Below are 288,358 nucleotides of genomic sequence, written 5' to 3'. Positions count from 1 at the left end.
TTAAATTTTGACATAATTTTTCCGGCCCTGTTAGGACTCTTAAGTGTCTCTTTTAACAGATTCGACAAGTTCCTCTGTCCATCACGCGTAGCTGACAACTGGCCAGCCTTCAAAACGATCGGGAACGGTTGCTCAGACAAAATATCTGATAACACTGCAATATGTTTTTTTTTGTGATCAAAGAAACATCAGTGGCCAAACCTTAGTTAGTCTCCCAACGTTACTTCGATAACAGGCATGATTTCGTATCTCAGATAGCTGAAAGGTTTATTTAACCAATTCAAATTCCTCTCCAGATATCGGGCTTTCACGAGGGAGCAACTCGAGTATTTCTTTAAAAACACGTTTTTCATGTTCATTATTCTTTTGTTCGGTTTCATTTAAATTAGAGAGTATTTGTGATTTCTAAACAAATGTTTAACTCCTTTGTAGAATAGTATCTCTTCAGAAACACCTCGATGTTATCTCTATTCCTAACAACTTATGACTCGCTGAAATCATGAGGAATTTCTTCTATTGAGCGCGAGGCCATATCGTTCTCTACTAACAATGAAATCCGAATCTCTACAATTTAAACTACACGAGTTTGGAGTTAATTGAAAACAAGTTAAACTTTTGTAAGTGTAGTCCACGAAAGTACATTTATTTAACCATACGGTCTTTTCAAAAGCCATATTTTTTCTATCCGTTGATACCCTCTATCTTTCACAATTAAAAAACATATTTCTTCGAACCGTAGAAACCTTTTACCCATAAATATTTATTTCGATCTGTTGAATTTTATTACGTTTTTATATTAAAATAAATATTTAAAACTTTCGATCGGTTGGTGCTGTTCTTCGATTCAACAGACTTCTAACCGTTGGACCCCCCTTCGATCGCTCGGTCTTCGTCCCATCGGACCCAGACCATTAAGAACAGTTTGCATTGAATTCAAAGTAAATTTAATAAAAATTCTTCGAAACCTTTAAAATAAGTAAAACATTAGACGACATCGATATGATTTGATGACAATCTGTGAAATGTTTTGGATAAAAACCCCGATAATTTGGTACTTCAGAAACTCAGATCTCCTGGTAAAAGCAAGACTTCAAGGTCGTGACAGAATCGTTTGAATTTCGGAAAAAGGGTTAGAAAAAAGTCAAATTATCTTTCAATGGATCTGATTTTACGAAGTAAGCTTAAGGGAGAACTACTTGAAATACAGGCCGAATTTATAAAGCTATTCTGTGACCCTTTAAGATAACATTATACTCTTAAAATTTATTTTCTAAAGCCATTCGGCAATTCTTCCATTGTAAACAAACGGAATCGATGACAAGTGAGACTGAAGAATAAATTCTTGTAGAGCAATATTTAAGCAACAATGATCAATTTCGTTTTATTCGAACTACATTTATTTGTACTTGCACAAAAATTAATTAAGTGCTTGTTTTTTATCATTTATATAATTGTTCTGGTGACAATCAAGTCAAACGTTTCACTTTACATAAATATTATTCAATTACATTCGTTTTAAATACATCTTAGGTTTGTAGTAGAATCACACTGTATGTTATAAGAACACCAATTAGCTGTAAGCAACAAGTGATAATTAATTAAAGGTTATATTGGAAATTTCCGTTATGATGTTACTGTCAGAAGAAGGGATTTCTTGATGTCGCAAAATCCAGATGCCGAAAAACGGAAGGACAAATTTTCTTTCAATGACAAGAACAATAGTATCTGCAACTTTTATTTCAAAAAAGATCATATTTAAGTAAATCACGATATTTTTACTATTTATCTACTGAAAATGATAGCAAAACCAAAAACATAACAATGATGTGAAGTATAATTTAAGGATATTCTAATCAAGGTACTAATTTAGCGTATGAGATACTATAAAAACCGTACACTAACTTGTTCGTGAAATGAGAGGTTAAAGCTCTATTTTTAAGTTAACGGCCAGGGAACGATATTTAATTACCTTAAAATATGTATAAAACACACAGTTAAATATGCATGAATTACTTTGGTTTTAACTCAATTATCCTTACCTCTTGATTCTTTAAGTGCGATTTGGGAAGTCCCGCCATGCTTTGAAATTCGCTTACTATCTTATACGTGTCCATGACCTAGATATTTTTAGATAACAAAATTAAATGAAATAATAAAATTTTTTGAAGGACGCTGTTAGAAACAGCAACATTTGAGCAATTTTGAGAAAATATGTTGTGAAGTGATAACTCAGAGGCGGCACAGATTTTGTGTCTTTTTCTGCACAATTTCTACCATGGGCCCATTTGCACTTCATTATGTATGTTACCCTATCCTAACTTGGCCCTGAACGTAATCTAAGGTTGATCACAACGGCATCCTGGTCAGAACAGAAACCTCCTATTAGCCTAGCTCGAGGGGATGATCACTCCGCGTAATCGGTGTACAGAGCCGTACCTTTGACTGTACTAATGGGATTACGCGTAATCTTTGAAGTCCCTGCCTTTGGCAGTGGTAATCTAAGTGTAATCCGGTGTACAGACTTTCTAAGAGTGGTTAGCCCCTCGGCCTAGCTTTGATTAAAAATCCGTTCAAAGTGATGTACAAATCGGTCACTTATGATCAGGAAATCAACAAATATGATAATTTCTCTGAAAGGGCCACACCAGCGTTTGAAAAAATTCGGCCCGAATCTAGCACTTGGTTAAATCTAGCACTAGTTAAATTCAAACGCCGCTGTATTCCTTTAATATTAAGCTTGAAAACGAATACGTTTGTATTTGATATCAAAACCACTTCCAGGCGAACGCCCAATATTTGCAGTGATATTGTGGTCTGTCAAATAGGGTTTATAAAAACCCAATTAATCAATTGAATGTTAGTAGTGATATATTTTTGTTATACTTGATAAAGTATCATGGGAGTTCATTTAATGTTGGTATGTTTAACTGTAGTGAGAGCGTGAATTATGGGTTGAAAACTTTATGATTTGTGCAGTTATAGTTAGAATCGTGCAAATTCGGTACTTCAACTTAAAATTTGTGAAGCTTTAGTCAGAAGCATGAAAATTTTGTATGTCATCATTTTGAAGGAATGCCGAATTATTTTAGTTTATAGTGTGCACACTTGGCAGAAAATAATCTGTACAACTTTGTTTGGGGGTCCGAAACGTGCAAAATGGGATTTTTCTAACACAGAAATAGAAAAAAAAATAATAAATTTAAGATATTTTGATACATAAAGAAAACTATTTGAACCAAAAAAATTAAAACTTGCCTCATTGTGCGTGATTTCAGAAAAGAGACAAATGAAGGCCACTCTTGAGAAGGAAATTATAATCGATAAAACAAAGTTTTGAGTCAGTATCATAACGTATTTAACAAAATTCATAATAACTATCGCACTCATCGCACCAACGGTATTAAAAGCTAAATTTAAAGTGATTAAAGGCGATAAAAGCGCCGCAGCTTTGACAAATAATTTGTGGATTTTAATAAAAAGCGTTTTTTTTCGTTCAATTGTTTCTCTCAGTGGTAAGCTGTAAATACTTTGGTTTGATAAATGCAGCGTGCCGTCAAACAAAAACAGCCTTAAATCATTATTGAATCGTTTAATAATTTGTTGAAAAATTATCGCGTAGTAAACAAATATTCCTTCCAAAGCGGTCACTGATATAATTCCATGACAAATTAAACAAAGGTTTATTAGAAACAGTACGGCAAACCAATATGTTCCAAGTAATATCGTAAATTGCATATATCGTTTATAGGAGATAAATGATAACACTGCGATAAGAATGATAATCAGCGTATGATATATTATTGCTGGTTTGAGTAAAATCTTTTCATTTATCTTTATTTCAATACCAAGCTGCTTTAGCTCTTCTGTCAAATAACTTATGTCATTTCTCTTCCGATAAAATGTAATCCATAAGAACAGTTGGTATACAAGCCCGGAAAAACCGAATGCCAAGAAGGATGTCATTCTTATTATGAAAGATGTTTCGCTGTTGAGACCGAAATTAGCGTTTATTTGTTGGATATAGCTATTGTTTAGTTGTGATAATTTAATTAGAGTTAGTTTGGTGTCGGAGAAGAATTTTAAATATAAACAGATAATCCAAGTCATCAATGGAATCCAAAGAAAGGGTGAAAACAGTCCTTTTTTTCTGCCATACCAAATGCCGACTAAGCGCAAGTGGTCCGTGAACAAAGCCTGACCATTTACTTGGCGGCCAAAAAATCTTTGTAATATTGCCATGAGAAAATATTAGGGCTCGTTTGGTTTAAAATCTTTGAAGAACTGAGTTACAAAATGATCGGGTTTTCTTTAAGTCGAGATGTTTCATTGTTTAACAAAATGAATGAGAGGTGTGTAGAAAAGATATTAGCTGTCAAAACAAAGTGTGTCAGGTAACGCCCATATACAGAACATAACACATAAATAACAACAATTCAACATAATATTGATATAAAAATTGTAAAAAAGTTTATATTTGTTTCGAAAATATGTTGATTTTAACTGCCTTTCTATAGGGTTTGCTTGTAAAGACAAAGGAAAATAGCAACTTGAAAATCAGACTTTTTGGAAACATTCAAAAGTCTGGAAAACCGAAAGTTATGGTCACTGCTAATAATAATTGTCAAACCATACGACATAAATATTACTTTACCAGCGGTGATTGACATTGACAACATTACAATTTTATTAAAAATGAAGGTTTCTTCTAAAAATATCTTTAAATTCATAAATCTAAAGTAGCCAGGTTAATCTACCCATTCCAAACCGTCAACGAGAGAACTTGTAACTGTAGAATGAATAAAGCTACGTCTAAATAGCTACAAATTCCCGTTCACCTGGCTAATTGGCGATAAAATTTACTATCGTGGTTAACAATGTAATATGTTTCTATATCTCGTAAATAAGCACAAGTCTGAAGGACGTCACCGGTGAGCCGCGTTCGGTTCAGTTCCTTCTCCAACGAATCGCGATCGCGATTCAGCGAGGCAACGCGGCATCAATATTAAACACCTTTCCTCCAGGGGCTTCCGTAGAGGATTACCTCTATTCTTTGTAAATTTTGTAAATATTGGTGAAATAAATGCTCTAATATTAAAGTCTAGCACAAGTATTTAAAGCACACGATTTATAAAATATTACGTTACGTAAAATTATAATTATGATAACGTTTTGATTTTACCAACTCCTCTCTTTGGCGCGCCCGCTATGAGGTGGCCTACATTCATATTGAGATCTAAAATACATCTAATTCACGTTGCAACGTTTTGAGAAGCTGATAGCTTGAATTCAATAAAATTAATACAGATACATAATTTGAAGAATATTTTATGCAATTTCTGTCTGCCTGAACAATGACTCGTAACATCCAAAAATAATAATAAGTAACAATATCCTACGTGTTTAATCGATCTTCCTAAGACGTGTGAAAACCCATCCGCTAAACGTTTATCATGTCAACACTTAACACGTGATTTCCTACGTGTTTTTAAGAGTTTATATACGTTTCTTTTAAGATGTGGTAAACTTATAAAGTTATAGTTGCATTGATTTGAGAAAAACTGCGGTACTAATGTATTTGAAATATACTGTATTGTTAGTGTATTAAGTGGTTATTGTTCAGGTTTTAAGTAGTTATTGTTTGTGTGTCAAGCGGTAATATTTCTTATATAAAGCAATTATTGATCACTTTTTGTTTGTGTATTTAGATTTAATGTATTATGCTGTTATATTTCGTTTATTTGGCGGTTATTTTTAATTTTTTTGCTATTATATTTCATTTATTTTGCTGTTATATTTCGTTTAATTTGCGGTTATATTTCGTTTATTTGCGGTTATATTTATTTTATTTTGCGGTTATTTTTTATTTATTTTGCGGTTATATTTCATTTATTTTGCAGTTACATTTCATTTATTTTGCTGTTATATTTCATTTATTTTGCTGTTATATTTCATTTATTTTGCTGTTATGTTTCGTTTATTTTGCTGTTTTATTGTATTTATTTTGCTGTTATATTTCGTTTATTTTGCGGTTATTTTTAATTTTTTTGCTATTAAATTTCGTTTATTTTGCTGTTATATTTCGTTAATTTTCTGTTATATTTTGTTTAATTTGCGGTTATATTTCTTTTAATTTGCGTTTATATTGCGGTTATATTTCGTTTATTTTGCGGTTATATTTCGTTTATTTGGCGGTTATATTTTATTTATTTCGCGGTTTTATTTCGTTTATTTGGCTGTTATATTTCGTTTATTTGGCTGTTATATTTCATTTATTTGGCTGTTATATTTCATTTATTTTGCTGTTATATTTCGTTTATTTTGCGGTTATATTTTGATTATATTTTAACGGAAGTAAATGAACCGTAGAATCTGGGAGCGTTTTCCTTATGAAAATCGATTCAAATAAAAGCCAATTTCCAACCCCGTCTTTTGACGCGATAATTTGTACTTCGGAATTGTGGGTACAGCTATTTCTATGTAAAACAAGTTGGCAAGCCAAAATATACCTCTCCTCGGAAGAATTGTCCCTAGTGGTATTAATTTCTCGAGATAACCCTTAAAGATATATCTCCGCAATTTAGAGTTATTTGTTAAAAATATTAACCCATTTCTATCCCGCCCGGTATAAAATTTTTATTATAATTAAAATAATTGAGACGAAACGACCAATTTTAATTTATTCAGAATATCATAAGTTAAGTAGTTACAACAGTAAGTTAGACGTACTATAACAATGCACAATTGAATTAAACCCTTTTACAGAACAAGTTTATCAGTTAAATATAATACGAAGCAAATTTTAATGAAATAAATATCTACAGAGGCTTTTTGGAATTACTCGCTTACGAAATACTTGCCGCATCTTTAACGCTCATTTTATTTCAACACTCGCCCTTGATGAAGATACCGTAGATATCTGGTAGTGGACGACTCGTTCACTTCCTGTTGACGTTGTGACGCATACCACATGAAAAAGACCAATGCCGTCCAATTTCCAATATCATATAATGACTCGCACACCCAAGAAATCATTGACTGCGTTAGAAATCGTAGATATCCAAATATCCACACCAAATGTATTTACAAGAAGCAAAAACCTTACCATCAACAAAGCACAGAGAGCCACTTGACTAACCGCCAGCTCTTAAAGCAATTAACGTTAAATTATCTCCTTTGAATTAACAGAACTATATATAGGTCGTTAAAAAAGTGGACCACCCACAGGGTCTACCCTTTAACCCTCTAATCTCGGCTGACTGCGCTAAAACAAGATTTAACCTTTAAAAAAAACCAGATTAGGCCTTCATAAATTCATTAATAAAAAAAGACTTTATTACCTATTATGCTTACGATGCCTGTCTTAATTTCAGTGAATCTAAGCAGCTATCGGTGGTTCTGTGGTAGAGCGCTCGACTGCCAAGCCGAATGGTCTGGGTTCGAAACCTGGGTGGCGCATTTGTTTTTAATCAATAGAGAAACGCTAAATTAGAATTTCTTCGATACAATAATTTCAATTTCAATTCTATTTCAATTAAACCAAAATTTCGTACTCTATTAAATACGCTTCCGATAAAGCTGAAGGTCTAATTTTCAATAAGGCGTAACAAGTGTCGGTGGTTCTGTGGTAGAACGTCCGCCTGTCAATCAGGAGGTCTCGGGTTCAAATCCCGCCCGATGCGATCGCAAATTGATACTAAGACGAATACCGTGTACAACTGGTGGAAACCCTGCCATTGGACGTTGAGAGGTAGCATTACACTCAGCACTCGGTCCGTCCCAAAGTCATTAAGAAGAAGTTGGAGAGAAAACGCCCATATAAAAACAACAGACTCAACATGCACATCCATCAGAACACAAACACAACAAATTCAACACTCACAACCTACGCATAAACATTACAAAAACCGTAATACACCAAACCGTCACGACGGTGAGCGAAAAAACACCATCCAAACCAAACCGCAAATGCATCCGTTAACGCTCACCGTCACACGGTGGTTTTGCCAACCCTTTGAGAAACTGCGTACGCAGTGATTACACTTTGCACCGAAAATGCGAACGCGTTCGCAGTCCTGACAGACAGACACACCCACAGACCCACCCACAGACCCACAGACAGACACGGTCGTTGTATAACCCCTCCTAGGGGACTTTGTCCCCTCGGAGAGGTAAAAAATGGTTTCATAAAAATAAAACGGTTTTTGTTTTCGGCCTAGGAGCGTACAAAGTTTCAAATTCGAGGTAAAAATGTAACTTCATAAGGAAAATGCCTCTAACATGGGGAGTATAGCAGTCTGATAACTTCGGTTCATTTACTTCTGATTTTATATATTTGTCGGTTATATTTTGTTTATTTTGCTGTTATTGAGCGTAGCTCTCTTAGCAGCGAGTTCTATGGGAAAGTTTTGTCCGTCCGTTAGTAAGTTTCAAAGGAGGGGAGGGGGTGCAAGAGAAAGAGGAATGGTATGAGCCACTGGTTGCGAGAGAGAGAGAGCGAGAGGGTAGGGGAGTTGTACGGAAACGTTTTGTAGAGAAGTGGAGGGGGATGGTAGGGGCGCTAGAGGGGGTGTCAGAGGCGTTAGCAGAAGAGAGACAGAGCGAGAGCTGGTGGAAATTTTGTCCGTTCACGCTCCGAGGGGATGCTAGAGAAAAGGGGTAGATAGGTTAAAACTACGTAAAACCATTTAAAATTTTTAGATTTTTATTCTACGATTGGATTACACATTTATTTACACTCTTATTTCAACTTATAAAACTTCAATGGGTATACCACCACTGCCAGTTTCCTCCACCTCAACTACTCCTCTCCATAATTCCATCACAGTTTCCCCAGACACAGGGCCGGATTAAGCCATTTTTCGCCCGGGGGCCCAAGATAATTTGCGCCCCTAAAACCAAGGGAGTCATTCCGGAGACTTAAGACTTTCATTTCTTAAAGGTTGTAACTTGTAGGGGTAGAGTAAAAAAATATAAAACTAAAAATTGTAAACAAACAACAATATATGGTTCAAACTTTTACTTTTTATTGCACACTATACAACAAAAGCACCATAATTTAATAATGACTTGGATTTTTTGGAAGTAATTATTACAAATTACGTTTTCGCGCTTTCTTTTCAGAAAATGTATTAATTGTTTCATCCCAGCTAATGCTATTTAGAATATCTGACTCTATTAGAGAGTATAGCCCGAACAGTCAGAGCAGGGTAGGCATATAAAAATCCTTAAAGCTATTTCGATATTGGGAAATGAATTACTAAATTTCTTTTCTAATAAAATGTTTAAAATTTTCCTAGCTGATAGATTTTCTAACTTCAAGCCGAAAGCTGGAAGTAATCCCTTTAACTGTAGCAACTCGTGAAAAATATTTGGCTCAATGTCATCAGAATAATACTCCCTAAGAATTTTGGAACCGTCTTCGATTTCGTTGTTAGTAAGCTTGGGTATTTCAATCAATACGTTGAAACGATTTTGAAGCAAATCATAGGCCTGTGATCTTCGAGAAAGTTCACCGCGTAACGTATCAATTATGACTAGAAATGTCTGGTACTTATTTTTTTCTTTTACAGTCAATTCAACCTCTTGCGCTAGACCTTCATCAACTGCTCTTTTTCGAGTTTTCTTCCTACATAATTCCCATTTGTATTCTTTTTTTCCACACAAAATCTCGGCTTCGATTTGAAAGCGTTCAAACTCATCCCGCAGTGAACTTACGTACACTACCAAAGAGTTATATAAACAGGTAACAGTTGATAATTCTATTTGCTCTCCTTAAAGAATCTGCTATAGTTGAATTAATACGATTTAACACTGGAGTCCAAAATACGACCATAAAAGCTATTTCCAAAGTACACATTTTGTCTAAGAGCGATTTAGCTTCGTGGCGTGTGGTTGCTTTCTGCTTTGTGTCGTTAGACATTTCAAGTAACGCTTTTTTAATTTCAGCGTATCCAGAATGCAGAGAATTACAAGCGTCTTCCCTGGCTGACCACCTTGTACTTGAAAGTGATTTAATGGTTTTTGCTTCGTAATTGTTTTTTAAATGACTAGATAGTACTTTCCAGCGGTGAGTTGAGCCGAAAAAAAAAACGTAAATGGCTTGAAGAAAGGTGAAAAAATCGATAGATATGGTTGTACAGTCAGCGGCGGATGTACCAACCAAATTCAGATAATGTGCAGCGCATGGAACGTAGGCGGCAAATTAAGTTTCTTCTCGAATCAATGCTTGAAGTCCGGCATACGCACCTGACATATTTGAGGCATATCATATGATTGGCCCCTGCAGTTTTTTATATCGATTCCATGAGCTACTAAATCTAAAACGATCGCGTCCCGCATCTCAGCGCTTTTGTGTCCCACTGAAGACAGAAATTTGAAGAATCTTTCTACTGGGTCCCCATTGGGAAGAACATAGCGAAATATCAATGTTAATTGATCAATTTTGGATATGTCTGGGGTAGAGTCAACATTTATCGAAAAATATTTCGCGGCCTTAATTTCATTTAAGATTATTTCTTGTACTTTGTTGGCCATAATTACAATCAACTCATCGCAAATGGTAAAAGACAAATAAGAAACATGTCCACGACCCAAATTTCCCCTATCAGATATATGTTTGGCTAAAAAGGGGTCAAACTCTGAAATCAGTTCTAATATGCCCAGATAGTTTCCATTGGATTTGGATCGAAAAGTTTCATTTTCTCCTCGTAGGGCTAAGCCTCTAGTGGCTAAAAACTTAAGACATTCCTCAAATAATCTATTTCTGTTTCATATTGTTTTTTCAAATGCATATTAATTGCGGTGTTACATTTTACGCTACAGCGTAGAATTAATTGGCTTTGACAAGTTAAATGACCAGCACTCTTTTCGTGCGACGTAATTTTCTCATACTGCTTCTTCCAATTAATAAATCCATCTTTGACAAAAGCAGATTTTGTACAATTTGGATTGGCATCTGTCGCGAATAACAGACACGGAAAGCAATATAAAGCATTCGTAGATTTAGAGTATATCAGCCATTCCCTTTTAATATTTTCGCCGTTGACCAGATTTCTTGTAAAAACATCTTTCGATAAAAGTCTGATTTTGTTACCAAATACGCGTTCGGTTTTCTCAAACTGAATAAGATCTCCATTTTGATGTAATGGACTGGGAAAAAGCAAGTTTCGAGTTTCCACGTTTATTTTCCATAGAGCAGGATCATTTCCAAGTCTGTTTTCAGTAACATTACAGTTAAGCATATTGCTTTGTTGACTAACTTGGCTTTGTTGTAAGTCTTCTGGAAGTTCTGGTAGCTGAAATATGGTGCAATTGTTTTTTTGTTGTTGTTGAACCCGATAGATTGTCCAAACAACTAGGGTGAACGTTGAGGGGTAGCTGTGGCTCTTCAGAAGCTTCATGGGAATTCTATAATTTAGGACAAATCCGGTTAAATGTTTTTTAACTTATCATATATCGGCCGCCAAGTACGTAAATTAAAAAAAAAGTTATGTGTTAAGATGTGTGGAAATCTTATACATCATACAGAAACCTAAATTATCAGGCCACAGAAGTATTGAAAATTATGACAGAAAACTTTAAACCTCAATATAAAATGTTAGTTATTAGGGCTCTGCAAAATAACAATTACACCAAACTCCCCAATGTTCTGAAGTTATCGCTATTGTGTCGTCTAAAAACGTTTATTTAATAGTCGTATTACCCACTGCATCAAGAATTTAACATACAATCTAAAATAGGCGCTTAGGATATTCTATTATTTATGCGACGGTTCTGGGTCTCTGAAACCCGAGGCCCGTATTTTAGTTCACATTTCAGGAATCATAACGGCTCTGAATTAATTAAAACGCCTTTACGCCTATAAAATGGTTGATAAAATTACAAAATACGCCGTTTTCCCAGGGTATCCTCCCAGGGTAATTAACTCTGATCTTACCGGAAATATTTCCACATCCACTGCAACTCCTTCATATTCTTTGGCTTTGCTAGGAAAAAGTTGTGCATTTTCATAGTTTTTTCCTTGATCGACCAGTTCACTGATTTTTGGTTTACTAATGAAGAAGGTGTCAAGTTTTGGTACCTTATCCAAAAACTCTTTTTGTCGCCTTTTCCGATTTTGTGCACCGCTAGGTCTCTTATTTTGTTCACTCATTTTGAGCATAAAACGTTCGTAGAACGACTAAAACCGCGGGAAAATGACTAGCAGATAACGGTCTCTTTGCGGGTCTTTATATTCCTTCGATTCCAAGAAGTATATAGACCCGCAATAGAACCGTTAAAATGTTGCCAGCGCCAGATAAACGGTAATAGGTTTACGCACACTATAAGAAGTGAACAGACAGCTAATAGCAAAATACACGATCACGCTCATTACTAAAATGAAATACTAAAAACCAAATAAAGTATTAAAAATGGTTTCTAACATACTCAACTTACTAAACGAACAGAAGTTAATCTCTTGCGAAATTTTATAAAGTGTAAACCAAAGTATCTAGCTCAGTGCGCCCCTGGGAGCCTTGCGCCCGGGGGCCAGTGCCCCCTTGCCCCCCCCCCCTTAACACGGCCCTGCATAGACATTAAAGTGAACGGTATCAAACTGGCCAATTTGTCGAATTCGTCGTCACTGTCGACATTAATCTCCAGATCGCCCGAAAGGTTTCTCCTTTTAGAATAACGTTATTTAATAAAAAAATTCCATATTTTAGAAATTCATGAACGGGAAAAATAATTAGTTTGCTGGAGTGGCGGCTGCCTTTTTAACGGGCGTTTTGTGGGCCGGAGAAGTATTGAAATCAACGGCTGCCTTTTTGACGGGTGTTCTGCAAGCCGTCGACTGACAATGTGAGTAGGAAAGAGGGTTTTTTTGGTGGTTGTAAGCGGTCGCGATTGCAAAGTGAACGTCTAAGAATATATTACAAACGGAAGGCAGACGTAATTTTATAATGACAAACATAATTTTATGATGGAAATTTTATAATGGCAAACGGAAATTTTATAATGAAAACATTAAAATATATTGTGCAATTACCTTTCGCCCTCCAAATTTAGAACGACTTTTGAAAGTCAATAGTAAGACCGGACTAGCTTCCAAAAAAAAAAAACTGGAGAGGCTGAAACTACTATGATATGTATGTCATAAAAATAAAAGTCATTACCTTAATTTCTTTAAATGTGTGTTCAATATTTGAATTATTGATATTGTCGCTAGCTCGCTCCGCTCAGGTTTTTGTCAAAAATACCCGTTGGGGTTTTGTGACGCCCTAGTATTTCTTAAATATAAACTTAAAAATCTTTATGTGATGAACGTATGCCACGAAATTGTAAATAACATTTATGTATTATAATTGGTATTCGTTTTATGAATAGACCTCGGGACAAGATTTTTTCGAAACATATTTGAAAATCGCTTCTGGATTCTAAAACTAGACACCTTGTAGGGACTACAGCGCTTTCCTAAACAGCATTTGTTTAATCAGCATTTTCCAAAACAGCGTTTTTCTAATCAGCGTTTTGTCTAAATAGCGCTTTGCCATAACAGCGTTTCTTTATACAGCGTTTCCCTAAACAACAAATTGTTCAAACGGCGCTTTGTCATAGCGGCGGTTCTCAAAACCGTGTTTTGTCGAAACAGCGTTTCCCAAAACGGCGCTGCTTTCTATAGCACTAATAATATAGGCCTATTGTAATACATATTTTTCTGGAATTTCGGCAAATTTCATTACCTAATGGTTTCTGCCGATAGTTAGTATTGCAAACTTACCTAACCTAACCTAACCTAACCTAACACCTGAAGTTCATATGTATGTTACACATTTTCCATCGTCAATTCATATAAATTTTAAGAAACCGCTGTTTCAAAATCGCTAATTTGAGAAACGCTATATTCAGAAACGCTGTTTATGGAAAAAGCTGTTTTGACAAACCGCTCTACCGAGAAACGCTAAACCAAAAGACGCTGACTAAACAAAACGCTCTTTCGACAAACCGCGGTATGAGAAACGCTATTTCAACAACCGCTGTTTTAACAAAGCGCCGTTGCAACAAAACGCTATTTTAACTAATGCTATTTTAGTCAAGCGCTCTATTCCCTACATACCTTGGGCTGTCGTGGTGAGTCCACACAGTTTTTATTAGTGCTTTCCCTTAGTTCTTGTTTACGCTTTAGATTTGGTTTTCTGTATATGTTAGATTGTTTAAGACCTTTAATACTATGGGTATTGGTTTTTGTCTTGAAAATAGTTTCTCGAACGTATAAACTTTACGTTTCGTGAGCGTTCTAATAAATGTTAAATTTTTATTTTATATTTCTAATTTTTGTTGCTTTGTTAATTTAATAAAATTTTTGGTCTAAAGTTGGTTTTTTATTCTTTTGATATTGGAAATTTGCTTAAGGCAATAACATTTGTATAATTTATTTTAATCCTAATAAAAATGTTCTACCGGTTGGGATAGAATCGGAACTACGCTTTTAGGAGAAGGCTTTGAATATGGCAAAATATCATTGAGTGCCGTGTCCAGAAGTTAATACGCCACCCATTGCTGCACCTTCTGCTGGGTTGAGTGGCTTGCGTCAAGGGTGCGACCATCAGTGGTAGGGTTCTACTACCCATGCTGGATTTGTCAACTGTCCGGGCTAGGCTATCTAAGTTTTAAAACTCTATAGATATTGCTTGTTTGGTTCTCACTTGCCTCAATTCGATCTTAATCAGTGATAAGTGAATGTTACTTTAAGAAATATATTACGTTTTTCGTAGTATAAATTTGAATATTAAATACACCTCATTTGAATATTTGGCATTTATTTTAAAACGAAACAAGATTTACAAATTTTGATAAAGTAAATTTCGGTAGGGTTATAGTGAAACTCAATGGACTAATTCGATTATTGAATCCGTATCTAGTCAGTGGAGAAGGAATAGGTGGCTACAGGGGTGCATTGCACTGATCACTGTTAAAAAGGTGGTAATGTGTACGCATTTGTACGCGCTTAAAATTTAGTAAAGGAAAAAAAAGAAAATTAAATTTAATTTGAAAATAGCTATTTAATCGATTTTAGTTATCGTATGGTAGAGTGAAATGCACGAGGTAATTATAGTAATGCTAAAGCATTTTAACAGTTTCGTCTTACAAAAATTAACGTTAAATTATCTCCTTTGAATTAACAGAACTATATATAGGTCGTTAAAAAAGTGGACCACCCACAGGGTCTACCCTTTAACCCTCTAATCTCGGCTGACTGCGCTAAAACAAGATTTAACCTTTAAAAAAAACCAGATTAGGCCTTCATAAATTCATTAATAAAAAAAGACTTTATTACCTATTATGCTTACGATGCCTGTCTTAATTTCAGTGAATCTAAGCAGCTATCGGTGGTTCTGTGGTAGAGCGCTCGACTGCCAAGCCGAATGGTCTGGGTTCGAAACCTGGGTGGCGCATTTGTTTTTAATCAATAGAGAAACGCTAAATTAGAATTTCTTCGATACAATAATTTCAATTTCAATTCTATTTCAATTAAACCAAAATTTCGTACTCTATTAAATACGCTTCCGATAAAGCTGAAGGTCTAATTTTCAATAAGGCGTAACAAGTGTCGGTGGTTCTGTGGTAGAACGTCCGCCTGTCAATCAGGAGGTCTCGGGTTCAAATCCCGCCCGATGCGATCGCAAATTGATACTAAGACGAATACCGTGTACAACTGGTGGAAACCCTGCCATTGGACGTTGAGAGGTAGCATTACACTCAGCACTCGGTCCGTCCCAAAGTCATTAAGAAGAAGTTGGAGAGAAAACGCCCATATAAAAACAACAGACTCAACATGCACATCCATCAGAACACAAACACAACAAATTCAACACTCACAACCTACGCATAAACATTACAAAAACCGTAATACACCAAACCGTCACGACGGTGAGCGAAAAAACACCATCCAAACCAAACCGCAAATGCATCCGTTAACGCTCACCGTCACACGGTGGTTTTGCCAACCCTTTGAGAAACTGCGTACGCAGTGATTACACTTTGCACCGAAAATGCGAACGCGTTCGCAGTCCTGACAGACAGACACACCCACAGACCCACCCACAGACCCACAGACAGACACGGTCGTTGTATAACCCCTCCTAGGGGACTTTGTCCCCTCGGAGAGGTAAAAAATGGTTTCATAAAAATAAAACGGTTTTTGTTTTCGGCCTAGGAGCGTACAAAGTTTCAAATTCGAGGTAAAAATGTAACTTCATAAGGAAAATGCCTCTAACATGGGGAGTATAGCAGTCTGATAACTTCGGTTCATTTACTTCTGATTTTATATATTTGTCGGTTATATTTTGTTTATTTTGCTGTTATTGAGCGTAGCTCTCTTAGCAGCGAGTTCTATGGGAAAGTTTTGTCCGTCCGTTAGTAAGTTTCAAAGGAGGGGAGGGGGTGCAAGAGAAAGAGGAATGGTATGAGCCACTGGTTGCGAGAGAGAGAGAGCGAGAGGGTAGGGGAGTTGTACGGAAACGTTTTGTAGAGAAGTGGAGGGGGATGGTAGGGGCGCTAGAGGGGGTGTCAGAGGCGTTAGCAGAAGAGAGACAGAGCGAGAGCTGGTGGAAATTTTGTCCGTTCACGCTCCGAGGGGATGCTAGAGAAAAGGGGTAGATAGGTTAAAACTACGTAAAACCATTTAAAATTTTTAGATTTTTATTCTACGATTGGATTACACATTTATTTACACTCTTATTTCAACTTATAAAACTTCAATGGGTATACCACCACTGCCAGTTTCCTCCACCTCAACTACTCCTCTCCATAATTCCATCACAGTTTCCCCAGACACAGGGCCGGATTAAGCCATTTTTCGCCCGGGGGCCCAAGATAATTTGCGCCCCTAAAACCAAGGGAGTCATTCCGGAGACTTAAGACTTTCATTTCTTAAAGGTTGTAACTTGTAGGGGTAGAGTAAAAAAATATAAAACTAAAAATTGTAAACAAACAACAATATATGGTTCAAACTTTTACTTTTTATTGCACACTATACAACAAAAGCACCATAATTTAATAATGACTTGGATTTTTTGGAAGTAATTATTACAAATTACGTTTTCGCGCTTTCTTTTCAGAAAATGTATTAATTGTTTCATCCCAGCTAATGCTATTTAGAATATCTGACTCTATTAGAGAGTATAGCCCGAACAGTCAGAGCAGGGTAGGCATATAAAAATCCTTAAAGCTATTTCGATATTGGGAAATGAATTACTAAATTTCTTTTCTAATAAAATGTTTAAAATTTTCCTAGCTGATAGATTTTCTAACTTCAAGCCGAAAGCTGGAAGTAATCCCTTTAACTGTAGCAACTCGTGAAAAATATTTGGCTCAATGTCATCAGAATAATACTCCCTAAGAATTTTGGAACCGTCTTCGATTTCGTTGTTAGTAAGCTTGGGTATTTCAATCAATACGTTGAAACGATTTTGAAGCAAATCATAGGCCTGTGATCTTCGAGAAAGTTCACCGCGTAACGTATCAATTATGACTAGAAATGTCTGGTACTTATTTTTTTCTTTTACAGTCAATTCAACCTCTTGCGCTAGACCTTCATCAACTGCTCTTTTTCGAGTTTTCTTCCTACATAATTCCCATTTGTATTCTTTTTTTCCACACAAAATCTCGGCTTCGATTTGAAAGCGTTCAAACTCATCCCGCAGTGAACTTACGTACACTACCAAAGAGTTATATAAACAGGTAACAGTTGATAATTCTATTTGCTCTCCTTAAAGAATCTGCTATAGTTGAATTAATACGATTTAACACTGGAGTCCAAAATACGACCATAAAAGCTATTTCCAAAGTACACATTTTGTCTAAGAGCGATTTAGCTTCGTGGCGTGTGGTTGCTTTCTGCTTTGTGTCGTTAGACATTTCAAGTAACGCTTTTTTAATTTCAGCGTATCCAGAATGCAGAGAATTACAAGCGTCTTCCCTGGCTGACCACCTTGTACTTGAAAGTGATTTAATGGTTTTTGCTTCGTAATTGTTTTTTAAATGACTAGATAGTACTTTCCAGCGGTGAGTTGAGCCGAAAAAAAAAACGTAAATGGCTTGAAGAAAGGTGAAAAAATCGATAGATATGGTTGTACAGTCAGCGGCGGATGTACCAACCAAATTCAGATAATGTGCAGCGCATGGAACGTAGGCGGCAAATTAAGTTTCTTCTCGAATCAATGCTTGAAGTCCGGCATACGCACCTGACATATTTGAGGCATATCATATGATTGGCCCCTGCAGTTTTTTATATCGATTCCATGAGCTACTAAATCTAAAACGATCGCGTCCCGCATCTCAGCGCTTTTGTGTCCCACTGAAGACAGAAATTTGAAGAATCTTTCTACTGGGTCCCCATTGGGAAGAACATAGCGAAATATCAATGTTAATTGATCAATTTTGGATATGTCTGGGGTAGAGTCAACATTTATCGAAAAATATTTCGCGGCCTTAATTTCATTTAAGATTATTTCTTGTACTTTGTTGGCCATAATTACAATCAACTCATCGCAAATGGTAAAAGACAAATAAGAAACATGTCCACGACCCAAATTTCCCCTATCAGATATATGTTTGGCTAAAAAGGGGTCAAACTCTGAAATCAGTTCTAATATGCCCAGATAGTTTCCATTGGATTTGGATCGAAAAGTTTCATTTTCTCCTCGTAGGGCTAAGCCTCTAGTGGCTAAAAACTTAAGACATTCCTCAAATAATCTATTTCTGTTTCATATTGTTTTTTCAAATGCATATTAATTGCGGTGTTACATTTTACGCTACAGCGTAGAATTAATTGGCTTTGACAAGTTAAATGACCAGCACTCTTTTCGTGCGACGTAATTTTCTCATACTGCTTCTTCCAATTAATAAATCCATCTTTGACAAAAGCAGATTTTGTACAATTTGGATTGGCATCTGTCGCGAATAACAGACACGGAAAGCAATATAAAGCATTCGTAGATTTAGAGTATATCAGCCATTCCCTTTTAATATTTTCGCCGTTGACCAGATTTCTTGTAAAAACATCTTTCGATAAAAGTCTGATTTTGTTACCAAATACGCGTTCGGTTTTCTCAAACTGAATAAGATCTCCATTTTGATGTAATGGACTGGGAAAAAGCAAGTTTCGAGTTTCCACGTTTATTTTCCATAGAGCAGGATCATTTCCAAGTCTGTTTTCAGTAACATTACAGTTAAGCATATTGCTTTGTTGACTAACTTGGCTTTGTTGTAAGTCTTCTGGAAGTTCTGGTAGCTGAAATATGGTGCAATTGTTTTTTTGTTGTTGTTGAACCCGATAGATTGTCCAAACAACTAGGGTGAACGTTGAGGGGTAGCTGTGGCTCTTCAGAAGCTTCATGGGAATTCTATAATTTAGGACAAATCCGGTTAAATGTTTTTTAACTTATCATATATCGGCCGCCAAGTACGTAAATTAAAAAAAAAGTTATGTGTTAAGATGTGTGGAAATCTTATACATCATACAGAAACCTAAATTATCAGGCCACAGAAGTATTGAAAATTATGACAGAAAACTTTAAACCTCAATATAAAATGTTAGTTATTAGGGCTCTGCAAAATAACAATTACACCAAACTCCCCAATGTTCTGAAGTTATCGCTATTGTGTCGTCTAAAAACGTTTATTTAATAGTCGTATTACCCACTGCATCAAGAATTTAACATACAATCTAAAATAGGCGCTTAGGATATTCTATTATTTATGCGACGGTTCTGGGTCTCTGAAACCCGAGGCCCGTATTTTAGTTCACATTTCAGGAATCATAACGGCTCTGAATTAATTAAAACGCCTTTACGCCTATAAAATGGTTGATAAAATTACAAAATACGCCGTTTTCCCAGGGTATCCTCCCAGGGTAATTAACTCTGATCTTACCGGAAATATTTCCACATCCACTGCAACTCCTTCATATTCTTTGGCTTTGCTAGGAAAAAGTTGTGCATTTTCATAGTTTTTTCCTTGATCGACCAGTTCACTGATTTTTGGTTTACTAATGAAGAAGGTGTCAAGTTTTGGTACCTTATCCAAAAACTCTTTTTGTCGCCTTTTCCGATTTTGTGCACCGCTAGGTCTCTTATTTTGTTCACTCATTTTGAGCATAAAACGTTCGTAGAACGACTAAAACCGCGGGAAAATGACTAGCAGATAACGGTCTCTTTGCGGGTCTTTATATTCCTTCGATTCCAAGAAGTATATAGACCCGCAATAGAACCGTTAAAATGTTGCCAGCGCCAGATAAACGGTAATAGGTTTACGCACACTATAAGAAGTGAACAGACAGCTAATAGCAAAATACACGATCACGCTCATTACTAAAATGAAATACTAAAAACCAAATAAAGTATTAAAAATGGTTTCTAACATACTCAACTTACTAAACGAACAGAAGTTAATCTCTTGCGAAATTTTATAAAGTGTAAACCAAAGTATCTAGCTCAGTGCGCCCCTGGGAGCCTTGCGCCCGGGGGCCAGTGCCCCCTTGCCCCCCCCCCCTTAACACGGCCCTGCATAGACATTAAAGTGAACGGTATCAAACTGGCCAATTTGTCGAATTCGTCGTCACTGTCGACATTAATCTCCAGATCGCCCGAAAGGTTTCTCCTTTTAGAATAACGTTATTTAATAAAAAAATTCCATATTTTAGAAATTCATGAACGGGAAAAATAATTAGTTTGCTGGAGTGGCGGCTGCCTTTTTAACGGGCGTTTTGTGGGCCGGAGAAGTATTGAAATCAACGGCTGCCTTTTTGACGGGTGTTCTGCAAGCCGTCGACTGACAATGTGAGTAGGAAAGAGGGTTTTTTTGGTGGTTGTAAGCGGTCGCGATTGCAAAGTGAACGTCTAAGAATATATTACAAACGGAAGGCAGACGTAATTTTATAATGACAAACATAATTTTATGATGGAAATTTTATAATGGCAAACGGAAATTTTATAATGAAAACATTAAAATATATTGTGCAATTACCTTTCGCCCTCCAAATTTAGAACGACTTTTGAAAGTCAATAGTAAGACCGGACTAGCTTCCAAAAAAAAAAAACTGGAGAGGCTGAAACTACTATGATATGTATGTCATAAAAATAAAAGTCATTACCTTAATTTCTTTAAATGTGTGTTCAATATTTGAATTATTGATATTGTCGCTAGCTCGCTCCGCTCAGGTTTTTGTCAAAAATACCCGTTGGGGTTTTGTGACGCCCTAGTATTTCTTAAATATAAACTTAAAAATCTTTATGTGATGAACGTATGCCACGAAATTGTAAATAACATTTATGTATTATAATTGGTATTCGTTTTATGAATAGACCTCGGGACAAGATTTTTTCGAAACATATTTGAAAATCGCTTCTGGATTCTAAAACTAGACACCTTGTAGGGACTACAGCGCTTTCCTAAACAGCATTTGTTTAATCAGCATTTTCCAAAACAGCGTTTTTCTAATCAGCGTTTTGTCTAAATAGCGCTTTGCCATAACAGCGTTTCTTTATACAGCGTTTCCCTAAACAACAAATTGTTCAAACGGCGCTTTGTCATAGCGGCGGTTCTCAAAACCGTGTTTTGTCGAAACAGCGTTTCCCAAAACGGCGCTGCTTTCTATAGCACTAATAATATAGGCCTATTGTAATACATATTTTTCTGGAATTTCGGCAAATTTCATTACCTAATGGTTTCTGCCGATAGTTAGTATTGCAAACTTACCTAACCTAACCTAACCTAACCTAACACCTGAAGTTCATATGTATGTTACACATTTTCCATCGTCAATTCATATAAATTTTAAGAAACCGCTGTTTCAAAATCGCTAATTTGAGAAACGCTATATTCAGAAACGCTGTTTATGGAAAAAGCTGTTTTGACAAACCGCTCTACCGAGAAACGCTAAACCAAAAGACGCTGACTAAACAAAACGCTCTTTCGACAAACCGCGGTATGAGAAACGCTATTTCAACAACCGCTGTTTTAACAAAGCGCCGTTGCAACAAAACGCTATTTTAACTAATGCTATTTTAGTCAAGCGCTCTATTCCCTACATACCTTGGGCTGTCGTGGTGAGTCCACACAGTTTTTATTAGTGCTTTCCCTTAGTTCTTGTTTACGCTTTAGATTTGGTTTTCTGTATATGTTAGATTGTTTAAGACCTTTAATACTATGGGTATTGGTTTTTGTCTTGAAAATAGTTTCTCGAACGTATAAACTTTACGTTTCGTGAGCGTTCTAATAAATGTTAAATTTTTATTTTATATTTCTAATTTTTGTTGCTTTGTTAATTTAATAAAATTTTTGGTCTAAAGTTGGTTTTTTATTCTTTTGATATTGGAAATTTGCTTAAGGCAATAACATTTGTATAATTTATTTTAATCCTAATAAAAATGTTCTACCGGTTGGGATAGAATCGGAACTACGCTTTTAGGAGAAGGCTTTGAATATGGCAAAATATCATTGAGTGCCGTGTCCAGAAGTTAATACGCCACCCATTGCTGCACCTTCTGCTGGGTTGAGTGGCTTGCGTCAAGGGTGCGACCATCAGTGGTAGGGTTCTACTACCCATGCTGGATTTGTCAACTGTCCGGGCTAGGCTATCTAAGTTTTAAAACTCTATAGATATTGCTTGTTTGGTTCTCACTTGCCTCAATTCGATCTTAATCAGTGATAAGTGAATGTTACTTTAAGAAATATATTACGTTTTTCGTAGTATAAATTTGAATATTAAATACACCTCATTTGAATATTTGGCATTTATTTTAAAACGAAACAAGATTTACAAATTTTGATAAAGTAAATTTCGGTAGGGTTATAGTGAAACTCAATGGACTAATTCGATTATTGAATCCGTATCTAGTCAGTGGAGAAGGAATAGGTGGCTACAGGGGTGCATTGCACTGATCACTGTTAAAAAGGTGGTAATGTGTACGCATTTGTACGCGCTTAAAATTTAGTAAAGGAAAAAAAAGAAAATTAAATTTAATTTGAAAATAGCTATTTAATCGATTTTAGTTATCGTATGGTAGAGTGAAATGCACGAGGTAATTATAGTAATGCTAAAGCATTTTAACAGTTTCGTCTTACAAAAATTTGTTACCTCCCCCCCCCCCCCCGCTAATAAGTTTTATTTGACAACGCCTACAGCAATAGCCGAAAGTTGTAATTTCATATTGTTTGGGGTCTTATTTAGTTTAATTGAAGACTGGATGTTGGCAAAACTTCTAACGCTCTAAGCTAATATTTATCCACCGTAGTTAAGCCAACATTACAATCCTAAATGTGTCTTTTCATTCTGGCCACTTAGAGCGGGTATTGTCTTTGACTCTATCCCACTGCGCCTCGGCCGATGAGATTATTCGATTCTGGAAATGCTTTCCTACTCCAACCCAAGACGACCGCCAGCAGAAACATAGCTTTGGCGTTAGCACTCGCTTACATTTTAATCGTAGGTCTTAAATTGTTTTGTAAAGCTTTTAAATATTGATTCTTCTTTTAATATTACCTGTTTATCAACAGTATACAAAATTAAATGTATTTTAAGATGAAATGTTTCCCCTTTCCAATGATAGGAGTAGACAATAGATATTCTATTTAGTCAAACTCAAACAGAGGTCATTAGCGATGCGTACCCAATCTTACCATGACATGTTGTTTATTGATGAAAACAGTGACCCCAGAAATGTGGTCACACTTCAGAATACTCGCTACTTTTCTTCTAAATCTTGTTACCTTAACATGTTAACAAAATGAGCGGTCTTTATCTATGGGTACTGGGGACAACGACTAGGAATTATTCGTTATTAAAAACGTTTATCATATTAATCGCGCATTTTAAACGAATAATTTTTCGGAACAGACTATTTGTAACTACTTGTCTATGCTTTCGGAGGAGTAACACACAATTTCCCAATAAAATTTATTCAAAATGAAGGCTCTCAAAACCAATGACACCTAATAGAATTCTACCAGTATGAGGCCAATGAAGCCTAATGGATTTGTACGAGTATGAGGCCAATGAAGCCTTGTTGATTTCTACGAGTATGCGGCCAATGAAGCCTAATTGATTTCTACGAGTATGAGGCCAATGAAGCCTAATTGATTTCTATGAGTATGAGACCATGAAGCCTAACAGTTTTCTACTAGTATGAGACCAATGAAGTCTAATGGATTTCTACGAGTATGAGGCCAATGAAGCCTAATTGATTTCTATGAGTATGAGACCATGAAGCCTAACAGTTTTCTACTAGTATGAGACCAATGAAGTCTAATGGATTTCTACGAGTATGCGGCCAATGAAGCCTAATTGATTTCTACGAGTATGAGGCCAATGAAGCCTAATTGATTTCTATGAGTATGAGACCAATGAAGCCTAACGGAATTTTACTAGTATGAGACCAATGGAGTCTAATGAAATCCTACGAGTATGAGACCAAAGAAGTCTAATAGAGTCCTACGAGTATGAGACCAATGAAGTCTAATGTAATCCTACGAGTATGAGACCAATGAAGTCTAATGGAATTCTACGAGTATGAGACCAATGAAGCCTAATGAAATCCTACGAGTATGAGACCAAAGAAGTCTAATAGAGTCCTACGAGTATGAGACCAATGAAGTCTAATGTAATCCTACGAGTATGAGACCAATGAAGTCTAATGGAATTCTACGAGTATGAGACCAATGAAGCCTAACGGAATTCTACTAGTATGAGACCAATGAAGCCTTATGGAATTCTACTAGTATGGGACCAATGAAGCTTAATGGAATTCTACGAGTATGAGGCCAATGAAGCCTCTTATAATTCTACGAGTGTGAGGCCAATGAAGCCTAAAGGAATTCTACGAGTATGAGACCAAAGAAGTCTAATAAAGTCTTACGAGTATGAAACCAATGAAGTCTAATATAATTCTACTAGTATGGGGCCAATGAAGCTTAATGGAATTCTACGAGTATGAGCCCAATGACGCCTAATGGAATCCTACTAGTATGAGACCAAAGAAGTCTAATACAATTCTACGAGTATGAGACAAATGAAGTCTAATGGAATCCCACTAGTATGAGACCAAAGAAATCTAATAGAGTCCTACGAGTATGAGACCAATGAAGTCTAATGTAATCCTACGAGTATGAGGCCAATGAATCCTAATTGTATTCTACGAGTATGAGACCAATGAAGCCCAATGGAATTCTTCGGGTATCATCCCAATGTCGCCTAACGGAATTTTACTAGAATGAGGCCATGAAGCTTAATGGAATTCTACGGGTATCAGACCAATGAAGCCTAACGGGATTCTACGAATATGAGGCCAATGAACCCTTATGGAATTCTACGAGTATGATCCCAATGTCACCTAACGGAATTCTACGAGTATGAGACCAATGAAGCCTAACGGAGTTCTACGAGTATGAGGCAAACAAAGCCTAATAGAATTCTACGAGTATGAGAACAATGAAGCCCAATGGAATTCTTCGAGTATGATGCGAATGAAGCTTTAAGTTTAAAAATTGTCACCATTTCTTAAGTTTATAGCTCTGAACGATTTATTTCCGATGCGCAGTCTTAGTTTATCATATAAAACTTAACTACACCATTTTTATTCTGTAAGGTATATACATTTATAACTGAAGTCTTATTCATTTATCTTTTAGCTTCAACACTTGTTGTGTATCGGTTTTTCCGAAACACCTTCATAAACCAACAATAACCTTTTTTGAAACTCAACACAAGGCTAAAACGGTATTTTCCTTTATTTTTTGTATCTAAGAAACTAGGTTTACAGTAAAAAAAAGCAACAATTTGAATAATTCTTGAAATTTCTACCCTTATAACAGACCATATTTGAAAACCCCAAAAAAAGAAGCAGGTGAACTTTCCCATTATTAAGCTTTCAGTGACCCCGTTCCAATATTATGGTTTTTATACACAATCCTAATGATGTGTGTGTATTAGTCTCCCGTACAGTGTAGCCGATGCCGATACCGATGCCGCCGTGTCGCGCATATCTCTTCAACGGTAAGGGCTAGAAGAGTCAATGATATCTCGTTCGAATGTTCATACATCGCCATTGATAGCCTTTCATAAGGTTTTCAAATCAGAGCCCTAGAAGTTGGGCATTTGCCCAATTTACTATTTTCGGTGGTTTCGCTTTATGTGGTAGATGTTTTATTTAAAATTAAGTTCGATAACGTTAAAAAAATATTATTGGATAGGTTAGGATTCAGCGGACCTACAACTTCGGTTATATCATTAAATATTAAATTTAAGTATAGTTTTCAAGGTAATTTACCGGACCCCAATTTTCGTGATTTTATATTTTCGCCTAAAAATCTGCATCAAGTTCCTTAATTTAAATCCGATTTTCATGAAAGTTATATTTTTGAAAAGCTGTGGTTTACATATAACCTAGAGTTGCAAATACATTCCTTAACGAAGGAGGTAACGTTTCGCGATGGAAAGCGATTACTTCATGTTTTAAATCTTCATCGAATGTAGAAGAGATCGCGACAAAAAAGGTAGCGTTTCGTGATGGAAAGTGTTTATTTTATATTTTAGGTCTACATTTAGGAAAGTAGTGATCAGAACGCGTAGGAGGTAGCGCTTGGGATTCGATAAGCCTTTTCCCAACTTTTTAAATTGCTTCGCCTGAATAATGTTCAGTTTGAAGCATTTGTTGGTTAGAGAGTATGTTCTTCTTAGATGTTTGATATATTTCTGTAACACAGCTCTGTAAAAGGGAGTAGAACCCACCTTTTTTGGTAGCGGGTGCGCCATAGCTTCTCTCTTTTCTCGCTCATGAGGCTAGTCTAGAACGATAGCAGAAATACCCAATTCTTCTATTAGAGAAAGCGTGCCCGCCCCGAAGAGGCTTTATGTCTTGAAACCTTTCTTGTTTCATAATTAGTGTTTATTTCTATATGCACCATTAATTAACATATAAACAACAAAATCTGAGCTATAAATTAATTATTTTTATTATAGTTTGGATATTTATTCAAATATAATTTCTTAGTAATGAGGTACGTGGTTTTAGATTCACGAAAGTCGTTCTAGTAGCAATACTAAAGCGGAGATACTTTTAGTGGGATAATTCCTCAAAAACCACTGTATTTTACACAACGTATTACATGTGGTAAGGAAAATTAGGTAAGGGAATTATGTATTTCCACCAATTCCTGAAAAGGTTATATTTCCTTTAGAAGCCGAGATCTGAGCAACATTTCCCCGCTCCCAAAATATAAGCGCGCACGGTCGCTCTTTTGTTGGTCATTAGAACCGACAAACATGTGAGAGGAGGCTTGAAATTCGCGCACGCCTTTAAACTTTAAGAACTGCGAGAATTACGATAACTGAAATATTCTTCTGGGTAATACTAGAATATAAAATTTACTTCAAAACTTAAAACGTTCTCTGGGAATAATGGCGATTAACGCGATATTAGCTCGTAGGCAGATGTCACTTTAGAATTATTTAACTCGTTATGTTCCGATCTTACTGTGACATTTGTCGGTAATGTGTAAAACCTTTTACTTTTAAATTTATCATTTAGCCGTTTTGGCGTTTAAAAACGTATATAGCCCCTCTGCTTGAAAGATGGTTGAACTGCTAAGCCACACTCCTGTACCTTACCCTCTATGTACCCTAGATACATCTAGAGATACAAATATGATACCGGAAACGAAGGTTTGGCGGGTCCAAATCCGTTTTAATCATTACACTCTGGCGCCATCTAGCTATTGCAACAAATGTCATTTGATTGATCCCTTCAAAGTGAAATCTTTCCGCTAAAACAGATTTCAACACCGACGAATTATAAATAATTTACATCACAAAAGTCAACGAGCTCGACAAATTTACCTTCCTAGCCAATATTACGTACAGTTGGATTTTTACGGAAGGAAACTAAATATTTTTTAACTAAAAAAATCGGAATATTGAAATTAAAATAATTAGATTATCAATGTGGTATATTTTTTTTGGTCTAGCTTCACCAAACAAGACGAAACAAGCAATAAATAATAAGATGATGATGTTTATTTTTCTACCAAATTTAAAGACATTTTTATAAAATGTTATTTATTGTTTGTCTTAACGAAGAAGGCATTTTCTACCGAGTTAAATCTTTCCGTTTTCGGAAACTACGAAAAATAAATATTACAAATAAAAAAAATATTAATTGTTAATTTTAAAACCAATAGTGCTTATTAACTGAGAATGACTGCCGTAAAAAACCTATAGCGTGTCACCATTTAGAGCTTTTAAAAATTCCGGTGACGTAATGAAGCGATGATTTCACGTTAACGTGCCGCAGCGCCACCTGGTCTGAAATTCTCTACCGCCTAATTCCAATGTAAGAAAAGTACACAAGGGGGCGTTAAATGCTATAATTGCGGATATCTAAGCAGTGACGTAGCCTGAAACTTTAGTGTGGAGACTCTATACTACATCTATAATCTATAATATATTTCTCAAGGTGTGTCCTTCTGTCTGTTTGTATGTTTGTCCCATTAATAACTTTTATACTCCGCTAGGTAGCGTGTCGAAATTTTCAACGCGTGCTCAGCTTCCTTTTTCTAGCTCAACGGCACTATTAGGACAGCGCTGGGGCCTTCTGTGCCCAGGCTGCGAGTTATTTTTAACCCTTACAACGTCCACAATTTCCATTACACGAGACTCTCCCCGGGCGAAGCCGGGTACAAAAGCCTAGTAATTCATATTTAATGAAATATTTGTTAAAAACATTATATGAATAGAGATAGTCGGTAATTACATAAGTATATAATAAAGAACCCTCTAAGTTAGAATCCACCCATAGACTAATGTAATTGGCGATTTCCCCCAAGTGGTCGATTGCGCCATTTGATAGCGGGGAAACGAAATACTGGGTGTACCGCTTATGAGCGCGCCCCGGGGTTTCGAAATCGTTAAAACTCTCAAAGCTCGTTCAGCCTAAAAGGCGAGTTAGCGCGTTAATATATCAGTTTAAAACTAAAAGAATTACCATCATAGACTTTTGGTAAAATCTTTAACTGAAAGCATAAGGAATACACGCCTCATTTCAGGGTAAATAAAGAAAGCGTAGTGAATGTCGCTTGTTAGTGTTGTTTCAATTACAAACTAGCTTGTAGTTTTTTTTAATTATTAGATTTTATGGTCCGTCCCTTAACCATTATATCCCAAAACAGAACGATTCTTTATTATAATACGTGTCTTATTTAAACCAATAATTGTTGAAGTGCTATTTGACACTTCCCCAAAAGGCAGTTTTGAGCCTCGACCACCTACAACGCGCACATGATTATTTTTATTTTAACAGTACGCCGCCCGCTGACGTTTTTGGAAACGGTTCACGAAACCAGAAGCGATTTTTCTTCTTCTTCCATTAAAGTAGACCTAAAATTTTCAATATTCGCTATCCATCGAAATCGCTTCTTCCTTCGCGTCGCGTTCGCTTCTGCTTTCGAAGGGAAGATAAGCTATGTAATAATTGCTTTTCATCGCGAAGCAGTATCTCCTTCGTCTCGCGATCGCTTCTTCCTTGGGAGTAGAGCCAACATACTTCATAATCGCCTTTTGTCGCGAATCCATCCCTCCTTCGGCTTACGATCGCTTCTTCGTTCCAAGTCAACCTCCAATTGTTTTTAATCGCGATCTTTTATAACCACAGAGCCCTGTCTCGCGATATAGCATTCGCCAATTGAAATAAGCAATAGTCTTAGTCGATAGCTACGCCGCAAAATTTCCGTTTTGAAAACTAAAACATTTGAGAGAGGTGGCCGTTTTCGGTCTATCAAAATCTGGCAGCCTGCCTGCCTTCCAGCCTGTATCTCCATACCGAAAATTACGCCGCCACAAATATTTTACTAAACTGATCGGCGGCGTTTTTGACCGTTATTTTGAATTGTCGACTAAGACTATTGTTTTCTACGTAAAACATTTTCTGATTACATAATTTTTTCGTTAGTTTCCTTAATCATGAATTGCAATCTTTAACGAAAAAGATTGCTTCACTAGGTGAAAATATTCAAAAAGGTGAAGAGGCGATAAGTCTCATCACTGACTAGACGTAACAAATAAGTATAAATTCAATTATGTGTGACCGTGGATATATATTGGTTGTGATACCGGCGTTGCAGGTTGCTGTGAATAGCTCAAACCAACTTAACACATTAGAAGGATTGTGTGTATTCTGACCGTCGTACGTCTTGTTTTTCACCCCATGGAGGTTTCTGGTTTATTTTTTTCGGCAATTATAGATTAAAACTTGATGCTGAAACGTTGGTCTGGTCTTCCCATTGAGCAACTTTTGCGGTGAATATCAAAACCGGCAATAATAAAAACTTTTTAATTACCCAGAAAATTATCTAAGATGACCTTTTTTACGTGATTAAGCTACTCTTGGTTTATTAATGGTTAGTTTCCTATTTATGTTTTAACGGCAATAAGATTGAGTTATTACGCATAGTGAATGAGACCGCTGTTAATTTAATAAAATTAACTTTTCGGTTGTAAGAGTGAGCTTATAAACTTAATGCAACGGTGTTGGAGATATTAAACATAATTAAAAGACTTGATATTGAAAAATGGATGCCTTGTTTTTTCTGTCAAAATTACTGTCAAGTTGTTAATATTTAGTGAGTGTTTTATATTTAAACACCACCTGTTTAAAGGCATTATAAGTCGCTAGATGACTTGGGCCTAAGGTGGTGTCTTGGGTATTAGCCTAGCTGATTATTTTATTTACTTATTTATTTAACGATAGGGTTATTCAAATATAGATTTTAATGCAAAGAGTAGCTTAGTAAACGCTCATTTTTTACCAAATTCCTCTGATGTTTTTATAGTGAGCGTATCAAGTTATTGTTCAAAGTTATTAAAATAATATCGTAATTTAAACTAAATATGCAAGTTATATCAAATTCCAATCATAATTTTTTTTGATATTTTTCTGATAACTGTAGAAGTCAAAAGCTCCCAGCTCCCGTCGCAATACTCCTTCAAAATTTGAGTTCGAAGGGCACGATTACGTAATTTACCGTGGGTTCTGCACGGTCGCACCAAGCGTGACTGATATTGAAAGCTACCCTGATCACTGCCAGACCCCACTATTTATTTGACCTAATTCCAATAAATAAATAAAATAAGGGAAAATTAATCATATTATTTCGAAATTATCGATTTTGTGAAAAACTTTTCTATGATGACCGAGTTTAGCAGGCTTCTCGCCACAATCGGTATTTCAATGATTTTAAGAAAATATCCAAAAGTTCGGAAATTTTTCGTTCACCCTTGTAAACGCACTCGCCTGTCGCCCTAATCACGTCATATATTTTGTAAATGCCCTCAAAATCAAACGAACAGTAGATTAAAACCTGTCTCGGGAGTAATGGCTTGTCGAAAATGTCCCAAATAGTTGTGTTGCCAAAGTCAATCAAATAATAATTATTATATTTCCAACTCTATACTCTCAGTCGAACATAAGCTCATGTACAAAAAATTCCAGCGTGGAATCGGATTCACCAAACTATTTCTCTCTTCTTCTAAAATGAAAGTTCTGGCTGCTCTCTGCTTTATCCTTGCCATCAATTTAACATGTGGTAGGTTAAATAATTTTTAGTATTTTCGCTCCACAATAGATTCGGTTATCTTAATCCATTATATTTGTATAAAAACTAAGTTTAAAACATATTTTTATGAAGATAAGTATATATGTAGAGTATTAAAACGAGATACCTTTTAAAAGGAGATAAGTTACCCCTAGAAATGCTGAAAAATCATCGCGTAACGACGTTATGTAAATTCTAGGTTTCCTTAGTTAAATGTTTTTTGAAAGTGACTGGTTTCTACCATGATATTTTTCTTTCTAAATGTTTCTTCAAAAATTATGGGCTAGCCTGCGAAGGTACATATGTTTTAAACGAATAACATAACTTGTACAAGGAAATGAATCCTTCTCCCGCAAGTGATATGTTATTTACTTCTGATAAAACTGAATATTAGTATTTTCTTTATGTTAATTGGTTAGGCTAGCGATTTAAAAATATAGGGAAAACCACGTCGATCCTGCTGTTCCGCGCATCGTTATAAAGAAGCACTGCGCCTAGAAGGCTGCCTAAATCTATTTAATCGTTTTAATTTATTACTGAAATATTGCAATTGTCAATAAATGCACCAAGCTAGAGCAATTGTTTGAAATTTGAAGGTGTCTTTTTATTCTGTAACATTACGATCTTGTCTCACAACAAAAAAGGCAATCAAAATCGGTTACCCTTTGTAGGTTTTAGAAACTCAGTAAATTACTTAATGAGTTTTCTCGGTACTTTAGATGGATTTGTAGATTAAGTTTACTTGGGTTACTTTTTCTACATAATGTGACACTATCCACATTAATGCTTCTAAAAAGAGTTTTAAAATGTGAAAAAATATCGATTAAAACTCTCTGAGAAAGCCGACAGATCTTGTTTTATTGACCGAAAATATAAAGTTATATTTTATACTTATTTAACAAACACACACGTTGAAAGGCCGGTATTTTTGGTCAGATAATCCGTATTGTTAACAAACCGAACAAAATTATTGACAAGGAGTCTTATTTAAAAAAAAATATTTTAAACGAATTATTTTTATGACTGTTCGAACCTTATAAATGGCCATACAGCCATTTGTCAGACAACCCGTATTATTTGACAAGGTACAGGAAATTGTGGTCAGAGGGCCTGTATTATTGTTCATAGAAGCCGGTTTTATTACCAGAATTTATTCAATTTCTTATAAATGTATTTCTTATCTAAATGTAAACTGAACATAGTCCTTATATCAAGATAAAACAGAAATTATAAATATCGTTGTGCATTTATACCAGTAACCCTCCTATGCAATTTTACAGGTCACCTGAAATAAAAGACAATAAAAGTTGGAAGATGACTTGGGTCTAAGGTGTTGCCTTGCTGATTATTTTATCATCAATATTATTTCATTTAAAAAGCCCATCAATAATAATAATAATAATAATAATAATAATAATAATAATAATAATAATAATAATCAGGTAGGCTAATACCCAAGCACCACCTTAGGCCTAAGTCATCGAGCGACTTTTGAAGCCATTAATTCAGGTGGCCGGGTTACAATGCGTAGGAGACTGGTCGCAAACCCTTCATGCCACTCGAGCCAACAGCTCTCTACACTAACTATTACCGTTAACCTCAACAAGTTTTTATGGAAGGGGAAACCCCCTTAAACCAGTGGGGAGATAACTTGCAAACTCAGAAGGAGTTGTTCCGAGTTTTCACACCGTGCCACAAGCTTTTCTAATTCCTTACGTCTGTGAGTACAAATCAAGATACCATTTATAGTTTGTGTACACACAACCAGCTTTTAATTGTGTAATAAGATAAAATTATTGTATACATCAAATGTCTAATCTAACCTAACCTAACGTATAACCTATCCATTTTGGTTTTATTTTTCACTTAATTCTTAACGTTGCTAGGGACAGTCAATTCCCAAAAGCTGGGATACCGAGTTGCCTAAATTCAAAATTGGAAATTATTAACATGAACCAAATAATATAATACATAAAATTAGCTTATGAGGAATAAAAACGACTTGGTTATATTTGCATATTTAATAAAACAATTGATGTTATTGTTTACAATGGGTCCTACTAGTTTCGTTTCGCTTAGCAAAACATCCTCAGCAACTAAACCGTCCTGGTGAGTCCTCCGTCATTTTATACAAAAATATTTCAATCTTTGTCACAGTGAAAGGTACGGTTTAGTCCCTGAGGATGTTTTGCTAAGCGAAACGAAACTAGTAGGACCCATTGTAAATATCATCAATTGTTTTATTAAATATGCAAATATATCGAAGTCGTTTTTATTCCTCATAATCATCAACGCATATTGCACTTGCAACATCTTAAGCCTTATAAAATAAGCTATAAACTGAAAATTGATAACCTTTTATTTCAATAAAAGGAATGGGGCGAAATAAAAATGTAGTTGTAACCCAATAAACGCTAGTGGGTTATTCAAGAAAATCACAAAAAATCCCTAATACTGTTTTTAAGTAGACGCAGTGTTTCAATAGAATCTAAATGAAATTAAATAAAAAAAGCCGTCATAAATCTGTCAAGTTTCCTGCCATAATGACCATGGTCTATTTCATATGTTTATAAATAAGTTTGGTTTTTGGTAAGCAACGCCAGAAAACTGTACGATTCTAACACCGCTAATATCCACAACGAAATGTTTCATTAGATGTAAGTAATGGGAAACGTTTCACCGTCTATTGCTATCCGTTAACTACGGTTCATTAATTTATAATATTATTATAAACAAAATCTGTAACTTTATTTGATCTCATTGTATTTAAAACCTATTTCTTTGCAGCCGCCAACTGCTCTAGTTGCCCTGGTCAAGTAAATGCTCCGTGTCCAAGTGACACAAACGGTGTACTTGGTGCAGTCAATGGATTGCTCGGTCCACTCAACATGTCATTGTTGCAAGGACTTGTAACTGCTCTTAACGGACTTCTAGGATCGCTGTAAGAGATCATATTTTTGAAAAAAAAAAAAATTATACTATATTATATTAAGCTACTTGGAATGAAAAACCGTCCATATGTACTTATGGTCAGAGATAGACTGGCCAAGTTGGCTAGTGGACCAAATCAAACGGTAAATGTTTGGAGTTGCGAAATGTTTCCACAGAAATCCCCACTTTTGGTTGAGTCGGCGGAAAGTGGATCCAAGGGCGTACCGTCCCCATCACACCAAAATGTCGCCATTCTGCCTCTGCTCATTGTAGAATTGCGAGCAATAAAAGTTCAAAATTTGTTTAAGAAAATTTAAAATTTTGCACATATACTTTCAGGCGAAATTGTTTAATAATTTAAATTAATAAAGGTTATTTAACTTGTTTATTTTGTTGCAGAGCTCCTTTATCGCCTGGAGTGAATAACGTTTTAAATCAACTTATCTCTGGACTCAATGGATGCCCAGCAGTTATTGTTCCTTAACGTTGGGTATTTTATGTAACATAAAAACGTCATTTATGAAATAAAGTTGTGTACTCTATGATAAGCAGTTATAATATATAAATCGATTAGTATAATGTTCGACGAATATCGCACTTTTCCGGATTTTGGTCTTTATTATAGCCTTGACGCGATTTAGAGGCTATAACCCTCGTTTAAATATAACAATAAAGTTCCCAAATCTGAGTCAACTGTGTCAAAGATAATAAAAATGAAATGGTGTTAGAAAATGGAGCTGCTCTAGATGGCCAGTATATATTTGGAAAGCTTGTGTGCGAAATTTCTTGGTTATTGATATTTTGTTCCAGTGTTTTGATTCTGAATTCACCCTTCTAACCCTATCGGTTCATGCTTTACGTAGGAATAAATCACAACTGTTTTTAGCTATTGAGCGTTGGTAATACTCTGTAGATTGACAAATCATGGTCCATTTCAGTACGGTGCTTTTCCTGGTCAACACTGCCAAAATCGTTAAAAATATCACTAAAGTGGGTAAATGACTAAACTCTGGGCCCCGCTCCACGAAATTAATATCGGGCTTAATATTTCTGAAAATATACTAATATTATAAAAGGAATAATAATAGAACATTGCAATATCGTTTTTTAACGTTATCTGCAAAGTAAGTATAATTTCTCGGTCATAAAAGTAAAATATGAAGAAAAAAAAAACACACATACATTTGGTGCTATATACTGAATAGAGAAAAACCCCGAGCCAAAGCCTGTATGATGATAAGAACATGGAAGTTATTATCCAAAATCACCGCCAACAATTATTGCTATGGGAGTAAGAATGGTAGATATCGTGAGCGGTAATGACAGCAATGGCAGCGCTGATGTTTTGGTGTCGGTTCTTTGTTATGTATGCCGTCATCTTTATCTTTTAAAAGAAAATTTTATTTCCTGTTTTCTTGCGTCGATTTTGTTTTATTTGGTAGTACAAAAGCTTTGCGTAGTTAAGTTATCTGTTTTTTTTTAAGTAATACAAATAAATTAATATAAAGGATTAAAAAATAAAAAAACAGTTTTGTACAATTAATTTAAAAGTTTAATTTAAAAACCAGCGTCTTAGTCAGACCGGACGAAGTCGTTGGTAAGAGCGTTGGAACTGTCGTAGTGGTTTTGAAATAAGGCTGTGTTAAATTTTAGTGCTTTACTTAATTTTTGAAATTTTAAAATAACGTTTATTTATTTATTATAATTATTAAGAAAGAACATTTCACTAATTAATTTTTTAAATTAACAAACTAAAAAATGAAGCAGACCCTTTCTATTAACTGCAACATAAACTAAATAAATAAAATAACTTAAAAACTGAAAAATAATTAAATATTATGAAGGGCCGTTTTGATTCCTGCCTTTTAAATGCCAATCATTGAATTCATAAGTTATTGAAAAGATCGTTATTTTAAAGATATTTTAGGTATTTTGTATTTATGATTAATTTCTAGCTAAACTTAAAAGGTCAATATCACTTTTACCAAGTTAAAATCGCCATTTTGTATAAAAATATTCAATTCTTCCGTTTCTGAGTTATAACAAGGATAAGGTATATATCCGATTCAATTTTTGGGTGTAGAGATATTAAGGGAGTTTTCCTCTTCTTTCATAAAATAGAATTAAATACGAATTATTTAATAACTACAATTTACCAAGATGGCGTTAAAGGTTTTGGTTTTTGATATAACTTTACACATCATTTCTTAAGATAGCGTTGTTTAAAAAAGCTGATCTACTTTGAAAGCAGACCCAACACACGGGTGGTTGATTCTTTACACTTATTTTCATCACTTTCACCAAAAGACCAATTAGAAGGTCAACTTGGAAATTTTTTACCAAACGGATCTTCAGATTTATTGCTATAAAGGTATAGAACCCAGAGTGCGTAAATATGGCCAACGGGAAACATGCTAAGTACTATTTTGTTGGTCATTCTTAGAGTTCGGCGTTTGGATAAAAATTAAACACTAATTTTATTTTTATCCATAACCAACAACTATCCGAAAATATAATTTTTTTGGAATGTTAAATCGTTGTTTATCCATGGATAATATCCGTAACTAAACAGTTAACCAAAATATTAACGATTAATCGAAATTTTGTCAGTTAATTTATGCTCTAGTCATTCTTATTGCAAATATGTTACTTACAACTCTACAAGTCTGTCTTGTGAAGTAAGAGGGACAATTTATAATTTTTACTTTTGAATATGAATATTTAGTATAAACATCGATTAAACTTTAGATTGGATTAAGTCAATCAAAATGACGAGGTATTGATTTTTTCGCCACCTGAAACTGAATAACTCAAACATTTCTTACAGCTTTTCGTTGTCTCCGAGTAAACTCGGCAAAGTGTTACCAACTACTGGAAACAACCCTCCTTCCGCGTTTAGTGAAACTACCAATTGGTTTAAAGTTCCAAGCTTACCAGACGTGTCTTGTCGAAATGGCAATTTGATCGATCCCGAACATTTAATAGAAAAAACCAGATTAAGAAGTACTAATTGGTTTACTAGTAGGCTAATAGCAGGAGGTCCTTGACTAGTCATCTGCGCCGAACTGCCGACGTGACCCGTTGGTTAGCTAGCATTTAAAGCCCACTAACAATATTTTTGGAGCGTAGTATTGTAATTTTAATTCCCCCTTAAGGCGTTGCCTACTTCATTGAAACGTGTCTACATAAGTTCATTTATGGCTGAATTGCAGTTGAACACTCCTTTTACAATGAACTCCTGCTTAAAGGTTAAATCTGCACTTTTTTTAACTAACATACACTTAGCTCAAATGTTTTACCCAAGGAATATCTGCAGTTGCTTTTTTATTATAACCCTGAACTTGCAAAGCAGAACTCTCCAACACACTTAAAGTACTAAGACATATTTTTATTTTTTTCAAAATATTAGTCTACATTTAATGTTTGTTTTTTAAATTTTAATTTAAATTTCTGTTCTAGAATTAAATTTCCAATTGAAATATAACAAAATTCAAATTGAAAAATTCAAATTGATTACAATAAATAAGAGATGACACCAATAACTTTCTGCAGTAAGAGATACACTATTTTGAAAGCATCGCCTCGTAGATATTAAGTAGCCTTGTTATTAAAAAGCAGTTATGTTGGGAAAATATATACAGGGTGTCTTTGTTTGATCGGCTCAGGCATATTTCTCAAAAACTATACCTTCTAGAAATGTGAAATTTTTGGAATGTACTCTCTCGGTGGAGATCATTGTTATTTGTGAATATCAGAAAAATCGTGAAATTTGTCACGGCTTTAGAATTTGTAGTTTTTTTAAACGAATCATAAGTGCAAAAAAATCTTTCGGAAATTCAGTTGGCATAAATTAGACACTTTGTAGACCCTAAAAACTACTTTTTCTTGTTTAATAAAAAACACCAACATTTTGTCCCTAGAGAACGTGTGCGGGGTCCTTCTTTAATTCCTTATAAAATTGCACTTGTTCTTACACTTAATTTGTACAGGTAAAACAATGATTTGGCTCAAAACATGTTCATTTTTCACAGGCAATCATTACAATAACAGGAGGCGTAAAAACATTTGGGTAGTACCAACTTGTTATTTTTCATGACCTATTTTTTATTATTATTATTTCAGTGACAAAATATAAGATTTCGCTTATACCAACTCCATTAAAGGTTTTAGAGTTTGCTCTACAACTTACAACTAACTCATTGAAAATCTTCATCTACCACCTAGCGTTCAAAAAGTACAAATTCTAAAATCGTAAAAGATTTAACGATTTTTCTGAAATTCACAAGTAACAACGATCTCCACCGAGAGAATACACACTGAAAATTTCCATTTCTAGAAGATATAAGTTTTGAGAAAAATGGCTGGGCCGATCAAATAAAGACACCCTGTATAGTAATTATCTTCCCATCCCTGGTTCCAAAGGAAAACTGTCAAAACTTGCTCTTTTCTTAGTTGAAAGAGGGGAAGCATTCGCAATCTTAGTAGGGGAGTCTACTTTTACGTTTGCACAATCTTATCAGTAGTTAAGGATTGATTTTGATTATTAATAAGTTTCGCTAAAGCGAAAACTTCCCATTTTCCAAAATAGATTGACTGTTTTCTCAATCTCGCGAGCAAAATACTCGGTTTTACTTTATGTCATTGCCGTAGACGAGGGGATTTGAAAATTTACTACTATCTCTCGGGTTCGAATCTTCAACTTTAGAAGGCAGGAAATTTTCACATTCTTTTTTTGACTTGGAATTTGACTCAATAAATTTCGGGTTACGATACTGTCTTACATAGCAAATGGAATCACTTTCGGTCGATTTTAAAGGCCCTCCTTGAAAACTATTGCTTGTTGATTGACAATTCCTTTTCTATTTTGTGTCGCCGGGCTTTCGTTGATCTTATGACGATATGGGCCAGATCAGAGCAGTTATAACTGGAATTATCTTATATTTTTATTTATTTATTAAATAAATGAGGTTAATTATAAAGAAATCAGGCATTTACTTTACAAGGGCCCTGTTACCTCTTCTCCAAATTCCAAATTCGCTTGACAAAAAATGACTATATTCCCTTAATGGGAATTCAACCTCAAATTTATAATACCAGACTATTATTATGGCTCGTAATAAACATACAGCCGTTATGTACCTTACTTAATTCAAAACACTAATCCTAGCCTTTCAAATAAAAATATATAAAAATCTTTAAGAATAATTTGAAACTATTTTATCTATCTTTTAAGACGTATTAAGAAAACATTCCTTAATAATTTAATATTAAGATAATGGGTGCCCCGAAGGCATGTTCTGCCGAAGATCTGCTATTTTTTTTAAATTTAATGGTCGTATTACCATTGCTTTATTTTAAACAACCTCAAACTATTTTCAAATAGGTATTTTTACGTTCAAGCTATTGTATTTTGGTTAATTATTGTATACATTTTTTTTATAATTACAACTATTTACTTTGACACTCAGAGCTTCTCATGCAGGTAAATATGAAGCTCTAAATCTATAGATCTATCTCTCAACTGACAGTAATCGCAAGACGTAATTTCTGGTTAATTGTTTATGTGTAGTATATATTTTACGCTCTTTAGATAATTTAATCATTGTTACGTTTCGAACGTTAAAGCTCGTTAGCTATTCAGTTTAAAATGGTTAAATCTACGCTGTACACCAGATACGGATGTTAATTGAAACTAGTTGCATTCACCATTCAAATCATTATTTGAAAATATTAATCCATTTTTGGCAATCAATTAACCTTTTTCTTATTTATTAATATATACTGAAAAGAAGACTTCGACAACGTTTTACAGTACACTATTAAAAGATTTTTAATTAATAGTGTACTGTAAAACGTTGTCGAAGTCTTCTTTTCAGTATCTTATACACTAGTCTGGAGTTAAAAACCATATTAATATATAAAATAAATATGTAAGTGAAATTCTTTTAGAATGGACCCGTGGAGGGCAATTTATTTATAATCTGCCTTACCGAAAAACACTGGTAACGTGTCGAATCACGTTATAAGGGAAAAATCCAATTATCGATAGCCTGCATAGGTTAGAACGTCAATATATTAAATTCCGAATTTTGTGTAGGTTTTTTCGCTTCGGCATACACATGCGAGAATGAAAAGCTGTTCCACATTTTTCTAGCACAAAGAGCGACGTTCCCCAACCTAAATAACGAATAATAATAATAATCTACAACAAACGTCATAATTTTCAAGCAAATAAACTCTTTATAGTAAAAAGGTAATTGTAATACTTTAGACAAAAACGCTATAAAATATCTATAGAATGAATTTCAAATGGTTATTTATCTCCAAATATACATCTACAAAACATTTTCTAGGAAATCAAAATATATTGAAACGTGTGCTTTCGCAGGCTCCGGCTCATTTTCAAAAATTCATTTCTAAAGAAAAAATTGGGATGCGAAATAAGTTAATATCTCTGCGTGGTAAAATTTTCACTTCATTGAACCCACGCCCGCGGTAAATGTTCGTAGATATTTCGGTGGGAAAATCGCTCCTATTGGAAACTGCCTCAAAAGCCGGCAAACGTGCAAGTTGTTTTTAACAGCTTAGAAAAAAATGTTTTTTACAAAGTGATTAAACGATTGCATCATGATATAAGGATTACATCATGATTTAAGGATTACATCATGATTATAGGATTACATTATGATTAAAGGATTTCATTATGATTACACGATTACATTATGATTAAAGGATTACATCATGATTACACGATTATCATGATTCAAGGATTACATCATGATTAAAGGATTACATCATTATTTAAGGATTACATTATGATTAAAGGAGTACATTATGATTAAAGGATTACATTATGAATAAAGGTTTACATCATGATTAAATAATTTCATAATTATTAAAGGAATGCCAAATGATTAAAGGACTACATCATGATTAAACGATTACATCATGATTAAATGATTATATCATGTTTAAAGGATTTTATCATGATTACAGGATTACATCATGATTACAGGATAACATCATGACTAAAGGATTACATAATGATAAAAGATTTTAATAGATTAAATCCTGATTGAAATGATAAACTCGTGATTTAAATGATGAAATCGTTATTGATGTTATTAAATCATGATTGAAATTATTCAAACTTTTTATATCATAGAATAAACAAGACGTACGACGGTCAGAATACACACAATCCTTCTAATGTGTTAAGTTTGTTTGAGCTATTCTCAGCAACCTGCAACGTCGGTATCACAACCAAAATATATCCACGGTCCCACATATATACAAATTTACACTTATTTGTTACTTCTAGTCATACTTCGAAAGCATCGAAGATTCCTTCGATCAGTGTCACTCTTATTTTTTACTTCTGATAACACTTATTTGTTACTACTAGTCAGCCGTTGAGTGTCACACTTATTTCTTCTGGTTATACGACAAAGACTAGTTCGATCAGTTTCATACTTATATGTTACTTCTGATCACATTTATTTGTTACTTCTGATCACACTTATTTGTTACTTCTGAACCCACTTATTTGTTACTTCCGATTATATTTATTTGTTACTTCTGATCACACTTATTTATTACTTCTGGTCACACTTATTTGTTACTTCTGATCACACTTATTTGTTACGTTGAGTGTTACACTTATTACTTCTGGTCATACGCCGAAGACTAGGTAGATCAGTGTCATACTTAATTGTTACTTCTGGTCATAGGTTGAAAGCGCGGCCCACTCTGAAAAACGCCAGAGGGAAACTGGCGCGTAGACCTCTATAAACAAGCGGATTTACAATGTTGGAAATTGCGGGGCTCCGTATACGCTGCCCAAAAAACTTTACTTAAATTTAAGGAACGTTTTTACAATTCTAGGTTATATGTAAACCACAGCTGTTCAAAAATATAACTTTCATGAAGGAACTCTATGTAGATTTTTAGGCGAAAGTATAAAAACACGAAAATTGGGGTCCCGTAAATTACCCTGAAAACTATACTTAAATTTAATATTTACTGATAAAACCGAAGTTGTAGGTCCACTGAATCCTAAGGTTTTTTAAACGTTATCGGACTTAATATTAATGAAAATATCTACCACATAAAGCGAAATCACCGAAAATAGTAAATTGGCAAATGCCCAACTTCTTGGGCTCCGATTTGAAAACTTTATGAAAGGCTATCAAAGGCAATGTATGTACATTCTTTAACTTGAAAACCTAGTACGTCCATGGTAATTATTAATAAAGAAAACAGTTTCGAAAAGGTCTCATGGGTAAAAAACTTTTTATTAAAACAAAAAGCCGTGGCGAGCTTTCGACCGTCCTTGCGGTCTTCGTCAGGCACACTAATTACAAAATATACAGAAAACGTCCCGAAAATACGTATTTTTTGCAACTGACACCAAAAATTATTTTTTAACATTCGTTAATATTCCCCATAGTTTCGCCTCACTGTTCACCTCTTCCAAGTTTAGCCCCCCCTTCCCCGGTACTATTGATAAAACCCCCTCTATGAATTTCCGCCTAAAATAATCAGGCTCCAAATAAACTAGTTCAGGGTTATCCCAATCTATTGTATGTTTAAAATCTGTGTCAATCAAATGTTTTGCGATGCCATTCAAACTATCTTTTTTCTTACACGCGTATTGGTGTTCTTTTAATCTAATTTTTATAGACCTTTGGGTTTCCCCGATATATGTCCCCCCCACAAGTTTTACATTTAATTTTATACACTACTCCTTTTTTATCCAATTTTTTAGTTTTTGGTTTAAATTTGCTTAGTTCATTTTTTAGGGTTTTATTCTTTTTGCTAATTAATTTTATATCGAATTTACTTTTTAATAGTATATTCAATATTTCTGATTTGTGTTTTATGTAGGGTAACACCAACACTTTTTTTAAATCTTTTTCTTCCCTAGTGTCTACATCACTCTTGTTATTCTTTACAATGTTGTGGCATGCAGGGCTTGCCACCACCCTCCTACGCATTGTAACCCGGCCACCTGAATTAAGGGCTTCAAAAGTCACATGATGACTTAGGCCTAAGGTGGTGCCTTAGGTATTAGCCTAGCTGATTATTGATTATTGAACGTCATCAATGATTTTTTCTGGATAGGCCGATTTTAAAAATTGAATTTTTATCTTGTTTTTATCTATGATTGGTTGATCAGAAATATTATCTATTCTAGATTTTAACCCTTTTTAAGAAGGCTGTCAAATGACGTATAATTTGCATTTATGTCTCCAACGATATTGCGACCGTAAGAGCTTTCATTTATTAACCTTGAATGCACATTTTCAATGGTCGCCTTATTAATTTCCGAGATATCTAAGGCTTAATTCTCTAAATTGTAATTGCAAATATTTTCTTCCAGTTCAACATTTCTAGCGCGAACAATGTGCAAGCGATAGCGTACCTGGCATGGGAATCATTAATACGAGCTAGTGCGGCTATCCATTAAGAGCACTATAAGTCTCCTGAGCTCTTGTAAGTGTGAACTGCGAATCAGGAATTAACATGTATTCAGTTGGATGCCTGAACGGTTCATTTGTGGACCCAAAACCATGACAAATAAGAGTTAGAAAGAAGCACTTCTTACGGCCAATTTCGCTGGGCCACCTACGCGCAAGACATACTGAACAGTTCGCCAAAATTTAAGGAGAGGTACAAGTAAAAGTGCTACTAAACGGCAACTAATTAGTTTAAACTGTTGGGAGGATAAAATAAAATTAACTTCTTTCATTTCGTTGTGTATCACTAAAATAACTGCAGGGATATTTTTCAACGATAAAGCCATTTTAAATTAAACCTTTTATGTCAAACAAAATAAAACTCCACAATTGAGTAAATCTTCCTTCATTTTCGATATTGCTGATTCAATTAGCAAACGTTTTCCAAATTCCGAGCGGTAGTTGATAGAAGTGTAAACACGCACTGACAAGACTAAGAATTGGAATTAGACTCATGATCGCAATACCTTTACAACCCACAATTGATAATTAACTTTTTGGAGATAGATATTTAAATCCAAATGTCGGAAATAAATAGCAACATTCCTTTTATCAGCGCAGACGGGAGGACATAAACTAGTTAATTTATACAACCTAAGCTTTTAAATATTTAAATATAATATAAATACCGACTCTTAAACAAAATTAGGAAGTCGAAATAAGCATCTCATTTATAGTCAATAAAAATAGTACTAGACTTTTAATTTAAAAGCTGTTTTAGTTGAAATTTTATATTTTCAGATCGCATTGCATGAGCAGGGCGTCAGTTAATGATACAGCACCAATAATCTTCAACCATGTCTTCAACGGATTTTGAAATGAATATAGAGAGCCGTTAGGTTTGGAAGTTCGATTCCAATTCAAAATGTGCGCTATCAATTTTGGATCGAAATTATTATTCACAGACCTTATTTCTGTTGGGGAGTATTATTTTTAATTGTAATTTACAACTTTTTATCAATTTCATTGTGACTAATTATCAAAATAAAAATTCATTTATCTAAAGCTCCAGTGGCCCCATGTAAGTGCTATGCGATATAATATATCCAATTCCTAGAAAAAATAGCTTTTCAATTATAAGTTATGGATATTTTTTTAGTGGACAAACTGTTTACGTCATGAGAAATAATTATAATATGAGGCTTTGGTTTTGCTTTTTTTAAATAATAAAAATAATAATAAATGTAATTACGGTTAAAAAACCCAATTTCAATATGCCAGTGGTGGTGAAAAGCGATAAAGTAGTGATACAATTTATTTTAATAATCGTATGGGTTAATTGCTTAAAATTGATTTTTGCCAAAAAAAAAAGAATATCTAGGCTGTGCTTTAGTGAACGAAGGACCAATTAGAGACATTATAATTTATATCTTAAACAAAATAGGATGCCGAGCAAAGCAAAGTATCGAGTTTAAACTACAGCTAAACGAAACAAAAACTTGTGAGCAAAGTAAAATCATTCCAATTACAGAAGTATAAAGGAATGTACTAAACGTCAGCCCTTCAAAAATACAAATGGGACTAAGTGAAATACAAATTATTCCGGTCATTGATAAACTTATTAATAATTTGGTGTTAACATCAATTCCGCATAAAATACCCAGAACCCCTAGAGTCCCAATTAGAATTTGAGCACCAACAACCTAGAAAAAAGTTGGTTACATTTAAAGAAAAAGAGGGCATTACCAAGCAAAGAAATGAAATATGTCCTGCAAAGGATAACGAAATATGAAGTGATGGTTAACGAGGGCCAGTGAAATGAATAAAAAAGTTTCGTTTAAAGATGACTTTGTGGATGTTCATAATGAGGACGAAGCTCAATTGAGAAGAATATGGAAAATTGAGAGGCTAAGATGGCATGCAAAAGACACCAAGCCATTAGAGTTTGTTTTAAATGTTATTGATGTGAAGTTATTAACTTTAATTGTGTTTTTACGAAGGTACAGGAAATCAATGTAAGAAGTGGGCACCCATTACGTGCGGTGCTTCCACATGCGGGCAATGTTTCGCTTTTCCGGGATTTTTCAACCTTCCAAAACGCTAACAGGGATTAATGCAATTAAGAGGGAAAACGGGAAAAGTGAGGGAATACCGCCTATCGCGGGGGAAAATGAGGGAAAACTGTTCTTTGAACGGGAAGAAAGGGATATTTTAGCTTTTCTGATAACATTGCCTTTTCTAGTCTATTCTAATTTTTCATTTAGTCCATGGATATGTTATGAGTTACAGATGTAAAAAAACATTTTTAATACGTTCCTAAAATGCTTGTCATCTTGATAGTAATGAAAGTCCTGATATAAATATCCTTTTGTGGCTTTTGAGGATATATGTTTACAAAATTATTTAAGTGTAAGTAATAAAACGTTATATTTTGACTCCTTTTCAGAATTCAATTTAATATTTATATACATACAATAGTATTTAAAGCTCAAAATATAGCGAGAGATAAAAAATTACAATTTCCAAGTCAAAAAAGGGAAAAAGGGATTTTTAGTTTAACGAAATTATTGAAAGAGGGAAATTTTAGGTACAAATGTGGAAGCCCTTTACGTATATGCTGGCCTTGTCAATCTATATAAAAACTCCAGCCGCCTTCTCTGCCCTTAAGTTTCTACATTTTGAAGCTTCCAAGAGATTCTTCCTTAAAACCCTTCACAGACAACCGATTGGAGAAACAAGGTCTGTCAAATTCATACGTGGAGTTTCAACGCAAAGTACACGATAAGATAAAACTTGAACAAAGAAATGAAGGACTTCAAGTTCCGCTGCGAGACAATATTTTAATTTTTCATGAGGTTCGTCATTGAAAAAATCATGTGGAATTCATAAAATCATTAAATTTCACTATGTGTGACCTGTGCAAGTGAATACAAAAATAGATACAATAGAATTGTTAAGCCAACATGTAGGGGGAACATTTAGGCCCTCAACCACATCTTTTAAAGTGGAATTATTGGGTCACTTCTATTCTGGACCAAAATACTGTTCGAAATACAAACCCAATAGAAAATGGAATACTAAAATCATTGGTTCTCCCATACATGAAAAACACATTAGATAAAAATTTTAAGAAATTTAATAAAGATATAAATCTTGTTTCAAAAGCAACTAACACTTAAAAAAGTGTAGCTTAAGATATTCTATGGCAGTGTTCAATAGTATAAATTGGAGAAACTAAACGTTGAGTAACATAAAAAAATAAGGAACATAAAAATAGTGTAATTAACAGAGGTATGTCAAATATTTTTTCTAAATATATTTGGGAAAATGACTAGCAATGAATAAAATGGTTTTATTTCAAAATTGTTAAAAGATAATCAAATTGATGAAAAATAATCAAATTGATGAAAAATAATCAAATTGATGAAAAATAATCAAATTGATGAAAAATAATCAAATTGATGAAAAATAATCAAATTGATGAAAAATAATCAAATTGATGAAAAATAATCAAATTGATGAAAAATAATCAAATTGATGAAAAATAATCAAATTGTTAAAAGATAATCAAATTGATAAAAGATAATCAAATCGGTAAAAGGGAATAATTTTGGTAAAAGATAAACAAAAACAATAAAAAATAAAATTCTTTGAAGGTGTGATTATTAGAAAAAGAATGATTTAAATTTAATTCAAAAGTAACTACATGTACATGTAACTGGGGTTTATAAAATGTATTAACTGTTTTACATCTATTATGTATATGAATGTATTTTATTATTGTATTATCATGCGCTGTTTTTCAATCCACTCCTTTAAAAATTTATGTTAGTAGGTTTATGAAAAAAGGCCACGGCTCGAATAAAATAGTTTATACCACGAGTTTTCCTGTAGTTTAATTTTTGATGCTTAAATCTTTAAAGGTTACCTCTTTCTAGGTTAGACCACCCTTTGAGAGATAGAATTAAAGAATGGTCCAAATATTTTATACTTGGATATATTATTTTGAACGTAGTTAAATTTTGAATATTTAAGTATTATAAACAAAGCATTCCAGATATGAAAGATTTTTAGCAAACTGTTTTTTCATGTCCCACAAATTTGTTAATTATTAGAAATAGCTCTTTAGTTCATTAAAAATGACTATGGATATGAGACTTAATTGATAAGATTCCTTTCCAATCCGTTATAATTTGACTGCTTTCATGTTTGAATTTCAACCTTATTGAATGCCCATGGGTAACTTTTTACTCTCAGTAGAATAAAGTTCCTAATCATTATAACTTTCTATTCTCATAAAAAATTGTTCATTTTTTTTGTATTATCGATATGCTATTTGTGATTTTGCTACAGAGACGTTGAATTGCGAATTGGGCAGGAGCAAAGTATTTGGAACAGAATCAGGTTTATCAAACACTTTTGACCATAAGTCATTTTGATATTTGTTGAATTGTTTTAAGAATTCTTTTGTTTAAAAAAAGGATTAATGAAAATATTACCAGAATCCAAATACATTATCTATAGCTGCCACATGATTGATGTCGTCACTATCTTAGCCAAACCAAATCTCATCGGGAGGTAAGAAAGGGCATCGCCGTTATATATTCATAGCTATATACATTCGTTGTTAAGTTATTAAGAAAACTTACTTTTTACAAAATGAATATAAAATATTTTCTTTATAAAACATTAATTTGATTTTAAAACTTAATTATTTTTTTGAAATTTGCTAGATTTACTGTTTGCGTACAAATGTGCAAACCGGAACTTACGTTTATACATAAACACTAATGGGCATAGACAAAAACGAATTCAAGAACTTACTGTGAACTAGTTTTTTTCTTTTAAAGTTATTTATTGAGCCCCAAGTTGAAAACATTACAAACGCCTCTGGCTTTTAAGCCAATTCATTTTTCAAGGGTTTGCAAAAACATTTATCTGGGTGCCCTTTGAATTTGGATGTTTTAACAACGAGCTTCTATGAATCCTTATTATATGTGTATCACTTACCGGCAATCAATCTTCTCCTTGAATGATGATGGAAGATGATCGGAAGGAGCCACGTACCAGGGACAAATATTGTAATCCTTTTGCCCTTGGTAAATATTTTTGCATTGTGTTATTCGCTGATAGCGATTTAAATTCGCACTAAATCTGTGGTCTTTTGAGACCAAGATTGATTTTCTATTAATCACACTGTCGATGTTAAATCTATTAGATTTGGTCTTTTTGCCTTTAAACCGATCCATTTCGTGTTCTGAGAGACCTTCGCCGTTCTACGGAAAGAATAATAATCTTAATCTTTGTGGGTGGCTAAGGGTGTTCAAAGGGAAATACTAACGAGGGGGAACGGGTACAGTATAAAGATATGTTTGATGTCTGTCCTTGAAAGTACTTGCTTGAAGGAGTCGATATATTGCATTTTCGCTTTTGCCAATTCGCCTTTGAGATTGCACAGTAATGCTCGATTTAGAACGAAATCGACTCCAAAAAGCCAGCCTGATTATAAAAATCTCCAGGACGTTTGTCGTCGGTTCGATCGTTCGATGGCTGAATATGGGAGAGTAGGTGGTGCCTTGGGTATTAGCCTAGCTGATTATTTTTTTTATTACATATTTACATTTTAAAATTTAAGAATTTGTGAAGCGTCTATCTTTTTCTAGGCTTCGGAAAGAGCTATGAATCGTTGAACGATTGCAAAAGACGTATTTCAGAAAATAAAATAGCTATGCTTGAAATAGAGTGAGGCTTGTTTCCGTCATTTGCATTAAACTAGGAAATATTAAATTATGAAATATTTATAAAGAGCGTTTTTTTCTTGTGACTTTCGCGTTTTTAATGAGCTCTCGTATATACATTTTGTCTGTTGAGTGAAAAAATAGAAAATCAAATAAAGAAGAGTAAAAATTATAGTCCCCTTTGGTATTCCAAATAACACCACTTCAAAGAAAAACCTTTCTTAAAAAAGATGCAAATGGGCAAGCAATTTACGTTCGATTATGCTCCCCATAGGAATAAGCAATTAACTAACATTCGGAATGAAAAAATATTGTTCAATTTTAAAAAAAACACCAAATTTTAAGCTTTTTTGATGTGCAACATTCAGAACAACATTATTTTCACTGTCAAAAATTCAGGACAGGCAATATTGTAATTGTATTACTATTGTGTCAATTGAGAGTAGAAAGATAGTTACAACGCTTCAGTGAGAGCACATATTAATATTTTATTGAAAGGCCTATTGAGCTTTTTTTTCTGATTCTTATTATAATAAACTAAAATTTTGCTAGGTTGGTCGGAATTTCTACCCACCTTTTAATACAGGCATATTTTCTAAATATGCCTTTTAATTAATATACTACTCAATTTGGTTACAGGTTCAAGTGGGAACTGGGTGAGAGTGTCAGTGTCGAAAAAGAAAATTAGCATTAAAACCATAGGAAGTGTCATACTTATCTTTCTTATGTAACTTATGGCGTTAAACTGGTTAAACAGACAAGTCAAGATAGAGAGTCGTAAGTTAGCTTAGATGAAATCGTAATTGAAATCATTCTCGGGGCTTAAGGCTAGACAGTTCTTATCTTTCTTAAAAATATGACCTTTCATCTTTTATGCCAACATTGATCATTAAGCTTTATTTTTAAAAGTGATTTTTTAATACTATTACGATCTAAGTTAGCTTCAGAACTTTAAAAATATTCCCATAAAAATTTACCCAAATTGTATAAAAAAATATGCAAGTCAAATATTATAAGTCTAGCGACAAAATTTAAGCTGTAAAGATTAACTTATTTATAAATCTTTCAAGTTAATGATAAATACAGCTAAACCCTAGTAGTGAGTGATACCCTAAAACCAAGGACACATAATGAAATGGTTTATCTTTTTTATTATATATAAAACAAATTATATTCAACAACTGTTCAAAATGCCCACCGTAATCTCTAATACACAAACGACAACGTCGTTAAAATGATTGATGAAGGTTTTCAAGGATTTCTCGTGTTTTACAAATAGTCTCACATCTATCAATTACGCGCTGCTGTAAGTCGTTGACCTCTCAAATGTTCGTCAATTCGGAAGTGGTTTGTGGACAGCGCACAGGACGATCCTCAATTCCCAAGAATTATCCTAGAATTCGATGAGGTCAATTTTTTCCGAGATAGTATTCTCAATTTGCACAATAACGACCAGTGAAGCCAAAACTACCATCACGGAACGGTTTTCGCATCGCTCCAAGAGAAATTCAGTCTCAACATCTGGTGTGGCATTGTTGGAGCCAATTAAGTAGGAACCTACTTTCTTCTGCCTAGGCTAAATGGAGAATCGTACACTCTTAAAGGGTTTTTTCTTGTCCCATATTTAACACCTTAACCGGTTTATAAAGGATGTTATTCAAGAGATAAGAGAGATAATAATCAGCTAGGCACCACCTTAAAAAGCAGTTTTCCTGCTAGGGTGTTTATTTACGCTGTTTGGGGTGCTTATGCCCTCCGTTTTGGTTCCTTTGTTAACAGTTTGTGGTATAAAACTATTCCCTTCAGGGTTTTTATCTACTCCCTTTAGGGTAAAAGACTACTCGTTTTAGGGTACCAAACGACTCCTTTCATGGTGTTACACTACCCCTTAAGGATTCTACAATACTCCCTTAAGGGTTTATAATACTCCCCTTAAAGTTTTAAACTACTCCCTTTAAGGTTCTAAACTACTGCCTTAAGGGTGCTACAATACTCCCCAAAATAATTATAATTTTTCTTGTACTAATTTCTTTAAACGGATAAATCTTTGAAACAAATGTAACTATTTAAACTCATATTTAAAAAATTATTTATAGTAAAATCTTCTTAATATTAACTGGGCTTAATTTTTATTCGTGGGTTTTATACACTATTTATAATTAAATTTTTGTAACTTAATTATATTTAACTTCATTTTTTTCACCTAATTATTTTTAACTTAATTATTTTTCACTTAATTATTTTTCACTTAATTTTTTCACTGAATTATTTATATCTTAAATATTTTTACTCAATGATTTTCAACTTAAATAAAATTGACTAAATGTTCCCAAATATTTTTTCCTAGAGATAAAAAACATATTTTCTTCTTCAACCAATAACTGATATACGAAATTAATTTACAAAAAGGAAAAATATAATTAGAAAATACAAAATTTTACTACTTTTCATTAATTTTACCTATAATTTTAGATGCAAAAGTTAACTGAGGAATAGTTAAATATTCCAAATCTTAAATCGTATCACAGTGTATTCATCATAATTTATCATTTCATTAACATTCAAACACAAATGAAATATTCATCATGGTGTTAAGGAAAAGTATGACACACATTTTAGGGGGTGTTATTTGGGTCCTTAAGAGTCAAAAATGTCTTGTGCTTTTGGGTCCTTAAATGCTTTATTTCAGAGTTTTAGGCCTACAAAAACCGGGCCCCAAAACAACGAGATAGCCAGTAATGTGCAGTTCGGTATTCTGCCTTTAACCCAATTGTTTCCATTTATTTTTCATTTGTTTTTAACATTGAAGTGATAAATAGCAAATGCCAAAAGTGCTAATTTGAACTAGCAGACGTGTGCTTAATCCTTCAGTGATTTTATTAATTCCAAGTTCCATTATTTCAAAGAGTTAAATAACCACTTCGCCAACCTGCTTTATACAGGGTGTCTGCCATTGCCCGGACATGATAATTTTTCAGAATGGATGTACAGCAAAGGTTTTATTTTTTAAATTAAAAAAAAATCGGCCAATATCTCACTTTTAGTAAAAATTATATTTTTTTACCGGTAGGTGGTAGAGGAAAAGTTTCTAAAACATAAAACAAAATTGGATCTGAGAAAATTAACCTATTTTTAACTAAGATACGATTCCATCTAGGAGCAACAAACACAGGGAGAACGCAACCCGTCAAAATTCGTGAATTTTATGTTGTACAGTTTTCATTGGTTAGACGCTTTAGCGCCTGCTGTCGTCGGAAGATGATAATTCGTAAACTGTCTTCCCCCTTTCCGTAAAACGTTCAGCATAAACGTTCGTCCAATGAGATTTATACACAGCATTGCGTTAGCGTGTTTAAAGGCTAGCTGCGTTCTCCTTGTGTTTGTTGCTCCTAGATGCCGTGAAAAAAAAGAGTTGGTTCAAAGAGGGAAAACCTGTTTAATAAGCATTGTTTAGATTCAACTAAAGTCTTGCACGTGTTTCATTAACTATTGAATAAATAAAACATCCCTTTGCTGCGATAAAACAGATTTGACAGAATGTCTGCGGTATACCTACTAGTTTGAAAAAGGTTTTCAAAATGATAATGCTTTGAACAAAGGTCCGGTTGAGATTCCGTATAAAAAGCGAAACCTTTCAAGTTTTGAAATCATACTCTCAATTCACTCAATGAAGTTTAGTATTACGTTTATTCTGCAGCAGAGTGCTCATTAATGATTCAACTACTTTTCGGGGAAGCTCATGGTAACGCTACTAGAACTATAAGTTATTTCTTATGCGCAATCCTTACAGAAAACCAAACCATAACTCCATTCTCAGAGCTTAACGAGACTTCGATCTCAACGAAAATGTCAATACTAGGTTTCGTGGAGTTGGTCAAGATATCATCAATATTGTATATCCTAGAGCCAGCATTAGAGCCGAAAGCGAAGTCCTGTAACACCTACGGATGAACAAATAATTTGTTCAAAACCGTAAAAATGTTCCAATTTTTCTGAAATTTACAAATTAAAGCTGTCCAGTACATCTTCGATGATCACTTCAAAATTCTAAGATAAATTATTTGAGAAAAATACACTGTCAGAGAGAAGGGTGTCCTTCTGGTGATTGAGAATTTCATTCTCAATCACCAGAAGGACACAAAGCTGTAGCTTGGCTCCCTCCGTTCCCCCGTTCCTCCCGCCGTTCACCCGCTCTCCCGTTCATCCCTTAATCACCAGAATTTCTAATCACCAGATTCTCGTTCACCCGCTCTCCCGTTCCTCCCTTAATCACCAGAATTTCTAATCACCAGATTCTCGTTCACCCGCTCTCCCGTTCCTCCCTTAATCACCAGAATTTTTAATCACCAGATTCTCGTTCACGGGTTGCTTTCCCCCATCCCCATTCTCCAAAATTAGTTTTGCTCGCGCAGATATCTGGAGATTAGATTTTTACCCGTTTGCTTATCGCTTCAGAACTCCTTAATTTCTAATCTCTAGGCAATAAAAACAAGAAATATACATTTCCAATTTTATTTTACTTTTAATTACATGATTGCGTAAAACAGGTTCTAATATTAGACCGACAATATAAATAACGCGTTTAAATCGCATTTTATCAATATAAAAAAAATTAACTCGATCTTCGTAAGGAATATGTACAATTTCATTTAAAGGGCTGAAACGAACTACCTTCTGCAAGTGCGGTTTGTATAAATAATTTTATTAAAAGTTCTACCTCACCACGTCTGACCGGAATAGATATGAAATCGTCATCCTCCAGTGCCGCTGCCCTTGGTGGTGCCTGGATCTCCCATTCTTGCGAAAGGTACTTTTTTTCCGATGGTGAATTATCCCTCGACGGACAGTGTGGAAAGAATCTAGCATGTTCCCATTCTGGTACGTCTCCTGATTCCCATCCTTCTAATACGCCATGGCACTTGTAACATCGTACTTCATCGCCCAGCTGAATATAGTAGAATCCAGCCTTCGCTAGTTGTTCCTTAGTAACGTGCGGATTTCTCCAGTGACGAAAAGTTTCAAGTCGATACGCTTCGATGTCCATACTGTAAACTGATAGTTTCTATAAGCTATTGTCAACATTCTTAAGCCTAATTGGTTAAGCCTAAATTTCAATAAATGTTTTTCTATTTATTTTGGTTAGACTCTAAGACTATTTGACTAGAATCTAAGTCTTTTTACTTCAATTTAAACAAGGCCTAATTTCCCTCTACAGTAAAATAATAAAGTCACTTACTTTTACGGAAATCCTTAAGCCTTTGCCTGTAAATAGAGTCGAGAAGGCGGGGTACGGAGCGCGAAAATCTACGTGTCTCTTCTCGATGAGGTCCAGGAACTAAAAGAACGCTGAGTCGTATATCTAGAGATCAAATAACACTCGAAACTTCAAGTAAATCCTGATTTCTCATTGGCTGAAACCAATTGACGTCACGGGAGATTGTAAAATGTAACCAAAAATAGAGGTTACTGCTCATCGGTTAGCGATAAAAAATTCGTCACGTGTTAAATTAGGCAAATTAGAATAGCTGAAAATACATTGCGCTTACTTCGCCCTAATTTACTTCTGATACAACTTTGATAAAAATTAATCCTGTTTCGGGGCTCCCGCTGGAGGAAATCTTAGAGACTATTAACTAGGCAGAATACACTATTTTAGCAATTGCATATAATCCTGGTTATTGTAATGGTTGATATACAGGGTGTCTCAGTTTGCTCGATCAGGCCATTTTTCTCAAAATGTATTTATGCTAGGGTTCTGAAATTTTCAGGGTTTATTTGTTAGATATAGAAGGTTTTGGTTACTAAATTTCAGAAAAATCGAACGATTTTGTGCCATTTTGGAAAATTTATTTTTTCACCGGTAGGTGTCACGCAAAATGTGTCAATAGAAAAGTTGTAGGGCATAGTCGAAAGTGTAAAAATAATTTTGGTTCGGTTGAAAAAGACCTATTTTTCACTGAGTTTGGAGGTCGGGGGGAAAAACAAGTTGTACTAGCAGGCAATAGCCTTTAACGTAAACAATCGTACATAATCACAACACACATGTACATTTATTTTAGGGAACTTATGCTTTCAGCTTTGTAGTTAATAATCAGATCTGCAAAAAGTTATTGTTAAAGAAAATTATTACGTTCAACACCTAATTAGACAAAGTAGACAAAGACCGCGTCCTCCATTTCGATGTGGTTACGAGTAAGATCATCAAACAAAGATTTGTAGACCAAAAATTACGCTTATTTTTCTTTTGTTGTATTTTAACGTTAAATATCAATTGTCCGAGTAGTATTTAAAGCGTTTTCATTTCAAAGTTAAAACATTATCTCAGCTTGGCCGATTGTTGTCCAGTATGCCTCTTTACACTCAAGATCAGCGCGCTCATATGCTAGAATTATTTTACGGAGAAGGTTGTCGTAATGCTACTCTAGTAAGTCAGTTATTTAGACGAATATTTCCCAATTGCAGACCAAGTCATACGACGGTTCTTAGAGTGGTCCGCGACTTCGACAACTGGGGTAATATCAATCCGAGGTTTCGTGGTCGTGGTCTCCAGGACATTGACATGGAAAACACCATACTTGCCTACTTCATCGCCTATCCTCGAGCGAGCGTCAGGACTGCCAGCTTTGACTTAGGGTTGGATCGAAACTACGTTTGGAGAACACTCAAAAGACACCATTTTCATCCTCATCGAGCGACACTTCACCAAGGACTGCATGACGGTGATAGACAGCGCCGACTCGACTTCTGCAATTGGTTTTGCCTCATGGCTGACGCACACCAGGATTTTCACGATCAACTACTGATGTCCGACGAATGTTCATTCGGAAGAGATGGGCCTTTCAACCGTCAAAACCAACATATATGGGACTACGAGAATCCACACTGGGAATTTCCTCACCACCACCAAGTGCAGTTTCGCTTAAATATGTGGGCTGGTCTGTTAGGTGACAGAATTATTGGCCCGTTCTTCCAGCCAAATCGTCTGAACGGTCAAAACTACTTGGAGTTCCTTCAAAATGAAATATCCAACGTGTTGGACGACATTCCTCTGGCCGAGTACAGCCGCATCTGGTTCCAGCAAGATGGGGCGCCACCTCACCAATATCGTGTGGTGGTTGCATATCTAAACGACGAGTTTCCTGGAAGATGGATCGGAAGAACTGGTCTTGTTCGTTGTCCTGCAAGATCCCCTGATCTAACACCATTCGACTTTTTTCTTTGGGGATTCGTAAAGGACTACGTATACCAAACACCTGTGACGAGCGTTGAAGATTTACGACAAAGAATCATCGAAGCATGTCGCCGGGTGACTCCAGAAATGGTTCGGGGAGCATTTCGCAACATGCAACATCGTGCATATTTGTGCATTGCATCAGAAGGTGGCATTTTTGAAAACATTTTGTAGAAGTCATTAAAAAACATTTGTCACTTGGGCTAATTATTATTTGTTTATTTTTCGAAATCTTATAACTGAAATGCATGTTACCTACAATTCGTTAAAGGCTATTGCCTGCTAGTACAACTTGTTTTTTCCTCCGACCTCCAAACTCAGTGAAAAATAGGTCTTTTTCAACCGAACCAAAATTATTTTTACACTTTCGACTATGCCCTACAACTTTTCTATTGAAACATTTTGCGTGACACCTACCGTTGAATAAATAAATTTTCCAAAACGGCACAAAATCGTTCGATTTTTCTGAAATTTAGTACCCAAAGCCTTCCATACCTAACAAATAAACCCTGAAAATTTCAGAACCCTAGCATAAATACATTTTGAGAAAAATGGCCTGATCGAGCAAATTGAGACACCCTGTATACTGAAATGATTATTGTTGGATAGGAAAATAAAAGAATCGTGATAAAAGTTAATTTTTTTATTCCATAATAATTGGTATGGAGAGTAGAATCCTACTACTATGCACGGAGGTCCTATCGTCCCAGTATAACTGGTGTTCTACAAATTGTAGGAACATCCGATTTCCGGCGGCGTCCTCTCTCTCCTCAATCCTAACAGAACAATACATAAAATTTTAACTTTAGTACAGCATATATAATTCGTGAAATTTAATTTATTACCTTATTCTAAGCTCAAATTTTATAGAATCGTCATTTCTGCTTGCCCATAAAACCCTATTTATCTCTTCAATTCTACATGAAGAAAATTAAAATCTTAATTTTTTTTGTCCCAAAAGTTATTTAAATGTTAAAATAATATTTACCGCATTTTGATTTCTTTTTGAATGGTCCAGATCAGAATAATTTGTTCTAATTTTTTTACCCCGTTTTTATACCTTTTTCCCACCCCACCAATTCTTACCCCCCCCCCCCTATATCCTATCTCCTTCTTTTCCGTGATGAAATCTAAGTTAGTGAGTGAGTGTGGAATCTATTCAGTGTGTAAATAAGTGGGTAAAGTCGGTAAATTTTTCCATTGGTTAAATAGTGTTCGTAGATAATTAATTTCGTGAGACTGGGAATTTGAGAAGATGGTTTAGGTTCGTGCAAAGTCTAAAAAATTTACAGATAAGAGTCCGCATTGTAGTACGTTCTTGCATCGGACTGGTTGATTTAACGAAATTCTGGAAAAAAAGGGTAAGCGATTTTCAATAAAGAGTCTTTTTTTGTTACGTTTTAAAGTATTTATTAAGAGTGAAAAAAGTTACATAGGAAAAATTGTTTACAATTGTTTTTTTTTCGCGTACATGAGTTTATATTATTAAATAAAATGGCAGAGTCAAATTTCAATCTTTTTTATCATTACAAGACCCAAAGCTAACTAAATCCCTGTTAAATTATCTAAGGCAATGTTTTTTTTCACCAATCTTATTTTGCGTGTACTAAAGATATTTTGTTAATGACGGGTAGAAAACATCTTTCAATGGTTCAAGACGGTAACAGATTTCAATGACTTTTAGAAAGTACTTTAAATAGAACGTACAGGAATAATGCAATAATATATTTCTACCAATGTTTTGTTTTCATGCTAGATTGCGTAAACCACCCCCGTTGTCCTAACTAGTATACCAATACTTTCTGATTCTATTTTTATTTTTTTGTTTTTGGATGGTTTATTTTATTCGAAAGTAAATGGTTTGGCGCTCGTAGAAGCGCGCGCATGTTTTCGAGAGAGGTCGGGTCATATCTCTAAAAGATACCAGATAGCGTGGGAATATATTGTTTTATCCTCTGGAACCGGATTTTTTCCAGTTAGTCACCATACCTCTCTCTCTAGCTAATGGATTCGCCAAATTCGATGTGATGATTTTTCTAGCATGATTTGCGAAAGATAAAAATATCTTGCTGTCGTTTTTTTCCCAATTTTTGGAAAACTTTTGGTAGTACGTTTTTGTACTCTGTCCTTTAGTTCTATGCAAAATATACATTACGCAATATTCGCCGCAAACGTTACTAGTTAGTCCTTGCAATCGTCTTTTGCTAAATGTCCACGTCTTACACATTGAATTTAAATATTTTCTGATTGGGGGTAAAAATGGGGGAAGCCCCATTGAATCAAAATAGAATCCCCGTTTTCGGCCATCGACGTAGACGCAAATCCAACGAGAACCTGTTTCTCCCCTTTTATCAAAATTAATGATAAGCGATTGCGGATATTTCACCATGGGTTTTAAATTATCTGAAGAAAAAACGCCTAAAAAGTTCGGTGTTTTATACAGTGCCTGAGATAAGTCCACGTTTGTCGTAGTCATTTTAATAGTCTCGAATAATGTTCCTATTTTTATCTATCTGTAAACAAGATTGAAATTCAGCGTACACGATAACGACCGTAGAATCTTTTAAAGGGGTACCAAATCCTAAATCTAAACGTAGTTGCCCTCTCTTTACGGGGTTCCAAAACGTGACGTCACTGGCCGAATTGTCGGGGGTTAAATCAAAAGCATATAGGGCAAAGCCTAGAGGAAAGTGAGCCAACGCGATGTGATTTCCCTCGTCTTGGTAGAGTATCCCAGATCCCGAGAATAGCGAATGATAGGCTAGCGTAAATTGTTTACTATTAAAATTAGGTGTCAACGCTTTCGAAGGGATTTGTTCGTTATCAACGTATAGAGCCAAATAATTTAGGTCGAAATTTTCAAAATTATAAGGATTAGACTTAACGGAGCCCTTATACGCTTTGTTGGTGGCTAAACCAATAATGACTCTGTTGGGCATCGGACCTAAGAATATATTGTCAAAACTATCGTTCTGAATAGAACTAGCCAATGTTTTAACTTTAATTTCGGTACGAGTAAAGGGATATTTGGCATTGCTACGTAATAATCCTTGCTGATGGGCTAATAAAATTTTAGGCATAATTTTAACTTTACGTACAATTAGAACAGCGTCTATAAATTCGACTTTATACGCGTCGACAGTGTCGCTAAAAAGGGTTAAATTATCGCTATTTCTAGTGAGTGAAACCTTAAGTTGTACGCCATTAATTAAATATTTGTTGAAATTAAAAATGTCACAAAAAATGTTCCCGTAAAGTTCAATTTCTTTTGATTCAGCGGCTAGAGCCTGACGTTTTATGAATCCGGCGTTTGTTATCAGATCCATACTTCCAGCCGTGTCATCGTACCATCCAGATGTCGCAAGGTGAGTGTTTTTTGCATCGTACCCAAAGTTGAGCAAGGTTTCGATATAGGCCCTATAGGGGTAATTTGAGGCCGATGGTGAAACCGTCGTATCATTGAGTTTCACTTCGCATTGTTTGAATAGCGAATGCAGAGAATTGTTCACGAGCGAAACGTTAGACCCGGCATCCAAGTTGTCACCGTTGGTTTTGACGATTTTGACTTTACAATATATCATTGTCATTGCCAAATCTGTGTAAGAGTCTCCCGTACCCGGTACCACGAATTCGATGATAGAACTGCTGTCGATAGATGAAATTGGCTTACACCATACCGTTTGACCTTTTTCAACGCTGAGTTGAGTTGGTAGTTCGTTGAAAATATTTAATTCGCTTTTAAGTACTTCCATTTTTAGAGAGCAAAAATATCGCGAACCGTACGCGTGAACTTGCGGCGTTTAACTGAACTCTTTTTCTTTGCGCGGGGGTTCTTCTTCTTCAATGCTTTCTTAGTAGTTTTTCTTCTCTTGCGACGACCCGAACCTTCTTGCGTTGCCATTTCGTCCACAGTTTCTGTCATTCGTTTATTGGCTGACGTTTTTAAGTCCTGACCTTGCAAGACGTCTCCGAGTACTTTCTTTCCTGTAGAAAGAGCCCTTTTTCCCACGTATTTGGCAGACTGTTTTAGGAATGGGAATACAAACCTAGCTAGCCCTGAAAAAAAGCTACCAATTCCGTGTCCTTTTTGTCCCGCAAACCCAGAGAAATAAGGTAAATCTACTCCGCCCCCCGCCTGATTTAAATAATATTGCATGTAGGGACAATTTCTATCGACGTACTGATAAGCCATTTTTTTTTTACTGAGCTCGTCGTAAATGTACTTTACACGTGACTGAACCAAACTGAAATGGCACGAATTCACCTAAACTAGTTGTTATATTTATGTCGATACAGTCAAAATAATTTCTACTCAGTTTAAGGTAATGCGGAGAATCGAAAGTTTTTGAAACGGTTGATCCATGGGGCACGTTTTGGTCTACAACAATTGTTCGCAAAAGGGGGGCTAATGTATCCCCAACCATTTCATTTCCTACCAAATCGGAATACACGAACATAAGATCGGGGATGAATAAGTTTAATTGCATAGGGGAATCTGATCTGAATGCTACCTTAGGTGAAATATCAGTAACATTATCTCTAAATCCTAAAATTTTCCTCAACTTTGGCGTTAACTCGAGTTGGTAATAATGTTTACTATAGGAAGTGTATTGTACGTGTCCACTTTCTAAACTATATTCAAATTTTCCTAATGAATCATTATCGAACTCTGAATTAGCGCTTTCCTTTAAATCAAGGTTCAAACTTTTAATACTTTCATTAAGTACGGCCAAAAGTTCATGAGGATTTTTGTAGTAACCCTGAGGTATCTCGCGGAAGTCGTACGTATATTTGTAATCTACTATGTGGGCTGGAGGTTTCGATAGTAATTCCTTAATTTCTATTCCACATCCCATTGGCTCGCTTACGTTATAAAAAGATAAAGGATAAATAATTTCTACCAGGGCAATTTCCCAATCTCCGCGTAAACTAATGGGTTTAGCCAACGTTGTAGAATACGAGGCTAGAGTATTTTCTGAATTATTCTTATTCTTATCTCTAGTATTACTAGGAAGAGTTATGTAAATCCCAGACGTCATCTTGATTAACCCAACTATTAAACGATGGAGGATATCCTAGCCAACTAACGTACAATTGTTTAACTCCGTTTTTAGTTCTCTGACGTAAAATCTTGTTTAACTTGAACGAACGAGGCGCACTGACCTTTTGAAGCTCTCGAAAATAGAACGTCCCTTTTATATCGGTTTCTGCTAAGTCTTTTATTTTATAAACGGGGGGATGTCTTTTAACTATAGCTACGACTTTAAATATTTCTTCGGTATAATTAGCTTCGAACCCCTTTTGAAATATCATTTTAGTTGTATTTATTCTAACCAAATCCCCTACTTGGAGTTGCGGTTTCATTTTCAGTTTCTCGGCATAATATTTAGAGTAGATATTATTGTACACACGTAATACGTTATTTTCCGAAACGCCATTAGGGGCCATTTTAATTGAGCTATGATAAGAGGAATTGTACGCTTCGACCAAGTCCTGTAAGACTTCCAAATATCTATTTGTGGAGTGATGGGTAAAATATCTATACATTTTTGTTTTTAACGTTCTATTAAACCTTTCTACGATAGAGGCTTTTATTTCGTCATTTTCGGTACTAAAAAATTTAACTTTATTCTTTTTGAAATATCATTGTACTTCTTTATTCCTAAATTCCGTGCCCTTGTCCGATTGAAATTTATCTGGAATTCCGTCTTTAAAAACAATTTTTATATTTTTCAAAACTTCTTTCCCCGATTTAGTTTTAAGAGGTAACCCCCACGCTTTTCTACTAAAACAGTCTATAATTGTTAAAATGTATTTGTATCCGTCATTATCTGCCTCTAACGAGCGCATATCGTTAATATCCGCCTGGTATTGTTCCCTTATATTACTAATTACTATTTTATTTCGTTGAAACTTTTTATATTTCGGCCTATGCATCGTAAAAGCGTCGATTCCTCTTAACCATTTTTCTACAGTTTCCCTACTTAAGCCGAGAGACTTTACAGACTGGAATAACCTTTCAGCGCCTCCGAAAGACGCCGGATGCTTCGGGTCAAAATATATTTTTTCTAAAATAGCTTCGCCCATATTTTCGACTTTTGCGCGCGACTCCTTGTTTGTTTATAAGAGTGAAGAGAAGAATCGGACGTGGAGTGATCTCGGTCGAGGCTACGAGTGGGGCGGGGCTTATCTGTCCTGCGCGCTCGTCCTCTTTGATGAACCGGATACTCGCGCTTAACGGGAGAACGTCGTTGCCGGGTTCTCGGAGCTAGCGGGGATGGAGAGCCTTGGATCGCCGGTGAAGAGTTAAATTGGGTCAAATTGGAAATAAACGCGAAATATCCGATAGGTTTTGGGTAGGCTTTAGGATTTAAATACGTTTTGGCAATTTCGCTAATATTGCAACCTTTAATAGGTCGACCGTTTATTACGAGCTCCCCGTTTTCATCCCACCGTATTCTTTCTGGTACAGTTTCCAACTGATCCACCATGCTTTGCGCTTTTTGGTAATATATCAAAGGCAAATCGTCTATCCAGTCCCTACTTAGCGAGTCGAGTGCGGGGGCAATTTCGATTTCTTTAGGAGCCGAGGCTTGCTTACGTAGATTTCCGTGTCTCATTAAAGCTTGTTCGTATAAAATCCATTTCGAGGCGTCGTCTAAATCTTTCATATTTAATATTTGGTCCATCTTAACGTCTAATTCAGAGACTGTCAGAGCGAGGGGGTGGGGGAACGGGTCGGGCTTTAAAACGCCGCTAGGGACGAGAATCAATTTTCTGGCGTGTTTCATTGTTTACTACCGAATATAGAACCAAGAAGGGTTGAAACGACGGGTAGAAGAAACGAGAAAAATCCGCCCCCAGACTGAACTAACAATTTCTTTTTACTTTTCCAAGCTACCCGCTTACTGGCAAGTTTTCGAAGGGTATTTTTATGACGAGATAACCTGGTTTTTTGGGTATTTGATAGTTTTACGTTACCAATTAAAGTGTTATGAATACATTCACTGATAGCGTCTATGAGGGATTTGTCGGCTTTAGCTAAAATAGCTTTTCGTTGAACGGGTTTGCAACGACCGAGATATCGGAGAGCGTCTCTCTCGATACGTACTCTACGAGACATGATTCATAACTGATTGAAGTTACGAAATGTAAGTTCTATTTATTTATTTAGGGAGAAAAGCGTAGCACGTTTCTCCCGGTAAAATATTAGTTAAGACTCTTTGATCTTCGGGACAAGTTTGAGTTAAATTGAATACTAGGTAACCGTGAGGTCTCGAAGTCGCGTCTTCGTAGGCGTCAACTACAAAACGCCACTTATCAGGGAACATTTGTCTAGCGAGATAAGCCACTTGCTGACGGTCTCGGGGGCTTTTCAATAAAATTATGTAATGCGAATTCAGGGAAATGGTTCTGCTATCTTTTGATTGATGGAATAAGTTCTGTGTAATAAAAATAACGCTTAGAGAACGGTGATGAGTCCCTTTCACGAATAAATCGCCAATTTGACCTTTACTCTCGCTCATCTGGTCGTCGATAACTAATAATATAGGATCTTTTCCGTCATAATCAGATAAAACAGGCAATCCTTCTTTAAAAACTACCCTGTGCTTCATTTTATCGTATAGAGCTTGCCATTCTCCGTAATACCAATGTATTTCTTTGAAACCCGGAACAAACATTTCCTCTTCGTGATTAATTATAGATTCAATTAAATAGCTTTTACCACTCTGACTCGGGCCTGCCGTTACGCAATTAAACGGATGAATAAATTGCATGGTTATCTCAGTTCGAGTACTAGCGTACAAATGAAAATGTAAATTAAAATTCGGTTAAATTTATGGGACTCTTCAGCGGAGGAAAAATATAATCGAATAACCTATTTCATCCCTTACCCCGTATAGGTTTGATCTTCACATTAGAGTCGCAAGACTATATTTACTTTAGAGTCGTAAGACTGAAACCTATATTCACTTTAGAGTGGAGAGACTAATTTTTAGCGAGAATTAGCGATTGGAGGGCTCTACGTCCCCGTCCTCAGGACCAATTAGATTCGCTTTATAGCCGTAGGGTACCGTAGTGAAGTCGTCCAGTAACCGTACCTTGTCTACGACGGGTTTATAGATTTTAGTACGGTCGACGGAAACGACCGTATGATGAGGTAGACGCAAAATCTGCCTCGGCTGTGGTATGGTTACTGGCTCGTTCGTTTCTCCGTCGACACGTATCAATCTTTTAAGCGTGTCCATATTAACCAAATCTTTAATGCCTTGATTTATACGGAACCCTTTGACTTTCATTTCGTAGGAGACTTTACCGGTCGTAGGGTTCAGTACTTTAAAGGCGTAATTTTTTGCGCCACCTGTTGCCAATTCTTGGATGTACGAGCCTTTTACGTACTTTTCCAACTCATCGGTCATGTCTCCGAGATAGTTTCCCGTGTCAATCTCTATTCCATCTCGTTCTTTTAGATAAATGCAACTGTCCGTATCATAATAATACGGAAGCTGGCCTAATCTCCTTAAATAAGAGTATAACTTGATCCTAGCCATTGCGGTCGTATAGGCTGCAATTACTACGTTCGTGTTTGGGTAAACAAGATCAATATCTTTCAAAAACGCCCACTTGATCACGCAATGCGTTTGACTTAAGGGAATAACCGATTTAACTTCTATGTCGGGGTCTAAGAATAAATCGAAAAACTTTTTGGGATCGCTAATAATAGCCGATTGGTCTTTGCGAGGGTTTAAACCAAAACGACCCCAAAAAGAGTTAAGACAAAGCTTCGCGATGGTACGAAGACCAGGGTTCTTTTTAATATTGGTAGGATCAAGTTTTACTCCTTCCTTTTCGTAATATTCGTCAACGTATTTCTTAATCTCTTCATCGGTCTCTATTCCCGTGGGTAAGCCACTGGTTTCCTGTTTGAGTTTAAGAAACGCGTTGACGTACTCGGAGAAAAGACCGCCCTCTTTCGATATCGGGTCGTATTTTACTACCTCGTATTCCCAAATTTCGTGAATAGAAATGACCTTGTAACCCATTTCGATTGCCAACTGTACCTCGTCTGCAACCCAAGTACCAGTTATTTGTCGTTCTGAGTCTTCGTGGGGACAATCCTGCTGGTTTCGAGACTCACTACATTTTTGGCAGTTGGCAAACACTAGTTTCGATCCTATTCTTTGGGGTAAAACGGGATGGTAGAGAGCTTGAGGCGGTAACATTGTGGCTTTTATTAATCCGTTTACGGTAGAAATGTCAGGGAAAGGAGCTTTTACATGTATTTTAGGGTGTCCCACGGGTAACTTGCAATACTTGTTACACCACGGATAGAGTGAACAAATATCAATGTATTTAATTTCCTCCCCCTCTTTACACTTGTGATGTAATTTCAAGGCTGACGTACGTCCTCCGAAAAAGGCTTCGCGGGGGCGGATTGGCTCTTTAATTTTTAATTTTAAATTTTCGGTAGAAAGATATGCGTTGATGGCGGGGTTAGTACTCCTCTCAGCTTTGAAGGTACATCCCCATTTTTCATGGACAGTGTATCTCAATTGTTTCAAGCGTTTAGTGGTAGCAATGGTTGACGCGTATCGCGAATTATGGGTCTGAGTGTGGTCGCCGTATAACGCTAAGTTTCTATTGATAGGAAAACACTTTTTACACCCGTGAAAATAACATCCGTGATATTGAAACACTTCGTTATCGAGAAGTCCGTCCACGTTAATGTTAAGAATTCTAGGTTCAAATCCATTAAAAGCAGACTGAATTTCCTTCCCTCGTAAGTGAGACATCCATTCAAGCCATTCGATCGCTACAAAACTCTGGTTGCAGTTCATACGATAGCCGAAAGGGGGCACTACACCAATCGTATCGGACTGTAAAAAGTGTTTCCTAAAGATAAAACTGCATACTCCCGCAATCGTTATCGCAGTTAAGAACGGGTCTATTTCGAATTTATCCATGAAAATAGAACGATATGATAAACAGCCTTGCAAAAGAATGTTTACGTCCTGGCGACAGTACCGGATTAAATCTCTTTTATAATCAAAATAATTAAAGTTGGGGTCCGAATTACCGCAAGCTTCGGACCGGGAATCGTTATACCACTGGATAAATTCATCGTAGGCCTTACCGCTTAAACGATTAGGGTCGTACGCGTCCATCGGAGGCATGTCATTATGTAGTACGTAATTGGTTTCGTTCGAACGGGCTGGATCAAATTCATGGTCTACGGTATTAAACAGTAAATGCGGGAAATGTCCCTTATTTAAATTATTATCTAAACCAAATGTGGAAACGAATTGAGAAAGGGCAAAGGGCATAAAATTTAAGGAATCTAAGAATTTTAATTTTTTATACTGTACATTCATGAATTTGGTCCCGTCTGTCAAGACTTTAGGGGTCCACTTTAAATCGATCATTTTACGTACTATAAATTGCGCGTCGTAACCTTTAGCGTTATGGGCAATACATATTATCTTATCAGCCACTCTGTTAAGCGTACGAAGATACTCTAGAAAGTCGCCGACGGGGTCTTTTGAGAGAAATATTTTCTCCCGAGGACCACTACCGCATTTAGCGCATGCGTACTGACTATCTTTTTCTTCGAAACAGAATTTACACGCTTTTTGCGAAACGCATAAAATTGGTTCGTGAATCAAAGCATTGGCGTCAGTACGATTTGTTTGTTTACATTCCAAGTCATAAAAAACAAAGACTTCCGTTTTTGGAGTACTTCTCTTGGTCAGTGGTGATTGTTCATTGTCGGAGTCGTGGACCCGTTTATTATTGCTATTTATTCGAGAACGAGTAGTTTTATCGGCAGAATCTTTACGGACGGTCTTTAAAGGTTGCATGTAACATAGATCACCTGCGGGGTTAAACTCACTACACGAAAGACAATAGGTCTCTCCACAAACGTGTACTGCCTTACGCTTAAACATACTGATAAATTTTCCGCAAAGATTACAAACGTAAATTTTATTACATAAGGGCTCGGGTCCTGATAAATGGTAATCGTAACAATTTTGATTAGGGAAAACTCTTAAACATGTTGGCAAGTTATTTTATCTACCTCCTTCCTGCAATCTTGTTTTCTACAACAAGCGTGACAGAAAAGAAGGCATTTATGGTCAGCGAGATGATTAAAACCTATCAAACATTTTTCTCAAAAGTAATTAAACGCGAAAAGGGGTTTGGGGTTAGTAATTACGTTGAAATGTGTGTCAATATTTAGAAGATCAAGACGTTTGCGGAGAGGCCCTTCTAGTTCCCTCTCTTCTTTGACGTCGCCAAAAATAACTAAGGGTACGGGATCGTGTAATCGAAAAACGATAATACTGTATTCGGGCAAGATTTCTTGGAAGCGAGTTAAAGCGTCCGGACCAGCGCATTCTTCGTCTGTTAATGCAGAATATACCAAAAGGGTCCTAGCTTCGCGGGTCTGTAATTGCGTTTCAATATTTTTTCCTCTACACTGTCTTATAGTAGTATATTTTCTTTTAAGTTCTCCATCATTTTTATTATCCATGTATTCTCTATGAGCTATGGCTACTACAAGAGCTCGTGCTAAACAAATTTTATCAGGGTTATTTATCGTTATGGTGCATTTTTTATAAAAAGAAAACTCTTTTTCAAGGGAAATCCCTAACCCAACTGATCTAGTTCCTCCTTGCGGTAATCTGACTCGATTAAACGTAACCGTAACTATTCCTTCAAAAAAACTACCATCGTTCTCGGATCTATAGCTTTTTCTTCGATATACATCATCAACCATTGCAAGTCTAATTGGTCCCGACGCCGGAAACTGACGTTAATTTGAAAGCCGTGGTTAGTGACGTTCACGAATGAAACCGAAACCATATCTGAAGGCAAACAGTCCTCTAATAGGGTTTCCATCAATATATAAATACCATTTTCTATATTATTTTCTAACCGGACATTTAAAGTCCGTCCCATTAGTCCAAAATTTGGGAAATTTTGGATATTATTATTCAATATTTTAACAGAACCTGGTAAATTAGGAAAGGACGGAGGCGTTATTGGAACGTGAACCAGCCCACCTCCAACTTGAGGAGGAGACGAAGTGGGGGCAGCCAAATTTGCGTTCTCGGGGTTCGCGTTTTTCTCAGCAGTCTGAGACGATGGAGGTGAATACTGCGGAGCTCGTGAGGGGCCAGCGACCGCTATAGGGTCATTATTACGCTGAGGGGAAATATTATGAGGGGGCCTGCTACTACTAGCCGTACGAGCAGCTAACAACGCTTTAGCTTCCTCGAACATTTCGGCTGCCCTTGCAGCTGCGGCTGCAAGTTCCTCCGCGTCCCGTCGGGCAACTTGTACGTTCTCAGCTAAGCGCTGAATGCTGTCCGTACTGGGGGACGACATGATAAAATTATCTTCCAAAGATAAAGAGTGGCATGTGTCATCTGATTCTAGAAAGGGTGAGGGAGCATCCATAGGCGTATACGAGGGCGAAAAACGTACTTCGTCAGGTGGAATAGAACTAGGTCTTAAAAGGGGTGAAGGTAAATTAACGATAGGGGGCGAACAGATTTGATGGGTTAGTTGATATTCTCTAAGATAATCTCGTACCATTGTCATTTCTTTTAAACGTTCCAATTGCGAATCAGTTACTGTAGTTAAGGAAAGGGTAGGGTCTTGGGTATCAGTTAAATCTATTATTTCCATTTCTGGAGAATCGGGTAAAGTTACTATGGGTACTTCCGGGAGCTCGTTATCAGTTATATCAATCAATTCAGGGGAGTCGATTATAATCATTTCCGGGGTATCAACTAAATTAATTTCTGGGTATTGTACACCTTTCATTTTAATGCCAATTTACTTAAACCTTATTCAAAAAATTACGATAAAAAAAATCAAAATAAACTTACGTAGAGAGAGAGCGCGCTTCAAAAATCCTGGTACTAGACGCACAAAGAACAACAATAGAGTGACGTTCCCCCGGTTCAGACACCCCCCTTATATAGGGCCTAGGGGAAGATATTAAGCTTATCTCTTATTCCCAAAGAACTTGTTCAGTTCTCGAGAATATATTAGGGTTATGCTAAAATTTATACTTATTTACGCAAAATATTCCATTTAACTTCATTTCCGATATGGACACTGAAGTACAAACATCTGCCATAATCACCGTCCTGAAACAACCTTCTAAAATTATAGCCGTAGTGATTATTTTAATTACAATTTTCTTATTTGAGTTCATTTTGTGGTATTTTGAAAACGTTTCTACCGTAAAATTGTAACTTTTTTCACTGTAGTTCACAAAATGGTATTAAAAGTATACTAATTTTATGTTAATTTCTATTAATTGTATTGTTTTCTAGGATATGATTGCATCACAAGCTCTCGAGAGGAAACTACAATGGGTTTTTTTTCTTCTTCCAAGTGGATTAATATGTGACGTCAATGGGAATAATTAGAGGCAGTTTCGAGCACGGGACGGTTTAATTTCGAGTGTCTAGAACTGTTATCTCAGAGAGACAGCCGATAGAATTTGAGGGTTATTTGAAGTTTAGATCACGTGATGAATTAATCTCAACAAGATAGGAACTGATTAATCTCCCATGCGTCATTTCTCTCTGAGACGCTGAACTGAAAAGAAGTGTATCCGCTTTGCTCTCGTCATCTACCGTAAACATGGAAAAACGATCTATTGGTAAGCAATATTTTATTAATACTATTACTATTTCAATAGACAAAGGCTTAACATTTTCATTTTCTATAGCCGAGACGCATACCGTATCCAAACGCAGGGGCCAAGAAATACGTATCAACATAAAAATCACGTTAGGAGGATCAGTCTACATTTCTTTTGGTTTCGACGGATCAAAATTACAAGTTCTCTTCTTCAAAAAATCGAATGAAAATATTCTGTTCCTGACCTCCGAAGCTTTCACCAATCTACTCTCTCTTTGGGGAGAGCTTTTCGCCGCTACGCAAACCGGAGCATCGTCTCTAACCCACAACATCATCGACTATCACGACAACAACGTATCCGTCGTCGCCACGACCAACAACATCAAATTGAACTCTGCCTACGGTCATGTTCTGGATCTGGGAGCTCGCGAAATCGGTGAGTTCCAAAAAAAAATTGATTTTATTAGGTTTCAAATAAATCTTTTAAACGAACATAAAAATGTTATCGAATGCATGTACTTAGCTATTGTTAAAAACCTTAAAAAAATTCACGAATTATTATATGGAAAACCTTTCGAGGGTTTATTTTTGTACCCAGATCAATTTAATTCGTACCATCAAGTAAAATCTTATTTTGGCTGTTTTAAATCACCCTCGGAAGTACTACAAGATTTTACTAATTTACTCGTAGATAATCAATTAACCTGTAAACTTAGCAACTTTAATTTGTTTTCATTGTGTAATGCACAAGATAACCATCTAATGGAATATCTGATAGTACCTACTAACATGTAAACAAAGTTCTAAAATAAAAAAATTAAATGTAAATAACTTGTTTTTATTGCCTAGAGATTAGAAATTAAGGGGTTCGAAAGCGATAAGCAAACGGGTAAAAATCTAATCTCCAGATATCTGCGCGAGCAAAACTAATTTTGGAGAATGGGGCTGGGGGAAAGCAACCCGTGAACGAGAATCTGGTGATTAGAAATTCTGGTGATTAAGGGAGGAACGGGAGAGCGGGTGAACGAGAATCTGGTGATTAGAAATTCTGGTGATTAAGGGATGAACGGGACAGGCGCGGGTGAACGGCGGGAGGAACGGGGGAACGGAGGGAGCCAAGCTACAGCTTTGTGTCCTTCTGGTGATTGAGAATGAAATTCTCATTCACCAGATGGACACCCTTCTCTCTACTGTCCGAGCAATTTCAGACACCCCGAATAAAAGACATTAGTAGGATATCACAATCTCAATAACTTTTTATATTTGATTAAAAAATATCGAAACAATTTCTAAAACATTAATATTATTTCAGAAAAGAAATATTTTTATAATTTTTACTTTTGTTATTAATGCTGTCACCATGTATGAAAATTGTATATTTGGATATCTCGGGGATTTTTTTTATGATGAAGGTGTATTTGGAACACGGTATTTGTTTGTTCAAGGTTTTGGATATTCCAGATATATTCCTGTAATAACCATTTGGATGTGTTAACCGATGAGTTTTGGATCTTTTTCGCATATCTAAAGGGTCTTTAGTGTTTGCTGGGCAGGTTACTGATGTTTGCTAACCATTTCATTCTAAAATTTTCTAAAAACTTTATTCCGTACTTTAAATAATAAATTGATGACAGTGCATTGTATTTTCAGTAATAAGAAAACAAATATACCTTTTGATTTAGAAAAATAGGGAACTTAAAAATGTATATCGAAATTTAAGGCATTATCTGAAGTAATAGATAACATTCGATCGCCAAGCTCAAAATCCTCTAGGACTGCCGAAAACGCTATTGTCAAATTTTATCCCTTTTCGTTTTCTTCAAGAGAACTCATTCCAGCTACCTGATTTAAGGTATTTAATTATAATAATCAGCTAGGCTAATACCCAAGGCAGCACCTTAGGCTTAAGTCATCAAGCTACTTTTGAAGCCATTAATTCAGGTGGCCGGGTTACAATGCGTAGGAGGGTGGTGGTACCGAGGCAAGCCCTTCGTGGCATGCGAGTCAACAGCTCCCTACACTAACTAGTTCAAGTTCAAGTTCAATTTTATTGGAGTTAACAAAGTTTGGTTACATTTGGAGTAGGTATCAGTCAATTTTGACTTGTTAGCCCTTTAACTTCATTAAAAATCGCTAGGTGACTTGGACTTAAGGTGGTGCCTTATTAATGGTTATGAAATTTCCATATTCGTCAATCCGATATACTATTACTATTCCGATATAAGTATTTTTAGTTGCAGATGTCTAAACGCCTGTCCAAAATAAAAAAAAAGTGCACGAAAATGGTCACTCATTTTTTAAATTATTTTTGGTCAAGACTTTTACTTTCACTGAATAATTTTTTAAGTTCAATACGCTGTTTCTCGAAGGATTAAGTGTATTCGCTCCAATTAATTTTTAAATTAGGTTAACGACATTTATGAACTGACAAAATGATTTTCAACAACCACGAACAGCTGGCACTTCACGTATACAAAATAATTTATCTTTTGATCAACTGTTTCCTGACAAAATGTCTAAGGATATATGAAAAGTAAACTAATTTAAATAGTCTCTATAAGTATAAGTGATGAAGTTGGAATGTAGTTGATACCTAGTTCGAACTCTTAAATCTGAATTCCATTAGCTTACGGCAGAGTCTTGATTTATGAAATGTATTTGAAGCAGAATTGACGTTAGAAACAAAACCTAAAATCAAATATTTTAACTCTTACTCACACAAGAAAACAGTGTGACTACATGTATATATCGAATCAAATAAATTTAGATTTTAAACGACGAACGAGTTAATTCGTCGCTTAATTTATATTTACAATATAGCACACTTCGTAGTCGTTTGAGCCTCTATATTAAGTTAGTAAACCATTGAAGGCAAGCTGTATACAGGGTGTTTCTGATAAGCATGTCGTAAATTCTAGGGCCTGTTCTTTGAATCCAGATGAGTCGCAAATGTACCATGGACATGGGTCATACAGTTCTTTGATTCAGAGATATAAGCAGACAAAATGTAAAGTCTAAAACAAAAAAGCGCTCAAATGTACAAACGATATCCTGCCTTGAACCCAATTAATTCCACCCGATGCTCAAGATTTCTTTTACCGCCCCCCCCCCTTGACGTGGGCGGCCCCGCACCAAGCGCGATTCACGGCAAGGGGAGGGCGCGCACCCGATGCTCAAGATTTATTTTAGTGCCCCCACTCCTCTTGACGTGGGCAGACCCGCACCAAGCGCGATTCACGGCAAGGGGAGGGCGCGCACCCGATGCTCAAGATTTATTTTAACACCCCACCCCTTCGCGCGGGTGGCCCAGCACTAAGCGCGATTCACGGCAAGGGGAGGGCGTGAACTCGATGCTCCAGATTTCTTTGGGCGGCCCCCCCCCTTTACGCGGGCAGCCCAGCATCAAACGCGATTCACGGCCAGAGGTGGGCGCGCACCCGATGCTCAAGATTTCTTTTAGCGCCCCCCCCCCCCTTGATTTTTTCTGCATCCACCGCTTTTAAGGCATGTCAACCTTTTTTCTAACAGATGAAACCAATTTACGCATATATTTTAAATGGCTGTTACGCAAAATTTTCTTCTCAAAGGCCTACTTTTAATAGACAAAGCACCATTAATAGCTGATCTTTGAAAGATAACTGCATAGTTCGACCAAAAGTATGTTCAGTTGTTTTATAATTTTTCCTTTTGTAGTCTTTAGCTCTGTAAATAGAACACATTGTGTCCCCGTTCAAAGCTACTTTTTTCGCCCTGCTCCCTTTAGGATGTTGGGAGACCTCGCAAATGCATTCCAATTGGCGAAAAATGCGTTGAAACGTCAAAATAAAGTGTGCGGTAAATTGCAAAAAAATGCGTCGGAAAATTTATTTATCTCGAAAAATAATGCCATTTTCACTAGAAATATCCGGAAAACGTTTTTCTGTAAATTAAAGCAATTAGGGAGCTAACTTTCATTTCCATAAAAGCACATCAAAGTGAGCGACATTTGAATGCTGTTAGACAAATAATTTTGTGTTATTTTGGGGAGCTCTGGTAAACTTTTTCCAATAATTATAATTATTATTATTAATTTGATTAATTGATGCAAACCAAAGATATAGATCAATATTAGCAGAAATAGTACATCGTCCCTTTACCACATGAGAACATACTCGTGCGTGGTAGGGAGGTTTATATTATTTATAGATTTTATTCATAAGCAAATGTATAAAGAAGTTATTTATCAATTTATAAATATATATAATTTTATAAAGGCTGTGTTATAATAGCTACTTGTAGTTAACAAATTATAAAAAAGTGAACAAAAAGTGAGCAAAGAGAGCGTATACAAACAAAAAAAACACAGAAAAAATTAACTGCATTCTGTATTAATCTAGAGTTACAAAAAGTAGTAAGAGTTACAAAAGTTAAACGATAAATAAATTATTTAGTTCAACATATTCAATTTTCGACAACCAGTCAATTATCAGTTTTTTATATTTTCGAAGATTAGTACATTTTTTAATATTTTGGTTTAAATTATTAAATATTTTCGAACTTCTAAGTGCATGGCATGTTTTTGCCCAATTGATTTAAAAGATCTCCCAGGATTTAAATTGCGTATTTCTTGAAATCTCGTATTGTAGGTTGTTATCTGATTTTGATTTTTGTAGTTTTTAAAAGTATATAATAGTATCTCTTTCGCGTATAAGTGTCGAAACAAGAAGACCTTGAATTCACGAAATAATAAATTACTTGGATAATCATTACGTTTCTTTAAACATATTCGTATAATTTTCTTTTGTATTGTCTTTAATGGGTCTAAAATTGTTGTATATGTCCCAACGAAGGATTGATTACAAGGGCGTATTCCAGATTTTGTTTCGGGTGGCACTCACAATTTTCACCCCCATGAGGCCTGAAAGCAACAATACATTCTTAACTCCCTTTGGGATGGTAAAGCAAATTAAGTTCCATAATATTTTAATAACTATGTTAAAGGCGAAAGAAACGGCTAAATGCGGCCTTCCTTCGCAACGAAAGATCGACAGTTTACTTGTGAAAGTTTCTGTCCATTTTTAAAAGCAGGACTTCAATGCAAAATTGACTGCAAACTACTTTATGCAATGTCTGTAAGGGAGCTGTTTTCTATAATCGAAAGTGGTATTATTAACAGTGATAAGAATTAGCATCCCAATTCATCCACGTGATTCCACACTTATTACAATGAAAGAAAGGGCGATTCCGATCAAATACATTTCAAATAAGCTTTTGGTGTTCCTCCAATTTAAAACTGCGCTTTCACTTTGTTTCCGCCAGCGTAGTTTTTCAAACATAAGGTTGAATTTCGAAAATATGCTGTGAAATATGTCCATTTCCATGTGAGCCTGAAATCTAATAAAATAAATACCTTTAAATCAATAAAAGCTTGAAATCCAGAAAGTTTTGGTTGAATTGTATAAAGCTAAGGTTACCTACATAAAGAGAGTGTTTTTCTTAATATACCAAAATTATTAATGTAATAATCTCTCAACATTGAGAACTGTGTATTTCATTGAATTCAAATAGAGTGTGGCTTGGCACTTATATTTAAAATACCTCCGAAGCTTCACCCATAGTAAGAAAGTACTCTATAAATGGTACTCTATCATAATGGGTAAGCCGTAGCAATTAAGAAAGATGAGTTTTCTTAAATAATCTCATGCTAGTTAAAATTACGAAAATTATATTCAAGGCTTATTTAGTGGACTAAAATAATGGAGATAAAAATATTATTATGATACATTAACAATTTTTAACATAAGCTATTTAATTAGGCCGTTGCTATTTACCCCCGATTTTAGGTGGTAAATAGCCTGTATCTATTTACCACCGAAAATCGGGGGTAAATAGCGCAACCGCGCGGCCATTGCTATTTGCCACCGAAAGTCGGTGGTAAATAGTCTCGATCGCGCGACCACGACTGCCACCGAAAGTCGGGGCTCGGGAATTTCGGTGGCATATAGCAACCTCCGCGCGATCGAGTCTATTTGCCACCGAAAATCGGGGGTGTTTGATTTTCGGTGGCAATAGCGTAGCTGTTCGGCCAAAGCTATTTCCCACTGACACGAACCGAGCCCCGACTTTCGGTGGTCAATAGTCTCACCAATGATGGAGGCTATTTTCCACCTTAAATCTGAAGTTTTTTCGTTTCGGTGGTAAAAAGCCTTCGCCGCGCGTTCCGTGCTATTTGCCACCGAAAGTCGGGCTTACATTTTAATGCTAATGACAGAAATCCGCTTTCAATATACGATTATTAATAATTTCAGTTTATTATATATGTATGGTGTTTTTAATTTCTGGCTACTAGCAGCCTTGGAAATAACGGTGGTCAAGTGGTCAAAGACCAGTTTATTAATTGCTCAGACCAGTTTATTTATTAAAAATTTGGGGGTCACTGGTCACCGTGTTCAGTTTATTAATTCGAAATAATATAAAATAATAGGAGATGACCAGTTTATTAATTCAAGGTTTCTATCAATTTTGATTTCCCTATTAACCGGATTTCTATGTACCGCGACTCCGCGTACTACCGCCGTGGCCGCACGTCGAGGCTTTATGCAGAGTCCCTCGCTCGCATCCCTCGAACGAGTTGAAACTGTCGAACCCCCTCTGCCCTCAAAGCCTCAAAGCCTCAATCCTCTAGTTCCCTTTCCCCCGAGTACGGTAAGCTACGCGGTAACGGACCGGGGACTCTGGAGCTACGGGGCCCGGATTAGAGAGAGAGAATACGGTGAATTACGAGGGTCTTCTAGGCTATGGCAGTAGTCTTACGTGAGATAGTACTATATTGTACTATTCTTGTGATACTCATAAAATAAAGTTAACTATTTTGAATACGTGTAAAATTAATGTTAAAAACATAATCTAGGCTTATAAAATGACATTGGAACATTTTATGAGACCAGTTTAATAATTCTGAAGCTAGGGGGTCCTTGGTCACAAGGACCAGTTTAATAATTAATAATCTAAGGGGTCACTGGTCATATGGACCAATTAAAAAATAGATTATTTCCCAGGCTGGCTACTAGTAGCGTCGGTTTCTATGGAAATTAAAGTAGGGATCGTCTCTAAAGAAAAACATGCTTCATGCTATTTTTAAATATAAACACACAGGGACCTTGTTTCTATAATACGCGAGATTTTAAAGGTTTATCATTAGAAAATGTCCGTTTTTCAGGGGCTGTTGATATAGACCAAAAGGTTGCCATATATTTTTGACAAAATTATCTATATCAGCTTATTTTATTTTAAAACAAATATTTTGAAGGTGGAAATTCTCCATTTTCTTATGTAGTCAAGTTGGGGTACTTTTAACCGACTTAGTTGTCGCTGTTGGTAGTATCTGTTATCCATAAGAAAGGGTTTGATCGAAATCAGTTCAATTGATAATCAAAAATTTAATCAATCAAATCTTGATTAAAATTAGGTGATCTTTGGTAAATATTATTAACTTTTCATCACGGTTTGGTTCGTCGATTTAAAAAACACATATTTTGCGTACGAGTATTTATCTAGAAATGTAGGGGTTGTTCATATAAAACGAAATGGTAGTATATGTATTATTTTTAATCAATTATCAAATAATTAACATTATTCATTTTAGCGTATTCAAATGTTTTTTTGAACTATAAGATTGGGGCGCTTAGCTAAATGATCAATTAGGGGTCGTCTATAAAGATTTCTTACTTTGTACTTACATTCGAACGATTATATTTCCGAGCTTACGTAAGCGTTTATTTGGCTTTGTTCGGATTGCCGTCTTATTTAACGATACACAAGGGTTATCTTTACAAACCGAAAACATAAAATTTACCTATTTTAACATTATTTTCTTAAATTGTCTGCTTGTTGGACATTTTAGGTAAACTTTTCATCACGGCTTAGTCAGTCGATTTTTTAAAAATAAAAACGTTTCGCGTACGGGTATTTATCTAGAAATGTAGGGCTTGTTCATATATAACGAAATGTGCCTATATAAATATATATTTCAAATTATTTTCAATTAATAAACGTTATTCATTTTAGCTTACTCAAGTTTTTGTTAATTAAATGATCAATTAGGGGTCGTCTCTAAAGAGTTTCAAGGGCGTATTTAAGGGGGGGGGGCAAGGACGTATATAAGGGGGGAGTTTAGGGGGTTCAAACACCCCCCTTAGGACTCGATTCCTTTCTTACGAAACGAGCGCAATATTAAGAAATAAACAGTAAGACGTAAAAATGAATTGAAATATCCGCAACGCAGCACAGTAAAATATATTAATATATTAAATATATTAATAGGATCATTAACTAAATATGTTTTAGGACTAACTTGTACATGTTATAACTAAATAAAGAACAGAGAACCACTGTTGTACAATAAACTTTAAAACTTTATTAAAAAGCTATGCTACGGCCGTTTCGGCGCTAAAACTGGCGACGTCGTCAGGCAAAACTAATCTAGATACAATTTTTGGCCGAGAGTTATTAAGAGAAACAGAGTAAACACGGTTCGAGTGTAGGCACAAGAAAAACAACAATACATTTTATACCAAAGCAATATTCACCTGGTTAAGTAACTGTACATAGTGCATAGCAATCTCCTGGGCGGGGACATCAATGTTGTTAATAAGTCGATTAGCAATTTTTAATTTCACAATTTCTATAGACTCTCTAATGTTCAATTTTATTGGGTTGTTTTCTTTGGGGATTAGTTTTGCATTATTGGTGTCTATAGTGTGTGAAACCCCCCGAACATGTTCAACAATGGCTTTGGGCCTTTTTAGTCTAAGATCCGCATTGTGGTTGCTCTTTAGCTTGCTATACGTATCGTCATTTAGAGTTTCGTCAACCGCTTTTCATATTCACCTTTATCCAAAATGACTGTACACCCCCATTTGTCTGCTTTACATATTATAATTGACTTATCATTTTTCAGAGACTTGAGAGCTGGAAAAACACAGATCGAACCAAAATAGCCCAAACTTAACACCAGGTGAATTGCTAATCAACTTATTAACAACATTGATGTCCCCGCCCAGGAGATTGCTATGCACTATGTACAGTTACTTAACCAGGGGAATATTGCTTTGGTATAAAATGTATTTTTGTTATTCTTGTGCCTACACTCGAACCGTGTTTACTCTGTTTCTCTCAATAACTCTCGGCCAAAAATTGTATCTAGATTAGTTTTGCCTGACGACGTCGCCAGTTTTAGCGCCGAAACGGCCGTAGCATAGCTTTTTAATAAAGTTTTAAAGTTTATTGTACAACAGTGGTTCACTGTTCTTTATTTAGGATCATTAATATTATAATTTTCTCGCAAATGTATTATAAAACTTCGTTTGATACACATGCGGAAATGTCATTGTCACTCGTCCCAAGTCTAGCCAGTACTTTAAATATGCGTTATTGAACTTATTGCTAACGAAAAATTTCGCGCTGGCTACGCTCGCGATTTCATCTGGTTGTGTAATAACTCGCCCCCCCCCCCTAGCCTTTCTATATCTACGTCCCTCAAAAACCCCCTGAAATAAAAAATAAAATCCTGGATACGCCTTTGAAGAGTTCTTACTTTATATTTGTATCACCTTTCTAATGTTATATTTCCGAGCTTACGTAGGCATTTATTTGGTTTTGTTCGCATTGTCGTTTTATTTAACGATACATATTCTGATCATTCATACAGACAGAAAAGGATAATGTCCTTATTGTAATATTATTTTCTTTTATGGTTTGCCTGTTGGCAAAAGTTGATCAAATCGTACTTCGCTTCCATCTCTTGGTTTTATACTACAAATTGGATTGCAAATAATTTAAAACTTTAAATACAAATCGTTAAACTAAGCTTACGATTGACTAAGGTAATAACCATAACATGAATTAGTATATATTAATCAAGCTTAAAAACTAGCTAAGACTCAGAAGTTTGAAGCAGAATATTAGAGAGGTTAAGAAGCAGAGCTCTCTAGAAGTTTCAACGACCACGTCGGAGCTACCTAGACGTTCACGAAGAAACATTCTACAAAATCCGTTAAGCTCGCCTTCATTTCGAGGGATAACGAAAAATAAAACATTTCTGATACAATTTTAACACACTAAAGCACGGCGAAAACAGAAAGATGTTTGAACAGGACTAAAATAGAGGTGCGAAGTGACCAGAGTAAATGTAGCCCGAGTAGCCAACGAAAAATTCCATTCATTTTTTTTATTTAAATTACACGTTTTTTCAACCTTTTCCCCATTTTTGGGGGCCTAGTTAGTTTACTTTAACTTTGCGCCCCTTAAATATTGTTCATGGCGGGACTCGGCCCACCCGGAATTACCCGGGCACACGCCTATGGACTAAAATGTGCTTAATAGTATTTGAGTATTGTCTAAAAACAAAATGTTTGTTTTCGTTGTTTCGCGTATCCGTTATATCCGAAAATGTATAGGTAATCGAGAATCGTTGCGGCCAACAAACTATTTATTCGAGGATGGCCCCTAAACCTCATCTAGTTGCGTAACGTTCCCTAAAAATTATTTAGTGTAACGCCCTTGAAATTATCTAGTTGGATAACGGGCCCTCGAAATTATCAAGTTGCATAACGGTCCCTGAAAAATACCTAGTTTTGCAACGGGTCATAGCCTTATAGGGCTCGGGGATTGGTAAACTTTTATTCATAAATAAAATTTTCCAGTTTATCCCATAAATTTTTATTTGAATTAAGCTGTTCTTCGTATTATTCGATTAATTTTATCCGAATAAATTAACCACTTCATATTTTGATTAATTTTATCACCGTTTATTTATCGTTTAATACTTTTGTTTATCTAAGGAATTCTATACTCGGAATTAAAATTTTTCAACGAAATGAAAACTAATGTTTAAACATATTTTATTTCGTAAATTAAATTAACTGTTTTATGATTTTGGGTCAAGTTCTTTATTTAGATAATATAGCTATTTTTCGATAAAGGGAAACGGCAATCGTACAAAAATTATATAAATTAGCTATTGTCGGAAAAAGGACTTTTGAACTTTTGTTTCTTATAACCTTTCGAAAATCCGAAATTCGAACAATTTAACTACATTTGTCAAACGCTAGAATTGTTTAGTTTTCGGCAGTTAACTGCGCGTTACGATGGCGGAAGCATCGGTACAAGAGATAAATAAAGCTACAGAGGAAATGGGCCGCAACCTGGTTTCTTCAAACGGTACAAGTACCACCTGGTTTCTTCAAACGGTACAAGTACCACCTGGTTTCTTCAAACGGTACAAGTACCACCTGGTTTCTTCAAACGGTACAAGTACCACCTGGTTTCTTCAAACGGTACAAGTCACACCTGGTTTCTTCAAACTACAAGTACCACCTGGTTTCATCAAACGGTACAAGTACCACCTGGTTTCTTCAAACTACAAGTACCACCTGGTTTCTTCAGCAGTACAAGTACGGATGCCCACCCTCTTGAGACATTTATCTTTGACTCCAGGCACTAGTCTCTAATTTTCTGGTCTGCAGATCTTCAAGACTAGTTCAGCCACTTTAGCGCGACACCTGCTTTATTAATTTGGTGGGTGTTCAGTATTTAAAACTTTAGAAAGTTCTAATTTCTCCAAAGACTTCGTTTTCATAACCTAATATTTAAGGGGAATGTGTCAAAGTACATACATCTTATTTCATTCCTAGCCTTTCAAATTGGAATTCAAAATCTAAGTTATGGCGTATTTAAGTTATTTGCTTTGAGCCGAAGAATATTGAATTTAGATCTAGCATTATTACCCAACTTATACGATATATATGAAATAAATTTAGTCGAGTAATACAGAATTTGGATAAATACATATGTTTTGTTGTTCTATTTGATTGGAAAAATATTTTTGATTAATTAATGACGGTAAAATTTGTTCAAAAAGAAGAATTTCTCGGAAATATATTCAATTTCTTTCTATTACGAACCTATAATCTGTTTGGGTATTTCTAAAAAATTAAAATAACTGTTACAAAATTAAATAGCTAAAGATCTTAGTGGTTTTTCGAGTAAAATATATTTTCGAAAACATAAGCAATGATAAACTTATTATGTTTAAAAAACCAGTTATGTTTATATTCATAAAAACGTAATCAGCTAAACAATATGAAATTTATTTGAACTAAAATGTAATCGGAGAAACGTGCGAGAGATTTATTAGGAAAATATCTGTAACTTAACCGATTTTTTATAGTTAACTGAATTTTTCGATTGAAATGATCAGAAAACCCTGAGTCCTAACGGGTCAAGATATATAATTTCATTACAGTCGTGGCCTATAGTTTGGTGCCATGAGTTGTCAAGGGTCTAACCCGCGGTAATCTATATTTTGGAGCCCACTAAACGAGTCCAACGTTGATCAAATGCTCTATAAAACCTTCACTGCGATAGCACCAATAAATGTTCTTAATTTCACTGTAAAACAAATAACCTTTTTCTAAAAGTCAAATTAAAATAATTTTTCCAAAAGGTGCCAATAACGTTTTCTCTCCAAAGCACATTTTAGGTGAAATAAAATAGCTAGGTTTACGAAGAAATAACCCGTGAACAAAGGTTAAAAGTAATTTAATATTTTTATTAAAAAAATTGTCGAGACGTTTCGAGCCGTGGACCGTCATTCAGTCTGAATGACCAAAAATTAGGTAATTGTAAATATTTTACGCAGACTGCACTTCCAGCGGCAATTAGAAAAGCGTCTGGCAGTTTCTATTTAATCCAGAAAGACTCTGATAATTTTTATGACTATTACTAAATACTACTATTTTACAAATATCTGATTTCGGAAATCATTATCGGTGTTTATTTTGGAAAATGTGTGGTTACAAATGAGTCATAAAAAATGTTATTATTTCCGAATTTTTCGAGAGGACTATTGTTTTCCTGTGATTGTTGGTAAATTATTTTTATTGCCAAAGAATTCTTGTGATTACCGGTGAATTCTGGAATTTTCTCATTTTTTTTTAAAATTCCGCGTGATTACCCATGATTTCGGAAATAAGATAATCGATTTCAGTAAATGTGTACACCTGATTACTCGAGTAACTACCCCCTGGGGTTTGCGCCCTTGTAGCTAAAAGTATAGGATATAGGTGCTGGCAAAGCTCAGTGCCATAGCGGCCCCTTAACCCGTTTTTGGCATGTTTTCACTGGGCCGCTGAATTTGAGCTTTCACTCTGCACAGCCATGTGTTACATTTATAACATTTTCATTAAATACCTAAAATGCACAGTGTTCCAAAAGCCCGATTTTCTAGCCAAAATTCCAGAGAGTGCATATAATAAAGATTTTTACATATTTCGTTTATTAAAAATACCTGGATCTGTCAAATCTAAATATGTTTTCTTGCGACCCCTAGCGGCCAAGTTAGCTTCCTATTGCGTCTTGGACCATTTTGACTTTTACATTGGATAGATTAAGCTATTCATAGCACGTAGTATTTTTCGGATGGCAATGTCCCGCATATTAATAAAGATCGGAACGAAAACCATTTCAAAATGCACAAAATCAGCCTTCTTGGACTGGATTTTTCTCCAAACGTTGCGAACCAATTGTGTAGATCTTTTCACTGTAGGTTAACAAGATGTGATATAATGTAATAACGGTGCAAAATCGTTGCAATCTCTGTTGGTTGGGAAACTATTGATGTTTATCAATGATAAAACAATTTCTTTAATATAGTGAAAATCTAGCCAAGATTTGGGCGGTTTTGGGGCTAGATAAATAAAATGTTTAAACAAATTTCGAAACTTAAATTTTCTCAAAATAGTATTGACTGGAAATGTGAAACATTTTCAAGTCTTCGTTGCAATTTTTTAAATTACGAAACGAAGAGCAAATCTGAAAAATATCCGATTTTTAATCGCAAATGGAAGATGCGCAAGGTCCTACTTTCAACACTTCTAAGCCTAAAAATGCCAATTTGCAAATGGGTTTTTAACGGTTTTAATTTTTTTTCAATGTTGTGTCACGAAATTTTATTAGAAAACCTCAGATTCGGATTCAGCACTCCAAAAAACATATAGAATTTTCCGGGTAAAACACAATATGGGAGGACTATTACTAGACGGAAGGAAATATTTAGGGTATAGGTTTTTTCCTTTTATTGATGGAGCCGTTACATGTGTTATGAAATGTCCCTCACTGATACACGTGATTTGCCACCAGGGACGGAGTGGCGGCCTTATAGTCAGTTGAACATCGGAGCCTCACTGACCCCAACTCGCTCTTTAACTAATATTTTTCACGACCCAGTAGGATTTAACCAACTCTCCCGTGGCCTTCCGCACCTGATTCCTACCCTAGTAAAATAGCCTTCTTTATAAAAGACTAGCCTTTTTTACCAGCTTTCTCCCGTCGAGAGTTTCGCGTAATGGAAACATGTTGGTACTGGCTCCTTTTGTGGCCCTTGGCTAGAGAATGAAGAAGAGGCCCCTTAAAGGTCGTCCCGAGCTGTGCGGGGAGTATAGAATAAAAACTAAAAAGGTTACTTATAGGGCAAAAAATTACAAACGCTTTAGATTAAAAAAAACATACCTACGTTACATCTAAAAAAACCTCACTATCACATCACCTCACATCTCAAACCTATCACCTCAGGGTCATTCCATGACAAAACGACCTCGTTTTTTTTTAATTTTAACACCCGACCCCTTTCGATTTCGCCAAAATTTTGTATACAAGGTTTTTTGGGCCTAGGAAAACGATTTTGACAGTTTCATAACGATCGGTTCAGCCGTTTACGAGATACAGCATACGCGTTTTTTCAAAAGTTCGCCTTGACCCCCTAAATGTTTTCTAGTATATCTTATGACATAATTATCGCAAAATCACATGTAATACCTCATTTTAAAGACAATGCGCACCCTAATATGAATATTTAATCAGAGTTGTCATTTGACGTAAATGTCATTAAAATCTGGGCCTTTAAATAATTTGACCTTTGACCTTGCCCAGACACCTCAGTCGTAGGTCAACGATTTTAGCATTTTTAAAATTCCCACTATCGAATACATAATAATCACTCAAAATCTCAAAGTAATATTTGTAGTTTTCGAGATATTAATTTTTGAAATTTACCCCACCACACACAAAATGAAATACCAAAACCATTTATTTTTATAGTTTACACACCAATTAATTTTTTATTTACACAAAACAGCTTAAACTTCTTTATACATGGAAAAGGCTTTGGTAATTTTATTTTTATCGTGTTCTTTGATTTGATAGCCTTTTGAATTTGGTAAACCTACAAGAATTTCAATTGCACATAGAACATTTTCACTTGACACCCAACTGCTATCGATCCTTCTGGGCCATGTGTATTTGTCCGAAATACCAGGGGGACGCAAAAAGTTTACAAAGAAGTCTCCAAACTCTTCTGATACTTCCTCAATTAATCCAACGTAAAGTTGGCCTTTGTAGACGCTGGCTACCAAATTTCCCACTTTAAAGTTTTCAGCCTCTTGATTTCGAGTATCTGACAATTCTAAAGTCGAAACCTTAACTGTGGTTAGCGAATCGTCATTAGATAACGGAGAAACCATGATTTCATTTAACTGTTATGGCTTTAGAAAACCTTTCTTTTAAAAGTTCCTTTTGTCGCTCAATTTCTTCGTTTTTAACATAGATGAACTTGATATTTTCGAAGTTTGATAGGCAGAAATTAAACATATCTGTTGGAGTCAAAATCTGTCCAGTCACTGGTCGCTGAAGACTGACTCTTGCTGTTTTACGCCTCACTGTTCCGCCAATTCCGTCACAAGGTCCCTTGCCATGAGATGTGGCAAAAAAATGCCATTCAGCGTCCAAACCAAAATCTTGTTTGTGGCAACAGAGATTAGAAAAGTTGTATTTGTTTTTATACTGTCCAGCACATCCATCCGTAAAATAAATTAGCTTTCTAACATTAGGAACATGTGTTTTTATATTTGGAATTAGATAAGTTAAAAAACTGTGAACAGTATTGGTTGTATGTGTTCTGGTATCACTGATAATACAAAAATTTAAGTGGTTAAGTTCTCCGTTTTCGACTACCCTGAAGTAGATTACGAAGGGATGCACTGTCGCTTGAGAATTGTCCCAATGGAACCCTTGTGCTTCGTCTTGAATTACGAAGGAATAGTTCTCCGCAAAATCACCGAGAACAATTACGTCACCAGGTTTTAGAGTTTTTTTGAGGTTTTTAAGATAATTAGATTGCGACTTAGATGTGTAATGATGACGCGTTAGTTCAAGTAGTTTAATGGCCAAAGAGTCGAAAAAGTTTTCAACACTCTCGCTCAAGGTCATGAGCTTTGTGCTGTCAGTTGTCACCCATTGCATGAACTTTATATTTTCAAAATCTTCTAAAAGGTTCGTTAAATATTCATTTTCAAGTAGACCATTTTTCCCAGGACTGTCCTTGCACACCCTCATCATACAATTCCTGTTTTGAGTGTCACACACGGTGAGCGCCATGAAATCGATATCACATTTTAAAGGACAAGGAGACGGTAGAGCTGATATCATTAGCTTGACATTTTGGTGATAGGTGCAGACACACACTGAATGTGTACCTGACGAACCTGCTAATACACACCAAGGTGGTCGTAGATAACAAAATGACGAAAATCCTAACGTCAAATCATGCTCTTCCTTGAATTTGTTATAGAGCTCTCTCAGGTTCAGCAGTACAAGCCTCTTTTGATGATGTTCTTTTTGACCTGTCTCATGGTTTCTAACTGACACAAACTCCTTTTGTCCAGGTGTCATACGACTGTTATCGTCATTTTCGTAAAATTCAACGACCTTTGATTTAACGTCTTCGGTCAATATTAATCCCTTCGATTGTTTCTCTGGTAGCGAAAGAATTCCTTGACTAGATTTAAGATTCCTGCTTCGTTTGACCATGTATTCTGGTGCTCCAAATTCCTCCATTGTGCGTTGTATTCCAAATGGTGACAAGGTCAGGATCCGAAGCTTTTCGCCGTATGATGTCTTGGAGTTATTGAATTTCTCTCTCAGTTCGTTCAAAATATTCTCATATAATCGATGTTCTTCGAGCTTTCTAAAAACATCGTCCGTAACCATATTATCGTCTGTTTCATCAAGAGAAATTTCCATTGACTCTTCTAATTTGCGTTTCAATGAATTGTTCACAGCGTTTAACTTAGTCCTGCTTAGAATTGTTTTTTGGCGAGATGACAAACCTTCTGTACAAAAGTTAAAAAATATATGTATTTATATATGTATACATATATAAATTCTTTCAAATTGAATATATTTCTTACTTCTTTTAACAGGAGATTCTCCCAAGTTTATTAGAGTTTCGTTAACTGCCACTAAAGCTATAGCTTTGTCGTCTTGCGTCGCATCTCCCGATGAACAAGGTTGACTAAATGAAAAAGAATCGCTTTCTTGTGATTCTTGTGCAGTGTGAACTTCTGAAACGTCCAACTGTATTTGGAGTTCATCCTTTACTTTTTTTCCAGCAGACATAAAACACTGGATGCACAACTTATTTCCAGCGATAACTTCAATTCCTCGTAACTTTAATTTTTTGAACAAATCCAATGAAGTAGTTTTTAGTCCACTCTTTCTTTCAGCGTCGTGAGTCCCAAAAGGATTCATACACTTCTTTTGACTCGTTGAATACCTTTTCATAAAAAGTTCTTCATGGTGACGACATATGTTTCTTATTTTGGACATAGGTATAGCTGTTCGGCTGCTAAGAACTAATTTGTCATCCTCGGACAGATGGTTGTTGATACCAACTGTTTTCGAAAGTGTTTGCAAATGACATTTACTACTGTCTCTCCAAAACGAACAATTTCGATCCATTTCAGGGCTTTGTTCGAGAATATACAGTTAAATAAATTCTATTTCGCTACTCAATTATCGCTGTTAATATATTTAACTACTCAATTATAACTATTATATATTAAAAAGATATTAAAACATTTTTACGTTATTAAAAACGTAATCGATATGACTAAGAGCAATATTGGGTTTTCTTGAGATATCTAGCACATTTCCATTTTAGGGTGCAGTAAGATACGCTACAATAATATTGAACGCCAGACTATACTAAGGACAAGCAATTTAGTGATGTCTTCTGTCTACAGATAACATGCAAAACTAAAAATAATATGTAAATAACTCAACTTAATTTAAGAATTAGTGTATTTGATATTCTAAACTCAAAATTACCAAAATAATAATATTTTTAATTTATTTAGTAGGTCAACTAGTTTCGTGTATAAAATAGCATTTTCATTAATTTGAGGGGTAAATTTCAAAAATTAATATCTCGAAAACTACAAATATTACTTTGAGATTTTGAGTGATTATTATGTATTCGATAGTGGGAATTTTAAAAATGCTAAAATCGTTGACCTACGACTGAGGTGTCTGGGCAAGGTCAAAGGTCAAATTATTTAAAGGCCCAGATTTTAATGACTATTACGTCAAATGACAACTCTGATTAAATATTCATATTAGGGTGCGCATTGTCTTTAAAATGAGGTATTACATGTGATTTTGCGATAATTATGTCTTAAGATATAGTAGAAAACATTTAGGGGGTCAAGGCGTACTTTTGAAAAAACGCGTATGCTGTATCTCGTAAACGGCTGAACCGATCGTTATGAAACTGTCAAAATCGTTTTCCTAGGCCCAAAAAACCCTGTATACAAAATTTGGGCAAAATCGAAAGGGGTCGGGTGTTCTGTGGCAGGCGTTTTGTCATGGAATGACCCCTCACAATATAACTTCAACACCTATCATCTGTACCTCACATATCACCTATCACTTATTACCCCACCTAATTCCACCTCACTTGCTCGCACGTATCACCTATAACCTAATACTTATCACCTTAACTCACCTATCACAGCACACCTCACCTATCACCTAATATCACCTATCACCTAATATCACCTATTACCTCAAACCTATCACCTTACCTATCACCTATCACCTTACTTATCACCTACTAATCAATCGCCTTACCTCATATATCACTTCACCTTACCTATAACCTACTTATCCATCGTCTTACCTCATATATCACTTCACCTTACCTATAACCTACTAATCTATCGCCTTACCTCATATATCACTTGACCTTAGCTATAACCTCACACCTATCACCTATCACTTCACACTTATCAGCTTTCACTTACCCAGACGTAAATAGGATAAGTGAACTTTTCTATCTTTCTCTACTGCAAGACGTCCATTGACACCAGTAAAACCGGTTTCAAATTGAAGATTTAAAATAAGAAAGTAGTTCTATTTAATTTTGGCTCTATCTATCTTGCTATAAACATCCAATGAAACGATATTTGCCAATGATAATCCCTGAATGAACAAATTTGAAAATTAGACGCCTCTCCGAAATCTAGAAGAGGGCCGCTTCTCATACTTACTTTTGCTATCACCTGTACCTCATCTATTACCTTTTACCAATCACCGTACCTATCATCTATCAACTATCACCTCACCTAACCTAAACAATACTTTAGTCGCAAGGAAGTCACTTGGGGGCACGGAAGGTGACAGCAAGGTCATAAGAGTGGCGTTGAGTTAGAAAAAGAAAGTCGAGAACGTGGTGAAAATTTCAGCATGTTACCTAGCAGCGTTTAAAAGTTATTAAAGGGATAGACATACATACATCCATCCAATCCATACAGAACAAACTGAGAAATATATAATAGATATTGTTACTGGATAACCTAATATGACCAACAGGCAGACAATTAAAGAAAATAATGATAAAATAAGTGCAATTTACCTTTTCGGTTTATATGGAAAACCCCTGAGTGTATCGTGAAATAAGACGGCAATCCGAACAAAGCTAAATAAACGCTTACGTAAGCTCGGAAATATAATCGTTCGAATGCAAGTACAAAGTAAGAAATCTTTATAGACGACCCCTAATTGATCATTTAGTTAAGCGCCCCAATCTTATAGTTCAAGAAACATTTGAATAAACTAAAATTCATAATGTTAATTAATTGATAATTGATTAAAAATAATACATATACTACCATTTCGTTTTATATGAACAACCCCTACATTTCTAGATAAATACTCGTACGCAAAATATGTGTTTTTTAAATCGACGAGCCAAACCGTGATGAAAAGTTAATAATATTTACGAAGGCTCACCGAAATTTAATCAAGATTTGATTGGTTAAATTATTGATTATCAATTGTTCAGATTTCTATCAAACCCTTTCTTATGGATAACAGATACTACCAACAGCGACAACTAAGTCGTTAAAAAGTACCCCAACTTGACTACATAAGAAAATGGAGAATTTCCGCCTTCAAAACATTTATTTCAAAATAAAATCAGCTGATATAAATGATTTTGTCAAAAATATATAGTAACCTTTTGGTCTATATCAACAGCCCCTGAAAAACGGGCACTTTCTAATGATAAACCTTTAAAAATCTCGCGTATTATAGAAACAAGGTCCCTGTTTGTTTATATTTAAAAATAGCATGAAGCATGTTTTTCTTTAGAGACGACCCCTACTTTGATTTCCATAGAAACCGACGCTACTAGTAGCCAGAAATTAAAAACACCATACATATATAATAAACTGAAATTAATAATAATCGTAATACGAAAGCGGATTTCTGTATTTAGCATTAAAATGTAAGCCCGACTTTCGGTGGCAAATAGCACGGAACGCGCGGCGAAGGCTTTTTACCACCGAAACGAAAAAACTTCAGATTTAGGGTGGAAAATAGCCTCCATCATTGGTGAGACTATTGGCCACCGAAAGTCGGGGCTCGGTTCGTGTCGGTGGGAAATAGCTTTGGCCGAACAGTTACGCTATTTGCCACCGAAAATCAAACACCCCCGATTTTCGGTGGCAAATAGACTCGATCGCGCGGCGGTTGCTATTTGCCACCGAAATTCCCGAGCGCCGACTTTCGGTGGCAGTCGTGGTCGCGCGATCGAGACTATTTACCCCCGACTTTCGGTGGCAAATAGCAATGGCCGCGTGGTTGCGCTATTTACCCCTGATTTTCGGTGGTAAATAGATACAGGCTATTTACCACCGAAAATCGGGGGTAAATAGAAAGGGGGATTTAATTATCCGTAGAGTAATCGCCATTTTAAGGATTTTGAATATCTAAAGCCAATCAATCAATTAAATCTATTTTAAATTACAGAAAGATTAAAAACGAATTAATCGATATTATTTTACTACTTAGAAGAGTTAGAATTTATTTCTTAATTTTTCGGCTCTAAATAGAATTATAATATTAGAAAATAGAAACTTCCAAAAAGTCTATCAATTTTTTATCTCCGACTATTATTGCTGTTATTATGTGTATTCTACTAAGAATTTTCATTGCAAATGTTTGATTCTAAACCTTAATTAATGTATTATACAGGGCGTTACGGATAAGCATGTAAAAAATTAAGAAACGTGCTCTTTGGGTCATATTGAGTCGGAAAGGTCTAATGAACATGGGTCCCAAAATGCATTGCTTCCGACTTATTGGCCCTCAAAAATCGTCCTCCAAAACGTCGTAAAACGGGCAAATGTGCAGTTTTTATTATTCCTGGGACCCAATTGTTTCCTTTTACTATGCATTAGTTTGTTTTTAAAAAAGATGCGAAAACGATCACTTGTATCAAAAGTGCTATATTTAAATAAAATAAGTAGGATAAGTGTGTAAATTACGTACGTTATACGTAAAACGAAGGTGTTTCAAAGTGTCACGGTGGTTTAAATGAAAGTTTCTAATTGAATTGGGATCTTTTTTATTCTTCAAATGTCATGAACCACGTACAATTTTATTTCAATTACAGAAATGGATAAAAATGACCACCTTGGGCTTCGATACAATTAAGCATGGGCCCGTCGTATAGATGGTTCAGGAACCCGTTGGAAGATTCCAGGCGTGTTACGGATAATTTCACAGGCATCAATTATTCGTTGTCGTAGGTCATCAACGTCGCGAACTTGTCTTGTAAACAAAGTCTTTAATTTGCCCCAGAGATAATAGTCGGGCGGGCAACTCGACGGTCCCCCCTCGACCAATCCATCTTAAAGGCGAGCTCTTATTTCTAGGCTAAAGTGTTGTGGAGCTCCGTTGAAGAAAAACCATATGCGCCTCAACGTTGCTAATGGTATGTCTTTCAGTAATTATTTAACGATCTTTTAAAGTTGTACCATTTTTAAACCCCACAAAAATATATTTTACAATATTCGAAATTTAAAAATAAAATATAGACTTATCACCGATATATGGAAAGAGAGATGAGCTAGGTGTCATGGGTTTCTAACTCGAGCGTTCAACAAATTTCCGTCCATGGTAGTAATTTTGTGGAATGCTTGAGAAACCGGATTTCTTTAAGTATATTTTACCCGTGGAGGATTTCCGAGGGTTTTTCATGCTTATATGATATAGCGCTATTGATTGTAAAACACGTATCGGACCCACCGGCAAATATTACAAAAGTGGTGAACTGTGTTTTGAAAAACATTCGGATTTTCCATTAACGTTATTCGACGTCAAACTATACCTGGTCGCGTGACCTTAACCTAAGGTTTCTTGCATGCACCCTGGAAAAGAAAAAAAAAGAAGAGAACTGCCGTGGACTCCACCTGAACCGCTAGTTCGCCAACCGAAAAGGGTTAGTCGTGATGCTTCGGGTTAAAACTTTAAACTCGTGGACTAACAATTGTTAGTAAAAGAACCGTCAAAGAAACTTGTGTGTAGGTATTGCAATTGCTGGATCCAGCACATTTTTCGGTCTGCTGGTTCCAGCACCACGTGCTGGATCCAGCGATGCGGATTCGCAAGTAATTAAATTTTAAATAATTGGCACGTGAATCATGATTCGCGTGACGCGAATGGCACAAAAGTTAACGTTTCCGCTTTGCTAGGTGCGCCAGGGCCCTGCATGAGACAAGGCCATCAATACCATTTGTTTCTTAAGATTGTGCTTCCCGAAAAGTAAAAAAAAAGCCTCTTGTATTAATGTATGTGGTTTAATAATTAATAAAATGTAGCTGTTGCCAGTATTTACAGTCTGGTTTATTTGTAATCGTCTGCCTTATTCTTCCAAGATGTCAACAAGAATCTCCTTAACTAGTTGATGTAGATAGATACCTCCAACCCACGTGCGTTACAAATTATACAAACGTGATTGATTTAATCCTTTAAAATACTTCAAGACTAATATTTTATAACTCCTACTTCAAATAAGAATTTTCCATAACAAAGCTCTCACGAGGGGTTTTAAAATTGTTTGGTGTGTCTGATGGCAAAGTGTATTCACCGCGTCGGTAGTTTCATGAACTTTGGAAAAGGTTCACCAGGGCTAAACCGGTGTAACGGCTAAACTCCTCGTTATATCTGATATATTTTTTAACGTTAACGCCCACCGTAACGACGGTTTGGATTTACTAGTTTTAGTAAACCAACTTTCGAACGTTTGTATTCAAATTCGTGTTTTTTTAATGTTTTGTGTACTGTGTGTTTGTGTTCAAACATGGGTGAATGTTGTGTGTGTTCTGTATGTATGGGGCTTCTTCTCTCCAACTCCTGTTTTTTTTTACTTTTGGGACGGGCCGAGTGCTTAGGGTTACGGTAAATTATGTTGCAACGATATTTATACAAACAACTTTGGGAAACGTCCGTCTTCCTTTACGCTTAGCCAATGACTGCCACGTCTACTAATTGAATATAAATAATATCATAGACATACCATGGAGGAATAACAGGATAAGTTTAATTTGATCACGCTATTTAGTACAGTATGACAGCCATGTGACGCTAGCATCGCCTTTCAAAACAACGCCTGTTCGTTCTCCATGCAAAACTTCCGAGGAGAGGTATATTTTGGATTTCCAACTTGTTGTTCATTTTTGATAAAATTGTTTGGTTTTTTGAAAAATATAACAATTGCTGGATCCGCGTTGGATCCAGCTGGATAGATGTCGGTCCAGCAAAAATCCAGCTGGATTGAAAACCCAGCTGGATTGCAATCCCTACTTGTGCGCCATCGAGGTCGTAACTAACAGTGGACTCTTCAATGGAGTAATCACCAAGTCTTCAGGCGCGAGCCACCGAAACTAACTTAATTTTGGAGGTAAACCGCGTTGTAAATTAAGCGCACTATCTAAATGAGCGATACAAGGAGGTTACGTTAGTTAACATATTGTTAAACACTTACATCTCCACACGGAGCTCTGTATATAGTAATAATTCCATAAGGAATTATTAAACGAAATCCTCTAGTTTCCACTAGTGACGCGATTAAGGGTTAACCCGTTAATATAATTTAATAACTATTGGCCATAGAACGTTGGGTAGCAAAGGAATATTCTGGGGGGTTAGTGTATAGAATAAGTTAGCTATTTTTAAAAGTATTAATTGGTTAGTGTTGTAGGATTTGTTTATTTTTTGCATTAATGAAATTCTGTTTTTATTATTAAATATAATAAAATTAGTTCAGTTGGCATTGTAGAATTATTGGTAATTCGGGAAATTTTTGGTAATTCAGAAAATGGTTGTAATTCAGGAAATTTTGGGTAATTTGGGAAATTTTGGTAATTTGGAAAATAATTTGTTATTCTGGAAATTATTGGTAATTCTGGAAATTATTGGTAATTCGGGAAATTATTGGTAATTCGGGAAATTATTGGTAATTCGGGAAATTATTGGTAACTTGGGAAGTCATTGGTAATTCGGGAGATTATATGCCAATATGTCAAAACATTGTCAAAATCAGTTATGCCCCAAGATAAGGTAGAATTAATTAAAAATATTTTTACGGTTGGACTTCACTACAGCAAAAGCGTAGGGTTATATATAATATAATAATTAATATTGGTTATATATATTTACTAATTTGCGGTTAGGTTATGTGTAGACCCCTGAAATAGCAAATCCCTTTATCTTCTCCTTCCCACAATTCCCTAGGAAATACGTTGCAAAAATTTGAAAGCTGATTTCCTTACTCGTCTATTTACCAAATAATATATTATAATATAAACTTACCAAAATTATTATAATTCGCCCAATGGTAAATGAACTTACGCTATATAAATTGGATTTAGTGAAAATTAAAAGACTGTAAACAAAATTATGTAAATTGCACAATATTATTGGAATTTTCTCAATATTATTTCAATTTACCAATTTTATATAAATATACACAATATTATTTAAATTTGCCCACTATTATTTCAATTAACCGAATATTATTGGAATTTACTCAAAATTGTTCCAATGTAATCAAAATTATTTGAAGATACTCAATATTATTAAAAACACCAAATATAGTTTGAATTTCTCCCAATTTATATGAATGTCGATAATGTAATTTGAATTCCATTTTACCCAAATTATACGAATTTACCTAAATGTATTCCTTTCCTAATTTAATGTGAAATTAACCTTAATTATTTCAATTAACCGAATGATATAAGAACTTATCCAATATTAGTTGAATTTGCCGAAATATACCCATTTTAAATGAATTTTCCGATAATTTTCAAATAACAATCAAGAGATAACTTGTTATGCGCTATTTTGCAAACGGCCGATTTAAAATTAATGGACAAATAATTTCGAAAGTTATCGCATTATGAGATATTGATATCTGCCATTTTGTAAAATGGCGTCAGATTTCTATCAGTGTAAGGGGCTTATTTATTCGGTAAGATAATGCAATGAAGAAAATTTCACGTAAATCGACAAATAATTTCGACAGTTATCACATCATAAATATCCACCATATTTCAAAATGGCGTCGGATTATTATTGGAAAACCCATAGGTCTAATTAGCTCGGGCAGATAATGAAACGTAGAAAATTTCTAATTAATCGACGAATATTTACGGAACTTATCGCACGATGAGTTTAATTGATATCCGCCATTTTCCAAAATGGTGTCAGATTTCTATAAAAATATATCGTACGAATTCATTCGGGCACATAATGTAACGTCGAAAATCTCAGGTTAATCGGATACAAATTACCTAACTTATTGCACCATGTTTTATATTTGTATCCGCCATTTTATAAAATGGCGTCGTTTTTCTATCGAAATCTAAAAATCTGGTTACATCGTTCAGATAATATAATGTAGAAATTTTAAGATTTATCGGCGAAAATATATGGCAGTTATCACGGCATAAGTTTTAAAAATATTTTGTATTATACCTAAAATTTCGACCTATTTATTCAAATTAGCTCGAGTTCACCCGAAATGGTTTTTATTCCCCCCTATTTTTCTAAAGTAATCCAAAAATGTAAAATTTACTATTTTTTATTTTTTTAAAAATATATATATTTTTGATTTATTGATGTTTTGCACAGGGAGGACCCTTAGAATTGGTCATTTTCGCATGTTATTTTACATAGAGTTTTTCTCATTTTATGTTGTCAAAAACATTTTTGGTTGCCATGGCAAAACGGAAGCCCAGCGTAACTTTTCCCTTTAACGGGTTTCATGTTACATCTAGGTCTAACAATCCCCCAACTTTGAACAAAATCGGTGAGAACCACCTCGGGTCGTCTCCTTGTGAGTGTAAGTACAAGTTCTTCGACGTCTTTGGGAACATGTTCCATCCTTCCACGATAACTCGCTGGTTGAATATGACCAAGCTCTCGGAAACGTCTATCGACGGCTTCTAACGTGTGTCTATCTGGTAATCGTCTATCGGGAAATAGCACCTGGTATAACCACCTCGCGTATTAACTACCCAGCAAACACAAATCGTCCCTGGGACGTCCCAGCATGGTCCATAGAGCCCAGCTTGGTCCCGTCCAAAATTCGTCCTACGGGACGAATAACGGACGTCCCATTTTAGTCCTCGTAGAACCAATTTAGCGACATCCGATATTCAGCCCAATCGACGTCGCATGGATCTCCACTATTCGTCCGAAATGTTTCGTCCATCAATGCTATCTAGAGGTGCGTTTATCAGCAATTAATTTTCATTTTTTTCACCTGTATTTGTATTTGAGCTGATAATGATTAATGAACCACAAAATATTAATTTTATTAAGAATATTATTATTTAAATTTACGAGTTTATTAAACGTGAATTAATGAAATAACGTGTTAAATCAAAACTACTTAATTATTTAATTAATTTTATCTGTTCTTAATTTTTATATTTTTTTATATTATTATTTTCTTAATTTTTATTTCCATTATTTTCATTTGATGAATTATTTCTACAATCACAGCCAATTACTGTGAAAAAGCTGATCTAAGTTGGGAATCAGGCCCTTCCGGTGATGTCACCCACGGACACGGAAAAGACTCTTCCCAGCAACCAATGAGAGTGCAGGAGGACGCCCTAGACGATATATATTCAACACGAAGTTAAGTCGCGCACAAGTTTTGAACTTTAGGGCAAGGGAAACAATGTGTAAATATGTAAATAGCTCTTTCGGAAATGTTAATATGTCTGTGAATGACCCTGTGGACCGAGATCATACTGCTGAAGTTCCTGTAGCAAAAAAAAATGGTTCAGAGAAAAATTAGGAAGAGAGGGAAAAGGCGCAGCCAGAAAACAAAAACATCCCTTTTCTTCCGTTTTGGCTATCTGAATATACAGGGTGGGGCATCGGAACAAAAGATGCAGGAGCTATCATCTATTTTATCAGGAGATAAGCTGACTTTCTTTGCGCTAGCAGAAACACATCTACGGGACGGAGCCAATCCTAACTTACCCAAAGGTGTGCAATGGCTAGGAAATAACCGCCAGGACCGTGAGAAGAAAGGTGGAGGGATTGGCGTTATGGCCCCTGTTTCTGTGCCCCTTACGCTACACAAAACTTGCACAGACCACATGTGGTTCTACTTTGAAAATTTGTAAAATATTCTTTTTGCTCTAGTGTATTTTGCTGTGGGAATTTCTACAGCAGCGAAAACGTTGAACAGTCTTATCTATGAATGCCTCAGTAGGGACGTCACAGAAGCAGTCATGAACGGTTACAAAGTCTGTATAATGGGCGATTTCAATGCCCATATTGCGGAGTGTGGGAAGGAAGATTCAAAGGGCCGGCAGGTGAAGCTGTTTGCTGAAAGTTTCGGCCTAATAATGGGTAACTTGGCTCCAATTTGTAGTGGAATGTATACATGGCACAAAGAGGCATATCGTACAACAGTAGACTACTTTCTCTATAGCGAAGAATTAGTAAATTTCTTTACGAAAATGGAAATCGATGAGCTTGGTGTAAAGAGTGTTGGTAGCGACCATAACAGTCTATTTTTGGAGGCAATTTGTGAGTCACCACAAGTTGAAGTTACAAAACCCAATTGCCTCGCCCTGGAACCCAACCCAAGGACTTTTTGGGAATTGGATAATGAAGAAAATATGAAACTATTCCAGTTGGCCATGGAAGAGGCTATGGGAACGAGTGATCAGTCGTATGAAAATTTCGTTCAATTAATGCTAAAGTCAATGGAAGGCACGTTAAAAAAGAGACAGCCAGCCCCGCTCATTAAGAATAAGATACTGCCAAAGAAGTGGTGGAACAAGTCAGTTGGGGAAGCAATCAAACTTAGAAAAAGGGCAGCAAAGACCCACAGACTAGCTGTTGCTAGAGGAGCAGATACTAACTCTCTACGAGACCTCTGGTTTGCCTATAAAGCCGCAAAAGCCAACGCGAAATACGTAGTATCACGTGAAATTAGACTGGTGAACTTAAAAATGGAACGGGATATCGAAAAGGCGGCCAAAGACAAAGGAAAGAAGTTCTGGCGTTACGTGAAAAAATTGAGGAAGCAGGGGGTGGTGGTAGAAAAGGCTTTTAAAGGAGTTAGAGCGAAGAATGGGTCCCTCTTGTGGGAAAAGAAGGCGGTGGCTCTGAGAATCACAGAGTATATCAAAGATCTAGAGAATGAACTACTCAGCCCCACAGTCGGTCTCACCACTCCATCCCTCTCAACTAGCTGCTCGGGCACTGAAGCGAAAGATCCCCTTTGTGACGATGAATTCTCAGTTATGGAATTAAATAAGGTGCTTGGTACTTTAAAAACGGGGAAGGCAGCAGGCCCGGACGGAGTCTACTCTGAAAGTCTGAAAGCTCTTGGTCCTAACGTTCGCCTGTCTCTGTGTAGTATATTGAATTCTATTAAGAGAAGTAAAGTGGCACCACTATCCTGGCTTTGTGCACGAGTGACTCTAATCTATAAAGGGAAAGGCAAAAATGCTCTGGAGCTCGACTCCTACCGCCCCATTGCTGTCACCTCAGTAATGTATAAGGTGTATGCAATGTTACTGAAGAATCGCCTTACTAACTTTCTGGAGGAAAATAATTTAATTTGTGAGCCCCAAGGAGGTTTTCGAAAGAACCGACGAATAGGCGATCATTTGTTTGTCATCATGCAATTAATTGAATTGACCATGAAAATGGCTCTACGCCTGGAAATTGCTTTCCTGGATCTGAGGAAAGCTTATGACAGCGTCGATAGGTCTAAACTGTGGGAATGTCTTTCCTCCAAGACTATTCCTATTACCCTGAGATCAGAAATTGAGAGTCTGTACAAGGAATGTAACTACACATACTATCTGGAGGGGATTGCGACGACTGAATTATCGAGTAGGGTTGGTTTACGCCAAGGCTGCCCGTTATCTCCCACCCTGTTCACAGTATACCTTGATGACCTAGCCCAGTCACTACAAGTTTCTGGATATGGAGCTAAACTTCCTGGGTATCCTCCAAAAAATAAGGACCTCTGTGTGTCTTGCCTTTTTTATGCGGACGACATTGTACTCTTCGCAAATCACCCTGACGACCTGCAGAAGCTACTTGACATTTGTTCGGCCTTTGCCAAGTGAAGGAACTTACTATATAGCATGGATAAGTCAAATACAATGTCCTTTTCTACACAGCCTGTTGATGAGTGGTCGTACCTTCTCGACGGGAAGCCAATGGAGAAGGTGAACAAGTACAAATACCTGGGCTTTACCATTGATAGTACTGGTCCTTTTTTGAGTACCATGGAAAAGATAGTGGCTGGAAAGGGAAACGCGATGCGGTGGGTAGTTCGTAACCTAGCCGAGCAGTCCTACAACAAATACTCGGTCAGCCGTACACTTTGGAAGAGTGTAGCCGTACCAACAATGACGTATGCAAACGAGGTCATTTGTTATTCAGCCATGACTAGGGAGAGGCTATAGAGATGCCAGAGAGCGGTAGGCAGAACGGCTCTAAATGCAGGCCCATTTGCGGCTAATGCCGCTATAGATGGTGAGATGGGATGGAGTACAATGGCAACCAGAGAAGCTCGCAGCAAATTGAAATTTCTGGGACGCCTCAAATTTATGGATGCTAGAAGGATAGCTAAGAAAGTATACACATACATTCGAGACAATGGCTCTAAAACGGACTGGTCTCGAGCAATAGAAAGAGTGGACCGGCAATTATGTCTGAGCTCAAAGAGAGACAAGGCTACCTCTTATAAGGAATGGGTAACATGTGTGGAGAAAGAGGTACAGGAAGCCGCACATATATCATGGAAGTCCCAAGTACGTCAGAAAACAAGCCTCGGCTATTACAAAGCTAAAGAAAAACCGATGAAAGAGGCATGTTATACTGGGTCGTGGGGCAGCGGTTTACTCTTTCAAACTCGAACGGGTGCCCTACTAACCAGGGAACGTCAAGTGGAATTATTGGGTTCCGAAGCCTTATCTCCGCTTTGTAAGCTATGTGGTCAAGTGAATGAGGATGTTTACCGTGTTCTCCTAGAATGCCCAGAAACGGAAACTGACCAAGCGTGTAACAGCTGGCGGGCAGAGCATTTTGGGTGCCCCTTGGAAAATATTCTTGGTCTTGCAGGGGATGTTTGGGACTTCGAGGTGATCCAAAAGGTGTTAGAGACTTGGCAGAAGAAGAAAAATTAACTTATTTGACTACCCTAACTTCTCTGTTTCCCGGTCTACATAGTACTTCCCCCTAAAATTTATTACATAACGTTGTATATTACTTTTTCCTGTTTACGTTTTCCTGGTTAATTTTCCATTACCATTACCTTTTATTTTTATTACTAGTGTATTATTGTATAATTAATGCTGAGCTCCAATTGGAGCCGCCCTGTTACAAAAGGGTGTTCTTTGTACGAGCGAATAAAAAACCTTTGAACCTTTGAACCTTTTAAAATATCTGGTAGCCCAGTTTGTAGTTTCTTTTGTACGACGCCATTACTCGATAGTTTGGAATCGGTCACCATAAAGTCCATAATGCGTTCTACACAAACGTTAAAGATTATAACATAGTAATCTCTAGTATTGCTGATAATATATCATAAGAGTAAGTATTTTATTAAAAAAGGTTTGATTTTTTTAATGATTTTAACTCGATTTTTTTAATGTGTCTTTTACAGAGGTAGGAAGAAAATATGTTTGATCAAAGTCTATTCATTTTGGACCTGTACATGTTTCAATTTAACTTTTTAAGTTTATTATTCATTACTCTTACTGAGTGGTTCGCCTAAAGCTTTATTTCATTTTGGTATATTTTATATATTGGATTTGGAATTCCAAAAGTAAGATTTGCGTTGAATTCTCCGAATGTTAGGAAAGGTTCGCTGTTTTTAAAGTTCATTTGGGACCTGTACATGTTTCAATTTAACTTTTTAAGTTTATTATTCATTACTCTCACTGAGTGGTTCCCCTAAAGCTTTATTTCATTTTGTTATATTTTATATATTGGATTTGGAATTCCAAAAGTAAGATTTGCGTTGAATTCTCCGAATGTTAGCAAAGGTTCGCTGTTTTTAAAGTTCATTTGGGACCTGTACATGTTTCAATTTAACTTTTTAAGTTTATTATTCATTACTCTCACTGAACGGTTCGCCTAAAGCTTTATTTTATACTGTGATAATTTATATAGTTAAATTGTAATTCCAAAAGTAAGATTTGCATTGAATTCTCCGAATGTTAGGGAAGGTTCGCTGTTTTTAAAGTTCATTTTGGACCTGTACATGTTTCAATTTAACTTTTTAAGTTTATTATTCATTACTCTCACTGAACGGTTCGCCTAAAGCTTTATTTTATACTGTGATAATTTATATAGTTAAATTGTAATTCCAAATGTAATATTTGGATAGATATTAAAATTAAGCTTCGAGAAACAGTAATTTCTAGAGTACATTTTTCATTCGATAGTCTTAATTTTTTTTAAGGAATAGTATTAAATGGCTTAGTTTTACTTTGCTTCTGATTTAAAAATTAATTTTATTGTTTTTTTACATTTTTATAAGGAAGGGTATTTAATTTTTTAATAGTTGAGTTCGAAATTTATTTTGTTATATAAAAATTAAATAACTATATAAGTTTTGTAATTTATATGTTAACTGCTAATACTTGCAGAGTTGGTGTTATTACTATCAAATTGTACACTTGTTGCTGGATTTTTCCATTACCTTGTATTTTAATGTTTTGAATAAAATTTTAATATCAAGTTTGGCTTTTGAAATTATTTGTTCAGAATACGATATCCAATGAACGTCCTAGTTTCATCCCTATTGAGCCATGATTGAACCAAATTAAAGGCCTAAAGATATCTCTAGGTTTTATAGAAAGACATCCAGGGGACGACCGCCATAATCGCCGTTGGACGTCCGAAAACTCGTCCCCGGGACGTACTACGGCTATAGACAAACCGGACATTTGGACGTCCTTTAACGTCCAATCGACGTCAACCCCGGATTTTGGGATGTCCTACGGACGAAGGCTAGATCCGAGTGTGACGTCTATCGGATGTCTATAGGACGTGTATAACCTTGGGCCCGTTAGTAAAATAATTTGCATATTCGAATTAGTAAATTCACCATAGCTCGTATTATAGTGCACTCAAGCAGCACGTTGAAAATAAACCGTTCTGTTTGTGATAGTTCAAAGTCTAAAAGCATGACCGGCGTTTGGAAAATGTCCCTCTGGTTTTTTGTAGCTTATCTTAATTTTTTTAAAACAAGATTTAAATTCCTCTTCTCCGTCACTTTTTTACGAACTTAAATATTGGACGTTTTACGTTCAGTTAAGTAATTACAATTTTTACCTCTCCGAGGGGACAAAGTCCCCTAGGAGGGGTTATACAACCACCGTGTCTGTCTGTGAGTTGTGGGTCTGTGGGTCTGTGAGGCCTGCGAACGCGTTCGCATTTTCGGTGCAAAGTGTAATCACTGCGTACGCAGTTTCTCGAGATTTCTGCGTTCGCAGTTTCTCGAAGGGTTGGCAAAACCACCGTGTGACGGTGAGCGTTAACGGATTCATTTGCGGTTTGGTTTGGATGGTGTTTTTTCGCTCACCGTCGTGACGGCTTGGTGTATTACGTTTTTGTTATGTTTATGCGTAGGTTGTGAGTGTTGAATTTGTTGTGTTTGTGCATGTTGAGTCTGTTGTGTTTATATGGGCGTTTTCTCTCCAACTTCTTCTTAATGACTTTGGGACGGACCGAGTGCTGAGTGTAATGCTACCTCTCAACGTCCAATGGCAGGGTTTCCACCAGTTGTACACGGTATTCATCTTAGTATCAATTTGCGATCGCATCGGGCGGGATTTGAACCCGAGACCTCCTGCCTGACAGGCGGACGTTCTACCACAGAACCACCGACACTTATTACGCCTTATTGAAAATTAGACCTTCAGCTTTATCGGAAGCGTATTTAATAGAGTACGAAATTTTGGTTTAATTGAAATATAATTGAAATTGAAATTATTGCATCGAAGAAATTCTAATTTAGCGTTTCTCTATTGATTAAAAACAAATGCGCCACCCAGGTTTCGAACTCAGGCCATTCGGCTTGGCAGTCGAGCTCTCTACCACAGAACCACCGATAGCTGCTTAGTTTCACTGAAATTAAGACACGCATCGTAAGCATAATAGGTAATAAAGTCTTTTTTTATTAATGAATTTATGAAGGCCTAATCTGGTTTTTTTACGAATGAAATTTTAAAGGTTAAATCTTGTTTTAGCGTAGTCAGCCGAGATAAGAGGGTAAGAGGGTAGACCCTGTGGGTGGTCCACTTTGTTAGTTTTTTGTTATTTATTTACGGGTATTATTAACGACCTATTCGCCACCGAAAACTACAGCTGCGCCACCTAGTCACACTGCCTAGAACTATATTTGGGTGATACGGGTAATGGCGTTATGCGAAAATGCGCGTTTTATAACATCAATTAAAACATTTTACTAACGATTTTAGCATATTTTTTAAAGCGTGTTCGAATGTTTTGTATTAACAAAGGTGTATATACGACATTTATTTATTAATTTTGAACTGTCAATAGGTATTGAATTCGTAAATATAAGTATAAATATTCGAGTTTAATAACACTATGAGTAGCCCTTGGAGAATTCATACACGGGATCAGTTTGAAAGTTTTAAAGGTATGTAGGAAATTTATTATTATCTTCACATTAGAACAAGCCCAGATTGTTCTAATTTCATAGACTAGTAGCTTGAGCATTTTGTATAAAGTATAATGTATTTTAAATAATTTTATTTGGTATATTAGTGAATCGCTCCATGCTTGAAATTTTTAAGTATATTGGAGAGTAGTCTACTCTTGATCCATAGAACAAGGTGTGCGGATGCTTAAAACAAAAGTTAAAATTTGAAGTTGGTGATGGAAAACACAGCATTGAAAGTGTCCATTGTTCATGCAATAGTGGGTAAATATATTTTTTATTAAAACCCAATTCTTTAATGTAACCTGTTTTACTTATTATTCTAGAAATTCAGGCTTTTGCAAACATGCAGTAAATTGCTGGTCTATTTAATATATAAAGATACTGAGAGCTATCCCAACTTTCTGACTTTAGAAGTGGGGTAAATTGAAGGAAAAGAACTAACTGTGCCTTCGGTATTGTACGGTAATAAAATGGTTAGAGTTGCGAGGGTTAAATTTGGCTGGCTCAAAAAGGTTTATGTACTCTTATTTGGTCACTTAGTTAGTCTCAAAAATTTATTTCTAGCTTTTAGTCGGGATGAAATATTTGTGGAGAGTCCATTTGTAGGGAAGAAGTTGGAAAGGAAGGAATATACTGTCTAACGACTGTAGAGGCTACTATGGAAAAATTCAGCTAGGCCTTTTCATTTTTTTGTCTATTCTCTCAAGGGCTATTTTTAATTGATATTAAGAGAGACTGACAATATTTGAAGAAAAACGTTGTCCAAATATATAATTTTTATTTTAGATTTTAGTTAAAGAAAACTTATAATTAAATTTACACTTCTAGTCAAGGAAAGTTATATTTTTAATATGTTAAATTAGTTCCTATTTTAAATTTTGGCCAATTAGTATTTGTAGATAACAAATGAACTGAACTATTTATGTTATGAATTTTCTACTCAAAGCCATGTTAACAAAAAAGGCAAAAACAAATGTATTATAGAATTAATTCAAAATTAAAAGCAATTAAATTCATTGAAGAAACCACTTAATTAGAAATTACAATAGAAGTGAATAAAATGTTAAGATATGCAAATAAGTATTAAAAATAAAAACCATTTGAATTTACTGTATTATTTTTTAATCATATTGGGATCTGCGGCAATAGCTCGAAATGTTATTAATCAACTTGAAAATTCATACCGAACCATCAGGGTGGCAAAGATAGGAAAATTGGGGTCCAATACAAAATAGAAAAATATGCCCTTTTAACGCATAATTTTGTGGGCCTCAAATGTAATATTTTCCAGCGATAATGACAATCGAACGGCTTGACCTAAAATTAATTTAATTCATTAGCATTTCCTTATTTTGCAGTATATAATAAAACAGATCACCCTTAAAACGATTCACAAAACGTAGGGTCCTCTCTTTTTATTTAGTTACATTGGATTTGTAATAAGTCTACATGGTAAATTATTGCTTGGAATGGCACTGCATTTCATGCGTCTCTTGAATTCTCTTCATCTAAATGACAGTTATTATGATATATATTTAATAATATTAACTTTAAAATCAGTAATAACAAGTAAAATTTGTGTCTCACCATTTCTTTCTAAAAAGTCTTTATCTTTAAAATGGGCGCTGCAAATCTGTGCCCACTAACTAGGCATCTTCCCTGATTTTATATTAGTTAACCACACATTAAAAAGATTTTTGCATTTCGGAAAATTGTGAAACGGTAACTCCAACGTTCTTTTCTCACCATTTACTCGAATTGTAATATTTTTAAAGGCAGTATTACTACAAAAAGGCAATTTATGCTACCTCTGCGCCTACAATCCGCCATATTAATCGTTTGTTTTGATCAACAAAGTACGCAGACAAACCAAGCTGCAGGGGTAGCGACTGTGGCGCCGCCTATACCCGTTTCGCTAGCGAATATATAGTTGTGTTAATTCAAATACGATAATTTAACGTTTATTGCTTTAAGAGCTGGCGGTTAGTCAAGTGACTCTCTGTGCTTTGTTGATGGTAAGGTTTTTGCTTCTTGTAAATATATTTGGTGTGGATATTTGGAAATCTACGATTTCTAACGCAGTCAATGATTTCCTGGGTGTGCGAGTCATTATATGATATTGGAAATTGGACGGCATTGGTCTTTTTCATGCGGTATGTGTCACAACGTCAACTGGAAGTCTACGAGTGTTGAAATAAAATGAGCGTTAAAGATGCGGCAAGTATTTCGTAAGCGAGAAAAATACAATTACCATCTGTAGATATTTCAACTGATAAACATGTACTGTAAAAAGGGTTAAATTCAATTGTGCATTGTTTTAGTAAGTCTAACTCGCTGTTGTAACTACTTAATTTATAATATTCTGAATAAATTAAACTCGATTGTTTCGTCTCAATTATTTAAATTAAAATTAAAATTTTATATCGGGCAGGGTTTGAACCGAGAATACGTTTTTCGTAAATAACTCTGAATTGCGGAGATATCTTTGGGGGTCGTGTCGAGAAATTAATACCACTAGGGACCATTCTTCCGAGGAGAGGTATATTTTGGCTTGCCAACTTGTTAAAGGTGATCTAAGAACAAATCCCGGCAATTTTGTGGGTAAGTGCGGGTCAATAACGTTAAGTTGTGACGAATTATACCTAGCCAACAATTTTTTCGTGGTTTTTACCTCTCCAATACGCGTTACCGGTCAAAAGTCGTGAAATCGTGTTTAAAGGTTGGCAAAACCACCGTCTGACGGTGAGCGTTAACGGGTAAAGTTGCAGTTTCGTAGGGTGCGGTTTGGTTGTTTTTTTTTTCGTTAACACTCACCGTCGCGTCAGTTTCGGCTCAGTTGTAATGGGAATTTGTTGCAATGTTTATGTGTAGTGTAGGAATGTTGAGTTCGTTTGTTATGGCTTTTGTGAGGGTTGAGTTTGTGTTCTGGCGGTTGTGAGTGTTGAATTTGCATATGCGTCTTTCCTATCTAACTTCTTCTTATTGACTTTTTGGGACGGATCGAGTGCTGAGGTTTACGATAAACGTCTCAACGTCCAAATGGCAGGGTTTCCACCAATTGTTTACGGTATACGTCTTAATATCAATTTGCGATCGCATCAGGCGGGATTTGACAGTCGGACGTTCTACCACAGAACCACCGACACTTATTACGCTTAATCGAAAATTAGACCCTCAGCTTTATCGGAAGCGTTTATTACAAATTAACAGAGTATTAAATTTTGGTTTAACTAAATAGAACGAAATTTCGTGTTCCATTTAAATTATTGCATCGAAGTAATTCTAATGTAGCGTATTCTCTGTTGATTAAAAACGAAAGCGCCGCCCAGGTTTCGAACCTGAGCCCTCCTGCGTGACATGCGATTGTTCTACCACAGAACCACCGATACATGTTACTCTTCTATGAAAATTATAAACTCAGCTTTTAAAGTCTAGATTTTTTACGTATGAAATTTTAAAGGTGAAATGTTGTTTCGGATACGCTTTTTTGTTGTGTTTTTTAACTGATCCCAATTACGTTCGTTTTTGTCTAATCTTTGGTATTGTTGGTTTTTTCTGTCTTATATTTGTATCAACTATTTTTTAAGTTTATTTCCTTTTTCCCGCAAAATAGTCCAGTCTTAGAGGAACCTTTCAGAGCATAAGTCATGCAAAAAAGCTTATCCGGTTTCATTTTAATTACGAGAAAAATCGTACTTGTTATTGGTAAGGTGTTGCGCTTCTTGATATTATATTTTCTATTGCTTGATTTCTAAGTATTTGAACTAATTTATTGCTTGACTGCGTTATAATATTTTTCTATGAATTATTTTGATTCTGAAGTCTGATTGCTTGACTGCGTTATAATATTTTTCTACGAGTTTTGTTTCTGAAGTCTGATAGATTGGGTTGTTATTGTGTATTTTTCTATTCGTTATTTTTATTTTTTGATACTCTAATATTTTAAACTGGATATAGTATAACGTTAATTCTGCGTATTTCGAATGTGCGTGATGTGGAGGGTATTTTACATTTTATTAGGATCAGTTTTTTTAATTTTAAATATATTTCGTTTTATTTGTATTTTATTTCGTTTTTTCAGTCGTATATTTTTATCAAGTTGTATACATCGTGCGCTTACACTTATGTTGGTCTGGTTTTTAACTGGTTCGTCATTACTTCGTTATTTATTTTAAACGTTTTCTCGACTGATTTAGATGTTTAATTTGAAATAAAATGAGCGTTAAAGAGGCGGCAAGTATTTCGTAAGCGAGAAAAATACAAATACCCTCTGTAGATATTTCTTTCATTAAAATTGGCTTCGTATTATATTTAACTGATAAACTTGTACCGTAAATAGGGTTAAATTCAATTGAGCATTGTTTTAGTACGTCTAACTCACTGTTGTAACTACTTAATTTATAATATTCTGAATAAATTATACTCGGTTGTTTCGTCTCAATTATAATTAAAATTTTATACTGGGCGGGATTGAACCGGGATTACGTTTTTAGTAAATAACTCAGAATTGCGGAGATATATTTTTAAAAGTCATCCCGAAAAATTAATACCGCTAGCGACAATTCTTCCGAGGAGAGGTATATTTTGGCTTGCCAATTTTTTTTTTAATTTGCCTCTACCGCGCGCTAGTCGGTGGTCTTTTCCGCTCACATTGTTCGGTTTTAAGAAATCCCTTTACCGCGCGCATTGTTCGGACCATTGTTTTTACCGTGCCGTTAAAAAATGCCTTTTCCGCGCGCAATTTTCGTACTTTGAATTTTGGATTTTTTATATGACTTATATATATAAAGTTAATTCTTAAATCATGTCAGATGTAAGAGACTTTAGGAAATGGAAATTGGAGCCCCGAATCGAATTTTAACCCAAATCCTCAAGAATTCCTTAATTGTCGTTCCGTCTAATTTGACCAATGGAAGCTCATTTTTATTTCGTCGTACGAAGAAACCTTATCAAGTCGGCGAAGTTTTAAAGTCACAGTGGAGCTGCTTGACCTGCGAAAAAGCCAAATCAAGTGGGGTTTCTGGACCAGTTAGAAGACTTAACGTTAGGCATGATGGTAGTAATGAAACGATCATTACCAATCCCAACGAAGGACACCACCTCCAGTGTGTACCGAAGTTTAACGCAAAAAATGAGTCATTGAAGTTAGAGGGAGAGATGTACCAAGAATGTACTAGAGGATTAAAACGCCCAAAGCGATCGCATACTGAAGCCTGTGCAGAAACTGCTTTAAGATTTGCCAGTCATGACAACCTTCAAGACGATGTCGAGAGCAGTTTCCCTGAGTATAAAAAAGTCGCTTATCATAAAATGTCTTTCATTTTGAGCGCGCGGTAAAGACCCAAACACGGAGCGGTAAAGACTCAGTTATATTATTTCCAAGCGGTATCGACCCACAATCCTTTGAAACACCTTCGCATTACGCTTTTTGTACGTTTTCGCTTAGTAAAAGGAAACAATTGGGTCCAAGGAATGATAGAAACTGCACATTGCCCGTTTTTCGACGTTTTGGAGGCCGATTTTTGAGGGTCAATTACTCGGAACCAATGCAATGTTCATCGGACATTTTCAACTTAATATGACCCAAGGAACAAGTCACTTACATTTTTACATGCTTTTCCGTAACATACTGTATTAATTTTTGATTTTTTTTAATGATTTATACAGGGTGTCTCAATTTGCTCGATCAGGCCATTTTTCTCAAAATGAATTTATGCTAGGGTTCTGAAATTTTCAGGGTTTATGTGCTAGGTATGGTAGGCTTTGGTTACTAAATTTCAGAAAAATCGAACGATTTAGTGCCGTTTTGGAAAATTTATTTTTTCACCGATAGGTGTCACGCAAAATGTTTCAATAGAAAAGTTGTAGGCCATAGTCGAAAGTGTAAAAATAATTTTGGTTCATATGAAAAAGACCTATTTTTCACTGAATTTGGAGGTCGGGGGAAAAACAAGTTTTACTAGCAGGCAATAGCCTTTAACGAATTGTAGGTAACATGCATTTCAGTTATAAAATTTCGAAAAATAAACAAATAATAATAAGCCCAAGTGACAAATGTTTTTTAATGACTTCTACAAAATGTTTTCAAAAATGCCACCTTCTGATGCGATGCACAAATATGCACGATGTTGCATATTGCGAAATGCTCCCCGAACCATTTCTGGAGTCACCCGGCGACATGCTTCGATGATTCTTTGTCGTAAATCTTCAACGCTCGTCACAGGTGTTTGGTATACGTAGTCCTTTACGAATCCCCAAAGAAAAAAGTCGCGTGGTGCTAGATCAGGGGATCTTGCAGGCCAACGAACAGGACCAGTTCTACCGATTCATCTTCCAGGAAACTCGTCGTTTAGATATGCAACCACGTCACGATATTGGTGAGGTGGTGCCCCATCTTGCTGGAATCAGATGCGTCTGTACTCGGCCAGAGGAATGTCGTCCAACACGTTGGATATTTCATTTTGAAGGAACTCCAAGTAGTTTTGACCGTTCAGACGATTTGGCAGGAAGAACGGGCCAATAATTCTGTCACCTAACAGACCAGCCCACACATTTAATCAAAACTGCACTTGGTGGCGGTGAGGAAATCCCCAGTGTGGATTCTCGTAGTCCCACATATGTTGGTTTTGACCGTTGAAAGGCCCATCTCTTCCGAATGAACATTCGTCTGGACAACAATCGGCCAAGCTGAGATAATGTTTTAACTTTAAAATGTAAACGCTTTAAATACTACTCGGACAATTGATATTTCACGTTAAAAAACCACAAAAGAAAAATAAGCGTAATTTTTGGTCTACAAATCTTTGTTTGATGATCTTACTCGTAACCACGTCGAAATGGAAGACGCGGTCTTTGTCTACTTTGTCTAATTAGGTGTTGAACGTAATAATTTTCTTTAACAATAACTTTTTGCAGATCTGATTATTAACTACGTAACTGAAAGCATAAGTTCCCTAAAATAAATGTACATGTGTGTTGTGATTATGTACGATTGTTTACGTTAAAGGCTATTGCCTGCTAGTACAACTTGTTTTTCCCCCGACCTCCAAACTCAGTGAAAAATAGGTCTTTTTCAACCGAACCAAAATTATTTTTACACTTTCGACTATGCCCTACAACTTTTCTTTGAAACATTTTGCCGGTGAAAAAATAAATTTTCCAAAACGGCACAAAATCGTTCGATTTTTCTGAAATTTAGTAACCAAAGCCTTCCATACCTAACAAATAAACCCTGAAAATTTCAGAACCCTAGCATAAATACATTTTGAGAAAAATGGCCTGATCGAGCAAATTGAGACACCCTGTATATGAATATAATTATAAAAAAAATGTACATTTTAATTGCTTCCCTGATACTTACTCATATAGCATAACAATTTTTTTCTTATATTACTCTCTATGATGATATTGTAGCTAGTTATAAAATAAAACCAATTACTGGCCAAATAGTAATTTTATTTTAAAATATTTCAAATATTTTGTTGTCAAGCCACTGGTACATGTATTTAATTTAAAGAAACGTTTTTAAGTGGATATCCCTAAAATAGTATGAAGCTGGAATGGAAATGAGCTGTTTCCGTAAAGTTGAATTCGATTTTTTTCTTGGTAAAATATAACCAAATTGAATACTATACTAAAAAGGTGATTTAACATTTTACTTACACAAAGTTAAGTCTATCGATTTTGTGTTGAGAGCAGTTTCTCGATATAGCAAAGATGGCGTAATCGGCGTGTATGGGTCTCGATAAATAAAATTGCTCAACGTACGTGGCCAATTCAGAAGACGATTCCATAATTCCCACTATTAGGACGAAACTTGAAATGAGTAGATGCAAATCTCCTTCAATTAAATCTTCTAAAAGATTTCCAGCCAAGAAATCTTCTATATTTATGTAAGACTCCCCGTTGGAATCAGATATTCGCTTCTTCAATTCCTTGTACACCTTTCGTTCGTTCGCCTACAATTAGAAAAAATGGAAACTGAGCTTTTACCATATATTTCAGTGGCATGTTGAAAACCAAATAGACGAAGTTTGGTTAACTATGTTTAGTTTACAAGCGCCTTTGGAAACCTATCTTTCTATGCGAAGCCAGAAGTGTCCTTCCATTCGTTCGTACGCCAAAGAGTATATTCCGTAAATAACAATACACCGCGTGTTACATTAAAGCACTGACTGGCCCAAGAATGGCCGGTATTTTTTAGTTGAGATACGATTTTTCGCTAACACATTAAACCAATTTGGAATTACGCGAAACACCGCCTGAGAACCGTTGTTTTTTTCAATGTAAGCTTGAAGTAAAATATCAGTTCATATAGTTATTTCATCATTTATATCAAACCAACAAAAAAAATCTGGTGATTTCCAAGGTAAAAACATAAACCAGCTCGATACGAAGATTTTCTTATAATACAACGATCTATTGGAAAACAATCTTAACAGCTCGTAGTAAGATACTCAAAATTAATTTCCAAATAGAAGAAATCGAGCCTTGGTGTTAAAGGTTCTTATAGTAACCGGAATTAGACTAACCCTTGGACTTACTTAATACTTATGGCTATGATTAATATAATTCAAAATAATCTCCAAGGGATTATGGTTACCATGGTATTAATGAATCTTTCTTCAGGGCCATCTTTGATTAGCGCTAATTTCTTGAAAGGTGCCTTCATAAGGTCATCTACGGAATTAATTTCTAAATATTCGTTGCTCGAAAACTTGGACTTCATGTGACTCGTCAGTTCGATGCTGATAATGGCGGATGAAAGGAGCCACGCGCCAGCTACAACTCTCCATTTTAGTGCGCTTGAACTCTTACTTTTCGGATACGCTGAAACAGATTTATATTAATGATAATTAGTAAAGTAATCGATTGACTTGGATATCGACTATAAGAAATGGCTAGGCTATATTGCTTAAGAAGGCGGTCGCTTCGTGCCACAAGAGCCCACTCACAAGGAGACCACCCGAGGTGGTTATCACAGATTTTGTTGAAACTCGGTGGTTAGGTAAACGTTATGATAGTATGAAAATTCCCAAAGGGAAAAGTTGCAATGGGCTTTAGTTTTCCTATGGCAACCGAAAATGTGTTTGACCTATTAATTTAAAAAAGCATGGGATTTTCTCGGTTACCCAAATTTTGTTAAAATTTAACCAAAATTGATCAATTTTACCAAAAATCCTTGATCAATTTTACTCAAAATAGGTCAATTCATCTTTTTGGGTAAGTTTTACAAATTTAATTTTTTCAATTTTTTTAAGTTAGTAAGTACCCTGTGAATCCGAGAAAATCTAATGGTTTTTTAAATGGAGATTGTTTTGTTTTGAGAGATCAAAAATATGTTTGGTTGCCATGGGAAACCTAAAGCCCCTTGCCAATTTTCCCTTTGGCAATTTTCATACTACCATAAGGTCTACCTAACCCCGAGTTTCCAAAAAATCGGTGATAACCACCTCGGGTAGTCTCCTTGTCAGTTACAACAACAACTAACCTCTGCCTCTTTTGTGACAACGGAACACACAGCGGAAAACCCATTTAAGCAATGTAAACTCAATAGACAAGTCGTTCGAAATTTCATTTCAAAGTCTCAGTTTCAAAATATTTATTTACAGCCCTTATAAATATAAAACAACGGGCATCACAGTTCTTCTGTGGGAAATGGCTTTCTATGGATTTTCTGTGGGGGTAAGTGTGATCAGTTCATCAATGTTAAATTTTGGTTAAATAATTTATGGTTTATAAGACAACTTTTCATAATTTTCTTGATGTAAACTTATTAAACAAGGAAAGCTAGCTATATAAGCATCTGGGTACTTTAGTTTCAAAAGATATTATTTTAGCGCTACGAAAAATATAGTTTCATTGGGGCACCATATTTAACGTCTGTATGTAATTTCATTGCGATTGGTCAAGGATTTCACGTGATCACAATTACCCTACCCCTTATCACACTTGTCCCGCATTTTGGGGGGTAAGTGTGATCAGTAGCAGAGTTAAATTAAATATTTAATATTTAAAATACTATTTATTTTATTTTAAATTTGGTGACATAGTTGTGTAGGATAAAGTGGCCATATTAATTGTACCAATATTTAAGAGGGTCCTATTTTTGTCTTAGGAGCAATTTCAAGTAAACTCCTAAAATAAAATATTTTGATCACACTTACCTCCATTGACCCTATAATAAATAATACTAATTTTGGAGTTTAATTTTGTGACCATGACTTTGTTTTCATTCCTATCAGTGGGTTTACAAACCGGTTTCCATTTATCTTACATTCCGATTTATTTATTATTTCTTACTTAAAGCAGCGTTCAGACTATGTTGAAATATTACGTTAGCATCGGTCGTGTCGTTTCGGTTATGTTAGTCGCGTCGGATCGTTCATTTCACTGTTCAGAAAGGAACCAACCTTGCACGGAGATTAAAATAAAAAGTGATAGTAGAAGGAAAGTGAGGTCGACCCATCAGTCCCAGGTTCAGGTTTAGGTTCGGGATCGAGATCTGGGATTTAAGGGGTGAAATGGGGGTAAAATCATCGAAAAGTCAATGTATTTATGATATTTCTCGCGACGATTTGTTTTTTCGTATATCAACATATTGTGTTTAGGCCAACTTGTTCATTTATCTCCGCTTATCTCAAATTTCAAGAGTGCATTTATATGGTACTTGAACGTATATCTTATCAAGTTTTATCGTACGTAATAAGATGAAATGATGTAAAAAGTGATAACCTGGGAGGCGCGTGCGCGTGCGTGGATTACCCGGGAGGCGCGGTTAATTTGAATTTAAGAGTGTTTTGACGTCATGGAATATTCGTTGTTAAAGTGACGTAGAATGGAAATATTTTTAAACTTCATTTTATTATGTCGAGTGATTCAATACTTTAAAGAGATAAACTGTTATATAAGACGCGTGTGGCATTGGGTAGTGGGGGTTTTTCCGGGAACTTTCCCGCATACGAGTGCGTTTACCGCGTATATTTCCGTATAAGGGCGTTTTGCGCGTAGTTTTTCCGCGAATGAGCACGTTTTTCGACACCGGCGCGTTTTCACGTAGTTTTCTGCATTGGGGATCTTGTTTCTTGGTATGTTGATGAAAACTCAGAAAATTTTGAGATATACTGATAAAATATTACTCTGATTGACGGGAATTCTCGTCACTGCTTATCGAATGTATAACACCTTTTAAGGAAAATACATTTGTGAGACAAGGCTGCCATCTATAGAAGAGTTTTACAGTTCATTGAAAAATCTATTTTTTTTAAATCATCATCTCGTTCGTAATTGCCTTTCTATCTCTTCAATTTTAAAAGTATATCCTAATTAATTCTATATTTTTAACATTAACAAGTCTCCAAATTATACCAACTTTTAACCAATTTTCCCCAATTGTACTAATTTTTAACAGAATTTCCTAAATTATTCTAATTTTTACCATAAGCCAACTTAATTTCAAAACTATTGTCTATTTATGAAAATTGAGTTTTGTACGTATTTGGTATCGTTTCATTTTTATCCCTAAAATGGGTGATTTGTAGGAAATTTATATTATTTTTATTGGCTTTACGATATTTCAAGTTAATTTATAAAATTTATAAATGAGTTTAATTAAATTAATAATTAAGTTTCGTTCGTATGTTGAATCGGTATTTATTTATAATAATTTTTTCACCTAGTTTATTTTTTTTTATCCCCTAGATTAATTTTTTTATCCCCCACACTCTCGATCCAGCTCCCAACTATACGTGTCCATTTATAAAATAAAAATTGAACCATCATGAATAATCCATATAAATGTAAAAGACGCGGACGTCTTGAAGTCCAAGTTTCGTTTCAACTGAAATAGAAACAACAAGAGTAAAGAGTCTTTCTGGTGACCTAACTTTTAACATTGCTGGACGTTTTATATTTATTGTGTTCTGTTACTTATAGTCATATGGATTTCCATTCATTCGAGGAAGTTAGTGAAATAGTGGAAGAGTATAATAGGACGTGGTTAGATATGCAAGAAATAAAAGAGCATTTGGACGAAATGGAAAAGCATTTAAAAAAGTGGGAATTGAAGTTAGAAGAAGCTTGTCAAAGGGAAATTGTACTGAGAAATAAAGTTAAAGATATAAAACCAAATACAATTGGATTGAAAATATTGCAAGATAGTTGGAAGGGAGCAGAGAAGTAAAGGGATAATATTGTATGTCATTGATTGGCTTAAAGGCAATATAACCTGCAAAGCAATCTTTATGGAAGACCCCTTCAATTTTTCAAATTTCACTGTACAGTGGCGCCAAACATTTTTAGAGCGAAAGGCAAGAGCGGCCATAGCTTCAAGCTTTGGTGTTCCACGCCAAATAACTGAGGTTATATTCCCTTTAAGACCTGTTATATAAAATATAAAATAAAATATGAAATAAAATAAAATATAAAATAAAATATGAAATAAAATAAAATATGAAATAAAATAAAATATAAAATAAAATGAAATAAAATAAAATAAAAAATATAAAAATATAAAAATATTAAAATTACTAATTTTTAACAGAATTTCCTAAATTATTCTAATTTTTGCCATAAGCCAACTTAATTTTAAAACTATTGTCTATTTACGAAAATTAAGTTTTGTAGATATTTTGAATAGTTTCATTTTTATCCCTGGTTAAAAGTTATTATAATTGGGGATATTTTGTTAAAAGTTAGTATAATTTGTGAGATTCTTTTAAAAAAAACTGCATAGTTTTGGTTATTTTCCAACAAAAATAGAAAATTAAAGAATGCTTTTTGATTTTGGATACCTCGGAGCTTAATAACAACGCTAATCACTTGCATCTTGTAAAAAACAGTAACCTGAGATTAGAATTAAAATTTGCCAAACCATTACCGGAGCCGATTTCCATTCTAATTTACGCTGAGTTTCTTTAAGTATTTTTTCAATCCTTATACCTTTATTTACATATTGGAATTGTTACAAAAGGTTCTTTTAAACGTAACGTAGTACATTAATTTATTTTGGAAGTTCAAAACGTATTAAGAGCCCTTCAAAGTACTATAAATGGATTTCATTTACAAACTAAATTAATATTTTCTTCAAACTTTCAATTCGTTATAATTTGAATTTAAATAAAAAACATCATGGATTATAGGTGCGTAATCTACTATTAGACCGAACGGATTAAAAATACTTAAGATAAGTGGTTTTACTGATAAACTTTAAAGGAATTTAACTTTAAAGGGTATCTTAGATTATTGTTTTTAATTTTATTCAACTTCAAAACGTATAAAGAGTCCTTCAAAGTACTTTAAAAGGATTTTATTTACGTACTAAATCCATATTTTTTTATGTAAATAAAGGTATAAGGATTGAAAAAATACTTAAAGAAACTCAGCATAAATTAGAATGGAAATCGGCTCCGGTAATGGTTTGGCAAATTTTAATTCTAATCTCAGGTTACTGTTTTTTACAAGATGCAAGTGATTAGCGTTGTTATTAAGCTCCGAGGTATCCAAAATCAAAACGCAGGCTTTAATTTTCTATTTTTGTTGGAAAATAACCAACACTATGCAGTTTTTTTTAAAAGAATCTCACAAATTATACTAACTTTTAACAAAATATCCCCAATTATAATAACTTTTAACCAGGGATAAAAATGAAACTATTCAAAATATCTACAAAACTAAATTTTCGTAAATAGACAATAGTTTTAAAATTAAGTTGGCTTATGGCAAAAATTAGAATAATTTAGGAAATTCTGTTAAAAATTAGTAATTTTAATATTTGTATATTTTTATATTTTTTATTTTATTTTATTTCATTTTATTTTATATTTTATTTTATTTCATATTTTATTTTATTTCATATTTTATTTTATATTTTATTTTATTTCATATTTTATTTTATATTTTATATAACAGGTCTTAAAGGGAATATAACCTCAGTTATTTGGTGTGGAACACCAAAGCTTAAAGCTATGGCCGCTCTTGCCTTTCGCTCTAAAAATGTTTGGCGCCACTGTACAGTGAAATTTGAAAAATTGAAGGGGTCTTCCATAAAGATTGCTTTGCAGGTTATATTCCCTTTAAGCCAATCAATTACAAACAATATTATCCCTTTACTTCTCTGCTCCCTTCCAACTATCTTGCAATATTTTCAATCCAATTGTATTTGGTTTTATATCTTTAACTTTATTTCTCAGTACAATTTCCCTTTGACAAGCTTCTTCTAACTTCAATTCCCACTTTTTTAAATGCTTTTCCATTTCGTCCAAATGCTCTTTTATTTCTTGCATATCTAACCACGTCCTATTATACTCTTCCACTATTTCACTAACTTCCTCGAATGAATGGAAATCCATATGACTATAAGTAACAGAACACAATAAATATAAAACGTCCAGCAATGTTAAAAGTTAGGTCACCAGAAAGACTCTTTACTCTTGTTGTTTCTATTTCAGTTGAAACGAAACTTGGACTTCAAGACGTCCGCGTCTTTTACATTTATATGGATTATTCATGACGGTTCAATTTTGATTTTATAAATGGACACGTACAGTAGGGAGCTGGATCGAGAGTGTGGGGGATAAAAAAATTAATCTAGGTGAAAAAATTATTATAAATAAATACCGATTCAATATACGAACGAAACTTAATTATTAATTTAATTAAACTCATTTATAAATTTTATAAATTAACTTGAAATATCGTAAAGCCAATAAAATAATATAAATTTCCTACAAATCACCCATTTTAGGGATAAAAATGAAACGATACCAAATACGTACAAAACTCAATTTTCATAAATAGACAATAGTTTTGAAATTAAGTTGGCTTATGGTAAAAATTAGAATAATTTAGGAAATTCTGTTAAAAATTAGTACAATTGGGGAAAATTGGTTAAAAGTTGGTATAATTTGGAGACTTGTTAATGTTAAAAATATAGAATTAATTAGGATATACTTTTAAAATTGAAGAGATAGAAAGGCAATTACGAACGAGATGATGATTTAAAAAAATTAGATTTTCCAATGAACTGTAAAACGCTTCTATAGATGGCAGCCTTGTCTCAAAAATGTATTTTCCTTAAACGGTGTTATACATTCGATAAGCAGTGACGAGAATTCCCGTCAATCAGAGTAATATTTTATCAGTATATCTCAAAATTTTCTGAGTTTTCATCAACATACCAAGAAACAAGATCCCAATGCAGAAAACTACGTGAAAACGCGCCGGTGTCGAAAAACGTGCTCATTCGCGGAAAAACTACGCGCAAAACGCCCTTATACGGAAATATACGCGGTAAACGCACTCGTATGCGGGAAAGTTCCCGGAAAAACCCCCACTACCCAATGCCACACGCGTCTTATATAACAGTTTATCTCTTTAAAGTATTGAATCACTCGACATAATAAAATGAAGTTAAAAAATATTTCCATTCTACGTCACTTTAACAACGAATATTCCATGACGTCAAAACACTCTTAAATTCAAATTAACCGCGCCTCCCGGGTAATCCGCGCACGCGCGCGCGCCGCCCAGGTTATCACTTTTTACATCATCTCATCTTATTACGTACGATAAAACTTGATAATATATACGTTCAAGTACCATATAAGTGTACTCTTGAAATTTGAGATAAGCGGAGATAAATGAACAAGTTGGCCTGAACACAATATGTTGATAACGAAAAAACAAATCGTCGCGAGAAATATCATAAATACATTGACTTTTCGATGATTTTACCCCCATTTCACCCCTTAAATCCCGGATCTCGATCCCGAACCTAAACCTGAACCTGGGACTGATGGGTCGACCTCACTTTCCTTCTACTATCACTTTTTATTTTAATCTCCGTGCAAGGTTGGTTCCTTTCTGAACAGTGAAATGAACGATTCGACGCGACTAACATAACCGAAACGACACGACCGATGCTAACGTAATATTTCAACATAGTCTGAACGCTGCTTTAAGTAAGAAATAATAAATAAATCGGAATGTAAGATAAATGGAAACCGGTTTGTAAACCCACTGATAGGAATGAAAACAAAGTCATGGTCACAAAATTAAACTCCAAAATTAGTATTATTTATTATAGGGTCAATGGAGGTAAGTGTGATCAAAATATTTTATTTTAGGAGTTTACTTGAAATTGCTCCTAAGACAAAAATAGGACCCTCTTAAATATTGGTACAATTAATATGGCCACTTTATCCTACACAACTATGTCACCAAATTTAAAATAAAATAAATAGTATTTTAAATAAATAAATATTTAATTTAACTCTGCTACTGATCACACTTACCCCCCAAAATGCGGGACAAATGTGATAAGGGGTAGGGTAATTGTGATCACGTGAAATCCTTGACCAATCGCAATGAAATTACATACAGACGTTAAATATGGTGTCCCAATGAAATTATATTTTTCGTAGCGCTAAAATAAAATCTTTTGAAACTTAAGTACCCAGATGCTTATATAGCTAGCTTTCCTTGTTTAATAAGTTTACATCAAGAAAATTATGAAAAGTTGTCTTATAAACCATAAATTATTTAACCAAAATTTAACATTGATGAACTGATCACACTTACCCCCACGGAAAATTTAGAATGAGTTTTTCCAGAATAAATTTTTAAAAATTTAAGATGCTAGCAAAATTACAAAATTTTCCCAGCAGGCAAAAAGATAAGCAGACTACCAAACACCAAAATATGAAACCGGTTTTCCAGTTACGAAAAAAGATACAGAACTTTTCTTTTGAGCATAAGATCTCTAAACGCAAGTAGCAGAGTGTAACATTTTTTCTACTAAAAGTTTAAAAACTAAATTTAATTTAAATAAATATTGAAAATAAAGCAACTGTGTATAATAAAGTATATTTCAATATTCATTTATCAAATATTTTTTTAAATATTATTTGGGGAAATAATTGGGACTAATCACACTTGCCTGTATTGACCATATATTAAAAATCTATTATAATGAGGGATTTTTCCCTTACAGTATTTCCCTTCGCTTCTAGGGAAAGCTCAGATTACTCATCCTCACGTTTTTCACCTTTTCAAATTCTCCAAGGAAATTTAGACTAAGCCCACAATATCTAGGATATTGAATTTGGAGTCCTTAAGGAATTAAAAATTGAAAACTCAATGCTACAGATAATAATTTGGAATCCATTTCCCTTGTAATGAACGTTGCCACAGCAACTTCAGTATTACGGAAAATATTTATCAAAAAATATGATCAAAAATCGCTAGACCTATATTGGATCTGGCTAGCTATCGCTAATTAAAGTATTTTATTCCCTTCAATAAATTTCATGAAAAGCTTACGTTCAAACAATATGATACTCAAATTCATCCATATATGCTCCAGGAAATTTAAATTTGTCTTTTTCTTGCTATTCATCATTCGGCGAATCAAAGGCAATTTCGTTTTAGCGTACAAACTCATAAACAGTGAAATTCCCAACAAACAAACCACAAAAAGGGCTAAACTCTAAAAAAATATTATGTTAAAAATTAAGTTTTGAATTTTATTTTCCAAGTATAAGGTCTTAGCCTTTTACCACCCTAGAGTGTGGCTTGCCTTTTCTTATGCACCAAGCTATCATTTAAAACTGCTTCATTCGCTAGCTGTTGAATAATATTTGGTATTTTTTTAAATAATTGAAATTCTATTTAATACAGATTAACACAAATCCGCCTGATAACTTATTAGACCTTAGACGCGATTTAAGCACGTACGCAAGTTAAAAATTATCTTCCCTTCATTTCGTTCCAGGAGCAATTAAGACCAAAGTCATTAACCCTAATTATAAATAAATCATTACTTGGCCATATTATGTAAATCAATTTAAACTAACCAAACATTTAAATTAACCAAAATTCTAAGAAACCGATATTGGGCGAAAACCGTTTCCTTTTTGGACGATTAAGGTTGTTCAGACTTTTGATATTTTTTAAATTTAGGGTCGTTAATATAATATTTATTATTATATTATAACTTATTCTTATTGGTTTTAATTTATAAAACTAAATGAAAAGCTAAAAAGCTCGTTAGCCGTGCGAATGATAATCTTTCGTTATATGGCCTATTACATAGATTTTAAGGATTTCGTTTAAAGCTTCAAAATAGCGATTAAAATATCTAATTGAAAAATGTGTAGCTTCTTCTATTTCCTAAATCGCTTCGGCATTTACGGTCAATTATATTCGGCAATTTTATTTTTTTTGGAACTCGGGGATAAATTTAATTGGTTAACAATTTAATAAACTGAAATACGTAACCAATGTTCGTCAGATAGGTCATCCTTATTTGGGTACCACAAATATTATTTTTGATTAAAATTGGATAAAGTTACATATTTTGTAAGACAAAAGTAGTTTTTACTTGAAAACTAAGCATTTTTAAAAACCCTTTTTTATTTCAATTGGGATTCTAATTTAGTAAAATCTTAAGATAAATTTTTAAGAACGTACTTCAAAGTCGATATTTAAGATATCTATGGTTGTCATATGAACGCTACTCGGCTGATTAGATAATAACATTATATGCGATGCGTGTAAAACCCTTGAAAAGATCGATCTGCCAATGAATGTCCTGTCCGGAGTAAAATACGAAAGCTCACACAGGTAAAAAAAAGTGTCGATGTCCTGCGTGGATAATAACAGAAATAAGTTGAAATTCTAGCAAAGAAGCGCGCGTATAGTGTCCTACAGTCTTTTAACGGGAGTATACCCTTACGAAAAATGTCTTACGGATTCTTAAGAATTTTTTTAAGGAATATTTTTGGGAAATTCTTAAGAAATTCCCTTGGGAAACATTGGGAAGTTTGGCCGTATTTTCCCAACAAATTTCGTAAGATTTCTTAAGAATATTTTTAACGAATATTTTTGGGAAATTATTAAGAAATTCCCTTGGGAAACATTGGTAAGTTTGGCGGTATTTTCCCAAAAAATTTCGTAAGATTTCTTAAGAATATTTTTTAGGAATATTTTTGGGAAATTCTTAAGAAGTTCCCTTGGGAAACATTGGGAAGTTAAGCTGTATTTTCCCAACAAATTTCGTAAGATTTCTTAAATATATTGTTAACGAATATTTTTGGGAAATTCTTAAGAAGTTCCCTTGGGAAACATTGGGAAGTTTGGCCGTATTTTCTCAACAAATTTCGTAAGTTTTCTTAAGAATATTTTTTACGAATATTTTTTACGAATATTTTTGGGAAATTCTTAAGAAATTCCCTTGGGAAACATCGGGAAGTTTGGCCATTTTTCCCAACAACTTTCGAAAGATTTCTTAAAAATATATTTCGAACGACTTCTTAAGAACACCCAAGTATCTTACTATAACTTTCCAAAAGACCCTTAAAATATTTCCTAATAAATCTAACACCATATCAATGTAATTCTTTAAACATGTTTTTAAGGAATTTTGTTACATAATGGTTACTTTAGTTAGAGGATATGGAAATTCAACCTTTAGCTACGGTTTGGCACAAAAAGTTACCTTAAATGGAATAATATTAAGTGCGAAATGTAGGAGCCAGAGAACAGAGAACTGTTACTTTTAACCGAAAATTATAATACCAGTAATTTTTTTAAACTATTGTGCATATATTCAACTTCTAATGGGAAAGTTTGTCTCGGCTCAAAATCTAAAACATAATAATTTTAATGAATTTAGAGGGATAGAAACTGACCTTCCACAAATAATATTTCCAATTGTATTAGACAGATTGAAAATACAAAAACAAATAATTGTTTGAGAATTATTAAAAACTGCACGGACTATTTGATGAAATTCAATTTAGTATTGATGGAAATTAAATTTAACAATGGATTAAAAAAATCATTTTATTTTTTAAAGTTCAATATTTTCTCATTTCAATATTCTTTTTAATTGGGTCAAACCTAAATTTACATTGGAATTCTATATACAAATTTGCAAGTGTTAATTGAGACAAATATTCACAAGTATTGTTTAAAAATATTTTCCTATACATTTTTAACTTTCTGCTATTTAAACTTCCCAAAAATTTCCTTAAGAATCCACGTGGCAAGTTTTCCGAACTTTTCCTTAAAAGGTTATTCCCAAAACTTCCCTTAAATATTCTTAAGTGTTCTTAAGATATATTTTCCGAACAAAACCTTAACTTTCTGCTATTTAAACTTCCAAAAATTTCCTTAAGAATCAACTTGGCAAGTTTTCCGAAATTTCCCTTAAAAGGTTATTCCCAAAACTTCCCTTAAATATTCTTAAGTGTTATTAAGATATATTTTCCGAACAATACCTTAACTTTCTGCTATTTAAACTTCCAAAAATTTCCTTAAGAATACACGTGGCAAGTTTTCCGAACTTTTCCTTAAAAGGATTTTCCCGAACTTTTCCTTAAAAGGATTTTCCCGAAACTTCCTAAAAGTTTTCTTTAGTGTTCTTAAGAGATATTGTCCAATGGATGACAATCCCAAAGGCTCCCTTGGGCTCCCAAATGTTTTCTTAAGATTTCTTACGACATTTTTCGTAAGGGATAACCCTTCTTAATTGATGGGGTGCGTTTAGATTATACAGAGTAGCTTCAACAAGTCTTTCTAGCTAGGGCCGGCAAGAAGTTATTTTGATCATGTTATACCCCCAAATTCCAAAAACCTTTATACACCCCAACTAAACTTACTCCTTCCCGCCCACTGCTAGCAAGTCTTGTGGAAGCTACTCGTTATAGTTTAAGCGCACCCTACCAAACAAGAGGGGTTATGCTCCCTTTAGCCGGCACCAAATGAGATTTACTTCAACCACCAAAAGAAGAGAGAAAAACCAATCAAAATAAACGGAAAATTTATACACAATCGAGATATTTTTTATTTATACTGTGTATGTTTAAACTTATAAATTTTCGAACTTTTACAAAATTTTCTTCGTTACCGGAGGACTCTGATATATTTGGTATATAATATTGATATTATAATTTAGCATGCGCTCAAAAAGAACCTTGAGCTGGTTTTTCATTTAGGTAAGGGCAGAAACCACATATATAGGTGTCAAGCAACTAAGTTTAATTAACAAAACACCAAAAACATTTCGTCCTCGCCATCAAATTTCATTTTTGCATCTTTAATTTATATCTCTCGTTGATGGGAGTATTAAGCCTGTTTTGTTCTCTTAGCATTTCGGACACATTTCTGGTTGAAAGTGGTTCCTTAAATCCCACGAAAACATTAATATGAAAACCGAATTGGCGTACCCAATTCAGTGCCAAATCCACATCGAATCCTTTTTTAAGCGTTTCTGCCAGAGGAACTTCGAAAAATACCACACTTTAAAAGAAATCAAATTTATGAGATTGGTATCGTGGCTAAAACTAAAACATTTCATTATATAAATGCCTAGGAATATAGTACGCACATGTAGGTCTTAAAGCTCCTTCTGCAATCAATAGTTATCTAAACAGGGATACTATTTCGGCGGGTTTTTAAAATAGTGACTACCGTGTTAATTTGATTTCGATAGGTTATAATACACTCAGTTACTTAAAGTTTTTGCTCTCAAAATGGAAAGTACATTTAATTATAAAATTCCATCATTATTTGATGGTTCATCAATGTTTTTGTGTCGTGAAACGTTTATTTTTCGTTAATATCTTTCCTTCTATTAGTCAGTAGCAGAGCAAATACTTTGAAAATAATATTTCAAATAATGCGAATAAATGTAAAAATTATGTCCCTGTTGAAACGATCTGGTGTTTTGTATCGATTTGAATGAAGCTGTTTTAAATAAAAATTGGGTGAAACCACATTCCAGGCGAAAACCAGACTTCAAAATGTTATGTCTAATGGTGATACGGAAAGTAATATCAAACACCAAATGTAAAAATTTCAGAGTAATGATGAGAAAGTGGAGTTCAAATCTTTTAAAAAAAGTACTTATAAATTTTAAAATTATGTTCTTTGGTTATTTTGAAATTATTTAAAAGCTTTATTAAAGACTGATATTTCCACGAATACTTTAAATGATTATAAAAATATTATAGTTTATTAAAAACAAATATAATATTAATTTAAATAGAGACCGTTTAAAAGCGGGGATTGTCTACGTCAGTCGCTACATATTTTAAATTATTTTATTACTCTTGACATTTGTAAAACTCAACTTTCGATTGCTATAGGCTTAACAAGGCCGTAAGCTCCCTTAATCCGGGTATTGTTTACCCGAGTTTCCTAAATTTAAATTTGGCAGGTCTTGTCCTTCACGTTTTAAATACTTACTTATCTTATTAAATTGGCTCTTAAAAAATTAATATTTATCAACTTAACTATTTATTTTCAAAATATTCCATCAGTTAAACATTTTCTCTAGAAAGTAACAATGTAGTTGGGTAATAGAAGTATTTTTACCAACTTGGTTTTAAAAGAAAGTATTCAAGCTATGGAACTAGATAATAATTCCAATAGAACAGACGATATTTGTTTTCACCTTAAGCGGCCTGCTCAATGGAGCCACTTACCTTAAATTGGAACGATATTCGAAAGTGCTCGTCACCTCAGTTACATAGTTTTTTAATGAAGAGATAAAATATGCTTCCTAATGAAAAATTTAAATCTTTAATGACGATTAAAGGTTTACAGTAACAATTTATTTTTTAACTAAATACATATTCCCCTAAAAAAATTACTGTTTCGAAAGTATTTCGTGAAATATTAGGATATCGTAATTTAAGGAAACTACACGGAAGAAGAATAGTTCCACGTGGTAAAACGATTGTATTACAAACAATTAATTTTGTTTATGCTTCATATTTAACGATTATTAAACCCGGTTATGTGTACACGTCATTTTATATCGCATTAAACTACTTTGAATTGTACCAAAACACTTTGAAATGCACTAAAATATTTGGTAATACACGATAACTTTGGATAGACATTGATGACAAAAGAAAATGATAGGTAATTCACTTGAATATTTGGCATTAGTTTAGAATATGTGACAGCTTTTTAATGGTATTAATAATAAAAGGGGGATAAAGTAATTAATACGTTGTCTAGGGAATATTTATTTAGCATTATAGCTTAGTTTAATGAAAGCGTCGACATTAAGATATAATAAAAGGTTTATTTGCACACTCATAATAAAACATATTCAAACATTAAAAACCCGACTTAAAACTAATTTAACCAAAACAGACAGCTAACTTACAAACTAACTTAAAACTAAAATCATGATATTGGCTGGTTCCCCAAAGTTACGTAAATGTTTATACGGTACCGTATTTTAGTTCAGCGATCTGGCGAATCTGGATTCCAGCGAAATAATTCGGTCCTTGGAAGAACGACACATCAGCGTCTCTTGGCTGTTACACTTTTCAGCGTACCACTCGTACCAGGTTTCTTGGCTTCACTCGCGCATTACTTTTTCACGAGGACTTCGCTTCATTTTTAAGAGAGAACGTAGAACGAGGAGACGACCCGAGGTGGTTCTCACCGATTTGGTTCAAAGTTGGGGGATTGTTAGACCTAGATGTAACATTATCCCGTTAAAGGGAAAAGTTACGCTGGGCTTCCGTTTAGCCATGACAACCAAAAATGTTTTTGACAACATAAAATAAGAAAAAGTCTATGTAAAATAACATGCGAAAATGACAAATTCTAAGGGTCCCCCCTGTGCAAAACTTCAGCGAATTTGAATAAATACCTCGAAATTTTAGGTATAATACAAAATATTTTTAAAACTTATGCCGTGATAACTGCCATATATTTTCACCGATAAATCTTTAAATCTCTACATTACATTATCTGAACGATGTAAACAGATTTTTAGATTTCGATAGAAAAACGACGCCATTTTATAAAATGGCGGATACAAATATAAATCATGGTGCAATAAGTTAGGTAATTTGTATCCGATTAACCTAAGATTTTCTACGTTACATTATCTGCCCGAATGAATTCGTACTATAGATTTTTATAGAAATCCGACACCATTTTGGAAAATGGCGGATATCAATAAAACTCATCGTGCGATAAGTTCCGTATATATTCGTCGATTAATCAGAAATTTTCTACGTTTCATTATCTGCCCGAGTTAATTAGACCTATGGGTTTTCCAATAATAATCCGACGCCATTTTGAAAAATGGTGGATATAAATATAACTTATGATGCGATAACTGCCGAAATTATTTGTCGATTTAAAGCAAGTGGCGACCCCTGTGTAGTAGCATTCCCGTTCAATAGATGTCGCTAGCGTAGTTATTAAAAAATGATAGAAACAAGCTGCTCAAGCCAATTAAGCCTCTAAAGGCGTGAACTAACAGCTACCAAGTTGCTAATAGGCGTTTTGAAGTCACATGCTTATAAAGACTACTTAATTTCTGAATTGACAAATCCTTAAGTTTTCAGCTTATTTTTTTATTCTAAAATATGGAGAAAATGACAGTCCTTCCATTACCTAGTCCGTCTTAATAAAAATTATTTGTTTGGTAGTTGTGCTTGTGCATTTCGGCAACGGCTTGTCAAAAAAAGTCAAATTGTTACCTAGGCTTACAAATTCGTTTAGCGTTTATAACGTTTAGTATGGCTAAAGGTTCAGGTAAAACATATATATATTTTGTTTTTAAAAGTTTGTATTGGTATAAAGATATTTTTAAATATAGGTGGAAAACATAGAGTTAGCTTGAATGATGAGGCATTTATCGCTTTCCAAACGGAAAGAAAGAAAAGAGGGATGTCATTAGATGCTTTTGTGCTACTTCTGTTGAAAAAACTGTAAGTTAATTCAAATTTAAATATGTTATTTTTAGCTTTCATATATTAAACTTTTCAATAAGCAATGAGACTCCCTCTCCAATCAAAATATCAGTTGCAATACAAGCAACACCGGAGACTAAATCAGTTGTGTCCCAAAAAAGAGACGAAGAACTATCATCTGTTCAAGACAAACCAACTCAAACAGATAGGAAATATTTTGGAGATATTCAAACTCAGACAGTTGGGAAACAATTCAGAGATTATGAAACTCAAACTGACTTTAGTATATTTGCTACAAAACTAAAGAACTATGAAAGAATACCACAAGCTAGTACGAAGTTACTCATGCTTAATTTGATATATTTAGTTTGATTAATTTTTTTATGTAGGACCAGTCTCTCATTTAACCTACGGTTTAGCTGCTGAGTCTCCAGAAAGCACACCAGAGAAGCTTATACAGAGGTCTCAATCATTAACATCCACCCCAACCACTCCTATTAAGACCAGAGTTTCACTACGAAGTCAAAACTTATTTGGATCTCTAATGAATGTATCTCCTATGTGTGTTAATTATTACATATACTTTGCAATACACATGTCTAATATATCATTACTGATAGCTCGGAACACAATGATGAATTCTTATACAAGGGAGATGAAGATTTGTCTAACAGTGAAGATGATGATATGGAAGAGTCATCGACATTAAAAGCGGATGAAAATAAGACTGCAAGTCAAGAAGAACATGAAGTGGCTGGTGGCTTTGAGAAAATTGAGTATGTGGTTTATTATTAGAACTGTAAATACATTTATCAATATTTTCTAAATTGGTATTAGCAATTATTTTACCACCTGTTGCTAGTGGGGCACCCAGAAAATTATTCATATGAGGGGGAAAACTTGATTAGGGGGGTCCTTGTTTCTCTCTGGGTGAGCTATTGGTGGTTGCCAGGCTGTTCTAATTATAATTCTAATGGCTTCCAATTAAAAGATATGCAAAATTTAGATGCCTTTCTATTTAAAAAATGCCTTGTTCAACGTATTTTTTATATAATTTAGCATTGATGAAGATGTTGTAGAAAATGAATTGAACTTTTCTCATACTTTCACCGAAGAAGATTTATCTCCTGAAGTAGTAATGAGACCATTGTACAATTACAAAAGTCATATAACTAATTTGAATTAAATTTTAAATAGGATGATTTAAAGCATGATGATTTGGAAGAAATTGAGTCCGATTTAAGTTCTTTGGTGATAGAGCCAAGTTTTATAGTAAGTTTTACACAAATGTTTTATGTAAAATCAGGTTGTAGGTCTTAAAATAAGGGTTCAGTAACCTTTAGGTTTTGTGGGGCCTTAAGTAAGTTTGGCCCAACCTCAAAAGCCATGTTGTAGAGGTTTTTTAACAATACTCTCATTTCAAGAATAATGTTGAAAGTTTATTCTTACTATTCATGGATTTATTAATTTTGAAATTACTACCTTCAAAGAAATAAGACATTTTCTAATTATGAAAATTGGTATAGATTACTAATTCACTAGTAGTAAAATGTATATTATTTTTATTGCTAAATTCCATATACAAAGTAAATTACTAAATCATCTTTATACTAAAATTACTAATTATAGCTAATTATTAAAAAAAAATTGCAAATAAATAATTACTTTTTCAATTTATATAATGTTTGTGATTTTTGTTAAAAATTTCTGAATATCAATTTTTATATTCGTAAAACTAAATTTCATAAATTAGTAATTTAAGATTGCAGGTTGTTTTAAAAACTTTAAATATTCATTATAAATCAGTAAATTATACTTCATTTTTTTGTATAGTTTTATATTATTGATTTCAATTTATAGATGATGATTTTTGTGTTAAATAATTATTTTCAGCCTCATTCCGATCCGACCAAATACCATGTAAATGACTCGATGGCATTAGTGCACTATCCAACACTCCTAAATTTAATCAAAAAGGCATACGGCGTAAGATGCAAGTGGTGTTCGGAACCAGTTGCCTATGACACAAAGCCAATTGGTTCTGCCATTTTAGTATCTTTTAAATGTTCAGGTCCTGGCAGTGATGGCAAACGTCATCTCAAAGTGAGCATTTGACTATTTACTTGCCACTTAAATTTATACAATTGTACTGATTTTTTTTAGGGAAAATGGGCAAGTCAACCCATGTTTCATGGGCTATATTCTGGGAATTTAGCTATTGCAAGCTGTATTCCTTTATCAGGAAATATCTACGGCAAGATTGCTTTGCTTATGAGGCACACAAAAATATTTTTCTTTGGAAAAGACACCTATTACTGGTAAGACATGTTTTTTTTCTTAGAGTACTTACTGAATAACATGCTCTGTGTCCAGTGGCGTTGCCTCAATGGCCTAGTGATAGTACAGGAGACAGCGGAGTGGCTTTATTTTTTTGGTTCCCTCGGTATGGGTTGCATAACCGCCTAGGGCCCGGTTGTACTGAGAAAAATTGAAAAACGTATATCTCGCCACTGTGACAGCCTGAGCTTTTGAACAGGATATGACCTTCAGCATTTCGAAGTACGGTCTCAATTACGGTGACCGTAACAATATGCGCGTTGACTATAGTATTTATGGTATGGATCTTACAATATTGGTGATTTAGGGGTCTGGAGCCCCTCTGTCTGGTTACCAAACGTCACATACTAAAGCATAATATATTTACTAATCTCACTGTGGGCCTAGACGCACTTATAGGTTAGCAGCGAAATGCTAGACTTCACATTAACATCCCACTGTTCCGCCATGCTGTCAAAGAGCCTACTTCATTCTTAAACTTTTACTACTAACGTAAAACTCATGGCCACAAAGCGAAAATCGTGAACACGCGAGTTAAAACTAGTATTCGACGATGGCATTTAACATACAGGGTGATTAAAAGTTGGATTTCCTGGCGTCTGGACTTTTTTTCCTGCGAAACTCACTGGACATTCGGGAAGCAGGTAGGGGACTTCTTGCGCTAACAAACCGAATGGGACTCAGAGTCTCAGAGTTAACCCTACTCACCAGTATTATGTTATCATATTTTCTCATTTTACTGGGAATGTGCGGATAACCTTTTACCAAGGGTTATCAGTACGGTTTTCGGTTCGGTTAATCTAACCGAATTTTCAGAATTTTTTGAGAAACCGTTATCGCTTCGAAATTCGTTTTGGGGGCGTATAAAGTATTCGATAATTTCGGTTAGAGATTTATTTACTCGGATTTTTTTTAATTTGGTTAATAAATTTCAATTTTTTTTTAATTATTATTTTTCATAATAAATATCTGAATAAAAAGATAAATATCGGGTATCCGAGTTATTTTAACACCCGAAGCCTATTTTTAACAGAAAATAGGAGCGGGATACGGGATAGGGGGAGCCAACAGGTAGAGAAGAATCCCACTAAAAGTGACGACAGAGGTTTTTTGAAAACACGTTGGGCGGCCACTTTGGTCTTTGGAAGGAAAAAAAGCGGCTGATTAGGGGGGAAGCCGCGTGTTTGAGATAAGTTATAGTTTTACAGTTTTACTTTCGCCTCTCTAATTGACTCTCACCAGTTCCGTGCAGACAGAAACTGCCTTTTTATCAATCTATCTCCCTATAACGGTAAAACCTTTAATTTAGGCTAATGCCCATTTCTTTGTTTGAAGAAAGCTATTTATGATGTCAAATGAAGCCTCAGCTGATAATTAGGTTAATAGTTAATCGTTTATTATTCTAATGAAAACGATTACACGATTTGTATTTGAAAAGAAATCGATTACTAAACCGAAATTTATCAAAATTGAAGCCGATAACCGATTTTCAAGTTTCCATAAACCGATAACCGAAGCGAATTATAATTTGAAATTTAACTGTTATTCGATATCCATACCGATACCAAAAATACAGTATCTGCACATCCCTACGGTCTATCTCTTTCATACTTCATAATTTTGTCCACCTGTTATTAGTTTCAAAATATTACACCACCATACACTTGAAACTCATTCATTGGTATTACCTTAACCTAGAATACAAAATACATCCCCTAGGGGAAATTAAAATTTTTATTATTAAATAGGATTTTTGCAAAACTTAAAATAAGAGTAAATTTTTTTAGCAATTGCCTTCAGGGTCGTCAACAGACGTACGTTCTCTGTTTTTTTAGCTTGAACCGCGATAGTGCCGCGGAAAAAGGCGGTGGTATTGGTGTATTATCTAAAACAAACGATCTGGTCCTAATGACAAAAATTCACGAACATATGTCGGTCGAATTTAAAGACTATCTGGAAATAGCTTATGGAATCGTAAACTATGCCACTTTCCTCGGTGGAATGGAATAGGAACGAATGTTAAGAGTTAGAAGCTGGAGCCGGGTAGGAAAAGGTGTTTATACTGGAAGACCAGAATGGACATTTTGTTGAATTTGATGGAGGAAACGATGCAAATGGTCATATGCTAAAGGAGTTTAGTTCTCTTAACAATCTGGTAATTGGAAATCTAATGGACGTATGTGATGGAAAAACAACGTGGCAGAGGCAGGGTTTAAGTTCGACTATTGACTACTAAGTGGAGACCTCGTGCCTAGCATTATCTCGATCGCTGTCGTTGAAGATGGCTTTAACAGTCTGGATAGTGGTCATAGCCTTATCACGACTTATTTCGCGTTGCCAAGATCCTTGATTGCGAAATGCACAAATGTAGCTTCCGCTAATAGCACACGCTTTTTGGGAGATTTTTCGGATTTAAAGATGATGGATAATTATACCTAGGAAATGGAAAGATGGGATTTGTTGTCAGGAGAAGAGTGCTCTTACACAGACTTTGTTGACGTGATGAACGCGGCAATCCCCCGTCGACGAAGCAAACGTAACCATAACAGTAAAGAAAACTGCCTTAAAATTTTCTGGGATGGTGAAGTGAAGATGGCGATCTCCCAGCGAAAGTAAGCGTGTAGAACACACCGAAAAGCGATATTTCAAAAGGAGGATATCCTGATCGTAAAAGTGAAATTGGACGAAAACATGAAGGCTAAACTCGACTGTAAAATCTTGATTGATAAGAAGATACGTCTAATTAAATAAAGATAGATAAGGTATAGTGGCGGGTGAGAGAGCTACACACTTAAAAAGGTTGGGTTGTTTTCGACCCAAAATTGGTTTATTAGCGATAATGTTTCTTCTACTACGGGAGTTGTCTTGTGTGCAATAATATGGTACAATTGGTACTAAGACACAATATGTCTTCAATCGGTGCTATGTGATGAGTGCTAGCATGACTATTTCCAGGCTGCGTTACTCTTCTTTGGTAACTACGATGTCTGGTACTTCGAGATCTTGCTCGTCCAGCGTTAGCGTTTCCTGTTTGAAATCAAGCACCTTCTAAATATCCTTTCTTTGACAATGTCTGCATGTGGATTTCAAGTATGGACATTCAGTGGAATCATGATCAGTATTATTACATCTTGTACTGCTGAATTCCGCTGTTGAAATCGATTTGTACGTGGCTGTAGAATCTCATTCCTACTGTGATGCGATCTTATTTGTCTATTTCTATAATTATGCGATCTGCCATAAATCTTATAGATGTTCTCTCCGCCATTAGCTGCATTCATTTAACAATTTTACTATTGGAATTTAAAATATAAGTTTAACATGGACAAAAGTTTGCCGCCAATTTTGTAATGATTCAAAACAAGGCTAATTAAATTTTTCAATTGAAAGTTTCTTTTAAAATAGCACCAATGAAACGATTAATTTTTAAATAACTCACTATTCTTTCTTTTAATTCGGCTAAAATGCAAGCTATGTGGTTTATAATAAGCTGTTTTTACCTCTCCCTGGGTGGGGTTTTACAATCACCGTGTCTATTGGGGTGTGTATGTTCGCAGTTTCTCGAATGTTGTAGAAAGGGTTATTGTTTTCAAAGCGCCTGAATTCAAATGCTTTATTTATATTACGACGTGTGTGAGTGTTGTGTATGTAAGGGGTACCTACTCTTCAACTTCTATTTTTAGGACGGACCGAGCTCTAAGGGTTACTTTAAATGGCAAGGTTTCTACCAATTGTTCACGTTATTCGGCTTAATATCAATTTGCGAAACCGTCGGGTGAGTTTTGAGCCCTGGCCCTCCTGCTTGGTAGGGTAAAGCAGTGGACACTGACGGAATTTACGCGGCATGTCTCAAATCGATGCTCCTCTGCCCAGACGCTGCTTGTTGATGGAACCGGAGCGAGAGTTACGCTCATTCACTAGGGCAAAGACAAACTGAGGATGAACTGAATTCGTCAGTGTTGTACAAGGTATATGCTTGCGGTTGGCTTCTCTTTCAAGCACGAACTGGCGCATTGCTAACTAGCGAACGCTGTGGTCAGCAATTTTACTGCACGCCTAGATGCTGGCAATGCGATGCAATAATGGAAAGCTTACTACGCGTGCTTCTTGAATGTCCGGCTCTAAACGCCTTCGAGAAGATTTGAGACTGGTGAGAGTTTTATTGGAACCTGGAAGATCTTCTTGGCTTCACCGACATACAGCGTGTATCCATACTCAGTATATAAATATTAAGGGCTTATAAGAATTGAGACTTTGTCGCGATCATCTGCGACGAATTGTTAGGGCACTAGAGAGTTTTGAAGTTTGGCCTAAAACCCCCAGTAAGTAGGCTGCCACACAAACACAACCACCCAGCTAGAAAAACCGATTTCATGGGTAGAAGAAAGATCAATTTTAGTAGTAGGAAATGAGTTAAAACAACGACAACACATTTTCAACTGTTTTTAGTTTTTTATTCAAGCAAATGCTCAACATTTCGTCCTCCAACTCTAACACTCCAGGCGTGGTTCGTATGTGTTCCGCAGCGGCGTGTATTCTTTCCACCAAATCTAACTCCGAGTCAACTGGGGTTTCGTAAACAAGTTCTTTCATCCAGCAGCCACAAGAAAAAGTCTAGCGGATTGAGGCAGGTGATCTTGCAGGCCATGCTACTGGACCTCCTCGGCCAATACATCTGTGGAAAATGTTCGTTAAGGAAATCACGAACCCGTAAAGCAAACTTAGCCGGAGCTCCGTCGTGTTGAAACCGCATTTGTCGCAAAATTGGTAATGATACATCATCCAGAGAAGACATTTTACTGAAATACCAGGTACGCTGTCCCATGAATCTCGGCGGTAGCGTGTAAGGACCCACCAAAACATCTCCCACTATTCCAGCCCACGTTAACAGAAAACCATGTGTAAACGTGGCATGGGGATTCTCATGGGCCTACTCGTGCTGGTTGTGTGGGTGTATAAAATACTCTCCGAAAAGAAAGTTGAAACTTCTAGAACTTAATGATGTTACCATAAAATGTACTATTAGCATTCAAGAAAGCCTCAAGGACATCATAGAGGAACAGTGTTATTAAATGTTTTTCCAAAAGCCGATCTCAAGTACTTAGACGATCAGAAGTGGAATTATGAAATCCACGAAGAAACTTGAGAACTTCATAGTCGAACAGTGTCATTAAACGTTTTACCCATCGACGGACTCCATTTCTTTTACAGTCTGAAGCGGAACCATGAAATGTAAAAAGATCACTAGACAAAACTTCGAAGACACCCTTAACGAAGTGTCATTAATCTTTTTTTTTTTCACCAGTAGATCAAAGTACTTTTGACGATCAGAGTAGTTAAATTTAACACGGAATAACGCGCGAATATTCATTTCAAAATTTCCGCTTTAGTTTATTACTTTTGTAGTCAGTGCCGAAGCTTTGTGATGCTCAGGTAAACAGTTATTGAAATGACTAGTACATCGGTACATTTATTTATAGTTTTTCTAGAAATTAGATCTATTTTTTGTGGCTCACAAATTTATTATAAAATCAGTAGAAAAGAGACAGACTATTTTTTGTACTTATAATAGACCACTTAATTCTGTGAACGTGATACAAGTTATAACTAACTTAACACCTTCGTTAATCGAAATATAAACATATATACACGTTTTATATACAAAGTTAATGCAATACTAAAAATGAAAATTAAACTAGTTAAATTTAAACAAAATGGTTAATACTTATAAATTGCTATTATAGAGATAAAGTTAAAACAAAATTAAAATTATATTTATTGTAATTTTTTAATGTTTTTCTAATGGAAAAAACGACTTTAAGGTTAAATCTTTCCTTTAAAGGGTGTATAACCCTTCTGCTTTGGTAGGGTGCACTTAGACTATACCGAGTAGCTTCCACAAGCCTTCCTAGCGAGGGGCGGCAAGGAGTTAGTTTAGTTAGGGTTTATAAACGTTTTCTAAGTTTGGGGGGTAAAACCCGATCAAACTAACATTTTGCCTCCCCTCGCTAGAAAGGCTTGTGGAAGCTACTCGGCATAGTCTAAGCGCACCCTACTAAACAAGAGGGGTTATACTCCCTTTAAGGAAAAGATTTTGACTCGTCCTGGAGTCTGGAGAACACCTATTAATCCGGGTAGTAACCTGGCCTAAAACCTCGATATACTCCGTCTGGGCTCGGAAAGCGTTGTCTTATTCTCAACACCGCGCAAGCAGGGTGGACCAATCGATTCCCGACACCCAGACGTCCGTATAGCCACAATGCCAAATTGGAATAGGCCGCGAACCTCAATCGGTCGTTGGAAATATTCAACATATTTGCATCGAGAATAAGTTCGTTTCTCATTCTCATTTTTAAGACTAGAACGAACGGTTCAAGGCACAAGATGCGAAACTCTTGTCCGTTCGTTAAACAGTCCGGACTGTTACAGCATCTGTTTTCTTGTTCCGTAGGCATTGGTTGGCAATGCCTACAGATGCAAAATGGTTCTGGTTGGGCATCGTCTGGAATAGGCTCTTCTGGTCCTGCGCCGCCCTCAGCTAAATTGGAATGCATCGTTTCGCTTCTCTCAACGTTTATGTCCATTTCCGCCATCCCTGATGATAGGGTTTCTGCAACAGCTTCGTTGGCTAGTGAAGCAAATTCTGGTAAAATTCTAGACAATTTCAACAGCAGTGAATCTTTGCCTGCCTGGGACATCTTCTGTATGATCTTCTAGAATAGTAAATAGTGGTTTCGTAACTTCAATATGATTCTACAATTCGGAAGACTAACTTGCATCTCCATCTCTCTTTCATCTAAACCACTGTTTATTATGGAGGCGTAATTTTTATCAACTTTAGCCATGGCCTCTCGGATTCCTCTATTGCCCGTCATTTTTCGGCCATGCTGTTTTGGTGCTTTCTGCGCCCCAGACTGTCTGCCCCTTTTTTTAGGAGCTATCTTTTTCTTTGGTTTAGCACCAGTTCGCTCCCACGGCTCTTTATCATCATCCTTAGATTAAAAATTACATTTGTATCCATATTAATTAGTTTGCTTCTTAGTATACTAACAGTCGATAGAAGCAGACGTTCATAAAATATCTCTTATAAGAAAAGTATTCATATTCTTAGGCTCGGGCCAGATTCCAATGGATGCTAATTTCTAACCAAACCTCAGATGTGTAACCCCGTTACGGTTTAAAATTGACGCGTATATTATTATTATGCAAAACGATGTAAAATTTAAAAATGATCTGTTTAAAAACCATATTTTCTCGATGTAATAATTTAACAAACTAGAGGCATAGCACAATTTTTCTATCGAAAAATCGGCGGGATCCTGCGTAGGTTTCGAGTTAATGACACTATAAAATGAATACTTATCTCGCAAGAAGTATGTTATATAATTCTGGTAGTAGCTATATAAAATTATATTAAATACTATTTACTGATTCTATTGGTGCACAGGGCTCTTGAGTTAGACCAGATCTTTCAATTGCGCCACTTTCTTCATGAAATCCGATTTTAGTACGTTCATCTCTGTACAAAGGCGTCGTAGTACCCTTTGTTTTTAAATATTTTGTGTAAATTTAGAATTGGTTTTATTTTAATTATAAAAATATTTTTACGATCTTACTGTCATCATTGAATACAAATCTTCGTTCCAATTAAACATCGGCATTTGTGGTTCCGATTCCGTATCCTGTGATTTTTCATTTTCGGAAGAACTGGCGCTAGTATCTGAATCTAACATTTCGGTTGAACAGGTAGCTTCACCTTTCTTCCTTTTTCCTTTGACCTCCCGGCTAACTCTGTTACGGCATGGTAATTTCTTAGTGCCATATTCGTTGCATGTGCACTGATCAGTGCATAATTTGCCATTTTTCTTGCACAAACAATATCCCCTTCCGGTTGGATTTTTACAACCATGTTTGCAAGCGCACTTTCCCGACCACGGGTCTTCTAGACCTTTTTTAACTGCCAATGGTAGTTCCATTGAAAAATTATAATTGCGACTAGATTCCGTAAATTATAGGTTCTCTTCAGATATCTAAACTTCCACACTTCACGCAAAAAAAAATATCTCCAACTATCTTGCTAGCAGACAAAAGAATATGAAACGACGACGCACAATCGCGAAGCGCTATTCTGAATTTCGATATCTTAGTATTGGTGTCTTTCGAGTTTCCAGAAAGCGAAACCGAAACCCCTAGTCACGCGTGTTTGGTACACATTTGACCCGACCGAGCCTAGGTGTAATTTCGCCCGAGCTATCTGTTGTTTTTTCCCCTTTTGGAAGAGGACAGTGGATTGGGAGGTAATAGCCCCACCCCGTGTCACGGATAGACTAAAGTTCACAGCTACCCAAGGTCATAATTTCGGATTTCAAGCTACTCTGCCTCTTATGATCAGGGACGGGGGGGGGGGCAGGGGTACATTGTAACCCCCAACGAAAGTAGGGGGTGGAAGGTATATATATAGATTAGAATATAATGTTTATTATTGTGACCCAAAACAATACATTAGTATCAGCTAGTTGATCCACATACAAACAGTCAAAAGTTATAGTACTTTCTATAACAACCATTTATTGTTGAGTCAATATGCGTTATATTAATATTTGTATTAGCCAATATTGACCGCGTTAAAAAGAGTGGTGAATGTAAAATGCTCTTGACGTAATAACGCTGCAAACGATATGCAACGGTTCAGATACCGCTGCAGGTCCGATTACTCTTATTGAACGCAGCCCATGTATTTTTGCCCCTGGAAAGGTGCCGTGAATCCTGCAACCTACATACACCTATACACCAATATTTTTCTGCCTCAGTCAATTTAGCGGCTGCACGGGGGGGGGGGGAATTAAGGTTTTGTTTATGACTCAGTCTTCACGAGATTTTAGTTCTAGCTGGGGCCCAGCTAGTATAGAATGAGTTAATCTTCCTGGATATTAGTGTTGCAGTTAAAATTAAATTTTTGTAAAATATCTGAACAAGTAATTTTTTTTAAATCGACCAAAATTGGATAAATTGACCAAAATTGGGTAAAAAGACTAAAATTGGGTATTATGATAAAAATTCGTCGAAATGAAAAAATTGGGTAAAATTGTGTTAAAACAACTAATATCGGATACAATTGGGTAAAACTACAAAATTTGGATAAAACTGCCAAAAACGTGGCTAAAAATGATTTAATTGAATAAAATGAAAGAAATTTGGTTAATTACAACTTGCAAAAAAATTGTCACTCTCTAGCGAGTCGAACGTCAGTATGTCTGTAGTGTAACGCTGTTTCTCAGAAACTACCCCACCTATTGAAATGAAATTTCTCACACCTAAAGATATAGGCGGCTTTGACAAGACGTCATTTTCATTAATATTGTTGGTACATTGTTTAAAAAAGCATTTTTTCTTACATCAATGATTGTTATTAGATCGATGACATCATGAATAGAATGATTTAATTATTTTATTATTATACTACTTGAAAATGGCCGCCTTTAGTTAACGACCAATAAATCTAAAATTATTAACCAAAATTTGTCATAAAGGGGTCATTATTTTTAGATTTGCAAAATCAACGGTATATTCCTAAACTGTCAAAACGAAGATATTGTTAAAAAGGCAAACGCCATTGAATAAATAAGCTAATTATTTTATTTTTTATCAAGTATTATAATGGAATTTTCCGCCATTTACATGGTGAAAGTAGCTTATTTACTCATCGGTGTTTGACCTTTTTACAATATCTATAGTTTATAGCATGGGTGACGTAGGTCTACGTCACACTGGAATTACTCTATACCGAAGGTGAATTTGTCGTGGAAGAAATCGTTGAATACATTAGTTCTGTGGGAGAGTATATCTTATTAAAATTATTAGCTTACGATATTGGTGAAAACGAATTAAATTGGATAAAGCGACGCAAGGAATATTAAAATTAGTACTCGGAATTGATTATTTATAATTTCCGAATTTTCCGATAAATAAATTTGTTGAAAATTAACATATATATATATATATATATATATATAAGTAAATGTTTTTTTATACAACCACGCATTTCGTTGAATAAAAGTGACATTTAGTATTTGTTATTTAAATAAATTAAATATTTAGTAAATAAATATTATTTAAATATCGCCGAGTTTATTTTATTAATGACTAAAAAATAATATAAATCAGAGCATTATATTTAATCAAGTCGACGATAAATGCTATTTGTAAAGTATAATTTTGAAAATATACTTAAAAATAAACCTTTTTCATAAACAACTCAAATTAAAAAAACCAAGATATAAAAATAAAATATTTAGTATAGTCATAACGACTATATTAAATATGGTAGATAGAATAATTTAAACCAAATATTTACAGATTTAAATATCAAGTATATTCAAAATAAATTAAGTAACATATAGTTGCAGAGTTTTACTAAATTAGAAACAGACGTATACAAATTCAATTAAAATTTGTTTTCTATATTTTTAAAATTTCACGAAAAATGTCCAGAATGTGAAGATGAAGTTATAAGTAATTTTAATAATAAACTAACATGTTATATTACTGAAAAGGTTTGAATACAGGACGTTTAATCATTGAAAGTGAATGTGATAATCGTAGTAAAAACATGGAAAACAAAACTTTTGTCGGCAGTAACAAAGCAAATTTTAGAACAAATAGGACGACTACATGAAAGTGAATCAGTAACGGGAAAAATGAAGCATGCCTCTTTCAGAGCAAATTAGTGGTTTTGGTCAGAAAGTCCAGAAGAGAACCAGGAATATTTAAAGGGCCTCACCGGTGTTTGAAAAATTAACCCAGAAAATCAGGTAGCAGACGACGTGTCGTAGCTTTCCCTATGTCCGCGATTCCCGCGGGAAACTGACGAATTTCAAACGCCGGTGGGGCCCTTTAATCATCGGTTCGAAAATTGACGCCGATAATTACAACGAAATCGAGAACTTTTTAGTTTTTACTTTACCTTCTTTTGAAGGTTTTCTTCAGTTTATCTACTTTTGGTCCTTCATCACTTTTGGTAGTTTGACAGATTTATTTTAGTCAATTTCAATTGATTTAAGACGATTGTAGTCGAAACTTATTTATTTTAAGTAAATACTGCTCTTTTTATCCAATTTTTGACGATTTCAAAAGAAATTATTTGACAATACCCTATTTAGGTAAAGTTTTCAAATATTCCTTTCTTTATCAAATTCAGTGTCAATTTTACACAAATTTGGATGAATTTCACCCAAAATAGTTCAAATTTAGCATTTTAGTTGAGATTTGAATTTTTTTTTTTTTATTTTTCGAGAAATGGGATTTTCAATGTAGATTTTTTCATTTTAAGTTGTCAAAAATATAGCAAAACGGAAGCCCAGCGTAACTTTTCCCTTGTTTAAAATCCATGTTCCCCCAAGGTCTACATACCCCCGAGTTTCATCAAAATCGGTGATTAACACCTTGGGTACACTCCCCGTAAGTATTTGTTTCGAGTTCGTATATTTCAAAAGGGAGCTTGCCTCCGAAAGCTGGCACAGTTTTGTAATTAAAGCCATTTTTGGTTCATGTATGTTCGTTATATTTAAATTGAAAATTGTGTATATTTGCCTCGGTTAACATGATATTGTTCGCCATGTTGTAAGCAACTTCGAAATGAGTTAACCTAACTGACTTCTTAGACATTTTGTTAGGTGCAAACTATTTATCAGTGCGGGACCACTCTAATTGAGCTGTCTATTCGCCGGGAATAATTGGCATTGTTTTTTAAAGTTGAAAGCGAACGTCTGTATATTGAAATGACGAAGTTACCTCAGTCCCAAAGCGTAGAACGCTACCGAAGCTTATTTGGGAGACGAGAAAGACTTATTTTTCAATTCATTTTTTATTAAATATTTCATTTGAAATAACAATTGCTGTAGGGCTAAGTCATATCTGACTTGTAAGCCATTGCTTGTCATTCGGTGTTTTACAATGCAAGCTCAAATAAAGAAGAAACAGAGCATTAATGAAATATTAAAAAGTAACAACAAAAAAATAAATAGTGCGTGGTTAAAGAGTAAAATTTTTTGCACTTCCTACAAAGTGGAAGTTTAAACATATTAGCTAATCTAGTTTTTTTTTAGTTGTGTTTGGTTGCAATAGTTTCCTATTTCCATGGAAGTCTTTATACAGAAATAATATTGATGAATAGTCACGTACTTGAAAAACATTTAATATCCCGACTTTTATAAATAAATCTTTTGTATGAATTAGAAAGGGTACTTTGTTTATCGAATTAAAGATTACCGAAATCGGCTTAGTATATTATCGTCTGAAAACGGTATTACTATGTTTTGGTAATAAATCTATACTCTAAATGATATGAAGCACCTAAATACACTCGATACCAAATACATATGAATCATTGTAAACATAGATTTATTTACTCAGAGAAACTGATCGTGAAGGGAGTGATGGCTATTGATCTATCTTTATCATATCAGAACCGGACCTAATCTTTTAAAGGAACTATATCACCACCCATTTAAAAAAAATAGAGTTGTAGTTCGGTTTTTAGATAGCGATGGTGCCAGAGTAGAAACGGACCTATTAAAGTTTTGTTGGTACTCAGGTGGTTTTTTTTCCAGGAAGATAAGATAGTGGTTCCACAAAGCAGTGTTTGCATCTAAAATTCCTTTCGCTCTTCAGTTTCTTAGTAGAGCTGATAGACTTTCTGCCCTTAAATGGATGACATTATAGACCCAAATAGTAGACGCTAATCTTCATAATTTACGTTTTTTCATAGGAAAATGGAACCAAAGAGGAATAAAAACATTTACTTTTTTCATGTATACTAGTAATTCTTCATAATTATCCACTAGCCTGATATTTAAAAAGTTAAGTTAATTTCAAGTGTAAACCTTAGTGTAAACTAAAACTATGCAACTCATTTTCATATTCCACAGTCATATCAATTTGTTTTGGAATGAATTTTTACATATTGAACTATTTGAACAACCCCTTTTTTTTGTAAAATTTTTAGTTGTATTTCCGGTATTTTATACCCCAAAATTTCTACTAAAAAGTTAGAGTTGGAGAAATGAGAAGTTGGTGTTATGTGCTGCTCATTTCTCCAACTGCTCGTTACACCCACTCCTCAAGACACGAGGAGTTGGTGTAATGAACAGTTGGAGAAATGAGCAGTTGGACAAATGATACTTCACCGTCTGTATGCGCGTTACAGCGAATAGCGGCGGCGAGGACCATAACGGCTAAGAGTGTTAATGAATGGGAGGGTTAATGAGAGTTCAAGACTTATACGAGCTTATTTCTCTACTGATTTTATATATCCTTACTAGTAGAAAGTATCAATAATTACTTATTTTGTGGTTTTTGAAGAAGGATTAGGAGGCTTACGATTTATTTAGGACATACTTAGATAATCTTTGTAACATTTTTATCGTTTGTTTTCATAAGCTATCAAACACATTTCATTGCGCCGGCTGTAAGTGAATTTTGGAAGAAGACGCAGCTCAAAACGTTCGAAGAACTTAGAGGAAAAGTGTTAGTTGTGGCCGGAGATGGCCGTAACGATTCTCCGGGCCATTCCTCAATGGAGTGCGCCTACAGTATAGGTGATATGGAATCACAAAAAATACTCTCTGTCAAAGTGAGAGATGTTCGACACGCCGGCGGTAAAAGCACAAACATGGAGGTTCTCGCTTTTCAACTTGCCATTACAGAGACTTACGAACTCGCTAACCAGTTTGGTTGTCATCTCAGCGAAATAGTAACCGACGCACATTCGCAAATTACATCGCAACTGGGTAAAAATAAAATTAATCTTAAGTATAAATGATGTAACTGATAATAATCTTTACTTAGAGAAACAAGAAGGCATATTAAAAGGCGTTAAGCACTCGTGGGACATTTGGCATGTATCAAAAAACCTTTTGAAAAAGCTAATGCAGGTTAGCCCCTCAGTCATTTACCTGTTTACAGTGGCGTAGCGAAAGCCCGGGGTAAATCTCTTAAATGGTGCCTTTTTTGCTTTAAGAATACCTAAAATGTTCGTTGCCAAAAAGGTCGTCAAGCAGTTTTCGGCGCCCGAGGCGGATGCCCCCGCCTGCCCGCCCCTCGCTACGCTACTGCCTGTTTATTGTATATATATTATTAATAAGTTAGTAATTTGAATGTACTTATTAAGATGTCTCAGAATAAGGGTTTTGAAGTATTGGCTCACTGGGCACCCCTTATTCGCACACACTTTTGGTGGTGTGCCAGAGAGTGTAAAGGAGACAAACAATACATGAAGGTAATATATTAATTATTGTAAATGTAATTACTTAGACTTAATGTACGTGCTCTTAGGGATTGTGGTTTAGTCTGCTACAACACGTGTGTAACCGGCACCAGTGGATAAGTCCAATGACGATCGATGGTCCACTAGCTTGTGCCCACGACGATCTTACACTAGAGCAAATTGAAGAGCATGATTGGATCGCACCAAATTCCAAGCCATTTGATGCTCTTCATAAGTTTGTGAAGCGCCCATACTTCATCAATAACATGGGCTATTACGTAAACTTTCGGTACGTTCTACAAAATGAATGCTATAAAATGTGACGCGTTTTGATGTATACAAATTATTCGTTTCGTTTTCTTTAGTCATACTGGATTTATTGAGACGTACCATAGTTTGGTATTAATGTACGCATTAAAACGATTTGCTTTTGGGTGCGTTATGTCAATTTATAATACAGGTTGTTTCAAAAGTCTTCGACCCTTCCTAGTTTCTTCGAAAACTTATATTTTGATTGAGATATGACCAAAGACTTAAGCTATGAATTTCGATACACGAATTCAGTCGGCATACTTTGCCATCGAACAAGTTTAAAACAGGTGTCACCGCGTCGAAACTACTCAGCGAAACTTAATTATGAATTTATGTATTCATAGTATACGTTATTTGTCACATTTCAATCAGAATATTAGTTTTCGGAAAAATAGGCGTGGGGGGATAGACTTTTGGGACACCTTATATAGCAGTTTGAAAAACGGAATAATTATGATTATTTTTTTTAATAAATTGTTTTGGTAGTATGGAATCATTTGAAATGCGGACGCAACTTGCAGTCATAGACCACAATTATCATGTTGGTAGACGTCAGGCAAGGACAAAAGAAGGAGCTTTGCGGTGCATTTCTTAAAAATAAGTTGGTCTAAATTAGAACTTAAACGAATAAAACTAAAATTTGTGTAGAGATACAAGATGCTACAGCAAAAGGACGAAAGCACATTACATCGTTCCAGTCCTAGAGCCTAAGGAATATACATATATTGACAACCTGTTGGAGGACATTTTCAAAAAAGAGCAAACTTCAAAGTAAAATCCGAACATGATTTTTATTGCAAATTACAATAACATAGTTACATATAGGGTTCAATGAAAAAAAGGCCGGAACTACCTGAAGACCATCCAAAGCGCATTCATGCTACCAGAGGAATGGTAGACCCCCCTTCGAAAGAAGAGTTGCGGAAAGTGCAAAAAAGTAGATTTCACGAATAAGTGTTATCAGTTTAAATTAGTGCCACTTCCAGAATGTACACTATGTATTTGTACACTTCGATTTTAACAGTGGAAACTTCGATTTTCGTGCATTTTAGCAGTGGACACTGGGATTTTCGTGCCATTTTAGCAGTGGACACTTAGATTTTCGTGCCATTTCAACCGTGGGCACTTCGATTTTCGTGCCATTTTAGCAGTGGACACTTAGATTTTCGTGCCATTTCAACAGTGGGCACTTCGATTTTCGTGCATTTTAGCAGTGGACACTTGGATTTTCGTGCCATTTCAACAGTGGGCACTTCGATTTCCTTGCCATTTTAACAGTGGGCACTTCGATTTCCGTGCCATTTATTTTATTATTTGTTTGATATTTATTTTGTGATCAGCCTAAATATTAAATTTTAATCTTGGCAATGAGATATATATTCTTAGGTGGCGATTACGTCTTAAGGCAAGTTATAATTTCTACAAGCTATTCGGACGAAGATATCTCCACGAGGTTCCTAGCCTTGGGTTGAGGTTTCCATTGGCCGGAGACGGGTAGGTCATTAGCGATAAGAAAACTAACTTTTCTTCCAGCTATTTTCTTCGACACCAAGAAGATCAAGCACTCTTCCGACGTTAAGCGAGTATTTCTCCACGATGTTCCTAGCCTTGGGTTGAGGTTTCCATTGGCCGGAGACGAGTAGGTCTTTAGCGATAAGAAAACTAACTTTTCTTCCAGCTATTTTCTTCGACACCAAGAAGATCAAGCACTCTTCCGACGTTAAGCGAGTATTTCTCCACGATGTTCCTAGCCTTGGGTTGAGGTTTCCATTGGCCGGAGACGAGTAGGTCTTTAGCGATAAGAAAACTAACTTTTCTTCCAGCTATTTTCTTCGACACCAAGAAGATCAAGCACTCTTCCGACGTTAAGCGAGTATTTCTCCACGATGTTCCTAGCCTTGGGTTGAGGTTTCCATTGGCCGGAGACGAGTAGGTCTTTAGCGATAAGAAAACTAACTTTTCTTTCAGCTATTTTCTTCGACACCAAGAAGATCAAGCACTCTTCCGACGTTAAGCGAGTATTTCTCCACGATGTTCCTAGCCTTGGGTTGAGGTTTCCATTGGCCGGAGACGAGTAGGTCTTTAGCGATAAGAAAACTAACTTTTCTTCCAGCTATTTTCTTCGACACCAAGAAGATCAAGCACTCTTCCGACGTTAAGCGAGTATTTCTCCACGATGTTCCTAGCCTTGGGTTGAGGTTTCCATTGGCCGGAGACGAGTAGGTCTTTAGCGATAAGAAAACTAACTTTTCTTTCAGCTATTTTCTTCGAAATCTAGAAGACCACGTTCTTTTACGACTATCACTTATAGAAGGGGACATCAAGCCAAATTTATAAAGCAATTTACTGAAAGGTCCATACTTTATCAGCACTTTACATGTGGAGTAATAAACTACTGGAACAATATGCCACCCAGATTATCACAATCACTATCCAAAATGTATTTTCGCTAATCGACTTCTTCGTGGTTGTGTTATTGTTCCCAATACCTAAGTTCATTGTCCACTAACTTTAACAAATTGGTCTCAAAATTAATTATGTTTTATAAGTATCACATTTGTTCCATTTTTTACTGTGATATTATTCCTACCATTTATGCAATGGCTGACCACAAATAAACCACCTGTGGCTTCGTGGTCTTTAATGTATATAAGTATTCCATAAGGGTTCCTAGCACTTAGATCAAAGTACCTATTGGACGCTGGTTTGTAGATCTTTAGTGGTAAGAAAAAATAAAGTTTTCTACGAGAGATTTTCATAGACAACTGAAAGGCAATACTTTTCCAACGGAAATCTTGTATTTTCTCATAGACACTTCTACATGTAGCCTCCATTATTCGGAGACGAGTAGGTCTTTTTCGAAAAGAAAACTAACTTTTCTTCCAGCTATTTGCTCAGACACCTACAAGACCACGTTCTTTTACGACTAACACTTATAAAAGGGGACATCAAGCCAAATCAATAAACCAATTTACTGAAAGGTCCATACTTTATCAGAACTTGACATGTCGAGTAATAAACTACTGGAACAATATGCCACCCGAATTATCACAATCACTATCCAAAACGTATTTTCGCTAATCGACTTCTTCGTGGTTGTGTTATTGTTCCCAATACCTAAGTTCATTGTCCCCTAACTTTAACAAATTTGTCTCAAAATTAATTATGTTTTATATATATGTATCACATTTGTTCCATTTTTTACTGTGATATTATTCCTACCATTTATGCAATGGCGGACCACAAATAAACCACCTGTTGCTTCGTGATCTTTAATATAAATAAATATTCCATAAGTGTTCCTAGCATTTGGATCAAAGTACCTATTGGACGCTGGTTAGTAGGTCTTTAGCGGTAAGAAAATAGTAAAATTTCTACAAGAGATTTATTTTTCACCTGAAATTTGATACTTTTTCCAACGGAAATCTAGTATTTTCTCATGGGCACTCTTAGCCTTGGGAATGAAGTCCCCATTACCCGGTGGCGTGTTAGTCTAACTAACATTTCTCCAATCGATCTTAGACACATCTGCAAGACGACGTATTTTTCAGATGGAAACCGAGTATTACCCCCTGGAATTGGTAGTTTTTGGAATGATGTTCCCAATGAACGTTGTTAATTAAATCTTAAGCGGTCAGCAAGGTAATGTTCTACAAACGATTCCTTAGACACCTCAACAACACCATACTTTTCCAACGGAAACGAAGTTTTATCCCTTGAGTTTCTAGCCCCGAAAATCAAATTACAGATTTGGTGGTGGCGAATAAGTTTTTGTTCGTAAGCAAATTCTTGTTTCTACAAACTAACAAGTGTTTCTGTGTACGGATGTCGAATCTAATATTTCTTTTTCAACTAAAGCCAATTATTTAGTTTCTAATGGCGTTTTTCATCGGGGTGCTCTATGCACACAAAGTGCTCCGATAATGGTTTCAACCCATGTTTCTACGTTATGAGAGATAAAATAGCAGCCCAATGATAAACAGTATATGTAGACCAATTCTTTTATCGTTAGCATAAATAAATTGTTTCAACAAGTGCCAATACGAAAAAAATGTCAGACAGCGTTCAATGTTGCAATCAAACTATTTTTTATCGCTAAATTAGGTTACTAGGTTTCTTGTATAACTTAAGCGCTATTTTATTTCAGATATAATTATTTACATTCATGATTATAAATATATTTTTTGTATCCATAATAAAGGAAATAAACTAATAGAACAAGTCACAACAATTTTTATTTTTATTGTAAATTTCCAAAAATAAGCTTGTGGTCCTATCATTACCTGTTTATGTCTATTTATTTTTGCTTTTATAAATTGGCAGAACGATAAATCTCAACCAAAATTAGGCTTAATCAACTTGTTATGTTTAGAAAGTTAGTACTGAATCTGAAATTCAGATGGCGATATTATAGCTTTTTGTTAGTTTTTATTTATTCTACTAGGTGGCAGCACATGCCAAGGAATGTGTTTTTCACTTTTTTTTACTTTTTTTGATAGAGCCGAGACTTGCTTTAAGTGAAATTTTCTACATTACATTATCTGATCGTATAAATAAGCCCCTTACACTGTGATAGAAATATGACGCCATTTTACAATATGGCAGATATTAATTATATCTCTTAATGCGATAACTGCCGAAATTATTTGTCCAATTACTTGAAATTTTCTACTTTACATTACCTATTAAAGATAATAAATCCTATTAATTTTAATAAAATTCGAGGCCCTTTGGGAAAATGGCGGATGTCATATAAGTTCCGTTATTATTCGACGATAAATCGGAATTTTTCTGTTTCATTAAAGGATCGAATAAATAAGTCCTTTCTATTTTGAAAGAATTCCGAAGCCATTTTGCAAAATGGCTCATGTCTGAGAAGTTCCGTAATTATTCGTCAACTATTCTGAAATTTTCTATTTCTGACCGGGTAAATTAGCCCTATTTCTTTTGAGATAAATACTCCGTTTTCCAAATAACGCACATCAATGTATCCCTTGGTGCGATAAATTCTATATTGTTATTGTTAAAAAACATTATAGGAAACTTCATATAAAATGGGTAAATTTTAATACATTTCGGCAAAATCCAATAATATTGGGTAAGTTCTTATATCATTGGATTAATAGAAAATAATTATGGTTAAATTTATCATTTAGGCATAATTTGGGTAAATTGAAATATTGTTAAATAAGTTCAATTATGGCATTGTAGAATTATTGGTAATTCGGAAAATTATTGTTAATTCAGAAAATGGTTGTAATTCAGGAAATTTTTGGTAATTTGGAAAATTATTAGTAATTTGGGAAATAATTTGTTATTCTGGAAATTATTGGTAATTCTTGAAACTAATGGTAATTCTGGAAACTATTGGTAATTCTTGAAACTATTGGTAATTCTTGAAATTATTAGTAATTCTGGAAAATATTTTTAACTCGGGAAATTATTGGTAACTCGGGAAATTATTGGTAACTCGGGAAATTATTGGTAACTCGGGGAATTATTAGTAACTCGGGAAATTATTGGTAACTCGGGAAATTATTGGTAACTCGGTTAAATATTGGTAACTCGGGAAATTATTGATTACTCGGGAAATTATTGGTAATTTGGGAAATTATTGATAAGCGATAATTTTTCTAATAACAATCAAGAGAGATATTGCTATGCGCTATTTTGCATACAGCAGATTTCAAATTAATGTACAAATAATTTCGGCAGTTATCGCATTATGAGATATTGATATCTGCCATTTTGTAAAATGGCGTCATATTTCTATCACAGTGTAAGGGGCTTATTTATTCGATCAGATAATGTAATGTAGAAAATTTCACGTAAATCGACAAATAATTTCGGCAGTTATCGCATCATAAGTTATATTTATATCCACCATTTTTCAAAATGGCGTCGGATTATTATTGGAAAACCTCAAGGTCTAATTAACTCGGGCAGATAATGAAACGTAGAAAATTTCTGATTAATCGACGAATATTTACGGAACTTATCGCACGATTAGTTTTATTGATATCCGCCATTTTCCAAAATGGTGTCGGATTTCTATAAAAATCTATAGTACGAATTCATTCGGGCAGATAATGTAACGTAGAAAATCTTAGGTTAATCGGATACAAATTACCTAACTTATTGCACCATGATTTATATTTGTATCTGCCATTTTATAAAATGGCGTCGTTTTTCTATCGAAATCTAAAAATCTGTTTACATCGTTCAGATAATGTAATGTAGAGATTTCAAGATTTATCGGCGAAAATATATGGCAGTTATCACGGCATAAGTTTTAAAAATATTTTGTATTATACCTAAAACTTCGAGGTATTTATTCAAATTCGCTCAAGTTCACCCAAAATGGTTTTTATTCCCCCCTAATTGTCCAAAGTAATCCAAAAATGATTAATTAACTATTTTTTTAATTTTTTTTTAATATTTTGTTTTTATTTATTGAAGTTTTGCACGTTGCATGTTATTTTACATAGACTTTTTCTTATTTTATGTTGTCAAAAACATTTTTGGTTGCCATGGCAAAACGAAAGCCCAGCGTAACTTTTCCCTTTAACGGGTTTCATGTTACATCTAGGTCTAACAATCCCCAACTTTGAACCAAATCGGTGAGAACCACCTCGGGTCGTCTCCTCGTAAGTTATCTGGTGACCAGCTCTGCACTCTCTGACCCTCTCTTCTTTTTCTGGGTCTTTCCTATTTTGTTTCTTCCCCACCTCCTGTTGTGCTCCGAGGATGACCACCCCCTCGCCAGGAACACATTTTCGGGGAAAATTCCATGACATAGGTCGGGCGTTCGAATTCATTCTCCAGGTGGATGCCATGTGTCACTTGTCACCACCGGCTCGTGTAAATATATTTTTAGAACTATAAATACTAAAATTTAGCTCCATGGTCGATATATCTTAATGTAAAATTTAATAAAAGTTCTGCTACTACATGGAGGTCAAATAAAATAAAATAAAATAAAGTGGGTCTGTAATAACGGTTGTATACTATTGGACCGAATCCCGTTTGACCGAATCCCATTGAACCGAAAAGTATTTTCGTTTATAGCCCAACATGGCGGGATTCAGTTGAATGGGAAATTTAAATCTGGTTCGTTTTCACTTCGGGTAGGTTAGTTCAGGTTGAGTTAGGTTAGGTTAGGTTAGTTCAGGTTGGGTTGGGTTAGTTCAGGTTGGGTTGGGTTGGGTTAGGTTAGGTTAGGTTAGGTTAGGTTAGGTTAGGTTAGATATGGTAGGCAACTATTTCACGTCGGGTCTTATCAAGGTTATTTTCCCAAATTAAACCCGGAAAATATCAAATTTCAAGGGAAAAAGGTCTAAAAATACACGTCGGTACGAAATAATAAATATTTAATATTTATACTATTTAATTATATATACTATCGTCACGTAACCTACGATATATAAATATGTATCACTAACGGTATATTGAATGAAAACCGCGCAAAACGAATGGGATTTCGGTCCAATGGTCTACAATCGTAATAACGGCTGACGAAGGACCGCGGTCCGAAAGCTACCGATAATAAATTTTATTTTATTTTATTTGACCTCCATGTAGTAGCAGAACTTTTATTAAATTTTACATTAAGATATTTTTAGAACGTTTAAAGATAATCAGCTTTTAGGGGAGAACCAGCCATTTTATGAATAAAAACCTTTACAACTATTATACGTAGTATTAACCGTTTAGTATTTTAGATTGTTTAATATGATAAAGTAGATTGCTTTCATAAGTACCCGATAAATGTTTCTATAAAAAGATGCTGATAAACACTGTATCTTGCTGAAATTCATGAGGATATTTAAAAAAAAAAACATGAGGCTTTTTTATTCATATACAGGGTGTTTCAGAGATGTCTGGCACAAGGAGTGAAAAAGGTTCGAAGAAACGTTATCCTAAATTGAACCGTATCCAAGTAATTGTTCGTTGAAAATCGGCCTCCAAAACGTTGAAAAAAGTCCAAATGTGCTATTTCTATTATTCCTTGTTTAATGGACTTAAATGTTTCCATTCATTAAGCATTGGATTCTTATCTTAATCAATAAAAAATAAAATTAGTATTAAAATTGCTTTATTAAAATGAAAGAAGTAAGCTACGTGTAGAAATACGGTTAAACAATAAAAAGGTGTTTCTAAAAGACTACGCCTATTAAAAAAGGGAATAATCGAATTTCGTTTTTTAATTCTTCTAATGCCATAAGTAAGTACAAATTGTACACCTTATGAGGCGTTTTGGAAGGTATCTAGCTCATCTCCATGTTTTTTTTTTCTCCGAATGCTAGTACACTGAATGTAGTCGGCTTGTGTAATTAATGATAAAATACGCGAAAAAGTAGATAAGTCCATAATTAAAAGGGATAATATAGCTAAATCCTAAACAAATTTGAAGAAAATTAAAAACTTACTAATAACTCGTACCGATAGGTCTTCGAGCAACGCGAAACTCGGATCAAATAGATCTTCGAGTAATAAACTAAATTAAAAATAAATAAAATAGCCAGAAATTCCAACGGTAGACCGGTTTCGTTCTATTTTAATTTTCTTCAAATTTGTTTAGGATTTAGCTATATTATCCCTTTTAATTATGGACTTATCTACTTTTTCGCGTATTTTATCATCCTTCTCATAGTCCATATTTGGTTTCTTCTAACTTAACTTATCGTATATACTATTCTCCACCACACTCCCCCCTTTTCGGCTTTCCGTTGCTATACGCAACGCGTTTTGAAATTTTTAATGTTTAGGCTTAGTTTCTCTTTTCGATTTGATAGTCGCCAGCCAGATTTCCCGCACGGTACTGATGAGTTCCAAATAGAACGAAACCGGTCTACCGTTGGAATTTCTGGCTATTTTATTTATTTTTAATTTAGTTTATTACTCGAAGATCTATTTGATCCGAGTTTCGCGTTGCTCGAAGACCTATCGGTACGAGTTATTAGTAAGTTTTTAATTTTCTTCAAATTTGTTTAGGATTTAGCTATATTATCCCTTTTAATTATGGACTTATCTACTTTTTCGCGTATTTTATCATCCTTCTCATAGTCCATAGGTGGTTTCTTCTAACTTAACTTATCGTATATACTATTCTCCACCACACTCCCCCCCTTTTCGGCTTTCCGTTGCTATACGCAACGCGTTTTGAAATTTTTAATGTTTAGGCTTAGTTTCTCTTTTCGATTTGATAGTCGCCAGCCAGATTTCCCGCACGGTACTGATGAGTTCCAAATAGAACGAAACCGGTCTACCGTTGGAATTTCTGGCTATTTTATTTATTTTTAATTTAGTTTATTACTCGAAGATCTATTTGATCCGAGTTTCGCGTTGCTCGAAGACCTATCGGTACGAGTTATTAGTAAGTTTTTAATTTTCTTCAAATTTGTTTAGGATTTAGCTATATTATCCCTTTTAATTATGGACTTATCTACTTTTTCGCGTATTTTATCATCCTTCTCATAGTCCATAGGTGGTTTCTTCTAACTTAACTTATCGTATATACTATTCTCCACCACACTCCCCCCCTTTTCGGCTTTCCGTTGCTATACGCAACGCGTTTTGAAATTTTTAATGTTTAGGCTTAGTTTCTCTTTTCGATTTGATAGTCGCCAGCCAGATTTCCCGCACGGTACTGATGAGTTCCAAATAGAACGAAACCGGTCTACCGTTGGAATTTCTGGCTATTTTATTTATTTTTAATTTAGTTTATTACTCGAAGATCTATTTGATCCGAGTTTCGCGTTGCTCGAAGACCTATCGGTACGAGTTATTAGTAAGTTTTTAATTTTCTTCAAATTTGTTTAGGATTTAGCTATATTATCCCTTTTAATTATGGACTTATCTACTTTTTCGCGTATTTTATCATCCTTCTCATAGTCCATAGGTGGTTTCTTCTAACTTAACTTTGTGTAATTAATGGTCTCATTAAAACGTCACCCACAAACAAACATTTTCAGTCTACAACATATGTTCTAATAGTTGTTTTGGACGGCCACGAGGCTTAAATTTGCAATAAATTAAGTGACCTAAAAAATTAAATTCAAGTTTTGTATCTGAAACCTGCTATGCTATAGCGTACTTCACGAATGCGAAATATGGCGATATGCATCTTATGTATGGACTCATTCAGGAAAATGCGGTAGAAGGGGAGACAGCTTCCAAATCCACAAACGTTCACGGTGGTTGAAAGACGCTTAATAGGAACTGGAAAACAATGACCCTTGGGACCTGTTACTGCAGAAGGAGACGTTCCAGAAGACGTGGAGAAACAATATAACGATTTCAACCGATTTCTTTTAAAACTTCTAAAAATTCAGTATTTTTGGTTTAATTAAAATCAATAGTAGACTTTCACCTGTTCCTTAATTTAAAATCCCCGGGTTTGAACTATAGATCGCAAACCTGGCGCCATCTAAAGTTCAAGGTCTAAGAAGACTAATATCTTTTATCAACTCCCCCGTCCCTTGTTTTTTTGTTTTATTATCGTTGTGTCAACACAAGGGACAATATATAAAGCTATTGACAACTAGGTTTTTTAGTTTTGAAGATGGACTCAAGAGGCTGGCTGACTGTTGAGCGGGACCGGTGAAAAGAGAGCCCAGGGCTACAAGTGCACTTGAGAGTCGGAAGTGAAATTATTAAAGTAGAACTGTTAAAATTTAATTGTGATTGCGAATACCAGTGTTGTGTTAGTGCGCGGTCAGGACAACCAGAAGACCAAATGAAACGTAAGACTGTTGATATTAATTACTAGTCTTAAGTTCTTGATCCTGAAGATCAAAGTTGTTGTAAATCTAAAATTATCATTATAGTGAAGATTAGTTAATTAGAGCGAGCCAAAGGTGACTCTGGTGATATTACAAAAGAACAATATAGTAAGTCAGAAATAAACAGTGAATTGTATCTTTAGGTTAAGTAATTCAAAGTGTATTTCCCTTATTTAATTGTTGAACTAAGGTCAAGTGACCAAATAAAACCCTACGTTTCATGCAACCTGGATTCTGTTGATTTTCAATCAACTCCTACAATTCATCAGCGCGGTTATCCCGAACAATATAAATTTCGATATTAATGGCGGACGAGTAAGTCTCGTTTAATTTATTTGCGAGGGAGCAGCGAATTTGAAAGAACTTGTAGATCCCTCATACAACGTCAGCACGATTTTCCTTAAATTTTCGCCCCAAAACTGAAACATCGTTATAACAAGCACTAACTAATTTCGAGGATGATTCTACGAAAAGAACGAGGCAAGTTTGACGGCAATTCCGAGTCGACTTGTTACTTGTTTGACGTATCCTTTGATGACATCATTACCACCTATTTTATTTACAAATGGTTCAATCTTAAAATGAGGCTGATAATCCAAGTCGAGACGCATTTTGTCAGTGGTTTCGGAGGCAGACTAATAACGTCAATTGGTTAAGGAGGCTCCTTGTTTCTGACGAGGCTAATTTTCCCCGTGATGGAATTGTCAATTTACATAACCGTTATGAGTGATTACTGTTAGATCGCATAAAATACAGTTAAGTCTCAATGTCTGGTACGGAACTGTTGGCGACCATTTAATTGGTCCTTATTTTCTACCACCAAGACTAACTGGTGAGTCGTACTAAATCTTTCTACAAGACACTTCACCAGAGCTACTTGAAGACGTACCGCTAGCAGTAGGATAACGAATGTGGTTTATGCACATCGGAGCACTCCTAATTTTAGACTTCGGGTTAGAGCTCATCTTGATGCCGAGTTTCCTCAGAGGTGGGTAGGTCGAGGCTAAACTGTTGCATGGCCAGCCGGATCTCCTGATTTGAACCCATGTGATTTCATTACTTGGGGCCATAATGCTTGGTATATGTTGGGGGATTTATTTGAACTGGCACCGGCAGTTACATATATATTTCGCCAGGGGTAAAAGACATTACCGAAGTGAACCGAGTAATTCCGCAGACCATGTTTTGACGGTTCAGCGGATAGAACATATTTTTGTAAATGCTTGGATCTGAATAGAAAATAAATAATAAACAAGTTAGTTGATTCTATCAAACGCACTAGTTAATTGAAACCTAACAGAATACAAGACTGAAGTTCGAGCCGTTGAAGAACAAAGTCAACGCATAACTGAAGCCTGCGACACAATCCAAAACACGCCAGAAATCTTTCGTGGTGTCCGGAATCTTTCTGAAGACTTGCCTAAACTTGCCTACACGTAAATGTGAGCCTTTTAGAACAACTTTTTAAAAATAAAGAATAAAAACCACGAGATAAATGCGTAAGTAAAAACTGTATTAATTTTCTGAAGACTTGCCTAAGCTTGCCTACACGTAAATGTGAGCCTTTTAGAACAACTTTTTAAAAATAAAGAATAAAAACCACGAGATAAATGCGTAAGTAAAAACTGTATTAATTTTAAAAACAACAGACCGACTAGTTTCGGCACAAAATTGTGCCATTGTCAAGGTGCGAACCAAAATTTTACTATTCCATCTTTCGAAAGCGTTTTAAAACGTTTCCAAAGTGTCTAGTGTGAACGCAACTTAGATGACGCACCGGTGCCGAGACGTATAAGGGCTCTTATAACGTCAAGCGTCTGCATAAGTTTCTTACTTGCTAGCTTCCCCAGTGCATTAAATATGACATCCGTCGAGTAGTTCAGCCCGCCGCCGTTAGGGAGCCCAACCATATCTTTCGGCCACGAATTCGTAACACGCCTAGAATCTTCGAACGGGTTCAAGAATGATTTTCGGGTGTCCCAGGTGATAATTTTGTACACTTTTTGTAATACAGTTAAATTTGTACTTAAGGCATTTGAAGAAAAAATCGAAATAAGTTGAATAGACGTGGTCAATACGAAACACCTTGTTATTCATAATTTCTACACGTAGAATACTTCTTCCAATTAATAACGATCTTTTGATAATAGTGATCGTTTTCTTATCTTTTTCGATAAAAACAAATGCATAGTAAAAGGAAACAATTGGGTCTTAGGAATAATAGAAACTGCACAGTTGCGTGATTTTCGACGTTTAGGAGACCGATTTTTGACGGCCAATTACTCGTTTACGGTTCAATTTAGGAAAACGTTTCTTAGAACATTTTTCACTCCTTGTCACTGAAACACCCTGTATAATAAAATCCAATGATGCCTTTGCCAGCATTATAAAATCCCACTTGCAAGTTATTTATTTTAATGTAATGTAATGTTGTGTAAATCACAATTTTCAGTGTGAAACCGTTACCTTCAGACGATCCAGTTTTTGTTCCTACTCTAACATCATTGAAGCTGGTCAATGGTGTGATCCTATTATTACATTTCTGGTGCTGTTTCTTCTCGAAATTCTAACTGAAACCCACGTGTGTAAACCAAGTATTTGGATGAAAGCGCCTTTCAACTTATCATAAGAAACTTTTTAATTCGCGTGAAGCCGATATTTCCTAAAATTTTCAATTAAGAATAATTTGAATAATTTTTCTTACTTGAATCACGCCGACCTTTAAAATTGACGAGTCTACTCCTTGTTTCATTTCCAACGACATTTCTTTAAGTCAACTACGAAATAGCCTTCGTTATTCGCAAAGGTATAGGATTGTTTGAGAAATTAACAGGGAAAAGTAAAGATAATTTATATTTTATATTGAACACGATCGAAGAGGTAAATAAGACCAACAACGTTTTGGGGAAACTAAAATATACTTAGTTATAAAATAAAGCGATACGCGGTACTTTGGCCGATAGGCCTTAAAGGCAAAGTTACAAATTAAGACTTACTAACGGAATGTTTAAAGCATAAAAAAAAATGACGCGAGATGAAAAAAGGGGGAGGGGGAAATAAAATGCTTGCAAACAAAATTCCAAACCAGCGACCAAAAAAACCACTGCCGATCGAGAGAGGCGAAAACGTAACAAAGTCTGTTGGAATATAGAACTTTGCCAATTAGGGTCTTATTTGTGGCCCTTATCTAATATGTAACTGCATCCGGCAGCCCTGTTATTGTTTTTTATGCGGGTGAGTAGTAGGAGACTAAAACTTAGCACTTTTATTTCCAAGATGGCCGCCAAGATGGCCACCAAAACAACCCCCCCATCCCCCAAAAATATTTTCAAAAACAAAAATTTTTGTCCTTGGAAAAAAATCAACATAATATTTAATTTAAATCTCAAATTTCACCTTGAAAATGATCTTTGACCTCGACGCCTGACACCTGTCCACAACCACTAAGCCTCGGTCTATACTCCCAACAAGTTTGGTCACGATCGGACAAGGTCGAACCGAGATATCGGCGGTAATATGTGACCCCACCAAATACTTATGTTAATTTACTTTTGGTGTCATTTTTTTCGTTTTTTCGTTTTTTCGCCGTTTAAAATGCTAATTAGTTATTTGCGAGATGGGGAAACCTTCGCTTTATATCCTTGGCAACGTTTGGCCACACCCAATCACGTGATATCCAACTTACCCCTGTTGAAAATTAAACTTTATTTACTTTTTGGAAATAAATAAATAAACAATCAATACATAGTTTGCATCCCTACGTCATCAATGACGCAGTTCCAAGTATAGATATAAGAACGAAGAATAAATATTTAATTTGAGCTAGAATGAACTATGCCGCCATTTTGCCGGTGTAGATTTCTTAGTAAAACGGGAGGGTTAACAGTTTCAATCGTCTGTTTGCGGATTTTAATTATTTTCAAATGATTAAGAAATTAGTTTCACGTTAAAAATGGTTATCTGCCTGGTTAAAAATTGTTCGAGTAGTTCAATTACCAAGGGGAGCGAAAATTGTTTATTCGATAGCGAAGGTAATTGTAAAAAGGATGACCGCAAAGGCCTAACTTTGATAAGCTTTGTCAACTTCTTTTCGTAAATATTTCTGTCGTAATTTGATATTTTATTTAAATAACCCGGCCTTAGAATCTTATCTGACTTTGTTTAGGGCCCATTTAAAATTTTAAAGCATAAATCTAATTAGTTTTGTAGCTTTGACGAGATTACCAACAAAATGGCTACCTATTTAGTAGCTACGCGCGAAATGGTTTGAATTTTTGATCACCCTCCCAGTTTCCTTGGAGACCATAGGCCCCTCCCTTCGGTGCAAACTATGTATACACATTTTAAAACAAATTACAAAGGGGCTGGTCAATATCCGCCCGAGATATAGCCACTTATGTATAACCCCGGTCGAAATAAAATACAATTTAACTTACCCTGTCGAAATAAAATACATATTTTAAAACACAACAAATAGGCCTGATTGTTCAATATCCACCCAATAACTTTTACCCCTGTTGAAATGAAACTTTATTTACTTTTGGAGATAAATAAATAATACAATAACGACATAATAAACAATCAATACATATTTTAAAAACACAGCAAATTACAATGAATAAAAGCGGTATTTATTTAATTGTTTGTTTTTATTTAAATAATAGGCTTATTCACTTTCAATTATTTAAACATTTTGCAATTTTTATTAAACTATTAGTTATTTAAATAAATATTGAAATATAGCCGAGCTTATTTTATTCATGGATTAATCTACTGCCGAGCACTAACTTTTGCAACTCGAAAGACTATAATTTTACACAAATGGATGGCTGGTTAATTTTTAATAGTAAAATAATATATTCTAAAGTTGGAAAAACATTTTTAAGTTACATAATCAATAAGAATTCCAAAACCATTTATTGAAAATAAATAAAAAATAATTAACTTTTTTAAATTAAAAATAGCAACATTGTAGATAGAATTTTCTCTGACTATACACAGTAAACGAACGGCCGATTATTGGTGACTATATTAAAACAAAATTAAGTTTATTAATTTGAATTATTTTCAAAATTAAACATTACTTACATTGATTGATAATTTTATCTTTCTGCTGAAACACGTTACCAGAAACACGGTCTATGAAATTCTGCCGGATTGCGAGCTATATCTTTAAATTCATAAATTATAATTACCTCTAGGTTCAACATTGTAACCTTGTAGAAGTAAATTGATACCCACCCCTTAATTATTTTTACGTGTAAATGTTATCAACTACAATTACAGCCTTCTAAAACTAGTTTGGATTTTTCAGCAATTTTCTATCACACTTTCAAACGCAAAAATCTTTATTAAAATCGATTTTACCCTTATCTTGTCACATACATTATAACACATATCCGCGGTAAAACGATAAAATTATAAAACCAGATCACGTTTCGCCAGGAGACATTCAACAGAGCCAGTGAGAAGAAAAAACTGGTTTTTACAAACAAATGCTAGATATTAATAAAATATCAATTTATAAATCCTCTAATTTGAAAAAAAAATTGTAAATAAAAATGAATGTTTTTAAAAACAAAGCTTATTGACAATTTACTTTTTGAAGATAATTGTTTATATTACTTAACAACTATTAATAATAATAGTAATAATAATAATTCTTCTTTCGCAAAAGACTAAATGTATTGGCTACCAGGATATTGCAATAAATAAGATAAAAAAATTTACACCAATAAAATTATTTTTTAAACAATTGCAAATTAAATTATAAAATTAATAAGCATTTTAAAAATAAGGCAATCTCAAAATATGTACAAACTAGCCTATTTAATTAAGAGATAATTAGTAATATGAAAAAAATTAAAGGTTGTAAAAATAGAACATTAAAAAAATTATAAATATTATAAGGATACAATTAAATATATTTATATTTACCTTAATCCGTAGAAGATATTTATTTACTACGAAATTAGGGATCAGGTTTGAAATTCGGGCTAAAACGTGTAATTGTTAAATAGTATAATTAAATAAATATAATGATAAATATTAACTAACAAATTATTTGATATTATGCTGTTGTAATGTGTTTACGTTGTTAAAAGGGCGGTTTTTATGCTGAATTTCCCTACACATTTGAACAACAGCATCATTGCTAATAATGGAATGGATTTGGTTTTGAATATAAAAATGTTTTTAAATTTAATTGTTTTCTTAATTTTACATTAACTGTGGAATTCAAAATAGAAATATTAATTGCAGAAGCATGTTCCTTAAAAAAGAGGATATTTAAATCTATTTTTTTAATTTTAAACCTTAATTAACGTGTCATTATTAATTGTGTTTAATTCACAATGCGTTTCTGATTTGATCTGTCTGTTTTAAAATTTAAATATTCAGTTTTTCATGTTTGCAGATTGAATTTCGTCAAATAAAATTAAAAAAATACTGGTAGAGATAAAAATATTAAATTAAAATTGATAAAAAGTAAATTAAATCTAATAAAGAATCTGGAGACTTTAGTTGATTGAAGAGTAGGTTGGTTTCTTCGTAGTACACCTCTGACAGGTGGCTCAAAAGTTCTTCCTCTTCTAGCAAAACGTATTCAATTAATATTTCACACATGTTTTCAATATTAATATAAAATTACTCTTTCGTGTTTATAATTTCAATTCTTAAATTACACAACTTAACAATAAAGAACCGATATCATATTAGTGTTCTTTTCGGAAATGTGGTACTGTAGAACTCAGGATTAAACTTTTTAAAGGCTTAGACTACACTACAGTAAAACCCAAAATTTATTAATAGGGCTTGAATCACCAGATATTATCTATCACACAGATAACACTTCTATTTTTTCGAGTTAAAAGTATAAGAAATAAAAGGTAATTGCCATGGTACATACATACGTCTTATTTTATTTATTATTTATTTATTTATGTTTATTTACTGTTTATTGCTTTGAAAAGCAAGTTTTCTAAAAACACCTCAATTTGTCAACCATTGGATAAAATATTTGTTTGAACCGTGTTGTATTTAATAAAATCTTTACATAATTTCACCGCTAGGTTTAATTATGGATTCATATTTTACCCGATTAATGTTTTTATTGCATTTATAACATGAAATATTTGACTTTATTCCATATTGTCTTCACGCGTACGGATATTTTTTTAGTATAACAAATTTGTATTTGTATTATTTTTGTTTAAAACATTTGCAGTTAAGGATATAAAAACAGATATAATTGGATTGAAAATATTGCAAGATAGTTGGAAGAGAGCAGAAAACTAGAAAGCGTGTTTACAAAAGGTTCTTTTAAACGTAACTTAGTACATTAATTAAGTATTTTTAAATATTTGAATATCGGAATTGTATTTTGTTGCATTAAAAGTAGAGTTTAGATGTTTTTCTAGTATTTTTCTATGTATTTGGATATCTGAAATATATTTTAACCGATTTAAAGTAGAGTTAAGACATTTTTGTAATATTTTCTATGTATTTGCGTATTGGAAAAGTATTTTAACGTATTAAACGCCAAATTTAGGTGTTTTTGTAATATTGTTCCACCTATATTTGCGCATTGAAATATATTCTAACGTGATGAACGTAGAGCATTTTCCGACCTTTATTTACACATTGGAAAGTTAATTTATCGTATTAAAGTTGATTAAAGAGTTTTTATAGTATCTTTCTGACTATATTTGTGTGTAAAAATTTAATTTTACCGTATTTAAAATATAGATAAGTGGTTTTTGTCTTATTTTTATAACTATATTTACATATTAAACATTTTTTTAATTTTAATTTTCCTATTTACAACACTATCTTTAATATATAAGTTTATTCCTAAATTTATAAGCTTGTTACAATTGACATATCATTTTCGACTAATCTTACAAAAATTCTTTAAGAAATAATATTTGTAATAGGAAAATCGTGGATGTTAAATTACTTGAAATACCGTAAGCCTATGTAGTATTTTTCTACCTATATTGGCATTTCGGAAATATATTTTAACGTATTGAATGTAGAGTATAGAGATTGTTGCAGTATTTTTCTTCCTACGTGACTACACCAGAAACGTCAATGTTATTCTCCTTATTAATCAAGCCGACACTGAACATATGTTTTACACTTTGTTCTACGACGTTTTAACATAAACCATTTCAATACATTCTTAACTTATTCCATACGCTATTTAAAACACATGAGATAAAGATAACGAGGAAACAAGTTGACTCTGAACAAATATGTTTTACTCTACGGGAAGGATGTTGTAAGATTAAATTCATAATGGTTAATGTGAAGTATTTTTCTACCTTTTTTGGTATTTCTTTATCTATATATGTGTATCGGAAATGTGTTTTAAAGAATCGAACGTAGAGTAAAGAGTTTTTTTTAGTATTTTCTGTCTATATTTGCGTATCGGAGTTGTGTTATGTAGAAGAAGAAGGAATTTTTATATTATTATTCTACCTATTAACATATCGGAAATTTATTTTATCAAATTTAAAAAGGGATTTTAGTAGTATTTTTCTATTTATATTTTCATATTTGAAATGTATTTTAAAGTATTAAAAGCAGAATAAAGTTCCATAAGAATTAATCTTTCTCACAAGTCTTACCCATCATACATACATCATCTAATGTGGAATTTATGTTTAACAAATGGATAAATTCGTGTTTACAAAAGGTTCTTTTAAACGTAACTTAGTGCATTAATTAAGTATTTTTTTAAATTTGAATATCAGAGTTTTTTTTATTTTAAAGTGTAATACCTAGAAGGATGTAAGACAATTTTTCCGAAAAAATAATAACAATTTTACAAGTATATTTAATTTCAGCTTCCGAGTTGAAAATTATCTTATAACTGTATTATTCATTTTGAATTTTTGTTTAAAAACAAAATTTGGAAAAAAGTTATGTTATCAATTTTATTCAAATAAGCAACACTCGTTAGTTGTAAACTAGATTAAGTGTTAAAAACTAAAACCCAAAATTTGTTAGTAAACCATGATTTCCAAAAATTTACATATCAACCTCACAGAATGCTAAGCTTATCAGACAGTAAAGAGAGTCATAAAATCGATTGATTTAAAAGTTATTATAAATCCTACAAAATAAAGGTGTTTCGGATAGTTAAATTGTTCTCTTGGTAATTTGTATGATCGCTTACATGTATCGACTCCATTTTTTAAATTTCAATTAATTTAGTTTTTCATGATATTTATTATAAAGAAAAAATATCCAAAATAATGCAATAAAACCTTTAAATAATATTTTACCTCCGCTAATCTCGTAATGAGATTTTATCAAACCGCAAAATCTTCGTCACGAAATTTAAAAAAATATATAAAATATTAAGAAATGAAACATCTACATTTTAAGCAAAAAAATAAAATATTGTATCTATCTTCGGGGCAAACGTTTCTAATATTACGCAAACATTTAAAAAAATTCTTGTGGTTTCGGGCTACTAATTTTTGCATTGTAACACATTTTTCGTATACAGTACCTGTTTATTTATTTGATCTGCTTTAAAATACTAATTGTCTGATTATTATAGGACAAGAAAATTAACACTTATACGAAAATATTAGTATAATTTCTACTAAATCATGTTTAGATGGATTATGAATTAACCGTTTGAATAATACGTATAAGAATTAATCGTTATCGAGATGATTAGGGTTATTTCAAACTTTAAATACTTTAATTCGTAAAATATTTTAAACGTAACAAGGAAAGACTAAGTAACATTTACCCCGGAGAAAACAAAGCGCATTCTAGCCAAGGGCTGTACTATTAAGGAAACGTAATTGACTTATTGTCGTTTTTACCTGAGAGTAAGAGTGAAGGAAATGGAGCCAATCAAGCCTATGGTAATACTGTGAGGTTAGTGGGTGGCCGATTCTGTCCACCTTGGTATTAGGCGATTATTAATGTATTATTTTTATGGTCCGTTATTCAGCGTTAACATTTCACTCCTATACGCTTAAATAGGATTTATTGACCGTCGTCTTGATTGTTGGCTACTGTTATAATTACTACAATGATTACAAGAACTTTAATTTATTTATTCCGAGAGATTGATTTGACATACACTTTACAACGATAAGTTATTAATGCTTTAAATTTTATTAAAAATGGTGTCCTAGGTAAAACACCCTTAGATAAATGGTCAAAGTTTAAATATTTTATTTAATTTAAAAATATAAACAGATTTGACATATTATATATTACATAGAGTTGAAATCTTTGAAAGATGATATAATTATTTTTAGTGTTTTTTAATGAAAATTATAATAAAATATCGCATTAAGAAACATTTTCATAGAGTGAGTTTTTAATGGAATATGCAATTATCAATATAAAACTATCAATTTGATATTATAGGTTATGTTGTTGCAAATGTGATTATTAAATTTTATTCCACGTGAAATCATTTTTTAGTTATTACAACTACTTTAACACTAACACAACTTTGTTTATTTCAAATAATGTTTGGAATATAGACTATTTTCTAAATCTTCCAGGTTTTACTGGTTTTATTAAAAAATCTATTGCTTTTGGTCCCAGTTTATTAATATTTTGGTAAAGAATATTTTTTCACATACAACGAGACAACCCGAGGTGGTTCTCACTGATTTTGTTCAAAGTTGGGGAATAAAGTCCGAAATGTAACACGAAAACAATAAAGGGAAAATTACGCTAGGCTTCCGTTTTGTTATGGAAACCAAAAAAAAATGCTTCTGACAACTTAAAAGAAAAGCTCAACGTAAAATAACATGGGAAAATAACAATGTTTAATTATCTGACCGAGTAAAAAAATCCTATTTATTTTGAAAGAAATCTTGTTTCGTTTTGCAAATAAGCGCATATTAATGTATCTCTTTGTGTGATAAATTCGATATTATCATTGTTATTAAAAATTATGTCAAATTCATATTAAACGAGTAAATTTGAATACATTTGGGCAAATTAAAATAATATTGAGTAACTTCTTATATTATTGAATTAACTTAAATATTTTTTACTTGAATTCGTATTAAATTGGGAAATTTCGAATACATTTAGGTAAATTCTTGTATCTTGGCTAAATATAAAAAATATTTTGTATATTTGATTAATATTGAATAAATTCAAATAATACTTGGTCGATTCAAATATTCTAGTTAACATTTAAACAGTTTTGAGTAAATTCCAATAGTATTGTGTCAATTGATATAAAGATAAGTAAATAAAACGTTGATTATATTTATATTTTTATTAGATTCCAATTATATTGGGTTATTTGAATTTTTATTTGTATATTCGAATAATATTGTGTGAATTCCAATAATATTAAAACAATTCAAATATTGTTTTTTTTTATATTTTGATTAAAATCCCATAAAATTGTGTTAATCGATATAATGATAGAAAGCGTCTCCGATAAGACGTCATTTTCTAAAACTATAAACGTTCTTCAAACTACTGCCAAGGTTGAAATGTTTAGGATCACACAATTTCGGGCCATTACAAAAAGTTGAAGACCTAAAAAGCAATTAAACGTTCTAAATTACCGCCTCACGAACAATGTGAACTAATTTTATCCTTAAACGTAACGATTCGGCTCGATTTGTGAGTTTTCTAATGCCCTTCTTTTGTTTCTGAAATTATCCTCGCTTGATAGAGTAAACAATTTAAACTACAAAATATCATTAAGTTTTGAAAGACGTACAATTATATGCCGTATTCATTTAAGTAAAATATAGACACTCGGTGCAGTTCCTTTTAGAGCTGTTCACACGTTGGTCAAAATATAACGCTAGTTAGGTATTTGTTGGTATTTCGTTTAAAAAAGCAACCGGTTAATACTATTTTTTTTTTCTATATAATAAATAATGCCGTTCGTGAATAACGAATTTTCATAGAGTTGAACAATGGTCTATAAATTAACCATACTCGTCGTGGAAAACAGATCTTTTATCGAAATGCTAAAAACACCATACAGGGAAGCACAGTTGGTATTGCTTTAATCAATAATATAGTGATAAAAAGTCACTTACGCATAAGTTTTTATTAACAATTGATAGCATCGGCCTCAAACTAAATTTATATTTCCATACAAAATTATTAACCGGTTGCTTTTTTAAACGAAATACCAACAAATACCTAACTAGCGTAATATTTTGACCAACGTGTGAACAGCTCTAAAAGGAACTGCACCGAGTGTCTTTATTTTACTTAAATGAATACGGCATATAATTGTACGTCTTTCAAAACTTAATGATATTTTGTAGTTTAAATTGTTTACTCTATCAAGCGAGGATAATTTCAGAAACAAAAGAAGGGCATTAGAAAACTCACAAATCGAGCCGAATCGTTACGTTTAAGGATAAAATTAGTTCACATTGTTCGTGAGGCGGTAATTTAGAACGTTTAATTGCTTTTTAGGTCTTCAACTTTTTGTAATGGCCCGAAATTGTGTGATCCTAAACATTTCAACCTTGGCAGTAGTTTGAAGAACGTTTATAGTTTTAGAAAATGACGTCTTATCGGAGACGCTTTCTATCATTATATCGATTAACACAATTTTATGGGATTTTAATCAAAATATAAAAAAAAACAATATTTGAATTGTTTTAATATTATTGGAATTCACACAATATTATTCGAATATACAAATAAAAATTCAAATAACCCAATATAATTGGAATCTAATAAAAATATAAATATAATCAACGTTTTATTTACTTATCTTTATATCAATTGACACAATACTATTGGAATTTACTCAAAACTGTTTAAATGTTAACTAGAATATTTGAATCGACCAAGTATTATTTGAATTTATTCAATATTAATCAAATATACAAAATATTTTTTATATTTAGCCAAGATACAAGAATTTACCTAAATGTATTCGAAATTTCCCAATTTAATACGAATTCAAGTAAAAAATATTTAAGTTAATTCAATAATATAAGAAGTTACTCAATATTATTTTAATTTGCCCAAATGTATTCAAATTTACTCGTTTAATATGAATTTGACATAATTTTTAATAACAATGATAATATCGAATTTATCACACAAAGAGATACATTAATATGCGCTTATTTGCAAAACGAAACAAGATTTCTTTCAAAATAAATAGGATTTTTTTACTCGGTCAGATAATTAAACATTGTTATTTTCCCATGTTATTTTACGTTGAGCTTTTCTTTTAAGTTGTCAGAAGCATTTTTTTTGGTTTCCATAACAAAACGGAAGCCTAGCGTAATTTTCCCTTTATTGTTTTCGTGTTACATTTCGGACTTTATTCCCCAACTTTGAACAAAATTAGTGAGAACCACCTCGGGTTGTCTCGTTGTATGTGAAAAAATATTCTTTACCAAAATATTAATAAACTGGGACCAAAAGCAATAGATTTTTTAATAAAACCAGTAAAACCTGGAAGATTTAGAAAATAGTCTATATTCCAAACATTATTTGAAATAAACAAAGTTGTGTTAGTGTTAAAGTAGTTGTAATAACTAAAAAATGATTTCACGTGGAATAAAATTTAATAATCACATTTGCAACAACATAACCTATAATATCAAATTGATAGTTTTATATTGATAATTGCATATTCCATTAAAAACTCACTCTATGAAAATGTTTCTTAATGCGATATTTTATTATAATTTTCATTAAAAAACACTAAAAATAATTATATCATCTTTCAAAGATTTCAACTCTATGTAATATATAATATGTCAAATCTGTTTATATTTTTAAATTAAATAAAATATTTAAACTTTGACCATTTATCTAAGGGTGTTTTACCTAGGACACCATTTTTAATAAAATTTAAAGCATTAATAACTTATCGTTGTAAAGTGTATGTCAAATCAATCTCTCGGAATAAATAAATTAAAGTTCTTGTAATCATTGTAGTAATTATAACAGTAGCCAACAATCAAGACGACGGTCAATAAATCCTATTTAAGCGTATAGGAGTGAAATGTTAACGCTGAATAACGGACCATAAAAATAATACATTAATAATCGCCTAATACCAAGGTGGACAGAATCGGCCACCCACTAACCTCACAGTATTACCATAGGCTTGATTGGCTCCATTTCCTTCACTCTTACTCTCAGGTAAAAACGACAATAAGTCAATTACGTTTCCTTAATAGTACAGCCCTTGGCTAGAATGCGCTTTGTTTTCTCCGGGGTAAATGTTACTTAGTCTTTCCTTGTTACGTTTAAAATATTTTACGAATTAAAGTATTTAAAGTTTGAAATAACCCTAATCATCTCGATAACGATTAATTCTTATACGTATTATTCAAACGGTTAATTCATAATCCATCTAAACATGATTTAGTAGAAATTATACTAATATTTTCGTATAAGTGTTAATTTTCTTGTCCTATAATAATCAGACAATTAGTATTTTAAAGCAGATCAAATAAATAAACAGGTACTGTATACGAAAAATGTGTTACAATGCAAAAATTAGTAGCCCGAAACCACAAGAATTTTTTTAAATGTTTGCGTAATATTAGAAACGTTTGCCCCGAAGATAGATACAATATTTTATTTTTTTGCTTAAAATGTAGATGTTTCATTTCTTAATATTTTATATATTTTTTTAAATTTCGTGACGAAGATTTTGCGGTTTGATAAAATCTCATTACGAGATTAGCGGAGGTAAAATATTATTTAAAGGTTTTATTGCATTATTTTGGATATTTTTTCTTTATAATAAATATCATGAAAAACTAAATTAATTGAAATTTAAAAAATGGAGTCGATACATGTAAGCGATCATACAAATTACCAAGAGAACAATTTAACTATCCGAAACACCTTTATTTTGTAGGATTTATAATAACTTTTAAATCAATCGATTTTATGACTCTCTTTACTGTCTGATAAGCTTAGCATTCTGTGAGGTTGATATGTAAATTTTTGGAAATCATGGTTTACTAACAAATTTTGGGTTTTAGTTTTTAACACTTAATCTAGTTTACAACTAACGAGTGTTGCTTATTTGAATAAAATTGATAACATAACTTTTTTCCAAATTTTGTTTTTAAACAAAAATTCAAAATGAATAATACAGTTATAAGATAATTTTCAACTCGGAAGCTGAAATTAAATATACTTGTAAAATTGTTATTATTTTTTCGGAAAAATTGTCTTACATCCTTCTAGGTATTACACTTTAAAATAAAAAAAACTCTGATATTCAAATTTAAAAAAATACTTAATTAATGCACTAAGTTACGTTTAAAAGAACCTTTTGTAAACACGAATTTATCCATTTGTTAAACATAAATTCCACATTAGATGATGTATGTATGATGGGTAAGACTTGTGAGAAAGATTAATTCTTATGGAACTTTATTCTGCTTTTAATACTTTAAAATACATTTCAAATATGAAAATATAAATAGAAAAATACTACTAAAATCCCTTTTTAAATTTGATAAAATAAATTTCCGATATGTTAATAGGTAGAATAATAATATAAAAATTCCTTCTTCTTCTACATAACACAACTCCGATACGCAAATATAGACAGAAAATACTAAAAAAAACTCTTTACTCTACGTTCGATTCTTTAAAACACATTTCCGATACACATATATAGATAAAGAAATACCAAAAAAGGTAGAAAAATACTTCACATTAACCATTATGAATTTAATCTTACAACATCCTTCCCGTAGAGTAAAACATATTTGTTCAGAGTCAACTTGTTTCCTCGTTATCTTTATCTCATGTGTTTTAAATAGCGTATGGAATAAGTTAAGAATGTATTGAAATGGTTTATGTTAAAACGTCGTAGAACAAAGTGTAAAACATATGTTCAGTGTCGGCTTGATTAATAAGGAGAATAACATTGACGTTTCTGGTGTAGTCACGTAGGAAGAAAAATACTGCAACAATCTCTATACTCTACATTCAATACGTTAAAATATATTTCCGAAATGCCAATATAGGTAGAAAAATACTACATAGGCTTACGGTATTTCAAGTAATTTAACATCCACGATTTTCCTATTACAAATATTATTTCTTAAAGAATTTTTGTAAGATTAGTCGAAAATGATATGTCAATTGTAACAAGCTTATAAATTTAGGAATAAACTTATATATTAAAGATAGTGTTGTAAATAGGAAAATTAAAATTAAAAAAATGTTTAATATGTAAATATAGTTATAAAAATAAGACAAAAACCACTTATCTATATTTTAAATACGGTAAAATTAAATTTTTACACACAAATATAGTCAGAAAGATACTATAAAAACTCTTTAATCAACTTTAATACGATAAATTAACTTTCCAATGTGTAAATAAAGGTCGGAAAATGCTCTACGTTCATCACGTTAGAATATATTTCAATGCGCAAATATAGGTGGAACAATATTACAAAAACACCTAAATTTGGCGTTTAATACGTTAAAATACTTTTCCAATACGCAAATACATAGAAAATATTACAAAAATGTCTTAACTCTACTTTAAATCGGTTAAAATATATTTCAGATATCCAAATACATAGAAAAATACTAGAAAAACATCTAAACTCTACTTTTAATGCAACAAAATACAATTCCGATATTCAAATATTTAAAAATACTTAATTAATGTACTAAGTTACGTTTAAAAGAACCTTTTGTAAACACGCTTTCTAGTTTTCTGCTCTCTTCCAACTATCTTGCAATATTTTCAATCCAATTATATCTGTTTTTATATCCTTAACTGCAAATGTTTTAAACAAAAATAATACAAATACAAATTTGTTATACTAAAAAAATATCCGTACGCGTGAAGACAATATGGAATAAAGTCAAATATTTCATGTTATAAATGCAATAAAAACATTAATCGGGTAAAATATGAATCCATAATTAAACCTAGCGGTGAAATTATGTAAAGATTTTATTAAATACAACACGGTTCAAACAAATATTTTATCCAATGGTTGACAAATTGAGGTGTTTTTAGAAAACTTGCTTTTCAAAGCAATAAACAGTAAATAAACATAAATAAATAAATAATAAATAAAATAAGACGTATGTATGTACCATGGCAATTACCTTTTATTTCTTATACTTTTAACTCGAAAAAATAGAAGTGTTATCTGTGTGATAGATAATATCTGGTGATTCAAGCCCTATTAATAAATTTTGGGTTTTACTGTAGTGTAGTCTAAGCCTTTAAAAAGTTTAATCCTGAGTTCTACAGTACCACATTTCCGAAAAGAACACTAATATGATATCGGTTCTTTATTGTTAAGTTGTGTAATTTAAGAATTGAAATTATAAACACGAAAGAGTAATTTTATATTAATATTGAAAACATGTGTGAAATATTAATTGAATACGTTTTGCTAGAAGAGGAAGAACTTTTGAGCCACCTGTCAGAGGTGTACTACGAAGAAACCAACCTACTCTTCAATCAACTAAAGTCTCCAGATTCTTTATAAGATTTAATTTACTTTTTATCAATTTTAATTTAATATTTTTATCTCTACCAGTATTTTTTTAATTTTATTTGACGAAATTCAATCTGCAAACATGAAAAACTGAATATTTAAATTTTAAAACAGACAGATCAAATCAGAAACGCATTGTGAATTAAACACAATTAATAATGACACGTTAATTAAGGTTTAAAATTAAAAAAATAGATTTAAATATCCTCTTTTTTAAGGAACATGCTTCTGCAATTAATATTTCTATTTTGAATTCCACAGTTAATGTAAAATTAAGAAAACAATTAAATTTAAAAACATTTTTATATTCAAAACCAAATCCATTCCATTATTAGCAATGATGCTGTTGTTCAAATGTGTAGGGAAATTCAGCATAAAAACCGCCCTTTTAACAACGTAAACACATTACAACAGCATAATATCAAATAATTTGTTAGTTAATATTTATCATTATATTTATTTAATTATACTATTTAACAATTACACGTTTTAGCCCGAATTTCAAACCTGATCCCTAATTTCGTAGTAAATAAATATCTTCTACGGATTAAGGTAAATATAAATATATTTAATTGTATCCTTATAATATTTATAATTTTTTTAATGTTCTATTTTTACAACCTTTAATTTTTTTCATATTACTAATTATCTCTTAATTAAATAGGCTAGTTTGTACATATTTTGAGATTGTCTTATTTTTAAAATGCTTATTAATTTTATAATTTAATTTGCAATTGTTTAAAAAATAATTTTATTGGTGTAAATTTTTTTATCTTATTTATTGCAATATCCTGGTAGCCAATACATTTAGTCTTTTGCGAAAGAAGTATTATTATTATTACTATTATTATTAATAGTTGTTAAGTAATATAAACAATTATCTTCAAAAAGTAAATTGTCAATAAGCTTTGTTTTTAAAAACATTCATTTTTATTTACAATTTTTTTTTCAAATTAGAGGATTTATAAATTGATATTTTATTAATATCTAGCATTTGTTTGTAAAAACCAGTTTTTTCTTCTCACTGGCTCTGTTGAATGTTTCCTTGTGAAACGTGATCTGCGTTTATAATTTTATCGTTTGTTAGAAAATTGTTGAAAAATCCAAACTAGTTTTAGAAGGCTGTAATTGTAGTTGATAACATTTACACGTAAAAATAATTAAGGGGTGGTTATCAAATTACAAGGTTAATGCAATTGAACCAGTTATATCCTAGAGGTAGTTTTTTATTTATGAATTTAAAGATATAGCTCGCAATCCGGCCGAATTTCATATACCGTGTCTTGTACGATCGATAGCTTTGCGTGTTTCTGGTAACGCTGTTCAGCAGAAAAATAAACTTATAAATCAAAGTAAGTAATGTTTAATTTTGAAAATAATTCAAATTAATAAACTTAATATTGTTTTAATATAGTCACCAATAATCAGCCGTTCGTTTACTGTGTATAGTCAGAGAAAATTCTATTTACAATGTTGCTATTTTTAATTTAAAAAGTTAATTATTTTTTATTTATTTTCAATAAATGGTTCTTGGAATTCTTATTGATTATGTATATTCCAACTTTAGAATATATTATTTTACTATTAAAAATTAACCAGCTATCCATTTGGGTAAAATTATAGCCTTTCGAGTTGCAAAAGTTAGTGCTCGGCAGTAGATTAATCCATGAATAAAATAAGCTCGGCTATATTTCAATATTTATTTAAATAACCAATAGTTTAATAAAGATTGCAAAATGTTTAAATAATTGAAAGTGAATAAGCCTATTATTTAAATAAAAACAAACAATTACTTAAATAAATACCGCTTTTATTCATTGTAATTTGCTGTGTTTTTAAAATATGTATTGATTGTTTATTATGTCGTTATTGTATTATTTATTTATCTCCAAAAGTAAATAAAGTTTCATTTCAACAGGGGTAAAAGTTATTGGGTGGATATTGAACAATCAGGCCTATTTGTTGTGTTTTAAAATATGTATTTTATTTCGACAGGGTAAGTTAAATTGTATTTTATTTCGACCGGGGTTATACATAAGGGGTTATATCTCGGGCGGATATTGACCAGCCCCATTGTAATTTGTTTTAAAATGTGTATACATAGTTTGCACCGAAGGGAGGGGCCTATGGTCTCCAAGGAAACTGGGAGGGTGATCAAAAATTCAAACCATTTCGCGCGTAGCTACTAAATAGGTAGCCATTTTGTTGGTAATCTCGTCAAAGAGACAAAACAAATTTTAAATGGGTCCTAAACAAAGTCAGATAAGATTCTAAGGCCGGGTTATTTAAATAAAATATCAAATTACGACAGAAATATCTACGAAAAGAAGTTGATAAAGCTTATCAAAGTTAGGCCTTTGCGGTCATCCTTTTTACAATTACCTTCGCTATCGAATAAACAATTTTCGCTCTCCCTTGGTAATTGAACTATTCGAACAATTTTTAACCAGGCAGATAACCATTTTTAACGTGAAACTAATTTCTTAATCATTTGAAAATAATTAAAATCCGCAAACAGACGATTGAAACTGTTAACCCTCCCGTTTTACTAAGAAATCTACACCAGCAAAATGGCGGCATAGTTCATTCTAGCTCAAATTAAATATTTATTCTTGGTTCTTATATCTATACTTGGAACTGCGTCATTGATGACGTAGGGATGCAAACTATGTATTGATTGTTTATTTATTTATTTCCAAAAAGTAAATAAAGTTTAATTTTCAACAGGGGTAAGTAGGATATCACGTGATTGGGTGTGGCCAAAAGTTGCCAAGGGTATAAAGCGAAGGTCGCGAATTCGTTTCCCCATCTCGCAATTAACTAATTAGCATTTTAAACGGCGAAAAAACAAGTAGGATATCACGTGATTGGCTGTGGCCAAAAGTTGCCAAGGGTATAAAGCGAAGGTCGCGAATTCGTTTCCCCATCTCGCAAATAACTAATTAGCATTTTAAACGGCGAAAAAACGAAAAAAACCAAAAAATGACACCAAAAGTAAATTAACGTAAGTATTTGGTGGGGTCACACATTACCGCCGATATCTCAGGTCGACCTTGTCCGATCGTGACCAAACTTGTTGATTTGATAGACCGAGGCTTAGTGGTTGTTGACAGATGTCAGGCCTCGAGGTCAAAGATTATTTTCAAGGTGAAATTTGAAAACAAAAATATTTTCGATTTTTCCAAGGACTTTTTGTTTTTGGGGGTGGGGGGGGTTGTTTTGTCGGCCATCTTGGTGGCCATCTTGGAAATAAAAGTGCTAAGTTTTAGTTACTCTCTACTCGGGTGTCTGCTAGCACTAAACTCACTTCTCTCTCACAACTCATTATGTAAAGTTTAACCGTTTTAACTTATATTAATATTAAACAAACGTTTTGATTACAATTACCAAAGGAGTCTTTATTTATCAAATGCCACAAAACGTACATTTGGCATCTCTGCTGGGGATGGCGTTGAGTTAAGGACAAACGTTTGTTTAAGCAAGGCCTAACCACGGGTGTGCATTTCGAATTTAACTCAGAAATCAAGATGACTGAGGGAGGCGCTACTTTGGTAGGCCAATTCGCTAAACTAGATTCGTTCAAGAATTATAAGGACTGGAAGTTTAAAATGCAAATGGCCTTGAGAGATAAGGGGTTATGGCACATAGTGGAAGGAACAGAGACGGCCCCTGACGAAAATATTGCATCAGACGAAGTTCAACAGAGGTATATTTGAGAGCGTCCAAAGCGCATGCAATGCTTGCTCTAGCTATTAGCGATGATTTACGAAGTATCATAGAAGGGGCAGCGGATGCTACGGAAATTTGGGCCATTCTGAAGGAAACTTTCGAACCTAAATCACGGGCAAGGATTGCCATGCTGCAGAAACAGTTCTATGGAGTCTCCTATCAAGAGGGGGAGAGCATGTCAGGTTTCGTTGGCCGAGTCTATGCCATCAAGAGGGAACTTGAAAACGCAGGGAGAGCTGTGAGTGATGATGATGTTTCATACTTACTTATAGGATCGCTACCAGAGTCCTACGATGCCCTTTCATATCAAATATACCAATCAGCTGATGCCGATTTCAAACCGGAAAAAATAAAGAAATTGCTGATTACTGAACAGGGCAGACAAATGCAAAAAGAGCAAGAGATCGCAAATAAAATCGACGCATTTATTGTTCAGGGAAAGACGGTTACCGCTACAAACGACAAGAAAGCCCCATCCAATGATAAGGCACAAGACAATAAACCTAAGCCTTTCCATGGCGGTTGCTATGTATGTGGACGTAAAGGCCACCGTGCCGCAGATTGTACTCAAAAGAATATCGATAAGATGAAGAAGAAACCGAAGGGCACATTAAAGGGCGCTTTTTACGCATCAGCGATGATTACCACATCTACCTCAGATGTGTGGGTACTCGATTGTGCAGCCACGCACCATTTTTGCAACCGGAGGGACTGGTTTTACACGTTCACGAGCCTCTCATCGGAAGCAACAGTTGGAGAAGGCACATCAAAGGTTGCAGGTCGTGGGGACATATGGCTACAAATGGCAGGTGAGCCGAAGAATACTTTCTTATTACGGAATGTCGTATATGCGCCCAGGATGGGAAGGAATTTAATTTCCATCCGTATGATGGACAAAGCTGGGTATTCCTGAACATTTAAAAAGTCAGTGTTTCAAACCTTTTTCCCCCAAGGACAGTTCGCTTTTGAGGCAGATTTATCGAAGGATAATTTTTATATTGTCGATGCGACTGTGCTAGCTGAACCGCCTGATAATGAGGGCGTTGATTCATGTGCAATGATGGTGGAGGATGTTCATCCGTTAAAGGATGTTGAGCTCTGGCATAGACGTATGGGGCATTTAAATGAGGCGGATCTAAAGTATATGGCGAATCATGGTATGTTGAGAGGTCTTGACACATTAAAAGGACATTTGGATATATGTATAGCATGTAAGAAATCTAAGAGCACGAGACAGACTCATACGACTAGTGGACTTATCAGAAGCAGGAATATTCTGGAGTTAATACACTCGGATGTGTGGGGACCAGCCCCCGATGTTTCGCTAGGGGGAGCCAAATATTTCATTTCATTTATCGATGATAAAAGTCGTTTTATTACAGTGTATACCATGACCCGCAAATCTGAAGCCATTGAGTGTTTCAAGCGTTATAAGGCTAGGATGGAACGGCAAACAGGCCTAAAAATAAAAGCCGTTAGAACTGATAATGGGTTGGAATACTGTACGAAGCAATTTGGATCTATATGTCAAGATGAAGGTATTGTTCATGAAAGAACAAATGTTTATTCGCCACCAATGAATGGGGTCGCAGAAAGAGCCAACAGAACCTTGTTGAATGGTATTCGAGCTATGATGGAGGAATCCAAACTACCTATATCATAATGGGCTGAGCTACTAAATACTGCCGCACATTTGCGAAACTTATCACGTCATTCGTTACTGGACAAAGTACCACTAGAATACATCATAGGGCGGATACCTAGCGCAGCGTATTTGAGAAGAGTGGGTTGTCTGGTTTTTGCTCATGTACCTCCACAACGTCGAAAACATAAGTTGGAAAAGAGAGCAAAGTTGGGGGTTCTAGTTGGCTATGCACAGGGTACACGTGGCTACAGGGTCTGGTATCCCCAGGACCGAGACGTAATACAAACGAAGCATGTGACGTTTGCCGAAAATAAGAATGGTGTTGATCATTGTAACATTGCTCATGCGGATTTAACATTCACGCAATGGCCAGATACAGAAGATGATGATGACCTGCCACAAATAGAATATACAGTACCAGCACCAAAGAAAGCAAGTCATGAAGAAGTGACAGAGGCTGGTAACCAGCCGGCAGCTATTGAAGCCATGGATAGACTTGAAAAGAAACCCAGAGACGTTACAGGTGTCTTACCGGCACATTGGAGAAGGGAGGTAAGAATCAGACAATCCGGGGAATCGAAGGGGATGGCCGACATTTATTATTATGATCCAGATGGTACTATTTGGCGCTCAAAGAAGAGTTTACAGGACCACATTGTCAAAAATAATTTGCCCATTGATCCAGACATTTTTGATTTCTCTAGAAAGAATTTAGCGGCAATGTTAGTTGACAATGACGATGAAGAGGTCTTTCAAGCCTACTGTGCCGAGGTTAAAATACCGAAAAGTTATCATGAAGCAATAAATTCTCCACAATCTAAGGAATGGCAAGCCGCCATGAAGGATGAAATGGACACCTTAGAAAGCCGGAAAGTCATTGAATTACTGCCCAAACCACCAAAGAAGAAAGTGGTTGGATGTAGATGGGTATACGCTGTAAAACGAAACCACGTAGGAGAGATTATACGCTATCGAGCTAGGTTGGTGGCGCAAGGGTTTAACCAGATAGCTGGTGAAGACTATGACCAGAGCTGTTCTTGGCGATTTTTGTCATTACTTTCGGTTGGATCCATAGACATTGGGATATCAAAAACGCGTATCTCTATGGAGAGTTACACGACGAAGTATACATGAAGTTAATACCAGGGTATGAAAGCGAGGACCCAAATCATTTCTGTCTGCGATTACATAAAGCTTTATACGGCTTGCCTCAAAGTGGTAGGGCATGGCATAAAGAACTGGACCGGACTTTTCGAACATTGGGATTTAGTAAATTATTATGCACAAACTGTATTTACTTCATACCAAGGAAAGCTATCATACTCGTCTATGTAGACGACCTCGTTGTTTTGGCGAAAAATGAAGAAACTATTAGAGAGGTATATGACTTACTTACCAAGAAGTATGATGTAAAACAGCTTGGCCCCATAAAGAAATTGTTAGGTGTTGCCTTTCAGTTTCGTGATGATACCCTGAAGATATGTCAATCAGACTACATAACACAAGTCAGCGAGCGATTCCAAATACAACCATCAGAACCGGTGTCATTGCCACTGCCATCTGGAACAACCCTAAGTCAAACGGATTGTCCAGCAAGTGAGGAAGACAAAGAGAGAATGAAAGCGATACCTTATCGAGAACTGGTAGGATGTCTTTTATTCATTGCGCAGAAGGCTCGTCCAGATATAATGTACACTGTCATTGCGTTGTCCCAGTACAACAGTAATCCGGGCTATGTGCATTGGTGTCGGCTACGGCAGTTAGCTTGTTATGTTATTTCAACCAAGGACTACGGACTGACTTATACGCGTGCTCACAGTAATGAAATAATTTTTTATAGTGATAGCGACTGGGGTGCTAATCGAGATTCAAGAAGATCTATTTCCGGTTACGTGGGGTATTTCGGTTTATGTCCTATATTATGGAGATCCGTCAACCAAAAGTCGGTAGCTCTGTCCACTATGGAAGCCGAGTACGTAGCGCTGTCTGAAGCTATCAAAGAACTGTCATGGCTTATGCCTATTATCGAAGAACTGAAAACTTTTGATTTAAACATTACTACCACCCCTCGGCTTTTGTGTGATAACCAAGCAGCAATATTTTTTACGAATAATTGTGTTGAGAATCAAAAGTCCAAACACATTGATATTAAATATCACTTTGTTCGGGAGAAATTTGAAGATAATTTATTCACCTTAGAATATGTAAGGTCAAATAATAATGTAGCGGATATTTTGACTAAATGTTTAGCGAAAACTAATTTTTATAATTGTGTTAACAAGTTAACGTTAGGGTAAACAGTACTTTTGTTAACAACCATGGTAATTGCCAAAGAGTTGGAGTTTGTTGGAATATAGAACTTTGCCAATTAGGGTCTTATTTGTGGCCCTTATCTAATATGTAACTGCATCCGGCAGCCCTGTTATTGTTTTTTATGCGGGTGTCTGCTAGCACTAAACTCGCTTCTCTCTCACAACTCATTATGTAAAGTTTAACCGTTTTAACTTATATTAATATTAAACAAACGTTTTGATTACAATTACCAAAGGAGTCTTTATTTATCAAATGCCACAAAACTTAAAAAGTCGAACGCTAGCGGGAAAAACACGACACCTGGATGACTGCAAGCCAAACACCTAACAGAAAAACCGAACTAGATAAAATCCAACTTATCATTTAAACCGGAGAGAAGCTCAGTAATCAAATTGCAGGGCTTGCCACCACCCGCCTACGCAGTGTAACCCGCGACCTGAATTAATGGCTTCAAAAGTCGCTGATTGTTATTAAAAAAATATTATTATTATTAAAAATTAGACGATTTTCTTCAGGACGCCGCTGCTTGGCGGGAAATTTAGTTGCACGCAAGACGCGGATTGGTAGTCGTGCAGCTGAAAGACCAATTGATAATGAAATCAAGCCTAGGACCACGGACTGTAAGGTCAGACGACACAAACGCGCAAGTGTGGCACCGAGGACGTTATCGTTCTTTCGTACCCTCGTAAGAGTCTTGGCCCGGCAATGACTAAGAGAGAACGCTGGTTATTATCACGACGGTAGCAAAATCTTGGAGGTTCAGTAAAATCATTGCACTTGTCGGGGTTCAGTTTTAGAAGGCGGTAATGTTTCCGAATGACAGTCTCAATCCGACACATTTGAGGATAGTACGTTAAAACTACAGTTGGCCTCTCACTGGTTGACTTCTTGGGGTTGATGGCCTCATTCCGGGAGACAGTTGTCACCCTGTTAAGGACCTACTACAAGACATTATCAGAGAAACCCTTTACCGAGAAAGAGTCCCGCATCTTGGCAGCCATTTTATTAAAGTCGTCATCTGAAGAGCAAATTCTACGTAAACGGAAAAACTGGGTAAAAGGAATAGCATTAGTGGTGCGCCGAGGATGGGAAGAAGTCAGCAGAAGGTAAGAACGTTAATCAGTCGGCTCGCGATACAACATGGTTGAAACGCCATCACCAGAAACCGAAATGATTAAATCCCAAAAAAGACAATCGTAGTTTCAGAGGTATCAGTAGTGAATTCCAAAGCAGGATTAATGGCACAATAGGCAGTGAAGAAGGTGTCAAGATCATGGAGACTACAAGAGGCAAACTGGGTGACGTCATCGATGAAACGACCATTTAACTCCGGAACGGGACCCAACCAACAAATTAATTGGCAAAACTGACCTATCTTAGTTCTCATAGCAACCCCGCTAACCTGTCTGTAGAACTTGCCATGAAAATAGAAAGCGTTCAGTGTCAACACCAGCTCCGAGAGACGAACTAGGGTTTCGGGGGAGCGTATTTGTCGGTTCTCTGGTCAAAAAAATGCTGAAGGGCTCGAAGGCCATCGGCGTGGGGAATCACCGTGTATAAAGATTTGATGTCTATTGAAATAAGCCACCTGTGAAAGAGAAACAAGAGAAACGGCGGAGAGCATCTCGAGTATCTTTAATGTAGCTCGGAAGAGAAGTCACAAAAGGCTGCATTTCTCCGTTTAGAACACTCGAAATGTACTCCGGTGGTTTTTTACTCTAAGACAAAACGCCATGGGAGGAAGATTTGTTGCCACTCGTTTTTATCTTCTGCCTAAAATCTACACGCCTAATATTCCTTCATTGTAAATGCCTGCTCCTGTCCTACAGAGTACATTTCAAGTTTTCTGGACGGAGAACATCTCAACGACATTAGAAAGTCTGCAGCTAAGAACTATATCACCGATCATTTTAACAACACGCATGCCATCAATCCGCGTTTTGCGTGCAACATATTTTCCCACCAAGCAGCAGCGTACTGAAGAAATTCGAATAATTTTTAATTTGGGTACGGAGTTTCCCTCAGGTTTAAATGATAATTTGGTTTTTAGGTAGTTCATTTTTCCTGTTAGGTGTTTCGCGTGCGGCCATCCCAGTTTCAACTTCTTCCCATTAGCGTTCAACATTGTTACGTTTTCGTCTCTTTCAATCGGCAGTGGTTTTTTGGTCCCTGGTTTTACGAGAAGTCAATTGTTAAAGGGATTTTGGATTATCAAAGGCTCTTCTCAGTTTCATATGGGCGTGTAACCCATCTTATTCCTGAAATTCGTTTAGATAGATACTTTCTACTTTATTTTTGAGCATTGTATTTGACTTAATTTACAATGGAAAGGTTTAAAAAGAGAGTTTTGTAAAGGGCAACCCGGTCATTCTGTTAAATTGATCATTTTTTCGAGATGATAATAATAATGAGCTAGGTTGATACCCAAGGCACCACCCTAGTCCCAAGTTATCACCCGATTTTTATTGCCTTTTTGATTTGATTTGTGGAGTTAAATTGCGTAGGAGGGTGGTGGCAAGCCCTTCACGAAACTCCAGCGATGTGAATACATGGCTGGAGTTTACATGTATCACATGTGATACATGTGATTTTACGCTTTTGTTATGAAAATTGACCAAAATCATAGAAATATATTGAAAAAAGTAACAAGAGTTACCAACCTGTTGTTTGAACGATGAGATTTCAGAATAGTGTACCACTCACTATCCACTAGTTCAGAACGTTGTAAAATCCACTCTTTCGATATCTTTGGGCGTTAAGGAATTTTTACCGTTACAAATCTATTGAATTTTATCTTAAAACACAATATGCGATAGCGAAGTTAAAACCATAAAGGTCAGTTTGGTAACTCATTTAACCAAAACTTGCTCGGTTATGAATCAGAAAACCAGTCTTAAATTCGTAATTAAACCATCATTATAGTAAGCACACTTTATCGGGTGTATCTTTTAATCTGGTTCAAATAAGACCGAAAAGTCGAATAACTTCAGGCTGTTAACAACGAAATTCAATTTTTTCCCGTTATATTGAAACAAATGACGCTCAACTTTATGCCACTAAGTCTTTGTTGAATTTAAAATTGCCCTGTACCTTTCGAAAGAAAGCTATATTACATGTTTATGTTTATTTGTTTAAGAATAAAAAACAAAATATATCTAATAAAAATAGTAACATAATACTCAGGTAAAGAATCGATTACCTAGAGCTTGTTGCAGTAACGTACAGCAGTATGAACGTTGTTCCCGTTTTCCACGCACATAAACTGTACTGAATTAATATCTATTGATTTTTTTAGACAGGCTTATGGGTAATTATAATTGTTGGCGCTTACGTACGGATACACGCGCTTTATTTACCAAAACAGCTATAAAAGCAGGAGGAAATTGTGGTTATACACGCACGAAACTTGTTGACATTCGTAATTATTTCTATACGTTCATTGCAACGTCTGGCAACGCTGCATTCAAGGCGATTTTAGAGTCATTTCATTGACGATTGCGAAAAATGTTCATAGGAAATCAGAGTTTCGGTCACTAGCTGAATACGATCCTGTATAAGTATTTAAATAAAAGCGTTGACCAAGGTCGTCAAAAAATCATTTTAATTTACATGAAACTTATAAACACAAAAGTTAAAGTTTTAATTTTTTTTAATAGCAAAAACGTTTCCCTCCGTCTCTTTTTCTTGTTTAAAAAAGCATTTGCAATCTTAAAATAACAATCTTTCATGGACCATTGTAGCCGATACGAAGTTGCGCGCAGAGATATGGGCCTCACTATGTTTTGAGAGTTTCACGCCGCCGACTTTAGGTCTATAAGATATGTTATATAGGTTTTAATATTTAAAGCCGGGTGTTATGGTTAACGATCGCTCATTATGTGGTTGTAGGATGAATAGGTGTAATGTTTCCATAAAAATGATTAACTTTTAACTTCTTATTAACATGCATAAAGTTTGGTTATAAAAATTATGTTTTTGGTTATAAGAAATATCCACATATTGTACGAAACGTAGAAGTAGTTTAAAGCTTCTTTGATCATTTGTCACCATCTTGAAGGACACATGTTTTCCTTTTTAAAGAAACATTTTTATTTTTTTTTTAAAAACCAAGCTATTGATTAAGTGGCAATGGTCCTTACTACGCTTTGAGCTATAAAAACTAATATTTTGGCTCACGTCCGCCATCTTGAACTCAACATTGCCAAGACAGCCACCGTTAGCGAGCCTTGAACTAGTGTAATTTGACGAGAGTTAATAGAAAAAATTAAATAATCTTACAACAATTAAATAAAACGTATTTTTAAACAAGGTCTGAAAACGTTTGCCATAGTTACATATCATACTAACAACTCATTTAAAGAAAGTCACATTATATGGAGGGTAAAACATTAATTTAATAGCTTCCCTACGTCATATAACAAACATCTTTAACGTCATCTTTGCAGCGAAAAACAGTAGTTTCACAATGAACCGAATATCACTGGTAGAGCCACTAACTTTAAGATCAAAATGTATGATCCCCTTCCCAAGGCGGATAATCCGTTTGACCGAGATATTCGATAAATTAAATTTTTCCCAGTTATTCATGCCAATGTGCTCGATCCTTTGAGCCGCGTAGTATTCACAGCTACAAGGAACATAAGTGGAGGTTTCTTTATCAGTCAACCAGGCATTACAGCTTCTCTGTACCAATGATAAAATCATCGTCTTTATAACCGACACAGAAACACCCAGTCTCTTTTCGGACGTAAGAATTCAAATTAATAGTATTTAGTATTATTGTGTGCCATTATTTTCATTTATTTTGTGGCACTGGAAATATCAGAAATAGTCTTAACAGAAATGTATCCACGAGGTGATCTTGGCATCGCCTATAGCCTTGTGATAGACAGTCAAGGTAAGCTTGGTGGGTTAACGAAGTGGTTAGCATTCTCACTTCGCAGCAAGAGGAGCCGGGTTTGATCACTGCTTCTGACACTGAGTAAGAACTCAAAACAAATCCTTCTGCGTTGAGTTCACTATAGCAAACTCAAGGAGTAGTGAGAAAACAATAGTTCTATCCCTACTGATTAAAGGGGGTTGCCCAGAGTTGCACAGTTTCCCATTTCCAATGTATCTGTCTGATGCGTGTAGGTCTGGGATGAAAAAACGTAGAATTGGCAACTGCGTAAGTGCGGTCTTCAGTGTTTTGTTGTGCTGAGCCCCAGATGAAAAAGGCATTTGGGCGCTTTTAGAAAATTCATTTTCGAAGCGGTGGTAGTAGGAACATAGACCCAGGAATTATTGTTAGTCCTTGCGATTGTTTGGCGATGGGAAATCCTTGGGAGCTTTGGTTTACGAAGGGTCTGGTGAAACGTCTGTATTTTTAAATGATGTGCCAGAGGAACTGAAAGGAGTTGTAAGAGAATGAAAAAATTTCTGCCTTCAGTGAGAAGCCAGCTTCATCGATACGGCCCAGGACTTTACGGTGGTGGGAGATGTGAACGTCGAAGTTTTCGGAATGTACCACGATGTCATCTTAGTAGACTAAGCAAGTATTCTACTTTAGCCCGGCAAGGACTACATCCAGAGTGCGATGGAAGGTGGTGACGGCATTGGCGAGAAACATCGGCATAAAAATCAATTTAAAGAGGCCATCTGGAATGCAAATGGCTGTTTTTATCTGTCAGCTTCGTCCAGTGGGAGTTGCCAATAGCCCTTGGTGAGGTCCATCGGGGTGAAGTACTTCGCGTCATGGAGGCGGTCACCCACTTCTTTATTTCTATTATTTTCGAAGTTAAAAAGGTTGTTAGAGTGAACCCTGATTTCGTTAAAGTAACAGTTGCTTAAAAGCCGTATCGTTACCACCTCCCAATTACTAACTGGTGAGACATTTAATTTGTAACTCGTAAGGCAATAAACGTCGCTTGCTGACTGACCAAAAGCTTTGGGTACTAGCCTCGCCGATAAAATTCGATTAACTTATCTTTCAGTTTTCGATAACCAGCTCTGCAACATTTAAAAGCAGGCTTTCCCAAACCACACTTGATGGCAATAATTTATTTATTTTAGATTAGAGTATTTTAACTCGAACCCAACATTCGACATTACCGTATTTACTGTGCCAACAAAACACTTCAAGTATTCTGTTTACGATTCCTAATGGACCTCCACCTCCAAATGGTGAAACCTGTCACACAATTTATCACACCTTGTCAATGTAACAGTGTGGATTCTGGAAATTGATAATCTTGTTTAACTCCGTGATAATTCTATAACGAGGATAACTTTGTATTACTAATTCGATACCAATAGGACTGTCACTTGAGCTTGATATCTCAGCCGATATTGATTTGGAAACATTACCACAAGGTGCAAGATATCGATTACTTATTCAAATACTCTCAACTCTTTAGACGTTTACTGTACCCGCATAGCAAGTCTCACAATGTAGTGCAAAACCGCTTATTTCTCATTAGCGTTTAGCCATCCTAAAACCTTTAATATCTTGGTCGACAAAACAGTTAAAACTATTTTGAATAACGAAACTCTATATACCCAGCTCAGCTCTAGCTTCAAACAAAACTAAATCTATATTCTCGTTTTCCTCTCTGTAGTGGACGAAAGAGATGGAGCTGAAGCAGGAAGAAGATAACCGTTAACGTCATTCTCTTAACCAACAATAGAAAATCAGTACAGTTTGTGAACGAACAAATTTAAAAAACCACCCAACTTGATCATACAAACATAATTCATGTACTTTCCACACATGTTCTACAGCCTATTAGGAGTTATTTTAGAAGGGACTCCAATTGAAATTTCCTTAGGTATGAAAATGGTCGCCATTTGTAAATGGCAGCTAATGTTACTTATTATCGCCACAATATTTGTTTGAATCAAGACTAATTTCGTTGCAAAATGATTATTTAATACTCTCTTTATGGTAATTCGTTTTCATTTTAGCCTTTTAAAACATGGTGTGTTTAATTACTAGGAATTAGTTCTCTCTTTATTGTCCATCTCTATTTAAAATAATATAACTCTATGTGGTTTCTCACGTCGGTTTAGAGATATATCCAAAACTAATGTTTCTTTTAATTATTTATATTAGTGGTATATTTATTGCACGCGCATACAATAATTAAGAAGTATTGATCAAGAAAAGAACACGTATGCTTGGTGCCTTCTTTGAACATCATAAGAGTTGGCTTTCCAAAGATAGTAAATATTATTTTATAATTTTCTTTTACAAAATTATTATTCTTGTGTAGCTATAACACAGCAACTAAAATTTTTAGATATGCTAATTGCGTATGTTTAATTAAACGGCTTATGTGTTTTAAATTGTGTTGAGTAACCCAAGTAACGAATGAAATTTTATTGAAATGGGTATATATTCATTGCATCATTGTAAATTTGGGGGCTCAAGAGGTTTGGGGGTGCATTTTTTCGAGGACTATAAAGTGAGTAAGTTTTATAGTTGGCGCCAAAAGTAGGTAAAGACTGGTTTAAATTTGATGTAGTTGAGTCTTTAAACACGAGTAGTTTATTTAAATGCGTTACGAGTTTTACGCTACTTCATTTTAACTTACTCATCGAAGAATTAGTTCATAACGCAGGGTACACGCCTGAGACTTTTTAGATTATCTAGTCGTTTTCCAGATTTACTCTACTTTACTTTAAGTTTTACCGCTTAGAATTAGCTCATAAAGCAGGATAGACGATGGACACGTTTTTACTCTATGTTACATTTCTATGTTGGAGAGCTTCATAAGGAGACGGGTTGTTTAAATTTAAAAGTAACATATAATGTGATACCATGGATGTATTAATGAACTGCGTTCCTGGATATATCACTCGTACCTTCAGTAGAGCAATTTCTCTAGCTTGGGATTTCGGTTGTAAGCCGGGGGGGGGGGGGGGGGGTTCGGTTTTACCCCAGAAACTTGGCGGAAGTGAGGCACTTTACGAGATGGTGCCACCATAGAATTTTCAAATTTACAATCGTCTACTGGTTTTTTTCTTCCGCCATATTAGTCGTGTTCCGTGTATTTGTAGAGAGATAAAATAAATATAATTTAATTGCTGGAATTCAGACACATTTAAATTAAATCTTAAACAATCAACTGTTGTTCATCATGGTGAGAAATAAGAACTGTGTATATCCAACGTGTAAAAGTGATTCCAGGCAATCTGACAAACCTCATATGTTTGGGGTTTCCTTTATACCATTTCCAAAGCCAATTACCAAACCAGTGATGTGTTTTCAATGGTTAAAATGGCTTAAGGAAGTTAGGAAAGAGTTCACTAAAAATAAGATAACCAAAAGCACATATTCGTGCACAAAACACTTTGTCGGAGCGAAGGGCCCAACTAAGGAATATCCGAACCCTGTTCATTCAGGAGTAAGTAACAACATGTTTATAATTTCGTTTTGGTATTCACTGATGATATAAATCTACATAATTTTTTTGTAGAGCTTAGTATCTGTTTTGAAACCTAGTTTCTCTAGCACTCCTAAAACTCTTCCTCAGTTACCGATGTCAGTGACTAATGAATACATCGGAGGAACAAAGTTATCTAATTTTAACTCAAGGGTACGCCAAATTTTATAGTTGAATTTCACTTTGGACTACTAATGTTTATTTCTATATCCATATTTGCAGATTGATCTAGAAACAAACCAATCCAATGAACTATTTGACGTTGAGTTTAAAGACGACAACGAGTCAATGGATTGGGGAGATAAAAGCTCAATTAATATTGGAGACGAACAATTTTTGTCACAGATAAACGCTGAAACTGCCATGGAAGATAATTTACAGGCCGTTGCCCTGAATGAAACTGATAATTTGCAGGCCATTGCCCTAAATGAAACTGATAATTCGCATATGATTTCGCAACCTGAATCCGGTCACCGAGATGAACCGAGTCACCAAGATGAACCCGGTCACCGAGATGAACCTGAAGACCAAATTTTGAAAAATAATCCTGAAATCAATTATGAAAACCACTTTTATAGAGAATTTTTGGCCTCCACTGAATGGTTTAAATTGGTTAATGATAATTGGCTGTCCAATTTATCTAATGTAAACAATGCCACAGTACAATTTCTGAAGGTAGAGAAAGAAACTAACCAGCCTTTAATATCAATAACTATTAATGAGGATTTCAATGTAGAGGGAAAAGTTTTGGAAAATAATTTAGCAAACCATAACCTTGTTGAGTTACCAAAAACTATATCCACTCTAAATTGTTTGACTGGATTATTAACAACCATTAACCAATTGAAGGTCTGTCTGGGTATTAAAGAGCCAAGATTAATGGACCTCTTAAAGGCTAGATCTCGGGGAATTTACAGCAACAACGTTATCAGAGATGATAACTGCATTTTACTTTCAAACAATAAGACATGTTTGCTCTGCACCAGACTGAAAAGTTACGCTTTAAAAACCATAGCTGAAAGCAAGAAGAAAAGCCAGAGGAAATACAAGAGTCTTTCCAAAGAAGAGCTTATAATTTTACTGAAGAAATCAAAAGCTGGTGAAAGAAAAGCAAGAAGACAAGTGAAGCAGGAACAGAAGAAAGCGAAGAAGCATATAGCTGTTGCAGGTCAGCCGTTAGATGCAGTAGAAGATAATGCTTCAATAGAAACGATTTTACAGCATACAATACCCAAAGATCAATCATTTGTTGCCTTGTTTTTAAGGGAACAGCTGAAAGCTGTCAAACAAAAAGATCATGGTCGAAGGTGGCATCCATATGTTATTCAATGGTGTCTTTATCAGTTTCATAAAGCCCCAAATGCCTACAAAAGCTTAGCCGATTCCAAAATATTGCAGTTGCCTTCTTATAGCACTCTATTTAGACATTCTAACCATAATGGGAAGCTGCCTGGATTTTCAGATGCTGTTTTTTACCAGCTGAAAGAAGATATAAAACCATGGGACATAATTGGGTATAGCCAACTGAACAATGCAAGAGACCAGATTAACGGCCTTCAAACCGAAAACTTTGATGATAAAACAGTGGCAAGCCATGTTTTAATGTTGATGTTGAGAGGCACGACAACTCCTGAAAAATATCCGTTTGCGCACTTTGCAACCAATGGGCTGACCGCTGATGATCTAAATTCCATCATATGGGAAGCGGTGGAAAAACTTGAAGCAATCGGAGTTAAAGTGTTAGGTGTGATTGGAGATGGGGCAGCCACAAACAGAAAGTTATTTTCAATGAATACGAAATTGGATTCCCCACACTGCGGAATCAATCCATTCAGCGAGGACGAAGAAAGACCATTCTTCTTCGTGTTTGATCCTCCCCATCTATTAAAAACAACAAGAAATTGTTTGTAGTCCAGCGAAGAAACATGCAAAGTACGTTTGATGCATAAAAATGGTCAGGATATTACTTGGAAGCCAATTAAATTATTTAAAGAGAAAGATCTCAGCCTGGCAATCTTAGGAAAGCCCACAAATTAACTGGAGATCATATATATCTCAATTCGTACAGTAAGATGAAGGTTCGATATGCAGCGCAAGTGCTCAGTAAAACTGTTTCCAATGCCATTAAGGAAGACTTTGGTGCAGAGTACTCGGAAACTGTTCAGTTTATCAATATTTTTGACAACTGGTTTGATATATTCAATACCACAAATTTCAACGAAGCTTTCCATAAAAGAAAGCCAAATAAGCGGCCTTTCAAAACAGTCAATGACCAACGACTAGAAGTAAATATTTAATTTATAGTGCTACTAGCATAAAATAGTGTCTGATTCCTTTCACTGTTTTTAGTGGTTAGAAAAAGATTTTCTGGGGTACCTGGATGATTGGGAAAAAGACACAAAAAATAGACCTGGTGAATTCAAAGCTGATCAAAGTAAAAAAAATGATCCTTTCCCAAGAAACGCTGTCAGGCTTGAGACAAACTAGTAAGAAAAAAACATTTTATGTGTATTTTAAATAAAATAACTCACTTTTTTCGAATTTAGCAAAAGCAATGATTGCAATTATTCAGTTCCTCCTGGGAAAAGGTGCGATGTTTGTTTTGACTGGCAACTTCAATCAGGACCCACTAGAATTGGAATTTTCGAAGCATCGAGGAGCCAATGGAAGGAATGACAATCCAACAATTGAAAATGTGGGGAATAACCGGGAAGCTTTACTTACATTTGAGAAGTTACAAAATCCCTACACATAATGTTTTAGGTAACACCACAGTATGACAGGTCCGGACTGGGACCTAAAACCAGCCCGGGCATTTTAGAAACGTCGGCCCCTACTTCCCACAAAAACACTACATTGTCATGCTGGCTAGATGGCCTCACGGCCCTTTGACCACACCGGCCCATAGGGCATTTGCCCGATCTGCCCTATGGCCAGTCCGGGCCTGCAGTATGACTTCAATAAATAAAAGCTTAAATTTCTTTTAAAATATCACTATTTGATGAGTTGTTTATTAAGCATGTAAAAAAATTAAGAAAAATTTCACTAATTTGCAATTAGACTTTTCACATAAATTCATTATTTTGGAAATTGGCCTGTGGACATTTGCTCCAGTTGTTTCCGAAATCTCGCTTTCGAATTAGCTAACGATTTAATGGCTTTTAATCTATTTTTAGTTTTAAATACCTCTTTGCACTTTTTAAGGTGGCCATTCCCAATTGTGTTGATGTAATAATTAAGGCAGTGTTCTAAACGTTTCGGCCTTTCTACTTCTGGAATGCCATCAATGCAAAGGTTATTCTAAATTTCCATAATTTTTTCATCCTCTTTGATTGACTGTTTGGCCTTAGGAACTCTATTTATGACATACGTCTGGTTGTAAAAAGGAACGATTACTTTATAAATTTTTACAAATAATTCGTACACCTCCTGTCTGGGATATAAATCCATCTCCTCAGAGGAATGGCTACATTTTCTTTGGTTGTTCGCATTTTGGTGCTCAATTGCTCTTCCAAACTCTGACTTTCTGCTGAGGGACTGCTGAGTTGCACCTATAACGTACATCAAAACTGAAGGGCACTCTTCAATTTTTTTATTAACGTCGATGTGCATTATTTTCACTTTTTTGGATCCATTTTCAATAATTCTCCTTAGAAGAAGGTTGACTCCCACAACTCTTTCTCTTTCGTTGAGTTCATTGTAGCCCTGAAATAGGTTGAATTAGTTTCTACACTTTTCTATATTACCAGAAGTATATTAACTTTCTGATGTAGAGTAAAATAATTGAAGTGGGTTTTCTTACAGTAGTATGCTTCAGTGAATTTAATATTTTTTCTTTCTGTCGTTCATCATTATTAATTAAATTTACCATTGTCGAAGTAACTTTGCTTTCTGCGGTATTAACTAAAATTGGTTTTATAATACCTTTCATCTCACTGAGATCTCTAGAGTTTAATTTTGTTATCCACAAATAAATTTTTTTGTGACAGTCATTCATATTTAAATCTGATGATTGAAATTCATTTTGAGCTTCCTGAAGTAACGCTGGGAAAGTTTCATCATAATTTTCATCTAAACAATTTATTTTTTTGGGTTATGTCAAAATTATATTATAAGCTGAGTGACTAAAAACTGAAATGCAACGTACGTGCTATCATGAATTTTCTTTCTGAATTAACTTTCCTTTTTTTTCTTTATTGGTGACTTGTTTGTAACGAGTGGTATGCTGAAAATTGAATTTTATGATATGAGAACAATGTACGGTTATAGGTATTATCAGAAATATTACTTGGTTATTGTCCCAAGTGGTTTTGTAATAGGTGCGTCTTCATCTACTTCAGCAAGGTTCATTAAAGCAATGTCAATATCATCATTATCAAGAATTTCTTCAAATTCAGCAACTTCATCGGCAACTGTAGTATAATAACTATCGTTACTTGACTCATCTGTTAAATTGAAATTTCAAATTAGTATAGTTTCAACACTTTCCGTGTCATAACAACATACAATTAACAATATCTGAGCTCTCAGAACACGGTGTGCTAGAGTTGTCCTCTTCGGAGCTGCAGGGTTCGGAGTCCAAGCTCGAATTTGAACTAACACTACTATTTATCTCTGGTTGTTTTATACCAAGAGTCTCATATGTATTGATTCCCCAGAAACTCATTCTAAAAATATTCTAATTAAAAATATATGTGTATCACAATACATTATCAAACGAAAAACATACTTAATTTTGTAGCTCATTTGCATCTTTGGACCAGTCTCCTTTGGTGTTGAATATTGAAATTTGAAAATTACCGTTGCCAAAAATTCAAATTTCCCAATATTCCCATTGACGACCGCACGCGTGATACGCATGCGCGAAAACCGAAAGCGGAATTTCCTTCCAAAAAGGAAATGACGTCTGCCTCACTTCGGGTGTAATATCAAAAAGAGCTAATAGAGGGCGCTAAAGGGGCATCGCGAATTATGATTACACGTTTTTATAGAAGTGATATATCCAGGAACGCAGTTCATTAATACATCCATGGTGATACTCGCAGTGGCGGCGCCAGGATATTACTATGTGTAGGCTACTTAATTCTTTAATTTGGGGGCCCCGCTTTACATACACTAACTAAACAAAACTGTGACAAAACCGGTTTATTTTTAATAATTTACAAAAGAAATGTACATAACTGTTTAAATGTACTCAGAAGTTATTTTTTTAGTCGATGAGCATAACAATGAACATATGGGCAACATCCTCCAACAGCATTCTCCATTTTCACTTACAATAGATGCAAAAACACTTGCCAGTAAATTTGCCACAGCCACTCTTTATTTTATCTTTATTTTGGAAATTGGGACTCGGAGAGTCGGAAAACCGCGCAATTTATCATCTGTCTAATGATGCAACACTTTTTGAAGTAGCTAGTTTAGCAACTACAACGAATCAAGGCTGCGTTCGAAAAAATATTAGAAATCACTGTTCAGTGTTCGCAACTTAAAAACAGCAAGCTTTTAATTCGGATTTTGATATTTCTAGTTTCGCAAATCATTTTAGGGGGCCGTTCGGGGCCCCTTCATCTAGATTTGGGGCCCCTACAAGTTCATAAAAAAATTATGAAATGATATTAAACAAATTTTACTATTCACAATTCATGATGCTTACAAAACTAACGTTCAAATAAATAAAGTAACTTTCCATTGATATTTCAGAATGAAAAGTTAACATTGGTGAGGTGAAAGCTCGCTAATATAAGCTTCACCCGACAACGACATAGTGATTTTTTTCTAAACTACGGCAATTCTTACCAAATCATAGACAGTGTCGTTAATGATAAAATTTAAAAATATAGATTTCAAAAATATCACATAGAATTGCCTCAGGTGAAGTTTGTTTTGGGCCACGATTCTCAGGAAAATTATCACAGTCTCAAAACGGGTGACTGGAGCATATGTCTCTTCAGGGTCTTCATAGCTGGGCTAGATGAGTGGCCATACCCACATCATGGGACATTCTTGCTCTTATCAGCTGGCCAATAACTTGCGAAGATGGTTCGACGACTTCTGTTCGTAGACTTCAAGCAACTTCTCCCACATATCTTTAGGGGAGTCACAGTTCATTATCATAGGCTGGACCTTGCTTGAGAGTGATGACCATATGATCGTACGCTATCTCGAAATTCTTGTAGTCTCACAAGTACGTGGCGGTTTCCGAAGCTGATGGCAATAATGGCAGCGTGGTTGGCTCAATACAACTACCCTTGATTACACCAAACACATCTCGGATCGTAAGAGCATCGGAAACTGGTACTTTCCAGCTCCTCCAATTCTCGGAACCGCTCAACTTATCAATCTCAGTTTGAAGTAGTCATCCATCTTAAACTGCAATGAGGAACATGATTCACCCTTGTTTGACAGAGTACCTGGAACAGGATGTGCAGTTGTCCCACCAGTTTACTCCACTAGGTAACGTGCGAATCATCAATGGTGCAGTGGAAGCGTGCTGGGAACATAACCTGTTGAAGTGACTTCGAGTATATGTCGACAGAATTAGGTCTGGGTTTTATGTTTCCGAAATGAAGAACAATTTTATAACATATTTAAACTATCCTTACACTGTTAAAAAAATTGTTCTAATTTGAACAAATCGCCGTTCAGAAGGTTGTCCCTGTAACAGAACGCCATTTTGTTCTAAAATGAACAAAAAATATTCGTTCGATAAAGAACGATGGTTGATGGTTCAATATTGAACTTAGATGTTCTATATTGAACAAACTTTCTTTGTTCAAATTAGAACGTTTTGTCGTTCGTGGTGGGACGCTTTGTCGTTCGACGTGGATCATTTTCTCGTTCGCCGCGGAACACTTTGTCGTTCCGCGGTAGAACGCTTTATTGTTCGACTTGGAATGCTTTATCGTTATCCAATACAAAGGGTACATTAAGTTATCGCTTTCCAAATTTTAATTAATGTCTCCTGGCGGCGGTTCATTATGCTAAATTAATAAAAGTAACCTAACATAACACATGGCCTACCGAAAAGGAAAACCCGGCCTAAAACTAGATTATTTGAATTTAGATCCAACCTCAACTACAACCATCTTATTAAGCTTAAAATATCTACCATGAAAGTGATATGCATAAAATAAATAAAGCCTTTTCATAGCGCAAAAGATAAAACATACTATTCTCAGCCGTATGGCCGAGAACTAGTAACAGACGATTTTAGAATTTATTTCTATGCTGAAAACGTCAAACCAAATTGCAGTATATTACGAAATATTTTCTGTAAATTTTAATTCTGGAACTTGGGCAATTACATTTCCGAACGAATTTCGTCTACCTTGCCAATCGAATAAAAGTATACTTAAAAAAAACGGTGCGTGTCCTATAAATTTGGACCTTTCACAACCATTTTTCGTTTTCCACTTCGTTAGGACACGGAGGTTATTTATATCGTTATTTGTGTGAAGATTCTTTTCAATAGGTGGGGTAGTTTCTGAGAAACAGCGTTACAGACCCAACGCCATTTGAGTCGCTAGTGAAGGAGCTACGCTCCAACAATGAAATTGAATCTTCAGTAAATTTCCAAACACACTGTACTAAAAAAACAACTTCCTTACAACATGTTCTTACTCAACCTGTAAATAAATTACTACGAGTATTAGTTTAATCAACCAGTACACTAACTTAAAACAACATAATAATATACGAAAAAACTACCTATAACAAAGTGCACTATAAACCACTCATTTATTACTTTATGGATGTTATACTTGTTTGTTACTTTTGGCCATACGAAGTTTTCCGCAAAATAGTGTCACACTTATTTGTTACTTTTGGCCGTACGAAGTTTTCCGCAAAATAGTGTCACACTTATTTGTTACTTTTGGCCTTACGACGTTTACCGCAAAATAGTGTCACACTTATTCGTTACTTTTGGTCATACGTTGAAAGTGTCACGCTTATATGTTAGTACATGTACATGAAACCAATATAGGATTGTGTGTAAAACCTGTTCTAAGGGGAACGAATCTATTCTATTGTTTAGTTTACAAGCCTTCCTCCAGAGGGCGAAAGAGCATTCGTTCTTATTTGAACGAAATAAAATATCTTGAACACACCCTTTGTTACATACCTTTAGAACGCTATCGTTCATTTCTGAACAGACTGTTCTAAGTTGAACGTCTTCTGAACGAATTTTTTTAACAGTGTACTTCAGAGTATACACTAGTTTGTTTTAAATTTAATCCGAAAAATGATCAGGATTCCAGTTAGCTCTATTTACCCTAGTTTGATGAAAATTTGACCAAAACGAAAAAAAAAGAAGTTGAATAGAAATTTAGATAAAATAATTTGTTAAATAGCTGATATTATTATTAATGGAAGAATATCTTTTTTTGCGGCACTACCAATATTCATTTTACAAAGTTGAACTTAGTTGCACCGACATTTAAAGTACTTCCAGTTGACCAACAAATTGATTGTTACCTGTTTATTATAAAATGAACTAAGCGACGTTTAACATATGGACTTAAAAATGGTTGTGCAGGCGACAGTCGAGTAGGATCGTTTCCGAATTTGGGAGAGGCAAAGCAGCTCAAACCTTGGCGTCCCGGGGGGGGGGGGGGATTAGTAAATGCATTTAAAAATGTATTTTGAAATTGAATAAATTAAGGGCCGTAGCTGAGGTTAATAATATCTCAATTAAGCCTCTAATACTTTTAATTAGTCAATTTATCGTTTGTTATCAGCGGTAGAATAACAGTTATTAATTGTTAAATGAAATATTAAAATGGTTATTAGAAGCACTCAGCATGTCTCTACAAGTATTCCCACACAGCACAAACCAGTCCAAAAGTGGTTAGGCCGACTATTGTAAAAACCTTTAATATGATTCCTCACAGCAAATATTGGTGGGACCGACAGTTGGCGAAGAGTACATCGCTGACTTTTCCTTTTTGCTATCCACTGGATAGTCGCGAATGTCACAACACTTTAATTACAAATAAAAATTATGTTGCTTATTTGGATCGACTGTTGGGTCGACTACTATATGAGCTTTTAACATCTAATATATAAAGATGAGGGTTTGTATATACGTTTGTCCGCTATAGGAATCTACAGTTTTCAACTTCCCCTGTAGCACAAAGAGTCGATTTAGGGTCGGGCTTTAGTCGAATAGTCGCTTTTCGGTCCTGGTCCAAATGCCGACTCTAAAAGTCTTTGAAGAATTTTTAGCGATTGATATCTCGAAATGCCTAGTTCTTTTGATTATATTTTGCTTGGGAGAGCTTTTATTTTAATTTTTTTACGCGCAGCTAACGGACTGAAACATTAACTGGGTTCTTATAATTTTAATTGAAGATTGAATTATCTAGTTAAGCTTATGATTTTGAATAAATTATCACAAGGTTATTTAAGACTAAATATTTTATTGAATGCTGCTTTAGCAGCCAAGACGCTGATTTTGGCCTTTCTCTGACAAGGTTTGTTTTTAATCTGCCCTAACTTCTCTCTCTCCTTGGCGAAGAAAGCTCGGTTTTTTCGGTCGGACCCACTATCCTGCTCATTGTTCAGGTGGGGAGGACCAATAATCCCCTAGCGTCTTTTAGGCGACTATTAGTCGCGCATTACTCTGGAAATTTTCCCTTTTTTCGGGCGAGGAGATAGAGAGTTGAAGGGTTTTCCCAGAACTGACCAAGTTATAATAGGTCGGAAAGTTTTTTTGGGTTTTTCTTTCCTTTTGAAGCAATGTCCCTTAGAAAAGAGCATTTTACAACGGTTTTTACATTTTGTCAAATTTCGAGTTTTAAATTATTTTATACAATTTTAGAAGCTATAATTTTAAGTTTAAGAATTTAGTTAGAATTAAATATTTTTTGAAGTTTTAGGATCAATTTCTTAACACTCCCCCCGGTAATACTTGAGTATTCCGAGGGTATTACCTTGTGACCAAATTTTATACACTTTGAAATTGAACATTTGAATTGGAAATACACTTTTACACTTTTTTTTTTTTTACATTTGGTTTACAGTTTTTCATTTGAGTTTTAATCTCTTATTTCTAAGTTACAAAGATGTTGAACTGTACGCTGGATAATAGTGCCTGTAGCGGTTTTTACCAGACAATATCTACATTTCTTATCTCGACCAATGATAACCTCAACTATTCTACCCAATTTCCACATATGACGGGGGAGTTTCTTGTCCGAAATTATTACTATGTCATCTTTTTTTATTTCTTTTATATTTTTAGGATTTTTCCCATAATGGGCTGTGCGTAATTGCATTAAATACTCGCGTTGAAAGCGCTTCCATAGTTTGTTAATTACATTTTCCCTGTGCTTTAACCGATTTGTTAGTTGTAATTTAGTAGCTGGCAATTTTAAGTTTTTATTATTATTCTCAATTGGCGGTAGAGATGTTACTCGTCTACCGATCAAAAATTCAGCCGGAGTTAAAGGTGCTGGTTCGCGTAAATCATTGTAAACGTAACTTATCGGGCGGGAATTTATCATTGCTTCCGCTTCTGTTAATGCGGTTTCCATCTCGACATAGTTTAAGAAAGAATTACCCAGATTCTTTTTTAATGCGATTTTAGTAGATTTTACTAAGACTTCCCACCAGCCCCCGTACCACGCGGCCCTTTCAATTATGAATTTCCATTTGATCCCTCGAGTTGTAAAGAACTCCTGAAATTTTGATTGATCTATATTATCCCAAATTTGCTTTAATTGTTTATTTGCAGCTTTAAACGTTTTGGCGTTATCGCTATAAATTGTAGTTGGGACGCCTCTTCTTGAAATTATCCGTCTAAATGCTAGGAGAAAATCCTCGGTGCTTAGGGAGGGAACCAACTCCAGGTGAACTGCACGGGTAACCGCGCACGTTACTAAACAAAAATAGGCCTTTTCAGATTTTAGGCCATTTTTTACTAAAATGGGACCTCCAAAATCCACCCCAATTATTGAAAATGCAGGAATGTCGTTTACTCTGTCTTCCGGCAGTGCTGCAGTCGGAGTATCTAAAGGCTTAACGCTTAAGTATTTACAGATTAAACATTTTTTTATAATTGTCTTTGCTAGTTGCCTCCCTGCGGGAACCCAGTAGCGTTCTCTCATTTGAGTGATAGTGTCGTTTATTCCTCCATGCCCCGTCTTCCCATGGCACCTGATCATCAGCTGCTTAGTTAGAGGTTCACTTTTGGGCAGTAGAATGGGATGCTTTTCTTTGTACGTGAGAGATGATTCTCCTAACCTACCCCCCACGCATATTAGCTCGTGCTCGTTTATCATAGGATTAAGAGTGAATAGGTGTGATGTTTTGCTAAGTTCGCCTTTTCTTATCTCATTTATTTCACGGCTGTACACTTTTGATTGTATAGACTTTACCCATCTAATTTCTGCCTCTTCTAACTCCTCTGCTGTTATAGGTCCTGTCGTTTTATTTTTACCTTTTAGGATTCTAACTATATACGCTGTGATTCTTAGGTTCTTGTCCAATGAATTGTGCCTATTTAGGTCTATTATCTCTTCAATCGGAGTGATAATTTGATTTGTGACTTTTAATGATAGTGTGATTTTCTTACGTTCGTGATCTATTATTTCTAGATTGGCTTCTGGGTTGTTGAGGGTAGGCCATGTTTCTTTAGGATCTGACAACCATGTAGGCCCAGCCCACCAAAGTTGACTATTTACCAAATTGTCTGCGCCCATCCCTCTACTTGGAAGGTCCGCGGGGTTTATAACCCCCGGGCAGTGATACCACGAATACACGTCTGAATGTTTTTGAATTTCCTGGACCCGATTTGAAACGAATGGTTTCCAAGTTTTAGGATCCCCCTTAATCCAGCTTAATGCTATTGTTGAGTCAGTCCAATAGGTTATTTTGCTTAGATTAGGTTCGAATGTATTTTTGATGTGATTAGCCAATTTGGCTGCTAGCAAACACCCCATTAATTCTAGTTTAGGTAATGTTAATACTTCTGGTTCCCTTTTTAGGATTGTGATGGTGTTTTTAGCGCTGTTTTTATCCTTGTACTTTGTCTCCCCAAATTTTAATGGCGTGACTCTGGTTTTAGCGGCGACCAAAACGGTTTCTATTTTCCCTTCGTTTGATTTGTATCGTAGGTATATTGCAGTTGCGTATGCTTTCAGTGACGCGTCACAAAAACAATGTAATTCTACCTTCCCTGATACACCGTTGCCACGAGAAAAATAACATCTATCTATTCTGATTTTGTGTAGGTGTGGCAATTCTAAAATCCAAGCGTTGAATTCCTTTTCGATATTTTCCGGTAATTTACCATCCCATTCTACTTTTGCTTCCCATATTTTTTGAAATAAAATTTTGGCCCTTATTGTAAAAGGTCCTAACAATCCTATAGGGTCGAAGATTTGTGACGCTAAGCTCAACACGTGTCTTTTGGTTCTTTCGTTGGTTCTAGCTAATGTCATTAAATTTGATAGTTCGTATGAAAAAGTATCTGCATTCGGATCCCAATTTTTTCCTAACACTTTAGACTCCTTCTCGTGATCTCTTGTTTCAAAAAGCTTATATCCTAACTGGCTATCGTGTTCTTTCCATAATTCCCTGAGTTTTTTAGAATTACTCCCCCATTTTCGGAATTCCATTCCAGCTGTTTTCATTAATTTTGCGGCTCCCTTACACATTTCAAACCCTTCTTTCACCTCATCTACCCCCGATGTCAAATCATCAACATACAAGTCCTGATTTAGTTTGTCTACGATAGTTTGGTTGACCTGAGGGTTGTGTTGTAAATGAAATTTAATTGTGGCCGCTAGGAGGAAGGCTGAACACGTAACCCCGAACGGGACTCTCGTCATTCGTAGGACCTGATATGTGTCTTGAAGAATTTTCCCATTGTCTTCCTTAATCCAGAGAAATCTTACCGCATCTTTGTCGGCCTCGCTTATCGCAACTTGCAAATATGCCTGTTTGATGTCGGCGACTATGGCTATTGAGTATTTTCTAAAACGCAGGAGTAAAAGAAGTATGTCTGGATTCAGATTTGGGCCCTGTTCCAAACACTCATTTAGGGAGGGACAATTAATTCCATGTGATGACCCATCTAGAACCACCCTTAATTTGGTAGTAGCAGCTTCATTTCTAACTACTCCCTGATGTGGTAAATAGTAAGTTCCTGGCTTTGTGTTTTCTAGCTCGTGTATCGGAACCACTTCTACTACATTTTTTTTCAATTGATCTTCTATTACCTCTTTGTATTGCGAAAAATAGAGGGGATTTTTCTCGAACTTCCTGACTAATCCCTGAATTCGTTTTGTGGCTTGTGGAAGATTATCTGGAAGTTTGTCTCGACTAACTCTCCAAGGAAACTTAACCTCGTACCTTCCGTGTTTGAACTGCATTTCTTTGAACACCTGCCCTATTGTGGCCTCGTCTCTATTTTGCGAAATTTCCTGACTATTAATTCCCAAACCTTCCAATTCCCAAAATTTTCTTAGGACTTTATCGACTTGCTTTACTCCTGCGAATAAAACAACACCGGAGTTCTCGGTATAGGTTGGCGCTCCGGTAGGCCCATGAAGCGCCCACCCCAGTATGGTTTCCATGGCAACCAAAGTAGGACTTAATCTATTGAAATTCGTTGTGCAAATTGACCAATACAAATCACTTCCGATAAGAATTTCGATCTCGGAGCTATCCCTTTCCCAACCCCTTGAATCATCTGCTAACTGTAGGCCCTTTTCCCACATGACGGCTGTTAGCTCTGCACTTTTGAGTGACGTAACTGAGTTACATATGAAGGGTATTTCTGTGAGAGTGATTTCTACCTGTTTATCCGGAAAATTCCTGTTTTCTAACACTACCATGACCTTTCTACACTTTTTAGAGATAGGCTTTTCGTTTCCGAAACTATATAGGTCTAAAGCTTGTTCCCCTATTACTGGTAAACCTAATTTTCTTGATAAATCTTCCTTAATGAAACTAGTCTGGCTCCCCCCGTCGAAGAGACATCTAGCTATTTGATAGTTTTTTTTATTGTCGGATTTTTTGTGATTGCTAAAGCTGTTTGTAATAGAATTACATTCGTATTGTTGTTTGTAGGAGCTACGCTTGACGTACAAACCGTTTTGACCTCTGTAAATGAGTTTGAATTTTCGCGCGAATTTTGAATAGGCCTAGCTTGGTTCGCTTCATTGAGTTCGCATATTGATAAATTATGATTTTTGTGACATTTTAGGCAAGTTTGATACCTGGATTTACATTCCCTAGCCGTGTGATATTGACGTGTGCATGTGAAACAACGACCACTATCAGTTAGAATGCTACGTTTTTGATCTAATGTGTGATTTTTACAATTGATACTTTTGTGGTCAGCGCATTCCCTCCTGCATTTCTATATCCTACCGTTAACATAGCTGAAGATTGTTTATTTGATTCCCATTTTTTGAATTTTGGTTTATCTGGATGGAAGCTACTTATCTTTGGTTTTTTATTGCAATATCTATCAACCTGTTTCCCCCCCGTAACACCAGTTTCTCCTCCGTATAAAGCGGATTCTTCCCTACTTTCTATCTGATTCCTTATGAATTCTAAGACCTGATTTGCGTCCCAACTTCCATTTACCTTACTGTTAGTAGAACAAAACAAGGTTCTAATGTCGTTAGGAAGACACCTCAACAGAATTGGACAATAGTGGGTGGATTCAATTTTTACGTCTATGCCTAGTGCTTTTAGACTCCTTAAATTAATTTCGTAGACATTAAGCAAATTACGTAAGCCTTTCAAATTGTTAGAGCTATAAACAGGCTGAATTTCTAACAATTTATTCCTGTGGAAATGGATAGCTAAATCTTTCTTATCAAATCTAGATTTTAAAAGTTCAATAGCTTCATCGTAAGCGCGATCTGAATGCACTATTCCCTCAATTGTCTTAAACGCTTCACCTTCTAAGTATGACGTAAGGTAAATAAACTTCTCTACCTTGGTTAACCTTGGGTTATCGTCCACAGTAGCCTCGAAGCGTCCCCAAAATGTGCTCCATTTGGTCATATCCCCGTTGAATGAGTTGACGGTGAGTGCAGGCAACTTGACTTCCGTTTTCGGGGTCTTCTCGATTTGGGTAGATCCTACGTAGAGAGATGATGATGTCTTGGTTACGATTCCCCGTATTTTATTGATGACGCGTGTAGCTTTCGATTTGGCCATGGTGATCTGGTCGCGGACGTCGCTGGCTTTCTCCGTCTCGGTCTGGATCTCGGCAGCGTCTGTGATTAGGGACTCCACTCTTTCATCTATCGCCAGTAGTTCTTCCTCCTTGTTGAGTAGTACGGCGAGTAAGTCCTCCAAATCCTCGACGTTTAGCTCCTTGTTCTGGATCTCGATATGGATTTCTTTCACCTTCTTGTTTGCTGAATTTTGAATACCTTTCTGGACTGATTTCGCCAACTGGAGCTCCTCATCCTCGTTGAGATTAGAGTTTCTTGTTGTATGACTCCGCAAAACTCTCGATGCTTCGGCCATTTTCACGCGATGCTCTTATTTGTTTTCTTTCGAGTAACTAATCTGATTTTTAATTAGTATCGTATCCCGGGTTTCGACGGCACCTTGAAGAATTTTTAGCGATTGATATCTCGAAATGCCTAGTTCTTTTGATTATATTTTGCTTGGGAGAGCTTTTATTTTAATTTTTTACGCGCAGCTAACGGACTGAAACATTAACTGGGTTCTTATAATTTTAATTGAAGATTGAATTATCTAGTTAAGCTTATGATTTTGAATAAATTATCACAAGGTTATTTAAGACTAAATATTTTATTGAATGCTGCTTTAGCAGCCAAGACGCTGATTTTGGCCTTTCTCTGACAAGGTTTGTTTTTAATCTGCCCTAACTTCTCTCTCTCCTTGGCGAAGAAAGCTCGGTTTTTTCGGTCGGACCCACTATCCTGCTCATTGTTCAGGTGGGGAGGACCAATAATCCCCTAGCGTCTTTTAGGCGACTATTAGTCGCGCATTACTCTGGAAATTTTCCCTTTTTTCGGGCGAGGAGATAGAGAGTTGAAGGGTTTTCCCAGAACTGACCAAGTTATAATAGGTCGGAAAGTTTTTTTGGGTTTTTCTTTCCTTTTGAAGCAATGTCCCTTAGAAAAGAGCATTTTACAACGGTTTTTACATTTTGTCAAATTTCGAGTTTTAAATTATTTTATACAATTTTAGAAGCTATAATTTTAAGTTTAAGATTTTAGTTAGAATTAAATATTTTTTGAAGTTTTAGGATCAATTTCTTAACAGTCTTAAACCTTTTTGAGATAATTTCGCGTAAGTACGCTTTTGATCCCTTTTAAGGTCGGTATGGTGACCATATATTTTGGACTACTTGCCGTCAAAAACGACCTTACTAAGTTTAGTATTAATTTATAAGAGTAACGAAATTCAGATAGTAAATAAGAAACAAACTTTCTTATTATGCCCTGTAGCACATTTAATTCGGGCCGTCGTCGGACAAAGCCCTCAAATATCTAGGCTGGCCGACGGTCGGCCGACCTTTGGTCTTTCAGTCGAAATGCCCTAGGGAGTTATGGTCGGCCGGCCTTTAAAGCATGACTCTGTGCCGACTAAAAATGTACCTGTTTCTTACTCCAGAACGACGTTGGGCCACAGTCGGCCCAATTTCAAACCGTGACTCTATAACGACTATTAATGTGATGGTTAACCGACTCCAAAACGTCGTCGGGCCGACTGCCTAAAATTTTTTGCGTATCGATTCTGATGCTAGAGGGTTTATACGAAAAACCAAGACACCGGAATCAATTCTAGTAGGATTGTCCGCCATCTTGGAAAATAGCCGCCAATGTTTAAAAGATTGTTACTCGAACCCAACCAACACGTAGAATAAAATATGAGTTGTCACATTTATTCCACGTGTTTTGACAATCTTTGGTAAGTCTGTTAACCCTGTAACGCCGCGCCTTAATTACAGAGAGTTGATTTAGGCTCGGGCTTTGGTCGTAAAGTCGCTTTTCGGTCCTAGTCCAGATGCCGACTCTAAAAGTCGTAAACGTTTTTGCGATAATTGCAGTTAAGTACGTTTTTTATCCCTTTTAAAGTCGGTATGGTGACCTAATAGATTGGACCACTTACCGACCCAATAAGTCTTATCAATGCAACTATTAATTAGAGTCCGAACGTGGACCTTAAATTGTAATTGCAGTCGTGACTTGAAAAAGCCATTGCACATTTATAACACGACTAATGGTCGACTTATATCCAACAGTTTATTTTTAAATTAATCGCGCAGAACTGTGAAAATTAGCGATTTATTAAAACAAATTAAAACAGTTTTTTAAATAATTTCTTTTCTTTACTCTATTTTGTCGAAGAAGATCATATATTCAGCCTGAAAATGTTTGCTTTTTCAAAAATCTCTTAACTCAAGTAGGTCATATTCGAGTAATTCAATATTTTAGGGAAATACATTGTTAATTCAAATCGAGGGAATGTTCTGCGAGCACTGTTAAAACATTTTCTGCCTTTTAAACTGTTTGGATTGAATCTGAAATTACGATATATCGTTGATTCATGTTTACAAACTTAGAAAAAGATGTTACCAATACAAACACCGCTTAATATTTTTTAGGAAATCAAATTGGTACATTTTTTAGGTCGAGTCGGAAATACGGTTAAATTGGTCGTCGGCCCAACGTCGTTTCGGAGTCGCTAAACTGTCTACTTGAAGTCGGCTCAGAGTTATTTCAGATTCGGCCAGTAGTCATTTAAGAGTCGGTTATATATCCATATTAAGTAAAATTTTCTAGTCGATCGACGGTCGGCCGACCATTATTCTACTAGGACAATATTTGTCGGCCCCATATGCGGCTAGGACATTTCGACTAAAAAAAGGAAAGTCGGCCAACTGTCGGCCGACCATGCTGATCGACCTTTTTTGTCGACGTCGGCCCGACCTCAAATTGCTACATGGGATTACTTTTTTAAGTTGGCATACAGTCAAACGTTAAAGGTAGGCCGACCGTCGGCCGACCCTTTTTCGGGTAGGACATTTCGACTCAAAATAGTACGGTCGGCCGACAGTCGGTCGACCACAGATTTTTAATAATTCGTCGACGTTGGCCCGACTCTGAAACAATTCTTTTGTGCTGCAGGGGTTAGGTCAACCACATTTGGTATACTATCTCATGGTAACCTGACTGTGGTTGTCGATATTTACGGTCGACAAAACAACTTTAATTGAATTAATTAACTACTTGTTATTGCAGCATTCTTCTTTCGTCACGAATGCGTCGGAATTTTGCACCGGTGCTTTTTCCTTGGTTATACAAATGTCCATATCTCTCTGGGAAATACAAATTATCCCAGCTATTCTTAAATAAATTTAGATTTATTTTTTTGTTATGTTAAACCGAAAATTAATGATTTAATTGCAAATGATATGGCAAAGTGAAATTCTCTTTACCATGTCATACGCATTAAAAATCATTAATTTTGCAGTTAAATAAATTAATCAGCGTCAAAAAATCAACCCATTAATTACGCTAAATCGTTGGGAAGACTTTTTTTTGGAAAGAGTCGCCCCAGCATTTAAACTAAGCCGTCGGGCCAAAGATTGATTAGGTATACCTTACATTTACACTAAACTGCCGGACTGACCAATTTGTGGGTAGGCCCAATTAAAACACACAGACGTCAGGCCGACTCACTTCTGGAAGGTGGCCCAAACTTTACTCAATGCCGTCGGGCCGACGTCTTTCTGGGCAGCCGGGTGATTGTTACATTCGCGACTGTCCAGTGGATAGCAAAAAGGAAAAGTCGGCGATGTACTGTTCGCCCGAGGGGTCGGACATTTGGCCAAATCCCGTACAAAATTTGGAAAAAAATCCATAAATCAAAATCCAAGAATTTTGCTCCCACAGACTTTGTATGACAAATCCACAATAAAAAATCCTGGATTTATAAAAAATCGAAAATCCCGTACACAAAACAGGCAAATGTCCGACCCCTCGTGTTCGCCAACTGTCAGTTCGACCAATTTTTGCTGTGTGGGTTATCTTTTGAATTGGTCATGTTTTCGGAATCTGTAAATTAAATGTCCTAAAATTTCAACACTGACCTCACAAAGAATTTACCCCCCCCCCCCCAATATCCCCCCAATATACACTCTTTTAGGGTAGTAATGACCACCCAAGCCAATTTGCTTCTTTAGTTATCTCCCTCTTTCCCTCTTTGTCTCTCTGTCGCCTCTCGAACCAGGCAATTCTTCGCGAGACGATTTTCTATGTTTGAGAAGGGAAGGCCCCTCCAACTACTAAACCTGAGGGGATGGCCTTTGCTCTACGACGGCAAAGAAGGAATACTTTGTTATTAACGTTTGCGGGCCGTGACAAAACTCCGAAGCAACATAGCTTGATAATTTTGTCGATAGTGAAGGATTATTTGGAGATCCTTAAAGTTTTTATGTAGATTTTCTAGACTATTCACACATTTTTGGCAACATTCTAGAGTGAAAAAACTAGCTTTTCTGAAGCTGACGACTCCCCTTTCTTCCTCCCTCTTTTGGTAAGATAACCGCTTGGTCGCTATTCCGATCTCCTCGTTGTAGTGCCAAATCGAAAAATGCTAGTACAACATCATTAACGTGTTAAGTTTAGAACTTCTCGTTGGAGTGGCAACGGTAACTTGTCACGATAAACTTTCATAGAACTAAATCCTTTTTATTCCTTTTACACTAACAAACCAAATTTAGGAAAAGTAGAATTTGTTTGTTAAAAAAGACGTGCCTGCCTGACTTAATCCTTTGTAATACATATTGAAAAAACCCATCGTTGTCATAAGTACATTTAAATGGGTAGAGCCATGAAAGTTCTCGATGATGTTCAAGACTTAGGTGTTGTAATGTCAAGCAATATTTATTCCTTATGTTCCACTTGACCTGCAACTAAGAAAACTTTCCTGGTTCAACGTTTATTTTCTCATCTGTGATAAACGATCTGTGGCATTATTTCCGCACATACGTCCGTCTACATAGGAAATACTGTTATAGCTTTTGTAGTGCTATTCTCATTAGGGCAAAGACATTTTGGAGCGAGTACAACTCAAAGCTTCTAAAATTTATAAATATTTAATTAAATATAAGATTAATATAATTTATAAATATTTAATTAAATATAAGATTAATATAATTTATAAATATTTAATTAAATATAAGATTAATATAATTTATAAATATTTAATTAAATATAAGATTAATATAATTTATAAATATTTAATTAAATATAAGATTAATATAATTTATAAATATTTAATTAAATAGAAGATTAATATAATTTATAAATATTTAATTAAATAGAAGATTAATATAATTTATAAATATTTAATTAAATATAAGATTAATATAATTTATAAATATTTAATTAAATATAAGATTAATATAATTTATAAATATTTAATTAAATATAAGATTAATATAATTTATAAATATTTAAAATGATGTAGAATAAATTATAGTACCTAACGTTATAACTTCGTAAAGGACATTCGCCAAAGCGGTTTTCGAAAAACACCGTAGCTTATTACTGAGACGTATACCGTGAACAATTGGTGGAAACCCTGCCATTGGACGTTGAGAGGTATCCATAACATTTAGCACTCGGTCCGTCCCAAAGGTCAATATGAAGAAGATGAAGAGAAAACGCCCGTAACACAAACTCAGCATTCACACCCAACACATATACATTACAATAACGAAATATCCACAGTAATTTTGAAAGTCCTATCAGCTGCGAACGCAGAGATTTCGAGAAACTGCGTACGCAATGATTAACCTATGCACGGAAAATGCAGTTACCGTTCCGTTTTCTTCCTCCGCTGGATCACGTTCTCAAGCGACGGCCACTCGTCCGCCCCGCATTGAAACTGATGCTAATGGAAATAAGACATATTCGCTATCTTTCTCCGTTCCTGCCGATGCATGTCCCGTGCCTATGGACTGTGGGATATCCATCTTGGCTCACGCTAAAAATGTCACAGTGCGTGACTATCTCGATGCCATCGTCGCTTCCGGCGCTCCCGCAAACTGCATAACCGATGCATCTCGCTTCGGCCTGCCTGTGCATGTTTATTTTAACACCCGTACTTGGGCACTTAAATTTATGGCGGATGGTCTCCTTTTCCGAGGCCAACGCCTTGACGTCCTTCCTGTTGGAGTTGCTCCACACCGCGTCGCATTATCTGAAGTCCCTTTCTTTGCTCCGGACTCGGTCGTTACCGCTACGCTCTCTTTGTTCGGAACGATTCACGGCCGAATTCACACTCTACCGACCTCGGTCTCCAACCACGCCCCGTATGGGCCCATTCGTAGTAACCGCCGAGTCGTGTACGTGTCCTTCGCTACGCCCGATGACTACGTCAACCTCCCCGCCAGCATCGACGTTGAAATGAACGGCCTTCCGTACGTTTTCCGTGTTAACGCTTCGCTCGTGTGCTTTAGGTGCGGTGATCCGGGTCATAGTGTACAAGCTTGTCCAAAGGTCCGTCCCTCTCAGCCACCACCACCGCCTTCCAAGAACAAAAGGATCCGCAATCGACAACCCTCCCCTGCGCCTATTCGTCAAGCCGTTTCCGCAGCTACTGCGGCATTCAATACACAATTTCCGCTCACCAACATGCTTACTCGCTCGGAGTCTTTGACCACTGTCAACACTTCTTCCGCTTCCCTGGCTTCTCCCGCCACTCTCTCTCTTGGGATCCGGCGCCCATTGTCGAGGCTCCCATGGAAACCTCACCGCAGGATGATGGTTTTATTACTCCTTCTCCCCGCCGCTCCATCAAACGGTTTCTCGTTGACCCATCCGCGCAACCCTCAGCTTCCGGCTCTCCCCGAACGCATATTCGTCGATTTCGACGTCACACCTCACACGTTTTTCCTCTCCGTGAACCTCAAATGCCACGCCTGGCACGAAACCGGTCATCTCCGAAGCCGTTGTCTCACTTTGGCCAAGGAGAACCGTCCAGATGCCTCTTCGCGTACCGCCGATCCTCTACCTTCCACCGCCAACCTTGACTTGTCTCCCATCCAACCCGTCCTCGACCCGGATCTCCCTCATCCCTCAAGCCAACTTGCCACGCCCAACACCATGACCGACTCCTTCGCACAGCCTACACATTTGTGAAGCTATATTTTAGTAGTAACATTTGTGAAGCTATATTTTAGTAGTAACATTTGTGAAGCTATATTTTAGTAGTAACATTCGTGAGGCTATATTTTAGTAGTAACATTCGTGAGGCTATATTTTAGTAGTAACATTTGTGAAGCTATATTTTAGTAGTAACATTTGTGTAGCTATATTTTAGTAGTAACATTTGTGTAGCTATATTTTATTATTAGCATTTGTGAAGCTATATTTTGGTATTCACATTTGCGAAGCTATATTTTGGTATACACATTTGCGAAGCTATATTTTCGTATTCAAATTTGCGAAGCTATATTTTCGTATTCACATTTCCGAAGCTATATTTTGGTATTCACATTTGCGAAGCTTTATTTTGGTATTCACATTTGTTAAGCTATATTTCCGTATTCTAATTTGAAATTGCGATCCCTTTCTTTTAAGTTACACTTCGAAATATATATTTGCCTTATTTCCATAACAAGTTACCTTAAAAATACGATTTGAGTAAAAAATAATGCCAAAAAAATTTCAGTTTGGGTAATAATCATTAATATTTCACCTTTCATATCCTTAGATACGATGATGAAATTTTATCTCGATCACGATACACTCAGGCGCCCGATTCATTAAATTTTGGGCAATTGATTTCTTGAAAACCGCTGAGGCCACAATTGTGAGCGATACGTCAATTCAAGAGGTATGAAATTTTCTCTTGATAACGATGCCCGGATTCGTAATACCCGTGTGGGCCCTTCAGGGCCCATAAACTTGGCCAATGTGGAACTAATATTATGGCTTGGCTTACTTGTAAATTTGACCTGTGTTTCTTAGTAATTTCAAATAATGGCGCTTTGAACGCTACAGTTTTCATTAAGTAGTATTTACTCGTTTAGATGGTTAACTACTTACTTAAAAATAAAAATAAACTATTTAGATATTACACTGGCTTTCAAATAGTTGGAATTAACAAATCTAGTTTTTCTTAGGTTTTGTATTTTTTGTCATCTTTATTTCGCTTCAAAATATGGAAAATTGTTGACGAACAGGTAGATGCTGAGAACGTAACACTTGCATGCAGTGCCGTAACTAGGGCGGTGCCAGCGGTGCCCAGGCACAGGGCGCAGACTCTGGAGGGGCGCCTAAATGACCAGACCAGGACCTATACTTAGACCGCGTTTACATGGTCGCACTTTACGCGACAAACAGAGCGATCTTATTTTGGTTCGTCATGTAAAGCAAAAATTTGACAGAACGTATCGTTCCATTTTTGGTAGAAAGGTGCGACAGCATGAGGTAGACTTTTTCAATTGGAGCGACCCGAAATCGCCACAAAGACGCTGTCAAACCCTTTCGTAGAGGTTTTTCCCTAGAAAATCATCCGCAAAAGATTTACCGATTCGGAAATTAAAGCTTTGATTAATGTTATTCATGAAAAAAAACTGCTAAGTATTTTAGAAGGGAAAAGGCAGAATAATGAAGACGTTTTTAAAAATATCGAAAAAGAGTTGAAAAACTTAGGGTTTAAAAATAAGGATTGGCAACAAATTAGAAATAAATGGAAAATTTAAAACGGAATTTATTAAAGAAAAATCTATGCGATCAAAATCGGGATCAGAAGACGCGTCTTGTTCAGGCTTCAAGTATTTCGAAGAAATGAACGAAATTTTAGGCTCAAGAACGATAGCCAAAGCGCAAGAAGATGGACTCGAAAGCGAAAATTAAGATATTTACAGTAAGTTTCATATTTGTTATTATCAGTTTCTAGCTATTGGTCCGTCGAGCCGGATCCTCGTTACATCAGTGAGCCGCTACAACTCAAACTGAGGGATCTGGTCTTCTAATCCTGGCATGTGGGACAGTTCGGTTCGTGATAGTCATCTAATTCAACGAAGTATGGATAATCTGATCAACAAACGACGTGGCATCAAGTGACAGTTAACAAGACTTGAAGGAACTGTCACCAGTCACGCAACTTAACCACTCACGGACACCGCAGTAAAACTATACCAAGGCAAAGCGGAGAGAGTGGTACATGTGTTGCAAATGATTCAAACGTCTATTATATTAGCCAGTACTGCCATAGATTTCGACAAAAATGAAACTGAGTTCAACCAACTGATCGGAAGGGCAGATACACTTAGTATATTATTTAACGATCCTTTGGCTCAGCGAACAGCCGCAACAGCGCAACAAACCCAGCCAGTCTGAAGAGTCTACAATGAATTATAATCGAGTCAATTGCTTGGTATCAAGATAATCTTGGACATCATCCCAGGTTGTCTTAGCCACGGCAGAGATCGAGGTTGAACTCTCAGACGGGCAACTACGATCAATACGAGCATTGTTCGATTCCCGCTCACAAGCCAGTTTTATCTGTGAACAATGCTGCAAGAAACTACAACTTAAATGAAAACGTCTCACGGTCACCATATCAGGAGTTGGAGCCGGTGACGTTGGCACTTCACGAGGAAGCGTCCAGTTTACCATCAAACTAAACGATGGAGAAGGCCCAATCCAGGTTGACGCATTGGTAATGAAAACTGTTACTAACGATCTGCCCAATTTTCCGATTAACATTAGTTCCTGGACTCATATCAAGAACCTAAAATTGGCGGACTCAACATTTCATCAACCTGGTCCTATCGACGTGTTGCTAAGTGCTGACGTCTATCTTAATCTAGTACGAGATGGTATTCGCGCGGGACGACCGGGCACGGCCAAAGCATTGAACACCATCTTCGGTTTTGTGATTTGCGGTCCGAAGGGATTGATGAGTCAAGAACAACGATTATCCAATGATCCATATTCATTCATGTACAATCGATGACCAATTGTCTAGATTTTGGGATCTAGAAGAGATATGTCCGAAGAGAACACTCACTGTCGATGAACTTCAATGCGAAGAAAGCTTCTCAAAATTCACCACCCACAACAAGGACGAAAGATACGTAGTTCGTCTTTCATTAAAGGGTCATCAAGAACTTGGAGAATCCCGACACATGGCGGTACGGAGATTTACGAACCAAGAGAGACGACTACAAACAAATCTTGGTGTATACGAACAATATCGGACATTCGTGAAATAATATATTAACCTCGGACACATGTCCTTGCTCTATGAAGAAGAAAAAACTGCTCATAAGGGATTCTATTTACCACATCACGCCATTGTCAAAGAGAGCAGTACTACTACAAAATTAAGAGTAATTTTCGATGCGTCAGCTAAATCAACCAACGACCTCATGCTTGTCAGGCCCAAAATTCAAGACGACTTAATATTGTTATTGATTCGAATTAGGCTACACGCTGTCGTAATGACGGCAGACATTGAGAAAATGTATAGACAAATCTTAGTCCATTCACGGGACACGAATCTACAACGAATTTTCTGACGCACAAGACCATCAGAGCAATTACGTGACTACAAATTACTATGGTACTGCGTCTGCTCCGTTCCTTGCAACACAAACGCTCAAGCAACTAGCGATAGACGTTCAACAACAATATCCTAAGGCAGCACTGGCTCTAACTGAAGACTTCTATGTCGATGATTTGATGACCAGAGCCGATAACACCGAATGCGTCAAAACACTCGGTCTTCTATGGACACGGGCAACAGATACATTCTAGTTCTCAGTCACGGTAAATACAGACAAACCAATTATAACTAAACGAGTCATTCTTTCTGAAGTAGCTAAGATCTTGGATCCGATGGGACTCTTAGACTCGATAATCATCAAAACAAAACTCTTACTTCAAGGTTTATGGAAACTCAAGTTGGATTGGGACGATCATCTCCCTGATGGTGTTAACCAGAATTGGAAGGCGTTTCAGATAGACCTGAAGGAGATCAAACGATTAAACACTCAGCGTTACATCTCGCAACAGCCAGCTCAAGAATTCGGCCTCCAAGGTTTCTGCGATGCGTCCGAGAAGGCTTACGCTGCGTCAGTATACTTACGGACCAGAAATAAGGATGGTAAAGTACAAACGCATTTGATTGCAGCAAAAACCAATGTAGCACCCCTGAAACAAGTGTCATTACCGAAGCTCGAACTTTGTGGCGCCGTGCTTCTCATTCGTCTAGTCAAGACAATCCATGACGCACTTAAGAAAACCACCTTATAAACTTACTGTTGGACAGACTCGATGACGGTCTTTGGATGGCTTGCTTCACCACCACAACGTTGGAAGACGTTTATCGCTAACCGAGTATCAGAGATCCAAGGTTCGGTCACTGGAGTACAAAGGCATCATGTCAAAGGTGAACACAACCCAGCTGATTGCGGCTCTAGGGGTATGTCCGCCGTTGAACTCCACAATTATTCATTATGGTGGAATGGGCCGTCTTGGCTCAATCAGGCTACGGAATCCCACCATCAAGTCATTCCAGACGAAACTGAAGAGTGCCTACTCGATGATCGACCTATTCCTGCACTTTCTACGCTGGGTAAGGTAGATGCGTCGTTACTTGATATTTACTCATCATTGTCCGTGTTACTTCGAGTTACGGCGTACATCCATCGATTCCTGAAAAACACTCGAACGCCCAAACCTAACAGGACAACTGGTCCGTTATCTGCAACCGAAATCGACTCCGCACCCAAATATTGAGTAAAGACTGTTCAACAACAAAATTTCAGTGAAGAAATAAGATGTCTAAAGATATCTTCTCCAATTCCTTCAAAAAGTAAATTACTGTCATTAAATGCATTTCTTGATCCAGATGAATTACTTCAAGTTGGAGATCGGAATCGAAGAGCAAAACTGAATACCGATCGATTCCATCCGATGATCTTACCACGAAGAAACAAATTAATAGATCTGATACTTGTCCATGAACATTAAAGGCATTTACATGCCAGATCACAGCTGCTTATATCAGTCATTAAGCGACGCTTCTGGGTATTCGGCATTCGAGATGCGCTCAGATTTAATATTCAACGTTCCGTGCCATGAGTCCGACCGAAAGCGACCACCCCCCAGCAAAAAAAGACAGATTTACCAGCAGCACGCGTCAACCCAGCTAGAGCGTTCTTATGATGCGGTGTGGACTACGCCGGACCATTTCCCCTCAAGGTCATGAAAATTCGTGGACATAGGACTTTCAAGGTGTACGTAGCTCTCTTCGTTTGTTTTGTAACCCGAGTGATTCACTTTGAAATTGTCAGCGACATGACTGCAGATGCCTTCCTAACTGCCTTGAGACTATTCACAGGTTGAAGAGAATAGAGCTCCGACATTTATAGCGACTGTGGGTCCAACTTCCACGGTGCAAATCGAGAACTTAAGGTTTTTCTAAAGTTCACGACAGCATGGAGTAGTCGCGGTGCAATTTCACGGTCGACATCGAATGAAGGTATTCGCTGGCATTTTAATCCACCCAGCGCGCCAACCTTTGGAGGTCTCATCTAAGGCTAATCGTGGGACTAACTGCTTTGACGTTCGAAGAGATGAATACCTTACTATGCCAAGTCAAAGCGTGCCTGAATTGTAGCACTATCAACTGATCCCGACAGCCTTGTGGCTTTAACACCCGGACATTTCCTGATTGGTGACGCCTTGACTGCAATTCCAGAACCTGACCTAACGACTACCTAAACAAAACATCTCACACGATGGCAGTTAGGACAACAACTCCTTCAGCACTTTTGGCGTAGATGGAACAATGAATACCTCACCCGATGACAACAACGCCCTAAATGGCTTTCGGTCAAACGAAGCTTACATGTCAACGATCTCGACCTACTTAAGAACAAAGATCTTCCTCCGACCAAATGTAAGCTGGGCAGAATACCGGAGATACATCCTCGCGCAGACGGTTGTGTAAGAGTGGTCACCGTCAAGACAACTGACCGTGTGCTGCAGCGACCCATCAATAAATTATGCTTACTACCAATGGAATAATGTAACCTGAATAATTAAAATGATATTTTAAGAACACCGGGATGTTTGCAACTACACGTTTTTATTATTTGTAATATGTTTTTTAATCACAGAGTAAGATGATTGTTATCTAAACTTTATTTTTTATATTCTGATTTTCTGTATCAATATCATGGCCTTTCAATTTATGGGCAGTATTGTTCGATATTCGAAGTAGACATGAACGATCAATAAATTACTGTTCAGTACTTTTAATTCGTGAGTTATTATTTCGGTCACTTACTGGGTTCGTATGCGCAACATTATTGCGATGTTACAATTTTCAACGATTAACTTGTTGTAAAAGATACGACGCGACGTCTAGCATGCAATTGATTTTGAAGTATTTCTATTAACACCAGACGCGAGTGTAAAATATTTTTTCTCAAATAGTTTCGTTCTATATATGTCACAAACCAAAAAATATTAAACAACTGAAATAAGCTTTGACCAATTTGATTCGCGTCGATTTCCACTCTGGAAAGTCCTCCTAAAAATTCCAAAAAAACCCTAAAAAAAGATCGCCCCGATTTCCCGTCGGTCATAGTTCGACCTTGTAAACCCGTTTCGAAAACGCGTCCAGCCAAAGGATTAGTAACGGTGCGACTTCGAATGGTTCGACGCTACGTATGTAAGCCCCCTCTTAAACAATTTTTTTCAAGGGCGCAGTTGTAGAAGCTCGCACCGGGCGCATAAAAGGCTAGTTACGGCACTGCTTGCATGATCCGTAGATATTTCTATTTGCATATTGTCGTGAATAAATTATAAACGAAATTCAAATAAACGCGTACATATATTTCTTTTATTGTGAGAAAAATAATTCGCTCCCGTATGCTGCAAATCCTATTCTTTCCCACTGAGAAAAATAAATGCAGTAGTCAAATTCTGTGACAGTTTTTTCGAAACGAATTAAAAGTTGTATATTCATACTTGTCACGTTGCAGTCTGCCGCGCTAATTTCACTTTCTTACATTAATCTTCATAGTCTCTGATCGCAACGTAATATGAACATCAATTTCAGCGGTCAAAGTGTCATTACTTATCACGAACGCCAAGCAGAGGCCCAGGTGTTAATACACGTAAGCACATTTTATTTTATTTTATTTTTTTTTATTTTTTTTTTTTTTTAGGTTTAAGCCACTCCGCAGAACGAAGGGCGTTTATTTAAAAAACAAGAAAAAAAAATACAATCAATAAAAGAACAATAAAAACTTATTTACATATTTACAAGGTCACCACCTAAATCAGAGAAGGAAATTTAAATTTACGTTGGGTCCATTTTCCTTAATTAAACCTTTTATTTTTTTTTATTTTTTATTTTTTAGTTTAAGCTTACTCACTTTGGAGTAAGCGTTTATTTAAAAAAAAACCTTTTTAAAATTTACAAAGCATGAAATAAAAACAATTAACAAAAGGCAACAAACAACATTTTCAACAACTTTTTCCTAACTCTAAAATTTACAGTTTAAGAAGGTGACGCCATTTTCTTCTTTAACTAAACCACTGGATATAAAATCTGGGTAGAGCGATACGTTATATTTTTTGAAACATTCCTTTTCCATTTCTGAGAATTTCAATAAACGCGATACAAAGTGATTTTCAATAAGGCTTAAACAGTCATCTGTACAATTATTAATTTTTTTGTGATAACTAAAATAAATAGAAAGCTTACATATACCGAAAATTATTTTAGTAATGCTTATAAATGGTTTAACATTTGATCTATAAATCCAGAAATTTACTTCATTTAATTTAAAATCATTATCGTAGTTTCTGATTAAAATTTATATTTTGTTTAAAAAGGTTAAAATTATTGGACATTTAAAAAACATATGTTTAGTATCGCCTACAGTATAATTACAGAACGGGCACTCTGGTTTTAATCCGTATAATTTTGAAGCTAACTGAGGGGTTATTACAAAACTGTACAACAGACGCCAAAGAATATTGCTTTCATGATAAGTGAATGAACTACTCCAAATAATTTTACAGTTTATATTGCACAAGTCTGGATTTTCAAGATACTCATTTACTATCTCGAGTGGTTTTTGTTTGTAAAAGGTCGGCACTGGATTTAAAAAGGATTGTAATTTGGAGTTTTCACAGTTCACTATAAGTTCATTTTCACAATCATCAATATTTAGTTCTAAAAGAAAGTTTAGAGATATTGGCTCTCCCAGATTTTCTTTATCGAAAACTCTGGCGGGAATTCACGAAAAAGATCCGTTTTGATCATAGTGGTTTGACGCGTCAACGCTCGTGTTGTTGCGGCACTGAGATTTTGTCCATTGTTTGAAAATTCAAAAGAGTTTTCCTCGGTGTTGAAAATGTTACGAAAAAATAGGAAACCATCTGATTTCCATTTAGGGTGGTGTAATGGGAGGCTTAAGAAGGGGCACTTCCAGATCGGTAAATTTAGTAAACTTGAAAGATTAGAGGGCTTAGTCAGAACAATTGGTAGTGATTTCCAAAAGGTAAAAAGACTTTGATAGTAGCTCGGTAAGTTGTCCAGTAATGGGTTATAATCCTTAAGACTAAGAATTGAAAAGTCAATATTCATGTTATTTGTTGATTTCAAATAATGTATTAGGAACTCGAGTTCAATAGTATGACCTCTAGATTCTAATGATTTTTTTATTTTGGTAAAGGCAAATTTCTTCCATTGAATGTTTAAGTTCAGTAGACCGAAACCTCCTTCGAATGTTCTTAGAGTTGTGAACTTGGCCTTACACCAGTGCTTATTTTCATTTTGCCAGATAACTTCTAAGCATTTTTTTTGAACCGACTCTGATAAATCATTAGGTATTTCCATGTGAGGTAGCAAATAATTAATTTTACTTTGAATACTGTTACATAATTGAGCTCTTGCTTTGTACGATAAGTTTTTTACGATGCGTTTAGCGTTTTCTAACGATATATAGATGTCACTGGAAATTTTTTTTAAAGATTCGCACCAGAAATCTTTACCTATTGAAAAAACTAAGCCGAGAATTTTAATTTTCTTGCTGCTCCATGAGATCCCCAGAGGAGAGTCGGTTCTGCCCTTCCATTTACCAAGCCAGAGGCCGCTGCTCTTTTCTAGATTGAAACTAGCATTGCTAGCTCTTCCGTATCTTAGACATTCCGTTTTAATAATACTAAATCCATTTTCTGCTGTCACGAAATTACTAGAGTCGTCAGTGAAATATTGAAGAACTAGCGGTTTTGACAGGAACGGTAAATTTACTGATTATTTTTGTAATTTGTCTCGGAGATGACATAAAAAAGGCTCCAACGATAGATTAAAGAGATAGGATGACAGGGGGTCGCCTTGTCTTATACCTTTTGAAATTTTAAATTTCGAGGTTATGACATTGTTTAATTTTACTCTTGCTTCGGCAGTTGAATAGGTTTTTTTACGAAGTTAGAGATTAATAAGCCGAGCCCAGTGTGATCTAATATTTTATACAGGTAATTATGGTTTACTCTATCGAACGCTTTCACCTGATCCAGGGAAACTATAGCCAGAGGAGAGTTATGTTTTTCAAAATATTGTATTACATCTCTAACTATTGCTATGTTAGAAGAAATACTGCGACCTGGAATGCTAGACGTTTGATCTTCATTTATTAAGATGCCTATTACTTTACGAATACGGTTCGCTAGAACTTTGGATAGTATTTTATAGTCCGTGTTCAAAAGTGAAATTGGTCGCCAGTTTTGCAATAATTTTGGATCACCTTTCTTAAAGATCAATATAATTGCGGCCATGGTAAAGGAACTTGGTATTTGTGGTAAATTTATTATATTACAAAAAACTTGGAAAAGAACACTGCCCATTAGGGATCAAAAATGTTGGTAAAATTCGTTTGTAATGCCATCTATGCCAGGGGATTTTCGTTTTGAAAGACTTTTTATTACTTCATCGAATTCTTTTTGATTTAAGTCGGCATTGCATAATGTACTTTCGTCTTCTGCCAATTTGGGTAAAATTTCATGATAGTTGTCGTTAGCATCAACTGGTTCGTAACAGAAGAGATCCTGGTAAAAGTTTCGTACTTCCGCTATTACTTCTTTATTAGTTGTCACTTCCGAGCCATCACTTCTTAAAACACAATTTATTTTATTTATTCCCTTAAAACTTTCCTCCAACGCGAGGCGCTCTGAAGGATATTTAGACGCCACCGTAAAATCAATTTTTGCTCTGGTGAGTATGCCTTCAGCTTTTTTATTTTCTAGTTCCTCTAATTTTTTTAATAATTCCATTTTATCATTTTCAGGTATAGGGCTTGCGGCGGATAATTTACTTTGGATCTGGGATATCTCATTGAAACCATTTTTCGTGGAGCGGTAGGTGTAGTCTTTGCATAAGCTTTTAAGTAAGTATTTAGTCTTTTGCCACCAGGGTAGTAATTCTTCACCTTTCTCTTTCAACAATTTTACTCGATTGTTCCAAAAATAAATAAATATCTCGTTAAAAGAATTATCGCGCAATAAAGAGTTATTGAAGCACCAGGTGTCGCTTTTGATGGTATTCCAGTTTCCTACTTTTATCCGCAGTTCTAAGAAGATTGGAATATGGTCAGAGCTAGTGCCACCATACGTAGAGAATATTTTTTTAACTAGAGGAAATAAATTTGGCGAGAGATAAAATCTATCCAGCCGAGCCCGTCTACCAGGGTCGGCGCTGCAGGTCCAAGTTGTGTCTCGTCTGTACGGGTACATGGTTCTAAAGGCATCTTTTAAATTATATAAAGAAATAATTTCATTGAGCTTTTTTACTACTGCAAAGCGTTGCTCACGAGTATTATAGCGATCCAATTTTGGATATATGGTGCAATTGAAATCTCCTAAGAGAATTGTATTTGTAAATTTGTTAGTTTGTATGTCATTATGTATGGTTTCAAACAAATTGATTGCCGCGTCATTAGTTTGTGGAATATAACAATTAAAAATGGCGATTTGTAAATTTGTATCTTTAAACTTTAAGTCGGTTCGTTGTAAAAAACCTTCTATTTTATTTTATTTTATTTTATTTTATTTTTTTATTTTTTTTATTTTTTTTTTTTTCAGTTTAAGCCTCTCCCAGAAAGAGGGAGGGGCGTTTATTTAGGGAAAAAAAACCTTTTTAAAATTTACAAAGCATGAAATAAAAACACATTTACCAAAAAAAAACAACAAACAACATTTTCAACAACTTTTTCCTAACTCTAAAGTTTACAGTTTAAGAAGGTGACGCCATTTTCTTCTTTAACTAAACCACTGGATATAAAATCTGGGTAGAGCGATATGTTATATTTTTTGAAACATTCCTTTTCCATTTCTGAGAATTTCAATAAACGCGATACAAAGTGATTTTCAATAAGGCTTAAACAGTCATCTGTACAATTATTCACTTTTTTGTGATAACTAAAATAAATAGAAAGCTTACATATACCGAAAATTATTTTAGTAATTCTAGTAAATGGTTTAACACTTGGTCTATAAATCCAGTAATTTACTTCATTTAATTTAAAATCCTTATCGTAGTTTCTGATTAAAATTTCTATTTTGTTTAAAAAGGTTAAAATTATTGGACATTTAAAAAACATATGTTTAGTATCGCCTACAGTATAGTTACAGAACGGGCACTCTGGTTTTAATCCGTATAATTTTGAAGCTAACTGAGGGGTTATTACAAAACTGTACAACAGACGCCAAAGAATATTGCTTTCATGATAAGTGAATGAACTACTCCAAATAATTTTACAGTTTATATTGCACAAGTCTGGATTTTCAAGATACTCATTTACTATCTCGAGTGGTTTTTGTTTGTAAAAAGTCGGCACTGGATTTAAAAAGGATTGTAATTTGGAGTTTTCACAGTTCACTATAAGTTAATTTTCACAATCATCAATATTTAGTTCTAAAAGAAAGTTTAGAGATATTGGCTCTCCCAGATTTTCTTTATCGAAAAACTCTGGCGGGAATTCACGAAAAAGATCCGTTTTGATCATTTTTATTTTTATTTTTATTTTTATTTTTATTTTATTTTATTAGTTTGCTTCTTAAATCCAAATTAGTATTTTATATCAATAATTTTGCGAGATATATCTAAAATAATTGGTAATGTATATTTTGATTTCTGGCAATATGAATATTGAAATGTAGAGTAAGAACAAGTGGGTGGATCTCATACAATTAAAGATCGATGTTTTCTTGACGCAAGTGCGAAATGAACCCAGAATAATGCAATACGTTATCCGTCACATCGAACACGTCATATATCACGGGATTTCATCAATATAGTAGTATTCAACTGCCATTTCGTCGTCATGTAAATTGTAGAATATGCCTGGAGTGCAAAGACGAAAGTAACCGAATGGCAGCCGATGAAAATTGAGATAATAAAAAATTATTAAAGAGTCAGAGCGACTACTACGATATAATCGTTTAATCAGCGACATTTGAATTCAACCCAAACACTAAAGAGACAAAAACCAAATTCGTTCGTCACCCCTTTATTTAGATATTTATCATTTTTAACGATGACATCTGGAATGATAATCAGCTAGATTAGGTAATAATCAGCTAGGTTAATCACCCAAGGCACCACCTTAGGCCTAAGTTATCAAGCGACTTTGAGGTGGCCGGGTTACAATGCGTATAGGAGGGTGGAGGCAAGCCCTTCATGCCACGCGAGCCAACAGCTCCCTATCCTAACTATTTCCGTTAACCTCAACAAGTTTTTATGGAACGGGAAACCGAAGAACTCGAGGGAAAACCCCTACACCAGCGGGGAGAGAGCTTGCAAACTCAACGCGGAAGAAGTTGTTCCGAGTTTTTCACTTAGAGCCACAAGCTGGGATCGAACCCGGCTCCTCTTGCTGCGAAGCGAAAGTGCTAACCACTCTGCCTGTCCGATAGAAGCAGCGTAAGATGAATACTCATATTTTGATAAACTCCTATTACTGGTTTACTGCCATTCTTGTAAAATAAATTTCAAAATTAAACTTGTCTTGGACACTTTTTGCGACATTGGGGGAAGGAAACGGGGAAATTTCATGGAAGCCACGCACTGGCCGTCACCGCTTCACGACTTCAAAAAGTTCAAATGCAGTCTTTTTGACTAATTCTGCTTATAAATGGTTTTGGAGGTCATTGGTTTCAATAACTTATTTTGAAATCGTTATCAAAATTAGTAAGAAAGCCAAATGTTTTGCTAGATTTATAGTTAAACAATAATTTGTTAGGTTTTTATTTCGTAACTATTTAAGTTCGTACCAGTCTTTTATTTTTTTTCTAACTGACGTGTTCTTAGCGCTGTCGAGAATATTCACCAATTCAAATTTCCCACCTAAATGGCGTGAAGGTGTAGCTACAGTAATTCCATAATATTAATTTTACGAATTTTACGATTATAAAACGTTAATATGGTATCTCACACACTTGTTAAATAAATGTGTGTAAACTTATGGTACATATTAGAGACTATTTTTGGATACACGTTTCATAATTTGCTTTCAGGCTAAAAGGACTACAATCGCACGACGTAACAAACGTAAGTTTACCGGAAGCGATGACAAATAATTAGAAGTGAGACGGTAAGTAAAAAAAACCGCTGTTACGAAACAGGGTTCTTAGAGCAGTGAAGGGTAATTAGATTAAATGGTATGCCAAAGTCGAAGGAGCCACAAGCGTAAGATCATTAAAAAAATTAAAAATAGATACTTTTTAGTGAAAGTAGAGCTTGAATAAAAGATACATTATTGTAGGCTATGTTGTACAAAATTAATTTAAAATAAATTAGCTGTATATTTTTGCTCATCAAATGTCGGACCATCACTTATACAACCTAGTACCCACTCAGGTTTTTCGTCGGCTCTTTGGTAGCATTAAATTTAAAACTCAGCGCAAACAAAATAGCATAACGCAGCTGAGCACAATTAGCCCGTGGGCTGGTGACGATTATAGAGAGGCTGAAGATTAAAAAAATTGTTTTTTAAAAGTTATTTATACGGACATGAAAATTTAACCTGAATTTTTATTTCAATGATTTTTCTCAGTGTGATAAAAATCTCAAGTATTGGTGGTTATACTTAAAAATGGGTTATTTTCCTCATTTTTCGGCTCATTATACTTCCCTTCAATACGCTAAACCCACCCTATCATGGCGATCAACGAATGCTAGCCGGAAACTGCATTAATTCGTTACTAAATAATTAGCAAATCTCTCCGCATTCTAGAAATTAGTAGTTAATCAACGAATCTATAGATTGTGATAAAAGAATAACATAATTTGTATCTGTTATGACTTTATTTAATAGAAGACTGAATCCCTAGTATATTTTTATCAGCTTGAGATTGGATTGGCATTACAAAAGTTTTTTAATTATTAATTAATTTAATTATAAAATGCAATTATAAACCATGGTACATTAGAAAAGCTGATTTATAACACGAAAGGTATAAATAGTCCACATGTCTAAAAAAACGAAACTTTCGAGACGTGTCTTATTCGTGATTTGGAAAATTACTTTATTAATTTAAATGGTTTAATGATAAAAACGGTGAATGTAACAATGTTAACGGCTCTTTGGTAAAATATTAAGTTCGAAATTTTCAACGATTTTGTTAAGAAGGCTGAACTTTTAATTTAGGATAATTGCTAATACTATATATAACGAATATTGGCATTAAATTAAAAACTATAATTTATAATCAAAGGATAAAGTTGAAATAAGTGAAGAACACAATAAAATCATTCTGGCGACAAAATTAGCCAATAAGACACCTTCCATTACTCGTTTGGTATTTGATTTAATACCCAAAAAATTAGGCACATGCTCAAAAGATTCGAATCACTCTATTATAAAGTGGGCGTATGTGGCCAATCGTTATGTACTTGTCGCACCACTTCCGCTAGCGTTCCTCCCTAACATTGTGAGAGCTATTTTGTTCAAAGAAGATTCTGCTAAACTATTCACTGTGTAAACCCGGCTGTGCATATTTTGGCTTAGTTTGAAAGAAGATACATACTACCCTTAAATTGTTAAAAAATAATTACCTTTTCTCGAGGCTTGAGATAAAAGCTACACGTACGTCTTCATAAATTTAGAAACAATTCTCGGAAATAATAAAAGTCATTAACCGCAAATTGACAAGTATTTGCTTAGGTTCTAGTTTATTATAAGAATATGTATTCAACTGAAATGGAAGAACAATTTGAAATGAATGAGTGGTGGACATTCACTGCTGCTTGCGCTGCGCGTGGCGGGTGTCGCTTCTACAGTTGTCTCGATGACCATCTGTACATGGCGGAAGTCATAATGCCCGACGTTGCCCTGGGGGCGCTGAACTGGACACTCCTCTGGGTCTTCTTCAGCGCCATCACTTTGCTGGCCGCTTTCCTGTTCAAAGATAGAATCAACAGAACCACAACCTTCTTGGGCAGCTGCTTTTTCTTCTTGTCTCATCTTCTTCTCAGTTCTATTATTATCTTTCTAATTTAAGGTCCCAATTTTATAAAGCGTTTTTAAGGGGTACCATCAGTCTTAAATAACGTTCGATAAGCGTTTCAGATACTTGAAATAATTTCCAAAAGCAAATTTAATGTAAATTGTTCTATTTATAAGGATGTGCTAGGATCAAAGTTTCATCACATGTAAGAGTGGACCTCTTTGTAAATTTAACATTGAATACAACCCGCATATTGAGCGACTACGTCAAAAACGTGAACAGCAAAATAGATTTCAAATTCTGAATCAGCAGATATTTTTAGCAAGGTTGATCACGATATGAAAATAAAATAAAAATAAGTGCACTAAATTAAGCCAAAAAGCAGTAAATTTCAAAAATGAATAACTTAACATTTTTTTAAAATTAACCCGGAAAACATCGCAAAATTCTATAATTTAGGTAGATTAACCACCAAAAAAGGTTTTGTAGAATTCCGCCACTATATCGAGCAGTGGATTGAAAAAATTAACGAGAGATAAAGTTTGTGTTCAAATAAATAGCTTAGCTTTATTAGGATATTCAACTCAGTTTTTTAACTGCTTTCCAGTACCCAATCACATGAACAACAATACATTTTAAAATATATACAGAGATAATTTTAAATAAACAAGAACAAAAAATAATTAAACTATTGGAGTGTCGTGGAGTAAATTTAGTATAGAAGTACGAAACTGATTTAAAGTAGCAGAGGTGTCAATAATCACACGATAAAGATCATTCCACAGTTTAATACCTCGGCATCGCACACTAGAATTTCGAAGCGTAGGGGCCATCAGAGGAACTTGGTAGCCATATTTGGATACTTTTGTATTATATTTATGACGGTTAGATATTGGTTGAAAATGGTCACGAAGATATTCAGGAACTAGATTATTTTGTATTTTATACATAAAATGTACATGTGAAGTAGATACTCTTGTTTGAGGGTTAGCCAGTTAACTGAATGACGAGCCGCCGTGGCAGAGGAGCGTCTTGATAAACCCAGGATAGTTTTAGCCGCACGGTTTTGTAACACCAGTGGCTTACCTGGGGGGGGGGGGCGGTCCGCCCCGGGCGGCACTTTCTAGGGGCGGAATTTTTCACTCAAGAAAAAAATTCGTCTTTTTAGTAATGGTTTTCTCGTAGTGAGCAGGCCCGGAGTTAAGGGTAGGCATCCTAGACACGTGCCTAGGGGCCCCCACAAAAATTTAAAAAACAATTCCAAAGGATTGAAAAAATCCAAAAATTTGTTGAGACTTAGCTACGGCCCTGGGGAGTTCCAGAGGGCCCCTCTTTAGTTCATTTTATGACCTTGATTTTATTTTATTCTATCACGGCACAAGGTTTTCAGTCCTTAGGAAAAGATTTTTCGATAAATCGGGGATAATTATAAATGAAGAAAGTATTAGAATAATACAAGTTTTTAAATACGAATTTTACTTTCCTGAGTCCGGCGGCTACTAACGTAGTAATAACCGTAGATAAATGTCCGTCGAAGTTTTAGCCGAGCGTTTTCAGTTTTTAGATTAACGGAAACGGATTATACGGATAGTTGAAATATATCTGTGCTGTGTAGTGTAGATTACTCATTTGACATTGACACCGACTTTTAAGTTTGTAAGTTCTTTTTTTTTCTGTATTTGTTTTTACTTCATTAATTTTACATGACATTGATAATACATATAGTAAATTGTTAACCAAGTTTATTAATCTTTAATTAACCCTCGGTTTAAAATCGAAAATCTAATAATATTATCAATATATAATCTAAAGCAGTGTTGCAAATGTTTGAAATTTGAAATTCCCATTGCTGGGTAGTAAATTTCCCACAAATTCCCACACCCATATTTAGCTCCGCCCCCAAGGAAAACATAACGGAAAACATGCCATAATTTTCAAAATATTTGAAAAATTAACTTTTTAAAATTAAATTTTATTGAAATTACAATGTTTAAACATTTTGGTTGTTAGGCTTATGCATTGATTGATTGCAGTATTAGGAGGCACCTCCTTTATATTATTTATAAAATCACAAGATTCACGAAAATACACAGCTCTAGATAATTTTGGGCTTTCTGTTGATAGTCAAATTTAAATAAAAACATAGGATAAATACCCGCGGACAAGAAAATTCCCACAAAATCAACGTTTTTGAAAAAAAATTACCTTTTTCCCACAGAGCCTAAATGAACCCAAAAAATTCCCACAATATGGGAAATTTCGCACCATCTGGCAACACTGATCTAAAGTGAAACCAAAACTTTATCGTTTCCTTCAAACCTTCCATATTGTTATGATGTAGTAGTGTGCACGACCACACAAGACGACATAAATTTCTTTTAGGTAAAATAATATACCGTTATATACATGTATAATCCGTTTTAATTCTTACTAAATACTAATTATACCGTATAGTTATACGTAGACACGTATGATGGGGAAATATAATTTTAAAACCTTTATAGCACGAAAATCGAAACGAGTGCAAACAATTTTGTTCGGTTTAAATACGTTTATCACATCTTAGCGAATCACGAGTTCTACTCTACTTCACTTTAACTTACATTGTTAGACTGCCTTGAAATCAGCGTTGCCAGACGTACAATAATGATTGTACAAAACAATAATCTTAGGTTAAAATTTTGGTCGTACCATAATGTTAGGCTTGCACAATATTGTTCGCTTATTTACAGTAATATAATATCTTTTATCTATGTATCTATATATATATATATATATATATATTGGTTTGTTACCTTCTATGCACGCCCAAGATAATTTTCCGATTCGCACGAAATTTGGCCTGTGGCATTGTGGCCCCTGCTGTCAGGTTATAGGGGCGTCTTGAGATTGCTAACCTTCGTATCTTTTGACCACGGGACCAATAACCGGTGACCGCCAGACCGAAACTCCTGACCTCACGCTGGCAAGAGACACGGGTATTAAGAGACACGGGAGTTCATATCTCTGGCTCTAATTGCCTCACTTAGCTGCTGCATGGCACGACCTTCGACCATGGACTCTATACAGTGTCCAAGCTCGGACCCTTTTCGTTGGCGTTCGTTCTCTTTTCACAGCCCCCCCCCTCCCTCTCTATCTGTGTCACGCAGGCACTTTTGCCCGGGCCGTATTCATTCCACGCATACCCATAATACCAACCGATATGCCATTTGATATTAAACGCCTGTAATTTCCAATCAATCTTAGCTTCGCAATGATAATTAATAAAGCGCAAGGTGCGGGAATTAATTTAGAAAACCATTCTTTTCCCATGGTCAGCTTTATGTGGCGTTTCACAAGAATTGGAGCTAAAAATCACCTGTACATACTTACTCCGTACGGAGAAACTATTAATATTGTGTACAAAAAACGCTTTATCAGAATTACATCTTACACTAATCAAAGAAAACAAATATATGTTAATATTACAAGATATGATATTTTGCACTATTAAACGTTTGCAATTTAAAAAAATTGCTATTTACTATTTAAAAATAATTTCATTTGCATATTTAAAGTAAAATGCATGTGGTTTCCGTTTTCTAAACCCCAATTTACTCAACTAGGTGAAAGCCCGGCCGGAGTATGTTAATATTACAAGAAATGATATTTTGCACTATTAAACGTTTGCAATTTAAAAAAATTACTATTTACTATTTAAATATAATTTCATTTGCATATTTAAAGTAAAGTGCATGTTGTTTCCGTTTTCTAAACCCCAATTTACTCAACTAGGCCGTGCTTCTCAGCTAGTTATATTATATTATATACTTTACATTGCGTTTTGGCTCTTTTGGAAATTGGGAGGGGCGGCAAATTCGTGACCCGCCCCGGGTGTCAAAGGGTCTAGGTACGCCACTGTGTAACACTTGAAGGCGATTTATATTAGCGACAGAGGCTGAATGATATAGTATATCGCCGTAGTCAAATAACGGCTTGACCATCGTTTTAAAAATCAAGTTCAAAAGGGATACATCCAAGATCATAGTCCAACGAGTATTTGGAAAGCGTTATCTACTTTTAATTATTACTTGTTTATTGTTTAAAGGCTGTTGTTTGTGGAAATTGGTTTTCAGGCCAGTTGGTGATTGCACTCGCGTGTTCCTGCAATAAGTTATTGATTCAATTTTAATATAGTGCTTAGTGTAGGAAAATACCTATTTTATCAGTTTTGTTGAATCTCTGTACTTGTACCTTACTAGTTCAATTTTTTTTTATAAAATTAATTAATTGAAATATTTAAAAATAGTAATTTTCGTCATTAATTTGACGATACCTCAAAAACACTCATTTAAAACGAATTGCCTTTCAATTAAAATTGACAAGTACGTGATGCCCCTGAATGAAGTGTGTACGCCAAACTTTCGCGAAACATTTCTTTATTATTTATAAAATTAAATGGGAAAATCGACAGAAGCAATTCCCCATTATTGGTAAAGCAGAATTGAAACAATAAAGAAATCATTATTATAAATTTTTAATAAAGGAAAAAAAAACCCCTCTCAAAAACCTTATACACAAAAACACCTCAGCGTTGAAATATCTCGCGGGCATATGCCATAAAACCATAGATGTTTCATTGCATTCAGAGATAATGATGGATAAGCACATGAAAAGGATTCATGAAGACTTCTTCTTTAAATACAGGTGAAAATATTTTGCGGGGATAATAAACAACTTGGGCTTCAGAAATGCCAGCATTTATTTTAACATACCATCAAGCATACGATTTGATTCAAAGTTCAAATTGGTATCCAATTTCCGTAGTATTCTGTTTTTATCAAATAATTTAGATTCAATTAGAATAAAGTTGGATACAATAAATTGCAATTGGATCCATTATAATACACTTTCGATCCAAGTCGAAGTTAGATTTACCAATATAATTTTGGAATAAATTTTAATCAGTTATTTTTGTATGAGAAGCTGAGCAATAAAACGCAATTTTATCTAATCTGGACAAACTAGCTTAATGTAGGTTCTTGGGTGTGATCTATTGTAAACACTTGAAAATATTTTTCCATCAAATCGAACCTGTTTTCAATTTCTATTTTCAAGTAGAGATTTTTAGATAAACTATCGGTGTTTGAAAAGTTAATTAAGATATTAATAGCGCGCTATTTATACTTCAGGAAATGAAAGAATAATTAATACACAAATTGTTACCTTTATTATGTTATTTACTTTGAAGACAAGTTTGATAAGTTGGCAAAGCCTATCAGCCATAAACTACTTGTTGTTCCATTTTTACGTCCCGAAAAGATGCTTAAAATGAGAATGGAAAAACGTCTGCTAACATGCACAGCGATTGGTTTGTTCTTAGCGTCAGTTAAACCAGATGCTACAAATGTTCATTTAGGTGGTCTTCCGTAATTATGGCACTTTAAACTCCATTTAATGATTACAATATTACATTTGTTTACACAAGATTACATGGCTAATTATAGCTTAAGGTTTGACGTTTCAGTCGAATGAACGAAAGCGGTTTTTATAACTGATGATGAAGAAAGCGGGTGAAGTGACTTAGTTATAAATAAAATAATTTGTTACGTCTCGAAATGACGCTTAAAAAACTATATTACACATTTGAAAAATCGTTTGGTGACACGAGCTACACAGTTTTGTGCACGTAACTAGTTAGCTCATGTTAACACAGGAGGGCAAAATTTATGTAGTTTTTATATTTGATGATGCCTAGGCTAGCCTAGTTTTAAATTTAACCTTTGAACACTAAATTAATATTACACAGCTATAATTTTCCAAAATCTCCCATGAACGCTTCTAGATATTGTCCGAGAAAATAAATCTAATAACAAACTTTAATTTATAGATATGAAGAAGATTCGAAACTAAAATTTGGTACTTTACTAGTAAGTTAACAAACAAACGTTCAAAGATATTATATTAAATTTGGTAAAACCATTTCCGTAATTTCTATCCAAACAAAAGATAAATTATTCATTCAGCTGGAATGATGAAAAAGTTCATCGTTATTTTTTGTCAGATTATGGTCTTAGTAAAATTGCAAAGGGTATTACAAGGCTTTATTAGACAGTTCAATCAATCCCTCGAAAACATGTAGGGGACAGAAGCAGTGTAGACTATACATAATAATAATAATACATTTTCCTATACAATCTACAGGCCTATTAATTTGCGAGAAATTAATTAATAAATTAAACGTTACTGTAAGGTTTTTGCTAACACGGCACAGAAAAGAGCCAATCAGCAACAAGGGACTCGATTTCAGTAGCCCTTGTAGCTTCAGCAAAATTATTTCTGGTGCCTCTACAGTGCTTTGGGAGGACCGGGTACTTACTTTAAAGAAAATATTTTTACCTCTCCGAGGGGACATTGTACCCTAGGAGGGGTTATACAACCACCGTGTTTGTCTGTCTGTCTGTCTGTCAGGCCTGCGAATGCGTTCGCATTTTCGGGGCAAAGGGTAATCACTGCGTACGCAGTTTCTTATAATCAGGTAAAAGGTTTTTCCAAAAGCGACCTCTTTTTGTCATTGGGTGTAGTATAATTTTTTAAACGGCCGGGATTCGAACTCGAGCCCTCTTGCACGACAGTTGAGCGTTCTACCGCAGAACCACGGATACAGTTACGCTCCATTGAAAAATAAAAACTCTTCCGAGGAGAGGCATATTTTGGCTTGCCAACTTGTTTATTTGTGCTTAAAGTAATAACGCATCGTGTTTAGTTCGAGGGGTCCGACAATTGCAAATTTTGCGTACGAAATTTCACAAATCTCAATCTGATTTTAGGATTTCAGTGCACAATTTTCGTGTTGATTTCTGTTCATTTTAGGCTGAATTCAAGATTTTTAAATTATTTCTTTCGAGAGTGCCCAAGATTTATTGATTTAAAAATACTATCCTGGATGAATGAAATCTGTTTGATCAAAGAAATGGACCAACTGATAAAATAAATAAAATAGTCTTTTAAGTGCCAAATGGAAAATGCTACGTCCGTCAAAAATAACATTAAATATGAATATTAATGTTTTTATGAGTTAATGGAAAAACTTTCAAATGATCGAAAGTAGCGCATAATCGACGGTGGATTTTGTACCACCGGAGAATTATTGAAGAGCGTCGGACCATCAAACCAAATACCCTGGATCGAATCCTAACAGGGAAGGGATGCTTAAAAATAAAGAATAATGAATCCTAAATAATTTCAGGTTATATTTGGTTTCTTTACGGCAGGGATGGTCCGCGAAAGTAATCGATAATTAATTGTATTGAGACCCGCGCTTAACTTTTAGACGTTTTGAATTCCGATTTTCAAATGTAGTCCGCATTTTTTAATGTTCTCATTCAATTCGAGAAAACATCAGCATCGTAGCCTTGAATTTTCCCTCTTGATATTAGACAGGTTAAGCCAGCACCAGAAAAAGTGAACAGGGGGAACATGTAGGAGGTGCAGGCTGTACACACAAACCTACGTCTACACTCCTACACGGTTCCCCCGTCCAGGTTATAGCACACTGGCTTAACCTCTCTATTGAAAAAAAAAACTTACTTACTCGTCTGCTTCCGCCGTAAAGTACCGTTCGCGAAAGAATTCTCGTTCGTTGAAGGAATGCGGGTTTTTCGGAAATGGCTTTTACATCCCGAAAAAGGAAGATTATACATAAAAAAGATACTTTTCAAGAAACATGGAGAGTTTTATTTGATTTTGGTAAGTGGCCAATTTAAATTTTATTTTGCGTCCCAAGACATATTTAGAATTTTAGAATTTGGCCCTTGAGCTGAAAAGGTATTGACGTATACTATTCCATTTTGACCTTAGTTTAAATTTATTTAGATTGAGTGAGGTTAAACAAGTTTCATTTCGATAGGCTACGTTAGGCACATATGTAAGAAACAAACATTCTTTAAAATTTCTATAGTATAATAAGTAAGGTAAGGTAATAAAAAACATTAAGTTTAGGTTAGATTATATAGCATGTTAATTTTTTTAAGTATATTTATATTATATGTCATATAACTTTACCGTTTTTACCTCTCCGAGGGGACAAAGTCCCCTAGGATGGGTTATACAATCACCGTGTCTGTCTGTGTGTCTAAGTGTCTGTCCTGCGAACGCGTTCACATTTTCCGTGCAAAGGTTAATCATTGCGTACGCAGTTTCTCGAAATCTCTGCGTTCGCAGTTGCTAGGAATTAGGAAACGAAGTCGACGGGTTGGCAAAACCACCGTGCGATGGTGAGCGTTAACGGAAGTCTACGAGTCGTCCACTACCAGATGTCGAATATAGCTATTCTACGGTATCTTCATCAAGGGCGAGTGTTTAAATAAAATGAGCATTAAAGATGCGGCAACTATTTCGTAAGTGAGAAAAATACAAATACCCTCTGTAGATATTTCTTTCATTAAAATTTGCTTCGTATTATATTCAAGTGATAAACTTGTACTGTAAATAGGGTTAAATTCAATTGTGCATTGCTTTAGTACGTCTAACTCGCCGTTGTAACTACTTTATAAATTAAAATCGGTTGTTTCGTCTCAATTATTTTAATTATAATTAAAATTTTATACCGGGAGGGAAAGAACCAAGATTACGTTTTTAGTATAACTCTGAATTACGGAGATATATCTTTAAGGGTCATCTCGAGAAATTAATACCACTAGGGACAATTCTTCCGAGGAGAGGTAAATTGTGGCTTGCCAACTTGTTAAAGTTTAACATGTTAATTTTCCACGATGCATTAATACCTATTTTTATTTTTAATATTTATTTAGTTTTCAATTCTTGAAGCCTTCGCACTTCATGTAGATAAATTTTCTGTCGCGTTAGGTTATTTCTTATCAATTCATTTTGGTTTTGCTTTGGCACATGACGTTAATAGATCAAAATTTTATTTAAAAGCGCAGTCTTTAGAAGTGGCTTTTTTGTGCCAACGCTGTGCAATCGATATAAAAAATCGTAAGAAAGAAAATAAGTAGGTTTACGAAGTCTAACTAGTAGCGACTCAAGGATTCCAAGATTTCTTCTCAAAAGTGGGCCCATTTTTTGTCTTGTACAAATTTTACAGCAGGATAATGGCCCTACACCGGTTAATTTTTCTAAATCATAATTATCAGTTAGGCTAATACCCAAGGCTTTTAATGCCTTTAATTCTGGTTGCCGGGTTAAATTGCGTTGAAGGGTGGTGGCCAGCCCTTCATCAAAAAATGGATAACATCGTTTAAGTTTAGTAAATTTGTAAAAAAAATCGTGTAAGTTTTAGTAAAATTGTTTCACATTTTGAGTGAAATTATGTAAATTCGATCAACATTTTAGTGAAATGCAGTAAATTCATGTAAAGTAAGGTAAAATACAATAAGAAAGTGTAAAATCTTATTAGGTTCTTTTCGGAAAAAGAAATTATAATCTTAGATGCCTGTAAAATCTACAAAATTTACGTAGTTCAACTAATTTATTTAAACAAATATGTTATTTTAAGTTAAACAATATTGTTAGTGAAAGAAATAATTTATTTTAAATCAAATATTTAAATGTTTTTATGAGTATTAGAAATATTTTCTTAAATTATTTTATACTACGGTTGTAAGAGGAGGTTGAAAGAATTTTGAATGATTCCATAAAGCTTTCAATGCATTTAATTGAATAACTAAACAGACGTGTTTAGTTTATTTTAAGATAAATAAATGAAATAATAATGTTATTTTATCGGTTTTATATATAGTTATTGAATAAATGTGATTTGTGAGTAATATTTATAGACATTTTAAAATGATAAAAAAGGCCTATTGAACTAGTTAATAAGTAACACAACGGTGTTCAAATACTATAGAGAAATGGAAATTATATAACGTGATAAATAATATACCGATCGGTTTAGCATGCCAAATAATATGTGATTATCAGAGAAAGTGCATGTGGTGGTCATAGAAAAAGCAGGTAATGCGCAAAACTTTATCTGTAATGATCAGTTTTACTACATTTTGACTACATGACATTGGGTCCCTTGATCTAAAAATAAGACACGCCTCTTTTACCGAGTAGAAATGTGGTTTTCCATCACAAAGTTCGGAGGAGAACCAGGAATAGCTTATCGATAAGCTATTCCTGGTTCTCCTCCGAACTTCATCGACCGACTAACAGCCGCTTAAAATTGATTATGTAAAAGGTTATGCAATCGAATGATGTTGTTTCTGAATGTACTTCATCTATAGGGTTTTCCTCTGAGAACTCCAAAGTAACAAATTAGTATATTTCTTTGGAAAAATATTTTATAAATTATATATCCAATTTAGAGTTCTTAATCCAATTGTTTTCAAGATTATTGATTGTATCCCATTTACACTAATTAACCAATTTTACAGGTATTTACTAATATTTACACGTATTTATCAAATTTTCCTTAATCTATCCAAATTCACAGATAAATTTATAAATATTCACAAATTTCTATACATTTAACCAAAAAGTTATGAAATTATATAACTTTCCCAAAAACTTACCAAATTTATATTATTTAGCCTATAATTTCCTTAATTCAACCCCATTTTAAACATATACTATAAAATTAACCAATTTTACCAAAATTAGATTTTTCAAGTAAATTTTCTTTATTTTATTCGGAATTTTGTCGCGCCAGCCTTGGACGGAGAGATGGACAGATAAACCACCCCGATCGTCATACCGAAAATATGGGTATTAATAGGAACGCCACCGTTAGGCGAGTAGAGTAGGACTAAATATGAACCATTTTTTCCAAGATGGCCGCCAAGATGGCCGCCATAACTCCCCCCCCAAAACACCCCCACAATATTTTCCAAAAACAAAATTTTGGTCCTTGGAAAAATTGAAAAACATATTTTTTTTTTCAATCTCAAATTTCACCTTGAAGATGATCTTTGACCTCGACGACAGACCCCTGACAACCACCACTAAACCTCGGTCTATCACCCCAACAAGTTTGGTCACGATCGGACAAGGTCGGCCCGAGATATCGGCTGTAATATGTAACCCCACCAAATACTTCAACTTATTTACTTTTGATATCGTTTTTTCGTTTTTTTAGTTTTTTCGCCATTTAAAATGCTAATTAGTTATTTGCGAGATGGGGAAACGAATTCGCGACCTTCGCTTTATAGCCTTGGCAAGTTTGTCTGTCACGTGCTATCTAACTTACCCCTGTCGAAATAAAATACATATTTTAAAACACAACAAATAGGCCTGATTGGTCAATATCCGCCCAATAACTTATGTTTTACCCCTGTTGAAATAAAACTTTATTTACTTTTGGAGATAAATAAATAATACAATAACGACGTAATAAACAATCAATACATATTTTAAAAACACAACAAATTACAATGGCGCTAATTGGTCAATATTCTCCCGAGATATAGCCAATTTTGTTTATAATATACAATCATTTTATATAATAAATTAATTACATAACCAATCAATAAACATTTTAAAACATTACAATGAACTTAATGTTTTAGCAATTCAAAATTATAATGTTATCCACCTACAATAAAACGTATTACTTTACCAATATAAAAATAATTCTTACATTTTTGAAGATACAATGTTGTTTTTATTGATACTTTTGCTAGTGTTCGCAATTGTTTATTCATTATCCACAAATTTTCCGATTTATTTTAAAAAAGGATGGGAAAAAGAATATCATTTTAACTTAACTATGTTTATTACGGGACCATGCATTAATTTGAATAAAAGCGGTATTTATTTAAGTAATTGTTTGTTTTTATTTAAATAATAGGCTTATTCACTTTCAATTATTTAAACATTTTGCAATTTTTATTAAACTATTAGTTATTTAAATAAATATTGAAATATAGCCGAGCTTATTTTATTCATGGAAAATAATAATCGACTGCCGAACACTAACTTTTGCAACCAAAAGACTATAATTTTACCCAAATAGATGTCTGGTTAATTTTTAATAGTAAAATAATATATTCTAAAGTTGGAAAAACATTTTAAATTACATAATCAATAAGAATTCCAAAACCATTTATTTAAAATAAATAAAAAATAATTAACTTTTTTAAATTAAAAATAGCAACATTGTAGATAGAATTTTCTCTGACTATACACAGTAAACGAACGGATATTTATTGGCGGCTAAATTAAAACAAAATTAAGTTTATTAATTTGAATTATTTTCAAAATTAAACATTACTTACTTTGATTTATAAGTTTATTTTTCTGCTGAACAGCGTTACCAGAAACACGCAAAGCCATCGTACAAGACACGGTTTATGAAATTCTGCCGGATTGCGAGCGATATCTTTAAATTCATAAATAAAAACTACCTCTAGGATATAACTGGTTCAACATTCTATTGCATTAGCCTTGTAGAAGTAATTTGATACCCACCCCTTAATTATTGTCACGTGTAGAGTTTATCCACTCATTATAACCTTGTAAAACTAGTTTGGATTTTTCAACAATTGACTATCACACTTTCAAACGCAAAAATCTTTATTAAAATCGATTTTACCCTTATCTTGTCACATACATTATAACACATCTCCGCGGTAAAACGATAAAATTATAAAACCAGATAACGTTTCGCCAGGAGACATTCAACAGAGCCAGTGGGAAGAAAAAACTGGTTTTTACAAACAACCGCTAGATATTAATAAAATATCAATTAATAAATCCTCTAATTTGAAAAAAATTGTAAATAAAAATGAATGGTTTTAAAAACAAAGCTTATTGACAATTTACTTTTTGAAGGGTACAATCGTTTATAATACTCAACAACTATTGATAATAATAGTACTAATAATATTAATACTTCTTTCGCCAAACACTAAATGTATTGGCTACCAGGATATTGCAATAAATAAGATAAAAACATTTACACCAATAAAATTATTTTTTAAACAATTGGAAATTAAATTATATAAACAATAAAGATTAACAAAACAATCTCAAAATATGTACAAAATAGCCTATTTAATTAAGAGATAATTAGTAATATGAAAAAAATTAAAGGTTGTAAAAATAGAACATTAAAGAAATTATATATATTATAAGGATACAATTAATAATAGTTATATTTACCTTAATTCGTAGAAGATATTTCTTTACTACGAAATTAGGTATCAGGTTTGAAATTCGAGCTAAATCTTGTAATTGTTAATAAGTATAATTAAATTAATATAATGATAAATATTAACTAACAAATTATTTGATTTTATGCTGTTGTAATGTGTTTACGTAGTTAAAAGAGCGGTTTTTATGCTGAATTCTCCCTACACATTACATTTGAACAACAGCATCATTGGTAATAATGGAATGTATTTGGTTTTGAATATAAAAACGTTTTTAAATTTAATTATTAAAACGTAAAAATAAATAAAAAACAGTATCATTTTTGTATTTTTATATTGTAAGCGTAGTTTCTATAAATCAATTATCTGTAAAAACTTTTATTATAAATTAAGATAAAAAATATAAGAATCATTATTAAGATTTCACTAGAATAAAGTGAATTTTCTCAAAAATACGTTTATCTTAATAAATAATAAGTGTAACCTTGTACACAAATATCAAGGGTTAATTATCAAACAATTAAATTTTATCGTATATGTTTTTACATAGATGGAATTGTTTATGTGTTTAAACAGGCAACGTCATTTTTTGATCTTGTGTGCTTTTTCGAACGTACGGGCGCAACGGTCTTAGATTTTGTTATTCTAATTAAAAGATAAAAACTAAACATTAATTAACACAAAATATATTTTGTTTTCAATCCAAGGTATCAGATTTAGAACAATTTAGCTTAAATTTTTATTTACGCTTTATAAATAACGTTAATTTTGAATATAATTTAACAATAAAATACCAATTGTCTATTTATTTCCTATTTTTTCAATCTATAATATATAACTTTATTCCTAAATTTATAAGTTTATTACAATTGGTATATCATTTTAGAATCATCTTACAAAATACGTATATATAAATTTATCAGGTTCTCATACGGAATCACGTGTACAATTACAATACTTGAGAAAGACACGTTTCTCATACTAAAACTTGAGATATTTATTTAAACAAAATGCTTGTGATGTTGGCTAAAGCACTACTTTGGTATAAAGACACTTAATGATATTAAAGGTAGTTTATAATTAATTTGATTCACTTTAACAAAACACTTGTGGCGTAGTAGAGAGAAGGTTCTTTCAGACGATCTAAATTTTAGCATTTCTGAACTTTTATATGAAATATGTTCAATTACTTATAAACATATGGATTTCAATACATTTGAAGAAGCGAGTAAAATAGTGGAAGAGTATAATGTGACGTGGTCAGATGTGCAAGAAATAAGAAATCATTTGGAAGAAATGGAAAAGCATATTGAAGAGTGGAAATTTAAGCTAGAGGAAGCTAGTCAGAGAGAAATTTTACTTGGAAATAAAGTTAAGGATATAAAAACAGATATAATTGGATTGAAAATATTGCAATATAGTTGGAAAAGAGCAGAAAACTAGAAAGCGTGTTTACAAAAGGTTCTTTTAAACGTAACTTAGTACATTAATTAAGTATTTTTAAATATTTGAATATCGGAATTGTATTTTGTTGCATTAAAAGTAGAGTTTAGATGTTTTTCTAGTATTTTCCTATGTATTTGGATATCTGAAATATATTTTAACCGATTTAAAGTAGAGTTAAGACATTTTTGTAATATTTTCTATGTATTTGCGTATTGGAAAAGTATTTTAACGTATTAAACGCCAAATTTAAGTCTTTTTGTACTATTGTTCCACCTATATTTGCGCATTGAAATATATTCTAACGTGATGAACGTAGAGCATTTTCCGACCTTTATTTACACATTGGAAAGTTAAATTTATCGTATTAAAGTTGAATAAAGAGTTTTTATAGTATCTTTCTGACTATATTTGTGTGTAAAAATTGAATTTTACCGTATTTAAAATATAGATAAGTGGTTTTTGTCGTATTTTTATACCTTTATTTACATATTAAACATTGTTTTTAATTTTATTTTTCCTATTTACAACACTATCTTTAATATATAAGTTTATTCCTAAATTTATAAGGTTATTACAATTGACATATCATTTTCGACTAATCTTACAAAAATTCTTTAAGAAATAATATTTGTAATAGGAAAATCGTGGATGTTAAATTACTTGAAATACCGTAAGCCTATGTAGTATTTTTCATCCTATATTGGCACTTTGGAAATATATTTTAACGTATTGAATGTAGAGTATAGAGATTGTTGCAATATTTTTCTTCCTACGTGACTTCACCAGAAACGTCAATGTTATTCTCTTTATTAATCAAGCCGACCCTGAACATATGTTTTACACTTTGTTCTACGACGTTTTAACATACACCATTTCAATACATTCTTAACTTATTCAATACGCTATTTAAAACACATGAGATAAAGATAACGAGGAAACAAGTTGACTCTGAACAAATATGTTTTACTCTACGGGAAGTATGTCGTAAGATTAAATTCATAATGGTTAATATGAAGTATTTTTCTACCTTTTTTAAATTTTGTGGTATTTCTTTATCTCTATGTTTATCGGAAATGTATTTTAAAGAATCGAACGTAGAGTAAAGAGTTTTTTTTAGTATTTTCTGTCTATATTTGCGTATCGGAGTTGTGTTATGTCGTATTAAAAGTAGAAGAAGAAGGAATTTTTATATTATTATTCTACCTATTAACATATCGGAAATTTATTTTATCAAATTTAAAAAGGGATTTTAGTAGTATTTTTCTATCTATATTTTCATATTTGAAATGTATTTTAAAGTATTAAAAGCAGAATAAAGATGCATAAGAATTCATCTTTCTGACAAGATTCTTACCAATCATACATACATCATCTAATCTGGAATTTATGTTTAACAAATGGATGAATTCGTGTTTACAAAAGGTTCTTTTAAACGTAACTTAGTGCATTAATTAAGTATTTTATTAAATTTGAATATCAGAGTTTTTTAATTTTAAAATGTAATACCTAGAAGGATGTAAGACAATTTTTCCGAAAAAATAATAACAATTTTACAAGTATATTTAATTTCAGGTTCCGAGTTGAAAATTATCTTATAACATTGTATTATTCATTTTGAATTTTTGGTTAAAACAAAATTTTGAAAAAGTTATGTTATAAATTTTATTCAAATAAGCAACACTTGTTAGTTATAAACTAGATTAATTGTTAAAAACTAAACCACAAAATTTGTTAGTAAACCATGATTTTCAAAAATTAACATATTAACCTCAAAGAATGCTAAGCTTATCAGACAGTAAAGAGAGTCATAAAATCGATTGATTTAAAATATATTATAAATCAGACAAAATAAAGGTGTTTCGGATAGTTAAATTGTTCTCTTGGTAATTTGTATGATCTCTTAAATGTATCGACTCCATTTTTTAAATTTAAATTAATTTAGTTTTTCATGATATTTATTATAAAGAAAAAATATCCAAAATAATGCAATAAAACCTTTAAAATAAATTTTACCTCCGCTGATCTCGTAATGAGATTTTATCAAACAGCATAATCTTCGTCACCAAATTAAAAAAATATATATAAAATTTGAGACCACTAAACTAAGGAACAATTTTCATTTGAAGTAAAATATTAAGAAATGAAACATCTACATTTTAAGCAAAAAATAAAATATTGTATCTATCTTCGGGGCAAACGTTTCTAATATTACGCAAACATTTAAAATTTTTCTTGTGGTTTCGGGATACTATTTTTTGCATTGTAACACATTTTTTCTTATACACTACCTGTTTATTATTAAGACTTTAAATTTTATTAAAAATGGTGTCCTAGGTAAAATATTTCTAAGTCAAAAAGCACCCTTAGATAAATGGTCAAAGTTTAAATATTTTATTTAATTTAAAAATATAAACTTTATTATAACAGATTTGACATACTATATATTACATAGAGTTGAAATCTTTGAAAGATGATATAATTATTTTTAGTGTTATTTAATGAAAATTATAATAAAATATCGCATTAAGAAACATTTTCATAGAGTGAGTTTTTAATGGAATATGCAATTATCAATATAAAACTATCAATTTGATATTATAGGTTATGTTGTTGCAAATGTTATTATTAAATTTTAGAGTTATTCCACGTGAAATCATTTTTTAGTTATTACAACTACTTTAACACTAACACAACTTTGATTATTTTAAATAATGTTTGGAATATAGACTATTTTCTAAATCTTCCAGGTTATACTTGTTTTATTAAAAATCTATTGCTTTTAGTCCCAGTTTAATAATATTTTTGTAAATAATATTTTTTCACATACAACGAGACAACCCGAGGTGTTTCTCACTGATTTTCTTCAAAGTTGGGGAATAAAGTACGAAATGTAACACGAAAACAATAAATGGAAAATTACGCTAGGCTTCCGTTTTGTTATGGAAACCAAAAAATGCTTCTGACAACTTAAAAGAAAAGTTCAACGTAAAATAACATGGGAAAATAACAATGTTTAATTATCTGACCGATTAAAAAAATCCTATTTATCTGGAAAGAAATCTTGTTTCGTTTTGCAAATAAGCGCATATTAATGTATCTCTTTGTGTGATAAATTCGATATTATCATTGTTATTAAAAATTATGTCAAATTCATATTAAACGAGTAAATTTGAATACATTTGGGCAAATTAAAATAATATTGGGTAACTTCTTATATTATTGAATTAACTTAAATATTTTTTACTTGAATTCGTATTAAATTGGGAAATTTCGAATACATTTAGGTAAATTCTTGTATCTTGGCTAAATATAAAAATATTTTGTATATTTGATTAATATTGAATAAATTCAAATAATACTAGGTCGATTCAAATATTCTAGTTAACATTTAAACAGTTTTGAGTAAATTCCAATAGTATTGTGTCAATTGATATAAAGATAAGTAAATAAAACGTTGATTATATTTATATTTTTATTAGATTCCAATTATATTGGGTTATTTGAATTTTTATTTGTATATTCGAATAATATTGTGTGAATTCCAATAATATTAGAACAATTCAAATAATGTTTTTTTTATATTTTGATTAAAATCCCATAAAATTGTGTTAATCGATATAATGATAGGAAGCGTCTCCGATAAGACGTCATTTTCTAAAACTATAAACGTTCTTCAAACTACTGCCAAGGTTGAAATATTTAGGATCCCACAATTTCGGGCCATTACAAAAAGTTGAAGACCTAAAAAGCAATTAAACGTTCTAAATTACCGCCTCACGAACAATGTGAACTAATTTTATCCTTAAACGTAACGATTCGGCTCGATTCGTGAGTTTTCTAATGCCCTTCTTTTGTTTCTGAAATTATCCTCGCTTGATAGAGTAAACAATTTAAACTACAAAATATCATTAAGTTTTGAAAGACGTACAATTATATGACGTATTCATTTAAGTAAAATATAGACACTAGGTGCAGTTCCTTTTAGAGCTGTTCACACGTTGGTCAAAATATAACGCTAGTTAGGTATTTGTTGGTATTTTGTTTAAAAAAGCAACCGGTTAATACTATTTGTTTTTTGTTCTATATAATAAATAATTCCGTTCGTTAATAACGAATTTTCATAGAGTTGAATAATGGCCTATATATTAACCATAATCGTCGTGGAAAACAGATCTTTTACCGAAATGCTAAAAACACCATACAGGGAAGCACAGTTGGTATTGTTTTAATCAATAATATAGTGATAAAAAGTCACTTACGCATAAGTTTTTATTAACAATTGATAGCATCGGCCTCAAACTAAATTTATATTTCCATACAAAATTATTAACCGGTTGCTTTTTTAAACAAAATACCAACAAATACCTAACTAGCGTTATATTTTGACCAACGTGTGAACAGCTCTAAAAGGAAATGCACCGAGTGTCTATATTTTACTTAAATGAATACGTCATATAATTGTACGTCTTTCAAAACTTAATGATATTTTGTAGTTTAAATTGTTTACTCTATCAAGCGAGGATAATTTCAGAAACAAAAGAAGGGCATTAGAAAACTCACGAATCGAGCCGAATCGTTACGTTTAAGGATAAAATTAGTTCACATTGTTGGTGAGGCGGTAATTTAGAACGTTTAATTGCTTTTTAGGTCTTCAACTTTTTGTAATGGCCCGAAATTGTGGGATCCTAAATATTTCAACCTTGGCAGTAGTTTGAAGAACGTTTATAGTTTTAGAAAATGACGTCTTATCGGAGACGCTTCCTATCATTATATCGATTAACACAATTTTATGGGATTTTAATCAAAATATAAAAAAAAACATTATTTGAATTGTTCTAATATTATTGGAATTCACACAATATTATTCGAATATACAAATAAAAATTCAAATAACCCAATATAATTGGAATCTAATAAAAATATAAATATAATCGACGTTTTATTTACTTATCTTTATATCAATTGACACAATACTATTGGAATTTACTCAAAACTGTTTAAATGTTAACTAGAATATTTGAATCGACCTAGTATTATTTGAATTTATTCAATATTAATCAAATATTTAAAATATTTTTATATTTAGCCAAGATACAAGAATTTACCTAAATGTATTCGAAATTTCCCAATTTAATACGAATTCAAGTAAAAAATATTTAAGTTAATTCAATAATATAAGAAGTTACCCAATATTATTTTAATTTGCCCAAATGTATTCAAATTTACTCGTTTAATATGAATTTGACATAATTTTTAATAACAATTAAAATTTAATTTAAAGGTTTTATTGCATTATTTTGGATATTTTTTTCTTTATAATAAATATCATGAAAAACTAAATTAATTTAAATTTAAAAAATGGAGTCGATACATTTAAGAGATCATACCAATTACCAAGAGAACAATTTAACTATCCGAAACACCTTTATTTTGTCTGATTTATAATATATTTTAAATCAATCGATTTTATGACTCTCTTTACTGTCTGATAAGCTTAGCATTCTTTGAGGTTAATATGTTAATTTTTGAAAATCATGGTTTACTAACAAATTTTGTGGTTTAGTTTTTAACAATTAATCTAGTTTATAACTAACAAGTGTTGCTTATTTGAATAAAATTTATAACATAACTTTTTCAAAATTTTGTTTTAACCAAAAATTCAAAATGAATAATACAATGTTATAAGATAATTTTCAACTCGGAACCTGAAATTAAATATACTTGTAAAATTGTTATTATTTTTTCGGAAAAATTGTCTTACATCCTTCTAGGTATTACATTTTAAAATTAAAAAACTCTGATATTCAAATTTAATAAAATACTTAATTAATGCACTAAGTTACGTTTAAAAGAACCTTTTGTAAACACGAATTCATCCATTTGTTAAACATAAATTCCAGATTAGATGATGTATGTATGATTGGTAAGAATCTTGTCAGAAAGATGAATTCTTATGCATCTTTATTCTGCTTTTAATACTTTAAAATACATTTCAAATATGAAAATATAGATAGAAAAATACTACTAAAATCCCTTTTTAAATTTGATAAAATAAATTTCCGATATGTTAATAGGTAGAATAATAATATAAAAATTCCTTCTTCTTCTACTTTTAATACGACATAACACAACTCCGATACGCAAATATAGACAGAAAATACTAAAAAAAACTCTTTACTCTACGTTCGATTCTTTAAAATACATTTCCGATAAACATAGAGATAAAGAAATACCACAAAATTTAAAAAAGGTAGAAAAATACTTCATATTAACCATTATGAATTTAATCTTACGACATACTTCCCGTAGAGTAAAACATATTTGTTCAGAGTCAACTTGTTTCCTCGTTATCTTTATCTCGTGTGTTTTAAATAGCGTATTGAATAAGTTAAGAATGTATTGAAATGGTGTATGTTAAAACGTCGTAGAACAAAGTGTAAAACATATGTTCAGGGTCGGCTTGATTAATAAAGAGAATAACATTGACGTTTCTGGTGAAGTCACGTAGGAAGAAAAATATTGCAACAATCTCTATACTCTACATTCAATACGTTAAAATATATTTCCAAAGTGCCAATATAGGATGAAAAATACTACATAGGCTTACGGTATTTCAAGTAATTTAACATCCACGATTTTCCTATTACAAATATTATTTCTTAAAGAATTTTTGTAAGATTAGTCGAAAATGATATGTCAATTGTAATAACCTTATAAATTTAGGAATAAACTTATATATTAAAGATAGTGTTGTAAATAGGAAAAATAAAATTAAAAACAATGTTTAATATGTAAATAAAGGTATAAAAATACGACAAAAACCACTTATCTATATTTTAAATACGGTAAAATTCAATTTTTACACACAAATATAGTCAGAAAGATACTATAAAAACTCTTTATTCAACTTTAATACGATAAATTTAACTTTCCAATGTGTAAATAAAGGTCGGAAAATGCTCTACGTTCATCACGTTAGAATATATTTCAATGCGCAAATATAGGTGGAACAATAGTACAAAAAGACTTAAATTTGGCGTTTAATACGTTAAAATACTTTTCCAATACGCAAATACATAGAAAATATTACAAAAATGTCTTAACTCTACTTTAAATCGGTTAAAATATATTTCAGATATCCAAATACATAGGAAAATACTAGAAAAACATCTAAACTCTACTTTTAATGCAACAAAATACAATTCCGATATTCAAATATTTAAAAATACTTAATTAATGTACTAAGTTACGTTTAAAAGAACCTTTTGTAAACACGCTTTCTAGTTTTCTGCTCTTTTCCAACTATATTGCAATATTTTCAATCCAATTATATCTGTTTTTATATCCTTAACTTTATTTCCAAGTAAAATTTCTCTCTGACTAGCTTCCTCTAGCTTAAATTTCCACTCTTCAATATGCTTTTCCATTTCTTCCAAATGATTTCTTATTTCTTGCACATCTGACCACGTCACATTATACTCTTCCACTATTTTACTCGCTTCTTCAAATGTATTGAAATCCATATGTTTATAAGTAATTGAACATATTTCATATAAAAGTTCAGAAATGCTAAAATTTAGATCGTCTGAAAGAACCTTCTCTCTACTACGCCACAAGTGTTTTGTTAAAGTGAATCAAATTAATTATAAACTACCTTTAATATCATTAAGTGTCTTTATACCAAAGTAGTGCTTTAGCCAACATCACAAGCATTTTGTTTAAATAAATATCTCAAGTTTTAGTATGAGAAACGTGTCTTTCTCAAGTATTGTAATTGTACACGTGATTCCGTATGAGAACCTGATAAATTTATATATACGTATTTTGTAAGATGATTCTAAAATGATATACCAATTGTAATAAACTTATAAATTTAGGAATAAAGTTATATATTATAGATTGAAAAAATAGGAAATAAATAGACAATTGGTATTTTATTGTTAAATTATATTCAAAATTAACGTTATTTATAAAGCGTAAATAAAAATTTAAGCTAAATTGTTCTAAATCTGATACCTTGGATTGAAAACAAAATATATTTTGTGTTAATTAATGTTTAGTTTTTATCTTTTAATTAGAATAACAAAATCTAAGACCGTTGCGCCCGTACGTTCGAAAAAGCACACAAGATCAAAAAATGACGTTGCCTGTTTAAACACATAAACAATTCCATCTATGTAAAAACATATACGATAAAATTTAATTGTTTGATAATTAACCCTTGATATTTGTGTACAAGGTTACACTTATTATTTATTAAGATAAACGTATTTTTGAGAAAATTCACTTTATTCTAGTGAAATCTTAATAATGATTCTTATATTTTTTATCTTAATTTATAATAAAAGTTTTTACAGATAATTGATTTATAGAAACTACGCTTACAATATAAAAATACAAAAATGATACTGTTTTTTATTTATTTTTACGTTTTAATAATTAAATTTAAAAACGTTTTTATATTCAAAACCAAATACATTCCATTATTACCAATGATGCTGTTGTTCAATTGTAATGTGTAGGGAGAATTCAGCCTAAAAACCGCTCTTTTAACTACGTAAACACATTACAACAGCATAAAATCAAATAATTTGTTAGTTAATATTTATCATTATATTAATTTAATTATACTTATTAACAAATACAAGATTTAGCTCGAATTTCAAACCTGATACCTAATTTCGTAGTAAAGAAATATCTTCTACGAATTAAGGTAAATATAACTATTATTAATTGTATCCTTATAATATATATAATTTCTTTAATGTTCTATTTTTACAACCTTTAATTTTTTCTTATTACTAATTATCTCTTAACTAAATAGGCTATTTTGTACATATTTTGAGATTGTTTTGTTAATCTTTATTGTTTATATAATTTAATTTGCAATTGTTTAAAAAATAATTTTATTGGTGTAAATGTTTTTATCTTATTTATTGCAATATCCTGGTAGCCAATACATTTAGTGTTTGGCGAAAGAAGTATTATTATTATTATTACTATTATTATCAATAGTTGTTAAGTATTATAAACGATTGTATCTTCAAAAAGTAAATTGTCAATAAGCTTTGTTTTTAAAACCATTCATTTTTATTTACAATTTTTTTCAAATTAGAGGATTTATTAATTGATATTTTATTAATATCTAGCGGTTGTTTGTAAAAACCAGTTTTTTCTTCTCACTGGCTCTATTGAATGTCTCCTGGCGAAACGTGATCTGGTTTTATAATTTTATCGTTTTACCGCGGAGATGTATTGTAATGTATGTGACAAGTTAAGGGTAAAATCGATTTTAATAAAGATTTTTGCGTTTGAAAGTGTGATAGTCAATTGTTGAAAAATCCAAACTAGTTTTACAAGGTTATAATGAGTGGATAAACTCTACACGTGACAATAATTAAGGGGTGGGTATCAAATTACTTCTACAAGGCTAATGCAATAGAATGTTGAACCAGTTATATCCTAGAGGTAGTTTTTATTTATGAATTTAAAGATATCGCTCGCAATCCGGCAGAATTTCATAAACCGTGTCTTGTACGATGGCTTTGCGTGTTTCTGGTAACGCTGTTCAGCAGAAAAATAAACTTATAAATCAAAGTAAGTAATGTTTAATTTTGAAAATAATTCAAATTAATAAACTTAATTTTGTTTTAATTTAGCCGCCAATAAATATCCGTTCGTTTACTGTGTATAGTCAGAGAAAATTCTATCTACAATGTTGCTATTTTTAATTTAAAAAGTTAATTATTTTTTATTTATTTTAAATAAATGGTTTTGGAATTCTTATTGATTATGTAATTTAAAATGTTTTTCCAACTTTAGAATATATTATTTTACTATTAAAAATTAACCAGACATCTATTTGGGTAAAATTATAGTCTTTTGGGTTGCAAAAGTTAGTGTTCGGCAGTCGATTAATTTTTTTCCATGAATAAAATAAGCTCGGCTATATTTCAATATTTATTTAAATAACTAATAGTTTAATAAAAATTGCAAAATGTTTAAATAATTGAAAGTGAATAAGCCTATTATTTAAATAAAAACAAACAATTACTTAAATAAATACCGCTTTTATTCAAATTAATGCATGGTCGCGTAATAAACATAGTTAAGTTAAAATGATATTCTTTTTCCCATCCTTTTTTAAAATAAATCGGAAAATTTGTGGATAATGAATAAACAATTGCGAACACTAGCAAAAGTATCAATAAAAACAACATTGTATCTTCAAAAATGTAAGAATTATTTTTATATTGGTAAAGTAATATGTTTTATTGTAGGTGGATAACATTATAATTTTGAATTGCTAAAACATTAAGTTCATTGTAATGTTTTAAAATGTTTATTGATTGGTTATGTAATTAATTTATTATATAAAATGATTGTATATTATAAACAAAATTGGCTATATCTCGGGAGAATATTGACCAATTAGCGCCATTGTAATTTGTTGTGTTTTTAAAATATGTATTGATTGTTTATTACGTCGTTATTGTATTATTTATTTATCTCCAAAAGTAAATAAAGTTTTATTTCAACAGGGGTAAAACATAAGTTATTGGGCGGATATTGACCAATCAGGCCTATTTGTTGTGTTTTAAAATATGTATTTTATTTCGACAGGGGTAAGTTAGATAGCACGTGACAGACAAACTTGCCAAGGCTATAAAGCGAAGGTCGCGAATTCGTTTCCCCATCTCGCAAATAACTAATTAGCATTTTAAATGGCGAAAAAACTAAAAAAACGAAAAAACGATATCAAAAGTAAATAAGTTAAAGTATTTGGTGGGGTTACATATTACAGCCGATATCTCGGGCCGACCTTGTCCGATCGTGACCAAACTTGTTGGGGTGATAGACCGAGGTTTAGTGGTGGTTGACAGGGGTCTGTCGTCGAGGTCAAAGATCATCTTCAAGGTGAAATTTGTGATTGAAAAAAAAATATGTTTTTCAATTTTTCCAAGGACAAAAATTTTGTTTTGCGAAAATATTTTGGGGGTGTTTTGGGGGGGGGTTATGGCGGCCCTCTTGGCGGCCATCTTGGAAAAAATGGTTCATATTTAGTCCTACTCTACTTAGGCGGTCACTCGTCGCTTCACTAGTATATAAGCCCCGCTTCTCAGGCTCAGAGCCTCAGACCTTAAAGAATAATACGATTTGGTCGCTAAAGTAATAAATTTTCATGAAATAAACGGAAAATCTGTAAATATTTTTTACAACAGTTTATAAAAGTTGATACAAATAAAAATAATTCATTTGGTTTAACAGAGAATATGTATACAGTAACGGAGCTAAGGTTTTTTCACAGGTCAGCTAATTATTTTATGGCCCCTAAGAATTTTGTGACCCTTACAACTTTAGTGACCCCTTATAATTTTGTGGCTTGCCCTCCCAAATGTCTCTCTTAACGTATACATATTTGAAAATTTTAAATTTTAACTCAAAGTATAAAATTCACTTTTTTTTTACTGAACTCATCAAAAACCAACAAAGGATTGCCTCTCAACCTATTAGATAAATCTCTATTTATAGAGAGCAAGGCTAAAGTTAATGGATTTTCTGACATAGTTATTCTTGAAAATGATTCGAGTTTATTAAGTGTACTAAAACTACTCTCTGAAATAAGTATTAGCCAAGGTGTACATAATACAATTTGGAATATTTTACGAGATCTGGGAATGCCTGCTCGTATATCAATAAATATTTATAGCGTTTTGAAAAAGGCTGTTTGGAATTTTTTTATTAATATATAGTTAATAACACTTAAATAAAATCAAATATTAGTAACTAGTCATTTAGCTAAGTGTTTAAATTTTAAACAAGCTCATTAGGGCTTCTTTGAACCTCGAGAAGGAAGAAGTCCACTCTTGTTAAATTAATAGAACAGAAAATACAACAACTTATAACTAGAGAAAGACTTGCAAAAGATAACTAATTCATTCTGGAGCTCAAAACTAAATGGACATAAATGTTTAAAAAAAAGCAGCTTAGCGGGAACCTTGGATTGACCATATTTCGCAAAAGTGGTGAAATCGAAAAAACCCTAAATTTTATAGGAAGAGAGAAGAGCAAGGTCGATTTATTGTCGCGGCTCTCGTCGCGTTTACTGACCTTGTGTCCGACCTCCTGGAGTCAGTAATTCCCTTTATTCCCTTAAGCCCCTTTATTTTCTTTCTTTTGTCCATTCAACTTCATCTCAATTACTGCTCCCTTCTAGAGATAAAGAAAATTCACAAATTAAAATATGTGCCCTTTTAATTACAATTATGTGGCCCCTCTCAAAAATGCAGCTGAGGTCAAGCAAGGAGCTAAGACTGCAAAAGTCCAGCCTCTGACGAAACCGCAATTCTCTTTCCGTTACGGCAATTCCGTTTCTCCATGTTAGTTTGTATAAAACATAGAACCAAATAGTAGTATATTTCTCTTATGAAAAACGACCCGTCTTTTTGTACGTAACAATATAGGCACTATCTATACATTTGGTCAATTTCTAAAAGTTTCGCGAATTTATGTTAAAACCGACTTCGTTGAAACTTATACAGAATTTTTTTTTTTGCTCGAAAAGGGGTTTTTATTCATTCGAAAACTATATTTTTTCGAAATTTAGCATTTTTACTCGTTGGCGAAATTTCATCGATTTCGGAAATTTTTTCACCGCAAGGTGCTGGAATAACTTTGTCAAGGATAAACTTGTATGGCGTCATCGAAAACGTAAGAATATCGTTAGTTTGAAAACAATTGATGAATTTTTCCCTGAGAAAGCTCTACTTCGAAATGTGACAAGTTGGGCAAGCTAAAATATTTCGTCCTATAATTTCCAAATTTGAAATTATAAATTGTTGGAAAAGTAGGATCCTGTATAAAAGGTATTTTGATTTAAAGTGCGTATGTTGGAAAGAAAATTATAATTTTCAAGAAGAAATTTTTTATTTTACCATATGTTAAACTTTTTTTCCAAATATGAACCAAATTTATAAGATTGTTTCGAACACTCCACCGTCGGTTGTTATGCAAGCTTGGCCTCGAACATTCATGTTGTCAAACGCACGTTGAACCATTTCTGGGGTTACCTCCCGGCATGCGATTTTGTCGAAGATATTCAAGCGTTTTAACGGGAGTGGCGTACACTTTATCTTTAAAAGGATCTTACTTTTTCCAACAAACAAAAATTTAAATTCAGGAAATTATAGAACTGAATATTATAGCTTACCTAACTTTTCACATTTCAAGTCGAGTGTATACAGTGAAAAAATTCGTAAATTGTTCTCAACCCAACGATATTCTTACGTTTTCGTTGACGCTCCCCATTTTTCTCATGGACAATTTTATCCCATCACCTAGCGGTAGAAATCAAAGATTTCAAGAAATGTACAAACAATTTCCGAAAACCGAAGTTTGGAAAAACAATTTTTTTAACAAGATCATCCCAATCCTTATTAAAGATTTATACTTTATTTTTAATAATTTTATGAAATAATGAAATAGAATTTCTTTTCCATCTGATACAGGAATCTTGGGTCATTCAACAAAATTCGGAAAGATACAAATATATCGAAGAATTAATTTTAAGGACAACAAACTTGAGGTAATCGATTTCGAAAGGTAGTTCCTCTTATCGGTCTAACTTCCCTGATGTCAAAACATGGTCCACTTAGCCCCCTTTTCATTACTCCAAGCGTAACACAATAACTTCCCCACAGAACCCGCGGCCGCAAAAGGTTCCTGAAAACACATGCTCTCATTTTTAGCGGGCGTGCCTCAGATATCTTACAATTGTTAGTTAAGACACTGTCTGTATTACACTGCAATAACTTAGACCAAATAGTTAGCCTCAAACAAAGCCTAGTTAGTAGCTGCATTTGTATTCAAAAGCGTATTGCGTCGTCATGTACATAACTCATACATGGAACATGCCCAAAAAAATTGGCTGCCAAGAGCTCTGCTTGAAGCAGACAGCAGTAAAAGATAGAAAGAAAAATTCTTTAATCTAAACAGGTCGTCCAAAATGTATTGCTTTCGGAAATAGGAGGCCTCTCAAGAGAACAAAATTTCGTTTACCACTTAGCTCACTCAAGAATGGAGCAGCCTAGCCCTGCCTTTTGGTAGCGCCGACACAATATTTTTTCTACTAGTAAAATTTACCAAATTTGCATTCAAATGATTTTTCAACGTACCCTCTTTATGTCGAGTTTAAGAAAGTACAATGTCATTACATTTGAGACGTAGAACCGACTAGATATATAGGAGCATAATAAGGTCAAAAGTTTGTAAAGAAAATTTGAAATAATTATTGATATTACGATTGAATTTCACAGCTGTATTTAAACCGGAACGGTCTCTGCCTCATTCTGTGAGCCCGAGCTCGATTTGAGACCAATCTTAAGGAAAATGCTTAAGGTGAGCCCGAGACCGAGCCTTGGTGTGCAGCTATGGCTGTTTTATTTTAACTAGATTTTATATTTATTCATTTTAAACTTTGTTCAATATTATAATCAGCACAGATAATAAAATTATGAAAATTTCACACTCGACACCGGTTACAGATGTTAGTACACAACAACATGGCTTAATTCATTGTAATGATTAAAATAAAACATAATCATGAGTTTTTATTAATCGTGCCTGTTAAAATTATTCACCATGACCAAAATTAGCCTCGCAATTTGTTCAATATAACCTTTTAAATATCATTATACCTGTAATCTTATTAGTGGCTCGTGTAATCTTTAAGAAGTAAAGCGAACCGGTATCGCCGCCACTAGGATATGCCCCACCACTTCGAGTAAAGATCATTTTCACCTCATGACATTGAGATATTTAAAACAAAACTATATCCGAATGTAAGACACTGAGGAAACCGAAATTTCTAAAAAATTTTCTCCTCGTGCTTTAATTATTCAAGCTATTCGTTGTGTGACTATGCAAAACACTTTTGCCCACATTTCATTTGGGTCTATGCTTTAAACGTAGACATTAGTCAAAAACCATTTTAGATTTTTCCCCGCCATAAGAAATTGGGAGTTCAACCAAATTATGGGGACTATCGACACATTATGTGTTAAGACTTATTGATGGCGCCTGCAAAATTTTCCCCCGGTTGCAATTTTTCTGAAATTTCGAATTATGTTACTGGACTAAAAGTGGATATGAGAAATAGAAAAAAGTTTTAATCTAATACGAAAAAGGAAAAAGAAGAACATAACTTAAACATTTAGAATTAGGTAATTTCCTTTGAAAGTAGTAACATGTAAGGTTTATTTCTAGTACCCGTAAGCCAATCAAGCCGGACTATAAAAGTTAGCTTATTTCTTTGTTCTTTCATTGGCCATCGCTATGACTTATATTTTATTCTTAGATCGAAAAAAATTACAACCATTAACTTTCAGTTTCAGTTTCGAAAAAATGCCACATAAAGAGGCATTTAATATTTTGGCACAGCCAGAAAATCTTAAGGTAAATGTATCTTTTATAAAAAATATACTAAATTGTTTTAATTTGAAGTTTCTTAAAATGTTGATTAACTAACAGCAATTCCGTTCTGTAGTCTTTTCTGAAATATTTAATTTGCTATTTTATCAGTTTATTCATAATTTAAATTGTATAAAAGCAAGTAACCCTAGTCATGATTGAATGATTTTATTGAAACATTTATAGCTATTTCACAAAATTTAATTCTAAAATATTAACTTTTATTCTTCTATTTAAAACCAAATCATGTTATTTTGCAAATTAATTATGTCACTCTCAATTTAATCGGTTTTTCAACGATTATGCCTCGCTAATAAATTTAAATACTATTATTAACACTGTACAGTCAAGCCATTCATTGGTAAATTAGAGGATATCCACCGCTGTATCATTTTGCTCTATGTTAGTTAGATAGGTTGAATGTTTCTAAAAATTTAAAGTATTTTGCAGCACATCAGCATTTTCTTTCTACCCTTCTACTTGAGCATGTTTTATGATTCTCCCAAATGGACTCCAACACCAATGACTGGCTGCACGGATACAATCCTCGTTTCGGGCCCGCCATCGAAAACCACATCACTTTCGATGAAATTTGTCAACATCGAAAACGAAGTCAGACATTTTAGTCCGTGGGCCAAGCGAGTGGTTGGTTTCATCTGGCCGGGTAAATGTGAATAGTATTTTCTGAAAGGTCTGCCACTGGGGAGTATGGGAAAAATGGGTGGACGGTTCGGACGCACAGCTTTCCCCCCAAATGGGGGTCGAAAGGGGGGGAAATCCAAATTTCGCCAACTTTTGAAAGCTTGTAGCCCTGCAACCGCTTCGAATATTTGACTTCTGACAAATAACTAATTTCCAGTGAAGATATCGTATATCTCGCTTAGATCCGAAGATATAGTTTATCGACCATTGGCAAAACCTTAAATGTTCAATGAGAAAAAAACATAGGGCCCCAATCATTGTATATAAAGACGATATAAAGATTGTCGGTGTTTAGTATTGTTTAAACTCAAAAACAGGTCTAGATTTTGTCGTCGCGTACTTATTTTACCCAAAAAGTTTAAAATTCAACAAATACATAAGAACGCTAATACCTCCAAATGTATTTCTAATACCTTCTTTTTTCAATTATAATATATAACGAATGTAGTTCGTGATATGCACATAACTTAAATATATTCGATCTGGCAAAAGTGAAGAACAGCCCCCCCCTCCTTTTTTTGGTTTTTTATTTTCTTAGATGAAAGCCCAGTGTGTAAGGATTACGAAGGTATTTTTTTTAGTTACCGCAAATGATAATTAGTTAAGTAACGCGTTTTGAAAACCGTCAATTTCAATGCATTTTCGACAATAGTTTAATGTGAGTTCTATACTTTTTCTCTCGAGATAGAGCAGGACACGTGAAATCGATATTTATGTTTGGTGTGTACTAAGGAGTAATACTGAAAATGAAATTTGTAGTGGTAGTGTAGACTATACTTAACTCTTACAAATAAGGGATTTGGGAGGGAACTGAATATGTTAATGATATGTACCACAAAGAACGGGATTTTTTAACAATGCAAAAAGTTTTATCCGCAATTTATTGTTTAAAAAGATATGATCAATGTAAAATTGTTACCTGCCAGCAATTTTTACAACGGGAAATACGACATATTTCGAGATTTGTTTGTTTATTTGATGACGTAGGACTGATCAGTAGGACGATTCTTTTTTTAATACGTTTTCGAGAACGTAGGACTGATGACGAAAAAGGAAAAGGCTGAAATGCAGAGCAGTACTAACTTTTAAGGGTTCGGAATTTTTCTCGTATTTCAACGCATTTTAGGTTTTTTTTTAATTATACCTGACTTCTGTGTGATGTTGACTTATACAACGTCGAATGTACTCTAAGTATTGGCGCCTAACGGCGCCGCGCACTAGCTTCGCTCGAGCGCTTGGGGCGCGCAGCGCCTCCCCAACCCCATACTAAAAAAAGCTATGGGCCAACTATAACGCAACCTAGAGGACAGCACCAAGCCTGACGCACCAAGTATCGTAAACCCGAAAACAATAAACAAAACAAAAAAAACAAAAGTACCTATCGTTAAAAAAAGCCCTAAGGACTTTGTTAACACGTGTAAAAAATCTACAATTTCAAAGCATTTGCGAGGGTAAGAAAAGTTCTTATCGACTGAATTTCAACTTGTGCAATCGAAAACAGAATATTGGTGCCTGACGGCGCCACCCCAAAACCATTCTTGCTGTCACGATGGGCCGTCTCTAACGCGACCTAGATGACATTACCTAGCCATAACGCATCAAGTATTGTCCAAATACGCGGAAAACTAAAATAGTTAATTGATGTTCAATTCTTCACATTGGCCGAAATAATTAATTGATATTCAATTAGTATAGACCAAAATGAAAGTTTGTTTTCATGTGTCCTACTCTATCTCAGGGTAGAACAGCCAGTGAAATCTCAGGATAATACCAGTGAAACTTGAAAAATCACATTCCCGATAACTTTTTATTTACATGTTTGCGGATAATAATTAATACACCATTAAATTCAGCGTAAAAAATGCTACCAATAAATCGAATAAAAAACGAAAAATAATAGGGGGGCTATTCTTCACATTGGCCTTAGATCTTTTTATGAAGAATGGAGAAGAAAGGAAATAAATCTTCAGATTAAAGGATATCTGTAAACCTCAAAACCAATAATCCTGGAAATCTCTACTAAGGGCTGCGGTATTGCACAATAACGAACAAGTAATAAATCATATTCGTCTGGTATCCCCGATATTTACTACCATTCAGCATGTAGAAAAAGATTCACTCAAAAGAAAACTCTAGATAAATTAAAAAACGTAAAAACAAACGAAAATGCAGAACAAGAGAATGCAATATCTAGGCCACAAAGATAATTCATGAGAAAGTATGTATTTTTGGTGATAAGGTGTCTAAGTATGCTAAAGGGACGAACACCAGGGAAGCTCTCACGAAATCTGTTGATCTGAGATCAGATATCAAAGTAAGGGAAATTGCCGAAAAAATGGATTCTAAAATAATGGCAATTACGCCACGCCAACTTGTACCCGCGGAGGCCCATTCTCATAGGTCATGTTACAAGAATTATACAAGGGAAGATCTGAATGATACTTAGGGAATACCAAAATTATGATCCTGAACTTGACTACACTAACAAAGGCTACGAAGCATATTCACATCTTGAAGAATATATCCGCAATGACTAACTCGTCAATCCCTGTATTATACCATTTACCAAAATAACTGAAATCCTGGTCCAAAAACTGAAATCATTAGGCATTCAAGAAGTTAAACCACACACAAAGAAGAACATTCGACGGAAGTTAGATTCTACATTTGGTGAATCATTGAGCTTAGTTCCAGACTCATATGGTAAAGTTAAGGCGGTACCGGAAACCCGTTCTAAAGAGTATCTTATACAACAATATATTAAAGTGGAGTCTCAGCTAAAATGTCTTCTCAGTGAATCTACTAATCAAGCGATAAAAAATGTGCAATTTCAATTCGTGTAGACGTCAAATCTCTATGTACAGAACAGAAATGGCCACCAGCCCCGAATGACCTTGAATATGCGTCCGCTTGTATTCCGAAATCACTACACACATTTTTATGTGTTCTGCTGACGGGAATAGTAAATGATCACCCCTTAACCCCATCCCAAGAGAGAGTTGTCGAATCTATTGGCCAAGATTGTGTATATAGTGTAACGTCTAGAAGATATAAACCACCGAAACATGTTTTACTGCCTTGACCGGTTAAAATTTTAACTGGTAATATCTAAATTAAAATTTTTTTTAAATCGACTCGGTCATGGCATATCATACACACAATTGGAAGAAATTGATACGGCTCTTTGTCTTGAAAAAATTGAGGCCTGTGACGAAACGGATCTACCATTACCTAAGACGTTTTACCCAAATGATCCGTCAACTTTAGCCTACGACAACATAGATAGAATAGAAGAATCTCTTAGCGGCTCGGGGACGTCTCACCGAGTTAATGGAATAATTGTTCAGCCTAAAGTTTCTATCGTTGCACTACCCGATCAACGCTGGACAAGGTCTCGAGATAAACGAAGAAGCATAAAAGTTACATCGCAGTCTTTACCATCTTACAACGCTGGCAACAGAGTAGGACCCCCTGAGGCTGTAACAATTGATGTCAACCATAAAAACATTGCACTACAAGCGAAAAGAAAAATTTGCTGTGGATTTTAACGACACTACTGGAAATCGATAATCAATCGATTCCTTCGTTGACCGGTTTTAATATTAATCTAGAAACGATATATGTGTCACAACTGATCAAATTGGCTACCTTCCGACCATCAATGCTCCAGCAACGAAACTCTCAACAGTTTACGAGATCCTTATTCAATGCGCAAAAATCTGCAATAAATTAATCCTAAACGCTTTTGTGTGCATTTTTGATCAAGCAATTTATTCAAAGGCCGCGGAAATTATGAGGAAAAATTCGCAGATATTTGGCGTCGTAATAATCAGAATGGGTGATTTTCACATTATTTGCACACTTATGGCAATAATTGGTAAACGATCTAAGGAAGCTGGACTTAGAGACCTTGCGGTTGAATCGGGGATAGTCGCTGAAGCACCAAGAGACTCGGTTCGTGATGGAAGACGTTACAATAGGGCAGTGAGACTACATAAGCTTCTTTATGAAGCACTCATGCGGCTAGTTTGTAACGGATTTGAAAACTGGCTCCAAAATAATAACAGCGAGGAATTACCGACCAATGTGTTACAAAACGCACAATCTCAAATTCAGTTACTTCACACCAACATTACCCAAGAAAGTTTTGAATCGATTCTCACTGATCCATCATGGGTTCAGACCTTCGAACATTTCCAAGTTTACTTGAACGTACTGAGAAAAGACGCTGGTGATTTAGCCAATTTCTGGATGAGTTACGGAGATATTGTAAAAATACTACTTGGCCTTATTTGAACATCCAGGGATGGAAATTGGTTATTACTACATCTAGAAATGATAAAGGAAATGATTCCATGGTGTTTTTCTTACGATAGACATAATTACGCTCGTTATCTCCCATTTTATTATCAACAAATGTCTAGACTAGAAACCGACCATCCTGACGTGTACGAACATTTCATGAACGGAGGATTTTCGGTTCAACTTGAGTCGAAAAACCCATTTGGAAAAGAACCAGTTGACCAGACGATCGAGGAAACGGCCAATAAGGACACCCAAACACCAGGTGGAACGAAGGGTTTCAGTTTAAACACCGGAGCCGTTTCGAGATTATATGTCACTTTAGAGTATCGAAGCTCGTGTCTTGGAAACCTCAAGGAAATGACAAACATTCATTCTACTAACTATTCGGTCTGGGATAAAGAAAAACGAAGCTGAAGTCCGAATGTTGCTTGATATCATCGAAAGCAGTTAGATAAATCCGTTCAGTACCGAAAAATCAAGCGAGTTAATGAGTCTGTCGACTGGCAGTCTCCCAGCAGTTGCTATACAGAAAGATTTTCTAGAAGCTAAAATTAAGGGGTTGAAGGCATATTCCGAATTTAAAAGCGAACAATTAGAACCTATAGAAAGTACTTAATAATTTTTCGATTGCCTACCTCGTTGCCAACTCAAAACTTTCAAAGATATCTCAGTGACTCGATCACTAAAAGGTACGAAAACGGAAACCGTTCTCAAGGCTGACCACCGGGTTTTTGGCCACATGGTTTTAGTAGCGTCTTCAAGGAATTTAGATATGAGACAAGTACTAGAGTACCCGCTAGGAGCTCTACCTTGGGCTCTGGCCAATGCGGACGGAACCATGAAAAAAAAAATAAATCTGTACTTGCTAGAAAACTAGAAAGTAGAGTCACATTATCTGAAAATGTTCCAACTCCATCGGCTTGTCTGATTGAACTCGCCGAAACAATATTTTCCTTGACTTTAAATTCTGGAATAAATAGCCAAAGATTTGACATAGTATTTGATGTTTACCAAGATCTATCAATAAATAATGCGGATACAGAAACGAGGAGCAGAAACAGGTGTATTATATAACAAAATTGTTCCTGGACACAAAATAAAACAATGGAATTGTGCATTGGCATGTTCAATAACTAAAATGGAAATAGTCGAATTTCTTGCCAATCAGTGAAAAAACGTTTCATTTCTTTCTAAACTGGAAGGTAAGCAAATGTACGTCACCTACGGAAATAAATGCTTGGAACTTAAAAAAAAGACGGTTGGAGTAATTTTTATGATCTGTACTCCACTCACGAAGAAGTCGACACTCGATTGATTCTTCACGCAAGACACGCAAGCAAGAAGTACAAGGCAGTGGTTGTAATCTCGGAGGACACCGACGTTTTTATACTTTGCTTAGCGTTTAATTCGTTTATTGGCCACGTTTTTGTAAAGTGTGGATCTAAGCAACGTACTAGATTCATAAGTGTTAAACGTGTCGCGGAATACCTTGGAAAAGAAGCGTGCGAGGCTTTACCGGTTGTGATACGACCAGCGCTTTCGGTGGCCGTGGGAAAATGTCTGGTTTAAATTAGGGAAATCTTGGACTCTAGAAGACGATCTTTTCGACAAACTTCAAGATTTTACTTGCAAAATGTAGGCAACCACCTCAAAATCCAGTTCAGTTAACAATCTTCGCTATGACCTTTTTAGGCTAAAGAAAGGTCAAGTAGATTCCAGTCAGCTACCTCCGTGCAAGCATGCACTTGACCAATATTCGATGCGCGCCAACTATCAAGCGGCTATTTGGCGTAGAATTTTGGAAAAACAACCAGCTATACCTAGTCCAGATGGCAAGAGATGGATAATTGACGACAACGAAATAAAAGTAAATTGGATGAAAGTACAGTCTGCGCCTAATTCAGTTTTGGAGCTAATGGCTGGTAAATGTAAGAAAGACTGCAAGTGTATAGAAAATAACATTCGCTGTTCTCCAGCATGAATTATTGAAGATTGTGCCAATATGATAGAGGGCATTGGGATTATCGACTCTGATGACGAAGAATAACGCTTAAAAATAAGAATAACGAGTAAATGTTGTATAATAAAATAAAATTTATTTTCAAATTTGACTTTTTTTCAAAGTTTATTTTTCTCATTGAGGTTTTTCCAATCGTTGATGAGCTATATCTTCGGCCATAAGTGAGAAAGCCTATAACGTTACTGGACATTAAATATTGTGCTTGAGTCAAGCGTTCGAACGAGCCAGTACACAAGTCATTACGATGAGCGGTTGCAGAGCTATAAGCTTTCCAAAGTTTGCGAGATTTGGATTTTTCCCCCTTTCGATCCCCATATGGGGGGAGGGGCTATGCGTCCGAACAATCCACCAATTTTTCCCATACTCCCCAGTGCAGTGGTGGAACTTATCGCCTCTTCGCCTTTTTAAATATTTTCACCTACTGAAGCAATCTTTTTCGTTAAAGATTGCAGTTTATGATTAAAGAAACTAACGAAATAATTATTTAATCTAAAAATGTTTTACGTAGAAAACAATTGTTTATTTCAATTGTCGAAGCGATCGCGAGACGAAGAAGGGATGGAATCGCGACAAAAGGCGATTGTAAAGCATGTCGGCTCTACTCCCAAGGAAGAAGCGATCGCGAGACGAAGGAGGGATGGATTAGCGACAAAAGGCGATTGTAAAGCATGTCGGCTCTACTCCCAAGGAAGAAGCGATCGCGAGACGAAGGAGGGATGGATTAGCGACAAAAGGCGATTGTAAAGCATGTCGGCTCTACTCCCAAGGAAGAAGCGATCGCGAGACGAAGGAGGGATGGATTCACGACAAAAGGCGATTGTAAAGTATGTTGGTTCTACTCCCAAGGAAGAAGCGATCGCGAGACGAAGGAGGGATGGAATCGCGACAAAAGGTGATTGTAAAGCATGTCGGCTCTACTCCCAAGGAAGAAGCGATCGCGAGACGAAGGAGGGATGGATTCACGACAAAAGGCGATTGTAAAGTATGTTGGCTCTACTCCCAAGGAAGAAGCGATCGCGAGACGAAGGAGGGATGGAATCGCGACAAAAGGCGATTGTAAAGCATGTCGGCTCTACTCCCAAGGAAGAAGCGATCGCGAGACGAAGGAGGGATGGATTCACGACAAAAGGCGATTGTAAAGTATGTTGGCTCTACTCCCAAGGAAGAAGCGATCGCGAGACGAAGGAGGGATGGAATCGCGACAAAAGGCGATTGTAAAGCATGTTGGCTCTACTCCCAAGGAAGAAGCGATCGCGAGACGAAGGAGGGATGGAATCGCGACAAAAGGCGATTGTAAAGCATGTCGGCTCTACTCCCAAGGAAGAAGCGATCGCGAGACGAAGGAGGGATGGATTCACGACAAAAGGCGATTGTAAAGTATGTTGGCTCTACTCCCAAGGAAGAAGCGATCGCGAGACGAAGGGGGGATGGAATCGCGACAAAAGGCGATTGTAAAGCATGTCGGCTCTACTCCCAAGGAAGAAGCGATCGCGAGACGAAGGAGGGATGGAATCGCGACAAAAGGCGATTGTAAAGCATGTCGGCTCTACTCCCAAGGAAGAAGCGATCGCGAGACGAAGGAGGGATGGATTAGCGACAAAAGGCGATTGTAAAGCATGTCGGCTCTACTCCCAAGGAAGAAGCGATCGCGAGACGAAGGAGGGATGGATTCACTACAAAAGGCGATTGTAAAGTATGTTGGCTCTACTCCCAAGGAAGAAGCGATCGCGAGACGAAGGAGGGATGGAATCGCGACAAAAAGCGATTGTAAAGCATGTCGGCTCTACTCCCAAGGAAGAAGCGATCGCGAGACGAAGGAGGGATGGATTCACGACAAAAGGCGATTGTAAAGTATGTTGGCTCTACTCCCAAGGAAGAAGCGATCGCGAGACGAAGGAGGGATGGAATCGCGACAAAAGGCGATTGTAAAGCATGTTGGCTCTACTCCCAAGGAAGAAGCGATCGGGAGACGAAGGAGGGATGGAATCGCGACAAAAGGCGATTGTAAAGCATGTTGGCTCTACTCCCAAGGAAGAAGCGATCGCGAGACGAAGGAGGGGTGGAATCGCGACAAAAGGCGATTGTAAAGCATGTCGGCTCTACTCCCAAGGAAGAAGCGATCGCGAGACGAAGGAGGGAAGGATTCACGACAAAAGGCGATTGTAAAGTATGTTGGCTCTACTCCCAAGGAAGAAGCGATCGCGAGACGAAGGAGGGATGGAATCGCGACAAAAGGCGATTGTAAAGCATGTCGGCTCTACTCCCAAGGAAGAAGCGATCGCGAGACGAAGGAGGGATGGATTCACGACAAAAGGCGATTGTAAAGTATGTTGGCTCTACTCCCAAGGAAGAAGCGATCGCGAGACGAAGGAGGGATGGATTCGCGACAAAAGGCGATTGTAAAGTATGTTGGCTCTACTCCCAAGGAAGAAGCGATCGCGAGACGAAGGAGGGATGGAATCGCGACAAAAGGCAATTGTAAAGCATGTTGGCTCTACTCCCGAGGAAGAAGCGATCGCGAGACGAAGGAGGGATGGAATCGCGACAAAAGGCGATTGTAAAGCATGTCGGCTCTACTCCCAAGGAAGAAGCGATCGCGAGACGAAGGAGGGATGGATTCACGACAAAAGGCGATTGTAAAGTATGTTGGCTCTACTCCCAAGGAAGAAGCGATCGCGAGACGAAGGAGGGATGCAATCGCGACAAAAGGCGATTGTAAAGCATGTCGGCTCTACTCCCAAGGAAGAAGCGATCGCGAGACGAAGGAGGGATGGAATCGCGACAAAAGGCGATTGTAAAGCATGTCGGCTCTACTCCCAAGGAAGAAGCGATCGCGAGACGAAGGAGGGGTGGAATCGCGACAAAAGGCGATTGTAAAGCATGTCGGCTCTACTCCCAAGGAAGAAGCGATCGCGAGACGAAGGAGGGATGGATTCACGACAAAAGGCGATTGTAAAGTATGTTGGCTCTACTCCCAAGGAAGAAATGATCGCGAGACGAAGGAGGGATGGAATCGCGACAAAAGGCGATTGTAAAGCATGTCGGCTCTACTCCCAAGGAAGAAGCGATCGCGAGACGAAGGAGGGATGGATTCGCGACAAAAGGCGATTGTAAAGTATGTTGGCTCTACTCCCAAGGAAGAAGCGATCGCGAGACGAAGGAGGGATGGAATCGCGACAAAAGGCGATTGTAAAGCATGTCGGCTCTACTCCCAAGGAATAAGCGATCGCGAGACGAAGGAGGGATGGAATCGCGACAAAAGGCGATTGTAAAGCATGTCGGCTCTACTCCCAAGGAAGAAGCGATCGCGAGACGAAGGAGGGATGGATTAGCGACAAAAGGCGATTGTAAAGCATGTCTGCTCTACTCCCAAGGAAGAAGCGATCGCGAGACGAAGGAGGGATGGATTCACGACAAAAGGCGATTGTAAAGTATGTTGGCTCTACTCCCAAGGAAGAAGCGATCGCGAGACGAAGGAGGGGTGGAATCGCGACAAAAGGCGATTGTAAAGCATGTCGGCTCTACTTCCAAGGAAGAAGCGATCGCGAGACGAAGGAGGGATGGATTCACGACAAAAGGCGATTGTAAAGTATGTTGGCTCTACTCCCAAGGAAGAAATGATCGCGAGACGAAGGAGGGATGGAATCGCGACAAAAGGCGATTGTAAAGCATGTCGGCTCTACTCCCAAGGAAGAAGCGATCGCGAGACGAAGGAGGGATGGATTCACGACAAAAGGCGATTGTAAAGTATGTTGGCTCTACTCCCAAGGAAGAAGTGATCGGGAGACGAAGGAGGGATGGAATCGCGACAAAAGGCGATTGTAAAGCATGTTGGCTCTACTCCCAAGGAAGAAGCGATCGCGAGACGAAGGAGGGGTGGAATCGCGACAAAAGGCGATTGTAAAGCATGTTTGCTCTACTCCCAAGGAAGAAGCGATCGCGAGACGAAGGAGGGATGGATTCACGACAAAAGGCGATTGTAAAGTATGTTGGCTCTACTCCCAAGGAAGAAGCGATTGCGAGACGAAGGAGGGATGGAATCGCGACAAAAGGCGATTGTAAAGCATGTCGGCTCTACTCCCAAGGAAGAAGCGATCGCGAGACGAAGGAGGGATGGATTCACGACAAAAGGCGATTGTAAAGTATGTTGGCTCTACTCCCAAGGAAGAAGCGATCGCGAGACGAAGGAGGGATGGAATCGCGACAAAAGGCAATTGTAAAGCATGTTGGCTCTACTCCCAAGGAAGAAGCGATCGCGAGACGAAGGAGGGATGGAATCGCGACAAAAGGCGATTGTAAAGCATGTCGGCTCTACTCCCAAGGAAGAAGCGATCGCGAGACGAAGGAGGGATGGATTCACGACAAAAGGCGATTGTAAAGTATGTTGGCTCTACTCTCAAGGAAGAAGCGATCGCGAGACGAAGGAGGGATGGAATCGCGACAAAAGGCGATTGTAAAGCATGTCGGCTCTACTCCCAAGGAAGAAGCGATCGCGAGACGAAGGAGGGATGGAATCGCGACAAAAGGCGATTGTAAAGCATGTCGGCTCTACTTCCAAGGAAGAAGCGATCGCGAGACGAAGGAGGGATGGATTAGCGACAAAAGGCGATTGTAAAGCATGTCGGCTCTACTCCCAAGGAAGAAGCGATCGCGAGACGAAGGAGGGATGGATTCACGACAAAAGGCGATTGTAAAGTATGTTGGCTCTACTCCCAAGGAAGAAGCGATCGCGAGACGAAGGAGGGGTGGAATCGCGACAAAAGGCGATTGTAAAGCATGTCGGCTCTACTCCCAAGGAAGAAGCGATCGCGAGACGAAGGAGGGATGGATTCACGACAAAAGGCGATTGTAAAGTATGTTGGCTCTACTCCCAAGGAAGAAGCGATCGCGAGACGAAGGAGGGATGGAATCGCGACAAAAGGCGATTGTAAAGTATGTCGGCTCTACTCCCAAGGAAGAAGCGATCACGAGACGAAGGAGGGATGGATTCACGACAAAAGGCGATTGTAAAGTATGTTGGCTCTACTCCCAAGGAAGAAGTGATCGCGAGACGAAGGAGGGATGGAATCGCGACAAAAGGCAATTGTAAAGCATGTTGGCTCTACTCCCAAGGAAGAAGCGATCGCGAGACGAAGGAGGGATGGAATCGCGACAAAAGGCGATTGTAAAGCATGTCGGCTCTACTCCCAAGGAAGAAGCGATCGCGAGACGAAGGAGGGATGGATTCACGACAAAAGGCGATGGAAAGTATGTTGGCTCTACTCCCAAGGAAGAAGCGATCGCGAGACGAAGGAGGGATGGAATGGCGACAAAAGGCGATTGTAAAGCATGTCGGCTCTACTCCCAAGGAAGAAGCGATCGCGAGACGAAGGAGGGATAGATTAGCGACAAAAGGCGATTGTAAAGCATGTCGGCTCTACTCCCAAGGAAGAAGCGATCGCGAGACGAAGGAGGGATGGATTAGCGACAAAAGGCGATTGTAAAGCATGTCGGCTCTACTCCCAAGGAAGAAGCGATCGCGAGACGAAGGAGGGATGGATTCACGACAAAAGGCGATTGTAAAGTATGTTGGCTCTACTCCCAAGGAAGAAGCGATCGCGAGACGAAGGAGGGATGGAATCGCGACAAAAGGCGATTGTAAAGCATGTCGGCTCTACTCCCAAGGAAGAAGCGATCGCGAGACGAAGGAGGGATGGATTCGCGACAAAAGGCGATTGTAAAGTATGTTGGCTCTACTCCCAAGGAAGAAGCGATCGCGAGACGAAGGAGGGATGGAATCGCGACAAAAGGCGATTGTAAAGCATGTCGGCTCTACTCCCAAGGAAGAAGCGATCGCGAGACGAAGGAGGGATGGATTCACGACAAAAGGCGATTGTAAAGTATGTTGGCTCTACTCCCAAGGAAGAAGCGATCGCGAGACGAAGGAGGGATGGAATCGCGACAAAAGGCGATTGTAAAGCATGTCGGCTCTACTCCCAAGGAAGAAGCGATCGCGAGACGAAGGAGGGATGGAATCGCGACAAAAGGCGATTGTAAAGCATGTCGGCTCTACTCCCAAGGAAGAAGCGATCGCGAGACGAAGGAGGGATGGATTAGCGACAAAAGGCGATTGTAAAGCATGTCGGCTCTACTCCCAAGGAAGAAGCGATCGCGAGACGAAGGAGGGATGGAATCGCGACAAAAGGCGATTGTAAAGCATGTCGGCTCTATTCCCAAGGAAGAAGCGATCGCGAGACGAAGGAGGGATGGAATCGCGACAAAAGGCGATTGTAAAGCATGTCGGCTCTATTCCCAAGGAAGAAGCGATCGCGAGACGAAGGAGGGATGGATTCACGACAAAAGGCGATTGTAAAGTATGTTGGCTCTACTCCCAAGGAAGAAGCGATCGCGAGACGAAGGAGGGATGGAATCGCGACAAAAGGCAATTGTAAAGCATGTTGGCTCTACTCCCAAGGAAGAAGCGATCGCGAGACGAAGGAGGGATGGAATCGCGACAAAAGGCGATTGTAAAGCATGTCGGCTCTACTCCCAAGGAAGAAGCGATCGCGAGACGAAGGAGGGATGGATTCACGACAAAAGGCGATTGTAAAGTATGTTGGCTCTACTCCCAAGGAAGAAGCGATCGCGAGACGAAGGAGGGATGGAATCGCGACAAAAGGCGATTGTAAAGCATGTCGGCTCTACTCCCAAGGAAGAAGCGATCGCGAGACGAAGGAGGGATGGAATGGCGACAAAAGGCGATTGTAAAGCATGTCGGCTCTACTCCCAAGGAAGAAGCGATCGCGAGACGAAGGAGGGATGGATTAGCGACAAAAGGCGATTGTAAAGCATGTCGGCTCTACTCCCAAGGAAGAAGCGATCGCGAGACGAAGGAGGGATGGATTAGCGACAAAAGGCGATTGTAAAGCATGTCGGCTCTACTCCCAAGGAAGAAGCGATCGCGAGACGAAGGAGGGATGGATTCACGACAAAAGGCGATTGTAAAGTATGTTGGCTCTACTCCCAAGGAAGAAGCGATCGCGAGACGAAGGAGGGATGGAATCGCGACAAAAGGCGATTGTAAAGCATGTCGGCTCTACTCCCAAGGAAGAAGCGATCGCGAGACGAAGGAGGGATGGATTCGCGACAAAAGGCGATTGTAAAGTATGTTGGCTCTACTCCCAAGGAAGAAGCGATCGCGAGACGAAGGAGGGATGGAATCGCGACAAAAGGCAATTGTAAAGCATGTTGGCTCTACTCCCAAGGAAGAAGCGATCGCGAGACGAAGAAGGGATGGAATCGCGACAAAAGGCGATTGTAAAGCATGTCGGCTCTACTCCCAAGGAAGAAGCGATCGCGAGACGAAGGAGGGATGGATTCACGACAAAAGGCGATTGTAAAGTATGTTGGCTCTACTCCCAAGGAAGAAGCGATCGCGAGACGAAGGAGGGATGGAATCGCGACAAAAGGCGATTGTAAAGCATGTCGGCTCTACTCCCAAGGAAGAAGCGATCGCGAGACGAAGGAGGGATGGAATCGCGACAAAAGGCGATTGTAAAGCATGTCGGCTCTACTCCCAAGGAAGAAGCGATCGCGAGACGAAGGAGGGATGGATTAGCGACAAAAGGCGATTGTAAAGCATGTCGGCTCTACTCCCAAGGAAGAAGCGATCGCGAGACGAAGGAGGGATGGAATCGCGACAAAAGGCGATTGTAAAGCATGTCGGCTCTATTCCCAAGGAAGAAGCGATCGCGAGACGAAGGAGGGATGGATTCACGACAAAAGGCGATTGTAAAGTATGTTGGCTCTACTCCCAAGGAAGAAGCGATCGCGAGACGAAGGAGGGATGGAATCGCGACAAAAGGCAATTGTAAAGCATGTTGGCTCTACTCCCAAGGAAGAAGCGATCGCGAGACGAAGGAGGGATGGAAACGCGACAAAAGGCGATTGTAAAGCATGTCGGCTCTACTCCCAAGGAAGAAGCGATCGCGAGACGAAGGAGGGATGGATTCGCGACAAAAGGCGATTGTAAAGTATGTTGGCTCTACTCCCAAGGAAGAAGCGATCGCGAGACGAAGGAGGGATGGAATCGCGACAAAAGGCGATTGTAAAGCATGTCGGCTCTACTCCCAAGGAATAAGCGATCGCGAGACGAAGGAGGGATGGAATCGCGACAAAAGGCGATTGTAAAGCATGTCGGCTCTACTCCCAAGGAAGAAGCGATCGCGAGACGAAGGAGGGATGGATTAGCGACAAAAGGCGATTGTAAAGCATGTCTGCTCTACTCCCAAGGAAGAAGCGATCGCGAGACGAAGGAGGGATGGATTCACGACAAAAGGCGATTGTAAAGTATGTTGGCTCTACTCCCAAGGAAGAAGCGATCGCGAGACGAAGGAGGGGTGGAATCGCGACAAAAGGCGATTGTAAAGCATGTCGGCTCTACTTCCAAGGAAGAAGCGATCGCGAGACGAAGGAGGGATGGATTCACGACAAAAGGCGATTGTAAAGTATGTTGGCTCTACTCCCAAGGAAGAAGCGATCGCGAGACGAAGGAGGGATGGAATCGCGACAAAAGGCAATTGTAAAGCATGTTGGCTCTACTCCCAAGGAAGAAGCGATCGCGAGACGAAGGAGGGATGGAAACGCGACAAAAGGCGATTGTAAAGCATGTTGGCTCTACTCCCAAGGAAGAAGCGATCGCGAGACGAAGGAGGGATGGAATCGCGACCAAAGGTGATTGTAAAGCATGTTGGCTCTACTCCCAAGGAAGAAGCGATCGCGAGACGAAGGAGGGATGGAATCGCGATAAAAGGCGATTGTAAAGCATGTCGGCTCTACTCCCAAGGAAGAAGCGATCGCGAGACGAAGGAGAGATGGATTCACGACAAATGGCGATTGTAAAGTATGTTGGCTCTACTCCCAAGGAAGAAGCGATCGCGAGACGAAGGAGGGATGGATTCACGACAAAAGGCGATTGTAAAGTATGTTGGCTCTACTCCCAAGGAAGAAGCGATCACGAGACGAAGGAGGGATGGAATCGCGACAAAAGGCAATTGTAAAGCATGTTGGCTCTACTCCCAAGGAAGAAGCGATCGCGAGACGAAGGAGGGATGGAATCGCGACAAAAGGCGATTGTAAAGCATGTCGGCTCTACTCCCAAGGAAGAAGCGATCGCGAGACGAAGGAGGGATGGAATCGCGACAAAAGGCGATTGTAAAGCATGTCGGCTCTACTCCCAAGGAAGAAGCGATCGCGAGACGAAGGAGGGATGGATTCACGACAAAAGGCGATTGTAAAGTATGTTGGCTCTACTCCCAAGGAAGAAGCGATCGCGAGACGAAGGAGGGATGGAATCACGACAAAAGGCGATTGTAAAGCATGTCGGCTCTACTCCCAAGGAAGAAGCGATCGCGAGACGAAGGAGGGATGGATTCACGACAAAAGGCGATTGTAAAGTATGTTGGCTCTACTCCCAAGGAAGAAGCGATCGCGAGACGAAGGAGGGATGGATTAGCGACAAAAGGCGATTGTAAAGCATGTCGGCTCTACTCCCAAGGAAGAAGCGATCGCGAGACGAAGGAGGGATGGATTCACGACAAAAGGCGATTGTAAAGTATGTTGGTTCTACTCCCAAGGAAGAAGCGATCGCGAGACGAAGGAGGGATGGAATCGCGACAAAAGGCGATTGTAAAGCATGTTGGCTCTACTCCCAAGGAATAAGCGATCGCGAGACGAAGGAGGGATGGAATCGCGACAAAAGGCGAATGTAAATCATGTCGGCTCTACTCCCAAGGAAGAAGCGATCGCGAGACGAAGGAGGGATGGATTCGCGACAAAAGGCGATTGTAAAGTATCTTGGCTCTACTCCCAAGGAAGATGCGATCGCGAGACGAAGGAGGGATGGAATCGCGACAAAAGGCGATTGTAAAGCATGTCGGCTCTACTCCCAAGGAAGAAGCGATCGCGAGACGAAGGAGGGATGGATTCACGACAAAAGGCGATTGTAAAGTATGTTGGCTCTACTCCCAAGGAAGAAGCGATCGCGAGACGAAGGAGGGATGGAATCGCGACCAAAGGCAATTGTAAAGCATGTTGGCTCTACTCCCAAGGAAGAAGCGATCGCGAGACGAAGGAGGGATGGAATCGCGACAAAAGGCGATTGTAAAGCATGTCGGCTCTACTCCCAAGGAAGAAGCGATCGCGAGACGAAGGAGGGATAGATTCACGACAAATGGCGATTGTAAAGTATGTTGGCTCTACTCCCAAGGAAGAAGCGATCGCGAGACGAAGGAGGGATGGAATCGCGACAAAAGGCGATTGTAAAGCATGTCGGCTCTTCTCCCAAGGAAGAAGCGATCGCGAGACGAAGGAGGGATGGATTCACGACAAAAGGCGATTGTAAAGTATGTCGGCTCTACTCCCAAGGAAGAAGCGATCGCGAGACGAAGGAGGGATGGATTCACGACAAAAGGCGATTGTAAAGTATGTTGGCTCTACTCCCAAGGAAGAAGCGATCGCGAGACGAAGGAGGGATGGATTAGCGACAAAAGGCGATTGTAAAGCATGTCGGCTCTACTCCCAAGGAAGAAGCGATTGCGAGACGAAGGAGGGATGGATTCACGACAAAAGGCGATTGTAAAGTATGTTGGTTCTACTCCCAAGGAAGAAGCGATCGCGAGACGAAGGTGGGATGGAATCGCGACAAAAGACGATTGTAAAGCATGTTGGCTCTACTCCCAAGGAAGAAGCGATCGCGAGACGAAGGAGGGATGGAATCGCGACAAAAGGCGAATGTAAATCATGTCGGCTCTACTTCCAAGGAAGAAGCGATCGCGAGACGAAGGAGGGATGGATTCGCGACAAAAGGCGATTGTAAAGCATGTCGGCTTTACTCCCAAGGAAGAAGCGATCGCGAGACGAAGGAGGGATGGATTCACGACAAAAGGCGATTGTAAAGTATGTTGGCTCTACTCCCAAGGAAGATGCGATCGCGAGACGAAGGAGGGATGGAATCGCGACAAAAGGCGATTGTAAAGCATGTCGGCTCTACTCCCAAGGAAGAAGCGATCGCGAGACGAAGGAGAGATGGATTCACGACAAAAGGCGATTGTAAAGTATGTTGGCTCTACTCCCAAGGAAGAAGCGATCGCGAGACGAAGGAGGGATGGATTCACGACAAAAGGCGATTGTAAAGCATGTTGGCTCTACTCCCAAGGAAGAAGCGATCGCGAGACGAAGGAGGGATGGAATCGCGACAAAAGGCGATTGTAAAGCATGTCGGCTCTACTCCCAAGGAAGAAGCGATCGCGAGACGAAGGAGGGATGGATTCACGACAAAAGGCGATTGTAAAGTATGTTGGCTCTACTCCCAAGGAAGAAGCGATCGCGAGACGAAGGAGGGATGGAATCACGACAAAAGACGATTGTAAAGCATGTCGGCTCTACTCCCAAGGAAGAAGCGATCGCGAGACGAAGGAGGGATGGATTCACGACAAAAGGCGATTGTAAAGTATTTTGGCTCTACTCCCAAGGAAGAAGCGATCGCGAGACGAAGGAGGGATGGATTAGCGACAAAAGGCGATTGTAAAGCATGTCGGCTCTACTCCCAAGGAAGAAGCGATCGCGAGACGAAGGAGGGATGGATTCACGACAAAAGGCGATTGTAAAGTATGTTGGTTTTACTCCCAAGGAAGAAGCGATCGCGAGACGAAGGAGGGATGGAATCGCGACAAAAGGCGATTGTAAAGCATGTTGGCTCTACTCCCAAGGAAGAAGCGATCGCGAGACGAAGGAGGGATGGAATCGCGACAAAAGGCGAATGTAAATCATGTCGGCTCTACTCCCAAGGAAGAAGCGATCGCGAGACGAAGGAGGGATGGATTCGCGACAAAAGGCGATTGTAAAGCATGTCGGCTCTACTCCCAAGGAAGAAGCGATCGCGAGACGAAGGAGGGATGGATTCACGACAAAAGGCGATTGTAAAGTATGTTGGCTCTACTCCCAAGGAAGAAGCGATCGCGAGACGAAGGAGGGATGGAATCGCGACAAAAGGCGATTGTAAAGCATGTCGGCTCTACTCCCAAGGAAGAAGCGATCGCGAGACGAAGGAGGGATGGATTCACGACAAAAGGCGATTGTAAAGTATGTCGGCTCTACTCCCAAGGAAGAAGCGATCGCGAGACGAAGGAGGGATGGATTCACGACAAAAGGCGATTGTAAAGTATGTTGGCTCTACTCCCAAGGAAGAAGCGATCGCGAGACGAAGGAGGGATGGAATCGCGACAAAAGGCGAATGTAAATCATGTCGGCTCTACTTCCAAGGAAGAAGCGATCGCGAGACGAAGGAGGGATGGAATCGCGACAAAAGGCGATTGTAAAGCATGTCGGCTCTACTCCCAAGGAAGAAGCGATCACGAGACGAAGGAGGGATGGATTCACGACAAAAGGCGATTGTAAAGTATGTTGGCTCTACTCCCAAGGAAGAAGCGATCGCGAGACGAAGGAGGGATGGAATCACGACAAAAGGCGATTGTAAAGCATGTCGGCTCTACTCCCAAGGAAGAAGCGATCGCGAGACGAAGGAGGGATGGATTCACGACAAAAGGCGATTGTAAAGTATGTTGGCTCTACTCCCAAGGAAGAAGCGATCGCGAGACGAAGGAGGGATGGATTAGCGACAAAAGGCGATTGTAAAGCATGTCGGCTCTACTCCCAAGGAAGAAGCGATCGCGAGACGAAGGAGGGATGGATTCACGACAAAAGGCGATTGTTAAGTATGTTGGTTCTACTCCCAAGGAAGAAGCGATCGCGAGACGAAGGAGGGATGGATTCACGACAAAAGGCGATTGTAAAGTATGTCGGCTCTACTCCCAAGGAAGAAGCGATCGCGAGACGAAGGAGGGATGGATTCACGACAAAAGGCGATTGTAAAGCATGTTGGCTCTACTCCCAAGGAAGAAGCGATCGCGAGACGAAGGAGGGATGGAATCGCGACAAAAGGCGAATGTAAATCATGTCGATTCTACTTCCAAGGAAGAAGCGATCGCGAGACGAAGGAGGGATGGATTCGCGACAAAAGGCGATTGTAAAGCATGTCGGCTCTACTCCCAAGGAAGAAGCGATCGCGAGACGAAGGAGGGATGAATTCACGACAAAAGGCGATTGTAAAGTATGTTGGCTCTACTCCCAAGGAAGATGCGATCGCGAGACGAAGGAGGGATGGAATCGCGACAAAAGGCGATTGTAAAGCATGTCGGCTCTACTCCCAAGGAAGAAGCGATCGCGAGACGAAGGAGAGATGGATTCACGACAAAAGGCGATTGTAAAGTATGTTGGCTCTACTCCCAAGGAAGAAGCGATCGCGAGACGAAGGAGGGATGGATTCACGACAAAAGGCGATTGTTAAGCATGTCGGCTCTACTCCCAAGGAAGAAGCGATCGCGAGACGAAGGAGGGATGGATTCACGACAAAAGGCGATTGTAAAGTATGTTGGCTCTACTTCCAAGGAAGAAGCGATCGCGAGACGAAGGAGGGATGGATTAGCGACAAAAGGCGATTGTAAAGCATGTCGGCTCTACTCCCAAGGAAGAAGCGATCGCGAGACGAAGGAGGGATGGATTCACGACAAAAGGCGATTGTTAAGTATGTTGGTTCTACTCCCAAGGAAGAAGCGATCGCGAGACGAAGGAGGGATGGATTCACGACAAAAGGCGATTGTAAAGTATGTCGGCTCTACTCCCAAGGAAGAAGCGATCGCGAGACGAAGGAGGGATGGATTCACGACAAAAGGCGATTGTAAAGCATGTTGGCTCTACTCCCAAGGAAGAAGCGATCGCGAGACGAAGGAGGGATGGAATCGCGACAAAAGGCGAATGTAAATCATGTCGGCTCTACTTCCAAGGAAGAAGCGATCGCGAGACGAAGGAGGGATGGATTCGCGACAAAAGGCGATTGTAAAGCATGTCGGCTCTACTCCCAAGGAAGAAGCGATCGCGAGACGAAGGAGGGATGGATTCACGACAAAAGGCGATTGTAAAGTATGTTGGCTCTACTCCCAAGGAAGATGCGATCGCGAGACGAAGGAGGGATGGAATCGCGACAAAAGGCGATTGTAAAGCATGTCGGCTCTACTCCCAAGGAAGAAGCGATCGCGAGACGAAGGAGGGATGGATTCACGACAAAAGGCGATTGTAAAGTATGTTGGCTCTACTCCCAAGGAAGAAGCGATCGCGAGACGAAGGAGGGATGGATTAGCGACAAAAGGCGATTGTAAAGCATGTCGGCTCTACTCCCAAGGAAGAAGCGATCGCGAGACGAAGGAGGGATGGATTCACGACAAAAGGCGATTGTAAAGTATGTTGGTTCTACTCCCAAGGAAGAAGCGATCGCGAGACGAAGGAGGGATGGAATCGCGACAAAAGGCGATTGTAAAGCATGTTGGCTCTACTCCCAAGGAAGAAGCGATCGCGAGACGAAGGAGGGATGGAATCGCGACAAAAGGCGAATGTAAATCATGTCGGCTCTACTCCCAAGGAAGAAGCCATCGCGAGACGAAGGAGGGATGGATTCGCGACAAAAGGCGATTGTAAAGCATGTCGGCTCTACTCCCAAGGAAGAAGCGATCGCGAGACGAAGGAGGGATGGATTCACGACAAAAGGCGATTGTAAAGTATGTTGGCTCTACTCCCAAGGAAGATGCGATCGCGAGACGAAGGAGGGATGGAATCGCGACAAAAGGCGATTGTAAAGCATGTCGGCTCTACTCCCAAGGAAGAAGCGATCGCGAGACGAAGGAGGGATGGATTCACGACAAAAGGCGATTGTAAAGTATGTTGGCTCTACTCCCAAGGAAGAAGCGATCGCGAGACGAAGGAGGGATGGAATCGCGACAAAAGGCGATTGTAAGGCATGTCGGCTCTACTCCCAAGGAAGAAGCGATCGCGAGACGAAGGAGGGATGGATTCACGACAAAAGGCGATTGTAAAGTATGTTGGCTCTACTCCCAAGGAAGAAGCGATCGCGAGACGAAGGAGGGATGGAATCGCGACAAAAGGAGATTGTAAAGCATGTCGGCTCTACTCCCAAGGAAGAAGCGATCGCGAGACGAAGGAGGGATGGATTCACGACAAAAGGCGATTGTAAAGTATGTCGGCTCTACTCCCAAGGAAGAAGCGATCGCGAGACGAAGGAGGGATGGATTCACGACAAAAGGCGATTGTAAAGTATGTTGGCTCTACTCCCAAGGAAGAAGCGATCGCGAGACGAAGGAGGGATGGATTAGCGACAAAAGGCGATTGTAAAGCATGTCGGCTCTACTCCCAAGGAAGAAGCGATCGCGAGACGAAGGAGGGATGGATTCACGACAAAAGGCGATTGTAAAGTATGTTGGTTCTACTCCCAAGGAAGAAGCGATCGCGAGACGAAGGAGGGATGGAATCGCGACAAAAGGCGATTGTAAAGCATGTTGGCTCTACTCCCAAGGAAGAAGCGATCGCGAGACGAAGGAGGGATGGAATCGCGACAAAAGGCGAATGTAAATCATGTCGGCTCTACTTCCAAGGAAGAAGCGATCGCGAGACAAAGGAGGGATGGATTCGCGACAAAAGGCGATTGTAAAGCATGTCGGCTCTACTCCCAAGGAAGAAGCGATCGCGAGACGAAGGAGGGATGAATTCACGACAAAAGGCGATTGTAAAGTATGTTGGCTCTACTCCCAAGGAAGATGCGATCGCGAGACGAAGGAGGGATGGAATCGCGACAAAAGGCGATTGTAAAGCATGTCGGCTCTACTCCCAAGGAAGAAGCGATCGCGAGACGAAGGAGAGATGGATTCACGACAAAAGGCGATTGTAAAGTATGTTGGCTCTACTCCCAAGGAAGAAGCGATCGCGAGACGAAGGAGGGATGGATTCACGACAAAAGGCGATTGTAAAGCATGTTGGCTCTACTCCCAAGGAAGAAGCGATCGCGAGACGAAGGAGAGATGGAATCACGACAAAAGGCGATTGTAAAGCATGTCGGCTCTACTCCCAAGGAAGAAGCGATCGCGAGACGAAGGAGGGATGGATTCACGACAAAAGGCGATTGTAAAGTATGTTGGCTCTACTCCCAAGGAAGAAGCGATCGCGAGACGAAGGAGGGATGGATTCACGACAAAAGGCGATTGTTAAGTATGTTGGTTCTACTCCCAAGGAAGAAGCGATCGCGAGACGAAGGAGGGATGGATTCACGACAAAAGGCGATTGTTAAGTATGTTGGTTCTACTCCCAAGGAAGAAGCGATCGCGAGACGAAGGAGGGATGGAATCGCGACAAAAGGCGATTGTAAAGCATGTTGGCTCTACTCCCAAGGAAGAAGCGATCGCGAGACGAAGGAGGGATGGAATCGCGACAAAAGGCGATTGTAAAGCATGTCGGCTCTACTCCCAAGGAAGAAGCGATCGCGAGACGAAGGAGGGATGGATTCACGACAAAAGGCGATTGTAAAGTATGTTGGCTCTACTCCCAAGGAAGATGCGATCGCGAGACGAAGGAGGGATGGAATCGCGACAAAAGGCGATTGTAAAGCATGTCGGCTCTACTCCCAAGGAAGAAGCGATCGCGAGACGAAGGAGGGATGGATTCACGACAAAAGGCGATTGTAAAGTATGTTGGTTCTACTCCCAAGGAAGAAGCGATCGCGAGACGAAGGAGGGATGGAATCGCGACAAAAGGCGATTGTAAAGCATGTTGGCTCTACTCCCAAGGAAGAAGCGATCGCGAGACGAAGGAGGGATGGAATCGCGACAAAAGGCGATTGTAAAGCATGTCGGCTCTACTCCCAAGGAAGAAGCGATCGCGAGACGAAGGAGGGATGGATTCACGACAAAAGGCGATTGTAAAGTATGTTGGCTCTACTCCCAAGGAAGATGCGATCGCGAGACGAAGGAGGGATGGAATCGCGACAAAAGGCGATTGTAAAGCATGTCGGCTCTACTCCCAAGGAAGAAGCGATCGCGAGACGAAGGAGGGATGGATTCACGACAAAAGGCGATTGTAAAGTATGTTGGCTCTACTCCCAAGGAAGAAGCGATCGCGAGACGAAGGAGGGATGGAATCGCGACAAAAGGCAATTGTAAAGCATGTTGGCTCTACTCCCAAGGAAGAAGCGATCGCGAGACGAAGGAGGGATGGAATCGCGACAAAAGGCAATTGTAAAGCATGTTGGCTCTACTCCCAAGGAAGAAGCGATCGCGAGACGAAGGAGGGATGGAATCGCGACAAAAGGCGATTGTAAAGCATGTCGGCTCTACTCCCAAGGAAGAAGCGATCGCGAGACGAAGGAGGGATGGAATCGCGACAAAAGGCGATTGTAAAGCATGTCGGCTCTACTCCCAAGGAAGAAGCGATCGCGAGACGAAGCAGGGATGGATTCACGACAAAAGGCGATTGTAAAGTATGTTGGCTCTACTCCCAAGGAAGAAGCGATCGCGAGACGAAGGAGGGATGGAATCGAGACAAAAGGCGATTGTAAAGCATGTCGGCTCTACTCCCAAGGAAGAAGCGATCGCGAGACGAAGGAGGGATGGATTCACGACAAAAGGCGATTGTAAAGTATGTCGGCTCTACTCCCAAGGAAGAAGCGATCGCGAGACGAAGGAGGGATGGATTCACGACAAAAGGCGATTGTAAAGTATGTTGGCTCTACTCCCAAGGAAGAAGCGATCGCGAGACGAAGGAGGGATGGATTAGCGACAAAAGGCGATTGTAAAGCATGTCGGCTCTACTCCCAAGGAAGAAGCGATCGCGAGACGAAGGAGGGATGGATTCACGACAAAAGGCGATTGTAAAGTATGTTGGTTCTACTCCCAAGGAAGAAGCGATCGCGAGACGAAGGAGGGATGGAATCGCGACAAAAGGCGATTGTAAAGCATGTTGGCTCTACTCCCAAGGAAGAAGCGATCGCGAGACGAAGGAGGGATGGATCCACGACAAAAGGCGATTGTAAATCATGTCGGCTCTACTTCCAAGGAAGAAGCGATCGCGAGACGAAGGAGGGATGGATTCGCGACAAAAGGCGATTGTAAAGCATGTCGGCTCTACTCCCAAGGAAGAAGCGATCGCGAGACGAAGGAGGGATGGATTCACGACAAAAGGCGATTGTAAAGTATGTTGGCTCTACTCCCAAGGAAGATGCGATCGCGAGACGAAGGAGGGATGGAATCGCGACAAAAGGCGATTGTAAAGCATGTCGGCTCTACTCCCAAGGAAGAAGCGATCGCGAGACGAAGGAGAGATGGATTCACGACAAAAGGCGATTGTAAAGTATGTTGGCTCTACTCCCAAGGAAGAAGCGATCGCGAGACGAAGGAGGGATGGATTCACGACAAAAGGCGATTGTAAAGTATGTTGGCTCTACTCCCAAGGAAGAAGTGATCGCGAGACGAAGGAGGGATGGATTCACGACAAAAGGCGATTGTAAAGTATGTTGGCTCTACTCCCAAGGAAGAAGCGATCGCGAGACGAAGGAGGGATGGAATCGCGACAAAAGGCAATTGTAAAGCATGTTGGCTCTACTCCCAAGGAAGAAGCGATCGCGAGACGAAGGAGGGATGGAATCGCGACAAAAGGCGATTGTAAAGCATGTCGGCTCTACTCCCAAGGAAGAAGCGATCGCGAGACGAAGGAGGGATGGATTCACGACAAAAGGCGATTGTAAAGTATGTTGGCTCTACTCCCAAGGAAGAAGCGATCGCGAGACGAAGGAGGGATGGATTAGCGACAAAAGGCGATTGTAAAGCATGTCGGCTCTACTCCCAAGGAAGAAGCGATCGCGAGACGAAGGAGGGATGGATTCGCGACAAAAGGCGATTGTAAAGTATGTTGGTTCTACTCCCAAGGAAGAAGCGATCGCGAGACGAAGGAGGGATGGAATCGCGACAAAAGGCGATTGTAAAGCATGTTGGCTCTACTCCCAAGGAAGAAGCGATCGCGAGACGAAGGAGGGATGGAATCGCGACAAAAGGCGAATGTAAATCATGTCGGCTCTACTCCCAAGGAAGAAGCGATCGCGAGACGAAGGAGGGATGGATTCGCGACAAAAGGCGATTGTAAAGCATGTCGGCTCTACTCCCAAGGAAGAAGCGATCGCGAGACGAAGGAGGGATGGATTCACGACAAAAGGCGATTGTAAAGTATGTTGGCTCTACTCCCAAGGAAGAAGCGATCGCGAGACGAAGGAGGGATGGAATCGCGACAAAAGGCGATTGTAAAGCATGTCGGCTCTACTCCCAAGGAAGAAGCGATCGCGAGACGAAGGAGGGATGGATTCACGACAAAAGGCGATTGTAAAGTATGTTGGCTCTACTCCCAAGGAAGAAGCGATCGCGAGACAAAGGAGGGATGGAATCGCGACAAAAGGCGATTGTAAAGCATGTTGGCTCTACTCCCAAGGAAGAAGCGATCGCGAGACGAAGGAGGGATGGAATCGCGACAAAAGGCGATTGTAAAGCATGTCGGATCTACTCCCAAGGAAGAAGCGATCGCGAGACGAAGGAGGGATGGATTAGCGACAAAAGGCGATTGTAAAGCATGTCGGCTCTACTCCCAAGGAAGAAGCGATCGCGAGACGAAGGAGGGATGGATTCACGACAAAAGGCGATTGTAAAGTATGTTGGTTCTACTCCCAAGGAAGAAGCGATCGCGAGACGAAGGAGGGATGGAATCGCGACAAAAGGCGATTGTAAAGCATGTTGGCTCTACTCCCAAGGAAGAAGCGATCGCGATACGAAGGAGGGATGGAATCGCGACAAAAGGCGAATGTAAATCATGTCGGCTCTACTTCCAAGGAAGAAGCGATCGCGAGACGAAGGAGGGATGGATTCGCGACAAAAGGCGATTGTAAAGCATGTCGGCTCTACTCCCAAGGAAGAAGCGATCGCGAGACGAAGGAGGGATGGATTCACGACAAAAGGCGAATGTAAATCATGTCGGCTCTACTCCCAAGGAAGAAGCGATCGCGAGACGAAGGAGGGATGGAATCGCGACAAAAGGCGATTGTAAAGCATGTCGGCTCTACTCCCAAGGAAGAAGCGATCGCGAGACGAAGGAGGGATGGATTCACGACAAAAGGCGATTGTAAAGTATGTTGGCTCTACTCCCAAGGAAGAAGCGATCGCGAGACGAAGGAGGGATGGAATCGCGACAAAAGGCGATTGTAAAGCATGTTGGCTTTACTCCCAAGGAAGAAGCGATCGCGAGACGAAGGTGGGATGGAATCGCGACAAAAGGCGATTGTAAAGCATGTCGGCTCTACTCCCAAGGAAGAAGCGTTCGCAAGACGAAGGAGGGATGGAATCGCGACAAAAGGCGATTGTAAAGCATGTCGGCTCTACTCCCAAGGAAGAAGCGATCGCGAGACGAAGGAGGGATGGATTCACGACAAAAGGCGATTGTAAAGTATGTTGGCTCTACTCCCAAGGAAGAAGCGATCGCGAGACGAAGGAGGGATGGAATCGCGACAAAAGGCGATTGTAAAGCATGTTGGCTCTACTCCCAAGGAAGAAGCGATCGCGAGACGAAGGAGGGATGGAATCGCGACAAAAGGCGAATGTAAATCATGTCGGCTCTACTCCCAAGGAAGAAGCGATCGCGAGACGAAGGAGGGATGGAATCGCGACAAAAGGCGATTGTAAAGCATGTCGGCTCTACTCCCAAGGAAGAAGCGATCGCGAGACGAAGGAGGGATGGATTCACGACAAAAGGCGATTGTAAAGTATGTTGGCTCTACTCCCAAGGAAGAAGCGATCGCGAGACGAAGGAGGGATGGAATCGCGACAAAAGGCGATTGTAAAGCATGTCGGCTCTACTCCCAAGGAAGAAGCGATCGCGAGACGAAGGAGGGATGGAATCGCGACAAAAGGCGAATGTAAATCATGTCGGCTCTACTCCCAAGGAAGAAGCGATCGCGAGACGAAGGAGGGATGGATTCGCGACAAAAGGCGATTGTAAAGCATGTCGGCTCTACTCCCAAGGAAGAAGCGATCGCGAGACGAAGGAGGGATGGAATCGCGACAAAAGGCGATTGTAAAGCATGTTGGCTCTACTCCCAAGGAAGAAGCGATCGCGAGACGAAGGAGGGATGGAATCGCGACAAAAGGCGATTGTAAAGCATGTTGGCTCTACTCCCAAGGAAGAAGCGATCGCGAGACGAAGGAGGGATGGAATCGCGACAAAAGGCGAATGTAAATCATGTCGGCTCTACTCCCAAGGAAGAAGCGATCGCGAGACGAAGGAGGGATGGATTCACGACAAAAGGCGATTGTAAAGTATGTTGGCTCTACTCCCAAGGAAGAAGCGATCGCGAGACGAAGGAGGGATGGAATCGCGACAAAAGGCGATTGTAAAGCATGTCGGCTCTACTCCCAAGGAAGAAGCGATCGCAAGACGAAGGAGGGATGGAATCGCGACAAAAGGCGATTGTAAAGCATGTCGGCTCTACTCCCAAGGAAGAAGCGATCGCGAGACGAAGGAGGGATGGATTCACGACAAAAGGCGATTGTAAAGTATGTTGGCTCTACTCCCAAGGAAGAAGCGATCGCGAGACGAAGGAGGGATGGAATCGCGACAAAAGGCGATTGTAAAGCATGTTGGCTCTACTCCCAAGGAAGAAGCGATCGCGAGACGAAGGAGGGATGGAATCGCGACAAAAGGCGATTGTAAAGCATGTCGGCTCTACTCCCAAGGAAGAAGCGATCGCGAGACGAAGGAGGGATGGATTCACGACAAAAGGCGATTGTAAAGTATGTTGGCTCTACTCCCAAGGAAGAAGCGATCGCGAGACGAAGGAGGGATGGAATCGCGACAAAAAGCGATTGTAAAGCATGTCGGCTCTACTTCCAAGGAAGAAGCGATCGCGAGACGAAGGAGGGATGGATTCGCGACAAAAGGCGATTGTAAATTATGTTGGCTCTACTCCCAAGGAAGAAGCGATCGCGAGACGAAGGAGGGATGGAATCGCGACAAAAGGCGATTGTAAAGCATGTTGGCTCTACTCCCAAGGAAGAAGCGATCGCGAAACGAAGGAGGGATGGAATCGCGACAAAAGGTGATTGTAAAGCATGTCGGCTCTACTCCCAAGGAAGAAGCGATCGCGAGACGAAGGAGGGATGGATTCACGACAAAAGGCGATTGTAAAGTATGTTGGCTCTACTCCCAAGGAAGAAGCGATCGCGAGACGAAGGAGGGATGGAATCGCGAGACGAAGGAGGGATGGAATCGCGACAAAAGGCGATTGTAAAGCATGTCGGCTCTACTCCCAAGGAAGAAGCGATCGCGAGACGAAGGAGGGATGGAATCGCGACAAAAGGCGATTGTAAAGCATGTCGGCTCTACTCCCAAGGAAGAAGCGATCGCGAGACGAAGGAGGGATGGATTCACGACAAAAGGCGATTGTAAAGTATGTTGGCTCTACTCCCAAGGAAGAAGCGATCGCGAGACGAAGGAGGGATGGAATCGCGACAAAAGGCGATTGTAAAGCATGTCGGCTCTACTCCCAAGGAAGAAGCGATCGCGAGACGAAGGAGGGATGGATTCACGACAAAAGGCGAATGTAAATCATGTCGGCTCTACTCCCAAGGAAGAAGCGATCGCGAGACGAAGGAGGGATGGAATCGCGACAAAAGGCGATTGTAAAGCATGTCGGCTCTACTCCCAAGGAAGAAGCGATCGCGAGACGAAGGAGGGATGGATTCACGACAAAAGGCGATTGTAAAGTATGTTGGCTCTA

At 35.8% G+C, this 288,358-nt stretch overlaps 4 protein-coding genes across 4 annotated transcripts; 3 read left to right on the top strand and 1 right to left on the bottom strand.

Moving 5' to 3' along the window:
• Positions 1 to 70,604: 70,604 nt before the first annotated feature.
• LOC149954432 (uncharacterized) lies at positions 70,605 to 193,835 on the top strand. Its single transcript, XM_090169897.1, has 3 exons — positions 70,605 to 70,662; positions 70,732 to 71,079; positions 193,627 to 193,835. Exons 1-3 carry the CDS (start codon positions 70,644 to 70,646, stop codon positions 193,833 to 193,835), a joined length of 576 nt encoding a protein of 191 aa, XP_090026023.1. The 5' UTR covers positions 70,605 to 70,643.
• Positions 129,606 to 134,126, top strand: LOC149954433 (uncharacterized). Its single transcript, XM_090169117.1, has 10 exons — positions 129,606 to 129,621; positions 129,686 to 129,797; positions 129,860 to 130,110; positions 130,169 to 130,340; positions 130,400 to 130,555; positions 130,839 to 130,914; positions 130,977 to 131,051; positions 131,673 to 131,882; positions 131,943 to 132,097; positions 133,904 to 134,126. The coding sequence occupies exons 1-10, from the start codon at positions 129,606 to 129,608 to the stop codon at positions 134,124 to 134,126; spliced, it is 1,446 nt and encodes a 481-aa protein (XP_090025243.1).
• A 7,285-nt stretch (positions 193,836 to 201,120) lies between the features above and the next one.
• LOC149954431 (uncharacterized) lies at positions 201,121 to 204,924 on the bottom strand. The gene has a single exon (XM_090169896.1). The coding sequence runs from the start codon at positions 204,922 to 204,924 to the stop codon at positions 201,121 to 201,123; it is 3,804 nt and encodes a 1,267-aa protein (XP_090026022.1).
• An 11,417-nt stretch (positions 204,925 to 216,341) lies between these two features.
• On the top strand, positions 216,342 to 218,008 carry LOC149954430 (uncharacterized). Its single transcript, XM_090169895.1, has 5 exons — positions 216,342 to 216,548; positions 216,592 to 216,832; positions 216,890 to 217,216; positions 217,382 to 217,692; positions 217,964 to 218,008. Exons 1-5 carry the CDS (start codon positions 216,342 to 216,344, stop codon positions 218,006 to 218,008), a joined length of 1,131 nt encoding a protein of 376 aa, XP_090026021.1.
• Positions 218,009 to 288,358: the final 70,350 nt, after the last annotated feature.

The sequence above is a fragment of the Leiobunum rupestre genome, chromosome 3 (genome assembly GCF_980474605.1).
Source record: "Leiobunum rupestre chromosome 3, qqLeiRupe1.1.hap1, whole genome shotgun sequence".
NCBI classification, from domain to species: Eukaryota; Metazoa; Arthropoda; class Arachnida; order Opiliones; family Sclerosomatidae; genus Leiobunum; species Leiobunum rupestre.
This window is presented reverse-complemented; position numbering and strand designations above follow the sequence as displayed.

Excerpts from the sequence above, each read along its gene's own strand:
- LOC149954431 (XM_090169896.1), bottom strand. The coding sequence starts at position 204,924 with ATGGTAGTGTTAGAAAACAGGAATTTTCCGGATAAACAGGTAGAAATC.
- LOC149954433 (XM_090169117.1), top strand. Across the intron at positions 130,111-130,168 it reads TGAAAGAATACCACAAGCTA|GACCAGTCTCTCATTTAACC; the intron begins GTACGAAGTTAC and ends TTTTTTATGTAG. Across the intron at positions 130,915-130,976 it reads AAGATTTATCTCCTGAAGTA|GATGATTTAAAGCATGATGA; the intron begins GTAATGAGACCA and ends AATTTTAAATAG.
- LOC149954430 (XM_090169895.1), top strand. The coding sequence starts at position 216,342 with ATGTCCTTGCTCTATGAAGAAGAAAAAACTGCTCATAAGGGATTCTAT. Across the intron at positions 216,549-216,591 it reads GAATTAGGCTACACGCTGTC|TCCATTCACGGGACACGAAT; the intron begins GTAATGACGGCA and ends GACAAATCTTAG. Across the intron at positions 217,217-217,381 it reads ACGGACCAGAAATAAGGATG|ACTCGATGACGGTCTTTGGA; the intron begins GTAAAGTACAAA and ends ACTGTTGGACAG.
- LOC149954432 (XM_090169897.1), top strand. Across the intron at positions 71,080-193,626 it reads TCTGGGAGCTCGCGAAATCG|CAAAAGCAATGATTGCAATT; the intron begins GTGAGTTCCAAA and ends TTTCGAATTTAG.